Source organism: Prionailurus viverrinus, chromosome D4 (assembly GCF_022837055.1).
Source record: "Prionailurus viverrinus isolate Anna chromosome D4, UM_Priviv_1.0, whole genome shotgun sequence".
NCBI lineage: Eukaryota > Metazoa > Chordata > Mammalia > Carnivora > Felidae > Prionailurus > Prionailurus viverrinus.
In genome coordinates this window covers 86,550,300-86,836,470 of record NC_062573.1, presented here as the reverse complement: position 1 = coordinate 86,836,470, position 286,171 = coordinate 86,550,300, and the positions used below count along the sequence as shown (strand labels likewise).

Genomic DNA, 286,171 nt, shown 5'->3' with positions numbered 1-286,171 from the left:
CTTTGAAGAAATAATAGCTGAAAATGTCCTAAATCTGGGGAAGGAAACAAATATCCATATCCAGGAGAAACAGAGATTCCCCAACAAAATCAATCCAAGGAGGTCCACACCAAGATACATGGTAATTAAAATGGCAAAATATAGTGACAAAGAAAAAATATTAAAAGCTTCAAGAAAAAAGAAGACAGTTACAAGGGAAACTGCATAAGGCTATGAGCAGATTTTTTCAGCAGAAACTTTGCAGGCCACAAGAGAGTGGTATGATATATTCAAAATGCCGAAAGGATCAAGAATACTCTATCCAGCAAGGCTATAATCCGGGCTAGAAAGAGAGATAAAGTGTTTCCCAAACAAAAACTAAAGGAGTTTGTGACCACTAAACCAGGCATGCAAGAAATATTAAAGGGGATGCTCTGAGTGGAAAGGAAAGACCATAAGTGAGAGTACAAAAGTAGGAAAACCAAAAGCAGTAAAAACAAGTATTTCTGTAAAAATCAAAGGATTCGCAAAATTAAATGATGTAAAATGTGACACCATATACCTAAAACATGGCGGGGGGGGTGGGTAAAGAATGGGTTCAAACCTAAGTGACCATCAATTTAATATAGACTGCTACATGCAGATGTTATATATAAACCGAAGGGTAACCACAAATCAAAAACTAGTAATACATGTGCAAATAATAAAGAGAAAGGAATCCAAGTATATCAGTAAAGAAAGCCAGCAAAACCATGAAAGAGAACAGGAGAAGAAAGGATCAGATTAAACCTAGAAAAACAACTACAAAACAAGTAACAAAATGGAAATAAATACATACCTATCAATTGAAAGAGAATGCAACTCAATACTGGGGACATGAGTTTGAGCTCCACATTGGGTGTAGAGATAAAAAATAAATAAATAAACTTCAAAAATTACTTTCAATATAAAGGACTATACTTTCTAATCAAAGACATAGAATGTGCAGTGGGAAAAGTACAGTCTCTTCAAGAAATGATGTTGGGAAAACTAGACAGCCACATGCAAATAATGAAACTGGACCACTTTCTTACACTATACACCAAAATAATCTCAAAATGGATTAAAGACCGAAATGTGAAACTTGAAAGCATAAAAATCCTAGAGAAGAGCACAGGCAGTAATGTCTCTGACATCAGCAGTAGCAACGTTTTTCTATATATGTCTCCTGAAGCAAAGGAAATAAAAGCGAAAATAAAATATGAGGACTACATCAAAATAAAAACTTCTGCATAGCAAAGGAAACAACAAATCTAAAAGGCAACCTACAGAATGGGAGAAGACGAAAATGATAGCACCACAACCCAAAACCTCTGGGACGCAACAAAGGCGGTCATAAGAGTAAAGTATATAGCAATCCAGGCCTTCCTAAAGAAGGAAGAAAGATCTCAGATACACAACCTAACCTTACACCTTAAGGAGCTGGAAAAAGAACAGCAAATAAAACCTAAAACCAGCAGAAGACAGGAAATAATAAAGATGTAATGCTATCGAAACCGCCCCCCCCCAAAAAAAAGTAAAACAGATCAATGAAACCAGAAGCTAGTTCTTTGAAAGAATTAACAAAATTGATAAACCACTAGCCAGTTTGATCAAGAAGAAAAAAGGAAAGGACCCAAATAAGTAAAATCAAGAATGAAAGAGGAGAAATCACAACCAACACAACAGAAATAAAAACAAAAATAAGAGAATATTATGAGCAATTATATGCCAATAAAATGGGCAATCTGGAAGAAATGGACAAATTCCTAGAAACATACACTACCAAAACTGAAACAGGAAGAAATAGAAAATTTGAACAGACCCATAACCAGTCAGGAAATCAAATTAGTAATCAAAAATCTGCCCAAAAAACCAGAAGAGTCCAGGGCCAGATGGCTTTCCAGGGGAATTCTACCAAACATTTAAGGAAGAGTTAACACCTATTCTCTTGAAACTGCTCCAAAAAATAGAAATGGAGGGAAAACTTCCAAACTCTTTCTATGAAGCCAGCATTACCCTGATTCTAAAACCAGACAGAGACCCCACTAAAAAGGAGAACTATAGACCAATTTCCCTGATGAACATGGATGCAAAAATCCTCGACAAGATATTAGCCAACCGGATCCAACAATACATTAAAAAAAATTATTCACCACGACCAAGTGGGATTTATACCTGGGATGCAGGGCTGGTTCAATATCCTCAAAACAATTAATGTGATTCGCCACATCAATAAAAGAAAGGACAAGAACCATATGATCCTCTCAATAGATGCAAAGAAAGCATTTGACAAAATACAGCATCCTTTCTTGATAAAAACCCTCAAGGAGGTAGGGACAGAAGGATCATACCTCGAGATGATAAAAGCCATATATGAGTGACCCAATGCTAATATCATCCTCAATGGGGAAAAACTGAGAGCTTTCCCCCTAAGGTCAGGAAGAAGACACGGATGTCCACTCTCGCCACTGTTATTCAACATAGTATTGGAAGTCTTAGCCTCTGCAATCAGACAACACAAAGAAATAAAAGGCATACAAATCGGCCAGGAGGAGGTCAAACTTTCAGTCTTCGCAGATGACATGCTACTCTATATGGAAAACCCAAAAGATTCCACCAAAAAACTGGTAGAACTGATTTATGAATTCAGCAAAGTTGCAGGATACAAAATCAATGCACAAAAATCAGTTGCATTTCTATACACCAACAATGAAGAGACAGAAAGAGAAATTAAGGAATCGATCCCATTTACAGTTGCACGCACACACACACACACACACACACACACACACACACACAAATAAAATCCCTAGGAATAAATCTAACCAAAGAGGTGAAAAATCTATACACTGAAAACTATAGAAAGCTTATGAAAGAAATTAAAGAAGACACAAGAAAATGGAAGAAGATTCCACGCTCCTGGATAGGAAGAACAAATATTGTTAAAATGTCGATACTACCCAAAGCAATCTACATATTCAATGCAATCCCTATCAAAGTAACACCAGCATTCTTCACAGAGCTAGAACAAATAATCCTAAAATTTGCATGGAACCAGAAAAGACCCTGAATAGCCAAAGCGATCTTGAAAAAGAAAACCAAAGCAGGAGGCATCACAATCCCAGACTTCAAGCTATACTACAAAGCTGTAATCATCAAGACAGTATGGTACTGGCACAAGAAGAGCACTCAGATCAATGGAATAGAATAGAGAACCCAGAAATGGACCCACAAATGTATGGGCAACTAATCTTTGACAAAGCAGGAAAGAATATCCAATGGAATAAAGACAGTCTCTTCAGCAAGTGGTGCTGGGAAAACTGGACAGCAACATGCAGAAGAATGAACCTGGACCACTTTCTTACACCATACACAAAAATAAACTCAAAGTGGATGAAAGACCTCAATGTAAGACAGGAAGCCATCAAAATCCTTGAGGAGAAAGCAAGCAAAAACCTCTTTGATCTTGCCCCCAGCAATTTCTTACTCAACACATCTCCAGAAGCAAGGGAAACAAAAGCAAAACTGAACTACTGGGACCTCATCAAAACAAAAAGCTTCTGCACAGCGAAGGAAACAATCAGCAAAACTAAAAGACAACCAACAGAATGGGAGAAGATATTTGCAAATGACATATCAGGTAAAGGGTTAGCATCCAAAATCTACAAAGAATTTATCAAACTCAACACCCAAAAAACAAATAATCCAGTGAAGAAATGGGCAAAAGACAGGAATAGACACTTCTCCAAAGAAGACATCCAGACGGCCAACCAACACATGAAAAAATGCTCCACATCACTCATCATCAGGGAAATACAAATCAAAACCACAATGAGATACCACCTTACACCTGTCAGAATGGCTAACATTAACAACTCAGGCAGTAACAGATGTTGGCGAGGATGCGGAGAAAGAGGATCTCTTTTGCATTGTTGGTGGGAATGCAAGCTGGTGCAGCCACTCTGGAAAACAATATTGAGGTTCCTCAAAAAACTAAAAATAGAACTACCCTATGACCCAGCAATTGTACTACTAGGCATTTATCCATGGGATAGAGGTGTGCTGTTTCGAAGGGACACATGCACTTCCAAGTTTATAGCAGCACTATCAACAACAGCCAAAGTATGGAAAGAGCCCAAATGTCCACTGATGGATGAATGGATAAAGAAGAGGTGGTATACATATACACTGGAGTATTACTTGGCAATCAAAAAGAATGAAATCTTGCCATTTGCAACTGCGTGGATGGAACTGGAGGGTATTATGCTAAGTGAAATTAGTCAGAGAAAGACAAAAACTGTATGACTTCACTCATATGAGGACTTTAAGAGACAAAACAGATGAACAGAAGGGAAGGGAAACAAAAATAATACAAAAACAGGGAGGGGGACAAAACAAAAGAGACATAAATATGGAGAACAAACTGAGGGTTACTGGAGGGGTTGTGGGAGGGGGGATAGGCTAAATGGGTAAGGGGCATTAAGGAATCTACTCCTGAAATCATTGTTTCACTATATACTAACTAATTTGGATGTAAATTTTTAAAAATAAAAAATAAAGTTAAATTAAAAATAAAAGCTTCTGCATAGCAAAGAAAACAACAAATCTAAAAGGCAACCTACAGGATGGGAGAAGATATTTGCAAATGATATATCTGATAAAGGATTAGTATCCAAAATATATAAAGAATTGATACAACTCAATACACATGCAAAAATGATCCAATTATAAAATAGGCAGAAAACATGAACAGACATTTCTCCAAAGAAGACATCCAGATGGCCAACGAACACATGAAAAGATGCTTAACATCACTCATCATCAGGGAAATGCAAATCAAAACTATAATGAGATACAACCTCACACCTATCAGAATGGCTAAACTCAAAATCACAAGAAACAACAAGTGTTGGCAAGGAAGTAGAGAAACAGGAACTCTGTTGCACTGTTAGTAGGAATGCAAACTGGTGCAGCCACTGTGGGAAACAGTATGGAAGTTTCTCAAAAAATTAAAAATGGAACTACCTTACGATCTGGTAATATGCTACTAGGTATTTACCAGAAAAAAAAAACCACACTATTTCAAAAGAATGCATGCACCCCTATGTTTATAGAAACACTATTTACAATAGCCAAAATATGGAAGCAGCCCAAGTGTCCATCAATAGATGATTGGATAAAGAAAATGTGAGATATATACCTTATATATATATATATATATATATATATATATATATATATAGCATTATACTCTCTAGCTCCATATATGTATGATTTACATATATGATTTACAATGACATGGATGGAGCTAGAGAGTATAACGCTAAGCAAAATAAGTCAGTCAGAGAAAGACAAATACCATATGATTTCACCCATATGTGGAATTTAAGAAGGAAAACAAACAGCAAAGGAAAAAGAGAGAGAGAGACAAGCCAAGAAAAAGACTCTTAAGGACAGAGAACAAACAGTTGCCGGAGGGGACTGGGTTGGAGAATGGGTAAAATAGGTGAAGGGGATTAAGAGTACATATCACAGTGAGCACTGAGCAGTGTATAGAATTGTTAAATCACTATCTTCTACACCTGAAACTAATGTAAACACTTATTTTAACTACACTGGAATCAAAATTAAAAACTTAAAAAAATTATGGGGCACCTGGTGGCTCAGTCACTAAGTGTCTGACTTCGGTGCAAGTCATGATCTCACAGCTCGTCAGTTTGAGCCCAGGATCAGGCTCTGTGCTGACAGCTCAGAGCCAAGAGCCTGCTTTGGATTCTGTGTCTCTGTCTCTCTCTGCCCCTCCCCTACTCATGCTATCTCTCTCTCTGTCTGTCTCAAAAATAAATAAATTTTTCAAAAATTAAAAAAATTTACTTAATATTTAACAAACATATTTCTAAGATCATAAATACATTGCAGCAGTGTGCTGATAATTTAGAGGTACTCTGTGGAACTATCCAAAGTAGAAATAGGGTTTTTGGTAGTTTCCAAAACTGAAGCTCTCTTACAGGACAAAAAAAAAAAAAATGAAAATCATACCTCCAAAAAGGCTACATACTTTTTAACTACTCTGTGCATGTGTTGGTGCAATGTGAAATAATAATGATTAATAATTAGGGGATTTAATGGAAAAAGTAGACAATCAGCAAAACAAATGGGCAATATGAGCATTAGGTAGAAACTCCAAGAAAGAATAAATAAATGCTAGAGATTAAAAGTACTTTAACAGAAATGAAAAATTATTTTGAAAATCTTATTAATAAACTAGTAAATTCTGAGCTGCAATATATATCAATAGAAACTTTACAACTGACAAGCAAACAGAAACAAAATGAAAAATATGGGAGAAAATATGTGTCATGTTAATACCAGACAGAGAAGAATTAGACAAGGCAACATAAGATAAATTTGAGTAAATAATGACTGAGATTTCCCTCAAACTAGTGTCAGACATCAAACTACAGATACAGGAAGATCAGAGTATACCAAGAAGAGTGAATTCTAAAAAATAAAATAGAATGAAAGAAACAGAAGAAAAAACTGAACAAAATTTTTTTGAGAAAATACAGCCTACAGTATTTGTAGGATACCATCAAGTGGACCAATATATTCATGTGGGAGTTCCAGAAAAAGAAAAGATAGAAAAGGAGGCAAAGAGATTATTTAAAAAAATAGGGGCGCCTGGGTGGCGCAGTCGGTTAAGCATCCGACTTCAACCAGGTCACGATCTCGAGGTCTGCGAGTTCGAGCCCCACGTCAGGCTCTGGGCTGATGGCTCAGAGCCTGGAGCCTGTTTCCGATTCTGTGTCTCCCTCTCTCTCTGCCCCTCCCCCGTTCATGCTCTGTCTCTCTCTGTCCCAAAAATAAATAAACGTTGGAAAAAAAAATTTAAAAAAAAAAAAAAAAAAAAAAAAATAATAGCCAAACATTTCCCAAATTTGATGGATGATATGAATTTACAAATCCAAGACACTGAATGAACTGTAAGTAGGATAAACTCCAAGAGATCTTCACCAAGATACATTATAATCAAATTGTCAAAAGGCAAAGACAAGGAGGGAATCTTGAAAGCAGCAAGGCAGAAGGGATTTATACATGTGAGAAATCCTCAGTAAGACTATCAGCAGACTGTCTATAAAATGAGGGAGAAACTAAGTAATTAAGTATTCATAGTAAAAACAAACAGATTAAAACAGATAGATATCATACAATCTTCTCCAACCACAGCAAAATGAACTTAGAAATCAATAAAAGAAGGAAACTGGAAATTCCACAAATTTGTTGAAATTAAACAGCACACTCTTATAAACCACAGCTTCTTTATCCATTCATCAGTTGATGGACATTTACACTCTTTCCATAATTTGGCTACTGTTGGAAGCACTGCTATAAACATTGGGGTACCATTTGCAGCAATGTGGACGGAACTGGAGGGTATTATGCTAAGTGAAATAAGTCAGTCAGAGAAAGACAGATACCATATGTTTTTTTTTTTTATTTTTTTTCAACGTTTATTTATTTTGGGGACAGAAGAGAGACAGAGCATGAACGGGAGAGGGGCAGAGAGAGAGGGAGACACAGAATCGGAAACAGGCTCCAGGCTCTGAGCCATCAGCCCAGAGCCCGACGCGGGGCTCGAACTCACGGACCGCGAGATCGTGACCTGGCTGAAGTCGCATGCTTAACCGACTGCGCCACCCAGGCACCCCAGATACCATATGTTTTCACTCATATGTGGATCTTGAGAAACTTAACAGAGGACCATGGGGGAAGGGAAGGGGAAAAAAAGTCACAAACAGAGAGGGAGGGAGGCAAACCATCAGAGACTCTTAAATACAGAGAACAAACTGAGTGTTGATGGGGGTGGGAGAGAGGGGAAACTGGGTGAGGGGCATTGAGGAGGGGACTTGTTGGGATGAGCACTGGGTGTTGTATGGAAGCCACTTTGACAATAAATTATATTAAAATAAATAAATTAATTTAAAAAACCCACATTCTTAAATAACCAATGGATCAAAGAAGAAATCATGAGGAAATTAGAAGGTATTACAGATGAGTGAAAATGAATTTATGAGATACAGTGAAAGCAATGCTAAGGGGGACATTTATAGATATAAATGTTTACATTCAAATGAAGAATGATCTCAAATCAATAACCTATATTTATAACTTCAGGAATTAGAAAAAGAAGAAAAGGTAAATTCAAATGTAGCAGAAAGAAAAAAATAATATAGATTAGAACAGAGATAAATAAAATAGAGAATAGAAAAAGTAATAGATAAAATCAACAAACCAAAATTTGTTGATTTGAAAAGATGCACAAAATTTGCAAATGATAGCCTGGACTGAGAAATAAAGAAGACTCAAATTACTAAAAAAAAGTAAAAGTAGTAACATTATTAATAATTCTACAAAAATAAAAATTACTACAAGTACTATACAAAGTATGTGCTAAAATATGGTATAATCTATATGAAATGTACAAATTCTTACAAACATAAAGCCTACTAAGACTGATTCATGAAAAAATTTAATATCTGAATTGACCTATAACTAATAAGGAGATGGAATCACTACTAAAAAAAACTCACAAAAAAAATCACAAGACCAGATGATTTCATTGATGAATTCTACCAAATATGTAAAGAAGAACTAACACAAATCCTTATCAAACACTTCTAGAAAATTGGAGAGGGAAGAATACTTCTTAACTTATGATATTATGTCACCATTGCCCTGATACCAAATCCAGGCAAAGATATTATAAAAAAGAAAACAACACGACAAGATCCCTTTATGGAAATTAAGGCAGAAGTCCTAATGAGGGAATGCTAGAAAACACTAGCAGAAGGAATTAGGTACATATTAGAAAGATTATACACCATGACCAAGTGGAGTTTATTCTTGGAATGCAGGAATGGCTTAACATACAAAAAGTGATCAATATACCACATTAACAGAATGAAAGAAAAAAACACATGTAATCATCTCAATAATTTCATTGGACACAATTCAACACCCTTTTATGATGAGAATACTCAACAAACTAGGAATAGAAAGAAAGTACCTGAACATATTAAAGGCCATATATGAAAAACTCATAGCTAACACCATCCTCATTCTTAGAGACAGAAAGCAGAGCAAAGCTTACAGGAACTTAGGGTAGGAAAGAATGAGAAGTTATTCTGTTTGGGGTGATGAAAAAGTTCTGGATATGGACAGTGGTAATGTTTGCACAATGGCACAACAGTGTGAATGCCATTTAACTGCACACTTAAAATGGTTGAAATGGTAAATCTTACTTTATATTTTACCACACTTAAAAAAATTCTGTGACACAGGTAATCATTTGAAAATACATTTGTGGGGAGAGAGAGAGTCAACGTGATGGAGAAGAAGGGGGGCCTGAAGTTTCCTTGTCCCTCAAACACAGAAATATTGAGGCCAAAAGACTTGGGATTCCAGGAATCTGGCCTACAGAGTGACAGAAACATCTTCAGGGACCCACGGGTACAACTTGGCAGACCATAGGTTTACTTCGATGAACAAATCAAAGCACACCTGGTGAAAGGTCCAAACCCCCACTACGAGTAGGGAGATAAAGCAACCAGAGTCACAGCAACAGAGAGCGCACAATACACTCTAAAAATACCTCCTGAAGGGCCAGACCCTTGATAGTGTATGACCCCTTTTTATTATAGTAGTGCTCACAGATGCAAGACACATAAGAAGCTATTAAAACACATAAGGGACAGAAAACTAGCCAAAATGATGAAATGGAAGAATTCTCCTCAAAAGAAATTCCAGGAAGAAATGACAGCTAAAGAATTTCTCAAAACAGATATAAACAATATATCTGATCAAGAATTTAGAATAATAGTCATAAGATTAATACCTGGGTTTGGAAAAAGCATAGAAGACAGCAGAGAATCTATTGCTGCAGAGATCAAGGAACTAATAGTCATGGCAAATTAAGAAATGTTGTAAATGAGGTGCAAAATAAACTAGATGCAGTGACAGCAAGGATGGAGGAATCAGAGTGGAGAATAAGTGAAACAGAAAGCAAATTATGGAAAATGATGATGATGAAAAAAAGAGAGATAAGGAAATACTACACCACAAGGGGAGAACTAGAGAATTAAGTGATTCAATGAAACATAATAATATCCGTATCATAGCGATTCTAGAAAAAGAAGAGAGAAAGAGGCAGAACGTTTACTTGAACAAATTATAGCTGAGAACTTCCCTAATCTGGGGAAGGAACCAGACATCCAAATCCAGGAGGCACAGAGAACTCCTTTCAGTTTTAACAAGAATAGGTATTCACCATGGCATGTCATAGTGAAACTAGCAAAGTACAAAGATAAAGAGAGAATTCTGAAAGCACCTAGGGACAAATGGGCCTTAACCTACAAAAGTAGACACATAGGGGTAGTAACAGACCTGTCCACTGAGACTTGGCCGGCCAGAAGGGAGTGGCAGGAAATATTCAATGTGTCACATAGGGAAAATATGCAGCCAAGAATCCTTTATCCAGTAAGACTATCATTCAGAATAGAAGGAGAGATAAAGGCTTTCCCAGAAAAACAAAAACTGAAGGAGTTCATGACCACTAAACCAGTCCTACAAGAGATCCTAAGAGGGAGTCTATGAATGGAATGCTGCACAGACTACGAAGGACCAGAGACATCACCACAAGCATGAAACCTACAGACAACACAATGACCCTAAATCCATATCTTTCAATAATAATTCTGAATGTTAATGGACTAAATGCCCCAATCAAAAGATATAGGGTATAGAATGGATAAAAAAAAAATCCATCTATATGCTGTCTATAAGAGACTCATTTTAGACCTGAGGACAACTTCAGACTGAAAGTGAGGGGATGGAGAACCATCTATCATGTTGCTGGAAGTCAAAAGAAAGCTGGAGTAGCCATACTTCTACCAGACAAACTAGATTTAAAACTAAAGGTTGTAACAAGAGATGAAGAAGTGCATTATATCATAATTACAGGGTTTATCCATCGAGAAGAGCTAACAATTGTAAATGTTTATGCCCCCAACTTGAAACCCAAATATATAAATCAATTAATCACAAACATAAGCAATCTTATTGATAAGAATATGGTAATTGCAGGGAACTTTAATAGTCCACTTATAGCAATGGACAAAACATCTAGGCAGAAAATCAAAGAAACAATGGCCTTGAATGATACACTGGACTAGATGGACTTAACAGATATTCAGAACTTTTCATCCAAGAGCAGCCAAATACACATTCTTCTCGAGTGCAAATGGAACATTTTCCAACATAGATCACATGCTGGTCACAAAACAGTCCTCGACAAATATAAAAGAATTGAGATCATACTATGCATATTGTCAGATCATAGAAACCACAAGAAAAAAATTTGAAAGCCTCCAAATGCATGGAGGTTAAAGAACATCCTACTAAAGAATGAATGGGTCAACCAGGCAATTAAAGAAGAAATTTAAAAATATATGGAAGCAAATGAAAATGAAAACACAACAGTCTAAACCCTTTGGGATGCAACAAGGGAAGTCCTAAGGGGAAGATACATTTCAATACAGCCTATCTCAAGAAACAAGAAAAATCCCAAATATAAAACCTAACCACACACCTAAAGGAACTAGAAGCAGAACAGCAAAGAAACCCAAAGCCAGCAGAAGAAGAGAAATAATAAAGCTTAGAGCAGAAATAAACAATATAGAATCCAAAACAAAAAAACCCATAACAGATCAATGAATCTAAGAGCTGTTTTTTTAATAAACAAAACTGAAGAAGAGAAATAATAAAGATTAGAGCAGAAATAAACAATATAGAATCCAAAAAAAAAAAAAACAACAACAACACAGCAGAACAGATCAATGAATCTAAGAGCTGTTTTTTTCTAAATAAACAAAATTGATAAATGCCTAGCCAGACTTCTCAAAAAGAAAAGAGAGAGAACCCAAATAGATAAAATCATGAATGAAAGAGGAGAGATCACAACCATCACCATAGAAATATAAGCAATTATTAGAGAATACTATGAAAAATTATATGCCAACAAACTGGACAACCTGGGAGAAATGGACAAACTCCTAGACACCCACACACTACCAAAACCCAAACAGGAAGAAATAGAAAATTTGAACAGACCCATAACGACGAAGAAAATGAATCAGTTACCAAAAATCTCCCAACAAATAAGAGTACTGGGCCAGATCGCTTCCCAGAGGAATTCTACCAGACATTTAAATCAGAATTAATACCTATCATTTTCAAGCTGTTCCAAAAAATAGAAATGGAGGAAAGTTTCCAGACTCATTCTACAAAGCTAGCATTACCTTGATTCCCAAACCAGACAGAGACCCCACTAAAAAGGAGAATTACAGGCCAATACCCCTGATGAACACAGATGCAAAAATTCTCAACAAGATACTAGCAAAGAGAGTTCAACATATATTAAAAGAATTATTCACCATGATCAAGTGGGATTCATTCCTGGGCTGCAGGGCTGGTTCAATATTCACAAATCAATCAACGTGATACATCACATTAATAGAAAAAAAGGATAAGGACGATATGAACCTGTCAATAGAGGCAGAAAAATCATTTAACAAAATACAGCATCCTTTCTTAATAAAAACCCTCACGAAAGTCGGGATAGAAGGAAAATACCTTATCACCATGAAAGCCATATATGAAAAGCCCACAGGTAATATCATCCTTAATGGGGAAAAACTGAGAGTTTTCCCCCTGAGATCAGGAACACGACAGGGATGTCTACTCTCACCGTTGTTGTTTAACAGTGTTGAAAGTCCTAGCTTCAACAATCAGACAACAAAATGAAATAAAAGGCATCCAAATTGGCAAAGAAGTCAAACTCACTTTTCGCAGATGACATGATACTCTACATGGAAAACCCGAAAGACTCCACCAAAAAGCTGCTAGACCTGATACATGAGTTCAGCAAAGTCGCAGGATATTAAACCAATGTACAGAAATTGGTTGCATTTCTATACACCAATAATGAAGCAACAAAAAGAGAAATCAAACCGAATCAAATAATAATAAACCTAACCAAAGATGGAAAAGATCTGTAAGCTGAAAACTGTAGAAAACTTACGGAGGAAATTGAAGAAGACACAAAGAAATGGAAAAACATTCCTTGCTCATGGATTGGAAGAAAAAAATACTGTTAAAATGTCAGTACTACCCAAAGCAATGTACACATTCAATGCAATCCCAATCAAAATTGCACCAGCATTCTTCTCAAAGCTAGAGCAAACAGTCCTAAAATTTGTATGGAGCCACAAAAGACTCCAAATAGCCAAAGTAATGTTGAAAAAGAAAATCAATGAGGGAAGCATCACAATCCCAGACGTCAGCCTCTACTACAAAGTTGTAATCCTCAATACATTATGGTATTGGCACAAAAACAGACACATAGACCAATGGAATAGAATCGAGAACCCAGAATTGGACCCACAAATGTATGCCCGGCTAAACTTTGACAAAGCAAGAAAGAGTGCCCAATGGAAAATAGACAGTCTCTAGAAAATGGTACTGGGAGAACTGGTCAGCAACATGCAGAAGAATGAAGCTGAACCACTTTCTTACACCATACACAAAAATAAACTCAAAATGGATGAAGGACCTAAATGTGAGACAGGAAACCATCAAAACCCTAGAGGAGAAAACAGGAAAAAACCTCTTTGACCTCAGCTGCAGTAATTTCTTACTTGAGACATCTCCAAAGGCAAGGGAATTAAAGGCAAAGATGAAGTATTGGGACCTCATCAAGATAAAAAGCTTCTGCACTGCAAAGGAAACAATCAACAAAACTAAAAGGCAACCGACAGAATGGGAGAAGATATTTGCAAATGACATATCAGATAAAGGGTTAGTGTCCAAAATCTATAAAGGACTTATCAAACTCAACTGCCAGAAAACAAATAATCCAGTGAAGAAATGGGCAGAAGACATGAATAGACACTTTCCCAGAGAAGACATCCAGATGGCCAACAGACACATGAAAAGATGTTCAACATTGCTCATCATCAGGGAAATACAAATCAAACCCACACTGAGACACCATCTTACACCAGTCAGAGTGGCTAAAATTAACAACTCAGGAAACAACAGATACTGGTGAGGATGTGGAGAAATAGGAACCCTCTTGCACTGTTAGTGCAGATGCAAACTGGTGCAGCTACTCTGGAAAACAGTGTGGCGGTTCCTCAAAAAATTAAAGCTAGAACTACCCTATGACCCAGCAATAGCACTACTAGGAATTTATCCAATGAATACATGAGTGCTGTTTCATAGGGACACGTGTACCTCAATGTTTACAGCAGCGCTATCAACAATAGTCAAATTATGGAAAGAGCCCAAATGTCCATCAACTGATGAATGGATAAAGAAGACGTGGTTTATATATACAATGGAATACTACTTGGCAATGAGAAAGAATGAAATCTTGCCATTTGCAAAAACATGGATGTAACTGGAAGGTATTATGTTAAGTGAAATAGGTCAGTCACAGAAATACACATATCATATCATATGTTTTCACTCATGTGTGGAATTTGAGAAACTTAACAGAAGGCCATGGGGAAAAGGAAGGGGAAAAATAGTTTCAAACAGAGAGGGAGGCAACCCATGAGACTCTTAAATACATAGACTCTTAAAGAAACGAAAGGCTGATGAGGGGTGGCAGAGGAGAAGGGAAAATGGGTGATGGGCATTGAGAAGGGTACTTGTTGGTATGAGCACTGGGTGTCGCATGTAAGTGATGAATCACGGGAATCTACTCCCGAAGCCAAGAGCACAATGTATACACTGTATGTTAGCTAACCTGACAATAAATTATATTTAAAAAATCAATAAATTTTAAAAATACAGCATAAAAAAAGAAAATACAGTTGTGTTTTTTGTACTATATTTCTTCAGACATGACCTTCTAATCTGCCAGGGGCACCTGTTAAAGGATAATGTTCAAAACAAGTTAAAATCATGACATAAGACTTAAAATGGACACGTTACAGGTTTTATTTAAATTATTATTATCGATTTATTAATAAATAGATGTTGTAAGTAACTTTTAAAGATAAAGAAAGAATGCACTTCAAAAGATAAGTCATAGAAATATAAACTGACTTCTTCCATAGGTAGCAGAGAGCTAAATGAACCTCCACCAGATAGAATTCCTGGAAACCAAGAAACAGACCCTCAACTTCTAGAGAACAAACTGGTGGTTACCAGAGGGGAGGTGGGTGAAGTAGGTGTAGGGGATTAAGAGTACACTTGTCATGATGAGCACTGAATACTGTACAGAATTGTTGAATCACCATATTGTAGACCTGAGACTAATATAACACTCTATGCTAACTATACTAGAATTAAATTCTAAAACAACAAACAGTATTTACACAACCATAATAATGTAAACATGGATTACTGTTAAAAAACAATAATTACGGTGTAATAATATTGCACAGAAGCAGGTTAGGAGAGGTGGAAAGGAGATAGAGAAATAAATTATCTTCAAGTACTTGAAATTTAGAGAAAAATTAAAGCATTCCCAGATAAACAATAGCTGGGGAAGATGATTACCACTAAATCTGTCCTATAAGAAATACTAAAGGAACTCCTTCAGATAGAAATGAAATAACACTAAAACGTACCTTGAAATTGTATGAAGATATAAATATCTTCAGTAAATGAAAGCATATGCGCAAATATGAAAATTATTATTTTTTATTATTATTATTATTATTATTTTGGTTTGTAACTCTGTTTTTTATTTTCCAGAAGACTTAATAGACTAAAAGATTAAATAGATTAAAATATTAAAGAGGTTAATAGGTTATATTATAAATTTATAATTTATAAAAATTATAAATCTATATTAATAGGTTTGCAATATGTAAACACATAACTTTAACATGAATAACCTAGCGGGTGGAGGATGGGCCTGTAAAGTAGAATTTTTGTATGCAATTGATATTAAGTTGATATCAATTAAAAATGGATTTTTAGGGGGCTCCAAGGTGGCTCAGTTGGTTGAGTGGTCTGACTTCGGCTCAGGTCATGATCTCACAGTTTTTGAATTAGAGCCCCGCGTCAGGCTCTGTGTTGACAGCTCAGAGCCTGGAGCCTGCTTCAGATTCTGTGTCTCCATCTCTCTCTCTGCCTCTCCCCTACTCATGTTCTCTCTCTCTCTCTCTCTCTCTCAAAAATAAAGATAAAAAAATTATTTAAAAAAAATGGATTTTTAGGAGGCGACTTGGTGGCTCAGTCCGTTGAGTGTCCAACTCTTGATTTCAGCTCAGATCATGATCCCAGGGTCGTGGCATCAAGCCCCATGACAGGCTCCACGCTGAGCATGGAGTCTGCTTAAGATTCTCTCCCCTCCCCTCACTTTCCCTCTATCCCTCTGCCCAACTTGTGCTCTCTCTCTCTAAAGTAAAAAATTTTAATACTTTTAATAGAGGGGCACCTGGGTGGCTCAGTAAGTTAAGCCTTCAACTCTTGATTTCAGCTCAGGTCATGATCTCATGGTTTGTGAGTTCCAGTCCCTTGTTGGGCTCTGTGCTGACAGTGTGGAGCCTGCTTGGAATTCCCTCTCTTTCCCTCCCTTTCTGCCTCTCCCCTGCTCACTCTCTTTCTCTCTCTCTCAAAAATAAATAAACCTTAAAAAAGTTTATTTTTATTTTTTTAAGGTTTATTTATTTTCGAGACAGAGCACCAGCAGGGGAGGGGCAGAGAGAAAGAGAGGGAGACACAGAATCTGAAGCAGTCTCCAGGCTCTGAGCTGTCAGCACGGAGCCAGAAGCAAGGCTTGAATTTGTGAACTGCAAGATCCTGACCTGAGCCGAAGTTGGACCTTAACCCACTGAGCCACCCAGGCACCCCTGGTGTTTTAAAACATATAATGCTTATCAAATCAATTTTAAGTTGTCATCATGTCTCTACCACACCGGACGGGAAGCAGAAGTCAGAGTAGTTTGCTTGAACAAAGTTTTAGTCCATTTTTCCTCAGCCCAAAGAGCCTGGCTCTTTCTGCTCAGACTCTTATTGTGCCAACAGGGGAGTACTTTAGGGGAAAAGCCCATGTGGACCTGGTGCTCACCCTCATGCTTCCTGTTGGAGATTGCAGCTCTCAAGTGTTGTCCACACTGGACACTCTCTGGTCCTTCAGAGCTGTGTTTATTTTTTTAGTAATTAGTCCAGATTTTATAACTATCCACTGCAAGCCACCCAATGAAAGTGGAACCTTAAATTATTTTACCCTGAAACATTTTTTAAATGTTTATTTTTGAGAGAGAGACAGAGAAAGAGAGAGAGCATGAGCAGGGGAGGGGCAGAGAGAGAGGAAGACACAGAATCCAAAGCAGGCTCCAGGCTCTGCGCTGACAGCTCAAACTCGTGAACCACATGCTCATGACCTTAGCCGAAGTCAGACACTTAACCCACTGAGCTACCCAGTTGCCCCTTGCCCTGAAACAGTTTAACCAGGGAATATTTGGCCTATCGTTTTACACAAGAAACATTGAAATAAGAAATGTAATAACAAAATGAATATTTTTCCAGCCAGAATTCCACGTCATTCCTTGTTTGGAATTATGTTAAATCTTGATGCATTGTCTTGAGTCTATTAAAATATTTCTGTGTTTATATTTTAAAGGGTTTCTATAAGTCACATCCTTTGTGCAATTTCAGATCCTCTTGGTTCTTCCTGTCCTGTGTCATTTCAACAAGCTTTACAGATACTGGGTTTTCTTTATACAAGTGTAAATTGCTCTTCAGATTTGTCCCTGGGCTCCATACCTCCCCGTCCTGCCTCTGGGTGTCTGTGCAGATGCTGAGGTATAAAATGTACCATGATCCAACCCGCAGAAGCACAGCATGTTCCTTGTTTGAAGATGTGTGCCTTTGTGTTCATAGGGAAACATCTATCAATGTCCTCGGTGTTATTAAAGAAGTTGTATCCATTAAGCCCTATCTATCTATCTATCTATCTATCATTTACTATTCTATACACATATGTGTATATCTACATTATAGATATATGTATGTATAAGCATTTGTGTATACGTGTATGTATATGCAAAAGTTTTAAGTATGTATGTATATATGCATATGTGTATTTGTATATGCATGTGTATATATATTCTGTAGGTTGTATTATAGTGACACCTGGTACCCCTGCCAACAAGACTGTTAAACTCATATCCTGACTCTATGAAGAAGGTGGAAGGGGAATCCCTAGCACCCACAGTAAAGGATTCCAGGTTAATTTCCACTCCCTAGGTAAAGGCACCATGAACTCAGTCCCACTGAGACTCCATCTACAGGTACCCCCCATCCCTTGCCAGCACAAATGATTTCATGGTCAACTATACCCTCAATGCACTGGGAAAAGATTCCTCTGTTCCCTGGTCCACTGGGTCCCACAGCAGTGTCTTCATTGGAGAATACTGCAAGTCTTGGCCCTTGTGCTCTAGAGTGCTGAACATGGAATGAATGACTTACTGGAATCTCAAGTTTCCATATTTGTAAAATGGAGTCATAGCAGATGCTACCTTGTATGACCATAATGAGGACTGAATGAGATCAAACAAGTGGTGTATCTTGTTTTGAATATTTTTTCACAGCTGCATTAACCAGTTTCTAATTTTCAGGAAGGGTTGGAGTATTAATGTTGCTCACAAGGAATGAAAAACTTCAACCTTCAGCAGTGGGAGGTGATGGATTCAATGGTGGATTTGTAGGATATCAGGGTTGGAAATGACCCTCAGAAGCAGGAAGACTTGAAGGGATGTCTGGCCTTCCCAAAGTCACCTAACAGTGAGCAGGACAGGAGACCTGGAGGCAAATCCAGAGTTAAAATCCCAATCACAGGATGAGTCTTCAGGTAACACCCCAGTTGGCATCATCTCCCCAGAGCCAAGGACAAGAGCAGCACTTTGTCCCTGCACCATGACTCTGTGTGATGACTCAGACCACAGTCTGCAACTTTCCTCAGGCTCTGTGTGTAACTGAGGTGTTCCTCCCCATGAGGATTCTGTACAACTTAAGGCTCAACATATGGAGACAGACTGAGGCAGGTCACCACTGAGGGTTTTGTGACACTGTTGACAAAGGGAAACCTAATGAGGGCTGTGGCCATAAACAGGCCTATTGAAGTCACCCTGTGGAATCTGCCTGGTCTGTGGACATGTTCTCTTATTAACAAGTTTACTTCCCAATGACCCCTCACACTTATAGGCTCAGTTGTGATTGCTCCTCTGAGCTCCAGACCTGGCTGCTGGCTTGTCCTCATCCCACCCCACCCCCTTGCCCATGTCAGAGCCACCACCTGCGGTGTCCCTCATTCTACAGATATCTTACTGATGTCTCCTCACTACTCGTGTGACCCCTGCTCAGAGAGGCTCTCCCTAATTCACTGAGAGTCTCTTGGCCCACCCCATCACTCCCCACTCCTCCTTATTTGTCCTTCTCCAGAACCTGCATTATTAGTTGCCATGCCATCTGTGCTATTTAGTTTCCTTCTTTTTTTTTTTTTTTAATTTTTAAGGTTTATTTTATTTTTGAGAGGCGGGGGAGGGGCAGAGAGAGGGAGACACAGAATCCGAAGCAGGCTCCGGGGTCTGAGCTGTCAGCACAGAGTCTGATATGGGGCTTGAACCCACAAATCATGAGATCATGACCTGAGCCAAAGTTGGACACTTAACTGACTGAGCCACCAGGCGCTCCTATTTAATTTCCTTCTTTAACATATGCTTCCCCTTCTGAAGCTGCCAGCTTCCATGAGGCCATGGACTTTCTTTCCATCTTCACTGCTCTTTCTCCAGGTGCAAGCAGAGGCTTCTTTACCAATTGTGAGGAGAGGTGATCCAGCTTCTCATGATGCTGCCTCTGTCACATGCTTCCTGTGACTCTTCAGCTGCCAGTCATAAACTCTCTTGTTGTCCCCCTTCTGCCATGATAACTGTTAGTTTGTGATCATCATCTTGTGAAGGGACATCATCTGTGATGAAAACTATTCATTGTGGGAACATCCACTTAATTATGTGGGAGAGAAACCCCTAAAATGTCCCTCAGCTTTTCACTTAGGAGAGTGAGCTGGTGCAGTTATGTGGAGTTTCCCCAAATTATCCAAGGGGATTCTTTCTGGTCAGAAAACTCACTGAAATATTCTTGTAGGGAATGAAAGCCATCATGTAATTTATCAATGTTGTCTTATTTTAAGATTTAGTCATCATTATATTAAGATATAAATATTAAATAATATAAATTTCTTTTTTAATTTTAGAGAAAGAGAGCATGAGCAGGGGAGAGGGGCAGAGGGAGAGAGAGGAAACATCTTAAGCAGGCTCCACGCTCAGCTCAGTGCAGAGTTCAACATGGGGCTTAATCCCACGACCCTGGAATCATGACCTCAGCCCAAATCAAGAGTCAGATGCTCATCCGAATGAGCCACCCAGGCGCCCCTATAAATTTCTTTTTAAACATACCATTTAACTAAATACCCAACGACACAAATTATCTTTAAATAAAATACTTACACAAAAAAACTGCCTTTCCATATGACTTGTGTGTATTGGGGATACAATTCCATAAAAAGAATATTGCTGATGACCTTTAAAAGTCGTTATTGCAAAGTTGCATATATTTTTAAATTGAAATACAATATAAGGAGATAATAAATTCAAATGTTTACTTAGAAGATTAATATATAAAGAATGTTTACAAAACATTCAAAAATGTAACTGGATGGAGATTCAATTTGAGTAAAATGTTCATCACTAAAGTACATTTCTTTATCTCTATATTTTGCAAATTAAACTATGATATATCTTGGTGCTGGCCTGCTTTTGTTGACTTTGGTGGGCGTTCTCTGTGCCTCCTGGATTTGGATGTCTGTTTTCTTCTCAGATCAGGGAACTTTTGAGCTATAATTTCCTCAAATAAACATTCTTTCCCCTTTTCTCTCTCCTCTTCTAGAGGGACTCCTATGATACAAATGTTATTACGCTTTATGGAGTCTCTGAGTTCTCTAAGTCTACATTCTGTGATCCAATATTTTTGTTTACTTCTTTTCAGCTTCATTATTTTCCATAATGAAAAAAAAATTTAATGTTTATTTTTGAGAGAGAGAGAGAGGCAGAGAGAGGGAGACAGAGAATCTGAAGCAGGCTCAGCACTGTCAGCGCAAAGCACAATATGGGACTCAAATTCACAAACTGTGAGATCATGACCTGAATTGAAATCAGACGCTCAACTGACTGAGCCATGCAACTGCTGTTTTCCATAATTTTATCTTCCACATCACTTATTCATTCCTCTGATTCTTCCATCCTTGTAGTCATTATATCCAGCTGGTTTGAATCTTGGTTATTGCATTTTTCATGATGGCCTGACTAGATTTTAGGTCTTTTATCTCTGTGATAAGGGACTCCCTAGCAAGAAGGGAGTGGCATGATATATTCAACGGACAGAATAATAAAAATTTGCAGCCAAGAATACTCTACCAAGCAAGAATATTATTCAGAATAGAAGGGGAGATAAAGAGTTTACCAGATGAATAAAAACTAGAGGAGTTCATGTCCACTAAACCAGCTGTGCAAGAAATATTAAAGGGGACTGTTTGAGTAGGAAAGAAAAAACCAAAAGTGACAAAGACTAGAAAGGAACAGGGAAAATCTCCAGAAACAATGACAAAACAAGTAATAAAATGGCACTAAATAAATATCTATAAATAATTACTCTGAAATATATAGTCCATGTAAATGGACAAAATGTTCTAATCAAAAGATATAGGGTGTCAGAATGGATTAAAAAAAGACCCATCTAAATGCTGCCTACAAGAGACTCATTTTAGACCTAAAGACACCTGTACATTGAAAGAGAGGGGATGGATCTTACTTGACACATCCCCAAAGGCAAGGGAATTAAAAGCAAAAATGAACTATTGGGACCTCATGAAGATAAAAAGCTTCTGCACTGCCAAGGAAACAATCATCAAAACTAAAAGGCAACCAATGGAATGAGAAAAGATATTTGCAAATGACATATCAGACAAAGGGCTAGTATCCAAAATCTGTAGAGCCCACCAAACTCCATACCCGAAAAACAAATAATCCAGTGAAGAAATGGGCAGAAAACATGAATAGACACCTCTCTAAAGAAGACATCCAGATGCCCAACAGGCACATGAGAAGATGCTCAACGTCGTTCCTCATTAGGGAAATACAAATCAAAACCACACTCAGATACCACCTCACACCAGTCACAGTGGCTAAAATGAACAAATCAGGGGACTATAGATACTGGCAAGGATGTGGAGAAATGGGAACCCTCTTGCACTGTTGGTGGGAATGCAAACTGGTGTAGCCACTCTGGAAAACAGTGTGGAGGTTCCTCAAAAAATTAAAAATAGATCTACCCTATGACCCAGCAATAGCACTGCTAGGAATTTACCCAAGGGATACAGGAGTGCTGATGCATAGGGGCACTTGTACCCCAATGCTTATAGCAGCACTTTCAACAATAGCCAAATTATGGAAAGAGCCTAAATGTCCATCAACTGATGAATGGATAAAGAAACTGTGGTTTATATACACAATGGAATACTACGTGGCAATGAGAAAGAATGAAATATGGCCTTTTGTAGCAACGTGGATGGAACTGGAGACTGTTATGTTAAGTGAAATAAGTCATACAGAGAAAGACAGACACCATATGTTTTCACTCTTATGTGGATCCTGAGAAACTTAACAGAAGACCATGGGGGAGAGGAAGGAAAAAAAAAAGAGGTTAGAGAGGGAGGGAGCCAAAATATAAGAGACTCTTAAAAACTGAGAACAAACTGAGGGTTGATGGGGGGTTGGAGGGTGGGGAGGGGGGGTGATGGGTATTGAGGAGGGCACCTGTTGGGATGAGCACTGGGTGTTGTATGGAAACCAATTTGACAATAAATTTCATATTTAAGAAAATAAAAGATATGAGTAGAATAAAAAAAAAAGAATGTGAGGGGATGGAGAAATATTTATCATGCTAATGGATGTCAAAAGAAAGCCATTGTAGCAATAGTTATATCAGGAAAACTAGATGTTAAACCAAAGACTGTAATAAGAGATGAAGAAGGGCACTACATCATAATAAAGGAGTCTGTCTAACAAGAAGATCTAACAATTGTAAATTTATACCCCCAATTTGGAACACCCAAATGTATAAAAATTTAATAAGAAACATGAGGGCCTCATTGATAATAATAAAATAATAGTAGAGGATTTTAACACCCCACTTACAACAATGGACAGATCATCTAAGCAAAAAATCAATAAGGAAACAATGGCTTTGAATGACACAATGAAGCAGATGGATTTAACAGATATATTTAGAACATTTCATCCTAAAGCAGCAGACTACACATTCTTTTCAAGTGCACATGGGGAATTCTCCAGAATAGATCACATACTGGGTCACAAATCACCCCTCAAAAAGTACAAAAAAATTGAGGTCATACCATGTATCTTTCCCAACCACAATGCTATGAAACTTGAATTCAACCAAAAGAAAAAAATTGGAAAGACCACAAATACATGGAGGTTAAAGAACAGCCTAGTAAAGAATGAATGTGTCAACCAGGAAATTAAAGAAGAAATGTATTAAAAACGTATAAATAAATGATAATGAAAATACTGCAGTCCAAAACTTTTTGGATGCAGCAAAAGCAGTCCTAAGAGGGAAGTATATAGCAATACAAGCTTACCACAAGAAGCAAGAAAAGTGTAAAAATATACAACCTCACCTTACTCCGAAGGGAGCTAGGAGAAGAACAATAAATGAAGCCTAAAGCCAGCAGAAGAAGGTAAATAATATAGATTAGAGCTGAAATAAATGGTACAGAAAGAACAACAATAAAACAGTATAACATATCAATGAAACCAGTAGCTGGTTCTTTGACAAAATTAGTAAAATTGATAACCCCCTAGCCAGGCTTCAAAAAGAAAAGGGAAGAGACCCAAATAAATAAAGTCATGAATGAGAGAATTGAGAGCACATCCAATACCACAGAAATACTAACAATTATAAGAGAATATTATGAAAAAGTATATGCAAATAAAATGGGCAATGTGGAAGAAATGGGTGCGTTCCTAGAAACTATAAACTACAAAAACTGAAACAGGAAGAAATAGAAAACTTGATCAGACTGATAACCAGCCAAGGAATTGAATTAGTAATAAATAATTTCCCAAGAAGCAAAAGTCCAGGGTCAGATGGCTTCCCAGAGAAATTCTACCAAAGATTTAAAGAAGAGATAATACCTATTCTTCTCAAACTGTTTCAAAAAATAGAAATGTAAGGAAAACTTCCAAACTCATTCTATGAGGACAGCATTACCTTGATTCTGAAACCAGACAAAGATCTTACTTAAAAAGAGAAATACAGGCCAATATCCCTGATGAACATGGAGGAAGAAATTCTCAACAAAATACTAGCAGATCAAATCCAACAGTATATTAAAAGAATCATTCACCATGATCATGTAGGATTTATTTCTGGGCTGCAAGTGTGGTTCAATATTTGCAGATCAATCAGTGGATACACCACATTAATAAAAGGAAGGATAAGAACCATATGATCCTCTCAATTGGTGCAGAAAAAGCATTTGACAGAGTACAGCATCCATTCTTGATAAAAACCCTCAACAAAGTAGGGATAGAAGGAACATACCTCAACATCATAAAAGTCATATATGAAAGACACACAGGTAATATCCTCAATTGAGAAAAACTGAGAGCTTATCCTCTATGGTAAGGAAGAAGACAGGAATGTCCACTCTCACCACTTTTATTTAACATTGTACTTAAAGTCCTAGCCTCAGCAATCAGACAACAAAAAGAAATAAAAGGCATACAAATGGGCTAGGAAGAAGTCTAACTTTCACTATTTGCAGATGACATGATACTCTATATAGAAAACCTGAAAGAGTCCACTAAAAATGTCTAGAACTGAAACAAAAATTCAGCAAAGTCTCAGGATACAAAATCAATGTACAGAAATCAGTTGCATTTCTATACACCAGTGATCAAGCAGCAGAAAGAAAAATCAATGAATTGATTTATAATTGCACCAAAACCTATAAGATACTTGAGAATAAACCTAACCAAAGAGGGAAAGGATCTGTACTCTGAAAACTATAGAACACCTCTGAAAGAAATTTAAGAGGACACAAAGAGGGGCGCCTGGGTGGCGCAGTCAGTTAAGCGTCCGACTTCAGCCAGGTCACGATCTCGCGGTCCGTGAGTTCGAGCCCCGCGTCAGGCTCTGGGCTGATGGCTCGGAGCCTGGAGCCTGTTTCCGATTCTGTGTCTCCCTCTCTCTCTGCCCCTCCCCCATTCATGCTCTGTCTCTCTCTGTCCCAAAAATAAAAAAAAAATAAAAAAATAAAAAAAAAGAGGACACAAAGAAATGTGCTCACGTATTTGAAGAACAAATATTGTTAAAATGTCTATATTACCCAAAGCAATTGATACATTTAATGCAATCCCTATGAAAATACCACCAGCATTTTTTTCAGAGTGCTAGAACAATCCTAAAATTTGTATGGAACCACAGAAGACTCCAAATAGCCAAAGCAATCTTGAAAAGAAAAGCAAAACTGGAGAAATCACAAAGCTGTAATTACATTATATTACAAAGCTGTAATCATCAAGACAGTATGGTACTGGCACAAAAATAGACACATAGATCAATGAAACAGAATAGAACACTCAGAAATGTACCCACAAGTGTATGGGCAATTAATATTTAACAAAGCAGGAAAGAAATCCAAAGGAAAAAAGACAGTATCTTCAACAACTTGTGTTGGCAAAACTGGAGAGTAACAGGCAAAAGAATGAAACCAGACCATTTTCTTACACCACACACAAAAATAAATTCAAAATAGATGAAAGGCCTAAATGTGAGACTAAAACCATAAAAATCCTAGAGGAAGACACAGGTAGCAACCTCTTTGACCTCGGGCAGAGCAACTTCTTACTAGACATGTCTCTGGAGGCATAGGAACCAAAAGCAAAAATGAACTATTTGGACTTCACCAAGATGAAAATCTTCTCACACCAAAAGAAACAATCAATAAAACTAAAAGGCAACCTATGGAATGGGAGAAGATATTTGCAAAGAACATATCTAACAAAGAGTTAATTACCAAAATATATAAGGAACTTATCAAACTCAACACCCAAATAACAAATAATCCAGTGAAGAAATGGGCAGAAGACATGAACAGACATTTTGCCAAAGAAGACATCCAGATGGTCAACAGACACATGAAAAAATGCTCAATATCACTCATCATCAGGGAAATACAAATCAAAACTGCAATGAGATATCACCTCACACCTGTCAGAATGTCTAAAATCAACAACACAGAAAACAACAGATGTTGGTGAGGATGTGGAGAAATGGGAGCCCTTTTACACTATGGGTGAGAATGCAAACTGGTGCAGCCACTCTGGAAAACAGTATGGAGGTTCCTCAAAATTTAAAAATAGAACTGACCCTACTATCCAGCAATTGCACCACTAGGTACTTACCCAAAAGATACAAAAATACTGATTCTAAGGGAAACGTGCACCCTGATGTTTATAAAAGGGTTATCAACAATAGTCAAGTTATGGAAAGAACCCAGATATATATGGACTAATGAATGGATAAAGAAGATTTGGGGTGTGTGTGTGTGTGTGTGTGTGTGTTGGATGTGCTCTCTATTCTTCATATATATGGTATACATGGAATATTACTTAGCCATCAAAAAGAATGAAATCTTGCCATTTGCAATGGCGTGGATGGAGTTGGAAAATATTATGCTACATGAAATAAGTCAGTCTGAGAAAGACAAATACCATATGATTTCTCTCATATGTGGAGTTTAAGAAACAAATAAATGAACATAAGGGGGGAAAGAGGAGGCAAATCATAATACAGACTCTTAACTACACAGAACAAACAGAAGGTTGCTGGAGGGAGGTGGGAAGGGAGATGGGTTAAATAGGTGATGAGCACTAAGGACAGCACATATTGTGATGAGCACTGGGTGTCATATGTAAGTGATGAATCACTGAATTCTACACCTGAAACTAATATTACACTGGATGTTAACTGGAATTTGAATAAAAAATTGAAACTCCAAAAACAAACAAACAAATAAAGTACATTTCTTTCATTGCTGAGAGAGAATCCAAACATTCTGTGCACATAAGGGAAATCTCCCATTTCTTGGTGTGTTCTGGGCAATCTAATCTCTGGATTTGAAGAAGTGGTCCATGAAGGAGCTCATGGTGGAGCCCAGTACGTGGAGGTGAAGGATCTCCAGCTCAGAGAGGGGGTCTCCTACACCCACTGGCCTGAGTGATGGTCAGGTGGGGGTGGGGGTGGTCAAGGCAGCCTGGCAGCTGCAGGCCCAGGGGAGGGGAGGGGACAACGCTGCTCCAAGACCCAGGCTGTCTCCGGGGGGAGGAGACCACCAAGGCTTGGCTCCTGGCCTCTGGGAAGGTTACGAGAAGCTCCCTGGGTTATGGCAATTCTCATGACCTCTTCCAGGAACTTGAACACTTTTGCCATCTTTGCCGTCACCTCCTCTGGCTGTGAGCGTTTGGCTCTCTCTTGGTTCAGTTCTTGAACCAGGGAGGTGAATTCCTCCACCAGCACCGAGTTGGCCCTCACCACCTTCCTGAAGGCGTCTGCAAGTATCCTGAGTATACTTAAGGATGCTTTCTCTAGTCTGGCATTCTCTAAAGGTGCCTCCAGCAGCTCAGACTCCTTCTTGGCCGCACAAAGCGTGTCCATGAGTTGGCATTTCCTCTCAATCCACTTTTGCCAGCTGCTCTTCATGTCTTGTGTAAAGTCGACTTCAAACAGACTGAATGAGTCTGAACGTAAATAAGAGAGCCACCGCCAAGCCAATGGCAGGCAGACATGCCTCGGTCTCCCACTGGAGGCTGTGGAAAGTGAGGTGTAGCCCCAGGTCACTGGGCAGCCGCTCCACGACCACATCACCCAGCTGCCCCCGGAGCAGCCCCAAGCCACGCCCCAGGGGGGACGGCCGCCCCTCCGGGGCCCTGCTGCACGCAGGGTGTCCCCGTCACCGTGGAACCCTCAAGAAACCCCCTACGTTCTCCCCAGAACCCAACCAGCCATTGGCATCGCGGATTGGTCAGTCATCCAGTGGGCAGTGGGCAGAGATCCACAAGTAAAACGTGTTCGTCTCTAGTCCTACCTAATGACCCTTCTTCACCTCTTTGTTTATGCTGTTGTATCAATATAAAATTAAAATATAGTGAAAAAGCCAAACTTGACAATTTTTTAAAACTTTGTATCTCTCTATGGTATCCAACAGCCCTCTCTATAGATGGATCCTGTCCATTTACACAGTAAATATCCGTGTCCCAGAACTTGTACATGCATATCCCACCACCACCTCATGCAGCCTCTGGTTTGGTTTCTATTATCATCCATCAGTTCCTGACAGTAAAGAAGTGGAGTAAATCACAATGTAACCTTGGATCTCTGCCTTTTTTGCTCAAACCGACACTTTTTAAAAATTCTACTCAAGTTTTTGTGTGGATAAGCAGTTCACTCTGTTTAGGTCTGAGTAATTCAAAATTGTATGAATATATTAGATAATATTTGATGAACGTTTGAATTGCTTCAAATGTGGGGTATTATGGATGAGGACATTGTGGATGCACATGCACATGCCCTTTTTAGAAACGTGTGTTTTCACTTTCTTTGAAATGCTAGGTTAGTGTATGGTAGCTACTTTTATTTGAAGTAGCTTTATTGACTTGTTTACATGTCCTTGTAGTTTATACATCATTAAATTCACCATTTAACATCCAATTCATTGTTTTTGTAAATGTGCAGAGCTGTGCAACAGTCATCACAATCCAATTTTAGGACATTTTCACCAACCCAAAAAGATCCCTCAATCTCTACTCTATTAGCTGCTTTTGACACAGTCTGACCCTCTCTCCTTGAAATGCTCTCATCACTTCGTTTCCAGCTTGATACATTCTACTGGATTTTCTCTGTGTTTTTGTTGTTGTGGTTGAATGTGGTTTTCTGGCCCCACTGCCTTTTCCTTTCATCTCTCCATTGCTGATTTTTCTTTTCTTTTCTTTTTAAATTTATTTTTGAGAGAGACAGAGACAGAATGTGAGTGGGTTAGGGGCAGAGAGAGATGGAGACACAGAATCCAAAGCAGGCTCCAGGCTCCAGGCTCCGAGCTATCAGCACAGAGCCTGACACAGGGTGCAAACCCACAAGCTGTGAGATCATGACCTGAGCTGAAATCAGACGCTCAACCGACTGAACCACCCAGGCACCCCACTGATCTATTTTTCTCCCAAACCTCCCAGTATTACTTTCAACCAAGGATTTAGTTGAGGGACCATTTCCCTTCCCCAGCATCTCACCCTATTGCTGACTTCGTCCAGTCTCAAGGCTTGGATGGCATTGAACTGTCATGACTTCTACATTTATTTATCCAATCCAAACCTTTCCATACAGTCCAGACTCACACCTGTCTATTGTATTCAACCCTACTGGACTTCCCCCTGAGCCTGCTCTCCCTCTGTCTCCTCCTTTTCCATGACAACACCTCCATCCTTACAGGTGTTCAGGCCCCAGATCTGCAGTCTTTCCTGCCTTCTTCCACCTCTGAGCTTCATCTCTACCCCATCAGCAGAGCTTCTGTGCTGAGATCGAGAATATGTCCTTCTCTGGCCATTCTTTGTCTCCTTCTATTCTGCCTAGCTAGAGTCGCCATCCCCTTGATGGGATGACTGTGGCTGCTCCTAACCAGTCTCCTTCTCCTGCCCTTACACCTAAAGCGAGTTGCCCGCCCCACCCCCCCCCCCCCCCCCCCCCCGCCCAGCACCAATGCATCCAGTCATGTGTCTTCTAACTCAGCCCTTTCTCTAGTTATAGCTTTCCACTCATCAGACTTCGGGCCACATGTGCCCATCGCCCATGAGTCCTACAGAATCTGTCACTGGTAACCCCTCAGATCTAACTCCATAGGTGGGCCCTTGCTTGCTCACTCTGCTCCAGCCTCACAGGCCTCCTTGTTGCTCCTCCAGTGCGCCAAGATGGTCCTGTCCCAGGACTTGGCATTCTCTCTTCTCTCTGCCTTGAATCCTTTTCCTCTGATACCCACTTGGTGGTCTCCCTCCTTCTTTTCAGGCATCTGCTCAGTGCCTTCTTGTCAGTGCATTGTTTCCAGATCCCTTGTAATGATCCCCCAGTAAGAACACCTGTCACCTACCCCTCCTACCTTCCTGTCCCATTTCCTTGCACAGCCCTCATTGTCATTTGACATGCCAAGTACCATCCCTGTTTGTTTTTTGTCTCTGTCATCACTGGATGGTAAGCTTCATAAAAGCAGGGATTGTTTTAACCACTTTGTAATTGCTTTGCTTTGTCTCCAATATCTGATATAAGGTAGGCACACACAAAAAAAATGCATATTGAAGAATGACTGAATTACATGAAAACAAAGAAATTCTGTTGTATTTTATTGTTATGTTTCTGTGACTTCATCCAATTCTGCATGTGGCTCCACATGTCAGCCATTTTTAGACACTACTTAATTTTCTAATGTGAAATTAATTTCCTACTAGATCTTATTTGAAATATCTGTGGGTTTAGGAACTATTAATAGTAAATAGTAGAGAAAAAGCTAAAAATAGAATAAGTGATAAAAGATACCTTCCAGCCATGCAATCTTCACTCAGAGCAGAGCAGACTGAATTTGATCCAGTCTAACATTGGGGACAGCCTGAAGGATTGGTCTCTACGACACTGAAATCAGGGTGCAGATTACCAAAAGGGACACCATGTAGATCTCAGGTTGGGGAAATCTTCAGAAAGCAGAGGGCATGGCTTGTGAGACTCCCAGGGGCTGCAGACCTGAGGAAAGAGACTACTGGTTGAGGAATTCAATAGAACAGCTAAGTCCCTGGAAGAAGCAGGGTGAGGCTCTTACCAACTCAAGATATTTAAAAGCAGCCATGTACATAGGGTCTAAAGGATAAACTTACTTCTTGTGCTGTGTGTAACCTCTCTTCCCAATACTTCACTACAAAACCATTTCACTTCAGACCCCAGATGTGGGGATTTTCCCCACACTAAGCAATTCTGTGACACTAGCTGAATGTTCTACAATTTAACTCAATTCTCATACTATCTCCCTGGAGATAGCATCAGACCTCACAGGCTCAGTTCAAGAGTACCTTTCACTGACTTCAGATGCCATTCACAGGTCCAGGTTTTTACCTGTACTTCTGACTGTCTAACTATAAATTGGACACAACCCCCACTGGGTTCAATTAATGTCCTAGAACAGCTCACAGAACTCAGGAAAATAGTTTACTTACTGGAATACTGATTTATTATAAAAAGATATATAACTCAGGAATAACCACATGGAAGATATAATTAGGGCAAGGTATGTGGGATGGAGTGCAGGGCTTCCATGCCTTTTCCAGGCACACGTTTCTTCTCAAATCTCCAGCGCTTACCATCCAGGAGACTCTCTAAAACCCAGTCCTTCTGAAACGTATAAAGTCTTCATTACATGTGCTTTGTTGATTAAATCATCAACCATTGGTCATTGATGATTAACCTAAATCTCTAGCCCTCTTCCTTCCTTAGAAATAAGGGTGTAGGGCTGAAGGTTCCAAATCTCATCATTGATACCCCAACAAGCAGAACCTTATATGATATCCAAAGCCATGTTATTAGCAACAGAAACTCAAGTGTGGTTGGAAAAGTTTTGTTATAAATAACAAAATATATCTTTATCACTCGCGTGGCTTTGGAAATTCCAAGAGTTTTAGGAACTCTTTAGGAACAGAAATGGGGACAGAGACCAAATGTACACTTTTTACTATAAGTCACACTATCACACAGGCAATTGGAGTAAAAGCACACACACAGACCTAGAGGGAGATACATACCCAGTAAAGTTCTGAGAAGACCTTAAGCCTTCATACTGTATTGATCAGTGAAGGTCTTCTCCTGCACAAAAGCATTCTGCAAAGACAGGGTGAGATGGCTTTTTTTTAATTAAAAGCCCAATTTTCAGTAAAATATTACAAGGCATACAAAGAATCATGGAAACATGACCCATCAAAGAAACAAAGTAAGTGTCAATACTTGTCACTGAAAAAATTTTTAAAAAGCATCAGACTTATTTGACAAAGATTTCAAAAATTTCAATAACTGTCTTAAATATGCTCAAAAAGCTTAAGGAAAACACAAAGAATTAAATAAAACTAGGAAAATGATATATGAACAAAATGAGAGATCTAAAATATGAAAAAGAACCAAATAGAAAATTTGGAGCCCAAAATACAACAACTGCATTGAAAAATTCTTTACTGGGGTTCAGTAGCAGACTTGAACAGACAGAAGAAGGAATCAGCAAACTTTAAGATAGGTCAACTGTATTACTGAGTTTAGGAATATAAAGAAAAGAGAATGAGGAGAGATGAATGGAGCATCAGGGATTTATGGAACAGTATAAAATAGACCAATTAGACAATATGGAAATCCTATAAGGGTAAGGGAGAGAAAGGGGTTGAATAATTATTTGAAAAAATAATGGCCAAAAACTCTCCAAATTGGAGGAAAGACACGGATATACAAACCAAGAAACACAATGAAACTAAATGGGTAAATACAATGGACACACAGTAAGATACAACATAATCAAACTGTTGAAAGCCAAGTACAAAAAAGAATTTTAAGACCAGCAAAAGAAAAATGATTCATTACATGAAAGGGATCCTCAGTTGGACAATAACAGATTTTTCAAAAGAAACCTTATATGCCAGAAGACAGTAGATAATATATTTATAATACTGAAGGGAACTACACCTATCAACTAAAAGTTCTGTATCTAGCAAAATTTCTCTATCAAAAAATGATGGAGAAATTAAGAGATTGCTACATAAACATAATTGAGAGAGTACATTACCACCGGACCTGCCCTACAAGAAACAGTACAGGAAGTGTTTCAAGGTCAGAAGATAAAACACTAGGGGCGCCTGGGTAGCTCAGTCGGTTAAGCATCCGACTTTGGCTCAAGTCATGAGTTCACGACTCTTGTGAGTTCGAGCCTCGCATCGGGCTCTGTGCTGACAGCTCAGAGCCTGGAGCCTGCTTCCGATCCTGTGAGTGTCTCTGTCTCTGCCCGCCCCGCTCCCCACGGGCTCATACTCTCTTGCTCTCTCGCTCTCTCTCTCTCAAAAATCAACAAACATTGGGGCACCTGGGTGGCTCAGTCAGTTAAGCGTCGGACTTCAGCTCAGGTCATGATCTGACCTCTCCTGAGCTTGAGCCCCGCATTGGGCTCTGTGCTGACAGCTTGGAACCTGGAGCCTGCTTCGGATTCTGTGTCTCCCTCTCCCTCTCTGCCCCTCCCCCATTCACGCCCTGTCTCTCTCTCAAATATAAACAAACACTAAATAAATAAATAAATAAATAAACATTAAAAAAAGAAACAAAAGAAGATAAAACACTGGTTTCTCAAACCCATATGAAAATAAAAAGATTTCTGGCATAGGTAGATACATGGACAAATATAAAAGCAATATTTTTATAATTTTGGTTTGCAACTCCACCTTTTATTTTCTACAGGACATAAAAGCAACAGCAGAAAAATTATAAATCTATGTTAATGAGTACAAAATATATAAAGATGTACTTTTTGACATTAATAATGTAAAGTGATATGAGTCAGAGCTGTAGAAAGTAGGGTTTTTGTATGTGATTGATTTAGTGTTCGTCCATTAATAGATTTCTATAACTTCAGATATTACATATTCCCCTTAAGGTAACCCCAAAGAAATTAACTGTAGAATTTATAGAAAACAAAATGCTGAGTGAATTGAAACATGTCACTACAAAGAATCAACTAGGGAAAAAATGAGGGCAGGAATGAAGTAAATGAGGAACAAGAAAGCTATAAGACCAACAGAAAAAAATAACCAAATAACAAAAGTAAGTCCTCCCTATAGTAATTATGTTAAATGTAAATGAATAAAACTCTTTTCAAGATTATTTCTTTAAATGTAAAGGTATTGGCAATCAAAAACTGCTGGAAGAAACAAAGGACATTGCTCTCACAGAATTCAGAAAACTCTTGTCCTGCCTGCAAGAGCTACTAAAGGGAGTGCTTCAGGTTGCAATGAAAGACTTTGTCAGTAACTTGTAGGCACTGAAGAAGCAAAGATCTGTGGATCGGGCAAATACAGGATCAGTTATAAAAGCTAGTATCATTGTATCTCACGGTTTGTGGGTTCAAGCCCCATGTCAGGTTGCGGGCTGACAGCTCAGAGCCTGGAGCCTGCTTCAGATACTATGTATCCCTCTCTGTCTGCCCGTACCCTGCTAGCACTCTGTCTCTCTCTTTCTCAAAAATAAATAAACATTTAAAGCCAGTATCATTGTAATTTTGGTTTGAAACTCCACTTCTTGCCTACATCATTTAAAATTCAAATGCAGAACAGAAAAGCAATTCTTAATCTACAGTATTGGGCATGCAGTGTATAAAGATGTAATTTGTGAAGTCAATAACAGAGAGGTAGGAAGGAGGCCAGTAAAAGTGGTTGTGCATGTTTGGTATAAATTCAAATAAGATGGTTATATCTTTATCACATTAAGTGTAATTCTCATGATAAGTGCAAAGAAAATATCTACAGAACATACACAAAAGGAAAAGAAAGGGAATTAAAGTGCTTTGCGACAAAAAATCAATTAAACAAAAGGACAACAGTAGTGGAGGAAATGAGCATCAAAGACCTGTAAAGCACACAGAAAACAAATAGAAAAACAGATGAATAAGTCCCTCCTTATCAGCAACTGCTTCAAATGAAAATGGGTTAAACTGTCCGATAAAAAGACAAGAGATTGGCAGAACGGATTTGAAAAAAAAAAAAAAAAAAAAAAAAAAGGTGAGGATCGCCTGGGTGATGCAGTCAGTTAAGCATCCGACTCTTGATCTCCGCTCAGGTTATGATCTTACAGTTTGTGAGTTCAAGCCCTGCATTGGGCTCTGCGCTGATGGTGCAGAGCCTGCTTGGGATTCTGTCTGTCCTTCTCTCTGCCCCTCCCCTACTTGTTTTCTCTCTCTCTCTCTCTCTCTTTCTCTCTCACTCACACACACACACACACACACACACACAAATACATACATACATAGATACATAGATACATACATACATACATACTTAAAGGTGCAACTTCTTACAAGAGACTCAGTTTAGATCCAAAGACACAAGTAGATTAAAAGTGAAAAGGGGGGAAGATCTATTCTATGTAGATAATAATTGAAAGAGAGCTGGGGTTGCTACCCTAATATTAGACAATGTAGGCCTTCAGTCAAAAATGATTACATAGGGAAATGAAGGATGTTATATATTAATAAAGGTTCCATACAGCAAGAGGATAAAGAATTAAAAGCATCTGTGAGTGTTATGGCCACCCCAGACAAGTCTGCAAGGGTAGGTAATGCTTCCCTATGCAACCCCTAAAAAGACACTGTTGTTTCCCATTGAGGTGGGCAAAGGGGCTGGGAGGGCTCTAGAGCAACAGCAGTTCCTAACAGTTTATGCGTTATTCCCAAGTCTTCCAACTTGGAAGGCCTGATCTCCAGGTCAAACTCTCCTGTGCGTTTCCAGACCCACAGGTCCAACTGCCTACTCCCCTTCTCCACTCAGACACCTCAAGCCCATCTTAAAGATGTTCAACATTTTCAAGACAAACGCCATCCCCCAAACTCCCCAGAGCCTCCTCCTGATGTCCCCAGTTCCATGGCTGGCACTACCAATAACCCCACTCATTGCTCAAGCCAGGACCTTCCTCTCTCTTTGTTGCTCATATTTTCCAAATCCAGGGCTGCAACAAGCCCTGTGGACTTTCCTCCTAACCATCTCTTGAAATCTTCCAATCCAGTCTCCCCCTGTGACCTGGGTGGTCCTTCCAGCTTGCAGACAGTATCCTCTGTCTGTCTCAATGATGCTGCAAGACCAGCCTCCCTTCCAGGACCCTGCTCACCGTGCAAGCTCCTGCTTGCTCTGCCGCCCCCTCACTTTTGGAGCCTGGACACCTGGCTGGGTCTCTTTGGCTCCTCAGGGGCCAAGCTCCCTTCTGCCACAGGCCTTCTGTGCCTACAGTGCTGCTGCCCAAGCTCCACACCCTCGGGAATCCCTCTTGACCCCAAATCTGGGCCAGTGTGCTATGTGCTGTGCTCCCATATGAGTGTGGTTCTTCCCTTCAGGCCACCAGTCTCAGAGTGCGATGACACATCCTTACTGTGATAGTGTCTAGGGCTTGCCCCTGTCACATAGGACCCCTGGGAGCAGTTCCTGGGTTTATGCTTAATGTTATTCCGTGGCGCCTATTGGATAGATGTTCTGTAAACACTGAGAGTAAGTGGATGGGAAGCTAGAAGGCGCTGGCAGGGAGCGCTGATGGAATGAGGGGTGAGCAGGTAAGCTGGCCACAGCCCAGTTCCTGGGCAGGAGAGAGGAGCTAGATGTGGGAACAGGTGCCTGGGGACCTTGGGCAGGGTTAAGTGAAGCCGCGGCTGCTCAGGGGGTTCAGAGATGCCCGGGTCCTCGTAGAAAGGGCTTTGCCTGCAGGCAGCACAGTACTGGAGGGAGCGTGCATGTATCAGGGGCAGCTGCAGTCTGAGCTGCAGGCGGAGGGCTGTGTGGAAGAAGGGGTGTGGGTCACAGACCAGAAAGAAGCCAGCACACTGGCACATTCCGCGTGTTCTCCTGCAGGCCTGGGCCAATTCGCTGGGTCACGAAGACGTACCCATTACTTCGTTTCAAGAGTTGAAGTTCCGGGAGGTGGAGTGACCACCTGGTAGTGCCAGAGTCCACGCGGAAATGCACTCCTGTCTCCAGGTGCTTCCGTCACACCCCATGTCATGGGTAAAATGGGTGGGGTGAAGACGGGACCCCTCCCCACCCTTCCCACCTTCTTCTGCCAGACCTGCTGAGGCAGGTTCTGCCGACCCTCTCCCTTCACTCTGAGATTTCGGGCTTGAGCAGCGAGGGCTGGAAGCCCTCCCATCGATACCCCAGGTTCCTCCTGTGTCCATTTCCTGTGGCTGCTCCAACAGGCACCACAGTGTGTTGACTAAACCAATAAAGTTTATTCTCACAGCTCTTCAGGCCAGAGTCTGAACTCAGCATCACTGGGCTGAAGTCAACGTGCTGGCAGGACCATGCTCCCTCCAGAGGATCCAGGGGAGGATCTGTTCGGTGCCTCCTCCAGCTTCTGGTGGCTGCCAGTGTTCCTTGGGGTGTGGCCACTCCAGTCTCCAAGGCAAGAATCTCCAAACCGCCCCCTGGACTTCTCCCTGTGTGTCAGGGTCCACCTAGAGAATCCAAGATAGTAACCCCACCTGAAGACCCTTAATTTAATCACACCGTCAAAGTCCCCGCCTCTTTTTGGAGCCATAGAAGGTATTCCGAGTTTCCAGGGATTAGGACGTGGTTATCTTTTGGAGGGCCATTATGTGGCCTTCCACACCTGCTTTATTTTTTTGTATTCTCTGTTGGATGTATCACCACCTGATATAGGGATAGTGTTTTCTGTGTATAGGGCTAGAATCGACTCTATGGGGGCAGGAACCTTGTCTGTCTCGTTCACTTTGTCTCTAGTGACACAGCACCCACACATAGTAGGGTGCTCAATAGATACTAGTTGAAAAAATGCTAGTTGAAAATATAGAGACTAAAACACCATTGGAGTGAATAATAAAAATTCAAACTACAATGAAATGCAGAAACAATAGCTCTTCTGTGCGCTACAAATATGCAGTGTCTGTTTGACGAAGATTACAGAACTGTACCTCGATATTCATGAAATGCACGTGAATAAATGGAGAGACCCTCAAGGTGTCTGAATCAGCAAAGATGCAATATCGTAAAATATCAACTTTTCCTGTGTGGATAAAAATCCCAGAGGAATTTTTCAGGGAAGTTTCATGCGGGAGAATAAATGCAGAGATGAGATGAGATTGTCAGGAGAAGTGGTGATTATAGAGCTCACACCACCTGTTGTTGTTAAAACATTTAGTAAACCTATAATAAACAAAATAGTAGTGTCCATTATTTTCACGGAAAATTCCTAAGAAAAATTAATGGAAGTACATATAAAACTTATAATGAAGGTTAACGTTAGAGATCAGAAGTTTAGAGAGAAATGCTTAATGAATGCCTTGCAACATTAAGCAATTCTCTGAGGAAACGCAGAAACAAGTGAGACTCACCTCCTGCCATAATTTACGAAGCAGTTAAGGTACGGGATCTGGGTTCAGACCTCTGCCCCAGGACTTACTCTCTGTGCATCCTTGAGACCACTGACCCCTCATGGCTCAAGTCGTAGTTGCCAGTTCCTAGTAACAGGGAAAAGACTCAATACGTCCAAGGTAGCCTCGGGAGGATGGCAGTTGAGTTGGGGAGCGGAGGCCTAGGTTTAGGGGAGAAGGCACCATATGATTAAACACGGGGACTGTCAGTGAGTTTTGCCTCGGGAGGCAGATTAGAGGTGTGTTTTACATTACGGAAAACATGTACACGTGTACAGAAATAGATCTGCCATGCGCGGACCCGTGACGGGATTGTGCCGTGAGTGGGGTATGATTTATTAGATTCTGAGCAACAATAACCACCGTGGAAACTCCTTGCAAGTGTCGTAAACATTTAAACATACCCACACTTACTATCCTCAAAAAACCTTGCACAGAAATGTTTACAGCAGCTCCATTTTGACCGCCCCAAACTACAAAGACCTCCACTGCCCATCACCAGTGAATGGAATGTATGCAATATATCGATAGATCTGCACAACAGAGTGATCCAAACATCCATCTTTTTCAGCCTGAGAAAGCTCTCTGCTTGGAAGGGCTCATAAGATCCAATTGGACACACCCAAATCACTCAGGAAAACATCTCCATTTGAGGGTCCATAACTTCAATTATAGCTGCAAAATCTTGGTTGCCATGCACCACGGAACATTGACAGGTTCTAGGGGATGAGGGCACGGACATCTCTGGGGAGGGGACCTTATTCTGCGCATCAGCCGCACTGTGGTTAAGTCCAGAAGGCACTGCTGGGGAGGCAGCCAAGCCCAGGGCTTTGCACTGGGTGGAGCTCACGAGGACACCGGGGACGGCTTGCGAATGAAAGACAGATCTGCTCTTGGAATAAGTAAAGCTGCATTATACAAAACCTGTGCCAAATTACTCAAAAGCGGCCAGCTTCTACCTTGATGTGATTTTTCCTTCCTTCTTTCCATTATTCTTTTTCTCCCTCTCTCCCTCCATCTCTCTCACCTGTCAGGAAGCTTTAGTTCATGATAATCACTACCGTATCCATCCATACTTTCAACCTTTCCACGGAGCACACTGATTATCACTAAACTGCCTTAATGAGTTTACCTCCTTGGGAAGATGTTTGTTGACTGATAACTGAACTTATCTTCTCAACCCATTTTTTAAATGTGTGCCAAGGGTGACATAGTCAGAGAAACAGATGACGCTGGAAATAAGCTCCTTCGAGGAAGGCTTGTTCACACCAAGGGGCTGCCTACAAATGTATGGGTGTCAGGAACGGTAGCACACACTTGAGCCACTGGGTGGTGGACACAATCATGCGCCCCAGAGACGTCCACATCCTAGCTCCTGACCCTGTGAGTCTATTCCCTCACATATGGCCAAAAGGGCTGTGTAGATGTGGTTAAGGAGAGGATTTGATGGGAGAGTATCAGGCTTACCAGTTGGGCCTGACGAACTCACAAGGGTCCTTATGGAAGAGAGGCAGCTGGGTCAGAGGAGGAGATGCGATTTCACCGAAGCAGAGATGAGGGAAAAGAGATGATGTGTTGCTGGCTTGAAGACAGAAGAAGGGACTGCAGAGAGGAATGCAGGGGCCTGTGGGTTCCAGGCAGGCGGGAAGATCCTGCTGCTGGAAAGGACAGGAGGAGCCCCAGAGGGTGCCTGACATCCTCTTCACACCTAGACTGTCGCTCAGTGAGACTGATTTTAGAAATGAAAACTGACTAGCTGATTCTGAGGTTTATAAGGGAAGTCAAAGAACTTGAGTGGCCAAGGAGTTTTCAAAAAAGGAGGAGTTACACTACCTGACTTGGAGATTCGAAACTTGTTAAAAGGTAACAAATTTGTGTGAAGCTACCAATTTGTAGCTTGTTGCAGCAGCAACATGACACTAATACAGGCATGAGCCTGGGGCCAGTGGCAGCCCAGCCATTACGCCTCCTTGCTCGAAGGGACACAGGAAGGTTTGGTGGAGGGACCCTGAGGAGACACTATTTAGACTCAGAACAGAAGATGAACATGGCTTGAAGCCCAAGGACAGAGCCAGTTCAAGGTGACATCGTCAGGAAGGAGCCAGGGGCTAACTTCCCTGGGTCAGACTCCTTCCCTCAGTCTCGCCTCCGCTTCCCCAGCGGCTGAACACAGAGAAAACTGGAAGGAAGGGGACATCCTGGAGGCCAACACTTCACAGCTTCTGCTGGTGGCTCTGGCCTCCCACCTGAGTCCCCGGGCCCAGATGGAAAATGCATAAACGAGCCACATGAAACCCCCCATGCCCCACCATCAGGTTGTTGGTGACTTTGTGTCTCTGCCTGTACGGTGACTCCTCCCAGGCACATTCCTGCCCTCTGCTTTTCAGCCCACTCCAACTCCATAATCCCACTAACATCCTGGAGAGCCCATGTCTGCTCCCAGAATGGACGTCACCTGGACAGCACAGGGTCAAAGCCCCACCGAGACCCGCTGAACCGGAATCTGATTGTAACAAGGCGTCCAAGTGATTGCCACGCTGCTAAAGTTCAGACAGTCTTGTAGGCCACACCCCCACCTGGACGTTATGCCACCACCCCAGGCCCCACCCGCCCGCCATGATTGCCTGCTAGTGCAGATTACCATTGCTTGTTTATTTGTTCTCTGTTGTCTGACCTGCCCCTGCCCAGAATGTCAGCTCAGAGGGTCCGCAGGCCCCTCGAGGCTCTTTGTTCCCTTGCTGCCTCCCAAGCCCCTCAGCGGTGCCGAAGACATCGAAAAAGCTCAAGAAATATTTTTAGAGAAATGCATGCGAATGAAAGCAGTGAAGCACACACCCGGGTCAGATGGAACCGAGTCGCGTGTCCGCTCATTGTCCCTCCATGAGTCCTGGGCCCCGTGTGGCCCGCTCTGTCCCAGAAGGCTCTGTCCTGTGGGCTGCACAGCCGAGCCCCTACCTGCCCAGTGCTCCAGCAGTGGGTGGCCGGGCACAAGAGAGCAGGTGGGGCGGGTTCCCCGGGTCCCTGGACAGCTCCTCTCTGGCTCAGGAGACACCTATTCCCCGCCCTCCGTACAGGCCCAGGGTGGGAGCAGTGCCCCCACTGCCAGCGTGTAGGGGCCTCAGCACCCCTTGTCCACCGTTCCCTCCTGTCTGCCCCCAGTCCCCACCCTGCTCTCCTTTGTGTGCCTGTGTAGGGATCTTCGGGGTGTGTACAAATGGCGTGTGCGGATGTGTCCTTTCCCACATTGTGTATCTAAGTTCTCTCTCAAGACTGAGAGCTGTCTTGGGGGGCCTGGATGGCTCGGTCGGTTAAGTGTCCAATTTGGCTCAGGTCATGATCGTGGCTCCTGGGTGTGAGCCCTTTGTTGGGCTCTGTGTTGACAGCTCAGAGCCTGGATCCTGTTTCAGATTCTCTCTTTCCCTCTCTCTCTGCCCCTCCCCTGCTTGCTCTCTCTCTCTCTCTCTGTCTGTCTCTCTCTCAAAAATAAACATTAAAAAAAAAAACAAAACAGGCTGAGCTCTCTCTACGTTTCCACTTCGTCTGCACTGCGCCTGTGTGTGCTTGTGTGTGTGGGTGTGTTTGCATCCAGGGAAAAAGTTTCCTTGCATTAGTTCAGCCACGATGAAACAAAGAACATCTTTGAAGACAACTCGATGTCAAAGCATGGAAGGTAGGAAACAAACGCTTGCAAACTAGCAGCTCCCCTAAGGTAATCTGTGAACAGAAGCACCAAACCAATCACAACACGAAGTTGGTTTGTAGTTTATGGATCTTTGCTTGTGTGTTTTCCAAATACCAAAATTCATGAGTTACGTTTATGTATAAACGGGTAACAACAGCAAGATGGAGTTTGCCGTAAGTGCCCCCTCCCATGTCACACGCCCCGGAAGGTCGCAGCACTGACACTGTGCAGCTCCAGGGGCCACCTGACCTGGAAATAAGGGCGTCACAAGAACCACGCTGACCGAACCTTTATTGGAAACCACCACGTCACACTCATGCGCTCTAGGGGACTGCACGAAGAGCCGTCAGCGTCGCCAAAAGAAAGAAGCACTGAGCTAACCGAAGAGAGCAGTGGGCGTAGCATGGCGGGGGGCGGGGGGGGGGGGGAAGAGGAGAGGCGCAGGAGCCGTTGTGCCCTGGCGGTGGGCGTCCAGGGCCCGGCTGCTAGCAAGTTGCGTCAGACCTGCAGGCGACCCCGGCCCTGGAGGCCTCGCGGTGCACCTCCGCTCTCTCCTGGGGCACCGGGGGACACCTGGGGGCTGCAGGAGGAGCAGCAGGCGCACGGGGTCCCCGGGGCACGGGCGGGACCGCGGCCCCGAAGGCTTGGCCACCCTCTGCCTGAGGTGGCGGCTTTGCCTCCTCAGCTCGCAGACCTCTCTCTCTGCCCGCAGAGCGGCACCCTGGCTCTGCCTCTGCCGAGGAGATCCTCCCGGTCGTGGGAGGAGGTGCTTCTCCGCAATTCTCTGCGCGGGCCCTCGGCCATCTTCTTGCAGCGGTCGCCCACGTGACGGGCCACGGCCAGCCCCCTGCACGCCTCCGGAAGCTGCGTTCCCCGTGCACGTGCTGCGCCTCCGCCCCAGCCCGCTTGCTCTCCAGGTGCCTTTCTCTCCGGGTGCGGGACGTGCTCTACCCGCACGTGGGGCTGGACCGGGAGCGGCAGCTGCAGCTTCTGAGCCTCCCGAGCCAGCTGGGCGTTCTCCCCGTGCAGACTCCGCTCAGCTTGGAGCCGAGTTGTTTGTCCCGCGAGCTCCGCGATCCTCCGCCCTCCCTGCATCGTTTCCCTGGACGGCTCTTCTTTCTCTGCTTCGGGAGAGCGCGAGGCTGCTTGGAAGTCACCACGGCCCGCGGTGAGGAACCGAGGATGGAGGGACTGCTGACGGGTGGCCGCGGTCGTCTCAGGTCTCTGCCTCCCTGCTCCCCGCTGCTCCCGAGCCCCCCCCCCCCCCCCCCTTCCATGTGAGGCCCAGGGAGCCCCGGCCCGGCCAGCATCTTCTGCGTGTTCTGGTCCAGGGGGTGGAGTTGGCTCCAGTCTCGCCGGCGACCCGCTGGCCTCCTGGATCCCGCAGCTCCCGGCGTCCTTCGTCCTCCACCTTTGCCTGCGCTCTGCGCCTGCAGCTGGCGGGTCCCCGGGCCCGCGGGTGGGCAAGTCCCTGCGGGTCAGGGCTGTCATTGGAGCCGGCTGTTGTTTTCCTGCCAGGGGGCTCTCCACAGTCCCGTGATGCTCCTGAGACAGTACTTCGCTCCTTGCCCTGAGAAAGGTTCACAGTCTGGCTCTTCCCGCCTTCCTTAAGCAGTCGCACCACGTGCTGCACTGACGACCCGCTGGGATCTCCAGTTAAGGCAGCCAGAGCCACGATTTGTAATGTGGGAGGGCCGGCCTCCCCCCCACCCCCCCCACGACCTGAAGGATTCAAGGGCTTGTGTCTCTGACCCCCTCTCTTCCAGGCCTCTCCCGGTCACTTCACCCTGGCACATCGCCTCCCAAGCAGCCCCTTTGCTCTCCTTGAACTGTGTCGACTCATCACTAGGAGCACCACCACCGCAGTGCGTTCCAGGATGTCCCGGCAAAACCTGCGACTCCCAGCACCCGAGCCACACTTTCGTACATCACCAGCAGGGCAGCCCACAGCTCTTCCAGGACCCGCTGGGGAGACACTTCGGTGGCCACCAGCCGGCCGTCCATGTCCCTCAAGGGCCTCTTAGCTGTGCCTCCCATCACCAGTGTCCTGTGGCCACAACTGACCACTCTGAACCCCGAGGATGGTTCTGTCGACCAGCCTCTTGGCACCCAGGGCTGACCTCATCCCCCCTGTGGAGGGGGCAGCTGGGTTCTAGAAGACCCCGCTTCCTGCCTTTGCTCTGCTCACTGCACAGACAGAAATGGAGACTACTTAACACGGTGAGTGGCGGATGTGGACGTGCTGGCTGCAGCCTGGGGCTCGGGCCTCTCTCGGCCCACTTGACCCTACAGCACTCCTGGAGGCTCACGGCAGGGCCACGCCTTTCCCCTTCTCTGCACGTGTGTGTGTGCGTCAGGCAGGGGACTTGTCCCTCGGTGAGGCTAGTTGCCCCCATTCTCAGAAGCCTGGTCCTGCTACAAAGGTCCCAGGGTCTCCCCCTCTGAGGCTCCCTCTGTCGTGGTCTTTGGTGAATGTCAGTGGGGCTGCGGCTCTGGACCGACGGTTGTCACCAGAGCTACCAACCCAGAGCATAGATTTCCAGTTGTAACAACACACGAGACAAGGTGGAACCGGCAGGCTCTGAGAGTTTTGTGGAAGTTTGGTGCAGCCTGTTTCCCACGTTGAGTCCAAGTGTCCCAGAAGTGGTGATCCACTGTTCTGGGGGTGACACAGTGACCCACCCTCCTTCCCTACTGTGGCCCTGCCATCCTTAGTTCGTTCTTTTCCAGGTGTCGTTGGGGACAGTCTCAGCTCACGGAGTCATCTTCGGAAATGGCCTGTGTGCAGAGCCCGATCCTTCTTGCCTGAATTTGGTGCCTCTCATTTGGTTCGACCACGTCTCCCTGTCCTACCCTCTCTAAAGCAGACCCGGGCTCAGAGCCTCCTGACCCATGCCCTGGATGGAGCCGTGAGGGTCTTGACCCCAGAGCCCTGTCCGCAGAGGAAATGAGAGAAGCTCCAGCTGAGGCCATGGGGGTTTCCTGCGGGGACCCTGTGCCTGCAGAAGAGGGTCTGCCAGCTGGGGTTGAGGGGAAGAAGAGGGCAGAGCCCTGAAGTGAGAGGCATTTCTCCTTCTCTTCGTCTTAAGGCTTTTTCATTTAAGTTTACTCATTTATTTTGAGGGAGGGGAACATAAGCAGGGAAGGGGCAGACAGAGGGAGAGAAAGAATCTCAAGCAGGATCTGCACTGTCAGCACAGAGCCTGACATGGGTAGTAAACTCATGAACCATGAGATCATGACCTGAGCCAAAATCAAGAGTCAGACTGAGGATGCCTGCGTGGTTCAATCGGTTAAGCCTCGGACTTTGGCTCAGGTCATTATTTTCGCAGTCCATGCGTTCAAGCCCCATATCGGGCTCTGTGCTGACAGCTCAGAGCCCGGAGCCTGCTTCAGATTCTGCGTCTCCCTCTCTCTCTGTCCCTCTTCCACTCATGCACATGCACACGCGCTCTCTCTCACTTTCTGTCTCTCAAAAATAACTAAACATTTTTAAAAAGGGTCAGACCCTTAACAGACTGAGACACCTACCTGCCCCTATCATGACACTGTTCTTAACCGAAGTTTTAGGTTAAAGGGAAATTGAATGGGAAATACAGTGTTCCCACCTACCACTTTGCTTCCTCACACATTACGACACCATCTTGTGTGAATGTTACAGTCCTTACAATTGATAGTTCAGTATTGACACATTATTATCAGCTAATGGTCATAGTGTCCAGTAAGGGTCACTGCTTGTGCTGTGCAGGTCAGTGAGTTTGAGAAAAGTCCATGTTTATCCTCCATGACAGGATCATAGGGAATAGTTTCATTGCCCAGAACAAGCCCCGTGCTGCACTGCCTCTGCCCTGGCTCTGTCTCCTGCACTCCCCGACCCTCTCCTTGTGTCTTATTATGGGTTTTACTCTCATTTGCTTGACGTTTAGTGATGTTAAGCCTCTTTTCTTCAGGTGTCTGTTGGCCATCTGGATATCTCTTTTGGAGAAATGTCTGTTCATGTTGTCTGCCCATTTTAATTGAATTATTTATTGTTTTTTTTTATTTGTACAAATTCATTAAATATTTTGGATATTAACTCATAATTAGATATACTATTTGCAAATATCTTTGCCTAGTCAGTAAGCATGACTTTTCATCTTGTTAATGTTTTCCTTTGCTGTGCAAAAGACTTTCAGTTTGATGTAGTCAGACTTTTTAATTTTTTTCTTTAGTTTCATTTGTCTGAAGATGCATATCCAGAAAAATGTTGGTAATGTTGAGGCCAATAATATTACTGCCTATGTTTTATCTTAGGAGTTTTATAATTTCAAGTTTCACAATTACACCTTTCATCCATTTTGAGTTAATGTTTGTGTATGGCATAAAAACTTAGTCCAGTTTTATACCTTTGAATGTAGCTATCCAGAGTTCCCAGCACCGTTTGTTAAAAGGACTGCCTTTACCTGTTGTATACTCTTGCTTCATTTGTAGTGGATTAATTGACTGCATAAGTATGGGTTTATTTCTGGGCTCTCTATTCTGTTCTATTGACCTATGTGTCTATTGTTGTGCCAGTACCATACTGTTTTGATCACTACAGCTATGTAATATATCTTGACATCCGAGATTGTGATACCTCCAGCTTCCTTATTATATTTCAAGACTGTGTTGGCTATTCAGGATCTTTTTGGTTCCATACAAATTTCAGGATAATTTGTCCTAGTTCTGTGAAAAATATTATTGGTATTTTGATAGGGATTGCATTGAATCTGTAGATTGCTTTGGGGTGGTATGGGCATTCTGACAATATTAATTATTCCTATCCATGAGCATGGTATATCTTTCCATTTGTTTGTGACATTTTCAATTACTTTTATCAGTGTTGTATAGTTTTCAGTGTACAGGTCTTCATCTTCTTGGTTAAATTCATTCCTCAGTATTTTATTCATTTTGATGCAATTGTCAGAGAGATTGGTTTCTTATTTCCTCTTTCTGCTACTTCATTATTAGTGTATAGAAATGCAACAGATTTCTGTATATTGATTTGGTATCCTGCAAGTGTACTGAATTTATTAGTTCTAATAGTTTTTTTGTGTGTGGAGTCTTAGAGTTCTCTCTATATGGTATCATGTCATCTTCAAATAGTGATATTTTTACTTCTTTCCTACCAATTTGGATGCCTCTTATTTCTTTTTGCTGTCTGATTGCTGTGGCTAGGGCTTCCAGTACTGTGTTGAATAAAAGCGGTGACAGCAGGAATCCTGGTCCTGTTCCTGATCTTAGAGGAAAAGCTCTCAGTTTTTTACCATTGAGTATGATGTTATCTGTGGGTTTCTCATATATGACCTTTATTAGGTTATTAGGTATGCTTCCTCTAAACACACTTTGTTGAAAGTTTTTGTTGTGAACAGATATTGAATTTCGTCAAATGCTTTTTTCTGAATTTACTGAGAAGATGAAATGGCTTTTATCATTCATTTTCTTAATGTGGTGTATCACATTGATGAGGAATAAGCTTGTTTATTTGAGGTTTTTCTTATTTCAAGGTAAGCCCGCATTGCTATTACCTTCCCTCTTAAAAGTGCTAAGTGCTATTGCTGTGTCTCAAAGATATTTAACTATTTCGTTTTAATTTTCATTTTCCACCATGTATTTTTTTAATCTCCTCTATGAATTTCTTACTGATCCATTGATTATTTAGTAGCATGTTATATAGCCACTATGTATTTGTGTGCTTTCCAGATTTTTCTTTTATAATTGATTTGTAGTTTAATTCCATTGGTTGGAAAAGACACATGATATAATTTCAATCTCTTTTAATTTATTGGGATTTGTTTTGTGGTATAACATGTGATTTATTTTGAAGAATGTTCCACGAGCGCTTGAAAAGAATGTGTATTCTGCTGTTTTGAGATCAAGTTTTCTGAATATATCTGTTAGGTCTATCTGTTCCAATATGTCATTCAAAGCTCCTGATTCCTTGTTGATTTTCTGTTTGGATTATCCATCCACTGATGTTGGTGGGTGTTAAAGTCTTCTACTATTATTCAGGAGTTAAGATGGCAGAGGAACCAGAATTTCCCTTGTCCCTCAAAACACAGCTGTCTTGAGATCAGATCACTTGGAACACACAGGAAATCAATCTGCAGAGTGGCAGAAAGATCTCCACAGGTGGAGGGACACAGCTTGGCAGGATCAAGGTACATGTATGTGAATTGGGGAAGATAAAACAGCGTAGGCATGGAGGGGAGGGTACCCCTTCTGTAGAGAGACAAAAGGGAAAGACAGAGAGTCTGTGGAATTGCAGTATTGAGTTAGTACAAGAGGAAAACCACTCCAGACCACAGACTGGCGAACGAGAAATAGGGAGAGTGCCAGGTTCTAGTTTGCAGTTTCAGGAGCTGAAGACCAGAGTTTTCAAAAGTACATGACTTTCTCCAGGCTTCTGACTTTCTCTAGACTGAAGTTGCCTTCATGTGTCCATGCCTGGAGGGGAGAGAGCCAGCCCCAGACAAGGTAGTGATCTCAGGGGTGCACTGGGAGAGAACAGTCCTCTTCCTCAAGTACTGTGAGAAGAGGGTTTATTGCCTCCCCAAGGACAAAAGACCCTGCAGGCACCAGCCAAAGTTATTTTATCAGCAGGACAGAGTGGCACTTTTCCAGAACACGTCTGTGGTCTGTACAGTGCAGGGCCCTTTAAGACATCAGGTTTTGAAACACAACCAAGTGCCTAGGAGGAGCGGGAGACTGTGGAGCAGGACAGGCCAACAGCCCTGCTACTCTGTGAGGGCTGCCTGAGCAGCATGGTTTGAGACACCTGGTCAGGGGAGGAGAGATTGGGGTGTTGCCATTTTCCTCCCCATCACCAACACAGTGGGGTTTCAGGGAACAGCACAGCTGCCCACAGTGGAGGTGGGACCCACTTATACCAAACCCCGTGCCTCTGTGTCTGGTAACTGCTTGTCTAGCGGAGTGAGATTGACCCTGACCCAACCAGGCAGCTTCTCCTCCAGATCAGCACAGGCACCGGTCCCATGTGCCAACAGACAACTGTCCTGGGGTTTTGCATGTTACTCTGTTTGTCATTTTCTATTTTTTCTTTTCTTTTTTCCTTTTCTTTCTACCTTCTTCTTTTTTTCTTTTGGAATCAGGTTCATAGTTTCTGATTTGGGTTATATATATATATATATATATATATATATATATATATATATATAATCTCTTTCTGTTTTGTTTGTTTAACCAGGCATTTATATTCTATTCTTTTTACACTTTTTCTATATCTCCTTCTTCTTTATTTTCCTCTCTCTCTGGATTAAGCCTTATAATTTTTTTTTATTCTCTACTTGTTCTTTTTCTTGCCCCTTTCATTTTTCTCTTTGTATGAGATCAGGCCTCCCCCCTTTCCTTTTTTCCAGGGTTATTTCAACAAACAATCAAAGCACACCTGCTAGAAGGTCCAAACACTCCACCACTACGAGCAAGGGGTATCTTTGTAGAGGACTGACTAGTGGGATAGAGCAGCCAAATGCAACAAAAGAGTGCATACAACATACTCCAAAAATACTTCCTGAAGTACCAGGCCCTGGACAGTGTATGGTCCCTTTTTAATACAGCAGTACTCGCAGGTGCAGAACACATTATAAGCTATTAAAACACATAAAAGACAAAAACCTAGCCAAAATCCAGGAAGAAATGATAGCCAGAGAATTGCTCAAAACAGATATAAACAATGTATCTGAACAAGAATGTAGAATCACAGTCAAAAACTAATAGCTGGGCTTGAAAAAAGCATAGAAGACAGCAGAGACTCTATCGCTGCAGAGATCAAAATCCTAATAAATAGTCATGATGAATTAAGAATTACTCTAAATAAGAGGCAAAATAAACTAGATGCAGGGACAGTGAGGATGGAAGAAGCAGAGGAGAGAATAGGTAAAATAGAAGATAAAATTATGAAAAATGATTGAGCTGAAAAAAAGAGGGTAAGGAAATTACTAGACCACGAGGGGAGAATTAGAGAGCTAAGTGACTCCATGAAACAAAATAATATCCATATCATAGAAGTTCCAGAAGAAGAGTAAGAGAAACATGCAGAAGGCTTATTTGAACAAATTATAGCTAAGAACTTCCCTAATTTATGGAAGGAAACAGGCATCCAAGTCCAAGAGGCACAGAGAACTCCCTTCAAAATCAACAAAACCAGGTCAACACCATGACATATCATGGTGAAACTGGCAAAATACAAAGATAAAGAGAGAATTCTAAAAGCAGCTAGGGGCAAATGGGCCTTAAGCTACAAGGGTAGACACATAAGAGTAGCAGCAGACCTGTCCACTGAAACTTGGCAGGCCAGAAGCGAGTGGTAGGAAATATTCAATGTGACAGACAGGAAAAATATGCAACCAGGAATCCTTTATCCAGCAAGGCTGTCACTCAGAATAGAAGGAGAGGTAAAGGCTTTCCCAGACAAACAAAAACTGAAGGAGTTCATGACCACTAAACCGGTCCTGCAGGAAATCCTAAGGAGAACCCTGTGAGCGGAAAACAGTGAAGACTACAAAGGACTAGAGTCATAACCACCAACGCAAACCTACAGGTAATACAATGGCACTAAGTTCATATCTTTTAATAATCACTCTGAATGTAAATGGACTAAATGCCCCAATCAAAAGACGTAGGGTATCAGAATGGATTAAAAACCAAGATCCATCCAAATGCTGCCTACAAGAGACTCATTTCAGACCTGAGGACACCTACAGACTGAAAGTTACAGGATGGAGAACCATCTATCATGCTAATGGACATCAAAAGAAAGCCAGAGTAGCCATACTTCTATCAGACAAACTAGATTCTAAAACAAAGACTGTAACAAAAGATGAAGAAGGGCATTGTATCATAATTAAGGGGTCTATCCATCAAGAAGAGCTAACAGTTGTAAATATTTATGCCCCAACTGTGAAAGCACCAAATATGTAAGTCTTCTACTATTATTGTATTACTTTCTATTTCTTTCTTTATATCTGTTAAGAGTTGCCTCCATGGTGGGTGCATAAGTATTTACAATTGTTATATCCTCTTGTTGGATTGTTCCCTTTATCATTATGTAGTATTCTTCTTTATATCTTATTACAGTCTTTGTTTTACAGTTTATTTTGTCTGATATAAGTATTGCTATTCCAGCTTTGTTTTTGCTTCCATTTGAATGATAAATGCTTTTCCCAGCCTTCACTTTCAATCTGCATGTGTCTTTGGGTCTAAAGTGAGTTTCTTGTAGGCAGCATATAGATTGGTGTTGCTGTTTTATCCATTCAGTTACCCTGTGGGGTTTTTTTGAACATTAATTTCATATAAATTTAAATAATTTCTTGATAGGCATGTACTTATTACCATTTGTTACTTGCTTTTTGGGTGTTTTTATAGTTCTTCTCTTATTCTCTTCCCTTGTGGTTTGATGGCTTTTTGTGTGTGTGTGATACGTTTGGGTTTCTTTTTCCTAATATTTTGCATATCTATTACAGGTTTTTGAATTATGATTAATATTTGGTTCACATATAACACCATATGTTTATAGAAGTCAATATTAAGTTGATGGTTGCTTAAGTTTGGAACCCTTCTTAAAGCACTAAATTTTTACTGTTCCTCCTTCCCACCTTTTATGTATATGGTGTCACACTTTACATCCTTTTATTTTGTGAATCCCTTGACTGATTTCTATAGATATAATTGATTTTACTACTTTTGTGCTTTAACCCCTGTACTAGTTTTATAAGTTATTGATCTGCTACATTAATTATGTTTGTATTTATTTTTGATATTTTTTCCTTTCATAATTTTCTTACTCCTCATTATGGCCTTTTTTTTTCCACTCGAAGAATTCTCTTTAATGTTTCTTATAAAGTTGGTTTAGTGGTGATGAAGTCTTTTCACTTCTGTTTGTCTGGTAAATTCTTTATCTCTCTTTATATTCTGAATGATAGCCTTGCTGGATACAGCATTCTTGGTTGCAGCACTTTGAATATATCATGCCATCCCCTTTTGGCCTGCAAATTTTCTGCTGAAAAATCTGTTTATAGCCTTATGTGTTTCCCTTGTATGTAACTGTTTTCTTTTCTCTTCCTGCTTTAAAAGTTCTCTCTTGGGATGCCTGGGTGGCTCAGTCGGTTGAGCGTCCCACTTCAGCTCAGGTCACGATCTCGTAGTCTGTGAGTTCGAGCCCCACGTTGGGCTCTGGGCTGATGGCTCAGAGCCTGGAGCCTGCTTCAGATTCTGTGTCTCCTACTCTCTCTGCCCCTCCCCTGTTCACACTTTGTCTCTCTCTGTCTCAAAAATAAATAAACGTTAAAAAAAATTTTTTTTAAAAGTTCTCTCTTTATCATATCCATGAGATACCTAGGAATAAACCTAACCAAAGAGGTAAAATATCTGTACTCTGGAAACTATAAAACACTGATGAAAGAAATGAAGATGACACAAAGAAATGGAAAAACATTCCATGCTCATAGATTGGAAAGAACAAATATTGTTAAAATGTCTACATTACCCAAAGCAATCTACACATTTAATGCAATTCCTATCAAAATACCAACAGCAATTTTTATAGAGCTAGAGAAGAAAATCCTAAAATTTGTATGGAACCACAAAAGACCTTGAATAGTCAATGAAATCTTGAAAAAGAAAAGCAAATATGGAGGCATCACAATTCTGGACTTGTGTTATATTACAAGCTGTAGTGATAAAGACAGTATGGTACCAGCAGAAAAATAGACACATAGATCAATGGAACAGAATAGAAAACCCAGAAATAAACCCACAACTATAAGGTCAATTACTCTTCAGCAAATCAGGAAAGAAAATCTCATGGGAAAAAAGACAGTGTTCAATGAATGTTGTTGTGAAAACTGAACAGCATCATGAAAAAGAATGAAACTGGACCACTTCCTTACCATACACAAAAATAAATTCAAAATAGATTAAAGACCTAAATGAGACAAGAAATCACCAAAATCCTAAATGAGAACATAGACAGTAACCTCTTTGACATAAGCCATAGGAACTTCTTACTAAATATGTCTCTTGAGGCAGGGGAAACAAAAGCAAAAATAAACCATTGAAATTTCATCAAAATAAAAAAGTTTCTGCACATTGAAGGAAGCAACAAAATTAACAAGCAACCTATGAAATGGGAGATTTTTGCAAATGACATATCTGATAAAGGGTTAGGATTCAAAATATATAAAGAACTTATAAAACTGAACACCCCAAACCAAATAATCCAGTTAAAAAAATGGGCAGAAGGGGCGCCTGGGTGGCGCAGTCGGTTAAGCGTCCGACTTCAGCCAGGTCACGATCTCGCGGTCCTTGAGTTCGAGCCCCGCATCAGGCTCTGGGCTGATGGCTCAGAGCCTGGAGCCTGTTTCCGATTCTGTGTCTCCCTCTCTCTCTGCCCCTCCCCCGTTCATGCTCTGTCTCTCTCTGTCCCCAAAATAAATAAACGTTGAAAAAAAAAATGGGCAGAAGACATGAACAGACAATTTTCCAAGGAAGACATACAGATGACTAACAGACACGTGAAAATATGCTCAATATCACTCATATTCAGGGAAATGTAAATCAAACCCACAATGAGATATCACCTCACACCTGTCAGAATGTCTAAAATCAACAATACAGGAAACAACAGGAATTGGCAAGGATGCAGAGAAGGGGGAACTCTTTTGCACTGTTGGTGGGAATGCAAACTGGTGCAGCCATGGGGAAAACAATATGGGAGGTTTCTCAAAAAGTTAAAAATGGAGCTGCTCTACAATCCGGCAATTGAACTACTAGGTATTTACCCTAAGGATACAAAAATACGGATTTGAATGGCTACATGCACCCCAATGTGTATAGCAGCTTATCAACAATAACCAAATTATGGAAAGAGCTCAAATGTCCATTAAGCGATGAATGGATAAAGATGTGGCATATATTCCAATATAATGGAATATTACTCAGCCATTAAAAAGAATAAAATCTTGCCATTTGCACAATGTGGATGGAGCTAGAGAGTATTATGCTAAGTGAAATAAGTCAGAGAAAGATGAATACCATATAATTTCACTCATATGCAGAATTTAAGAAACAAAACAAATGAATGTGGGGGTGGGGAATAGAGGGGCAAATCAAGAAACAGACTCTTAATTTTGGAGAACAAACTGGTGGTTACTGGAGGCAAGGTGGATGGGGGAGATGGGTTGGACAGGTGATGAATATTAGGGAGGGCATTTGTGATGAGCACCAGGTGTTGTAGGTAAGTGATGAATCACTAAGTTGTACACCTGAAACTAATATTGCACTGTATGTTAATTAGCTGGAATTTAAATAAAAATTTGGAAAAGTAAAAAAAGAGAAAAAGTAATAACTGTAGTATTCACTTTTAAAGCCAAGTCTATACATTCCAATATAATTTGCAAAATAGTCTTTGATTATATTTAGTACAGTATACAAAAACCAATACAACATGAAATATTTTGTTTCAGGACAGTTATTTAATGGAGAGGTATTTGATGAGTATGTCTTTTTTGAAAGACAGATATGGACAATATCAAGCCAATAGGACTGATTATTTTCCCCTTATGATTGATAACACAGTTTGATTGGTTGATAGCACTCTTTATGGGAATTATTTTCTTACATTTAAAAAAATATAAACTAAAAATCTTAGCTTTGTCTTATGAAAAATTAAATAACGTTATTTATATTTATTTACGATTTTATTTATTTTTATTTAATAATTACATATTTTTTATGTACTTGTCAATTTTCAGAAGATAGAGAGTATATTCTTCTGGAATTTAGAAGAGAATTTCATGCAGGGCTTATTTAATGAGGTGTGACAAGTGTTACAGAAATGAAAAAAAGGATGTTGAAGGACTCAGGGACTAGCAAGTGTGGGAAGTTGTTACCAAACATAGCCTGAAAGTGCAAGTGTTGGAAATGATGTTATTGATCAGTGAGTGCTGGAGCTATTGAAGAGAGTTATTATCTGAGTAGGATTTAGTCCCTGATATACAGGGAATGTGTGGAGATTGACCCTGAAATCTCTTCCTCTTTCCCTTTGACTTTTACCCATTGACCAAACCCAACCAAAGCAGACAAAGAAGTAAAGCCACTTGATTCAGTCTACAAGGATCAGTCTCTGATGCACTGAGCAAAGTAGAGAAGGACAGAGGATGAACGGAACAGAGAGAGCCAAAAGGAAGTTAGTAAGCTATGTTAAAATACAAAGTTACCTCTGTGGTCTTAATATGAGAGATTTTGAAAATTATTAGGTGGATATTACCAAGATGGTGACCCAGGAAGCTCCTGAATATTCCTCCACCCTTGAAGCACAAAATACATGGATACACACAAAGAAAATACCTTTAGGAGAAATCCAGAAACTAGCTGAGTGACTCCTACACATCAAGTGACTGAGAAAATACCCACATTGAAATAGGTAGGTAAGGCTAAGACACATTCTTACCATAAACCCTACATCTAGCATAGCACCTTATACTCAGGATGAAACCCACAACTCCCAGCATCTGCCTGAGGAGTGAAGAGTTTGGATCATGTTTCACACACCCAGCCTTTAAGGTTACCACCCATGGTATGGGCCTTTAAATCACCTAGCTTTGATAGTGAACAGGGCTTGCATTCATGAGTCCCACAGAACCATAGAAAACAAAGAAGTATTTTGTTGTCGTTGTTGAGGTATAACTGACATACATCATATCACTTTCAGGTATAAAGAAAGTTGCACTCCCTGCAACTATACTCTTGGGCTCAGTGTAGAGGGAACTGGTAAAAATGTCCATCTCCCCATTTCTCCCTGCAAAGGAATTGATTGCGTACTTTTCAAGCTGCTGCTTAAGTCAGGTTTCTCATCTGCCTTTGTGTGGGAGCTCCCTGGGATCCACTCAGAAGCTGAGAGAACTGGTGGTCACCCTCATTTTCCTCTGGCTTATTCCAACAGTAAAACCAAATCTCCAGCTTCTCTCTAGAAAGAGCTTTTCATACATCTAGCACCCCACCTGTTAAGGCTGCCATCTAAATGAAGAAACAAAATGAATATGTTATAAATAATAGAGCAAGAAAATCTCTAAAAACTGACCTTAATGAAAGGGAGATAAGTTATTTACCTAACAGAGGTCAAGTTAACAGTCATAAAGATGTTTATCAAGGTAAGGATAGAAATGCTTAAACAAAATGAGAATTTACATGAAGAGAAAATATTAAAAAGTGCCAACAGAGACCATAGTACAAAAGAATAAAAACTACATTGAAAAATTCAATAGAGAGATTCAATAGCAAATTAGATCATGTGGAATAAAGAATCAGTGAACTCAAAGTCCAGTGGAAATCACCCATCAAAGGAGGGAGGAAAATCAAGAAGATAGTTTAAGGGACTTATAGAACACCATGAAATGGATATACACATTATATGTGTCCCAGAAGGAGAAGATAAAGAGAAAGCAGCAGGTAGCTTTTTCAAAGAAATAATGGCTAAAAATTTTCTAAACCAAGGAAAAGAAACAGATATTTAGATTTAGGAAGCTGAAAGACGACAACATTAATACCAATTCTTCTCAAACTCTTCCAAAAACTTGAGGAGGGAACACTTCAGTACTCATTTTATGAGGTCATCATTACCCTGATATGAAGCTAGACAAGGACACTACAAGAAAGAAAATTACAGGTCAATATCTCTGGTGGACATAGTTGCAAAAAATGTTCAACAAACTACTAGGAAACCAAATCCAACAGTGCATTAAAAGGATTATACACCACAATCAAGTGGTATTTAACCTTGGGATGCAAGGATGGTTCGACATATGCAAATCAATAAATGTGATACACTCCAGTAACAAAATGAAGGATAAAAATCATATGATTATTTCAATAGATGCAGAAGAGGCATCTGACAAAATGCAACATTCTTTAATGATAAAAACTCAGTAAATTAGGTATAGATGGAATGTACCTCAACATAATAAAGGCCATATTTGACAAGTCCACAGCTAACATCATACTCAATGGTGAAAAGCTAAAAGTGTTTCCTCTAAGATCAGGAAGAAGACAAGAACATCCCCTATCCCCACTTCAGTTCAACACAGTACTGGAAATCCTAGCCAGAGTAATTAGAGAAGAAAAGAAATAAAAAGCATCCAAATTTAAAAGGAAGAAGTTAAATTGTCTCTGCAGAAGACATGATTTTGTATACAGAAAACTTGAAAGACTCCACTAAAACCCTGTCAGAACTAATAAACTCAGTAAAGTTGTAAGATACAAGATCAGTACACAAAAATTAGTTGTGTTTCTATACACTAACTATCAGAGAGATAAATTAATATAATCCCATTTTCAATAGTATCAAAAGCAATATAATACTTTGGAATAAATTTAACCAATGAGGTGAAGGATCTGTACACTGAAAACTATAAAACACTGATGAAAGAAATTGAAGACACAAATAAATGGAAAGATATTCTGTGTTTATGGATTGGAAGAATTAATATTGCTAAAATATCTATACTACTCAAAGAAATCTACAATCCCTAACAAAAGAAGTAGATTCCTATCCTTATCAAAGCAATCCCTATAAAAATTCCAATGGAATTTTCAATAGAAATTTCAAAAAAATCTAAAATTAATGGAACCAGAAAAGACCCTAAAAATCTCAAGGAATTTTGAGCAAGAAGAGCAAACCTGAAGGTATCACTCTTGCTGACTTCAAAGTATATTACAAAGCTACAGTGATCAAAACAGCATTATATTTGCATAAAAACAGATGCATACATCAATGAAACAGAATGGAGAACCCAGAAGCAAACCCATTAATTTGCAAAAAAAGATGCCAAGAAAACACATGGCAAAGGATACCCTTTAATAAATGGTGTAGGAAGGGGCACCGGGGTGGCTCAGTCAGTTGAGGGTCTGACTTCAGCCCAGGTCATGATCTCACAGTTAATGGGTTTGAGCCCCATGTTGGGCTATCTGCTGAAAGCTCAGAGCCTGGAGCATGCTTTGGATTCGGTGTCTTCCTCTCTCTCTCTGCCCCTCTCCCGCTCATTCTCTCTTTGTCTCTCAAAAATAAATAAACATTAATAGAAAAAAAATTTTAATGGTGTTGGGAAAACCGTATAACCATATGCAAAAGAAGGAGACTGAATCCCTATCATATACCATTCACAAAAATCAAGTCAAAATGGATTAACAACTTGAATGTTTACAGTGGATAAGCTTTTTATTTTTTTACAAAAATATTTTATTTTTTTTTAATATAATTTATTGTCATACACATACAGTGTATACACTGTGCTCTTGGCTTTGGGAGTAGATTCCCATGATTCACCACTTACATACAACACCCAGTGCTCATCCCAACAAGTGCCTTCCTCAATGCCCATCACCCATTTTCCTCTCCCCTGCCCCCCCCCCATCAATTCTCAGTTTGTTCTCTGTATTTAAGAGTCTCTTATGGTGGGGCGCCTGGGTGGCGTAGTCGGTTGAGCGCCGACTTCAGCCAGGTCACGATCTCGCAGTCCGGGAGTTCGAGCCCCGCGTCAGGCTCTGGGCTGATGGCTCAGAGCCTGGAGCCTGTTTCCGATTCTGCGTCTCCCTCTCTCTCTGCCCCTCCCCCATTCATGCTCTGTCTCTCTCTGTCCCAAAAATAAATAAACGTTGAAAAAAAAAAAAAAAGAGTCTCTTATGGTTTGCTTCCCTCTCTGTTTGAAACTACTTTTTTCCCCTTCCCTTCCCCCATGGTCTTCTGTTAAGTTTCTCAAATTCCACATATGAGTGAAAACATAATGATATGTGTCTTTCTCTGACTCACTTATTTCACTTAGCAAAATACCCTCCAGTTCCATCCACAGTGTTGCAAATGGCAAGATTTCATTCTTTCTCATTTCCAAGTAGTATTCCATTGTATATGTAAACCACATCTTTATCCATTCATCAGTTGATGGACATTTGGGCTCTTTCCATAATTTGACTATTGTTGATAGCGCTGCTGTAAACATTGAGGTACATGTGTCCCTATGAAACAGCACTCATGTATTCATTGGATAAATTCCTAGTAGTGCTATTGCTGGGTCATAGGGTAGTTCTAGTTTTCATTTTTTGAGGAACCTCCACACTGTTTTCCAGAGTAGCTGCACCAGTTTGCATTTGCACTAACAGTGCAAGAGGGTTCCTATTTCTCCACATCCTCGCCAGTATCTGTTGTTTCCTGAGTTGTTAATTTTAGCCACTCTGACTGGTGTGTAAGATGGTGTCTCAATGTGGTTTTGATTTGTATTTCCCTGATGATGAGCAATGTTGAACATCTTTTCATGTATCTGTTGGCCATCTGGATGTCTTCTCTGGGAAAGTGTCTATTCATGTCTTCTGCCCATTTCTTCACTAGATTATTTGTTTTCTGGCAGTTGAGTTTGATAAGTCCTTTATAGATTTTGGATACTAACCCTTTATCTGATATGTCATTTGCAAATATCTTCTCCCATTCTGTCGGTTGCCTTTTAGTTTTGTTGATTGTTTCCTTTGCAGTGCAGAGCTGTTTAATCTTGATGAGGTCCCAATACTTCATTTTTGCCTTTAATTCCCTTGCCTTTGGAGATGTCTCAAGTAAGAAATTACTGCAGCTGAGGTCAAAGAGGTTTTTTCCTGTTTTCTCCTCTAGGGTTTTGATGGTTTCCTGTCTCACATTTAGGTCCTTCATCCATTTTGAGTTTATTTTTGTGTATGGTGTAAGAAAGTGGTCCAGTTTCATTCCAGTTGCTGTCCAGTTCTCCCAGCACCATTTGTAAAAGAGACTGTCCATTTTCCATTGGTTACTCTTTCCTGCTTTGTCAAAGATTAGCCGGCCATACATTTGTGGGTCCAATTCTGGGTTCTCGATTCTATTCCATTGGTCTATGTGTCTGTTTTTGTGCCAATACCATACTGTCTTGAGGATTACAGCTTTGTAGTAGAGGCTAAAGTCTGGGATTGTGATGCCTCCTGCATTGGTTTTCTTTTTTCAACATTACTTTGGCTATTCGGAGTCTTTTGTGGTTCCATACAAATTATAGGATTGTATAATTTAGCTCTGAGAAGAATTCTGGTGCAATTTTGATTGGGATTGAATTGAATGTGTACATTGCTTTGGGTAGTATTGACATTTTAATAGTATTTGTTCTTCTAATCCATGAGCATGGAATGTTTTTCCATTTCTTTGTGTCTTCTTCAATTTCTTTCATAAGTTTTCTATAGTTTTCAGCATACAGATCTTTTACAACTTTGGTTAGGTTTCTTCCCGGGTATTTTATGGTTCTTGGTGCAGTTGTAAATGGGATAGATTTCTGGATTTCTCTTTCTGTTGCTTCATTATTGGTGTATAGAAATGCAACTGATTTCTGTACATTGGTTTTATATCCTGCGACTTTGCTGAATTCATGTATAAGTTCTAGCAGCTTTTTGGTGGAGTCTTTCGGGTTTTCCATGTAGAGTATCATGTCATCTGCGAAAAGTGAGAGTTTGACTTCTTCTTTGCCAATTTGGATGCCTTTTATTTCATTTTGTTGTCTGATTGCTGAGGCTAAGACTTCCAACACTATGTTAAACAACAATGGTGAGAGTGGACATCCCTGTCATGTTCCTGATCTCAGGGGGAAAGCTGTCAATTTTTCCACATTGAGGATGATATTATCTGTGGATAAGCTTTTTGACATTGGTTTCAGCAATGAGTTCCTGCATTTGGCACCAAAAGCATAGGCAACAAAAGCAAAAATAAACAAGTGGACTACATCAAACCAAAAAGCTTCTGCACAGCGAAGGAAACAATAAAAAATATAAAGGCAATCCATGGAATGGGAGAAAATATTTGCAAACCTCATATATGATATAGAATTAATATCTAAAATATAAAAGAAACTGGGGCGCCTGGGTGGCGCAGTCGGTTAAGCGTCCGACTTCAGCCAGGTCACGATCTCGCGGTCCGTGAGTTCGAGCCCCGCGTCGGGCTCTGGGCTGATGGCTCGGAGCCTGGAGCCTGTTTCCGATTCTGTGTCTCCCTCTCTCTCTGCCCCTCCCCCGTTCATGCTCTGTCTCTCTCTGTCCCAAAAATAAATAAAAACGTTAAAAAAAAAGAAACTCATACAACTCAATCGTAATAATAATAATAGTAACCCAATTAAAAAAGAGGCAAAGGACCTGAATACACATTTTGCCAAAGAAGACATACAAATGGCCAATGGGTACATGAAAAGGTGCTCAACTTCACTAATGGGAAATGAAAATCAAAAGGAGATATCAACTCACACCTGTTAGGATCTATCATCAAAAAGACAAGAGATAAATTCTGGCGACGGTGCAGAGAACAGGAACAGAAACCTTTGCACACCATTGGTGGGAATGTAAGCCAGTACAGTCACTATAGAAAATAGTCTGGAGTTTCCTCAAGAAAATAAAAATAGAACTACCATATTTTCCAGCAGTCTCACTTCTGGGTATATATCCAAGGGAAACAAAGTCAATACTTTGAAGAAATATTAGTACTTCTATGTCGACTGCAGCATTATTATAATAGTCAAGGTATAGAAATGGACTATCTATCTATCTGTCTATGAAGGAAACCCTGTCATTTGCAACAACATGGGTGAAACTGGAGGGCATTATGTTAAGTGAAATAAGCCAGACAAAGACAAATAGTTTGGTATCACTTATATGTGGAATTAAAAAAAAAAAGTTGAACTCAGAAACTAGGAGGTGGGAAATGGGAACAGGTTAGTAAAGGCTACGAATATTGTTATAAGATTAATACATTCTGAAGATTTACTGTACAGCATGGTGACTACAGTTGATATCACTGTATTGTGTAAGTGAAATTTGCTAAGAGGGTAGATCTCAAGCACTCTTATAAAAGAAAAGGCAGCTATGTGAGGTGATGGATATGATTGTGGGAATCCTTTGATAATGTATACATATATCTTTTTTTTTTAAAAAATATGTTTATTTTTGAAAGAGAAAGAGAGAAGAGTGTGAGTTGGGAGGGGCAGAGAGAGAGAGGGAGATACAGAATCTGAAGCAGGCACCAGGCTCTGAGCTGTCAGCACCGAGCCCAATGTGGGGCTTGAACTCAGGAGCTGTGAGACCATGACCTGAGCCCAAGTCGGATGCTTAACTGACTGAGCCACCCAGGTGCCCTGACAATGTACACATATATCATGCCATCACATTACACACTTTAAGTATATTGCAATGTTATGTGTCAATTTTACCTCAATAATGTTGGAAAAATTATTTAAAATAACACACAGGGGTGCCTGTGTGGCTCAGTTGGTTAAGTGTCTGACTCTTGATTTTGGCTGGGGTCATGATCTCACGGTTCGTGGGTTCAGGCCCCACTTCAGGTTTTCTGCTGTCAGTGCAGAGCCCTCTTTGTATCCTATGTCCCCCTCTCTCTCTGCCCCTCCCCTGCTCACACTCTCTCTCTCCTTCTCTCAAAAATAAATAAACATTAAAGAAAATTGTTTTTTTAAATTTTTTTTTCAACGTTTATTTTTGGGACAGAGAGAGACAGAGCATGAACGGGGGAGGGGCAGAGAGAGAGGGAGACACAGAATCGGAAACAGGCTCCAGGCTCTGAGCCATCAGCCCAGAGCCTGACACGGGGCTCCAACTCACCGACCGCGAGATCGTGACCTGGCTGAAGTCGGATGCGTAACCGACTGCGCCACCCAGGCGCCCCAAAGAAAAATTTTTTAAAAACCACCTGCACAAAAAACAAAAATAAAATTCCTTAGTGACCATTGGACTTGGGATAATGCTATCTCCCATTCAAACTATTCTTCAGGTTTTTAATTCAATATTTTCTCTAAGCTTAGAAAGGCTATGGGCCGCTTGCAGCCTCTAGAAGGTAGACGAGTCAACAAAACAGATTGTTCCTGAGAACCTCCAGAAAGAAATACAGCTCTGCTGACACCTTGATTTCAGTTGATGAGATGTGACGAGACTTCTCGCCAATAGAACTGAAAGATAATAAATTTATGTTGCTTTAAGCAACTAAATTTGTAGTGATTTGTTATAGCAACAATAGAAAAATAAAATACTCACATGCATATCCATGTAAATAAAAACTCTGACATTTGGATGTCAAAAAAAAAAAAAAAAAAAAAAAAAAAAAAAGGCTATGGGCCAAAGCTACTTGGTGGTTTTGCTTGAAAAGAATCTATATTTACATATTTAAGATTTTCTAAAGAGAGTTGGAACTTTTAACCTCTTCACAACTGAGATAAAACAGGATTATTTTTCTTTAAACACTTTTTCTCTATAGTCTTAGCAATTTAATTTAGGGGAAAGTCTAATTCTTATAACAATACTAAACTTCCCATTCAATTTGCTGAATTCTTTATGCTTCATATCTGAAATTTAACAATGTATTAGTAAAATTTTAGTGTTACTTTCTTTTATTACCTATAAAAGGCAGCATTTTTAGCAAAATGCCTTAAAAGTATTAATAAAAATTGACTTCATTATCATTTTTTACTTTGAGTTCATTGAACCATGTGGGCGTTAATCTTTTGGCCCTTACACATGCAGAACTCTTTAGGGATCAGTGTGTGTTTTGTGCATGGAAGAATTAGAGAATTGGGCTTTTGGTTTATTTCTCCAATATTCATTTGAATTGCCCTTGCTTCATTTTCAAAAAGTTAGTTTCCTGGATCTCTATTCACTTGTGTGCTGCACTCTCTCTTTCCCTTTGTGAATTTGGACAATTCATACCCCTACCCTGTTGGTTTCCAGAAGTTCTGGTCTAGGAACCATTGTTGCTTAGCAACAGGTTAATGAGCTCTTCTTTTCTGTGGTACACTACAAAAGAGCTGATGAGAACCTCCACATATGCATCCAGCAACCACAGACACTGTTTCTTAAGCTGTATTATTGATGGATTGTATGATTTTGTCTATCTTTAAACTGCAGCAAGATAGAAAATGTATGTTTTAAAATCAAATGTTTCCTATTTACATAACTTGCTTGACTTGATTTTAAAACAATCTTTTTTCTTAAGAAGAATCCTTTTCATTGAAATAACCTAAATCTTTTCTCGCTATGTTTAAACCAAAAAAAAACCAGGCATGATTTTAAGCTGATTACAAAAATTCTTCCAGGATACCTTTTCTTACCAAAGTTTGCTTCATAAAAATAGCATTTTGAATAAAGAAAGTAATGACAAATTAGTGTTTGTATATCTTAAATCAAATTTAAATATACAGCAGAAGCCAACTTGGGATTTGGAAATGCAGTACACCGTATTTTGAGAAATCAAAACCTTTTCAAAAACACCTTTAGGAAATGCTAAAGTTAGGTTCTACTGAACTGGGGAGCAAAGGAAGCAAAGGCAAAGTTTGGTGTTTTCTCATTTAGTAATAAAATATCACAACAGTGAGGACTCTTCACTTGCCAAACAAACTGTTCTAAAAATCCCTGTTACTAGGGAAGCACACAAAAAAGAATGCTGAGGGGCGCCTGGGTGGCTCAGTTAGTCAAGCGACTGACTCTTGGTTTCGGCTCAGGTCATGATCTCATGGTTCAGTTCATGAGTTCAAGCCCTGGGCTAGGCTTACTAATGACCGTGCAGAGCCTGCTTGGGATTCTCTCTCTCTCCTTCTGTTTCTGCCCCTCCTCCAGCTCAATCTCTCTCTCTTTCTCTCAAAATAAATAAATAAACTTTTAAAAAAATGCTGAAGTCACTTGGAAAAAAATACTTGATTATCTAAAAAATAACAATAATAAACTCAAGGGGCACCTGGGTGGCTCAGTTGGTTAAGCGACTGACTTTGGCTCAGGTCATGATCCCACAGTTTGTGAGTTCAATCCCTAGGCTCTGTGCTGACAGCTCGAAACCTGGTGCCTACTTCAGATTCTGTGTCTCCAACTCACGCTCTCACTCTCTCTCTCTCTCAAAAATAAATAAAACACTAAAAATAATAATAATAAACTCAAGCTTAAATATTGTAAGATTTTAAAAGTTTTGATACTTCTTGTGCCGGCCAAGACAGCATAAGCACACTATGGCCTACTTCTCCCACTCATTACAACTAACATTTCTGGACAAAATTATATATCAACTCCCTGTGGACTCTGAAAAGTAAATAGTGACAGAAAAATTGGAGGGTGGGAATCAACACTCAAGAAGAAGTACTCTTTACAGGAATGAGTTTCCCAGACTATTCCAAGCTTTGACATGAAAGTGGTCCCAGTCACAGAACTCCCTCCCCCCTCCCCCGTTGTCACATGCAGCAAGAACTCCAAGAAAAGCCCTGTCTTTCTGGCCAGAGGTCCAGGAAAGGATTTTTTGTGAGCCAAAGAGATTTCAGGGGGAAATCCCTATGTGTGTTCTCACTCTCTCTCCTTGATAGGTAGATAGATACATAGATGGATGGATGGTTGGATGGATGGATGGATAGCCAGCTAGCTAGCTAGCTAGCTATAGATATAGGTTTGGTTATAGATAAAAATAGAACGTATCTTGCTCTTTTTTTCTTTCTCAGCCCTACTTGAGGGAGACCCCATTTCTGGAACTATGAAAAGACAGGATGGGCAACAAAAACTCCAAAAGGTTTCCTATGATTCAAATAGTATATGTTGGGGAATTTATAGGGAAGAGAACTAGAGAAGAGGAGCCCTCAATGCTGCACATGACCTGGTGCAAGTCCTGGGCTCAGACCTAAGCTGTACCTGCACAGACAGCCCCAAAGACTTGAGCAAAAGCTCTGAAATCAGAGCTGTCATTGGAACCACCATCCACAGAAGGAGACATGGTTTTCAGTCTGTATTTAATTGGGTTAATTGCCTACTTAAATCAATATCCTCCAGGGGATTATAACAGGTTGCAGTGTCTGCCAACATAATATTCAAAATGTCCAGGATACAATACAAAATTCCTGGAGACACAAGGAACCAGGGATATATCATTTATTCACAAGGGAAAAGACAACACATGTCAAGCCAAAAATGATACAGATTTTCGATTATCAGGCAAAAACTTGAAAGCGGCTATTATAATATTATACGCTCTTAAGATAAATAGGAAGAAATTCTTGGCAGAGACATAGAATTTCCAAGTGGGAATTTTGGAACTGAAAAATATAATTTCTGAAATTAAAAAACATGTAGTATATGGGCTTCATAGCAGAACAGATATCACAGAAGAAAGAGTCTGTGAATTCAAGACAGATCAATACAAATTAACCAATCTGAGAAACACTGAGAAAAAAAAGACAAAATGAACAGAGCTTCAGGAATCTGTGAGACAATGTGAAAAAAAAAACCCTAGTATTTTTGTCATTTGAGTCTAAGAAAGATGGGGCAGGGGGAATTGGCGCAGAAAAAAATATTTACTTTTTAAAAAAGAAATAATTACTGAAAAGTTAAAATCTGGTGAACAAAATAAATGTACAGGTTCAAGACACCCAGCAAAATCCGAGATGCTCAGTTTGTCATAGTCTAACTGCTTAAAACCAAAGACAAAAAAATCTTGACTGCAACCAGAAAAACAAAACATCACATTCAATACAGGGAATAACAACTTGAATTGCAATAAGCACAGATGTCTAATAAAAAAATCACGTAGGCCAGAACACGGTGCAACAATACCTTTAGAGTATTAGCGGAAAAGAATCACCAGCCCAGAATGATATGCAGCGACAATGTATTTCAGAAATGTGCTGGTTCTAAAACGTGTGCACAGTTTCATTGACACTCTTTCACTTAAATAGTGGAGCCTAATTCCCATCCCCTTGGGAGTGATCCAGTATTGGGGATTCACATCTAGTTAATGTTATACGGCGGAAGTGACACTTCATGATTGCAAAATTTCAGTTACCACCCTCTAGTTGATAGTGGGCATGGACATCCCTGGAGTTTCAGTTACCACAGCACAGTAACCATGTAACGGCACAAAGTACAAAGTTGCCGCAAACTGCTGTAGCTCCTCACGAAACTGCTAAAGCAGAATGCTGAACGAAATCGAAATAGCTGCACTAACGCTTCAGTGAAGCTTGATTTTAAACCACGGAACCTTTTCCCTCTCTCCCGCAAACCTGCCCATCTCGATTCTTAGCTTTTTGTTCCAGGAACCTGGTACCATCCTGAAGACGTGATGAACAAGGCTGGCGGCAAGTACGCAATTTGTGTCCAAACCAGCTAGCCCCTGTATTTTTCTGTAAGACCCCAGCCCCTTCCTCCAGGTGGGCTTGCAATTTTGAAGGCCTTAGCCTGCAGCAGCCTCCCTGGCCTGGCCAGCCAATGAAGCTATTACTCCTCTTTGTCCCGAACTCTGTCTTCATGTTATACTTTGGCTCCAAAGCACAGAGGTCGGTTTTTGACGACACTCAGTCCACCCGTCACTGTGTAAATAACAGATGGCGTCATGCTCAGTGACCCGTGAAGTCACTCCTTGCAGAGTCTGTTGGTGACCGGTCACCATGCACCTCAGTTGACGCACAGACGGTGGAGCATGTGGTTGTGCTGCCCCCTTATCTCCAGGGATAGACCCACATGACAGTTTATAAAAGTGGGTCAGTGAAGGTGAGAATTTGAATCCAACGTAAAGGGGGTCGTTGGAGAAATAGCGGACCATAGCGTGCCAGCGTTGCCGTATTGCAGAGCCCCAGATGTGCTGCCAGAGGGGCCAGTCAAGGTGAGGGTATCAAATATGTCAGGAAAGGGCGGTGACAAAACGTGTGAGGATGTCCCGTTCAAGTCACCTGGAGATATTTTATGACGTTAAAAGCACAAAGGAGAAAATGTTGAAAGCAGATCCGGACTTAAAGGATTATGACAAGCTGTCACATAAGTCATACAACTTATGAAAAAGGCAAGCACTCCTCAAAAGACTCTTAATAAACTTCTTACAAAGACAAAAAACACCACTTTCTCTGTATTGCTAGTGTTTGCAGTTGCAGGGTACAAAATAAATATTAATTTTACTGTCTTATTTTCTTATACATTTATAACTGACAGTATACGTTTTTAATGTTTTTAATTTTAATTTTTAATATTTTCTTTCTTTATTCTTTTGAGAGAGAGAGGGCGCAAGTGAGCGAGGAGCAGAGACAGAGGGGGAGAGAGAGAATCAAGGCTCACCCGAAGCGGGCTCAAGCTCACCCTAAACGGGGCTCAAACTCACAAACAATGAGATCATGACCTGAGCCAAAGTCTGATGCTTAACTGACTGAGCCACCCAGCAGCCCCGAGTTTTTAGTGTTTTTATGAAACTTTCTAGAAGTCACAGAAACTCATAATTTCACTCATTGATTACTACGATTGCACAACACAGTTTAGCATGCCTGGCCATTTTTACAGTTTCATACTGCTGCGTAAAGCAAAGACTGTCTGCTTTATTATGTTAGGAGACTCTGTGTGCTCAAAGTCTAAACAATTCTCTGGAGGATGCGGATATTTTTGTTTCAGCCGGCAATCACTGGGTTAGCCTCACACCACACAGGCCTATCTTGCCCTCTGTTGGTGGTGGTTGCAATGCTGGTTAATTTTCAAAGTGCTGCTGCTTTGCCTCACGCATGCAGCTCCTGGCTAAGCACGGCCATGTGTTTGCTCGCACACAGAATTGGGGAGCTCCCTTTCCAGCACTCTCCTCTCCAGGATGTCTCCCAGACTCTCTGGCTTCCAGAGGCTGCTTTACCTGGTGTTCTTGCTAGAAAGATGGGGTTTCTCCCTGATTATTACCTGCCAACATGCCCCGTGATTTTGTCAAAAGGAACTGCCCTCAGGCAAAATGAAAGAAAACGGAGGAAAAAATAAACATACATTTCATCCACATTCTTCAGACCACAGGTCACTTCTTCCTGCCTTCCGGCTAAAAACATCCCGTCCTCTCAGGGATGAGCTTACTGCTATCTTGTTGGGCTCTGCAGTGCTTCACAGCTAGGGTAAAGTTCAGGTCAAGACAGAGAGAAAAAAAAATTAGGAAAAGACAGATATCACTGCCATACTGTGTGGCACACAGGAGCCCGATTACCAGACTTTTAAAAGAAAGTTCCAGACTTGTTTCCTATCAACAGTGTGAGAGTTCCAGCTCCTCCACACCTTCATCCTCACTTGGTAATAAGCACTGTTAATTTTAGCTATTCTAGGAGGGGTGTAGTAGGATCTCATGGTGGTTTTTAAAAAGCTTTACTGAGACCTAATTCACATGTGATTCATCCATTTACAGCTTGAAATTCAATAGTTTTGGTATGTTACAATACTAATTTGTTTTAAATTGTGGTATGGTAAAATATATATCAGATAACATTTCTCATTTAACCGTTTTTAAGCGTACAGTTGGCTAGCTTTAATTGGATTCACAATGGCGTGCAGCCATCACCACTGTCTACTTCCCAGACTTTCATCACCCCAAACAGAAAATGTACCATTAAGCAATAACTCCCATTTCCTCCATCTCCCCAGCTCCTGGTAACCTCTGATCTGACTTCTTTCTCTGTGAATTTGATCATTCTTTGTATATCATTTAAGACAAATTACATAATATTCTTTTGTGTCTCACTACTTCCGCTTTGCATATTTGCTGGGCTCATCCATGTTGTAGCAAGTATCAGTACTTCCTTTTTATAGCAGAATAATATTCCATTGTGTTTATATACCACATGATTGTGGAATGGTTGTGTTATCAATCCATTCATCTGTTGATGGACATTTGTGTTGTTTCCACCTTTTAGCTAGTGTGGATAACGCTGCTGTGAGCATTGGCATACCTGTTTGAGTCTATGCTTTGCATTCCTTTGGATAAATACATAGGAGTGGAATGCTGAGTCACATGGTAATTCTATTTTTACCTTTTTTTAAATGTTTATTTATTTTTGCAAGAGAGAGCACATCGCGGGGGGAGAGGCAGAAAGAAGGGGACAGAGGATCCGAAGCTGGCTCTATGCAGACGGCAGAGAGCCTTATGTGGGACTCAAACTCAAGAATCCACCGTGACCTGAGCTGAAATTGGACGCTTAACTGACTGAGCCACGCAGGCGCCCCCATTTTTACCTTTTTAAGAAACCAAAAAACTGTTTTCCATTGTGGCTTCAACATTTTTTATTCCCACCAGGGATATATGAGAGTTCTAATTTCTCTACATTCACATCAACATGTAATATCTTCCATTTTTTAAAACTGTAACCATTCTAGTGTGTTTATCTCAGTGTGGTTTTGGATTGCATTTCCATAATGACAAGCGATGTTAAGTATCTTTTCATGCTGATTTTCCATTTGTATATCTTCTTGGGAGAAAATCTATTCAAATCCTTTTTACTTCTGAATTGTGTTTGGGGTTTTTGTTGTTGATTTGCAGGAGGTTTTTTATAAGTTTTTATTTAAATTCCAGTTAGTTAACATATAGTGTAATGGATATTAATTTCAGGTGTACAATACAGTGATTCAACGCTCCATACAACATGTGGGGCTCATCACAGCTGTGCGATCCTTAATCCCATCACCTATTTCACTCATTCTCCCACCCCACCTCCCCTCTGGTAATGATCAATTTACTCTCTATAGTTAAAAGTCTATTTCTTGGTTTGCCTCTCTCTCTTTTTTCCCCTTTGCTCGTTTGTTTTGTTTCTTAAATTATACATAGGAGTGAAATCATATGGTATTTGCCTTTCTCTGATTGACATATTTCACTTAAGTGTTATACTCCCTAGCTCCATCCATGTTGTTCAAATGACAAGATTTCATTCTTTTTTATGGGTGCATAATATTCTAATATCTATATATCTATATATCTATATATCTATATCTATATCTATATCTATATCTATATCTATCTATCTATATATATATATATCTCACATGTTCTTTGTCCATTCATCAGTCGATGGACACTTGGGCTGTTTCCATAATTAGGCTATTATTTGATAATGCTGATGTAACCATTCGGGTGCATGCATCCCTTTGAATTAGCATTTTTGTATTCTTTGGGTAAAAACCTGGTAGCATAATTACTGGATTGTAGGGTAGTTCTATTTTTAACTTTTTGAGGAAACTTCATGATGTTTTACAGAGTGGCTGCACCAGTTTGCATTCCTGCCAACAGTGTAAGGGAGTGTTCCCTTTTTCCACATCCTTGTCAATATGTATTGTTTCTTGTGTTGTTTTTAGCCATTCTGACAAGTGTGAGGTGATATCTCATTGTGATTTTGATTTGTATTTTCCTGAAGATGAGTGATATTGAGCATCTTTTCATATGTCTGTTGGCCATTTGTATGTCTTCTTTGGAAAAATGTCTATTCATTTCTTCTATTTTTAATTAGATTATTCATTTTTTTTGGTATTGAGTTGTATAAATGCTTTAAATATTTTGAATACTAACCCTTTATCAGATATGTCATTTGCAAATATCTTCTCCCATTCTGTAGGTTGCCTTTTGATTTTGTCAATTGCTTCCCTCGCTGTGCAGAAGCTTTTTTATTTTGATGAAATCCCAATAGTTTATTTTTGCTTTTGTTTCCCTTGCCTCAAGAGACATATCAGTAAGAAACTGCTGTGGCCAATGTCAAAGAAGTTACCACCTATGTTCTCTTCTTGGGTTTTAATGGTTTTGGGTCTCACATTTAGGTCTTTAATCCATTTTGAATTTATTTTTGTGTATGGTGTAAGAAAGTGGTCCAGTTTCATTCTTTTGCATGCTGCTGTCCAGTTTTCCTAACACCATTTGTTGAACACTGTCTTTTTCCCATTGGATTTTCTTTCCTGCTTTGTTGAAGATAAACTGACCATATAGTTGTGGGTTAATTCCTGGGTTTTCTATTCTGTTCTATTTATCTATGTGTCTATTTTTCTACAATTACAATACTGTTATAATCACTACAGCTTTGTAATGTAACTTGAATTCTGGAATTGTGATGCCTCCAGCTTTGCTTTTCTTTTTAAAGGACACTTTGGCTATTCAGGGTCTTTTGTGATTCCATGCAAATTTTAGGATTGTTTGTTCTATTTCTGTGAAAAACGCTGCTACTTTTTTAAAGTTTATTTATTTATGTTTGAGAAAGAGAGAGCATGAGTAGGGGAGAGGCAGAGAGAGAGGGAGACAGAGAATCCCAAGCAGGCTCCACACTGCCAGCACAGAGTCTGACGCGGGGGCTCGACCCATGAAACTAGGAGATCATGACCTGAGCTGAAACCAAGAGTTGGATGCTTAGCCAACTGAGCCACCCAGACGCCCCAATGCTGTTGTATTTTGCTAGGACTTGCATTAAATGTGTAGGTTGCTTTGGGTAGTATAGACATTTCAATAACGTTTGTTCTTCAAATCCATGAGCATGGAAGTCTTTCCACTTCTTTGTATTATCTTCTATTTCCTTCATCAGTGCTTTATAGTTTTCAGAGTACAGGTCTTTCACCTCTTAGGTTTATTCCTAGGTATATTATGGTTTATGGTGCAATTGTAAATGGGATTGTTTTCTTAATTTCTCTTTCTGCTGCTTCATTATTAGTGGATAGAAATGCAACAGATTTTTGTAGATCAATACTATATCCTGTGACTTTATTGAATTTGTTTATCAGTTCTGGCAGTTTTTTGGAGGAATCTTTTGGGTTTTCTATATATAGTATCATATAATCTGCAAATAGTGGAAGTTTTACTTCTTCCTTACTTACCTGGATGTATTTTATTTGTTTTTGTTGCCTGATTACTGTGGCCAGGACTTCTCACACTATGTTAAATAAAAATGGTAAGAGTAGGGGCGCCTGGGTGGCGCAGTCGGTTAAGCGTCCGACTTCAGCCAGGTCACGATCTCGCGGTCCGTGAGTTCGAGCCCCGCGTCGGGCTCTGGGCTGATGGCTCGGAGCCTGGAGCCTGTTTCCGATTCTGTGTCTCCCTCTCTCTCTGCCCCTCCCCCGTTCATGCTCTGTCTCTCTCTGTCCCAAAAATGAATAAAAACCGTTGAAAAAAAAAATTAAAAAAAATGGTAAGAGTGGAATCACTGTCTTGTTCCTGACTATAGAGGAAAAATTCTCAATTTTTTCCCATTGAGGATAATGTTAGCTATGGGTTTTTCATGTGGCCTTTATTATGTCAAGGCATGTTCCCTCTAAACTTACTTGGTTCAGGGGCGCCTGAGTGGCTTAGTTGGTTAAGTGTCCGACTCTTGATTTCACCTCAGGTTGTGATCTCACAGTTCATGAGTTCAAGCCCCATGTCAGGCTCTGCTCTGACAGCATGGGGCCTATGTGGGATTTTGTCTCCCTCTCTCTCTTCCCCTCCCCTACTCATGCTTGCCCTTTCTCTCTCTCTCTCTCTAAAAATAAATAAATAAACTTAAAACCTGCTTTGTTGATTTTTTTAAAATCATTGATGGATACTGTATTTTGTTGAATACTTTTTCTGCATCTATTGGAATGATCATCTGGTTCTAATCCTTTTTTTATTAATGTGATGTATCACATTGATTTGTGAGTATTGAACCTCCTTGCAACCAAGGAATATATCCCACTTGATTGTGGTGAAAGTTTTTTTTAATGTATTGTTACATTCAGTTTGCTAATATTTTGAGAATTTTTGCATCTGTGTTCATCAAGGATATTGGCTGGTAGTTCTCTTTCTCAGTGGTGTCTTTAACTGGCTTTGGTATCAGGGTAATACTGGCCTCATAGAATGAATTTGGAAGTTTTCCTTCCATTTCTATTTTTTGGAATAGTTTGAGAAGAATAGGTGTTAACTCTTCTTTAAATGTTTGGTAAAATTTCCCTGGGAAAACATTTGGCCCTGGACTTTTGTTTGTTGGGAAATTTTTTTTATTACTGATTCAATTTCTTTGTTGGTTTTAGGTCTGTTCAAACTTTCTATTTCTTCCTGTTTCAGTTTTGGTAATTTATATGTTTCTAGGAAGTTGTCCATTTCTTCCAGGTTGTCTAATTTTTTTGCATATAATTTTTCATAATATTCTCATATAATTGTATTTATTTGGTGTTGGTTATTTCTCCTCTCTCATTTGTGATTTTATTTATTTGGGTCCTTTGTCTTTTGTTTTTGATATGTCTGGCTAGAGGTTTATCAATTTTATTAATTTTTTCAAAGAACCAGTTCCTGTTTTCATTGATCTGTTCTTTTTAAGTTTCTATATCATTTATATCTGCTCTAATCTTTATTATTTTCTTCCTTCTCCTGGCTTTAGGCTTCATTTATTGTTTTTTCTAGCTCCTTTAAGTATAAGGTTAAGTTGTTTATTTTATTTAAAAAAAAATTTTTTTTTCAACGTTTATTTATTTTTGGGACAGAGAGAGACAGAGCATGAACGGGGGAGGGGCAGAGAGAGAGGGAGACACAGAATCGGAAACAGGCTCCAAGCTCTGAGCCATCAGCCCAGAGCCTGACGCGGGGCTCGAACTCCCGGACCGCGAGATCGTGACCTGGCTGAAGTCGGACGCTTAACTGACTGCGCCACCCAGGCGCCCCAGTTGTTTATTTTAGATATTTCTTTTGTCTTGAGGTAGGCCTATATTATCTATACTTCCCTCTTAGGACCGCTTTTGCTGCATCCCAAAGATTTTGTACCATTGTGTTTTCACTTTCATTTGTTTCCATGTTTTTAAAATGTTTTCTTTTATTTCCTGGTTGACCCATTCATTGTTATTTAATCATTGTGTATTTGTGCTCTTTCCAGATTTTATCTTGTGGTTGACTTCTAGTTTCATTGCATTGTGGTCAGAAAAGATGCATGGTATGCCTTTGATCATTTTGTATTTGTTGAGACCTGTTTTGTGACCTAATATGTGATCTATTCTGGAAAATGTTCCATATGCATTTGAAAAGAATGCATATTCTGCTGTTTTAAGATGAAATGTTCTGAATATACCTATTAACTCCATCTGGTCCAGTGTGTCATTTAAAGCCAGTATTTCCTTGTTGATTTTCTGTTAGATGATCTATCTATTGATGTAAGTGGTGTGTTAAGGTCCCCTACTATTAATGTATTATTGATTAGTTCCTTTATGTTTGTTATTGTTTTATAGTATATATTTGAATGCTTTCATGTTGGGTGCATAAATATTTTCAATTGTTGTATCTTCTTGTTGTATTGTCCCCTTTATGATTACATAGTGTCCTTCTTTATCTATTATAGTCTTTGTTTTAAAGTCTATTTTGTACAATGTAAGTATTGCTACTATAGCTTTCTTTTGACATCCATTTACTTGGTAAATATTTCTCCATCCCCTCACTTTCAATCTACAGGTGTCTTTAGGTCTAGAATGAGTCTCTTGTAGGCAGCATATAGATGGGTCTTGTTTTTTTTTTTTTTTTTAATTTTTTAAATGATTATTTTTGAGAGAGAGAGAGTGCAATCAGGGGAGGGTCAGAGAGAGAGAGAGACACAGAACCTGAAGCAGTCTGCAGGCTCCGAGCTGTCAGCACAGATTCTGATGCAGGGCCTGATGTAGGACCTGAACTCATGAACTGAGACCATGACTTGAGCTGAAGTCTACCACTTAACCACTGAGCCACCCAGGCACCCTGGGTCTTGTTTTTTTAATCCATTCTGTCACCCTATGGCTTTTGATTGCAGCATTTAGTCCATTTACATTCAAAGTAATTATTGATAGATATGTATTTATTGCCATTTTATTACTTGTTTTCTGTTTCTAGAGATTTTCTCTGATCTTTTCTTGTCTTTGTCACTTTTTATCTTTCCTTTCCACTCAAAAAATCCCCTTAATATTTCTTGCAGGACTGTCATGAACTCCTTTAGTTATTATTTGTCCGGGAAATTCTTTATCTCTCCTTCTATTCTGAATGATAGCCTTCCTGGATAGAGTATTCTTGGCTGCATATTTTCCCCATTCAGCACATTGAATATATCATGCCACTCCCTTCTTGCTTGTGAAATTTTGTTAAGAAATCTCCAGCTAGCCTTATGGTTTCCCTTTGTAAATTGAGGATTTCTTTTGCTTTCTGCTTTTAAGATTTTTTTCTTTATCACTATATTTTGCAAATTTGATTATAATATGTCTTTGTATTGGCTTGCTTTTGTTGAATTTGATGAGACTTCTTTGTGCCACCTGGATCTGGATGTCTGTTTCCTTCCCCAGATTAAGGAAGTTTTCATCTATTATTTCTTTTTTTTTATTATTAAAAAAATGTTTATTTAAGAGAGGGAGAGAGAGAACGAGAGAGTGAGCAGGGGAGAGGGGGAGCAGAGAGAGAGGGAGAGAGAGAATCCCAAGCAGGCTCTGTGCTCAGTGTGCAGAGCTGGACAGGGGTCTCAATCTTACAACAGTGAGATTATGACCTGAGCCAATATCAAGAGTCGGAGGCTTAACCAACTGAGTCACCCAGGTGCCCCTTAAGCTATTATTTCTTAAAACAAATTTTCTCCTCTGTTTTCTTTCTCTACTTCTGGGACTCCTATAATATGAATATTATTCTATTTGAGGGAGTCACTGAGTTCCCTAATCCTATTCTTGTGTTGCCTAATTGTTCCTTCTCTCTTTTGTTTAACTTCATTACTTTCCATTACTTTGTCTTCTAGGTCATTAATTCATTCCTCTGCTTCTTTCAGTCTGCTGTTCATTGCATCAAACCTGTTTCTAATCTCATTTATTGCATCAAACCTGTTTCTAATCTCATTTATTGCACTCTTCATCTCTGGTCATTTCTTTTTTAACTCTTTTATTTCTATGGTAAGAGTCTCACTGATGTCTTCTTTTCTCAATCCCAGTAGTATCCTTATGATTGTTGATTTAAATTTTCCATCAGGCATGTTACTTATATCTGTTTTGCTTAGATCTCTGACCATGACCTTATCTTGTTCTTTCATTTGGGATAAATTCCTCCATCTTCACATTTTGTTTAAGTCTCTGCCTTCTCTGTGTTAGAAAAGCCAGTTATTTCTCCTCCTCCTGAAAGTAATGGCCTTATGAAGAAGAGGTCATGTAGTGTCCGGGGCCAGGTTCTTCAGGGCGTGTCTCTCTTGTATGCTGCATGCACCCTGCTACTGTGTTATGGCTGCTCTACCCTTCAGGCCAGTCTTGTGCAGATGTTTGGTCCCTGGAATGAATGTGATGAGTTTTAATTAGGTGTGATTTGGTCTATTTGTGCAATGAGACCTGACACCACCTCCACCATAACAGGCCCTACAGAACTCTCTGTTTGGGAGATGTGGTGTGAGCAGGTGTTTATGCTGGTCTTCTGGGGGAGGGGGTCTGCCACACTGGGACTGAGGTAAGCATGACCAAGAAGGGCAGTCCCGACAGAGCACAAGGGGGTGGGGCTTGGTGTAAGCAAATTAGGCTGCCAGTGTCAGCACTATGCTGCTTCCCACAGGTGACTCTGTATTATGCCAAGACGTTAGGGAGGGAAATGATGCTGGCCTGCTCCTTTGTTCCCAGAGAGGCATCTCTGTCTATGCTGCCTCTCAGGGAAGCATTCCAAGAAGAGCTCATAATCTCCCCACTTTGTGCCCCAGGCACTCTTCAGATCCCTGTTTCCATGCTGTCTGCCCAGGGTTTGTTTGCCTACCTTCCCTCCAGGAGTAGGGCAGGGCCCTCAGGGTTCTATCCCATCCAAGCCTGCTGACCTTTAGAACTCTGGCTTTAAGACCAGCTGGCTAGGGGCACCTGGGTGGCTCAGTGGGTTAAGCGGCCGACTTCGGCTCAGGTCATGATCTTGCAGTCTGTGAGTTCGAGCCCCGCGTCGGGCTCTGGGCTGACAGCTCAGAGCCTGGAGCCTGTTTCGGATTCTGTGTCTCCCTCTCTCTGACCCTCCCCTGTTCATGCTCTGTCTCTCACTGTCTCAAAAATAAATAAAATGTTAAAAAAATTAAAAAAAAAAAAAAGACCAGCTGGCTATAAGCACACACAAAATTCAGTCTTTCTTATTTTCCAAGCCAATGGCTTTGGGGAAACATTCTCCTTGTGCATTCTCCTGTGTGCCCCTCTCTCCCTCTCACCCTTTTCCATGACCATGCCTCCCTCCTGTCTTCTCTAGAGCACTCATTATGTTTCTCCCCTAAACCACATCTCTGCACTTCCTACCTTCTTTGGTGTGGCCTCTTCTCTCCCTTTAGTTGTGGAGTTTGTTTTTTTCAGACTTCGGATCAATTTCTGGGGTATTAGGATGATTTGATAGTCATCTAGTTTTGTTTGTGGGATGAGGCAAGCCAGGGTCATCCTACTATACCATCATTTTCCTCTACTGAGATCACTCTTGTTTTTCTAAATTTTCTAATTTATTACCACCACTTTTGCTGTGTTCCATAAGTTTTTGTCTGTTGTGTTTTCATTTATATCCATCTCTAAATTTTCTCACTTTCCCTTGTGAATTCTTCTTTGATCCATTGGTTGCTGACAAGTGTGTTGTTTTAGTTTCACAATTTGGTGAATTTTCCAGTTTCCTAATGTTGTTGATTTCTGCGTCTATTTCTATTGTGGTTGGTGAAGATACTTTGTATGATATTTATCTTATAAAATCTATTGAGACTTAGTTTATGGCCTGATATATATATATGGTCTGTCCTGGAAAATGTCCCAAGTGCACTGGAGAAGAATGTGTATACTGTTGTTGTGTGGAGTGTTCTGTAGGTGTCTGTTAGATCTATTTGATACATTGTGTTAAGTCTTCTATTTTATTACTTATGTTGTCTGGTTATCCTGTCCATTATGGTGAGTGGGATATTGAAGTCTCCACTTATTATTGTAGAATTCTTTACTTCTGCTTTCGATTCTGTGAATTTTTGCTTCATATATTTTGATGATCTGTTTGGGTACATAAATGTTTTATGTACCTAATGTTTTATTGAAAATTTTATAAGTATATAATGTTCTTCTTTGTCTCTAATTTTTTTGACTTAAAATTTATTTTGTTTGCTATTGGTATAGTCACTCCTATACATTTTGATTACTATTTGATTACTTTTTATATAATATCTTTTCCATTCTCACTTTCCAGTTTTGTCTTTGTATCTCCAGTCTCTTATAGAAGCATATAGTTAGATCATGTGTTTTTAATCATCCTTCCAACCTCTATCTGTTGATTGGAGAGTTTAATTCATTTACATTTAAAGTAATTTCTGGGGCTCCTGGGTGGCTTGAGCGTCTGACTCAGCTCAGGTCATGATCTCATGGTTTGTGAGTTCTGGTTTGCTGCTGTTAGCATGGAACCCACTTTGGATCCTCTGTCCCGCCCACTCTCTGCCCCTCTCCTGCTCATACTCTCTTTCTCTCAAAAATAAATAAACATTAAAAAAAAATAAAGTAGGGGCACATGGGTGGCTCAGTTGGCTAAGCGTCTGACTCTTGATTTCAGCTCAGGTCATGAACTCACAGTTCATGAGTTTGAGCCCCACATCAGGATCTGTGTTGACAGGATGGAGCCTGCTTAGGATTCTGTCTTCCTATCTCTCTGCCCCTCCCTGACTTGATCTCTCTCAGATACAAATACACATTAAAAAAAATCTTAAAAAAATAAAGTAATTACTGATAAAAAGGCACTTCTGTCATGCTACTTGTTTTCTCTATGGTCCACAATTTTTGTTGTTATTTTCTGCATTTCTGCCTTCTGTCTTTTGGTTTTTTGTTGTTGTAAAATGCTTAATTTCCTTAATTTCTTTTTGTGCAGTTACCATGGAGATTACATTTATCAGCCTAAAGTTGTGACTTTCTAATTGTAATTTATAGCTGCTTAACTCCAATAACATTCAAAATCTCTGCTCTTTTTTTTAAATTTTTTTTTTCAACGTTTATTTATTTTTGGGACAGAGAGAGACAGAGCATGAACGGGGGAGGGGCAGAGAGAGAGGCAGACACAGAATCGGAAACAGGCTCCAGGCTCCGAGCCATCAGCCCAGAGCCCGACGCGGGGGTCGAACCCACGGACCGCGAGATCGTGACCTGGCTGAAGTCGGACGCTTAACCGACTGCGCCACCCAGGCGCCCCCAAAATCTCTGCTCTTTTACAGCTCTATTCTGCCCTTTTTAGCTGTTGATGTCACAAAATTACATCTGTATACATTGCCTGCCACAATATATAGTAATTCTTTCAAATGCATTACTGTCCTAAATCATGTAGAAAACATTATTTGGAGTTGTAAATCAATGGTACAGTAATACTAGCTTTTACACCAATAACTGTTCTTTCTTTTAATGTATTAGTCTCTTAACTCATGTAAAAACCAAAAAGTACAGTTACAAACCATTATTACAATAACACTACCTTTTAAAGATGCCCCTGTATTTACTTTTATTGAGATCTTTGTTTCTCCATATGGCTTTGAGTTACTATCTAATACCATTTTGTTTCACCTTGCAGGACTCCCTCCAGCAGCTCCTGCAGGGCAGGTCTAATGGTCATAAACCATCTCAGCTTTTATTCTCTGGAAATGTCTTGATTTTCCCCTCATTTTTGAAGAATAGTTTTGCTGGATGTAGGAATCTTGGTTGATAGTATTTTTGAGCACTTTGAATATATTGGCCCACTGTCCTATGACCTCTACAATTTCTGATAAGAAATCTGCAGATAATCTTATTGGAGAACTTGTATGTTATGATTTCTCTTGATGCTTTCAAGTTTTTTTCTTTGTCTTTTTCTTTTGAGAGTTTGATTATGTGTTTCAATGTGGGTCTGTAGCTTCATCTTACTTGGAGTTTGTTGAGCTCCTTGGATGTTTATATTCATGGCTTTCATTAAATTTGAGAAGTTTTCAGCCATTATTCAAATGTTCTCTCTGCCTCTTTCACTTTGCTTTCTGGGATTCCCATGATAAGTATGTGGCTACATTTTGTGTTGTCCCATATTTCCTTTAGCTCCATTTCTTTCCTTCAATCTTTTTGCTTCCTGTTCCTCAGCCTGAATAATTTCCATTGTCCTATCTTCAAGTTCACTGATTTTTCCTTTTGCCTGCTCAAATCTATTTTTGAATATTGCTAGTGAATTTTCAATTTCAGTTATTGTACTTTTCAGCTTCAGAATTTCCCTTTTTAGGTTTTCTCTTTATAGATATGCCTATTTTGTTCACACCTTGTTTTCTTGATTTTCCCTACAACTTCCTTTAGTTCCTTGAACATATTAAGACAGTTGTTTTAAAGTATTCATTTCATATATCTTATTAAGTTTATTTCAGGGGCAAATTGTCAAATTGTTTTTCCTTTGAATGGGCCACACTGTCCCAGTTCTTTGTATGCTTTGTGTGGATTTGGTTAAACACTGGACTTTTGATTCTAATAATCTGGGAAGTCTGGTAATCAAGTTTTCCCCTTCCCCCAGGGTTTGCTGGGTTGTTTGTTTGTTATTGTTTTGGGGATTTTTGTTTTTGTTTGTTTGTTTGAGGTTGTCTCTGTGCAAAGGATCAGCCTGAGGTATAAATATAATATCTTCTTAGGTCTTTTCTGAGCCTTTCCTTGGGCAAGTGCAATCATTTTAAAATTTTCTCTAGCCATGCAGTTATTTTTGAATATCCAATCTTTAAAGTCTGGCTCATGAAAGGGGAAAGGTGAAAATTGAAGGGGTCAGAAAAGAGCACTGGCCATTTAAATTTCCTGGAAGTCAGCTCAGCCAGAGGGGGAGGGGCTTGTAATGGGGGAATCATGAGGGGTATGGGGAGGGGTGCAGCAAAAGTGGCTACCTATCTTTTTGCATCAGAAGCAACAATCAGCAGTGAGAACACAGATCACCAATATTTGGAAGACAGGGCCCTTTTTGTCCACCCTCGCTCCTAGAGGCTGTATGTAAGCTGTTCCAAGAACATGCACACAGCTGCCTGCCATGTGGCTGGGGTGGGGATGGGGTAGCTGCTACTGTGTTAAGAGCTGAAATTGACCAAAATTAACCAAAATTTACCATCCAAGCCTTCCTCTGTAAGTTGCAATGCTTCAAAACATTCCAGAATTCCAAAATAGTTACATCAGATTCTGCCAGTGACATTTTTGTCTAGATGGGAGACTGATTCCTGGTGATCCCTACTCCACCATCTCCGTGGAATCATTATCTAGGTTAATTTTATCTTACTATTGAGGGAAGACCTTTTTTCAGTCCTCTAGGTGATGACTTTGGAAGATGTGATTTTCCAATCTGTTGAGAACAGGCACTACTTCTGGTTTTGTATGAACCTCAGGTACTCTACCCTCCCACCCTTCCCAAAGTTTTTTCCTCTGCCTTGGGTAGCTTGCTCACATGCATGCACTAGTCAATTCTCAGCTGAATATTTCAAGATGATCATCTGCAGATCTCTCTTTACAGCATTCCTCTCTCCAGTATTCTACCCTGAGAATTCAAGCCACTTTGTCCAACTCAGATTCCCAGTTCTTCCCCTCAACTTGAGGAGGCTACCAGGCTCTGTGGGTTCCCTTACTTATATCATGGCCTAGAAACTTCCACCAGGGCAGTGAACTAAGTCAATTGTAGGGCTCACTCCCTTTGTTCTTCATTTTTCAAAGATCTCTGTTCATCATTGACTAATGTTCAATGTCATAAGAACAATTGTCCCCCTTACTTTGTCTCAGTTTTTTTGGTTGTTGTTGTTTTAGGTGGGAGGATAGTCAGTTCCTATTACTACATCTTGGCTGATAGTGAGGCTGAAGGTCTAATTTGAAATTAGTATCTTCCTCACATGATCTCTTAGGACATATTATTTGATTTCTCCATTGGTACTAATCACGATCTTTCCCAAAGGTTGGCTTTGGTCAGTCTAACTTTAAGAAAAGGGAAGAGAGATTTAGATAAGGTGATGAGTGTTCTAGAAATCAACGCTGAAATCACAAACCGGGGGCTCGAGGGCAGAATTCAGCCCACAGCCTATTTTGCTTCGCTTAAGCAATATTTTTTAAATGGGATAATTGTAAATAAAGATCTGGATTTCTGGCTTTCCTGAAAAATGTGAAGTCTGGCAATGCTGGCTCAATAGTCCTTTAAGGTTTTTAAAGTTTGTGCATGCACCTCTGCAGGCGCTGGAGAAATTATCGAACACCATGCAGGCATTAAAAAGAATTAGAGGGGTGCCTGGGTGGCTCAGTAGGTTAAGCGTCGGACTTCAGCTCAGGTCATGATCTGGCAGTTCGTGAGTTCAAGCCCTGCATCGGGCTCTGTGCTGACAGCTCAGAACCTAGAGCCTGCTTCAGATTCTGTGTCTCCCTCTCTGCCCCTCCCGTACTCACACTCTGTCTCTCTCTCTCTCTCAAAAATAAATAAACATTAAAAAAAATCTTTCTTGGTAAGAAAAGTTATCTTTATCTTTTATCTTTATAGTAGACTGTGAACTTTTGGAGAGGAAGATAGAAATCTGAGTCACAACATGTACTTGACAAATATAAAAAATATGAATGCTTAATAAGCATCTACCTAATGGTTAAATTCTTTTTTTTTTTTTTTTTTTTTAAATTTTTTTTTCAACGTTTATTTATTTTTGGGACAGAGAGAGACAGAGCATGAACAGGGGAGGGGCAGAGAGAGAGGGAGACAAGATTGGAAACAGGCTCCAGGCTCTGAGCCATCAGCCCAGAGCCCGACGCGGGGCTCGAACTCACGGACCGTGAGATCGTGACCTGGCTGAAGTCGGACGCTTAACCGACTGCGCCACCCAGGCGCCCCCCTAATGGTTAAATTCTTAAAAGTTAACTTTATTTACCATAGGATTGCTAGACTTATAGGTCATAGAAATGTCATGGAAAAATAGCATATGTTTATAGTTGTAAGGAGTTCATGATGTTTCTTAGGAGACCTTTGTGAAAAAATACAGATACTAGTTTCTTAATTAAGTGAACCATGGTGAGTTAAATAAATTAAAAGAAAAAAAGACAGATGAATCAAATTTAGACCTGGCCAGTTCCTTACACATGTGGCTCAGCAGTGATGCAACATATAATTTCACTTAAGATTTAGAAGGCATGGCTTTATAGTAACTGTGTCTTTTAAGGACAGGGTATAGGAAAGGTCTTATCATGTATGTCATGAACACATGTCTTTCTCAGAAGTTGTATGTAGTTTTGGTGAGATGATCAATCCAGGTATACACTTCTTCGTATTAAAATCAAAGGAGCCGTGTTCTTTTTGCTGTGAGGCTGGAGACATTTGGTCTATTCAACTCTTTTTTTTTTTTTCCTATGATTTTGAATCTTAAGCAAGTGACTACAGGACAAGGGACTATTGGAGTTCATTATGTTACCTTCAGTGCCCCAAATGTATTTTTACATGACTAGTGCTTACCATCCCTCATTTCTGCCCACTTCTAATCCTGGTTCCCCAACTTTTGTAAATTGATTTCTACTTTTTTAAAAATGTTTTATTTATTTTTGAGACAGAGAGATACAGAGCATGAGTGGGAGAGGGGCAGAGAGAGGGAGACACAGAATCCTTAGCAGGCTCCAGGCTCTGAGCTATCAGCACAGAGCCTGATGCAGGGCTCAAACCCACAATCTGTGAGATCATGACCTGAGCCAAAGTTGGATGCTTAACCAACTGAGCCACCCAGGTGCCCCTATAAATTGATTTCGGAGTCCTTAATATCTGTATAGTAAATGCCATTTTGCTTAGATTAGAGGGAGTTGTTTCAGTTGCTTGTAACATAAGAGCCCAAACCCTACAGTGTAATATGCTATCTTGCCTGTCCAGTTGACCAGGCTGTGTAGTTGGCTACAAGTCAATGTGAGCAACGTGGGAGAGAAGTCTGCTACAGTGGTTAACACAGGCTTGGGCTGCATTCACAGACCTACCCAGATCTCAGGAAGTCAGTCTTGATGTACACTGTGCTGATCAGGCAACAACTTGGGTATCTGGTGTGAGCAAATATTCCTAAGACTACTGACACACTGGAAAGGCATATCTTATGTATGTCCTAGGTGGCAAGAGCTCTACAAACTATGTGATAGAAATAGTGTGGGCTGAAAAATTGAAAATGCAGGGTAGGAGCGTTATAATTTCTATATTTCTGCAAGTGGTAGCCATCCATCAGAGCTGAAGGGATTTTTTTAAGAGAAGGCAATTTGTAAACTATAAAGCATTGTGCAAATGTGATGTTATATTGAAGTATTACTAAGTAACTTATTGAACAAATTAAATGTAAGCCAATATGATGCAAGGCTGATGCAATTGCTCAGCTCTTTAGGAATTAAGATCTTTCGATATAGTAGCCACTAGCCACTTGTAGCTATTTAATAAGAATTAGGTGAAATTAGAAATTTAGTTCCTTGGGTTTCCTGGGTGGCTCAGTCAGTTAAACATCTGACTCTTAATTTCGGCTCAGGTCATGAGCTCGTGGTTTGTGAGTTGAAATCCCACATTGGGCTCTGTGCTCATGGTGTGCAGCCTGCTTGGGATTCTCTCTCTCTCCATCTCTTCCCCTTCCCCACTTGTGCATACTCTCTCTCTCAAAATAATTAAACTTAAAAAAATTTAGTTCCTCAGTTGTACACATCAAGTGCTCACTAATTACATACAGCTAGCAGTTACCATATTGGACAGGATAGCTCATTTTTCCTCTATTACAGAAAGTTCTATTGGACAGTACATCTCAAGAAAAACAAATGCTAGGGTAAGATTACTGAGTCTATCGTCTCTTCTATTTTAATGACACGGAATAGTTTATTTTGAAATATAGTGTTTCCCGGTTTGACAAAACTGGAAGTATCTGTACTGAAATCCTTACTCCCAGTTGCACTGACGTGGAGATGGATGCCCTAGCCCTTCAGCCAGGGCTGGGGCTGCCTGTACCCCCATCTGGGACTTGCTGCAGAGAGGGATGGGAAGAGGCAGTGGTGAATAGAGAAAGAGCAGCTGTTTCTTGCTTTCAGCTCTTCCCAGGCTCAGGCTACTGCTCCACCCTGAAGGCATCTGCATGGAAGGCAGAACTGTCTCCCTGCATTCCCCAGGCACTTGTGCTCTGTAGCTCAGCAGGCAACCCTGACCTCTTCCTTTGGCAGCAGAGTCTGTGCAGGGACCTTGGGCTCAGTTTCCAGAGAATGACTGTGTGTTCCTGTGTTCGAGGCTACAGAGTCTCCGGAGGCAGTGAGGTTCGTGTGTTCCAGCCTGGTCAGGCCTGTGCTCTTCATACTCTGGTGTGAGAGAAGTGCTCCTTTCAGAAACATTTTATATGGTTTGAACAAATGTAACAGATCATTTAATGATTATAACTAGTCTCTAAATAATTAAATCTTCAAATGGTTTTGTACTTAAGAATGGAAATTCTTAGTTTAAAAAAATAAACTTCTCGTTTTGATGTATATCATGCTGGGAAATAAAATTTAGTTTACAAAAAAAAAAATCATAATTTTGAAGATTCCATCAGGCAGTATTTAAGGGATGACTATTAAGGTCTTCTATCCAAATAAGAGAGACTATATGCCTAACCGAGTACTGTCTTCCAAAGCATCCCTTGGATGTTTGTCCCCTTTTCCTCAGCAGCTCCCAGTGGTGAGGGTGGGAGTAAAGACAATTTGATGCCGGAGTGTCCCATGTCAGTAAGGACGGACGTCTGGAGAAAGAGGTCTTTGATGCCCGGGAAGTGTTGGGAAGGTGGCTGGACATTCCCACAAGTGGTGGAGAAAGGACACAGGCAATCAGTCCTTTGCAGACTTCAGAAAGAATGGACACCAACAATTGTAGATTTTCCTGGGAAGGGAAAATTGTGGTGATAAGGAGTGCAGTAGCCCTTCAGCTAAAATGGTCACCAACCGGGGGTGCCTGGGTGGCTCAGTCAGTTGAGCGTCTGACTTCAGCTCAGGTCATGATCTCACACTCATGAGTTCGAGCCTCGTGTCCGGCTCTGTGCTGACAGCTCGGAACCTGTAGCCTGCTTCGGATTCCGTGTCTCCCTCTCTCTCTGCCCCTCCCCCACATGCACTCTGTCTCTCTCTGCCTCTCAGAAATAAAGAAAACTAATAAAAAAAAAATTAAAAAAAAAATTCACCAACCGATGATGTAAAATGTTTCTTGCCATGCATTTGGGAACTTCCACTACACTTGAAGAGTGCTAGAAATGTGAATTTATAGAAATCCGTTTATATTTTCCCATTAACTTACAATTAAAACATTTTTTTTTACATTTATTTATTTTTGAGAGACAGAGACAGAGCACAAGTAGGGAAGGGGCGGGGCGGGGTGGGGTGGGGACACAGAAACCAAAGCAGGCTCCAGGCTCTGAGCTGTCAACACAGAGCCGATGCGGGGCTTGAACCCACAAACTGCCAGATCATGACCTGAACCAAAGTCAGATGCTCAACTGACTGAGCCACCCAGGCACCTGACTTATAATTTAAAACTATAATTGTATATGCCTGTTTAAAAAGTTATGGTTGAAAGAGAAAATAAATTCACACCTGTGAATAGGACTTTTAATCCATATAACTAAAAACAAAAAGCACTTTCTAATTCCAGAATACTAAAACAACAACAACAACAAAATCTTCAAGACTGTATATATATATATACATACATATACATACACTTCCAGGTCATTTAAGTTGACAACAGATTAGAGCCTTAGTACTAGGTAAACATTACAGGTTCAAATCCCAAGCAGGGATTAATTTGTTTTCTGCCCAGGTCACGGATTCCATGCTTAGCTGTTCCAGCCTGCTGTTCTCCCAGTATATGCTAGTGATTATACGAGTGGGCGCAGAACCAACTTTCACCTTCCTTGAAGCAATGAAAACTTACCTTTTATTGCTGGTGGACAGAAGTCTCAACTAGGTAGATTATTAATTAAAGGTGTTATTCTACTATAAAGCACTTTACTTTGGAAAGGATCATGTAAATAAGACAGACAATATTTTCCTACTTTACGCTGTAGATGAATTGATCAATAATGAATTGGCTGAAACATGAAAGAGATGAAAATAAGTATTTGTCATTGATTTTCCATGCATTGATAATTTTGCACACCATGGGCTCTTTATCTATTAATCACAACTTTTTTCTGAGATTTCATTTTGTAATTTTTGTGAGGCATAGGGCCTTGTCCTTTTTAGCGTTATTGTTTGTTTTTTCCGATTTTTCCCTCACTTATATGGCAATCTCCTGGTGAAATTAAAAGTTTTATCATGTGGGGTCTAAGTGAATTGTCCAAAGATAAAGTGGTTGGAAATGAAAGTCCCCAATCATAAGTTGTCATGTGCTGTGAACCCAAGAATATATTATAATTTTTTACTAAATTTTAATTACAGATAATTTACCATAAAAGTAATGATATTCAAAAAATTTAACTGCAACCAACCCCCAAATCTGAGTTGAGGATGCAGATTACATAAAAGATGTGTCAGCCAAACATTTTAACAGCCACTAATAATGTTAGTCAAAAAGAGAAAAAATTAGTTTTTTAAAAGGTGAACACATAAATAGGGCAAATAAGCATAATGAATTTTATATTTTATACTTATGAAAGTGAATTTTAAAGTTTCAAAAAGTAAAATAACTTGTCCATGTTCTCAAGCATAAAGTCTATATAATTATAGTTACGCAAAAGTATTAAATATAAAAGCCAACATTTACAGAGCATTTGCTGTGTGGTAAGCACACAGATTATCTCATTTAATCCTATAACAATCTGAGAGGTAAGGACTATTAACATCTTCATTTTACAGATGATAAAAACCGAGGTTTAAAAAGGTTGAGTAATTTGCATAAGGTCACAGAGCTGGAGGAGACAGATGTGGCAGTCTGACTGCAGAATCCTAGTACTTCACACTGTCTTAAGGTGAAAAAAACTTATTCCCTGAATCCCAGATACTGGCACTAAAGCATTTAAAAAATTAAAAGCAGGGGCACCTGGGTGGCTGAGTTGGTTAAGCAGCTGACTTACTGCCCAGCTGGTGAGATCGCTGACAGCCCAGAGTCCGCTTGGAATTCTAGCTTTCTCCTGCCTGTCTCTGCCCCTCCCCCACTCGCACCTTTTCTCTCTCTCTCTCTCAAAATAAATAAACTTAAAAAAAAAAAGGTTGTCTTTATTCATTTTTTTAATGATTATTTATTTTTGAGAGAGAGAAAGAGAGAGCAAGAAGAAGAGGGGCAGAGAGAGAGGGAGACCCAGAATCCAAAGCAGGCTCCAGGCTCTGAGCTGTCACCACAGAGCCCGACGCGGGGCTCCAACTCAGGAACTGTGAGACCATGATCCTGAGCCGAAGTCCGACGGTTAACCGACTGAGCCACCCGGGTGCCCCTAAAAAAAAAAGGTTGTCTTTAAAAAAATAAATAATTAAAAGCAAGCATGTTTAAACTAAGGGCAGTACATAGTGAAGGTAAACATGGAATGCAGTGCTATAAATGAAAATACAATGAGTGATTGAAACTATCAACCTGGTGAGCCTGCAGTGGGTTACAGAAGGAAATGTGGCTGCTTCTGGGGTGTCAGTATTTAATGTGGCCTTAAATGGCTAACTGCATTTCTAAATAACACGCAATCCTGGCTTCAGCACTAATTTAGTGCATGGGTAAGTGGCTTAGCTTGCACAGTCTGTTTTTAAAAAATTAAACGTTTTTATCAAGATACTAAGAACATTTTACGTATGTATATATCACACTGGCTTGTATTTGAGGTGAAGTTATAAGAAAAGAAATGAAAAAAATCCCACTTGCCTTTTCGGGGACAGAGAGTATGGGGGCTTCTTGGAGCCGCATGGGCGCAGGCTCCATCTGCTCTGCACCTGCCGTCTGGGCTCGCTCCTCTACGGAGGTGTCTTCAGAAAAAGAACAGATGGGAGGGCTGGAGGTAAGTAAAAATGCCACTTTCAAACCCTGAAGAGTTCTGAGTTTCCAAATGCTTCATTCTGCAAGACATTAATATGGTTTTTAAAATGTTTTATTGCAGCGCATATGCTTACAGCGTTAACCTCATTTTACAAGCAATTGCGACAGAGATCTGGAGCAGAAATCACGAAAGGATCTCCTTCCAGAAGATGCTCCCAAAGCGACCGGGGTTTAAACCGCTGTTCTTGCGAGAGGCCGCCCAGCCTCGGGGAAGCCAGGAGGTTCGCAGTTGGCACCAACTAGAAAGGAGGCACTTGGGGCGCTGTGACGGACCTGTCCCCGCTCAGGGCTCATCAGTGGTCACCTGGCACTAAGCCGCCGGGCTACACCTGACCTGCGAGTCTGGCGTTCAAAGCGGCTCCTCGGTGGGTGGGCGGGGTCTGAACCGCCTGCCCCTCCCCCCGCCCCCTCCCCTCCCCCCCCCCCCCCAGCCCGCTCTCCCCGAGAGGCCGGGGTCCGAGGCCACTCCGGTCGTCAACCGCATCTGCAGGGTCCTGTCCCTCGCTAACCAAAGATGGAGGGAGCCCGTCCCTCCGGCCAGCGCACACGCAGGAGCGCAGCGACCTGGTTGCTCCCTCCACCCTGGACACAGCCACCTGCTGCTCCTCGCTCACCCCGACCTCCAAGCTCTCACCCGCCTGCCCCCTTTCCCTCCGCAGTCACCGGCCACAGCGCTGGTTTCGCCTCGGGGTGACAGCTCTCAGGGACCGGACCGGGTCTCCTCGGGGTGACGGCTCCTAGGGACCGGACGGGGTCTCCTCAGGGTGACGGGACCCGCGAATGGGGACGGGGTCTCCTCAGAATGACGAGACCCGGGGACGGGGTCTCCTTAGAATGACGGGGCCCGCGGAGGAGGACTGGGTCTTCTCGGACCCGCGGACGGGGGTTTCCTCGGAGTGACGGGACAAGCGGACCGGGGCGGAGGTCTCCTCCGAGTCACGGGACCCGCGCGCCCCGGGACGGGGTTTCCTCAGAACGACGGGACCCGCGGCCGCGGCCGCGAGGCCCCCAGGGCGCCCCCTCCCCCCGGGCAGGCCGCGCGCCCCTCCCCGCGGGCCGCCCTCCGCCGCGCGGCCGGGATCCGGGCTGGGTTCGGGCCCCGCAGGCCGCGGCGCCGCCTCTTCCGCCCTCCGCCGGCCCGCGTGCGTCAGCCTGCGCCGCCCCGCCCCGCCCCGCCGCCGCCGCCGCCGCCGCCGCCGCCGCCGCCGCCGCCGCTGCCCGCGCGAGGCCGCCTCAGCCTGGCCCGGGCCTCGAGCGGCGCACGGCGCAGGTCCCTCCCGCCATGGCCCTGGGAGGCGGCAGCACATGGCGGCCGCAGCGGCCATGAGCGCGCCCGCGGCCCGCCCCGGCCCCCCCTAGAGCCCGCCGCCGCCCCGGCCGCGCCACGGCCCCGCCGCCCCCGGCCCCGCCGCCCCCGGCCCCGCCGCCCCGCCGCCCCGCGCCCGCCGCCGCCGCCATGGGCGTGCAGGGCTTCCAGGACTACATCGAGAAGCACTGCCCGAGCGCCGTGGTGCCGGTGGAGCTGCAGAAGCTGGCCCGGGGCAGCCTGGTGGGCGGCGGGCGGCAGCGGCCCCCGCACACGCCGCTGCGCCTGCTGGTGGACGCCGACAACTGCCTGCACCGCCTGTACGGCGGCTTCTACACCGACTGGGTGAGCGGCGGCCAGTGGAACCACATGCTCGGCTACCTGGCCGCGCTGGCCAAGGCCTGCTTCGGCGGCAACATCGAGCTCTTCGTCTTCTTCAACGGCGCGCTCGAGAAGGCGCGGCTGCACGAGTGGGTCAAGCGGCAGGGCAACGAGCGCCAGACGGCGCAGCAGATCGTCAGCCATGTCCAGAACAAGGGCACCCCGCCGCCCAAGGTCTGGTTCCTGCCGCCCGTCTGCATGGCGCACTGCATCCGCCTGGCGCTCATCCGCTTCCACGTCAAGGTGCGGCCCGCGGGGGCCGGGGCCGGGGTCGCCGCCCCCCCCCCCGGGATGGGGGGAGGGGCGGGAGCAGGGCGCAGGCCGGGCGAGTCCGGGGTCGGAGGGCGCGGGGGGCGCAAGATGGACGCGCGGCCTGGCGCCCGGCGGGCGGGGGAGCCCGGAGCCCCGGCCGCGCCGCGGGCTTGCGAGGTGCGGGCCCCCCCCGCCCCCCCCACCCCCGCTCCGGGCGCGACGCTCGTCTCGCGGGTGACCGTGCTCGCGCAGCAACAGGTTTTCGGTGCGAGCGAGTGGGCTGCGCGGCCACGCGAGGGGGTCCCGGCGGGGTTGTGCAAGCCGCCCGCTGCTGTCACACGGCGTCCTGGCCGGGGACAGCCTGCCCGGGGCCTGCCGAGGTGCACCGCTTTCGAGAGAGGACACGCGCCTTGGGTCCGGGTTCCCTCCGAGACGACACTTTTGAGAGAAATTGTCCGAGTTTTGTGTGCGCCAGATTTCAAAGAATTGTGAGATCTGACATGACGGAATCTCGTCAGTTCTGGGACTTAGTCTTGGGTTTTGTGCATCTGTTGCGAAAGGCGTAGCGGCAAGAGTTAGGGCGAAGGGGAATGGGAACCCGATTTTCAGGGATGATGTCTCCGCACGGCGGGCCTCGGCCACTTTGGGCCGGGCACCCCGGTAATCAGAGCTTCTGCTGTCCCTTTGGCAGAGGGCTCCACGCTTCACCCGGGCCAAGGGCAGCTTCGGGACCCAGCAGCCACTGCAGAGATAACATGCAAATCAATGACCCTAGGCTTCGTTTGGATTGCTTCCTCGTTCATTGCTTTTTGTAAAAAAAACTGGGGGGCTGTTTTGGTTTTCTGGCTCTTGCCACCGTGTCTGTCTTACAACTTGTTTGTCTTGCCATTATTTCTGCTTGCAACCGCTTGAGCCCAAAGTTTTCTGAAATTCAGTCTTCCTGACTGCCTGAGTTGAGATGGTGGTGGGGAAGCCGAAAGTGATAGCGGAAGTCCCACCCCAATCCTGTTGCAATTGGTGACGGGGTTTGCGAGTCTGCGGGTCGAGGCGGCTGGGAGATCAGGGATTGGTGTGTGGGCCTGGCGGAGACATAGCCAGCGTCCCCTGGGAGTTTGGGTGAGAGCCTAGGGCTGCTGGCATTTTCTGCCCTGGAGCCCGGGCTCCCGGCCGCGATCCACCTCCTGAATATGTCGGAGAAGTATTCCGAGAGGAAACTAGCGCTGAAAAGACAGGATGAGCTTTTGGTCAGACGACTTTCAAATATTAGGAAGGAGTGGGTTCGGTGTGTCTATCTTTGAGAGAGCTGCTGAATTCTTTATTTGACTGTAAAAAAGTTTATCTTTGCATCCCTGTGAATGTGTGGCTTGCCTACTAGGTGCTCAGAAGTTTGACCAATGTGTGAATGTTTGGAAACTAGATTTAAGATAATTTCTTCCACTTAGCTTTCCAGACACAAGACGATATTTTTTGCTTTAGTTAAGCTTTTGATTCCCAATATAGAAGCATAGTATAGTGTTGGTTGCTCAGATTAGTACAATAATAACTCAATTACCTGGAGGCCGCTTGACCTGGCAGTCTCACCGTTTTGGAAGACGTCTAAGAAATTTAGCTACTAGAAATTTCTCAGCAGCCAAACAAGAGGTCAGGAAGTTTTGGTACTGTGACCCCCCCCTCCCCCCCTCCCCCAAAAAAACCCCACAAAAAACAAAACCAACGCTTTCTCTTTCTTCACCGGAGAAGCAAATCTTCTCCTTATAGACTGCCCTCTTCTTTTCAGATGTGGTTCTGATAAGCTTGGTTATCTGTTTCTAAGGTCAGCGTGAGAAAAGGGTGTAGAGAAAAGTCTGCCAGAGGCAGGAGCACCATTAATAGCAAGAAGCGACACTTCAAAAGGGAGAAGATTAAAAAAAGCCGTAAAAACCAGACATAATTCTGGGGCTACTTTGGAATAAGGAGAACAATTTTATGTATTTGAGGAGCCCCTGAGGGGCGCCTGGGTGGCGCAGTCGGTTAAGCGTCCGACTTCAGCCAGGTCACGATCTGGCGGTCCGTGGGTTCGAGCCCCGCGTCAGGCTCTGGGCTGATGGCTCAGAGCCTGGAGCCTGTTTCAGATTCTGTGTCTCCCTCTCTCTCTGCCCCTCCCCCGTTCATGCTCTGTCTCTCTCTGTCCCAAAAATAAATAAATGTTGAGGAGCCCCTGAGGGTTCTCTTAAGAGAATGGAGCGATGTGTGTACTGTTTTTAAAAGATGCCCATTAAAATGGTTAAGTAAATTAAAAGCATGAGAATATATCACTGTATACCTGTTAGAATGGCTAAAATAAACCATACCAACACTACTAAGTGCTGGCAAGAATGCTGAGCCTCTGGAAGCAGTTCACGTGGCTGGTGGGCATGCATGCAGGCACACCACCCTGGAAAACAGCTCCGCAGTTAATGTTAAATATACATTCACCCTGTGACCCAGCAGTCCCTCTCCTGGGTAATTACCTAAGGAAACTTTTGTTCATGCAGGAACCCTACTTTGGTGTTCCTGGCAGTTTTATTCATCATAGCTAGTGCTGGAAACAAACGAAATATCCTCTAGTGGGTGACTAAACAAACTGGTCCTTCCATAGGGTGCAGTCTTCCTCACCAATGAGAGGGAGGAAGTATTCATACAGATACAGACAACTACTGGGGTGAATCTCTAAGAATTTATGCTGAGTGAAAGAAGGCAGGCTCAAAAGGTGTGATTCTCTTTCTATGACATTCCCCTGAAGATGAGGCTGCATTGATGGGGACCAGATTAATGGTTGCCAGGGGGGTGGGGTTGGAGTCGGGCGTGGACATAAAGGGACAGCAGGAGCTTTTTGGGGTGATGGAACTCTTCTGTACCCTGATGGTGGTGGCAGTTACGTATTTTAAAACATACAGCTACACATCAGAAGTACGTAAAAGTTCATTTTACTGTATGATAACCACAATTTTTTTCTATATAAATTATATAAAATTGACAAAGGAATTGACGTAAAATCTCACTCTATATAATGTTGGGCACATGAGGCACATGCCTTATAAAAATCTGCCATCTTGTTGGCCTCCTCTGGGCTTTTGTAAACTGGCAGAAAGGCTTAATTTCCTGTCCGTTTTGCTTAGAGAAATCTTTTTTGACTTAGAAGACTATGTCTTTGATAGAGTAATAATTGTAATTTTTTTTGTACAGTAACAATTACATATTTTTAACCACTAGAAGTTGGCGTATGAATCGGCTAATTTTGTTGAGGTGTTTGAACTGCCTGGCCTGAACTTGGCTTCTGCTAGGTACTGGGAGTGTTTCCTCTTGTGTATTTTGAGTCATCACAACCTTTGAAACTTCAGTGAGGGACTGATTTATTTAAAAATCTTGGTGGCATTAAATCCTTAGACCTTTTCTCAGTGATCCTGCTGCAAGACTGGAGTCGGTGCGCGGGTTTAAAATGAAAACCTTCAGATCTTACCCTGAGTCGGGGCTCTAGCGTGTTTACTTAGGGCCGACATAAGAAAGCCGAGCTGCTGTTTTACGACAGTGGAAGTCTGTGAGTGAGATTCGGCTGTGACTTGAGATTTGGGGGATGACAATCCCTATCCTGGCGTAGCTGGTGGGACAGGGACCCACTTGGGGACAGGAACCGACTTGTCGGGTGCCTGCCCTTGCTGGGCCCTTTCACAGAGCTATCTCATTTGGCCTGCGCAGGGTTTTGTTACTCATTTTGTATGGAAAGAGACAGAGTTGCTGAGTAGGCGACATCAGGGGACAAGTAACCAGTAACTTTCTCAAGAGGGAAGTGCGGAGTTGAAGGCAAAGTTCAGTTTCTTTGTGTAAGAATGCCTCGGGGGTGTGCCTGCCTGCAGTTCACTCCCAGGTCAGATCCCATAGCACAGCGCCTCTGCTCTGTTTTCCAGCCACTGTGGGAGTGGGAGCGGCAGGGTTTCTGCCCAGGGACGCTAAAAACCAGCAATACACCTTGTTCTCAAGGACCTCAAATTGACCAGGGAATACTTAGGTTCAAAATTGGCCACATTACAAGTAAAACCAGTATTTAAAATATTTAAAATCCTTAGTTTAAAATATTTATTTTCTTCCATTGTACGGGTTTTAGGCTGGCTTATCTCAGCCTAAGGTCTTCAAGGTTCATCCATGTTGTCATGTTGTGTCAGTTTCCCTCCTTTTTAAAGGCTGCGTAATATTCTGTGGACCGTCCATTTGGTCTGCCCACAGAGGCTTGGGTTGCTTCCCGTTTTGTCTATTGTGAATAATGAAGAATGCTGCAGTGAACTTGGGTGGTCAAAAATCTGACCGAGTCCCTGCTTTCAATTCTTTTGGAGAAGTGCCCAGAAGTGGAATTGGTCATTGTATGGTAATTCTGTGTTTAATTTGTTGAGGAATTGCAATGCTGTTTTCCACAGCAGCTGCCTATGTATGTTTTATATTATACTTTGCACAATAATATACTACCAGTAGTTTCAATTTCTTGACATTATGATCACAGACTACATTATTCAGCTACTTGCTTTTTTTTTTATAAGGATGTAAAAAACTTTCCATGTCTGTATGGTTCTAATTCTTTTATTTTTCATTTTTTTAATGTTTATTTATTTTTGAGAGAGAGAGAGAGAGAGAGAGAGAGAGAGAGTGAGAGTGTGAGTAGGGGAGGGGCAAAGAGGGAGACACAGAATCTGAAGCAGGCTCTAGGTTCTGAGCTGTCAGCACAGAGCCCGATGCAGGGCTTGAACTCACGAACTGCCAGATCATGACCTGAGCTGAAGTCAGATGCTTAACCTACTGAGCCACCCAGGCACCCCTCTAATTCTTTTTAATGCCTGCATGGTGTTCGATAATTTCTCCAGCGCCTGCAGAGGTGCATGCACAAACTTTAAAAACCTTAAAGGACTATTGAGCCAGCATTGCCAGACTTCACATTTTTCAGGAAAGCCAGAAATCCAGATCTTTATTTGCAATTATCCCATTTAAAAAATATTGCTTAAGTGAAGCATGATAGGCTGTGGGCTGAATTCTGCCCTCGAGCCCCCGGTTTGTGATTTCAGCGTTGATTTCTAGAGCACTCATCACCTTATCTAAATCTCTCTTCCCTTTTCTTAAAGTTAGACTGACCAAAGCCAACCTTTCCCCTCTGTCTGCCTTGTTCGAACCCTTTTCAGTCATCAAAGTGCTCCCGTTTCCTGGGCTCCTCAAATAAGATAATAGTCTGGTCCTCTCCATTACATGTTCTTCCTTCTCATAATCCCAGCGTTGCCCCTTTGAGGGTACTGCTGTCCGTGTGCTCATGCGGCACCTGCCTGGTCCCGTGGCCTGCACAGACCTGACGGACAGCTGGTGGTATGCGCTTGAGACCGAGTCTACCAAGCCCCATTCACACAGCTGACCACGCACCCCCTGCCTCCTGTCCTTCACATCCAGTGGCCGTTGTGTTTGTGTTTGTGCTTGCGCTTTAGCCACCCCAGAGCAGGACCCTGTACTTGGTGGGAAGCTTCACTGTTGACTTCAAATGTCATCTCCCCTCTGCAGCCCCGACCCCTTTTGAGCTGGTCTTCACTGTGTTTCTGTTCCACCCTTTGTGCACTTGGTCTGATGCTGCTTGTAGCCCTAGCTGGTTTGAGTCTCATGACTGTCCACTTTGAGGTTATGCTCCTTGCCTAGAGTCCCCCCCTGGTATTTTGAGCCCAGCCCGCCTGTCCCTCCACCAGCCCGGCCATCTTCCACGTGCCCCCCTCCTCCTCCTCCTCCTCCTCCTCCTCCTTACTCCAGTACCGCCACCATGTTAACTCACCAAGTGGAGCCACTAGGCCTAACAGGCGCTTGTGCAAATGCATTGGTGGTTGTGAAACCAGATTATCATGTGTTTACCACTGTTCAGAAAAAATGATATAGAATAATAAAATTGAGCAAAAAGTACAGTGCAAGACTTATACTAAGGGTAGATACTGTTTCATTCACCTGTGTCTGGGCAGTCGTCAGAGTCGCATCTGCATTGTGACCTGCCTCCCACACCTGTCACTTCACTGGTGGAACGCATCCTGCACACCATGTCGTGCCGCCTGTGGGCCCCTCAGGTCAGTCATTCCTGCCAACATCTTGAACAAACCATGAATCCAGACTCTGTATTGAGGCTCAGACCCTCCTGTGATCTGAGCTCTTTCCACCTGCCTGCGTGGCTCCCGGTTCCTGTGTTGTGCTTCATCAGTGCTCCAGCCAGCCCACTCACTGCTTCCCCAGAAACGGCCTGCTTCCCTAGAAACGGCCTGCTTCCCCGCTCTTCTCGAGGTGCTCCTTCGTGTCTAACTGCCCACATCTGCTGGTTGGAATTTTGCTCATACTTTAAAGCCCATCTCAGGCACGACCTTCCTTCACAGAGCCTCTGATGTTCCCAGAGGTAGGCCAGGGACAAGTGCAGCGCCCTGCTTTCCTGTGTTCCACCTTGTTGTGGCTACCTGTGTGCGTATCCCCAGCTGTCAGCTCCTGGAGGGCTGGGACTCCGTTCACTCCTGCGTGGGTTTAGTATGGGTGCCGAACTTTTTAGTCACATATTTGCTTTGTACTATTTATATAGACAGACAAATTTCATTATTTTCTTCTAACATCTGGATCAATCCCATTATGTAAGATTTATTTTCTCACCTTAAATTTCTGATAATCTCTTTCCTGACTGGTTCCCAGTGATGATTCTTCTTCCCTTTGGCAAATATTGAGTGCCTGTTACTGGCCAGGCATGGAGGAGCGACTACATAGGAAAGAAAGGAATCCTCCAAGGAACTTACTCTACTGACAGGGGGCTTGTTCATGAAGACTTCTCAAGTGTCACCATCTTGAAATAAGGTAGATCGATCTGAGTTTCAACTTCATAAATTCTGAAACTTAAATTTTCATGTATTGGAGGGGCACGTGGGTAGCTCAGTCAGCTAAATGTCTGACTTTGGCTCAGGTTATGACCTCACGGTTCGTGACTTCGGCTCAGGTTATGACCTCACGTTGGGCTCTGTGCTGACAGCTCAGAGCCTGGAGCCTGCTTCGGATGCTGTGTCTCCCTTTTTGCCTCTTCCCTGCTTGCACTCCGTTTGTCTGTCTCTCAAAATAAATAAACATTAAAAAAAGTTAAAGTAAAAATTTTCATGTAATGTATTTTGGAGTAAGATTTTTAACTTACTTGTCTCTCAAAATAAATAAACATTAAAAAAATTTAAAGTAAAAATTTTCATGTAATGTATTTTGGAGTAAGATTTTTAACAAGGACAGGATTGCTAGGAGTTAGCTGAAGCTTGAGGAGATTAGTATAGTAGGCTAACTAAACACTGAGGACAAATAATGTTGGTGTTTTTTTAAAATTTTAAAAAAATTATTAAATTTTTAAAAAGTTTATTTATTTATGAGAGAGAGAGACAGACAGACAGCATGAGTTGGGGAGGGACAGAGAGAGAGGGAGACACAGAATCTGAAGGAGGCTCCAGGCTCTGAGCTGTCAGCCCAGAGCCTGATGGAGAGCTCAAACTCACAAACTGTGAGATCATGACCTGAGCTGATGTCAGATCCTTAATTGACTGAGCCACCCAGGCACCCCAGTTTTTAAAGTTGATAAAGTTTAATTTACATGTTCGTTATGACATCCTCACTCTTACTTGTTTTTTTAGTGGAGAAAGAAAACAGTTTTATCATTGGGTAAGCGGTGGCATCAAGACAATCTATTAAAGAGATCGCAACAAAAAAAAGAATCTCAGCCTGTCACGTGGCCTGCAGCCACAGTCTGTGCTAATGGTGCGCTCTGATGTTACCATCTAAAGGAAAAGTAAAACCTCTGTCTTTTGACAAGTAGGAAGTTACCTCTTGGAGCCAAGTGTCTAGGCTTCCTGAGAGATTGGGGAGATGGGACACAACCCTCCTTTTATTATTATATGTTTTTAATTTTATTTTTTTAATTGTGGTAAACTATAAAGTTGGTGTTTTTTTTTTTTTTACCGTTTTAACTATTGTTAAATGTACAGTGCAGTGTCACAGAGCACGTTCAGTGCTGTGCAACTGTCCTCATCACCCATCTCCAGAACTTCTCATTCTCCCAGACCTAACCTTGTCCCCACCAAACACTAACTTCTGTCCCCCACCCCCTCCCAGCCCCTGGCACCCACCACCTGCTCTCTGTCTCTGAATTTCACTGCTGTAAGGACCTCATGTAAGTGGAGTTGCCCAGTATTTGTCCTTTTATGACCAGCTTACTTCCCTGAGCATAGTGTCCTCAAGGCTCATCCATGTCATAGCAGGTGTCAGGATTTTATTCCTTTATAAGGCTGACTAATATTCCATTGTGTGTACACACCACATTCTCTTTATCTATTTATCTGTCGATGGACACCTAGGTTGCTTTTGGCTATTGTGAATGATCCTGCTACGAAAATGGGTGTACAAATATCTGTTTGAGTTTCTGCTTTCAGTTCTTTGGGAATATGCCTGGGAGTGGAATTCCTGGATTGGAGGGTGGTTCTGTGTACAGGTTTTTGAGGAATGGTCCTGCTGTTTTCCATGGTAGCTGCGCTATTTTACATTCCCACACCCAATGTGCGAGGCTTCAGTTTCTCCACATCCTCATCAATGCCTGCTTATTTATGGTTTTTTTTTTTTTTGTGACAGTAGCCATCCTAAATGGGTGTTGAATGGTATCTCATTGTGGTTTTGATTTGCATTTCCTTTATGATTAATGAAGTCGAGAATCTCTTCATGTGCCACTCCCTTATTTAAAAAAATTTTTTTTTAATATTTTATTTTATTTTTATTTTTTATTTTTTTATTATTATTTTTTTAATGTTTTATTTTATATTTGAGAGAGAGAGAGAGAGAGAGAGAGAGACCATAAGCAGGGGAGGGGCAGAGAGAGGGAGACACAGAATCCGAAGCAGGCTCCAGGCTCTGAGCTGTCAGCACAGAGCCCGATGCAGGGCTCGAACCCACGAGCAGTGAGATCATGACCTGAGTCGAAGTCGACGCCCAACCAACTAAGCACCCAGACGCCCCTCCACTCCCTTATTTTAAAAGAAATTATTTTTCCTGGCTTTTAAGACCACTGCAACCAATTCTTAGAGAATACAAAAGAGGTGTGTAAAGTAAGAAGCTGTTCAGCTCTGATTCCAGACTTCATGATGGGAGAGACGTAGTTTTAGACATCTCTAATATATGTTATAACTTTAAATTGCTCTTTATTTTTTTTTTTTTTTTTTTTTTTAAATTTTTTTTTTCAACGTTTATTTATTTTTGGGACAGAGAGAGACAGAGCATGAACAGGGGAGGGGCAGAGAGAGAGGGAGAGACAGAATCGGAAACAGGCTCCAGGCTCCGAGCCATCAGCCCAGAGCCTGACGCGGGGCTCGAACTCACAGACCGCGAGATCGTGACCTGGCTGAAGTCGGACGCTCAACCGACTGCGCCACCCAGGCGCCCCTAAATTGCTCTTTAAACAACAATAAAAACCTTCCACCAAATCGGAGTTAACTTTTATGTCCTTGTTCCTGTGCTGGACTTGAGCAGGATCTCACCCGCCAAGGACCTGGTTACTAGAGCTCAGATCAAGGTGTCGTTTTTGAAAAAACAAAAGAATTTAGGTGACTCATATCCTCTTATGTTCAGGTTAACTGACATCTTCTAAATCTCATAGGTGGCAGGAGGGTGTGTCGCCTTCTTCCCTAAGCTGGCGTAAAACCATTCTAAACAAAGACCTCATACGGTATTTTTTTTCCTTTATATCAGAAGATCTATTTAAGACAACTCACTGTGTTTCAGGTCCCATATGTTTGAAAAGTGTGAAGAAGCCCATCCTTTCTCATACAGCTTTCTTAAAGACAAATGGTAGCGGACTTTTATCAGCACTTATTGATGAATGACTGAGCTGTTTACAGGTAGTAGCTCATTAACTGTCGCTGCTGCCCTGTGAGGTAGGGAGGGCATGATTTGCAGATCAAGAAGGGAAAGTGCAGGAAGTGTTAGAGCAGTGGGGCTCACCCACCTGGCGCCAGAGACAGAAACCTTCCTGTGCCAAGCGCCCTGACCCCGGAGATTAGGAGTATGTAGCAGTGTGAGCTCGTCATCTGACGGGACCGTCCCCATAGCTGTTGTCAGCATTAATAAGTAGCTATACTCTCAGAGTAAGCTTGGGGAACTTTTTGGTAAGCATTTCTTGTGAAAATACAGAGTTCTAATGGACATGCCTTTTTTTTTTTTTTTTTTTTTTTCAAAGTTTTTATTTATTTTTGGGACAGAGAGAGACAGAGCATGAACGGGGGAGGGGCAGAGAGAGAGGGAGACACAGAATTGGAAACAGGCTCCAGGCTCCGAGCCATCAGCCCAGAGCCCGACGTGGGGCTCGAACTCATGGACCGCGAGATCGTGACCTGGCTGAAGTCGGACGCTCAACCGACTGCGCCACCCAGGCGCCCCCTGGACATGCCTTTTTTAATGACACTCATGAGATGAGAAGATTCACCTGGGGTTCGGAGGCTGGAACACAGCCCTGTCAAGTCACCGGGGCTCAGCGCAGTGTCCCTCACTGGGACCAGCGGTGGGCATTTTGCCAGCTGCTGAGGCTCTTCCACCCCGGTGGTACGTGCTTCTGGAACCAGGTGGGCCTGGAGGCAGGTGAGGCGCTTTGTGCTTCCTGCCTGGTTCCCAGCCAGGAGCCAGAGGCGGTGCTTGAGTTGTGCGTGCAGGGGCTCCGGGGTGCACCCCACATCTGCCCAGCAATGGCAGCCACAGTGAGTCAGTGAAGGCCTAGTGCCTTTAAGGTGGTGGTGGTCTCAGGGAGCCAACCCGGGGTTTTCCTTACTGAGGGTATACCCAATTCCAAGTTTGGCTCACTCTGGGGGAGGGGAGGCTTTACCCCCTACTACCGCTCGCTTGTAGGAAGGAAGGTCTCAGGGCGTTGTGTTTCAGCTTGCTTTATAGTTTCTTGGAGTTAAGTTGAAATAATTATCCCAGTATTGTATGTGATAATTTTTACTCACTTCTAAAATTAGAATTAAGAACTAGGTGTACCAGTTTCGTTGTATTGCGCCCAGTTTGCGCCTGGAGCTGGAGGCCAGGGAATCAGAGAAGCAGGTGTTGTCCGTGGGCAGGTCAGGTGGGAGGCGAGCCCGGGAGCGCAGGGTTTGCAGGCTCAGAGAGAAGGTGCTCGGAAGAGAAGGACAGCCAGTGCCTATCAGACCCTGCTTCTCTGAAGCTTAACCTCTGGCATTTAAGTAAAAAAAATTGTTTTTTAATTTTTGAGAGAGAGCAAGAGCGAGAGTGAGAGACAGAGAGAATCCCAAACAGGCTCCATGCTCAATGTGGAGTCTGACATGGGGGTCCATCCCATGACACTGGGATCATGACCTGAGCTGAGATCAAGAGTCGGACGCTCAACAGACTGAGCCACCCAGAGGCCCGTGTGGCATTTAATTTCTATCTTTAATTAAATAATTACTTCTCAAGTCCTGTTTTGATGCAGCCTAGACCCTTGTCCTGTCCCCAGCTGACCTTGCACTGACCCAGTCCTGCACCCCCGCTTTGATCAGGCTCTGTGATGCGGGTCCTGAGGCGTTGTCCACAGGCCCTGGGCAAGTGGACTTGGTTCACGTGGTTGTGGGTCTGTAATGACCCAGGCTCACCTGTGGTGGGCTCTCCTGCTTCCCGAAGCCCCACCATCTGCGGAGAGATATGTTTTCACATAATAGGCTCTTTGACTGTGCTGTTCATGCCCGTTAATGCTTTGTTCACCTGGTGAAGTAGCTTAAAATAGTCTTCCAGCTGGTGTCTTGTAGACTGTTGACTTTTTTCTTTTTAAAATAAACTTCTTACTGTGGAATAATTTTAGGTTTATAGAAAAGTTGCCAAGATGGTACAGAGAGTTCCTGAATATCCTTCCCTTTGCTTCGGTGCGTGGTAACAGCCTGTGAGCACGCACAGTCGTCAAAACTAAGAAGCTCGCATCGGTGTGCACGGTGAGCTGGGGTGTGCTTCGTTCCCATCTCTTCCCTCCTTCCACCTGGGGCCTTTTAGGCTCTGGGCTGATCTGGGGTGCCCTGTGGCCTTCAAGTGTCTTGTCTCCCCGGGCCCTTCTGGGCCAGGACAGCTCTCAGCCTCTGCTTCTTTGGTGACCTTGGCACTCTGGATCCCTGAGCAGCTGTTTTGTAGGCTGGCCTCCAGTTTGGGCTGCCTGATATTTTCTCGTGTTTTTTTTTTTTGGGGGGGGGGGTGCCCCAGAGGTGCAGTGCCCTTTTGTCGCAGCGTACCATGCTGGAGTCTGCCGGCCTCTGCCCCGGGACACCACTTCATCCTGTTTGCTGGTTTGCTGCTTTGCTGTTTCGGAAGTGGTCTTTTAGGGCAGCCCCTATTTGAGGGGCTGGTGTGGGTGAGCTTCAGCTGCTGGGGAGGGATTTCACGTTATTGCTGGAATTCTTCTGTAGGGCATCTTCTTCCCCTTTGTTTGGACTCTTATAGGCCCGTGTATCTGTCTTATACTTTGGGGTCAAACCCAACATGACATTCTTTATTTTCTTGTGCACGCTGTTCCAGCTTTGGCCATTGGGAGTCTTTCGGGTGGGTTCCTGTGTCCTTCATTTTCTGAGCACCTCTTTCCTTTCTGGTACACAGGTATGTGGCTGCAGGCCTGTCTTGGATTTCCCTGCCCCAGCATCACCCATTTTTCTCAAGGGCCCTGGTTCCATTTAGTGAACGGAATTTAGAAACCAGATGGAGGTGGGGTGTTCTTGCTCCTAAGGTGTGGCTTTTCAGCCCTTGGTTGACAGCTGGGAGCTGTGCATGTGCTCACTTACGTCTGATGATTTCTCTGCCTGTCTGTGTTGTCACCTACACACCAGTTCGTAGGATGTCTCCATGGCTCAGCTGGCACCACAGGGTTGTGCCAGCCTCCTCCCTTTGCCCCAGTGTAACCCCGTTCTCTGACAGTGGGACACCTGCTCATCCACCACACATGAAGTGGTCTCAGTGCTGTCACCTGCACCCCTACACCCTCGAGATACACATTACCAAGAGGGGTCAGTCCTGTCTGATCTGGTTTTAATTTGCATATGTTAAAGTTCATTCTCAGTGTGAGATGTGCAGTTGTATGAGTTGGACAGTGCATAGAGTCATGTGTGTCCACCACCCAGACCTCTGGCTCTTATCTGTGTCCTCTTGTGGTACGGCCCCAACAGGCTTTCATCACTTGCCTGTTGGGGAGGATTGTGTCTCTGTCACCTTGTGGTCTTGAGGCCATGTTGCCTTTCCTCAGTAAAAGGCATGGTATTTTTTTTTTTTAATATAATTTATTGTCAAATTGGTTTCCATACAACACCCAGTGCTCATCCCAACAAGTGCCCTCCTCAATGCCCATCACCCATTTTCCCCTCTGCCCCACCCCGCATCCACCCTCAGTTTGTTCTCAGTATTTAAGAGTCTCTTATAGTTTGCCTCCCTCCCTCTCTGTAACTTTTTTCCCCCCTACCCATCCCCTATGGTCTTCTGTTAAGTTTCTCAGGATCCACATATGAGTGAAAACATACGGTATCTGTCTTTCTCTGCCTGACTTATTTCACTTAGCATAATACCTTCCAGTTCCATCCATGTTGCTATAAATGGCCAGATTTCATTCTTTCTCATTGCCATGTAGTGTCCCATTGTATATACAAACCACATCTTTATCCATTCATCAGTTGATGGACATTTTTTTAAGTTTATTATTTTATTTTATTTTTAAGTTTTATTTTATTTATTTATTTTGAGAGAGAGAGGGACAGAGAGAATCCTAAGCAGGCTCTGTGCTGTCAGCACAGAGCCTGATGTGGGGCTTGAACTCACTAACTGTGAGATCATGACCTGAGCTGAAATCAAGAGTCAGTTGCTTAACTGACTGAACCGCCCAGGTGCCCCAAGGCGTGGTGGGTTTTAATGGTGGGAGACAATACCAGCATTTTGGAAGTTGAAGGAAACTTAAAGACCTATGAATTGTACATTCCTGGCTTGGCAGATGAACTTCAATCCAGAACTGGGACCTAGGTGTTCTGGTTCTGTCCCCCTTGCCAGCACTCAGGGTGCCTGAGGTGGAACCATGAGCAGAACGGCGGGGTGGGGGGTGGCCCTCCTTGCTTGAAGGTTTGAAGTCTGTGCTCATGGGCTTGGTTCCTTCATCTTTTGTTTTATGAAGTTAATTCTATTGGACAGCTATTTGTCTAATGCTGGGTATACTTTGAGGGAGGATTAAGGTATTGTTAATGATTTGCAGATTAGTGTTGTAGTGAATTAACAAGAACTCATTCACTTTGCCTTTTTTATAACTTTTTATTTTGAGAGAGCTAGAGAGAGAGAGAGAGAGAGCACTCATGTGCGCACTTGAGCAGGGGAGGGGCAGAGAGAGAGGAAGAGAGAGAATTCCAAACAGGCTTTGTGCTAACAGCACGGTATGAACCGTGAGATCATGACTGGAACCGAAACCGAGACTTGGATGCTCAACCAATTGATGAGCCACCCAGGTGCCCCAAGTTGACCAGTTTTTTGGCCATTGAAATATACACACTTGCAGGCTCAGGGGTGAGCAAGGACGTCACTAATGCAAACATATCCACTCCTTACATGAATGAGTGGCATGTAAATTGTCTCTGTCTACCCAGCCATCCTCTTTGCTAGCCATTTATTTATTAAATTAGAAAAAAATGTTTATTTTTGAGAGAGAGAGGGTGTGAGCAGGGGAGGGACAGAGAAAGAAGGAGACACAGAATCCAAAGTAGGCTCTAGGCTCTGAGCTGTCAGCGCAGAGCCCAACGCGGGGCTCGAACCCATGAACTGCCGGATCGTGACCTGAGCCGAAGTCAGATACTTAACCAACTGAGCCACCTAGGCGCCTATTAATCTTTTTCTTTTAAGGAAGTTTTCATTAAGCATAATTGCACCATCCTGACAGAACTGGTGGCATTTGCTTTCTCCCTTCAGTGCTTTCCCACGGACGCAGCTCTGCGTGGCTGTGCACAGGGGCTTGATTCTGAACGGTTTGCTTGTGGGAAGCCTTCCCCACGTTTGCCTCCAGCACGGTGGGCTGCCCTGTTGACCTGGCTCATGGATGTTCACTCCCTTTCTCCTGAGGAAGCCTGTTCCTTGGACCCGTGTTATGCTCCCCCACACTTGTTACCAGTGCACTGGTTTCTTAGGCTCCCTTTCATGGAGTAAGGTTACTGGGTCAAATAGTGCGAACGTTTTATGGCTCCGGAAAAATGCAGGTTGTTTCCTCTGAGTTTTACTCCCATGGTCTCCCGTGCTCACCTCGGTCAGTGCACCTGCTCTTCCCCCTGGAGGGCCCGTGTGGGCGATGGCACAGGGCTGGCCCTGCTGCCCTTCCCGGGGGGGCTGTGACCGGCCTGTGGGTACTCAGGAGCACTGCCCCTGCCTCAGTGTCCCGGGAGAGCCGTTTCATAAACTCCCTCGCGGGACACTCAATATTGAGTGTACGGTGTGCGGCTCCTGCACTTAATTCTGTGCCCTGTCCACAGGGTGCCCGGCTCTGGAGCAGGTAGCCACGCTGCCTCTTCACCTCCTTGGAGGGGTGGGGGCGAGGGGTGGCCCCTCACAGTCTCCTCTCATTTTGGGGCTTCTGGGCAGATTGTGAAGATTTATGATGAAGGATGCCTGGATGACGGCTGGGGGTTGCTGGTGGTTTAGAACTACTTTAGGACATCGCTGTCATTAGAAAGTTCTACGTCCTGAAGTGATGGGGGTTGGAGGCTTGGGCTGGGAGATGTGGAGCTGGCCTGATGTCAGAACTTTTTAAAACTATACTTTTCCAGGTTAGTGAAGGGACAAAACTGCGTTCTTCTAAGACCTACAAGTGAATTGACTGTATGTTATATTTTTCTTGTGAGGTAAAACATTTTTATCAAAATATTTATCAAGAGAATGCAGGAAGTTACTTTTCCTTTAAGTATGCATATTTCCTTTCAATATGCCTTGCTTCTGAGTGAGATTTCGTTATAACTAACTTTCCAACAAAATATGTGACTACTTGTCCTGTGAAATTTGGTGAGAGATGGGAGAGATTGTATGGCCCTACCCAGCAGGTGACCAGTGAGCATTCACTGTTTGCAGGTAATCTAGTTTTAATTTTAATTCAGTATAGCCACTCATTGGACAGTATAGTTCTAGAAATTTATGTTTAAGTAAATTTACATTTATGTTTTTCACCTTTAGGGCTCCTTGGGGAGTTAATTTTCCGTTGTTAGCTGTATCACCAGATTTAGTTTAAAATTCTATTTTCTTTCTTTTTTTTTTACATTTTTAAAGTAGTTTTTTTTTTTTTAAGTTTATTTGTTTTGAGAGAGAGTGTGAGAGTGAGCGAGCACAAGCATGGGAGGGTCAGAGAGAGAGAGAGAAAGAGAGAGAGAGAGAGAGAGAGAGAGAGAGAGAGAATCCTAAGCAGGCTCCACGCTGTTGGCACAAAGCCAGATATGGGGCCCAAACTCATAAACTGTGAGATCATGACCTGAGCCAAAATCAAGAGTCAGACGCCTAACTGACTGAGCTACCCAGGCGTCCCTAAAATTCTGTTTTCTCAAATACCTTAACTATTGTAGAAACAAACAAACAAACAAACAAAAAAAACCCTGCCAGATTTCAGTTGGTTAAATCAGTTTGGGAAACAGGAGAATTGATTGACTTTATATATTTTAGGAAGGTGGTTTTCAATGCCTTTTGGTATGTTTTTGGGAGCAGAGAGATTTGCAGAGCCTTTTACTTTTCTCCTGGTACTGCCACTGCCCTTCCCTTAGCATGCTGCCGACCCGGAGATACGGGGGGCAGACCACTCACAATGAGAGAGCCAGTAAGTACAAGGATAGAGGCCATGGCTTGTAGTTTTCATCACTGAGCAGGCAATGAGGTTAGCCCTGGTCCCCATGGCGGTCCTGTGCTGGGGCTGCACTGCCAGCTCTGGTCCTTTGCACGGGGTAACCACATTACAGTGATGTTTGGGGTAAATGTCCACCCTTACTACTATCCCCATGTGCCAAGTGCTTTAGGGTGTAAATAACTAGTGGATTGGTAGGTGGTGGGTAACATGTGGCTTTTGTGTAAAAGACAAATCCTTCTGATCTATTTGACTTATTCCTACTTGGAAGAAATTATTTGGTTTCCCCAGGGTGGCTGGCTTCTCTCTGTCTCTTGCTTTGACACTTCTTTATTTTCTTCTTCTGTCCCTTTTTTCTCTTTCTGTTTTCCTTCATAATACCGTAAAGGGAATCAACTGGCATTGTGTATTTTGAAGCAGGTGATCTTTGAAACGGAAAATTAATTTGCTGGCTAGCTGGGATTTTGGTTACTGCCCAGGAGATGGTTCCCACAGAGATTTCTCATGTGCGCCATGTGGCGTGCCCTTTATTGTGGTTTTTTGACTCTTTGGCCCTTTTGGGTGTTTCTGTGTCTGGGATTTGCAGATTTTGCACAGGGGAGTCTGTGTGGGTGCTGCAGCGGGGCGGATCTGACCACGTGCTCTTCTCTCTTGCACAGGTGGCTCAGAGCATTGAGGACCATCACCAGGAAGTGATCGGTTTCTGTCGAGAAAACGGCTTCCACGGCTTGGTCGCCTATGACTCCGATTACGCGCTGTGCAACATCCCCTACTATTTCAGTGCCCATGCCCTCAAACTGAGCCGGAACGGGAAAAGTCTCACCACGAGCCAGTATCTGATGCACGAGGTCGCCAAGCAGCTGGACCTGAACCCAAACCGTTTCCCTATCTTTGCCGCTCTGTTAGGTAGGTGGGCAGTGTGAAAACTGCTTCATTTGATAGGGTTCTACACTAGAAACACACTGGTATTTAAAAAAAAAAGTCAGTGTTGGAATGTTGTGGATTATACTTAACCAGGGAATGTGCCTCTCCTCAGTAGTATTCCTTACTCAGTATTATTTTTTGGTGCAATTGATAATGTGCTTCTTTTGTTCATACGTATTTGTTTATGTGTTCTGTTCAGGCTGAAAAACTAATTTTGGGAATAAATTCACTGATACTTTGGGGAAAGTGACATTTTAAAATCACAAATGTTAAGCACATTCTCACTATGGAAATTAGACATTTAACCCTTTGGCACAAATTATGTTTGTTTCAGAAGAAAATACGTTGTGCAGTTAGCACTGTCGCTTTCCTGCATGTTGGGGACGCTTACTGCTTTGAAAGGGAAACAACAGACATAAGCTATCTTGCCTTGTTTCTAACACCTACATTTCAAGTAGATGTATAAATATCTTTAAAAACTTCCTTGGAGGAATGCTTCATGCTGGATGCCTAGAAAAGACGAAATCTTGTTTTGATTAAAATTTGATACATTTGTTCCTGTAAAAATGACTTTCCGATAGGTATTATATTCTCTGTCACTTTTGTTTGCAGTTTGCAGTTTTTTTCTTTCTTTTCTGTCCATCCTGGTCTGGTGCAGCGTGCATATCTACAGCTGCTTGAATACCCAGCTCTAAAGGCTGCTTTTCTAAGAATCATGATCACGGTGTAGGTGGGCGTGCTCCGAGCAAGGCCCTCCTGTGATTGTGGCCTTGGGCCACAGTGGCAGGTAGGGGGCCACTTGGGACACACAGGCGGTGTGTGTGAACGCTACGTGGTCTCCACATTAGTGGGATCTTCCTGCGCATTCTGTTTTCTCTGGAGTGTGTAAAACGGCAATTATACTGTGGGTTGTTTTTAGATTTCTATGTATCAGGTTTTATAAACATTCCAAAAAGTTTTACGCAATTAAAAATTACACTGAAGGAGCCACAGTTTTTCATGTGTTATTTGGGGTAGCATTTCAAACTGTGTGTAACCACATTAGTCAAAAATTCTGATTTTGAAAATTGTCCTTGTTTGAATCTAATCTCAAATATATGCTGTTCAGTACTTGGTATTTTCTGTCCATTTCTGACTTGGGATTTTGGAGAATTAAAACTAATTTTCTAAGTATAGTTTCATATTTTCAAATATTATAATGTAAAAGGTATTTCTCTGATGTTAAAAGTGATTATGTAGATGGGGATATTATGAAAAACTTTATATTAAATATTATACAAAATGACTGCGGCATATTAATTGAACTTAAATGAGTTGGAAAATTGTATGCTTCTAGAATATTGAATCCCTTAGCTAATTTGCAATATGGGAAGGTATTCATTTATTATATTTAAGAAACGTTGAATATATTTTTGTGGAGATAATTTAAGCTCTGTATTCTTCTAGCTAAATTATTATGTGAAATTTTAAAATAAATGAAAAGCAATAGTTAACATTTTGAATAATCTAATAATGAATTTAGGACTTGGAGTTTCTATAAAAATTTAGATAAGTTAAAAAAATTTAGACAAGTTATAGGTAAGTTCTTTTTTTTTTTTTTTAATTATTTATTTATTTTTTAAAATTTACATCCAAGTTAGTTAGCATATAGTGCAACAATGATTTCAGGAGTAGATTCCTTAATGCCCCTGACCCATTTAGCCCATTCCCCCTCCCACAACCCCTCCAGTAACCCTCAGTTTGTTCTCCATATTTATGAGTCTCTTCTGTTTTGTCCCCCTCCCTGTTTTTATATTATTTTCGTTTCCCTTCCCTTCTGTTCATCTGTTTTGTCTCTTAAAGTCCTCATATGAGTGAAGTCATATGATTTTTGTCTGTCTCTGACTGACTAATTTCACTTAGCATAATACCCTACAGTTCCATCCACGTAGTTGCAAGTGGCAAGATTTCATTCTTTCTGATTGCTGAGTAATACTGCATTTTGTGTGTGTGTGTACGTATGTGTGTGTATATATATATACACACCACATCTTTATCCATTCATCCATCGATGGGCATTTGGGCTCTTGCCATACTTTGGCTATTGTCGATAGTGCTGCTATAAACATGGGGGTGCACGTGTCCCTTCGATACAGCACACCTGTATCCCGTGGGTAAATGCCTTAGCAGTGCAATTGCTGGGTCATAGGGTAGTTCTATTTTTAGTTTTTTGAGGAACCTCCATCCTGTTTGCAGAGTGGCTGCACCAGCTTGCATTCCCAACAGGTAAACTCTTAATTGGGTAAACATTTTTAGTTTAGGTTTGGTGTAAAGGTTTCAGTGTTCTCAACTGAGAAAGGATATTTCCTTTCCCTTGTTGTAACAGGAAGAGCAGCTATAGGGGTTGTTTTGTTGTAGAGGTTGGGTAGAATATTCAATTAAGTATGTGACCCAGATTTTAACAGACTGTTACTGATGTTGGAATTGACTTCATATTTTTTTTCAAATAGAAGCTTCACAAAAATCCAAGACATGTCCTACTTCACAGTAAAGTTCTGTGCAGGTGTGAGCACAGGAAAGCAGTGCAAAGCTCAGTAGGACAGTAGGACTTAACTCTGCTCCTCTGGATTCATGGCAGTTCAGGACTCCTGGATTGTATACTTGTATGTTTAGAATATTAAGATTAATTAATTAAGAACTCACCCTGTTTTGCTTTCTGTTAGCAGGCAGTTAATGAATCTGGCTTCTCCGTGTGGAGGGGACTAAATCATAATCTAAAAAATCACAGAATTATTTAGGAAGTTACCACTTTTAAATGTCACCGAGAGAAGTAACATACTAACGATGTTGGTATGCTGGCATTCGAGAACTACAGTGAAGGGAGAGTGTTCCCCAAAAATGTGGTTTCTCAACTGGATGCAATTCTTACTTTTGACATAGCCCTGGTGATAGGGCACCCAGCCGAGTGGCATTCCTGGTGGTAGGGTGGGCTGTGCTCCGTCATCTGTTTGCGGGTGGTGGTGGAAGTGACCAGAGGAGGTGTCACAAATCATTAACCTAGCTCAGAACGATTTTGTAACTGTGCACTCGGCCTCTGCTGTGGAGCCCAGGTGACAGAGTGTGGTTTGAAGCCTGGGGTCTCACGAGCAGATGAAAGCTGTATCCGTTACCCCCGCATTGTCAGACCGACCTGAGTACCTGGCGGCCAAGCGGCTCAGGTTCTGTACAGTTTGTTCACCTCGAATGCTGTGGGAACTGTCCTGTCCACATCATGCGGCAGCTGCAAGAGATCTGCCTGCTGTGTGTGGTTCTCTAGTAAAAGATGAAGAAGTATTTTCAGTTTTTCTGTGGAAGTTTTACGTGATGTGTCAAAGGAGGCAGTCTTGCGAAGTCCTCGCAAAGTCTGAAGTGAAGCTGCAGAGGTAATCTGCAGATGATGATGCATATGGTGCTGCCGGCTTGCCCCGTGTCGCTGATGCCGTGTTCCTCACTGTGCCGTGTCTGTGTTGCAGGGAATCACATTCTACCTGATGAAGACCTGGCTTCCTTCCACTGGAGCTTGCTTGGCCCAGAGCATCCTCTAGCCTCACTTAAGGTACAAGTTCATTTCTTCTCCAACATGGGTGGTCATCAGCTTTTGAGTTTGCTGTAATTTTAATATGTGAATGACGTTCCTTTATCGTTGAAGGAAACAGCTGCACAGCTAGGATCGCACCCATCCCCTGCCTTCCGGGTCCGCACCGCCTTAGAACACACACACACAGCCTCCCTTATCTTGTTCCCAACCCTGCACTTTAGGGAAATTTGTGAATGTCCTTAAAAATTCTCTTAGGGGAATTCACACTGTGTTCCTAGGTAGGTGGAGATCTTTTAGCTATAGGTTTTTAATACTGTTTTACAAACATTAATATTTTCAACAGGTGATACAGTTGGCTGTTACTTGGATCATATCTTAGCACATTTTGATAAATTTCATAACTTTCTATAATATTCTAAAATTGTAAAAGTCTAATTAAGGCTTTAATGTTTTTTGAGTGATGGAAGAGACCCAACCAAGTTCATCAGAGAAGTGTTCCCTTTGTACTGGTTTTGAATGCTTCGTCTTTTTTATGTCTCTCGCCTTCCTGTTGCGACCATGATGAGCGTGGGAAAGCTGTGCTTCCCGCTTCTCTAACGTGGGAAGTTGGAGTCTAACGTGGACTCAGAGTCCCCTTTCCTGGTGGAGCGGCACCGTGACCACAGCTGCCATCTGTCAGGTGCCGATGGGAGGTCTGCTGGGCAGCCTGGGCCTCGGCTCCTGCAGTGAAGGGGGCTACTTGCCATGCTTCCCGGAGGCACAGCTCCCTTGAAATTCTGCCTCCTGTCAGAATTACCTTCCCTTCACAAACTGTCTCCATCCGTGTTTAGGTTCAAATTGCTTTTTGTGATTTAACTTGGAGTGAACTTTGGAGAAACCTGATCATTCAAGGGAAACTCCTTATTGCCTCTTTGCTCCGACTCCTTGCTGCCTGGACCCCGCTCTTCGTTGTGCTAATAGTTCTTGGGCCCTGGGTTTTCACCTTCTGTCTGAAAGTCCGTTTTTCTCCTCTTGTTAGAAATTACTTGTTTTCCTTGCTTTTTCTGTGCTTGAAGGAGAGTAGCTTTCTCCTGCTGTTGGCCGCAGTGCTCTTCCCGTGTCCTCATGGATGAAGTGCTGCGGTCTGTGGTCCGGGTGGCCCCACTGCTGACGTATGGCCTGCAGGCAGGTGCACTTGCGTTAGGTGTTGTGCTCCTCACGTTTGCCGAACAGGAGCTTTTGTAAGTGGAGATGAAGGGAAGCCTGGCTTAATACAAGGTTCGTGCAGTTGTGGATAGCGGCGGAGAGGCTCCCGGGACCCCAGACCACGTGTGCGTCTTGGCCGAGCTGGCCTTGGTCACGTGTCAGAGGTTAGACGGCAGCACTGTTTGTGGGATTATTGGGGAACCAGCTCAGTCTGCTGGGAGGTCACTAACATCATTAGAGTGTGTCTTTCCTAATTTTGTGTTAAGAAAAATGTTAAGTATGTAAAAAATTGAGATGGGCAACGTCCATCCATGTATCTAATTGGTTCTACAGTTAACATTTGGCCAAGAAGTAGATTTACATCTGTCTTTGCTTTTTAACTCCACTATTTGGAAGTTGCAGATACCCTGCCACGTCACCTGTGAAAACTTCAGTTTATATCATAATTACCTAAAATTAAGGCTAATGTGTCTTAAAGTTTATTTATTTATTTTGAAAGAAAGTGAGAAAGTGTGAGTTGGGGAGAGACAGAGAGAGAGGGAGAGAGAGAGAATCCCCAGCAGGCTTTGTGTTGTCAGTAGTGCAGAGCCCAATGTGGGGCTCGAGCACCTGAACTGTGAGATCCTGACCTGGTCCGAAACCAAGTCAGTCGCTTAACTGAGCCACCCAGATACCCCGAGGCCAATCTCTTTCTTACTTCTGTCACTGTTATCATGTCAACTGCATGAACAGGAATTCCCTAATCACTTAGGATTAAGTTCATACTCAAATTTTTCCACTGTTCCTGTAAGGCATTTATGGCGTTGTTTGTTGTTTTCGTTTAGTCAGGATCCAGTGAGGTTTTATGCATTGTCATCATGTGTATTTTGAACATCAGCTGGGGGTTTGGTGGTGTGGTGGAGAGGCAAGCCGCAGTTAAGTTTTCAAGGACTTGATAAGTTGTAGGCATTTTATTTAAAGTCACATTCTAAAATGCAAGCACATCTGCTTTGAGTTCACATATCGCAGAGCTTTTTTGTGTTAGTCCTTTGCACACACCATCTGTGTGCTGCGATGTCATTTAGGCCCCGCGACACATGTTGGGAAGTGGGATGCGATGGTCCCCTTCCTCATGAACATCGCTGCTGGATCCCGCTGTCCGTATCCTGTATGCTTACTCCCACTCGTGAAAGTAACCAGGTGACTTGAGAATTTGGTTAGTTGTTGTGTGTAACCCTTTCTCGTGATTTTTAGCAGTCTGTGGTATACACAGCTCTCACAGGCATCTGATTCGTGTCGCCAGGTGCGCTTGTTGCCCTTCCTTGTCCTGCTCTGTGGCATTTCGCCGAGGTCATCCCCACCAGCTTGTTCTTCACAGAGGGTGGGCGTTACATGAACCCGCTGCCTAGTGAGCCCGGAGCACCCCTTGCCGTGGAGCACCACAGTCTTCCCCTTCCCCCTGCGACCTCCCCGTCCACAGCTCCGGTTGTTAGGCGAGCACGCCCGGCGTGGGCCTGTGGGTGCAGCATAAGCGCAGACGACCCGGTTGCAGGGTGATCGCTGCAGACGGCGGGCTGGGAGGGGAGCAGAGCTCTGTGTGCCGTGTTGATGATCAGGGCTGTGTTCCCCGCAGTGAGAGGGCAGTGGTGGACATACTCAGAACCTGGAATCTCCCGAGGGCGGTAGAGAAGCGGAGGTGAAGCAGCTAGGCAGGATCCTTTTCATTTCTTTCATTTCCATAGAAGAGGTGCTGGGAAGGTGGCGTCGTGTTTCTCAGGTTTGATTTGTCAGTCAAGAATATTCCATTTGTGTTCAGGACAGCAGGAGGCCATGTTATATGATGGAAAATTCCAGAACCAGGGGTGGGGCCTTGGGAGCCCGGGTTAGTAGTCAGCCCTGGCGGGAGTACCCCCTGGCCATAAGCATGTGCTGAGTGGGCTGTCTTTCTTTAATGTGCTTTTTGAGTTGTTACTGCTGTATGATTTTGAGTCCTAGTAAGTGGTGGAAGTTTTATTTTGAGTAACCACTTAGTTGTTTTAATTTTAAAAATGTTTTTAGGTCGGACCATTATTTTAATGGTTTTTGTGTTCCTAAACTTCATGTTAATTTTCACGCGTGTGGTGTTTTTATCCCTGTCAGTTGTTCTGACCCACAGGTGTCTCCTGCCACAGAGCCCCTTGTCCACCTGTTTGGTTGAGCCCCTTTGCAAGTGTGTGCTGGCCCTTCCTGTCCCCAGACCCCCCTCACGTGTTGGTCTCCCCCGTGGTGGACGGGCCTCTGTTCTGTGTTCGGCACCACACCCCAATTGTGGTCAGTGGGTAGTGCTGGTGTCCCCTACGCCCCCCTTCCTGCGCGGTGCTTGGAACACCCCCATAGCTCCCTGGCTTGCTTCCGCCTCTTGTGGAACTCCGTCCATGTTAGCCTGTGCGTGCCCTCCTTTCTGATTCGAATACCCTGCCTTCCTTCAACCAACGTTACCTCTCTCTGAGGCATCTGGACACCAGGATGACCTGTCAGGTCACATCAGGAACATTTTATCTTAAATTTTATCTATAGACTTTAACCCAGAGTTCTTTGCTCTGAACATGTGTGCACACGTCTGTTTGGACCCGATTCCCCTTTCTCTCAGGTGTGTGCCTGGGGGCCGGAATTGCTGGTTACGTGAGAGCTCTGTGCTCAGCTTCTCGAGACGCGACCAGGATGCTTTCTGTTAGTGGCTGCACCGTTCACTCCCCTCCCAGCGGCCTGTGAGGTTTCTGATTTCCCCGCATCCTCACCAACGCTCGTTATTGGCTCTTTTATTTTTAGCTGTCCCAGTGGGTGTGATGTGGTTTTGATTTGCATTTCTCTGATGAGTAATGATGTTGGACATCTTCTCCTGTGCTCCCTGACCATTTGGTTATCTTCTTTGGATAAATGTCTACTCAAGTCCTTAGTCCATTTTTCAATTGGGTTGTCTTTTATTATTGAGTTGTAAGAGGGGTGTGTGTGTGTGTGTGTGTGTGTGTGCCTTTTTTTTTTTTCTTTTGTATTCTGGGTACACAGGTGTCACCAGACACATGATTTGCAAATACTTTCTCCCATCCTGTGGGTTGTGCTTTTAAAAACTTTCTTGATGTGGCTCTTTGATAATTCTTTTGAAATTCAATTCATCTCAATACCACCTTTCACTGCTCCTAGTGACTCCACTCAGTCACTTTCTGTCATTTAGGGGAGCCTTGGGGGACCTTGCCAGTCTTCCTCTTTACCTTGCAGAGCCCTTATGAGCTCAGTGCACAAGGGCAGCCAGACAGCTTGGCCGCACATCCTCTGCCTCCTGGGCCCAGAGTGCTGCCCTGGGTCTCCTCCCAGAAGAGCTCCGTCTTCCCTCCTAAACTTCACTACCCCTCCCTCTGTTACCACCACCTGCTGCTGGTAGTGTTCTCACGCGCTGACACTCGCTGTTGGGCCTCTGGGGGCCCGCCACTTACCTGCCGGTGTCTCCCTTCCCCCAGGAGCCCGAACCTCCCGGTGGGCCCTCGCCAGCTGGTTGGGCAGCTCCACCTGCCTCGGGCTCCGTGTCCACCTCCTCCCTCGATGGGAGTCGTGGGCGGCGCCGTCCCTGGCTGAGACCACACCTGACCTGACAGTGAAAATGTACAGTCGCGGCTGAGGAAGAACCTAAACAAACGAAAATAAGCACTGCGCTCATGGATTCAAAGACTTACTTAGATTTTACTACTTCCCTATCAGAATCCTAGCAAGCTTGTTTCTTTGTAGAAATTGAAAACTGAGCTTAAAATTCATGTGGAACTGCAGAGGACCTGGAATAAACCACAAGAGTGTTGAGAAGGGACAACAGAGTTGGAGGGCTTCACATCTCCCTGTGAGGCTGTGCTAACCCAGGAGGTATGGTCCTGACACGGGCCGGTCACTGGGTCAGCAGAGCGCAGTAGAGCCCAGTGGAGCCCTGGACACATGGTCGGAAGGGGGAAGGGCTGGTGTTTTCAGTAACTGGACATCCCTATGCAAAAGTGAAAAGAATATAAAAATCAACTCCAGAGTAAAAATCAACACTAGAGGAAACGTAAGAGGAGATCTTTGTGACCTGGACTGAGGCAAGGATTTCGTAGTGAAGTGCATAAAAAGCAAGTGGCTGAGGGAAAGGAACAGAGTGTGTCTCTGGTAAGGAACCCGTGGCCAGAATTTATAAAGGACAGCACAGTAAGAAGATACAACCCAGCCAGAAAAGATGGGGGGACGTTTGAACAGGCATTTTCTGGAATGTTCAGTAGGTGCACAGAGGCCCTCCGCGTCATTAGGGAATGGCGGTGGGACCGCCACCGTGGCCACGGCTCTGACAGGTGATTGCTGGGAGCACAGCCAAGTGGCCACCTGGATGTGGCCGGGCAGCTTCTTACAACGTTGAGTCCGCACCTGCCATGTGACCCACGGGACCTCAGACCGACCCCACGGTCAGCTGGTGAATGGTGGGTGGAAGAGTCACACAGGGAGGCCTGGGAGTGGGGAAGGAGCAGACTTCTCTTCACTGAAATGGCAGATGCCAGACACGAAGGAGCTCTCTGAGACTCGTGTGTGAGCCCAGAAAGAGTGGCGCTTGGAGAGGAAGCAGAGGGCAGTCGCTGTCTGGGGCTGGCTGTGAGGGCACGGGGGCCATGGGGCTGTGGAAGGGCTCTCTTTCCAACTGTGTGGCGGCGGCACTGAGGTCTGCCTTCCTCAGAACACAGTGACCTGTCTGCCTGAGGCTGATGGGTTTTATTGCACATAAAATACCTCTATAAAACGGATTTGAAAATCACGGTTCCCGGTGTGAACTGGACTGCAGGTGTCCGCAGGTGACCCTCCCTCCTGAACGTGTCGTACACATGCATTGCTGTCTTCCAGGCTCTCCTGGTTTTACTGCCCCCACTTACAGGCCCTTCGCCCGATGCTGGGGCTGGCCCCGCTGCCCGTTCCCCCGGCCAGGCCCATGGCCATGGCCCTTTTCCGCTCGGTCCAAGGCTGGTCTGTGCTGTGTTCTCATCTGCGGCCCTGCACACCCGCCCCTTTGCTCTCGTGGACCTCGGTTTGTATTTGTGCTCCAGTCTTCCCCACCTCCTCCCAGCTCCCTGTTCCCCCACATGTCTCCTGAAGATGGTCTCTAGTAATGGGTCCAACAGCTTAACCCCGCGCTGAATTTGGGCCGCCACAGTTGGCCTTGGTTCAAGGCTGCTGAGGACACAGTTGACATCCATGAATTAATGAATGGTTTTCACCTCCCGGGGGCATGAAACACTCAACCCTCAGCCCCCCCTGCTCTCCTCACCCTGCAAACCCCTGCCTTGCTTCCTGGACCCCAGCCTGGTTCTGTGTGCCTCATGTGCCATGTCCCCTCCCTGACTCCTGTTGTGTGTGGGTTCCCGAGGGTCCACCCGCACCGTGCTGTGGCCTCCTGCTTTCTGGCACATGTCGATGACTATCCAGTGGACCCAGTGTCCAGCGAGACCCCTTCCCCGACTGCAGCGTGTGTCTCACCCCCACCCACCAGGGCATCTCTGTGTGCACACCAGATGTGGCACTCCAGCTTGTCTGTGTGGGTTTATCCTGTTTGTTAGAGAGTGATACCAACTGGCCCTGTGATGTCCAGGGTAGAGTTTGGCGGGTGTCTCTGATTCTTGCCCCCTCCTGCATCTGGTCTGACTCTTCCTGACCCGCCCTGCCCTTCCTGACCGCCTCTGGTGGCACTGCTCAGCTGTGTGTGGAGCCCTGGGCCCTTAGGCCCCCACTTCCCCACATCTGACATAGCCTGACCTCATACCTCTCCTGTGCCTGGTCTTTCCGTGGCTCCCTTCGTCAGTAGCGTGGATTTGGGTTTCATGGGTCTGTTGAAGAAAAAGGATGGGTGGGGGGAGGGCTACTGTAGTGTTGCCTGTTCTTAATTAACCATTTCAGTAGGAATATCAGAAGGAAAAGAAGCTCGCCACCTGCCATTGCTTCATAGAAAAGACATCTCAACCTTAGAAGAGGTGTCACTTAGAAGGTTGGAGACCAGGGTGTGGTCTGCCTTGGGGCCGTGGCCGCGCCGCTCACTGGGTGCTTCCGCGAGTGCCTTGGGGGACCCCTCTGTCCTGTTGGGACATCCAGAGTGCACCACACGGCGATGGCATGAGGGTGAAATGCAGTGATGCTTGTCTGCGGGGTTCTCTGAGGGACCTCCTGGAGCCTGGCCAGCAGGTGTCTCCTTGTGAGCCTCTGACGTCAGGGCGTTGAGACGCTGCTCCGTATGTACCGTCCTCACACTTTGCAGCTTTCCTAATGGTGATGGAGGGGTCAGGTTCTGCTTCAGCAGAGCCGTTAGTGAAACTGGTGCCTTCCTCTCACCTGTCTTCCAGCGTGCGGCCAGGAGGTCGTGTGGGAGCCGTAGTACCAAGCCCCAGAATCATGGTTTTGTGGTGTGTTTATTCAGTTAGTGTGCGAGTCTGTGGGAATTGACATGGCTCTGAGAGCTCAAGCCAGATGCTGTGCAACGACCGGCCTGAGGGGGACCGAGTAGCCATGACAGTCACCCTGTCCTGGCAGGTGATGTAACAGTGATGTGCGTTCCAGTTTGCTTATGGCTTCATGTTGAGCAGTTAGCTGGATGAGAGGATAAAGAATTGAACATCCGTGCACTTGCAGAAACATACATGATGGATGGATAGCATTTCTGCAAAGTTTGGACACAAGCTGAGAGAGATCTTCATGAAGGGTTTTTTTGTTCCTGTTTTTTTTACTTAGTCAAAATTTATTTTAGACTAACCAAAATGGTAGCACTGTACCTGTGTAAATACTTGATGTAAAACTTCTTGAAAATGTTGATGTTATTACCTAATCCCTAACAGCACGCTATAAGATTTTCAAAAGCAAAATAAAATACTAGTGAACCTTGACATAATTATGATGACATAATTATTAGCAGAATAAAAATACAACTACAGCATTTTCCAAACAAAACAAAGACACGAATCTGTTGTAATTTGCATATTTTTACCTTTGCTTCACTTTCAAGTATTTGGATTTCTAACATTTATATTTTCTAAGTATCTTTATAAAAAAATATTTTAAGTCACAAACTATTGTTTACCATAAACTAATGTGCTACAAAGTCAAACGTCCAGCTACATGCACCCGTCTCCCCATCTGGTGTCCACTCTAGACGACATTTTCAAATGTGCTTTATAAATATTTTCTCTGAAGTCAGCTGTGCAGCCCTTTGTGCAGGTGGGGACAGCGGTGGGTGATGAGGTATCCCCTGTGGTGACCTCCTGGGGGCTGCACACCCACACGCTTGTTGCTGTGGGTGCTCCGCGAATGTCTTCTTGTTTCCACGAACATCTGAGATTTCAGTTTCCCATCACTATAAACAAAGACTTCAGTGGTCCCGGATCATCTATTCTGTATGAAGGAAACAGGATAAAGATTACTTTAAAAAAGTTTTTTAATGTTAATTTTTGAGAGAGAGAGAGAAAGAGAGAGAGAGAGAGAGAAAGATGGCGTGAGCAGGGGAGGAGCAGAGAGAGAGGGAGACACAGAATCCGAAGCGGGCTCCAGGCTTCGAGCTGTCAGCATAGAGCCTGATGCGGGGCTCGAACTCACGAACCGTGAGATCGTGACCTGAGCCGAAGTGGGACACTTAACTGACTGTTAAGTGCCCCATGTAAAGATTATTTAACCAACAGGTGAAACTTCACTGTTGGCTCTGTTGCCTGGGCCTGGAATACCGCATATCCTGGGGTTCAACTGCATGTGTGCACGCATCTGTGATGCGGTGTAATTGGCTCTTGACTAGTTCCCAGGGTGTGTGCGGGGGTACATTTTCCTATTAAGAAGCTGGTGTACGTGAACCTGCTCAGCGAAATCGTATATCAGAATGCTGATGCTCGTTTCCTGAAGATGCGGCAAAGATGCACGTGCCGCACCGCTCACGGAGCAACGGGCGTGGGGCGGTGGGAACACATTTGGGCTCTTGTCAGCATGCTGGCGTGAGGTGCAAAGACAAGAGCTGAAGTGAAGAAAAATTCTCAGAATATTCGTTCTCTAAAAAGGAGAAAAAAGTTATCCAACACAAAAATATAATCTGTGGATTTGGGAACACCCATTTTCTTTGTTTTAAAAAGCAAGCAAAAAACGTGAATGGGATTGAAACCTCTGAGGAGCAGGGCAGGATGTGTACAGAAATGGAGCATGGGCCAGTGCCTTGACCTCGTGAGAGAAACGACTGATTGTACAGCTAGCTTCCCCTTGTCTTTGCGGCTGTGACACCACGCGGGATGCCCCGCGTCTACACAAGGTGGCCGAAGCCTTAGCCCACAGCACACTCACCTGCCAGTGTGCTGTCTGTCACCTCTGGAAGGGAGTTGCTGTTTCAGTGGAAACATTTCATTCCATCATGTGAAAGTCAAGGCCCTGTCAAATGATCCTTTCTGGTGGCACATTTCAGAAAGTGTTAGAGGAGGCTTTAGCGTAATCAGCATCCATCTGGGAGAGAGTCTTGGATTTTAGTGGAATCCTTTGCAGCTGTGACATAATGGGTTTAATTTAACATTTGAAATGTCATGTGGTAACTGCATTGTGTCATTTATTATTGTTATTTTTTGATGTTTTATTTATTTTGAGAGAGACCACAAGCGGGGTAGGGCTGACAGAGAGAGGGAGGGAGAGAATCCCAAGCAGGCTCCATTCAATCTCCTGAACTGTGGGGCTCGATCTCACCAACTGCAAAATCATGACCTGAGCCGAAGTCAGGAGTTGGATGCTTAACCGACTGAGCCACCCAGACGCCCCTGCTTTGTGCCTTGAAGTGAATTTGTGGAAAAATGTTTGATTTTTTGAAATGTAACCGAAATGACATGACAGACATACGTAAGTAGTGAGGCACTAGAACATGGCGGCTTAAAGTTGATTCTGTAGTGGGACCCTTGTTATTTCCTTTTTTAGGAATGGGAAGAGATTGTTTTCTTGCGGTGCCAGATGCTAACTCAGGTTGGGGCCCTTGAATAATTAGTACCATAGGGAGGGGAATCGGGGCCCTAAAGAGTCGGAGCCCATTGCTGCCTGTGACGGCCGCTGCTTGCTGCACTGAGAGGCGTGTGGCGAGGGCTTCCGTGGACTTGGTTGTGTCCCTGCACAGTGGGTGTGTTCTGTGCTGACACCACTGGATTCAGAGCAGCCCCAGCAGGGGCACGGGCCTGTGGGCATGTGAACGAGCTGCCTTCCTGAGCGCCTTCCACACCCTCCACCTGTCCTGACCCACGGGAGAGAGCAGCACAGTAGGAAACGGGCCCGTGGGGGAAAGATGGGGCTCCGTGTAGGCGGCCTCGGCTGAGGGAATTTGTGTGGAGGTGACTGCCAGCTCCCACCAAGCAGTGCCCGCTTACCACTGGTTGTCCTGTCTGGAAGCAGGGAGCCGCTCTGGGAGGTCTTTTCTAGCTCCAAATTTTTGTTCCTTTGCTTGCAAAGCAAGTAACTGACAATCACTGAAATTACTACAAAGTGCTGTAAAAAAGTGTATAATCGTGAACGTTTGCTTTTTTAAAAAGTATTTATTTATATTGAGAAGTGGGGGAGGGGCAGAGAGCAAGGGAGACAGAGAATCCCAAGCAGGCTCTGCACAGAGCCCAACGTGGGGCTCCAACTCACAAACTCTGAGATCATGACCTGAAACCAAAATCAAGAGTTGGATGCTTAACCAACAGTCACCCGATTGCACCGATGTTTGCTTTTCATTTATTTATTTTAAAATTATTATTACTTTTAATTTTCTTAATTTTTTTTTTTGAGAGAGAGAGAGAGAGAGAGAGAGAGAGAGAGAGAGAGTGAGTATGAGCAGGGGAGGGGCAGAGAGAAAGGGAGAGAGAAAGAATCCCAAGCAGGTTCCGTGCTGCCAGCACAGAGCCCAGCGTGGGGCTTGAATCCACAAATCATGAGATCATGACCCGAGCCGAAACCAAGAATGCTGTGCTTAACCAACTGAGCCACCCAGGGGCCCCTGCTTTTTAATTAAACAGAATTTGCTTTCTATCCTTGGACACAGAAAGTACACGTTTCCAACTTTAATTTAGGTATACTATTGCATTTTATTTAACTTTTGTCTTTTTTCCTAATGTTAAGCTTTGGGCTAAAGTTAAAGTACAACTGCTGAAAGAAAAGAAAAAAGGAGGGGCGGCTGGGTGGCTCAGTCAGTTAAGCATCCAACTTCGGCTCAGGTCATGATCTCACGGTCTGCTGACAGCTTGGCGCCTGGAGCCTCCTTCGGATTCTATCTCCCACTCTCTCCGCCCCTCCCCCACTTGCGTGCATGCATGCACTCTCTCTTTCTCTCTCTCTCTCTCTCTCTCTCTCTTTCAAAAATAAATAAACATTAAGAGAAAAAACAAAGGAGAAGTGGGACTTTCATTAAAATATTTTGAAGCCCAGGGGCACCTGGGTGGCTCAGTTAAGCATCCGACTTCAGCTCAGGTCATGATCTCGCCATCCGGGAGTTTGAGCCCTATGTCAGGCTCTGTGCTGACAGCTCAGAGCCTGGAGCCTGCCTCCAGTTCTGTGTCTCCCTCTCTCTCTCTGCCCTTCCCCCGCTCACTCTCTGTCTCTCAAAAATGAATAAACATTAAAACAAACTTTTAAAAAATATTTTGAAGCTTGTCGCCAAGGAGCAAACATTTCATTTGTGTGGTTTGAGTGTTAATTTTGATTTAAGATTGACAGTGACATCTTGCTCTAACTCTCCTGTAGTTGCTGCACTGATGGGGGAGCCGCATGCTCTTCTAGAGCATCTTTGGGAAGATTAGCCATGTAAGATGATGGTCAGCAAGTCCTGATGCATTTTTTTACCAGCTGAGCGTCTGCAGAGATCCCTTTGTGCATGTGGCATGTATAGATCTAGAGAGCCGGGAGCCATATTTGGGGTGGCCAGGATCTTCAGGGACTTTTTTCTTTCTCCATTGGGTTGGTTCTCTTAGCACTCAGTTCTCCAGCCTGTGGGAACATGCGATTTCTTCCATATGTGTCATGGCAAGGTTTTTTTCCCTTCGTTTTCTTCTTCTTCTTTTTTAATGTTTTTTTGAGAGAGAGAGAGAGAGAGAGAGAGGGAGAGCAAGCATGCACCAGAGCCAGGGAAGGGCGGAGAGAGGGAAAGAGAGCATTCCAAGCAGGCTCCATGCTGTCAGCTCAGGGCCCGACGTGGGGATTGAACCTACAAACCATGAGACCATGATCTGAGCTGAAATCAAGAATTGGGCACTCAACTGACTGAGCCACCCAGGTGCCCCAACGCAATGGCAAGGATTTTAAGGAAAGTACAAATTAAACATTGTCAAGAGTGTTAGAAGTTTAATGAATGGGATGTTTGCAAATATATCCATATTTAAATGTAGCAGGAACCTTGCTACTAAAAGGAATTCTGTGGTAAATCCTTTTGAGAATTCTATAATCTCTCATTCAATGTTCTGAGGTTATAACAGTTCCGTCTGAGTTTTAGAAATTATTTTGTATGCTCTTTCTTCCCGAATTAAAGCTTCTGGTGTGCACTGAGTCCCCCCTTGTGTGCCCTGAGCTGAGCGCACATCATGCCATCCCCTGGGCCTGGCCGGGGCTGCTGGAGTGAGGGCATCCTGGTTGTGGGGACTTCCTTGCCCCTCAGGCAGCCTTGGGGGCGGGCGCAGACCAGGGATGGTCCACAGGAGCAACAGTGACAGATGGTCCCCTTCACTGAGGCGGGATAGATGGTGTGCACCGAGGAGAGTTGGCCTGTGCTGCCCAAGTGCTCCTCCCCCAAGTGGGGCTAGCCCTTTTCATATTTTGTCCACTTTTGTATCACATTCGTTCTGTTCTCACCGTGTCGTCATTGGTCTGTTCTGTATGTAACATCCTCACACTACAGCCAGCTTGCCATTGTGGTCTGATCGTAGGGTCTCAGGGTGCTGGGTCGCACCTGCTCAGCCATGCCCACGCCGCACAGCTGTCCCTGTTTCCGTGTGCGTTCACCGAGGGGAAGATGTTCCGTGAGGACAGCATGGGGCTTCTGTTCTGACTCTTTTCTCCTGGGCTGCCACCAGCTGGCCCTGCTCCTGCCCCGCCGGGGGACCATACACCCCGCAAGTGGGAGAGCAGACGGGACTTGTGTTCCTCCCAGACTGGCTGGGATGTGCTGTTTCTGGGGTTCGTCCCCGTGGAGCATGTGCGAGCCAGTGGGCTTTCATTTTCATGGGGTGCTGGGTGTCTAGGACTGAGCATGTGATCTATGTGCACAGATGTGTGCGTGGCTCTCTGCAGGCCTCCTGCTGGGATGTGCCTTCACGAGCACTAACGACCGGCACACTGGGGCCTGAGAACGTGACTCGGACGTGGCAACCAGTGCTTCCAGAAAACCTGTTGCTTGTGTAAAATGAGAGTGATTGTTGTGTGTGCATCTTGAAAATTTTCTTGATGACTTAAAAATGAAAATGGTTTTCTGGTGGGTCTTCCATGTCATGTGCTCAGGCTCAGGTTTTCTGATTTTCTTCTTTTGTGTGTATGTGTGTTGTGTCTTAAAACAACTCAGATTTGTTATCTTATGGTGCTGAAGGTCAGAGGTTCACAATCAGTCTCACTGGGCTCAATCAAGGTGTCAGCAGGCCACACTCCTTCTGGACGCTCTGGAAGGGTGTTTCCTGCCTCTTCTAGCATCTGGAGCCACCACACTCCATGGCTCATGGCCCTTCCTCACTTCTTACCTCTGAGGCCAGCTGCCCTGCTTCCCGTGCACCCTAGAGGACTGTGGTGACGCTGGGCTTGCCTGGACAGTCCCACGCTGGTGGGCAGGAGTGGACAGCTCTGGAGGCACAGGGTCTTTAGGGGCCTTTGTGGTCTTTGTGGCTACATTAGGAAATCAAGGTTATTTCATGCTGTCGTTCGAGTTTTTTTTTAATTGCCAGAAACATAGTTAGTACCTGATTCATCTTTATTTCTCAGAGAAGAGCATTACTGTAGTTATAGCTGAAATTGAATGTTTTTTCATAGTTTTTTAGTTTTCACGAAAGAGTCTAAAGCCTTTTTTTTTTATTCTGTTTACTTTTTGTAGAATCTGCTATTCTCGGATAATATAATATTCCAACACTTATTCCGTGTGTCTTTACCAGACATGGCCCTCAGCATTGGCAGTCAGGGACACCGTTTCCCTCCCGTTCAGAGCCGACTTGCCTTTCTGTGGTGCTCTGGCACCTGGGCTGTGATCACCCAGCACTGCCTCCTTTTGGCTGTGCAGGAAGAACGGAAGTGTCCGTAGCCCAGCCTCTCGCGGCATGTTCACTATGGTGGGGCACAGGGTTCTGGGCTCGGAGTTGACGGGAGCCTGGCTGCAGACATGTCGGAGGTAACGCATGGCTGCCAGGCTCCGTGTGGCCTTGCTGGGTGGAAGTGGCTGGCTTGTAGTTAATAGTTCCCGCACCAGTCTTCGGGCCGAGACTCACAGCAGGGTAATGAGGGGCTGTGTAAGGAAGCGCTGCCTGCAGCTTCCGGGCCCTGCACGCGGGATTCGTGTGCTGACCCGTGTGCTTGTTTCCCAGGTCCGGGCTCACCAGCTAGTCCTGCCGCCCTGCGATGTGGTAATCAAGGCTGTGGCCGACTACGTCCGCAACATCCAGGACCCCTCAGACTTGGATGCCGTAGCTAAAGATGTGTTCCAGCATTCTCAGGTATGGGCTTGGGAGGACGCCTGTGAGGTCTGCTGCTCCCAGATTCTTTACCATGATCAGGACCTTTCTCCTAAGAAGACAGACCTGTCACGTGGGCTGAGTAGAAGTGTGGACATGACTTGTCCATCCTCTCGGGCGATGGCCAGGGATTTCTTCCACCTTTTTCTGGAAAGGAATGTGAGTGGGTCAGGGTAAATAGAAGATGTGAGGTTGGTGTGAACTCCCTGCCTCTCTGGAAAGGTGAAACCACTGCCCCATTTGCGGGAGATGGGAAGGAAACCCTCTCCCGGCAGCAGGGGAAGCCCGGGACCCCGCGGGCTGCGTTGCAGACCCGGCTCTCCTGACTGCGTGCCAGGAGTCAGTCTGAGTAGCGTGTGATGTATGGATTTTCCAGGAAGATTTTAACGTTATTCTAATCTGTTAGGAACTTGAAAGCTGCAGGTTATGACACATGTGCTGAATTGTGAAAGTATGTTCGTGCACATGACCAGTGGCATGTGATTTACAAAGGTTTTCCTACGTTTATTTCAGTCTAGAACAGATGACAAAGTTATTCGATTTAAGAGAGCAATTGGATATTACTCAGCGACTAGTAAGCCTATGGCATTTCACCCACCACATTACTTAGGTAAGTAAATCAAAGCCTCTGTGAGGGTTGCTGACATGCAGTCATCGAAGAGATTTAAATGTTGGCCCAGTAGTCTTGGAGGTTTCTTCATGTGAAGTGAGGCATCCACAGTTACAGGGACGCATAGAGCCGAGCCCCCTGGGAAGACTCCGTAGGAGCCCCTGCAAGGATTGAGGAGCAGGAGAAACGGACCTGGGAGTAGGGGTGGGCTGGGGGGTGTCCAGGCGTGCTCTGCGGGGATGCCCTCTGGGCCACTTCAGCAAAGTGGATGGCTGTTTTCTGTTTTGTTGCCTAGGTTTTTTTGTTTTTTTGTGAAAGACCAAATTTGACTCAGATTTGAAATCGGGCAATAAAAATAATTATAAGCCATTTGCCTGAGCCTGCTTGGGAGTAATGCTGTCATGGGAGGCTATGAAGCCGAGTGGACGTGCCGGACTCCTTCCTGAGTCCAATGGCCTTTCTCTGGGCCCAGAGCCATGGAGCTCTGAGAGATTGTGCTGTTTGCCTCCAGTTCCTGGGGTGGTTAGCAAGCTCCACTGTTTACTGGTTTCAAAAGATTAATCCCAGAGTCAGAATGTCCCAGATAATTGTTCTTTATGTGGTACGTTTGTTGGCTTGCTTAGGCATAGCGCTGCAGCAGTGTGCATGGGGGGCCCATAGGTCACAGGTGAGTGCTGGCTGCTGGTGGCAGTCTCTAGGGTGCCGAGTGGCTGAGGAGGGCGGGGTGGCATTGGCTCTTCTGCTGGCCTGTCTGCTGTGACCCACATAGGGCGGGGCTTGTCTTCCTGTGCCTGGGACATTGCAGTTTCTGAGTGTCACTGTCCAAGGCCATCAGCTACCAGCCATTGTGTCTCAGCACCTTGCTTTAACTCTCTGTGCACCGGCTCCTGCCCCTCCCCTAGCAGTGTCGGGTCGGGGGCAGCCAGGGCCCCACCGGCCACCTTTACCCTCCTGCTCCTGTAGGAAGGTATTTGACCGAGTGATTTAATCCAGGAAGAGCTGTTGAACCAGGACAGTGAGAGGACCGTGGTTTGGGGTCACTCTGCTGGACAGAGGGTGACATGGTGGGGCAAGGTCACATGGGGCCGTGGACACCGCTGGGACAGGTGACAGGCAGGGTCTGACGCCAGGGGCGAACATTCTGACCCCACGGCCTCTGGCCTCAGGCTTCCTGGTTACGGAGATGGCTGCCTGGATGCATGTTAACATGGAAAATATACATGACATGCTCTGTGACACTGTCCTCGTTCTCAGGGGGAGGGGGTCTAGAGAAGACAAGGAGCGGTCTGCAGCCACAGAGCTGAGGAGGAGCTCGCAAAAGGGTGTCCTTGCCCCTTGTGTGTCTGCCCTGACGCCTGGTCCTCGTGTGGCATGGTAGTCGAAATGGTCGCTGCGGTGCACCTGGGACTAGAACGTTGATTCAGGAGGGGGAGGCAGGACGGAGAAAAAGGTACTAGTTGGCGCTGGTCTGAGCTGCTAACAGGGTTGGCAGTGTGCAGAAAGACAGGATGGGCTTTAAATTAGCTTTTAAGTTTGTGCTGCTGAAAAACTTGTAGGGTCATATGAAGTGCTTTCATGTTCTTAAGTCATCAGGCAGCACGTGAGGTAAGCATTTTATGGATGAAGGTGACACTCCCGGAATTTAGTTTCACTTCCTCTCAGTAGGTTTTGGAGAGCGGTGGTGGACTGGTGAAGAATTTGAGTGTTTGGGGCGATATTTTCCAGCAGGTCAGTGTGGGCAGTAACCAGCCGTATAAGCCTTCTCTGCAGCGTCTCCTGGTGCTTCTGACTGTGGCAGAGACCTCAGCCACAGGGCAGGGGTTTGGGGCAGCGGAGAGTGTGGGGTGGCAGGAGTGTGGCCTGAAGTGTGTGGTGACTCAGGACAGAAGTCAAGGGAAGACTGGGCAAGGAAGGTGCATTTCAAGTTTCATACACAATTTGGAGCCAGCAGAAACCGAGTCATGCGAAATTGCCTCTGTTGTTTTTTTTCCTGACAAATGTAAAGAAACAGTAATGTGAAGATAGTGCCTTTTGCCTGTTAAGTGCTGTTAGGTTCCCGCTATGGCACTGAGCAGGGAATGGAGAGCCTAGAAGGAGCAACTTGGAACTGGGGAGAGGCTTTCTCTGCAACTCAAGGTAGAACCCAACACATATTTTCCATAAAAATGTTTTTGTAAGCAGTAGACAGATCCGAAATGGTCTTTTTTGACCTTGACCCGTTACATTATTGTCTAGGAAGACACATTCAGAATTTTCAACAACCACTGTTGGAAGCTAACTTTCTCATTCATTAGAACCTGTCTGTATTAATCATTTTAGAAACAGGAATATGTATAGCTTTATAGATCTTTTAAGCATCATGCTAGCCCTTGGAGGCTGTTGGGAGTGAAGATGGGGAGAGTTGGCTCTAACCAGAGCTTTCTCAACCTGGTTGGAATCGAGGTTCTACCCCAGAACTGCGATATCCGGGTCTTCACTGGGCCTCAGGAACCTGTGTCTTCCAAAGGAAAACCTCCCCAAGTCTGGCCCAGGTCAGGTGGACCAGCGCTGGGCAGGGCTGCCGGGTTCAGGCATCTTCTTTTGAGCCCTGGTCCTCTGCAGCATCGAGGAAGCCTCTGCTCTCCACACAGGGGCCGAGGGTGTGGAGTTTACAGGGGGAGATGCACACTCACCTGCCCCGTTGCCCCACGGGGCTGGGAGGCCTGGTTTGCACAGTGTGTGGTCCTTTTCAGGGTGAAAGATGGATCCAGTCCATACTGTCACTGTAGAGTGGGCCCCCAGAAACTATCTGTTCTTAGGTGGGTTTTTAAAATCAGTTACAGGTGAAATTAGTATTTATTTTGTGGGAATTTATTTGTCAGAAACACGGTATTGGGACCGGGGACCTAGAGATGGTTATGTTTTGTGCTTTCCGCCCCAGCACACGGTGCCTGCCACGTCCACCAGAGTCCCCAGTCTGAATGTAGGCGCACGTAAGACATGTCAGAATGGAGTTGGCAGCAGCGTGTGTGGTTCCTGGATGAACCATACTCCTTAGACCCTGGCTGTGCTTCAGAATCATTGCTGGAATTTTTGAAAAAAAAAAAACAAAAAACGACAGAGCTGCTAGAGGCCCACCCACCTCAGGTCTGTGAATGGAGATGTTGTAGGCTCTAGCGATCCTGGTGTGTTTGTTCAGAGCTATGTGAGTGAAACCGAGGCCCAGTAAGTCTGAAGATACATGTGTGTTGTCTTCCTGGCCTCCCCCGTGAAACGTCGATGAGCTCCTGCTGCACATTCTTCAGAACCGCCGAGGTCTGGAGCACCGACAGCACCACGTGCTGGTGAGAAGGCAGCGCGGCAGGAGCGCCCGGTCACAGCTGCCGGGAACGCAGACCGGCCACCGTGGACGACCACGTGATGGTTTCTTGGGAAACTGCTCATCCTCTTACTATAAGGTTCCAGCAGTCACGCTCTTTGGTATTTACCCAGAGGAATTAAAAGCTTATGTCCACACAAAACCCCGCACACGATGTATACAGCAGCTGCACTCACAATGCCATGACTTGGAAGTAGCCAAGGTGTCCTTCAGCAGGTCAACGAGTAAATAAATGGTAGGCCCTCCAGGCAATGGAATGTTCTTCAGTGCAAAAGAAAACGGGTTATCAAGTCATAGAGAGACGTGGGTGAACCTTGATTGCATTCACGAAGTGAAAGAAGCTGATCTGAAAAGGATTCCACCTGTGTGACGTTCTGGAAAAGGCAGAACTGTGGAGACAGTAAAAAGTCCATGGAGGGATGAACAGGGGGATGATAGGATTTTAGGGCAGTGAGACTGTCGTGTGTGACATTGTAGGGGTGGATGCATGTCCGTGTACGTTTGTCCAGCCCATAGAATGAACACGTAGAGGGAACCCTAACGTAAAATGTGGGCTCTAGTCAGTAAGCACGATGTGTCAAAATGGGGTCATCCGCGATGACTGCTGTGTCACACTGACTAGCAAGGTGTATGGTGTGTTTCTTCCCTGAGTTTTCCTTACACTTAAAGCTGCTAAAAAAAGAATGTCTTTTAATTGAGAAAATTCTCCTTGATGCATCCGGCCCATGCCAGCACTTGCCGGGTGCTGGGCAGCGTGGCCGCGCAGGCATGTGGTCCGGGCCCTTCCTTGCACATGAGTGAGATGCGGCTCCCATGGCGTGTGAGCAGGTGGTTCAGACTGAACTGATGCTGATGAAGTCAGGCCCTGTTCTGCTTGTGGAACTAGTGTTTGAGCTGAGGTTTGAAAGTAGAGTAGGAGTTGAGCATGGTGATAATGGGGAGGAAGTCTCTTCCCTCAGGGGAGACGGAGGAGATGCGTGTGCGCCGGCCCTGAGGTGGTGTGCAAGGAGCCCGGGTGGCGGCGAGGGGAGGAGACGGCAGGGGCAGGGGTGCAGTTGGGTCCCAGCATGGCCCAGGCTTTAGACTTACCGTAGGGGCCGTGAAAGAGGGAACGGGTTGTTACAAGTTGCTTCGTAACTGTCACACACCCGTGTGTGTGGGTGCAGTCAAAACCAACTTCAGGGGAATGTTCCCGACAGCCCCTCCCCATCTCCCCATCAGGTTCCCTGCCCACCAGCTCTCCTAATTTTGTATCAGTGGTTCCCTTTGCTTTATGTGTGTACCCCGAGTGCTAAGTGGAGACGTGGAAGAAGGCAGGCTTCCCTGGGGGGCTCCGTGGATGGAGTGGCCCGGGTCAGGGAGCACAGGTGGAGCCAGGAGTAAGGTCGGCTCGTAGGAGATGGGAGCAGTGTGGCAGGAACTTGTGTGGTCGGAGGTGAGGAGGAGGCTCCCGGGGCTCCCCCAGGTGTGTGTGGCCCTCAGCAAGGTGCAGGGAATCGGAGGAGAAACCGGCTGCTACCACCCTGAGGGGCGTGGAAGAGGGTGGGGTAGGCGGCGGGAGCGGCCCACCCCCCAGGCCTAGTGAAGGGTAGGGCTCGGAATGGGAGCGGATCGAGCGGGCTTGCACTGTCAGAAGTGGGGGTCTCGTGGCACCTGGTGCACGCGTGGGGGCTGCGGCAGGGAAGTCGGGGATCTCAGAGGGCTTCGCAAGTCACCGGCCCCAGAGCCTACAGGCCAGGGGAGCCTGCCGGAGCAGGACTGTGCCGGCCTGTCAGAGGCGGTCTCCTGGGGCTGTGCCGGGACGGGAGCTGCCACCAGGAAGCCGAGACCTCTGGGTGCCCACGTCCTTGCTGGCCGCCTTCCAGCAGACCGGCCGCAGGCTGTTGATGGCCGGTGATGGGTCTGCAGGAGAGCATACCTGCCTGCTGTCTCACCTGGGAGGAGGGGGACTTGCTGTTGGCGTCTGGGGGCCGGGGCTCGAGAAGGTGCGTGTGCAAATGTGAGGGAGACGAGGGCTGGTCGGTGACGTCATCAAACTGTCCCATCAAGTGGCGCTGGGCTTTCTGTGTTAACAGTCTCTTTGTAAATACAGCTCTACCTCCACACAACATACCTCCCAACACGTCGGGGCAGGGTCAGCAGATGTCACCCCAGAAACGGAGACACTGTGAGTAAAAGGATGTGGTCCCCACAGGACTTCAGCTGATAAGACAGGTCCGTCTCTAGGAAAACAGGGTCGCCCAGGCATGACCACACAGATGCAACGGTCACGCGACCTGCTGGGAGCAGAGAGTGATGGCATCTTCACCTGCGCCAGTGGAGCGAGTGTGAGTGAGGAGCCCACGCTGCCCCGTTCTGCCCTGTCCGATGCCACCTTGGCTGGCCTGCCACTGGGCTCACCCCTGGGCCTCGGGGCCATGCGGACGGCCCTACACGCTATACACGACCTGCCTGCTGCCAGTTGGCGGTGCGTGGCTCAGGCCCATTGCCCCAATCACCATATGGAGGTCTGCCTTGGTCCCGCGGGGCAGGTGCTGCGCCGTCCTGGCTGCTGCCTGTGCGTGTCCCCTGGAGCACTTCCAGCGTTGTGCTATCGTAACGATCACTTTTTAGCATCCCCAGATGTTCCACACTGTACTGTTGATCTACTTTACTAGTAAGTTTTTGAAATTTGGCATTTAAAAAAAATTTACGTGATAGTCATATAGTTCTTACTAAAGCCACCATTTCTGTGGTTTTTGCTTAAGCTTTTTTGTTACGGAAAGACTTTAAATGTGACAGTAATACAGAGGGCAGCGTCATGAGCAGCTGTGTGCCCACTGAACGGCTTGAACAGATGATAAAGTTTGTTTCACATCTTTCTTTATTTTTTTTTTTTTAAATTTTTTTTTTTTAGCATTTATTTATTTTTGAGACAGAGAGAGACAGAGCATGAACGGGGGAGGGGCAGAGAGAGAGGGAGACACAGAATCGGAAGCAGGCTCCAGGCTCTGAGCCATCAGCCCAGAGCCCGACGCGGGGCTCGAACTCACGGTCCGTGAGATCGTGACCTGAGCTGAAGTCGGATGCTCAACCGACTGAGCCACCCAGGCGCCCCTCACATCTTTCTTTAAAGAAATACATTATTAGGCTTTTCTGGAAGTCACATCTATCTACCTCAAGCAGGTTTTTATATTTTCCTGCCTCATACATATGGAGTAACAAATGGTGGTGTTAATCTGTGATTAAATGCCGTATTGTACGTGTCATTCTGCCCTTGCTGTTTTTGGCGGTGTGTCCATGTTCATCTCTTTCTGTTTTTATCTTTTAAAAGCCGATGTGCATGGTATTAACGTCAAGCCCCCAGGGGTCTGACAGCGTATTCTGCCGCAGAGAACCGTGGTGTCTCGTGTGGAACAGAAGGTCTGCTTACTCTTCCTCCCTTTCGAGTCTTGAGCATCGTCCTCAGACTCACAGTCTTTTCCCAGGACCTTTCATTCAGATTTTTGTGAGTTTATTTTAGTCCATGTGCTATGAAGTGATACAGGCCATCTGGTCTCATGTCTTTTTGAAAGGTCATTTTTTAAAAAAACCTGAAAACCAGTCATTTTTTAGGAACAGAAACCGCATCTGCCTTTAGCAGCCACTCGGCAAGGTGTCTTTGGGAGGTGGACCCGCTCTCCGTGGGGTCTCCTGGTGGCTTTTCAGGGTGCGGTGACAGGAGGGCACGGCCTGTCCAGTCCCCAGTGGACAGAGACTGGCTTGTTCTGTCGGGCTCACACAGCCACGTGGATGGTGTGCCTTCCTGCCCCTGTCTCCATCGGCCCACATGCACGGCGTTCTTTGCTGCGGGGCGCTGCCATTCCCACTCAGAGGGAGAGGGTCAGGGGCTAGACAGATTTGGATATGACTCAGGACACGTCCATCACTCGTGAGACCCCTGCTCTTAAAGACTCGGGCACCGTGTGAGCTTTGGCAGTGCTGCACCCCGTGAGGTCCACGTGTGCTGCCCAGACTCGGCAGTGGTGGAGGTGCTGGGTGAGCACCCCGCTGGCTCCTGGCCCTGGGAGCTCTGTGCCCACAGTGCCGTGGTCAGGAAGGCAGCCCTCATCCTGGGGAACCGCTCGCGTTCCTGGAGTTTGGGGCTCCTGCTGGCCCGAGTGGCTTCCCCGGGGTCCCTGGTTCTTTCGGGTGCCCGCTTGCTTTTATTAGCAGAGCTGTGTGGAGCCTGCTTCTCTCCGGGTGACAGCCGCTGGCTCCTCTCGGGAAGGCCTTGCCTGGTGTCAGCTGCCCCAGCCGCCCTGAGCTCTGGGAGCTGGTGCTTCTGGAAACTGACAGCGTTCAGCCCCTCCCGCCTCTGCCTTCATGCCGGTCTTTGGCCCGTGGGGCCTGCCTTCCAGAGGTTACTCATCTGGAAGAGGATGGAAATAAGTTACACAAAATTCTCCTTCATGTGGCTTTATGTCTTAACTTCTGTAGAATATCACTATTGAGTAAATACATCCCTTTGAATACAGTTAATGGCGTTGGGAAATTTGACTTTTTTTGTAGGTCTTGAAACCTAGTATTGGTGATAGGGAACATATTGACTTACTCCTTGAATCTGAATTTTCAAATCTGTGTTTTTTATGCCACACCTGAAAATCGTGCATCGCGCTCATCGGCATTAGAGAATTTAAAAATTCGTTACTTTGTCACTCTTGTTGGTTTTGGCTAGCGTGGCTTCTCTGTGGTAACGTGCCTGGTGGTCAAGTCCGTGCTGGCTGGCTGGGCTAGCTGGTTCCCGGCAGAGCCTCCCGGTCGACACCGTTCCTTCCAAGATGTGTGTGGTCTTTAGAGGCCGCTGGGGGGCGGGGGGGGGGGGGGGGTTGCTGGCAGCATGTCATCCCGGGTGGCTCCGCTGTCCGGCCGCCGTGTGTGTTTTCCTCATCGTTCGCAAAGAAGTCTCTAAACATTGTTTTCATCATGAGAACATTTTTCATACGGCGACTAAATGCCTTTTTCACGTGCCTCTCTCAGTCTGTGTAGTCTGCTAACAACAGCTTCTCTTGATAGAGCGTCTGTGACAGGAGAACAAGGACCCCCATGTGTAGCCGGGGTCGGTCCTGAGAGGCGTCCTTGTCACGCAGCAGAGTGCTCCGCTTAGTGGTGCGAGGGCATTGAGAACCAGAACTGGTGCACAGGGAGGCATGCCGCGCGCAGAGGCAGGCCTGGCTTATCGGGCAGTTCTCCAGCCTTCAGAGAAGTGTAGACAGGTTAATTCACTTATTAGACTGGGTTCTGAGAGATTAGTAGCTCACTTTGCAGGTTCTCAAAGGTTTATTGGAAGTCAGTGACTTCAGTATGATTTTAGAAAATGTTCTTTCTTTGGAAATCTTTGTTCTTAAGTTATGGTTTGTTTTTAGGGAAAGTCTGTGCTTTTCAGGAAGTTTGTAGCGCATGATGGTCAAAATTTTAGGGAAACAAAAGGGTCCCCTTCCCTTGAATGCTGCTGTGTATTGGCATGGCCGATGTTCCGTGTGCTTTCTCAGAAGTTTCGTGGAGCAGGTCAGCCACAGGAGGCAGTAAATTGCACTTCTCACAGTAAGTTGGGGTGTAGTGTTAGAGCTTGAATGGAGTTTATAGTGTTCTTTGCAACCGAATTTGGCCACAATTCAGAATCACCTGAGAAGGGACTTAACCAGTTACAGCATCGTGAGTCTCAGACTTTGAGGCTCTAATCTCCTGGGTCGGAACTGTTTGATCAGAAGTGTCTCCTCGTATGTTTGCATGTGCATATGTGTATGTGGGGTGAATATGTGTGTATGTGAGGTGAACACACATGTGCATGTGTGTGTATTTGGGGTGAGTGCGTGTACATGTCTGTGCAGCGAATGTGTGTGTGTGTGCATGCATGTGGGATGTGTGTATGGGCGAGGGTGCATGTATTTGTGATGAACACGTGCATGTATGTAGGGTGAGTGTGTATACGTGTATGGTGAATGTGCGTATGTATATGCACGTGTGGTGGACGTGTGTGTGAGTGCATGCACATGTATATAGGGTAAGGGCATTTGTGTGTGGTGAATGTGAGCGTGTGCATATGCGTGTATGTGAAGTGAGTGAATGTGCATGTGTTTGCATTGAACGTGTGTGTGTATGTGGGGAGCGTGAGTGTATGTGTGGTGAATGTGTGTGCCTGTGCATAAGTGTGTGTGTGGCAAAAATGTGTGCACGTGCACATGTATATGTGGTGAGCATGCGTGTGTGGGGAGTGTGCTCTGTGGTGAATGTGTGTGTGCGTGTGTGGTGAGTGTGTGTGTGGTGTTGGTGTGCATGCATATTGAGTGTACTGTGGTGAGTGTGTGGAGTGTGTGTGGTGAGTGTGCTATATGTGTGGTAAGTGTGAGTGCAGGTGCATGTTTTGGTGAGTGTGCTGTGTGGTGGGTGTGGGCGCATGTGGTGAATGTGTGTTTGGTGAGTGAGTGCATGGGAGTGTGAGTGTGGTTGTGTGCGTGTGGTGAGTGCATGTGTGTGAGTGTGCTGTGTGGTTAGTGTGTGTGGTGAATGCAAGTGCATGTGTATGATGAGTGTGCTATGTGTGATGGGTGTGGTGAATGTGTGTGTGGTGTCAGTGCATGTGTGGGGAGTTTGTGAGTGGTGACCATGCATGTTGTGTGTGTGTGTGTGTGTGTGGTGAGTGTGCTGTGTATGTGAGTGCGTATGTGTGGCGTGTGAGTGTGCATGGTGAGTGCATGTGTGGTGAGTACATGTGTGTGGCAAGTGTGTGTGTGGTGTGTGTGTGTGTGTGTGTGTGTGTGTGTGTGTGGCAAGTGTGCGTGTGTGGTGAGTGTGTGAGTGATGTGCACATGTGCCAGCACCATCACTCTCAGCTAGTTGCCCTGCAGTTGTGGAAGTGACATCTCGAGCTTCCCTCCCAGCAGGCCGTGGGCTAGGCACTCGGAGGTGGGCCCTCGCATTGGACCGTGGCCTCTGGGTGCGTGGGTACTGTGGTGGGGAGAAGTTAGTCACCATCCGGTGCTGCCTGGACCGGATGGCTCTGGGAGCTCCGGTTAGGCACTGGGGGGAGTTCAGAGAATGGGAGGGAGGGTTTGGGTTTAGGGATGCTCGTTCGTTCTTATATTTATTTAAATGTGTCTCGGAGAGTTGGCGGGGCGGGGGGGGGGGGCAGGGAGAGGTGGGGTTTGTGGGCTGCTGGTTTTCCTGGTGTTGCCCAGATTCTGAAGTCGGAGGAACGCTCTACCTGGTAAAGGATGTTGGCGTCCAGGGGTCTCTAGGCTTGGTTTTGTTGGGTTTCCAAACAAAGCTTAAGGAGGAGATGGTGTAGCCTCAGGGCCCCGTGTCTGCTGTCTGTCCCCACTGTTTGGGCTGTGGGGACACTCAGGGCTCAGGTGCCTGAGGCCTGACTTCATAGGCACCCCATCCCTGGCTTGTGCGGGGGAGCAGAGCCTTGAAGGGTGTCCTTCTCATTTTTATTACATTGCTAAGTAGTTTATGGTATTTGGAAGTGTTCTGATGCTGAGGCCACGGGCCCCGTCAACACACATTGGTCACCACGTGTCATGCTGGCCGATGGTGCCCTCTCAGACTCCGGGAGACCGAGGTCGTGGGCATGCAGGTGTGCGGGCCCGCGGGCCCAGCTGATCATCCTGCCTCCCGTCTGCTGTGGGGCCTGGTCCTGCGTGTGTCCACAGCCATGTCTCCGCACGCTTGTTCTCGGGGCTGTGCTGGCACGGTCAGCACGAGGGGTGGCAGAGTGAGTGCGGCGTCCGTAGGACAGGTGTATAAAGTCACGTTCTGAGAGCACAGATCCCAAGTTCGGTCCATGATGTACGTGAAGCGTGCGGCCTGGTTGTGGTTTTGCCTAATGGCCGCAAACTAAGTATAGAGGCAGCACCTGCCACATTTCACCGTTTGTATCAAGAAGCTTGTCAATAGCCGAAAACTGAATTTTAGTCTCAATAGGAAGATTCCATTGCCTCACAGACGTGAGGGGAAGGGTCTGTCCCCACTGTGTCCCTTCGGAGCCTGTAGTCTTAGGGCTTTGAGAAGCCGGCAAGGGGCGGAGGGAGGGTGGTCCGGATGCCTGCAAGTTAAAATCCTAGCTTCAGTCTGTAACGTTGATCACCATAAAATTAACTGTGTTTTAATGTTAAACATGAATTTCCAAAGGTGTTTGGGTAGTGGGATCAGTGTGGTGTTATCCCCTGAGGAGGGACAGGGCAGATGGGGACATGTGCTTGCCACTCTGGTGTCCTGAGCTCGTGCTCTGCTAACAGCTGCGTCGTTTTCTTTCCTTGTCGACGGAACAGCCAGACCAAATCCGTTCGGAATGCCTGGGATAGTGCCACCGTATGTCCCCCCCCAGATGCTCAACATTCCGCAGACCTCTCTGCAAGCAAAGCCTGTGGTGAGTCCTCCCCCCACCCCCCACTTCCTGCTCCCAACCTGCCTGCCTTGGGGGCTGCTGCCCTTGGAAGCTGCACAGACATCCGATTTTCGCGAAAACTAAGATCATTTCTGAAGCTGTCAAGCTGCTCTGTGGAGCAAGTGCCAGTGTTCGTTGAATTAAAGCTTAGCCAAGACCAGGCAGTGCTGACCGGAGTGCGCGCGTGACCTCTGCCCTCTCTTTCAGGCCCCGCAGGTGCCCAGCCCAGGTGCCTCGGGCCAGGGTCCACACCCGTACAGCCTCGCTGAGCCCGCCCTCGCGTTGGAAACGAGTGGGAAGAGTCTGACCGAGCACAGCACCTACAGCAACATTCCTCACGAAGGAAAGCATACCCCGCTGTATGAACGGTCGTCCCCGATCCACCCAGCTCCAGGCGGCAGCCCCAACCACGTGGATTCAGCCTACTTTCCAGGGTCTTCTACGTCATCGTCTTCCGACAACGATGAAGGCAGTGGAGCGGCTGCAAAGTGAGTGGGTTGTGGAGTAGCTGTGGCTTCCCCGGGGTCGGTTGGCCGTGTCAGGCGCATCAGGCAACCTGGGCTCTGGGGCGGTCGAGAGCTGAGCACGGAGGCGTGGGGGTGTTATTTGTTGCAGGAAGGCGATGTCACTGTGCACGGGTTGGGCTTCTTGGACATGGGCGAGGGGCAGTCAGACGCTTCCTTGAGGCTTCACAGGCTGGAAGTCTGTGCTCGTCGGCCGCGGCCTCGGGCCACTCCTCTGCTGCAGTGGAGGTTTAGGAAAATTGGTTCGTGTGACCCCTTAGACGTGGTGAAGTTATCTGGTAAAGTGCTGCTGACTCTTCCTGTCACCTGGCCTGGGGGACCCCAGTCTCACCCCCGAGAAGCATTTTAAGTTAGACGCTGGTGGCTTCTAGTCTTCGCTTCTGGATTGAGGGGACCTTGAATGTCCTTCCCTCCTGAATTGAATCCAGCAATTCAGATCTCAGCTCAGCAGCTCGTAGACGATTCCTTAAATCATGCTGTTCACCTGACTGGAACCAGAGAAAGCTGCAGTCATTGTTGGAGTCATTGCTGGAGGGGTGTTTTTTTTTTTTTTTCTTGAGTTTATTTTTGAGAGAGAGAGAGTGAGAATGAGAGCAAGTGGGGGAAGGGGCAGAGAGAGAGGGAGATAGAGCATCTCTAGCAGGCTCTGCACTGTCACCACAGAGTCACATGTGGGGCTCAATCCCACAACTCTGGGATCATGACCTGAGCTGAAATCGGGAGTTAGATGTTAAACTGGCTGAGCCACCCAGGCTCCCCAGTAGAGAGGAGTGTTTTAAATGTGTGTCCCCGAGTAAATGAATTTTTAAATACGTAACTTGTTAGAGTCTGATCAAGAAAGTTTTCAGTGCACTATCTTCCTTCTCTTCTTAAAAACTCTTGAGTTTTAAGAAACCTGACTCACAAACAAGGAAGAAAAGGGGAAAGGAAAGGAAAGGAAAGGAAGGCCTTTCTTATTTCTTCATCTCCTCTTCTTCACTGCACTCTGGCTCATGGCTGGACATCCAGGGCCCCTTGGCCCTCCATCCATGGAGATGGTTTCTCGTCTTCTGCAAATTCGCACTAGGCATGAAGGCTGAGGCTAGACGTCCCCTCTCTTGTTCTTTCCTCCATCTGTAGAGTGGATGCAAGTGTCCCCTGACCTCAGGCAGGAGTTACCGAGGGCTTTGCTGCCATGCAGGGGCCGTGTGCTCCGTGGAGCAGTGGTGCATAAGTCCATGCGGTTCTGAAATCCCGACGTGAAGTATTAAGCTGGACTTTGCATTCATTTTTCCCAGTTAACTTTCTGGAAAGGGCGTATAGTGGAGACTGAGTGTGACTGGGCCGGGGCCTGGGATCGTGTGTGTGGAAATGAGAACAGCTGGTCGAGTCTCAGAAGCCCTTCCGCACTGAAATTCTAAGGCACTGAGTTCTCTGTTAATAACTGGTACAGATTTGGTCTAGTGAGAGACATGCTTTCTAGATGGCTGGGAGCAAGGCCCAAAGCAGGAGGGTGTGTGCCTGGGCCACCTGCGGGGTCCCCCACAAGTGTGCCCAGCCGCCTCATGGGACTGGGAGATGAGGGGGATACTTGCTGGAGGGCCCTCAGCTCTACCCTGACTGTGTCACTTGTCTGGCCCTGCCCTGTGCTTTCACGGTGCTCTTTGGGGGAGCTGCTAGAAGGGGGCTTCGTGTGTGGGGCAAGCATCCTCAGCCTCAAATGCAGACATTGGGAGGCCTTGTCGGCCTGTCACACTTTAGTTTTCTTGAATCTGCTTCGCCTCCCCGTTTATCGTGATCAGCAGACATGTTAAAACAGAGAGGAGGAGGGAGGGAGAGGAGGGGGATGGCAGTTGTGCCCGAGGCTTTGGGGCCAGACGCCAGGCAGAGCAGGACCTGGGTCAGCCCTCACAAACGTCCCTGGCCCGCATTCCTGGTCTCCAGCGTGAGCTCTCCAGCCTGAGCGTGTTGTGTGTTGTGTGCACTGGCCACGAGCACAATAGGGTGTCTCTATTCTGGCTCAAAATCTTGGTAGGAGTGGGAGGTCATGACTTGCTTTGGTTTGGACTTGAATTGGGACCTCTGGACTTGGATCTGTTGTTGGGATGGTCTTCAGGGAAGGAAGTACATTAAGCCAAGGGACACTGAGCACTTGTATGCGACGGGAACATGGCAGCTGTTGGCATGTTTCTAATGGATGGTGCTGATAGGTGACAGGGACCACTACTGAACAAAAGCGAATCGACCTGTCCCCTCCCCCAAAGCATGCTACAAATGAAAAAGACAAGTATTTCAAGTAGCAAAAAATATAACATGCAGTTCACAGAAGAAACACAGATGATCAGGAAGCATAAAAGATGTTCACCCTCACCAAAGAAGAGAAAAAAAGAATGTTAAAACATAACGAGGTACCTTTTTGTGTAACCTATAAAGTTAGCAAACATTTATTTTGAAAGATAAAGTTCAGGGGATGCAAGGCTTCGGCAGACGGAGAGGCTCTCCTGGCATGTCCGGGGGGCACAGCTCCCTGCCACGAGGAGGACATGAGGTGCGCCATGAGCACTGCAGGTGGGTGCGCTCACGGCCACCGCTCAGGTTCGCACGGTGGCACGTGAACCACGCATGCTCGGCAGGCCCGCCCCTTATCCCCCTGCTTGCATACCTCGGTGGCAATCTTGGCCCTGGAGGCGGGGGGGGGGGGGGGCCATTGTTGTCACAGGTGCCTGCGGAGCCCCAGGCCAAGGGGAATTGGGCATCCTTAGTAGGCATGGCTGCCGCCCAGGCTGTGCTGGCTCTCTCACTGTGGCCCTGTTTCAGTCGGAGGACAGAGGCATCTGAGGATTATTTTCTTTCTTTTTTTTTTTTTTAATTTTTATTTAAAAAAACATTTTTTTTTAACATTTATTTATTTTTGAGAGACCGAGCATGAGCAGGGGAGGGGCAGAGAGAGAGGGAGACACAGAATCCGAAGCAGGCTCTAGGCTCCGAGCTGTCAGCACAGAGCCCGACGCGGGGCTCAAACCCACAAACGCGAGTTCATGACCTGAGCCTAAGTGAGACGCTTAACCGACTGAGCCACCCAGGCACCCCCCTGAAGATTATTTTCAAGTGACGAAAAGAAATATTCTGCTTTCTAACTCCGTGTTTTTTCTCCTGTTTTATTGGAGTGTCATTAGCACGTACTTCTTGCTCTATTCTCGGTTAGGTCTTTGTGAAACGAAAACTAAGGCACTTGTCTTTCTTCCTGGCCTTTGTCAAATCTTTGTAGTGTTCTTTTGGTAGAATTAAAAAGTATGATGGAATCCTTGTGGAGGTGTTTGTCTTATATTATTTTCACATATTCATTGGCTTTTAGATACTGAATCTGTTCTGAGTTTGCTAATTTAAAGTTTTTAGTTCTTTGTTCTATATGTGTTTCTAAGAAATACGGAAATCTCTGTACAAAGTCAGAAAACTGAGACGTTAGAAAATACGGTACAGGAAGTCTCTCAGGAGCCACCTCTAGAGACACAGGTGTTTTCACAGACAGGTGAACACACAGGTACCTTGTTTTTCACTGCGTGTCCTAACGTGCCTTTCTACTCATGGGGTCTGATCTTAGGGTCAGCAGCTTGCCTTCTTTCTTACACGTGGTATGCTTCCGTAATAGTGTGTTCATGATCGTGTGTGGAGATGGGAGTGTGCGTGTGTGCACTGTGCATCGCTTCAATGTTTGGCTCTGATTACTGACATCTTGAAATGGATGTTTGAAAGTCCTGTTAGGAGAGAACATGAATATAACATCTCTGTGCTCTGTGGCGTTGTTTGTATGGATTGCTGTTTCGTGTTCCTGTGCACGTGGGTGTTGGTATGGGGTCAAGGTGGCATCTGTCAGATAGGATTTGCCGGCTCCTGTGAGTCCTGTGGGATCAGATCTGGGCTGTGGAAGGTCCCTGTCGGTGCCGAGGGCCTGCACACCACTGTGGGGACACGGTGCTGTGGGGACCCAGGCCCCAGCCTCCTGTGGCTGGTCGCGCCAGGTTTTGGTGGCCTCGTGGTTGTGTGGCCTGGAACTCACTGGGCCAGGCGTGGATGGAAAGCGTCTAGCTTGTTTGTGAATTGAATCAGCTGATGAGTAACCACAGTAAGTGATAGGTAGCATCACTATTTTTTCGGAACGCCAATTCCATTTTAATATGAAACACCAAGAATTTCATTCTGTGCCCTTGACCTAGTGGCCCAGGAAACGTGCTTCCTCTGCCAGGTGGTAGTGATGTTAGGCTGCTTGTCTCCTAGTCTTTGTCCTCTCAGGTTCCTTTCCCAAAGAAACGTGTGGTTCACAGAGAGAGCTACATCTTACCCTGCCTGATCGCCCCCAGCCCTTGATAGGCTCAGCACAGCTGCAGCCTTTTCTGTCCAGATTCTTACCGTCTTTATGTGCTAGACTAGGGCAGCATACCTTGTGTATCCTCATAAAAACAATTCTGAGTTACTTTTATGTGTTGGTCAGGTGTAATCCCGGAGATGGGTGTCTTCACATGTCCTGGCCATGCTCTGACATGTATGGGTGTTTTGTGTTGAGCTCGTCTGCCTGTGTTAGGGGTTTGAACCCTCCCTCGATGGCGGAGAGTCGTGAGGAGTCCTGGCAGTTGCATGAGAGGCACACATGGACGTCCCATCTGACTGTTGGGTAGGAATTGGAGCATCACTTTCCGTGTTCCCGACTTCGTGTGTGACAACCTGAACGTGTGACATTAGCTTAAATCAGGGCATTAGGAGAATGTCCTTGCAGGGGTGTTGGGGGTGTGATTCGTGGTCCCCCGTCCCGGCGCCCAGTCCCCCGTGCTCTGTGGTGGGAGTCTCAGGCCTCCTCAGGGCCCTGCAGGGCTAGGGTGGGAACAGGTACGCATCCAGGCCCCTTCTGTCACAAGCTGGGGAGCACACAGAAATGAAGATGTGTGCATGCCTGTTGCAGGCTGGCCACACTTGGTCACCACATCTGTGACCTCGTGCATACACTGGATATTTCTACTGGGAGTTTGGTCTTTTATCTTTCTTTCCTGTTTTGTTGCCTCCCTTCTGGTTTTATTTGCCTTCGCTCCTTCATTCCTGTTGACAAGTCACTCAGCTCGTGGTCAGTGCCCCTTCGGGCAGCCTGCACCCACGTGGTGGTGACGTGAGTGAGAAGTCAGCGTGTGGGCCAGACGCTTTCACCTCCGGTGCACGCAGACACCAGCACCGCGCCAACGAGACCCACAGGCAGGAGGGTCAGGTTTGCTGTCTCCCCCGTGTTCAGTGCAGGATGACCCCAGGTGTCCTGCTGCAAAATGAGGCCCGCAGAGCCCGGTGATGTGTGCTGGCCTCTGTCCTCACCACTGTTCTGGGTGTGCTGATGGCCTGCTGCGACCCAGTCTGTGTACAGTCCCTTGGGATGGCCTCATCCCGTAGCGGCACAGGGTCACTGGAGGGATGGCGGGCCGTGGTTGCCTCCAGTCACTGTTGCCGTGCTGCACATGGGTCCTTTCCCTTCCCTCTGAGCCTGGCTCCTGTCAGCAGGATTCAGTGTGAGCTTGCAGGCTTCCTGTGGCCTGTGTGGGTCCCAGCAGGTCTCTCCAAGGCATGGCTGGTGACAGGTCGCCTTTCTGAGCAGTTGTGGAGAGTGAAACCAGAATGTGTGTTCTTCGAGGCAAGGCGTCTGTCATACACCCAGTAGCTCGTTTCAAGTTGTAAAGTGACATAGTCATCCTAGTGAGATGTTCTGGACTTTAGAGAAACTGGCTTTTGACAAGATGCTTTTCAGGCAGAATTTTAGATTTTATAGTATGGTTATTAGGAGGCCATGTGATTATCTAGATTAGGACATTACTTTTAGTTTGGTAGTGACCTATAAACAGTAACACTGGTAGTATATGTAAATGTAGGTTCTGTGTGATCTTCGGTGGGACAAGCTTTCCACTTCGGTGGCAAGTAGGGCATGGCCGCCCCGCCCCGTGCTTGCGGGCGTGGGGCCCATCGTGAGGGTCGCGTGCTTACGGGGCTGCATGTTTGACGAGGCTCTGTGTTGAGCTTCGTGTGGTATGGAGGAGAAGTCAGGCTTTTGCCGTCTCCGCCGTATACCTTTTGGCTGTGGTTCCGTGATTCCTTCTTTCAGCCGTTGGCTACCTGCTTGGTGGTGGCGTGAGGGCTTATCTTCACGGCGTGTGTAATCTAGTGATGGAAATGGACGCCAATGCAGTGCCAGTGTGACACACGCCGTGAGGGACATGGCCGTGAGAATAGCAGACGGGCTGGGCAGGGAAGCCTGCAATGAGGGGACGTTGCCTCCAAGGCCTGAAAGACGAGGCGTCATAAATAAAAAACTCTTCTGTCGTGAAGAGAGGGGCTGGAAGTCCCGACAGAGTGCGGGGTCCCTCTGCCTCGCCAAGAGCCTGTAGGACACACGACTTCCCGGAAGTCCGTAAGAAGAACATGGTGCACTTGCCGCGATGAAGGAGGAAGTGTGTGGACTATCTGTGCAGGCGGCCCCAAGAGAAGATGTCACACGTGGAGAGGTGCCCGTCTCCGTCTTCATCAGGGAAGTGCAGACCACCAGACCATGCTGGGGGTCACCGCACCCCAAGAACGACTGCCAGGGGAGCCACAGAAGACTGGGCGCATTCAGGGCGGTAGCTGGACCAGAGCCGCAGCGGCAGTGTGCTGTCCCGGCGGCCCATCTAGCAGGGATGCCGGGTCCAGGCCTCTCGACGCGGGTGGCGCGTTTCCAGGGCACTCAGAGCCTGGGAAAGCCCGAGTGTGCTGTGAGAAGTCTCGTAACCCTTACCCTTGGGAAGGGGTCTGGAGCGGGGCGAGGGGCAGCCTCCGGCGGGTCAGCCATGCCTCAGTTTGGTGACTTGCGTGCGTGCTCAGTTTGTGGACATCCGCTGAGCTGTGCCCTTGTAACTGGTGCATGTTTTTATAGGTATATCCTACTTCCAGTTTCTAGAATTGTGAACGATAGAGGTTATGTTTCTTTATAAAACCTGTAAGTATCTGAGTAATTTGTTCTAAAGTTTCACTAGATAAATGTCACTGACTTTTTAGTGAAAAAGTACGTAAGCATCTCTATTTATGCCACGTTTTGGATCACTGCAGTGCCGCTAACCTTTCCTTCCCAGTGCTGGGATGCTCCTGCTGGACGCAGCACAGCTGACAGCTTGTGCGCCGAGCCCTGCTCCAGGCCCCCTGCCCCCACAGTTGGTGCCTTGTTCTTGACTTTGAACAGAATGATCTTGGAATGATCGTTGTGCTCCTGGAATACTCACGTTCAGTTTGGTGCCTCCTCATCGCAAAGGATCCTTCTAGTCTTGCAAAGCTGTGGCCTCAGAGGGTACAGGTGACTCGGACCGAGCACTGGTCGCCCTGAGTCCTTGCAGAGGACCAGGAACTGGACGCCGGGCAGCTGTGCAGTGTCCCTTCACATGGCTGGGACCGAGGAGCCGGATCGGGCTCTGAGAGGTGCCGCATGGGGACTCTTGTTTACTGTGGGCGCCTGCTCCTCCTCTCTCCTTCTTTTTGCTGTTTGTTTGGTTTGGTTTGGCTTATTTTATTTTATTTTATTTTATTTTATTTTATTTTTTTTAGTAGCAGAACTGACATGAAGTCTGTTGGAAGATGGGAGAATTAGTGGGTCTTAAAAAAATCTGTCACTTGAGTCTGTTAGGAGGCAGGTCCAATAAATTGAGCTCTTCCCTGGCCTGCCCTGTGGCCAGCACTGATTTCAGAAGCTGGTTTGGGCGCGGGCCCTGTGGGGAGGGATGGGGGGAGGAGCCCTGCCAGGAGGCAAGGGAGGCCCATCTGCGGGGAGATCCTGTCCGTTCCCCGAGCCCGTGGTGAGCTTCCGTTTATGTTGTGGTCTGCGGTCTACAGATGAACAAAAACGTTTATGAAATAATGCCATGTGTACCACGTTTACTGCATTCTGTTCCATTTCAGTGTTTATAAAATGCTGGTTGAACTCTTCTGGAGATACTAATGGGTCACAACCTACAGTTTTTAAAAAAAATGCCGATTGGAATACCTCAATCTGGCCTGCGAGATGCTCAGTGCTCTTCCCGCTGTCCCTTTCCACACCCTGATTTTTACTGCCTTCCAGTGGGAGCTGTCCCCCAAATCCCATTCTGCCGCCCACTCTCTGAGCGCACTCCCTCTCCTGGGCCACGTCCCTGCGCTCCCAGGGCCTCTCAGAGAACAGGCCGGGCGCCCCGTGTCTGGTTTCAGCACGTGATACGTTACACATATTTATGAATGATGAGGAATATCCGAGCCAGATAACATTTAATCCTCCTCTGCCTGATATCTCTCAGTGGAGTGTGATTGTTTTATCCTGTTTCTCCAAGACGACTGAACTCCTTGGAGGCAGGGCTGTGCTGCCCGCTCTGTGGCCCACCCTGTCATCTTTGAGGCAGGTGCTGAGGTTGGGTTAGGTGCTCTGTGTTTCCTCTTCCAGGGAGTGGCTGTTGCTGCCCAACCGAGTAGGCCGAAAGCACCCCCAGCGTAGGGCTGTCTCCGGAGGTGGTTTGTTGGGGGAGGCGAGGTCAGTAAAGCTGAGGTGTCGCTGAGTCTGTGGGCTCCACATGGGCTACTGTGGTGGAAGGCCCACGCCATTCAGTAACCATGTTCCTTTTGTTTATGTTCAGCCATATCAGCGGGAACAAAATTGGCTGGGAGAAGACGGGAAACCACTCAGAGCCGCAAGCACGGGGAGACCCAGGAGACCAAACAAAGGTAGTGGGTTGGCATTTATTCCTTCACGTTCTGACTCTTTGAGCCTGTGATGTTAGGAATTGGTTTAAAGCAGAGTACTCTCTCTTTTAAAGCATGTTATGAGTAAGAGACACTGGCATGGGGGTGTCACACATTTTGGGGATGGGAGGGGAAGGGGTCACATTGGTGAGGGGGTCACAGACGTGGGGGTCACAGATGTCTGTGCAGGGGAGGAGGTCACAGACATTGGTATGGGGGAAGGGGTCGCAGATGTCAGTGTGTCGGGGGGTTGGGGTCACCAACATGGTGGGGAGGGGTTCATAGAGGTTGGTGTGAGGGATAGGGTCATAGATGTGAGGGGAGGGGGTCACAGAGATAGGGAAGGGGAACGGGGGGCATCCTACTGTCTCACGGGGCGGGTTGAGGGCCTGGTGGAAATCCTCCCATCTGCTGGCACATGCTTTTGTCAAGACCCAAAGCCTTGCAGAGTCCTCGCCTCCTGCAGGGTTTTGTGGGGATTAAATGAGAAATCACTTGGGATGTGCACATTAAAGATGAAAATAAAGTAAATTCCATTCCCCCTTTGATCTGCCTCTGCCTGTTGCTAGTGATATCTAGAAATACCTTTAACTACAGTCACATCTGTTCCCACATGCGGTCACTTAGGATGTGCCTGTCTCTAGCAGGAGTGGACTTGTTTTCTGCACAAGGTGACACAATGTAGGAAATTCATTTAAGACTCTGAAATACTCTCGCTTTTGAAGGGTTATCCTATCAATAAGTAACAGAAATGCTTGCTGGATGCTGGTTTTTAGCAAAGCACCTTCCAAAATTTTTAGCTATTATTGTGTCTATATTCTGAATGGAGAGTATAGAAAACACTTATGAGTTATCCTTGAGGTTTTTTTTTTTTAATTTTTTTTTTCAACGTTTTTTATTTATTTTTGGGACAGAGAGAGACAGAGCATGAACGGGGGAGGGGCAGAGAGAGAGGGAGACACAGCATCGGAAACAGGCTCCAGGCTCCGAGCCATCAGCCCAGAGCCTGACGCGGGGCTTGAACTCACGGACCGTGAGATCGTGACCTGGCTGAAGTCGGACGCTTAACCGACTGCGCCACCCAGGCGCCCCTCCTTGAGTTTTTTTTAAGACCAGTTTTGGTACTTTGTGTTTTAAAGGATAAAGTTAAGCACTTCTATACCATTGTAAAGAATAACGTTTTGTATCAAAACAGAGAAATGTGTATTCCTTAGATTGGCACAAAGTCAAGCAATATGCAATTATTATTTCCAGCATTTATCATGAGAAAGAATAACTCCGTTTATTGTGCAAATAATAATTGGTCTCAGCAAACAGTTTGGACTTGGCTACAGTTTATAAAGACAACAGGAAGGGTGTCCCTTTGCCCTCCATGTCCTTAGCTGCTGCCTGCCACCCTACATCCCTGAGTCCCCCACTCACTCTCTCCTGTGCAGCTTACACACATTCTGTTTTGGCGGTTGGTTGTTACTGAGTGGGTATTTTTTCATAGTGTTTTACTGTGTACATATTTCTGTCATGTAGGTCTGACTCCTCAGTTTTAATGGAATTAGCTTGTTTTTTGCTTTAATTTTTGGTAAATGGTTTCCTGTGCGTACTTAATTTGGGGCTTTGTAATGACAGACGAGAATGGCCAAGTTAGGGTTTCTGTTTATTCTCCCCCTGCCGGCCGTGGTGGTGAGGAGTAGGTGTGAGCCCCTGTTGTGTGCACTGCTGGGCAGGGACACAGCCTTTCCGGGCACCCGCTTTGTCATCTGGGCAGAGGACCTTGCCTTCTTGGCACTAGGCAGGGCCTCCACGGAACTTGAATCACATGGATGGGCCACATGGGCCACACGGGGCAGGTGGGACAGGGTGGCTTCCCAGGGGTCAGCAACCACAGAATGCCACTTCCCCCCTCGGGGGCCCTGGGGACTAGTCATGTGAGGGGGGTCACCCGGCAGAAGGTGCACACCCCCCCCCCCGCCCCGGGCTCAGGGGGCAGCTCCCATCCCTGTCTTTGGGGAGTGGTCCTTTGCACAGGGGCACGGTGAAAGAAGGGAAAACATGAGCTGACTTGTTCCCCCGCCAACCCCGCTTCCCCTGCCTGTGGCTCTGCAGACAGAAGGCTCGTCTACGGCCTCCTCGGGCAGCCAGCTCGCTGAAGGGAAGGGGAGTCAGATGGGCACTGTGCAGCCGATCCCGTGCCTGCTGTCCATGCCCACACGGAACCACATGGACATCACCACACCGCCCCTGCCCCCGGTGGCACCTGAGGTCCTGAGAGTGGCAGAGCATCGGCACAAGAAGGGGCTGATGTACCCCTACATCTTCCACGTCCTGACCAAGGTACGGCGGGCGTTTTCTGTCTTACCAGGCAGGTATCTGAAATGGAACGCATTTCTGCTTCCCAGACCTGGAAAGGGCGGAAATGTGTACCAGTAAATGCAGTCGGAGAACTTGGGAAAATCTTACTTTCCCTTCCATTTGGTATAAAATACTTTTGAAACTTCGAATTAATGGCACATCGTGTTATTTTCTGACTTGTAAATTTATTTCTAATTTCAACATTTCTTGCACCGTGTTGATGCTCTAATGTTAGGTTTAATTTGATGTCACATACAAGACCTGTTCTGTCATGTGTCCTGGAAGTGCCCCTCTGGAGTGGCCGCTGGAGGGCTTGCTTGTCGAGTGCAGCTTCTATGGCACTGAACAGAAAATCCAGTACAGGATTGTGTAACACGTTAGCAGTCAGAAAATGCAGTTTTCTGTTTACACAGTGTCATAATTCCACTTGAGTAACGTCTTAACAAATGTACGCTTAAATACACATCCAGCGTGGCATTGGTTTTGAATCCTGGTGTCTTAAATGGATCTATGTGTCCATTTAAATTTTCTGTGATTTGTAGTCTTTATGTTGGTGTTTATAACCCTGGACCCACAATTTAACATGTAACCTTGGTGACCAGATTTTTCATGTAAAATTGGTTTATTGCTATCCTGTATTTTTAACACCTTTTCATTGGTGTCTGTACCACCACAGATCATCAGATGTTTTTCTCCCTGTTTTGCAATCCATCTGTGGTTTGTAAAGCGGGGTCTGTAAGTCAGAAGCCCCCTGCCCCACAGCAGTTGGACGTGGCTGCGACCGCTAACCGGCCGACCCGAGTGTCGCTCGCTTGTATCAGTCAAAGGGCACCACAGTAACTCACCTCCTTTCATTTATTTTTAAATTACGGTTGCCTCCAAGTCTCACGTACTATTTGCTATGGGTCTGCACGTATGCTTTCGCTTTTCAGATTATGGTTGTGAAGTAAACATTTTATTTTTCAGGGGCAACGCATATTATAAGGGTAAGTGGAAAGTTCCTCTCGCGGGAGAAGGACTTGTTGAGTTTAAAGGGGCCCAGGTTCGGGGGAAATCGCGCCCTGTGCCGTGGGGTTGTGTGGGCTGTGAGGTCCCGGACCCCTGTGCTTCTGCCCTGCCCGCTGTGGTCTGATTGGGGACGGTCTGAGTGACAGGTGGCCTGTCCTCTTCCACCACTCACTGATCTATCTCAAGGGCAAATAGTAATAAAGTGACTGTAGTTGACAAAAGTAAACAACTATCTTTTCAGATTTTAAAATGCCACCTAAAATTTTTCTGTATGTTAGGGAAAGCTTAGACTGTCAGGCACGCCGTTTCCTGCAAGCTGCGTGGCTCTGGTATTAAATTTTCAGGCCAAGATGTCCTCGGTGGGCGAGGCTTCATGCTCACGCAGGCAGCCAGCCGAGCCAGGGGCCTGGAGAGAGTGCCCACCACACAGCGGTGCCGGCTTCGTGAGGATAGGGAGAGACCAATTTTGAAATTAAATTTATGTGAACAAAGAGCAAATACTATGGAATTCTTGAAAGATACGTATCGATAAATTTAACAGCCATTGGAGGTCATATGGACGTTCTTACATTAGGAATACAACTGAGTAAAACTCCTGCCGAATCTCTTGATGTATGTTGACTCCCTAGCACATCTGAGACAGACAGGGCCACAGAGGTCCTGCCCCCACGAAGGTGTGGGACACATGGCCCCTCGTCTTGTGCCGAGGCCGGCCACGTGCCAAAGCCTCGCAAATCAGACAGCACTGAAGAGAGTGCCCGCAGGGGGACCGTGCTTGCACGTGGCCGTGTTTTACGGAAGTGCTTAGTGAAGACAATTTGACCATTTTGTTTTCAGGATACTCATTTCTTGGATTGTACATAGGCCATTAAAAATTACGAATTTCATGACTCATAGTAAAGTTTGCAAGTTCTCAGCATTTTCTATTCTATTTGTTGTCTGCTGTTATCTGTCTAGATGGTTTCAAAGACTTGGGGATCGTCTGTGGTTTCTTATGCTTTGGTTCCAGATTCAGGATGAAACCACATAGATTTTATTTTGACTCTCTGAGCATATGTTTTGACAACTGCTAATGAACTCCCTAAACATCCTGCTGCACACAAGTGGTTAAGCATTGATGTGGAATGGAATTGCAATGTCGTTAACTGGAGATAATACAGTATATTTCTGTGAGTTTGTTGTGAATTCAACATGAAAAATGTGCAATATTATTCTGCTTTCTTCCATGCAAAGGGTGAAATCAAAATTGCTGTTTCTATTGAAGATGAAGCCAGCAAAGACCTGCCTCCCGCCGCCCTGCTCTATAGGCCAGTTCGCCAGTATGTTTACGGAGTGCTGTTTAGCTTGGCAGAAAGCAGAAAGAAAACTGAGAGACTTGCTTTTAGAAAGAACAGACTTCCACCAGAATGTATGTACTGTGAAATCCATTGTTTGTTTTCCTCGGTACCTCGTAATCTCTTGTGCATTTTCTAAAGCCTTAGAGGATTGTGACTGAGTTCGCCCTGAGCGTCCCCACGTGAGACGGTGGGCTTCACGGGGCCCTTCGGAGAGGAGGACAGGCCCCGGGCTGTTTTCCTCAGTAACATTCCAGTCATGGTGTCTATTTGGTAAACCGTTTCCACTTTAAACTGGACATTGAGCTGGAAACGGTCTAGACGGGCGCCATCTCGCCGTGGCTAGCGCGTCCCGGCAGGGCGACAGTGGCATCCGCTCTGGTGTCCGCAGGCGCGTCCGGACTACAGAGTCTGTGTTCCCGGGGAGGACCTCACCGCGTTGCAGCTGCTTCTGTGCAGGTGGCGTGTACCTGCGCACTGCGCATGGCCCGCGGCAGACAGGGTCCTGGTAGCGGTCTCCCTCCAGGGCTGTACCCGACCGACCCTGGGGTGGAGGGGAGTGGAGTGGAGGGACACAAGGTGCTGCTTGACATGCTGGCAAAAGCTGAGGTCAGAGCGCGTGTTTTCCATCTTCCAGCGAGTGGGCCGGTGGAATACTTGGGGAGAACTGTGCCTTTCTGTTCTGGGTAATTTTATCTGCTAACGTAGGGAGTGTAAAAGTCACTGTATATTTCTTAGGAAATATAGGAAAGTTTTCCAAAATGTACAGTCCGAATTAAGAATACCCTCAGCTGTGGAGAGTAGGTCACCAGATCATCCCCTCAGCGCAGGCTGTCTGGGGACGAATCCCCTGCGTGTGTACTGGGGCAGCGTGGGCCTGGTCGTGCTGCAGTCGGTTGGCACTCGGGGACGCAGGTGACAGTGGGTCTTACCTTTGGACTCTAACCTGGAGAGATTCTGGCAACTTTGAAAACTTGATCCGTAGATCCTGATGTCTTGTTTCTGATTACCGTGCCAAAATGTGGTTCTGTAAAAAAATGAAGCCTCTGTCAGTGAGGCCATTTGAGGATGGCCGTTGAGCTCTGCAGCCCCTGCTGACACATCTGCCACTTGGACTGGGGCTGGAGGTGCCACGGGAGACACCGAGCATCGTCAGCCGGCTCTGCGTGGCCGGGACGTTCCTGGTGGACGCATCTGCTTTCTCACTTTGCACAGGGTCAGCCACTTTTCCGCACCGGCCACCTGGGCCCCGTAGCTGTGACCTCCCCTCCAGTGTCCACCAGCCCTGAGCACCCTAGGCCCCTTGCTTCTCTCCTGGGGCTGGCCTGCCAGCTGCTGCAGAGCCCTGGGCAGCCCCACTTCCTGCCATGTCCTTGGCTCCAGCGCACCATTTTGACTTTGGTGGTAAAAGCCGGTCTTTTCCTCACTTGCTTCTGTTCCAGAAACACACTTACTATTATTTAGCACCTTCCCTGGAAGTTTTCAGTGATCACAGCTTGGGACCCTCAGGTGGTCTCCAGGATGGGTCCCCTCTGCAGTGCCCACAGCCTTGTAGAGCAGTCCGGGTGGGTGGGTGTTCTCTGCTCGCGCCCCTCCTTTCCTGGGGGTTCTCTGCCGCCGGTGAGCTGTGGGTGTGGGGGATGGGTGGGAAATGAGAACTGCTCCCCACCTTGTGCGTGCGTTGTGACGCTGGGCGGTGCAGGTGTCGGGCTGGCCTGTGAGCAGGCAGCAGGCGAGCAGGAGGCACGGGACAGCGCTCACCGCACAAACCAGCAGCCTCTGGGCATAAGCGAGAGAGCAGCGCACTGTGCTGCAGGCCGGGTGTGTGTGCACCCCATGTGGTGGGATCTGGCACTGCGGAGGGAGGACGGGTCAGGGCTCGGGGCTAGGACAGTGAAGAGAGGAGGGGGTGGGGGGATGGTACAGATGGGCTCTGCCAGCCCTGAAGCTTTCGTGCATGGGGGTGCATGGACCGGTGGACGTTCTGGGGGATATTGGTGCTGAGCGTGCCGCGGTCTTTCTGCTCAAGTGACGAAAGAAAGTGGGTCCTGACTTCTGCGTCAGTGACCACGGGCAAGCCACTGAAGGTGAGGTAAGAGTGGACATTTCTGTTCAGGAGGATGGGCTGGGTAGGGACAGGTGGCGAACTGAGGCAGCGGGAAAAGAGGGGTGCCCCTGCCTACGTGGAGCTGAGGCAGCCCTGGCACGTCGGTGGTACCCAGACAAGTGTGTGACTAATGTGCGTTACAGAGAACCGTGGACCTCTAGGTGGAGAGGTTTGTCCATCTGACCTCTCAGTTTACAAGTAGAGAGGTCTTAGTTCGCTCTCTCAGGAGCAGCTTTGGAACCCAGGCCTGTTTGGTCTTTTCGGGGACCTGTGGATTTGTTTCATGCCTCGGTCGTATTAATAAGGGAAAACAGCCTATGGAGAAGGTTCTTATGTCGGTAATCCGTGCTGCTGTTTGCCGGCTGTCCCGCTAACTGGAGTGCTAGCTCTCCACAGGGAAGAGTTTTGTCCTTCAGAGCTTTTGTGAGCGCTGAGCCCGAACACTGTCCGCTCCCTCGGAGCAAACCTTGTGCAGGAGACGAATGTGCACCGGTGACCTGACGCGGCTCATTGACACTGCGCCACGACCGTTTCCTGAGGCCCACTCCTAGATGCCAGCCGACTCTGAACGCCAGTGTGGTGACACCCCTGCCGTGGACTTCCTGCCTGAGCTGTGTCCTAAGTGACTACATCTCAGTGTCCTTAGGAAGCAAGTTCTTGGGACTCTGGATGAGGTGAGGGTGATAATGCTGGTCGTGCTGGAAGGAGGCAGCTGCTCAGGAGGCCCCGGTCAGCGAGCTTTGACAGAGGAGCCTGTTAAAACCCCGTTTTACCTATGGCCACTCATAGACTGTCTGCGGATGAAATGAGGTCAGTGTCATTTTGCAGGAGTTCTGAAAGCACTCACTGTGTGCTGTGAGGTCTTTGGGGCAGGTTTGGTTCTCAGATGCCCTCTGGTCCCGCCGTCCATTCTGTGGGTCCCAGGTGAGCCCGCCTCCTGTGGCAGGTGAGGCTCCTGATCCAGCACGGTGTCAGCATGCTGTGCATGCCAGTGTGGGCTCAGCAGGCTCACCGTGACCACTGGGCTTCCCCAGAATGGCTTTGTTGTCAGAGGACTAGTCCGAGAGCATGTGGAAGTCTACAGGGTTGTTTAGAATTACTGAGCTCTGGTCACATTTAAGACCTATATCCGTTTGGAAATGTGGTCTCTCAATCGGTCTACATCCCATACAGTGTACATGACATACGAGTGCTCGTGTGACTTTGCCAAGCTTCCTTTCTAAAGTCATCATATGGTTAAAACAGGACATCCACTCTCAGGTCCCTAAAACTCTGGCCTGTGAAAGTCATACTGAATTACATGCCGGCAGTTTATTTTCTGTGTGCCCATCCCTGGTCTCCATCGTGTTACTGTTAGGAAATTCATCAGGATCTTGTTCATTAGGACAGTAAGCTGCTTGCAGTCACCATCGGGGGCTCTAGGCCCCTCCAGCAGGCCAAGCGGAAGACCACAGACCTGGCACAAGCGCTTTGCCCCGGGTGCTGGATGGGGACAGCGCAGTTGCTCTGGGGCAAGGCGGGACCAGGGAGCTGCCTCTGTGGCTGCTGGGATTTGGGCCTGGGGCCAGTGCCCCGGCTGGGGGCTGGAGGCTTGGAGCGTGATGCTCCTGGCCTGCTGGTGGCTCTGGCCTGGCTGCCTCCTGGCGGCACCCCTCAGCTGCCCCTCACCCGGCCAAGGGGAACAGGAGGGGCTGGAAGAAAGGGTCAGGTTCCAAAAAGACTGCAGGGTAACAAGACTCCTCAGCTGTAGTTGATGAGGAGAAAACCCAGGAGGTAAAGTTCTGTGCTGTGCACAGTTTAAAATTATTGTCCACTTACGAAAACTGGCCTCTGTTTTCTGTAAAAGACTCCCCAGGACCTCAGAATTAAGTAAATGATAGAGACAGGCTTGTAGAAAACAAGTGGATGTAAATTACAGACACAGGAGATGGATCTGTGGCTGTAGGAAGCAAGTTTATGTACCTGAGTACTATTTTAGAAAGGATTTCCCCAGAGTCTCCATTTTATAAATCATCAGGAAAAGCCAAAGGGAACATGGATTTTTTTGTGTTCCAATTTGCTATAGAAATTTTGTGTCAAATAATTGGGACTGCTGATGAAAAATGAGTAAAATTAAATTGGTTCACACGGGTTATATTATAAAATTTTTTAATGTTTACTTTTGAAACAGGCAGACAGAACATGAGCAGGGAGGGGCAGAGAGAGAGGGGGAGACACAGAATCCGAAGCAGGCTCCAGGCTCCGAGCTGTCAGCACAGAGCCTGACGTGGAGCTCGAAGTCATGGACTGCAAGATCGTGACCTGAGCAAGTCAGACGCTTAATTGACTGAGCCACCCAGGCATCCCCACATGGATTATATTATAAAACAAAATACTTTAATATGGCCAACGTCAGTGTGCTGTTTTAGAATGTGTGGAAATTGGTTATCATAAACATTTTCTCCATGATTTTACAAAGGCTGTTTATATTAATCTGAATTTCTTTATTTTATGAAGCTTTCCAGAAGTAGCATTACCAACTCTTTTCCTCACGGACCTCTGAGTACCCGAGCCTGTGGATCAGTGCTGTGGGCCAGTGTTCAGTGGCAGTGTTCAGGGGGGTGTTCGGTGGCAGTGTTGTGGGGCACTTTTTCAGAGCAGTATTTGTCATAGGCCCTTGAACTCCCAAGCTTCTGATGCCCTGGGAATGATGTATGTGGGGAAAGTGAGGACAGGAATAGTTGCGGGCATGGTCTGTAACCACACATTGTGTGTGGTCTGTGGCTTACGAGTCCTGGAGGGTGCCCCCACACCTGTTCGCACGAGGAAGTGGAGAGCCAGCTGGACCCCACCACCCCGCATGGCAGTGTCCCACGAGAAGGAAGGAACAGCCGCCATTGTGCCCAGTTTTCTGTATCTGCGTTGATGCGAAGGAACCAGAGTTTGTTTTTACATATATGTGTGGTTTTGTTGTTTTTCTGTGACCTTAGTTAGCGCAGCAGGTAGACCAGGACCCCCCCGCCCCCGCCCCGAGCCCCCGATGCACATTTGCACACACGCCCGTATAGAGACCAGAGGTCCAGCCGGTTGCAGTCGTGGGGGGTGTTTGTCTCCATCTTCCCCTCAGCCGCACCTGTGTTGCACACTGGGCCGGTGGCCGGTGTGGCCAGCGCTCACGGTGCTCTGGCACTGAGCTCAGAGATGTCCTTCATCTCGTGGCTCGTAGGCAGCCACCACCGCTTGGTTGAAATTGGCTTGCAGAATGAAACATTTTCGTTATTCCTGGTCTGGGATGGATCCCAAGTCGGCATTATAACATTTATAGCTGGTGGTCATGTGTTTATATGTGATACCGTGGACCGTGGTTAACGTCTGATGGAAACGGGTTCTCACGGACAGCTTAGGTGTAATAGTGTTTTATGTCCCCAAATTGTGTTTTGCAGAGGTACTTTCTGTAAAGGAGGTGCAGTAGCCTCTACTAATACAGAAAACAGATACCTTGGGGTTTTTGCTCTAGCGTAAGCAAAGGAAGATGATCTCATGTTGAGTGTTTTCAAGTCTGCCTGAAATGGTGAGTTTTTTTTGTCAGTGGAAAAGCCGAGATGGGTATTTGTTGATGGTGGCGTGGGTTTATTCACCAATAGCAGCTGGCTTTGCAGACCTCTGGGCGTGAGGTCACATCTTTGAACATGTCTTTCTAAAATGGAGTCGTCATGGACATGCTTTTATATCCCACTGCTCTTGCCTGAATGGCAGACATGTATGCTCACTGTGTTCTTAATACCCCAGTCCCCATATGCAGTCCCCATATAACCAGTGTTTTCTGCAGACGTAAGAGCCCAGATGGCTTACTGTTAGCTGGCCACTCTCATCTGTTTGTTCTGTGAGTGGAGTCACAGAGCCCGAGACCTCCGTCCTGGGTGGGGCCGGGGAGGGCTGTACACATTCTGGGGGGGGGGGGGGGTGGCACATACGTGTACACAGAGGCAGCCGTTTGTCACCCTGGAAATGGATGTTCCTGGGATTCTTTATCAGCACTAGCCTTTAATTAGTCAGTCCTGGGTAACGAGCCTGTAGTTGATCTCACACGGTTGTGAATGGCTGCAAGCCTCGTGTGTCCTCATCAAGACTGTGTTAAAGGGAGTCCTTGGCCCTTTTCCCTATCCTGGTCCCAGGGCTGGGCCTCAGGGTTTAAGGAGACCCTGAGTGTGGTGTGGCACATGGGCGTTGGCCCCTCAGCCATGTCCCCCACCCCTATTTGGTACATAGAAGGTATCCTATAAATGTCTGTTAGGTTTCTCGTCGGAGATTTCACCACTAGTAAGTGGTGGCATACAAGATCTCCAAAAACAGATACATATAGGTTAAAAATAAAGCAAGTCAGGACAGCTTTGCTTTTGTTTTTGGAACAAAGTTTTGTGTTCCTACACCTTGATTTTCTTAAATTAGACATGCATTTCCAAAACTAGATTTGAGCTGCTCATAAGTAGTGGAGATGAGAGGAAGTGAGTATGCGAGACCCTCCATCACAGGGAGCAAGGCCCCCTCCTGCCTCCCTCTTGGTGGGCGCAGAGCAGGTTCCCTGGATCTCCGGTACTTCCCCGAAGCCTCTGCCGGCTGGGAGTACATGTGCACAGCAGCTCCCTGGAGGTGTAGGCGCATGTGGGGCCCTTTGAGCCTGCCCTATGCATGGGCTGCTGGGGGGCGGGCCCCCAGGGGAGGGGGACAGGTGGGCGTGAGCAGCTGGCTCAGCCCCCTTCTCTAATGGGGCCTGGACCATAAGCATTCTGACCTCAGGAATGAGTATGTGCTCCCCAAACCTGTTTCTAACTTTTTTAATGTTTATTTTTGAGAGAGAGACAGAGACAGAGTGTGGGCAGGGGAGGGGCAGGGAGAGAAGGAGACACAGAATCTGAAGCAGGCTCCAGGCTCCGAGCTGTCAGCACAGAGCCTGACGCGGGGCTCCAACCCATGAACTGTGAGATCATGACCTGAGTCCGTGATCAGGTTCACCGACTGAGCCACCCAGGCGTGTTTCTAGGTGAAAGCAGGAACTGATAAAGTGGGATGACCATGGAAGGTATTAGAAAGCAGTGGAGATGGAGCTGATGGAGGGGAGGTCACAGGCGCAGGTAGAGACGGACTTCGTGGGGACGCCTCCAGAGGGGGTCAGATCAGAGACCGGGCACTGGGCAGCCAGCCTGTGTGTGTGTGTGCGCACGTGTGCACGGGTGTAGGCGTGCACGTGTGGTGGGGAGAAAGGGAGAGGAGCTACATTAGCTAATCCTACAACCAAAGATAAAATCTAATCATCGCCTTTAAGTCTTTGCCACAAAAAGGAGTATGTTACAAAATAGATTTGTTTTTGCTTTTTTGGTATGAAAATTAGCTTTGTGGATCAACCAGTGGACACACAGCCTGCTGGTTAAGGGCTTGTTTTGTGACCAACCTTGGCCTGTTTATCTGGAGCTGACGATTGCCAGCCCCTGACACTAGTCGGGCAGAGGGGACCTCGTGGCGATGATGGCCGCCCTGTGTGTGCCGAGTATGCTGGGGCTTGGCAGGCGTGGGGCTAGATTGTGAGTCCAAGGACAGGGTCGGCTGGGCAGTGGGGACTGCGTGGGGGTGTGGCCGGCATCTAAAAGTAAGGATGAATACAAAGGTGCATGTATTTATATATACATGTGTATCTGTTTGGACTTGATGGACTTTAAAACAATCATTTTATGTGTTTTAGATTTTCCTTTGATATTTAAACACTGAGATACTCAAATGTGAATGAAAGGGCTTTTTTCCCTGTGACAAAACAGTAACTTTTTTGTAAGAGGACGATTTGGGGGAATTTTGTTGACCTGCACCCCTGCTCCAGCAGCCTGCTCCTGGGGTGGGAGTCCTGGGCTCCTTGCGCACACTTTCCCTGCCTTGTCTGGGGCTGGGCAGCTGCCGACGACCCGCAGGACCCTATGCCGGTGGGAGGGGTGGGGCTGCAGGTGGGCAGAGTCTGGGCCTTCAGTCTCCTGTCTGCCTTGGGCACTACTTTAGGGAACATGAGCCCCGCCTGGGTGCTGCCATTTGGATAGAACGGCCTTGTGGAAAGTGCCCGGGGAGTCACTGCGCCACCCTGCTTCTGTTCTGACGGTCACGGACCGAAGTGAGCCTTAGTTCCCTGGTAGCGCACACCCCGAGCCCAGCGTCGGCTTGTCCCTTAGCGCCAAGGAGAGGGGCTGGGACGTGCTCTCTCCCTGGTCTGCACTGTCTCTCCTGCCACGCTTCATTCCGACTTCATTCAGAATGATGTGGGGAATGGTGCATGTCGTGGTTTAAGAATTAACTGAACTCAAATAGTGGTAAAGCAACTGTAGATGAGAGGCCACTGCTGTTTCTGTTACATCAACTTGGACCTTCTTGCCTGTTTTGAGATAAAATGGGGAATTTTATGCTTTGTCTTCAGTCTTCCTGAATAGAATTACTGTAAGCTGATGTCACTGGGATTTCAGAACACTGACTGTTGCTCCTGCCGCCTTGCTAGGCTTTTGGGGTCTCACTCTGGGGTAGCTTATGCTTACTAATCAACGTTTGTGGAAGGGGACCTTTACACGAAGTGGCACCAAGTGCAAATTATTTCTGAAATCTGATTAGTGAAAGTATCTGTTTATGTAGAAGAAGATGAGCTATCTAAATTGGATTTCCCAGGATATGTTGATAATCACATACTTTTGTAAATTTTGCCAGTTGTTACTATTAGAACTTAATGGATTGAAATAATAAAATTTTTCTAACATCTTTGATTTATACGTATTAGTTATATGGGGAAGTCAAGTCATAATTTGATCGAGAAGAAATTTATCGGTAGCCTGACTGGAAATCCGAATGTGCCACGAAAGTGTGCGTAGGGGACAGAATGTTCTAGACCTGAGGACTGGTGGCCGGTGGCTTGCTGATGAGAGAATGCGTTGGTGTGTGAGCAGTGGCACCTTCAGACTGTGATTACTGGAGGGTTGGTTTTGTTCGGCCTCCAGTGGCTGAGCCGGGGTGTAAATGGTCTTCCTCTGCTCTTCCCCTCCAGTTCCCCCCGTGATCATCAAAGAGTGGGCAGCTTACAAAGGGAAGTCTCCGCAGACGCCGGAACTGGTGGAAGCGCTGGCCTTCAGGGAGTGGACCTGCCCCAACCTGAAGCGGCTGTGGCTGGGGAAGGCAGTGGAGGACAAGAACCGCAGGATGAGGGCCTTCCTGGCCTGCATGAGGTCGGACACGCCAGCCATGCTCAACCCGGCCAGCGTGCCCACCCATCTCACGGTGCTGTGCTGCGTCCTACGGTAGGTTAGGTGTGGCTGCCCCCCCCCCCCCCCCACAGTCGTGTGTGTTGTGGGGACACAGTCTGAGGCAGCATGGCGTGGGTTTGAACTGATCCTGGGTGGTCTGTGTGCAGAACAGGTGTATTTGGTGAACATGTATTTTTTGGAAATAACCATAATGATTTTAAATGTACTTTATCCTCTCAATCTTAAAGATTTTGAAGGCTGTACATATTATGTATTGTTTGGAGCTCTGTAGGGAAAACATATCTCTCCCTGCATGTATTTAATCACGTGTAGATCAGTGTGGACTTGAGGTTATCTGTTTTAATTCCTGGGGTTATAACTTGATGTGTGGTTGATTTGGTTACTCAGATGTTCCAGGTCAGGCTTTGGAGTGCTCATTCTGTGGGCCCTTGTGTCGTCTGTGCCTCCAGCATATTCTTGCTTTCTGGCCCCCACAAGATTAGCCCTGGACCCTGCCCTCTCCAGGGGGCTGGCTCCTGTCCTTGGAGAAGGATTGAAAGCCGGATTGGGGTGCTGCATGCTTCCATGCCCTCAGCTGACGGCCCCCTTAAGTCTGTGTGGACATTGTTGGTGTCTGGGAGTTAATTTGAGTTGGCATGCATACCTGAATTAGATTCAGTAGGTTTTTGAGGGTTTTTTTGAACCAATTTTCAACTTGGGAAAAGGTTGCAAGGACAATACAAAGAGTTGTTTTTTTTGTTTTTTTTTTTTTGAAGAGTTCGATTTTTTTTTATCGAAGTGTAACTGATATATAACGTTATGTTAGTTTCAGGCATACAACACATTGATTCAGCAGTTTTACAGGACTCCGTGCTCATGGCAAACAAACAGATTCCTATATACAGAGAAGAAGCTGGTGGTTGCAGAATGGGAGGTGGTGGTTGGGGCCAAAATAGAGCTTTTTTTTTAAACCCACATACTTCAGTGTGACCGTCTAACAAATCAGGACATTTTCTAATACAGTCATCACAATCAACATCATACCTTCTTTCTGTGTGAACTTCAGGGTCCATTTAAGATTTTCTCTTTGTGTTTGGAGGTGACCAGTCCGATTGGTTTTTCCACCAAACACTGGCCATCCCTCTGTTGCGGTGGTCTTGTCTGGGCTGTGTGCCTGCACCCTGGCCACTTGGAGAGGCAGATGTTCGCAGGGCTCCTGTGGGGCTGCTCTGTCCCATTTTGTGGGAGGCACTCAGTTTAAACATTCCATCAGCCTCAGCAGACTCACAGCTTCTGTCTTTTTCTGTGGCCCCTAGTCCACTATTGGCAGACTAGATCTGGTGCTTTGTGGTCACCTGCTGGGGTCGTGTCAGGCTGGCCTCTGTTCTTCTGACAGTTCTCCATCATCCTGGGAGCACCTCCCTCCTTCCCTACAGAGATATTATGGCCCCTTTCTCCCAGCAGCCCTGCTTCCTAGTGGTGGAGACAGTCCCCATTTGCCAGTCTCTCCCAGGGTGTTTGCAGTAGGCAGGCACAGTGCACATATGGACCCTACCCCTGTTGGCAACCTTGGGGCCCAGCCCTCTGCGTTTTCCTTCCTGGCCACCAGTTCTCCTGTTCCTCACCCTCAAGGAACAAGATGGAGGACACAGCCGTAGCCGAGTGTTTGTTTCCTGACGTTTCTTAAGCTCCTCACAGGCTTGAAGGCCAGTAACTAATTTAGAAGCCTCTCCTTCAGGCTCTTCCCTTTACCTGCTTTGAAAATTAGCTCGTGGGAGAGACTAGATCTTCGTTTGGAAGCTTCTGGTTTCTCGAATGGAAAGTTCATTTATGGACCTGTTTTTATTAATACAGACCTTATGTAGCCAAACATTAGAGGTGAAGACTTCGGCTGCTCTGAGATCAAATTAGCAAGAATAAATTTGTTCGATTGTACTTCTCTCTTCCAAGTTTAAATTGGTGTGTGGCCTTTACCTCAGCGGATGCTGCCTGCCTCACCTGAGGCTTATGCGGCTGACCTGGACGGAACGGCCGCACTCGGAGCAGGACGAGGCGCTGTGGTGCTGGGGCCTCCCTGGCCATCCGTGCACGCAACCTGGGATGCACCGTGGCCGCCCTCTGCACCTGGTCTCCATCCTGGTCCTCGCCCCTCCTAGGCCGTCTCTCTGGCATTGTTCAGACGGCCCTTGTCAAGCCTTCCAGATTTCAGGATTGTCCTGGTGCCCATTTTTAAGATAGTCGTTACGGTTGATTTTTTTTGTGGTTTGTAGAGAATGGAAGGATTAGTAAGTGGGACTGGCCATGTCACCAGAGGCTCTGGCACTGTGGTGGGAGGTGGGTGACCTGATTGGCTATGGAGACGGGCAATCCCCTGGGGTTTCCTTCATGGAAAGCCTCTCGTGGTTTCAGGTCCTGAGGAGGTGGAGCTGGTTGAGGAGAGGGAATCAGGGAGAGGTGAAGGGCTGCTGTTCACGGGACAAGTCCCTGGGGGTTTGGGGGCCAGGGCACCAGTAAACGGGCCGATCTGCTTCCACTAAGAGGGTCTGTTCTCCCTTCTACACTCTGGGCTCCGGGATGGGCTGGTGCTGGGGGATGCAGGTGCTCCACGGCACACGCTCTGGTTAAGTGGGTGGACTGAGTTGGAGGCCTCACGGTTTGGAGGAAGGGGGCGGTGTGTGGAGAGACCCGGCAAGGGCGAGTCAGGGTTGATGTGTGCCTTCGTGGCCCTGGGGTTGGGCCTAGGTCCTGGGGTGGGGGGCAGTGAGGTCCTGTGATGCCCAGCAGACAACCTATAACTGGACAGAACTGGTTCTGACCTCAGGCTCGGCTGCTGTCCGCTGGAAAATCAACACTCGAGAGACGAGTGATGGTGGGAAAAGAGAGGTCACTTTACTCAGGAAGCTGGCAACCTGGGAAGAGGGCAGGCTAATGTCTCCAAGGCCATCTTCCCCGTCCAGGCGAAGCGGGTGGGTTTTTAAGGGGAAAGTGTGGGGAATGGGGAGGGGGCTGCGTGCAGGAGAAGCAGTGCCCAGGCGGTGGGTTCTGTGTCGCCGTGACCCTGGATGGACCTGCTGGCATCCGTGGCAGGTGTTTTCGAGTGTGGTCAGGCCGTATCGTCCTTCACCCTCAAGGTCAGTGGTCTGCAAACCCAAGGCAAGTAGGTTGGTTCTGCTGCAGACCAAGGACTCGGGTCAGCCAACAGGAGCACCTGAGCTCGAGGCCAGCTCCCTGCGAAGGCCGGTGGGAGTGCGGCTACAAACCCTTGGCGTTGGTGGCTTGGGGCGGGACGGGGGTGGGCAGGGGCAGGGGCAGAGGTCAGCAGTCACAAGGCCAGGCTGTGGGCCACAAAAGTGTTTCCCTTCCCTTAATTTTCTCTTTCCTTTTTCTCTCTTTCTTTTTGCATAACTTCAAACTTGAACAGACTGCGAGAGGAGTTGAAGGAGTTTGTGGCTGTCCTTCACCCCGACTTCCCACATGTTAGTGTTTTACTGCAGTCGCTCTCCTTGTGTGTCTGTGTGCTCATGCGTCCGGACCCCTTGAGTGGCAGTTTTGGGTGCGACACCTCTACCCCTGAGCTCTTTGGTGTGTGTTTCTAAAAACAAAGACATTGTCAAAATCGGGAAAGTCCTGTCCGTACATCTCGTTTACGCGCCTCACTCAGATTTTGCCACTTGCCCCGTGATGTGCTTTGCTGACAGGAAAACATCGTGGCTCGTGCTTAAGTTTAGTTACCGCATCTCATCCAGTCCTGGGTGGCTTCTCGTCTTCCTCTGGGTGGATGTGGCATGAACGCCGACTTGTTTGCAGATATCCCATCACGTAGACGGCACATGAACTAACAGGGTGGCAGCCCCTGGAGGCAGTGCTTGCAAACAGGGGACCCGATAGATTTTCAGTCTGCCTGTGCCTGTGTCCCGTGAGGTTCTGTTCCTGCCTCCAGGGCAGGGAGGCAGTGGTGGTCACTTATGCCCCAAACTCAACACTGTGACTGCAGTGGGGGGTGGAGTGGGTGGGGTGCAGACCTGAGCCGAGATTCAGTGTGGGGGTGAAGCTAGTGCCCGAGACAGAGCAGAAGGGGGCCTTCCCAGGGTAGGGCCGAGACCCTCATCCCAGAGAGCTCACGTTCCCCTGAGGAGCCGGCTAGGTTCAGGCCTGGAGATGAGTTAAGGGAATGGAGGGCTTGAGCCCCCTGGCAGGACACAGGCAGCCTGTGGTGCCTGTCCCCATACCCTAAGGAACGCAGCCTTTCTGGGAGGGTCACACAAGGACCTGCCCCGACCCAGCTCCCCAGCATGGACAGGGCAGCAGCGGGCAGTGGAGGGAGCCCCAGACACCTTCCCGCCCCAGGCCCTGAGCAACGGGAGGCAACGGGAACACCGTCTGCCCAGGTGGAGCGGTGTGGCAGGGGGTACAGGCAAGGCCGTCGCCCTGGTACCCTTTACTCCTCACCGTGATGCCCTGGGCACGGCCTGCGTGGTGTGAGTTAGTCTGAGCATTTACGTCCAGGAAGCCTTTCTGAGGATGGAAGTGAGAAACGGGTGATGGGTGGTTTTGTTTCAAAAGGACCAGAAAGCCAGGTGGAGGAAACATCAGGCATTCTAACAAAAAGACTGTTTGTTGTTCAGCTAAATTGACTTCTGAGTCTTTGCTGCCAAGAAGACCAAGAAAGATCTTGAGAAAACCAGGCTGTCCCCAAGACAGCCTTTTTTCTCATTCAGGATGTTAAAAGGAACCTGTGGCTGGGGGGGGGGGGGGGGGGGGCGTTAGTGTCTTTTGGGTTCACAGGAGGGAGAGGGCGGGAGGGGGAGGTGCCGAGCAACAGTGTGGGCGGATCTGATGCCCTCACTGTCCACTGGCACGTGGTTAAGGTGGCACTTGTTCTGTGTATTTTATCACAGTTTTTAGAAAGGAAGAACTAAAAATAGTACAGCACAGACATGCAGGCAAAGGACATTGTATGCGGAGCACAGGCGTCCCCACAGTAACTTTCTCAGATGTCGTGGGGGGCTTCCCTCACACTTGCAGGTTCTTGCACAGAACCCCACAATCAGTAAGACCTTGTGCTGCACATGGCAGGGTCACAAGGTTGGAGGCTTTGTCCTTGCAAGTAGTTTAGTGACGAAAAGCTTTTGCATTTCTTTCAGATACACGCATCTACGTCTAAATACCGTAGAGATTTAAGGTCTACTCTTGCGCTTACTTGAAATGACCGTCACTTTCCCCTTGCCCTTTGTAACTTCACTGCGAAGTGCGTAAGCTCTGTGCCTGTGTCTCCCGCCTGTAACGTGGACAGCGGTGGCCCCTCAGGATTATGGGGGCCGCGTGATGGGAGGCGGCGTGTGCAGAGGTGGAGAGGCACCGGGCACCTGGCGAACTCTTCCGTGTTTCTCTCAGGCTGTTTTAAAAATACGTGTCTTAGTCAGTCAGCTGGTCAGAGCCCCCTGCTTTGCCCAGTTGTGTGTGCCCCCGTGAAGTATTGATTATTTCCACGTGAGGTGGGCTCCACACCGACTCGTCCTCTTTTGTCGGCTTAGATTTTTCATTTTAAGCTCTGAGAAAACTTCTTTAGCAGACAGGACTGGGAAGAGTTTCGTGAGGCCTGTCGCCGTTCTGTCTGCTCTTTCTGAGCCGTTTGCCAGAGGTCGCAGGGTCCGTCACCATAAGTTAATCAGCGGCAACGTGCTGGGTCATCCTTCAGTCTGCTGAGTGCAGGGCTGGGCCCATGGGCTCTTGGGCACAGCTGGGCCGGGGCCGGAGCAGCCGCCCCTTTGCTCAGTGCCCCAGGGTTGTGATAGAGGCAGTACATGTGGCAAGGTGAGTAAGGGAAGGAGCGTGGGCGCCTGGCAGCTCCCGGGCTGATGGCACACATGGACGTTGCAGATTTATAAATCGATACCCCCCCCCCTCCCCCGCCGCACTGCTGGCTGCCCTGGGGGGTCAGTGTGTCCAGGGCCTGCGGGCACCGGTTCTGAGGCCACGGCGTTAGTTCTCGTTCCCGGGACCCCTTTCTGGTGCTTACCTGCCGGCGCGGGAGCCTCTTCTGCGCACTCGTCTCCTGCAACACTCGCCCCTTGTCAGGAGACATATCTTTCTCATTTGGACCTAGAGTCTGCCTCCCAGGATTCCGGTCTTGAATTGAAAGAAATAAGTCATGTAAATTGATGCTTCCAGTGTGTTTCCAGGGTTTGAATACCTTACAAGAGTGAAGTTGTATCAGAAATCACTGAGCAGCTGGTTTGCAGTCTGTGCAAATGTGGTGTGCTATTTTAATCACTCTGAAAGCAAACGTTCTGTTCAGCCCAGGTGATTAGACACGCATTTGTAGCAGGTGTCATCCGGTGTACGTAGAGATGCTGGGTAAGAGCTCTTGGTGCCCCCCAGCTCGTATCATCCCGAGTCCCCTTGGAACCTGGATGCCAGGTTGTGCGTGTGACCGGTGAGCGCTCCATCCTCACACCAGACCCTCTCTGTCCACCCCCTGTAGGTATATGGTGCAGTGGCCTGGAGCACGGATCCTGCGTCGCCAGGAGCTGGACGCCTTCCTGGCTCAGGCGTTGTCCCCCAAACTCTATGAGCCTGACCAGCTGCAGGAGCTCAAGGTAATTGACCAGCCTCATTCCTTGTCTTGGGAAGCGTTGCTTCGGAGTGGTGTGAGGAGGGCCGGCCTCACCGGGCAGCGCCGCTCAGAGTGCCAGGCTAGGAAACCGAGCCGCGGACTCGGGAGCCTTCGGGGCAGAAGCGTATCCATCCCAGTTACGGAAGCGGTCAAGTCTGCTTCTGTCAGATAAAGGTTTTCCCTTGTTACCAGTGGGCGTCTGCTCTTGTGTTCACGTCAGGGTGTAAACTTGCTTTTGTTCCAGGTGGGGACCCCGGACCCTGGGGAGGGCCTGGGCTTCAGGGTTTTCTCACATCTGGCCAGGATTCTTTTCTCGTTTCGTTCTGTTCCTGATTATAGCATTCGTTTCCTCTAAAACATAGTCTTGCCCTCCTAGACCGTAAATCCCTTTACAGACCACTTGAAGAACAATGTTACACCATCATTCCTGAGCCCCTTTTGCTTAGCATTTAACATCGTGTTCCTTTTAATTTTTCCTTCCAGTAATTCCTTTTGTTCTTTGTTTTGGCAATGTTAATTTTCTCCAAGTTGTCCCCTGATTTTTCGGGGTGCTTATCTTTTCAGTGCACTTTGGTTAGTTGCTGTGTTTGCACGGCTGCACTCGCTTTCTGTAATGTCTGTGCTAAACTTTAGAAAGTTTAAGACTTTCCAGAGTTAGCTAAATCAGGGGATCTGCCTTTTCTTTTGATGTACAGTGTTTTGGGTTTTTTTCTTTGCATTTGTTTTTTTGTTTGTTTGTTTTGTTTTTTGTTTTTTGGTTTTTTTAATTATTTGATTTGTAATCAAATAATCTCTTTTGACAAATTGCCTTCACTTTTAGATCTTTTTGCCATTCTTTATGAAGGCATTCTTTCCCCTCAGGAGCATTTGAGGCTCACTTTATAGATTATCAGTATTCTACAGTTGGGGCCCAATCAATTTCTGGTTCCCCTAAACTACTGAGTTAAATTTAGTAATTTGATGTTGAGTGGCCCTTGACTGTGCGGAGCCCAGGTCACGTGTGGTCACCCCAGGCTTCTGATGACTTTGAAACAAGCTGAATAAGACAATAAAACTTAGAATCCACCCCAAATTGTATTCTTTACTTTGTAGATCAAGATTTTCTGTTTGCTAGACAGAAATTATTTTCATTTGTAACGTTTTTGAACCTAAGTTTTCGTTCTAGAGTATTTGGCTGGGTGTCCCCCGAAAGGCTGGCCCTAAGCGCAGGCTCTCGTTCCCGTGCCCCCGGCTGGTGGTGCCGTCACCACTGTCTTCGTCACCAGCCCGTGCTTAGGGGTGTTGTGAATACTTTGACTAGCGTGTGCTGCCATCCCTCTACCTCTACTTCCTGTTTCTCTTATTTAGATTATTACATCAGTATTGACATCCCAGTTCTGAAAATCAGACCGCCAGGTATCAGGTATGCCCACCAAGCCTTACTCACCATCAAGTTGCTTTTCCTCAAAGTTCATCTTCTCTCCCATATCCTTTTCATTTTGGATCAACACACAGGGTATAACTTTTGAAAGACAGCCACACTCTAAGCTTTCATTTTGGTTCTTTTGAGGTCTTAGTGCTTTCATGGTTTTCTCCTGATCCTTCATCTGAAGCCAGGTGTTTCTAGAACTGTGTTTAGAAAGACCTATTTTATGTGCAGTGACTTGAGGCCACCGTCCCTTCGGCTCTTGCTGGTCTGGAGGCCTGCCTTCCCTTCACCACGGACGGCCTGCACCGCTGGCACCTCACGCACAAGCAGCCTACATTCCGCAGAGCTAGGGGGATAAGAGCATTCGTTGGGGGGAAAGGTAGTTTTTTTGTTTTTGTTTTTTGGTTTGTTTTTGTTTTTTAAGATTGAGGATTCTCTCAGCTATCAGAATGAGAACTAAGAGGAATAGTCATTATTTAAATGCTACAAAAGTTCCTACGCAGAGCTGAGAGTCCCCAAATTCAGTGATAGAAAAGTAGACTTTTAAATTGCTTTTTCATTTAACCATTAAAATTTTTTTATATATCGAATGCAATGACGATGCTTTTCCATGAAACGCCATTTCACTGTTTCGGATATAGTCAACTCTTGATTTTGGTGGCTGTCTTAGGGGCCGCTATCCAGTTTGTGGATTGCCCAGACCCTACTTTTCTTCTCCCATTTTTGTCCATTATGTGCTTTGAAAATAAAGAGGAGAAGAAAAGAAAAAGACCCAGTTCTGACAGTTTGGCCTCTCGTTGGCTTTTCTGATTGGGAGATTCGGTGGGGAAAGGTGTTGAAAGTTTTAATTTAGACTGACTTTGTAAGAGTGCTGTCTTGTCTGTGCGTGCTCTGCCTGCCGTGACCGTGAACAGGTGCGTGTTCTATGTGGTTCCTCACAGACCCGTGACAGGGATCCACATGTTTTCCTCATGTTTTCCCTGGTGTATTTTTTAGGCGCTTCTGAGCATGGATGTAATGACGAAGGTAGATTAGCAATGTTTGGAGGAGGGCGGGGAGAGGGTGAGAAGGACTTTTGTACAGGCTTCATATTTGTCCAGTTTCTTTCTCCCTTGCTCTTGACATCCTTGTAATTGCTTTCAGTTCTTCTCACAGTTTCACTGACTGAGTGCAGAACATAAAAGGTGGAGGAGGAGGGGCTGTGAGACGGTACCAGGCCCCTGTGGCCCCTGAAAGAGTTAGGGCAGGTGCAAGTACACATGGCCGATCAGAGGAGGGGTCTGCAGTCCAGCAGTGACACGGCGGGCAGTGCACCCTCGCTGGAGTGGTTCTGAAGCTCATTGGGCAGAGATTAAGTTCCAGTTTGTACTTCCTATAAAGTCAGAAAACTGTACTTTCTTTAGTTGAGGAGCTTTGGATAATGCTGATAATTTTATCTTCCTGTGTAGAAGAGAATGAGATTGGACCGTGAATATTGTAGCCATGTCTGTGATCAGGCATTCAGATTCTGGTGCTGCTAGTTAACAGTTTAATGGCATTGAGCTTTCTGTGACTCTTCCTCCATCTGTGACACGGAGTACGAGGAGCAGTACCTGTGTCATACAGTTGCTGAGACATCAGTGAGATAACGTGTGTGGAAATGTGCAGAGTGTACCTGACAAGTCCAAGTCTGTGTTAAGTCCCCTGTAGATATTACTTAGTATTATTTGTGTAATTACCATGTAGGGAAAGACACATAAAACACTATGTGAAGTGATTTAGAAAGCTTTTTGGATAAGCCAAGATCTGCATGGCAGAGTTGAGATTTTATGTACCTTATTTAAATAGCTTTTATTTTGAGAACTTTTTCTGTGAAATTAATGGTAGTTGCCATTACTAAGCGATAGGATATTCATTTTTGAAACCCATGCAAACAGTTCCTTCGCTGATGGCAAGTCCAGTTAGAATAAACAGATGTGTGTGCATGGCTGAGGCAGACTTCCCCGTGCCCCCTGTCGGCTCACTGGGAGCGCACTCGTCCTAACCTGGGTACCTCCTCCCCCGGCCCGCCCGCCTGGGCGGCGGGGACTCTGTCTGCTGCATTGAGGGTCGGCGTGTCCACATGGCCACCTCTGGGGACCAAGCACTGACGACAGCACTGTGCTTCCTGGGCTTCCCTAGAAGGCGCTTGCTGGGCTGCAGGACAACACTGGGTGGCGGAGTGGCCTCCATGCCACCCCTGGTATCCCCTCGCCCCGTGTGTGTCGGGGCCACTTTCCCAACAGTGTCAGCTGGACACTGTTTCAGGGAGGAGAAGCTCCCTCTTTCTGCCTTGAGACTCTCAGAGAAGGGAGTTTCCACTTCAAGTGAATTCTTTCTCCATTTTGATTTTCTCTTTCCCCACTTTCTGCTCATAAATATAAAATGCATGCAGCCCCATCACCCAGCCCTGCCTGCCCTCAGCCGAGTGCACTGTCCTTCCCAGCGAGGCTCAGGCTCCGGAGAAGCAGGGGCCAATGGGGCTGGGCGGCAGGCGGGGCCGGGGGTATGGATGGGCTTCTCCAGGTTTGGAAGGTTCTGAACTACATTGACTGAAAATCCAAAAAACCAAGGTTGGAAGACACAGCATTAGCGGATTGTGGGGAATGGTGGCCCCTGAGCACAAAACAGCAGATAGTCAGAAATTCCTCAGTGTCGGGCATGGGAATGACCTTTTTTCTTGTTAATGAAAAGCCGGCGTACCTGCCACATTTAGGCATTGCTTAGGGTGATACCCCGTAGGGTCTGTGTTCTTGAGATACCCTCGCCTTAGAAAATAAGCGTGAAAGGTGGGAAGACAGAACCCTGGCAGTTAAAACTGCCTTCTGGATAATCCACAAACGAGGTCCTTCACAGACAGACAATCAAGAGTTGACTGTATCTGTCAGTGTTCCTCGCCCTGCGTGTCAGGTGCTAGGAGCCAGGGCCGTGCGCGCAGGGAGGTGCAGCGCCATGAAGGAGGGGGCAGGAGAGATAGTCTGCATGGTCCAGATACCGTGTTTTTGTTGTTGTGTTCTTCCATTTATAAGCTATCCATTTCTCCTGAAGCATTTGACAGTCTCATTAATGAGTTGCTACCTAAAACATTAACATGAAATAATGTAAACATGAAGTACAGGTTTTAGAATGGAATTATGCTGAGTAATTTTTAATATACTTGAAAAAATGCAGAATCTTAACAGAATGTTGCTTGTTATAACTTTTTGTTCATACATTACCAGTGTGTAGAATCTGAAGGGTAACTTATTTTCGTAAGCGGACAGTGGACTTCCTAACTGCTAAGGAGACTATTAATAATCTGTTACTTTCTCATGTCAACTTCAATATAGTATTACTTTACGCTCCTATGATGCTTTACAAATTCCAAATTGAAATACTTCAGTATGTTTATAAAACAGTCTCTAAAATTTAAATCTGTTAAATAACATAAAAAGTCTCTGTGTTCAGATAGTGCTAGGTCACTGTAAGGAAATAGCAGGTGTGCGTAGGGAGCGTTTGGTGGAGGGGTGTCCACGCTAACCGTGGAGAGCTGTAGTCAGAAATGGTGAGAATCGGGTTCTGCGGTGTTCTTACTCCATAGAAATCATTCTTTTCCATTTAAAGATTGAGAACCTCGACCCCCGAGGCATTCAGCTGTCAGCTCTCTTCATGAGTGGTGTGGACATGGCCCTGTTTGCAAACGACGCGTGTGGCCAGCCGGTGCCCTGGGAGCACTGCTGCCCTTGGATGTATTTTGATGGGAAGCTCTTCCAGTCCAAACTCCTCAAAGCCAGCCGGGAAAAGACCCCACTCATCGACCTCTGTGATGGTCAGGTCAGTCTCAGGAACGCCGGCCAGCGGGGGGTTGGCGGGTGGGGAGAAGCCTCTGGCCACCTCGGCGGGATGGGAGGAGTGCTTGCAGGCTGGTGAGCTGGGCTGTCTGCGCAGGTTGCAGGTGCACATGTGATGTGCTGCACTCACCTGGACCTCGCTCCCGGCAGGACCTACAGGCCTGGGTTCCTACCGGCCCCGGCCACATCTTTGTCAGCCACTCAGTACGCTTCCTTGTTTAATGTGTGTTTCTGTTGAAAGTCCTCTTGATGAATACATATTGTATTGTTAAATTACTCACCTTATACGTGTGGTCAGCAGCGCTGGAACAGCCCAAACAAAGCACATGGGACACACGCGGTGTCTCCACAGGGCACATCTCACGACCTGGCACTTAGGGACATGAGCCAGCACTCGGCACTGTGCTTGGGCCCATTTCAAACAGAATCACCCACAGAAATGTGAAAACTGTGGCACTAAGTGGATGGTGAACAGGACACTTGTTTCCAGTGTAAAGTCTGAAACAAGCGGTGCCCCCCTCTGCGTGAGGCCTCGGGCACGATTGTGGGTTACAAGTACATTTCAGCAAGCGGGTGGGTCCACAGACGTGGAGTCATGAATAGCGAGGACTGAGCGCATTAGTTGGAAGTCCTGGCCTGAGCAGAAGGTGCGGTCCACCATCAGACCGTCTTGTTCTCTTGCAGTCGCCTCAGGCTTCTGACGGCACGTTCTGCCCGAGCTGCCGTGACTCTCGGGTCAGGCTCAGCATAAGCACAGATTTGTGGGGTGAACAGGTTTTCAGATTCTCTGGTTAAGGATCGGTGTTGCTACTTGAATTTATGTATTTATTAACAAAAGACACTGCAGGTGAATGTCGTACAGACTCTTTCACAGTGGATCTGATGCCCACTAGCTGTGTTGTCCGCATCCTTGGGAGCGATGTTGTTCACTGTGATGTGATCCCCTCAGGCAGCCTCCCGCCCCCTGTCAGCACGGTCGCTGGGCCTTGGTGCCCTCTCTGCCGCACGGGGCACACAGCTGGCCGAGTGCTCGGTCGGTGGGCATTGTCTGCGCTGCAGTGGGACCTCTCTGGGCTCAGCTGTTGGCTTCCAGAACCAAAACCACTCTTTCAGTTAGTACCTTCGGTAGTGAATGGTCCTCACCTGGAGATCGGCTGAAAGCTGTGGCTTAAGTTGATGTTGCGTCTGTGGGAATGATGTAATGGAAGCAGGCGGTATGTGTTCATTGATTGCATTTTTGGTGTGCTTGCCGACCGCACCCAGTGTGGCTGCACAGACCGTGACTGACTCATGGGAAAAGAGCACATGCATCCTGGCAGCTGGTGGGTCTCACTTCTTTCCTGTCCATTTCGATTCGAGCAAAACTCTGTGAACCGAGTTTTCACATGCCGGCGCTTGACTTGCAGGCCGAGCAAGCCGCCAAGGTGGAGAAGATGCGGCAGAGCATTCTGGAAGGGCTGAACCTCTCCCGGCAGAGCCACCCGCTTCCCTTTCCGCCGCCCACGGCGCTGCCTTTCTACCCTGCCTCCGTGTACCCCCGGCACTTCGGGCCGGTCCCCCCGGCTCAGGGCCGTGGGCGGGGCTTTGCAGGTGAGCGCACAGGCGACGTCGGGAGGGACCGTGGGCTGGTGGGGACGGATGCGCCGTGTCATGCTGTGCTGGGACCTCGTTCATGGTCAGGCTCATGACGAAGTTTGCAGTATCAGCTCCTCACCATAGACAAACGCAGATCCCCGAAGAGATGAGGGTAAGGGAGAGAGGGAAATACGAAGGCTGTTGCAGAGACTGGATTTTACGATTGGTCGGCACAGCTGAAAACTCCGCTTGTGTTTGTGGTTTACGGTTTGCTCACCTGTGGGGTCAGAGGAGGCCTCTCCACTAAGGCCACCCCCTGCCCCCAGGGATGGTTCAGACGCGCTCCAGTGTGGACAGCAGGGGCTGGGAGACCCCTCCCCCCGCCCCGGCAGCCAATGGTATGGGAACAGCAGGTGAAGGAGATGGGGTCGTTCTGCCCAGAGGCCCACCGGTGGCTCCCCTAGAACCTGCTCCTCACAGCTTCTCCGTCTCTCTCCACCCGGGTCCCACAGGAGTCTGTGGCTTTGGAGGCCCCTATGGGGACACTGTAGCGACAGGCGCTTACCGTGCCTTCCGAGTGGCAACAGCAGCGGGACACTGCGGAGCCTTCTCAGGCGGGGACAGCAGCAGGACTAGCAAGTCGCAGGGCGGTAATTATGCCAGCACGCCTTCTCCTAGAGCTTCGCCGCCCCGCCTGGCCCCCCTCCGCGTCCTCCCCGCCAGGCCCGCTCCCGGCCCCGGCCGCCCCCAGGTCTCTGCCTTCCAGTGGGACGGGCGGGTGTCCACGCAGCCCTTGAGCCCGGCCCCAGCGCCGCCTCCCCGAAGGAGCAGGCTGCCCTACAGGGCTCGTTGGCGGGCTCCTTCCCCGACGACGGAGGTCCTGAGGCCATAGCAGTTCCTGGCTTGGAAACTGACCGCAGCTTGTTTCGTAGGCAACGTTTTTGAGAAAGATCTAATAACACATACATAAATGAGCTTATTTTAAATTCCCTTTGCTTCTCTTCTTGTACGTATTGGTTTTACAAGGGAGAAAAAAGACTTAACATTTAGTTTTGAAATAATGTCTTGTGATTTTGCTGTAATTAAAAGCCTGTGACTTGTAGTTTTGTCACACGTCCTGTATTTTGGGACCACAGAGCCAGACGTGGCCATCAGGTCCACACCACAGGGCTGTTCAGATACATTTGTGAGTAACTTTAGGGTACGCAGGCTTTCTATCCTTCCCAGGAATGTTCTTCCAGCTCTGTTCCTTGGGGTTGGCGGGAGACCTCTTTTGCAGCAGTAAGATGCACAGGCTAGCGCAGCCCCTAGAGGGGCTCTGGGGCCGTCTCCCCCTGCACCGGCCCCGCATGCCCTCTCCTGCCTCCCACTGGCTCTTGCAGCTTCCAGGGCGCTTTTCTTCCTGCCCACGCCATGCAGCGTGCAGTGACGCCTGCTCTCTGCTTCACCATCGGCTTCAGCTCCTTGCACCCCTTGCCTGGACACTCACGTCAGCGTGCAGTTGGGATAAACCTATGGGTAGGGTGGTGGCTATAGACATTGTAGGGTCAGAAGTGGTTTTGTAGGCTGAAACGACCAGAGGAACTGCTTTGTAACTTCCCCCAGATTGTGTCTGGAGCTCAGCTCTGCTCTGTCCAGTGTAGTAGCCACCGGCCACTGTGGCTCTTGAGCACTTGACCTTGCTATAAAATACACGCCCAGTTTTAGATAATATGGAAAAAAGATTGCAAAATATCTAATTAGTAGTTTTTATATTGATTACATGTTGAAATAATACTATTTTGGATATATTGGGCTAAATAAAACAAATTATCAAAACCTATTTTACCTGTTTTTGTATTATTTCATTGTGGCTACTAGGAATGTAAGGCTTGTAGATTTGGATGTTGGGCAGCGCTGTCTGGCAGCTAGAATGGTCATGGTGAACACCTGGATGATGGAGACTTAATTATAATCCATTCCATCTGCCAGAAGATAGGAAGCTTGAGGTTCTATTCTGTTTGGGTTTTATCAGAAGTTTTGCTATCAGTTACATATTTGAGAATTTTCTTAGTTAAGTCAGAAATCCTTAGAATATGCGGGCTGTTGGTGGTTAATAGAAGTTACTGATACAGTGGTGTTGGTGACCCCACTGATTTAATTTAATTTAATTTAACTTAACAATAAGAAACAACAGCCACATTTACTGGTTAACTTCTGTAATGTTTGGTTAAGGCAGGAAACTTGGAAGCAGTTCCCCAAAGAGAAAACATGGAGTTTGCAGGTATCCATGTTGGTAGGGGAGGAGGCCGGCTGTGAGCGCCCAGTGGCCACGCTTTATTGAACTGTTTCAGCCAGAAAGCCTTGCACATTTTGCTTTTTAAACTCAGATCAGCTGTTGTGGGTTCTCTGAGTGGCCAACACTTCTGTCTGACTTTCAGGTGTATTTTCAACAACAGTTAAAACCCGTAAACAATATGTACATAGATACTTTATGTAATAAATAAGAAGTCTTCACAAAACTTCAGAGAAGGGGGCTTTGTATGAAATATAAACCACAATGAAAACAAATTGCTCGCTTGTTTTCTTTTTGCTGTTTTTAATTCTCTGATTGTCAAGATGTATTTTGTCTATTTTTCGTGCAGGAATCCAACCTATACCTTCTCAGGGAGGGAAGCTAGAAATAGCCGGCACCGTGGTTGGCCACTGGGCTGGGAGCAGACGGGGCCGTGGGGGCCGCGGGCCTTTCCCCCTACAGGTAGTTTCTGTTGGAGGACCAGCAAGAGGGTAAGTTCTGAACAGTGAAAACATGTTTGTGTTAATTAGAAAATAGCCTCTTACTTATTTTAGTCATGAGTTTATTAGAAACATTTTTTTCTTCATTAGATATATTCCTTAATGTCATTGTGGTTATGTAGGATTCCATTGTATATAGCATTATGTAACTAAGCCATTATTAAATAGTTACCCACACATTCAATTAACAATTTTTTAATATTTAAAAAAGCATTTTGAAGTATATTATTTTTCAAATTGAATGCACTGGATAGGGACCAAAAAACTAAGATTGATTTCTTGGAATCTTGAAATAAGTCCACGATGTGACCATGATTTATTTAATAGACCGGTGCTTTCTACAGCGTGGGATCGGCATCATTTTAAATGTTCCAGCTGCCTCAACAGATTCAAGCCTGTGTGCTTTTGTCCTCTTTTATCCGTTCAGGCGTCCGAGGGGAGTTATTTCCACCCCGGTGATCAGAACGTTTGGAAGAGGCGGACGGTACTACGGCAGAGGCTATAAAAACCAGGGTGTGATTCAGGTAATCCATGGGGCAGCGGCGCCTCACTCCGGGCTGGTGGCTCAGTGCCTGCGTCCAGAAAGGTCTGCCGGGGCCTCTCTGTAGCTGTCGAGCGCAAGGCAGACGCAGCGGTGGCACCACTTGCTCGCCGGCTGTGACTCCTCAGCCCACGGTGGCCGGCGTCGTGGGTGCTGAAGAGTATGGTCTCCTGGTCACTGCTGCCCGGGGAGTATTCTGGGGCTGTTAGCGGCAGTTATATTCTAAAATGTTATTTAGGTAAATAGCAGTCAGGATTTAAGAAGAAAACTGACGTCTTTTTCTCCTCCTGGACTGTCTTGACTAGCACTTCGGTGAAAGGCTGAGCCTGTGAGGAGACAAAATCACATACCCATCTTCATGACCGAGCTGGAGTTTCCTCCCACTTTGGATAGACCATGTTGGGACATGGATCCTGATGAATTTCCCCTTGAGAAGGATCTTTTAGAAATGCCAGGCAGCCTTACTGCTGTGTTTGATGTTTCATCAAAGTGTGCCTTTCTTCCCATGCTGTGCATGCAAATGTCCCAGCTCTCCCTTGGCTCCCACATTAGTAGCCCACGTGTGGAAATGTATTGGCCTGCCTTTACCAGGTGATCTCACCACCTTGGGAACTTCTGTGTTGATGAAATGCATCTAGTGAGTCAGGTACAAGGGCAGCCCCCTCTGCAGTGCAGCATGCCCCAGGATGGGGCATGTGCTCGGCTCACTTTGCCCTCCCCAGGCTCACCTTGACCTTCCTCTGCCTTCTGAGCCCTTTTAAGCTGAAGGCACTCAGCCTCTGAACGGGTTTATAAGGTGGGGGGGGAATGCACCCGTGCTGTGCTCCAGCCCGGAGCCCATCCTGTACAGACAGCCCCTCGTGGAGCCATCACCCCTACGATTAAGGGGGCCTTTCACGTAAAACACAGACACCGGAACCACACAAGACAACTGGGTGGCCTGGCCTCTTTCTTGTTCCCGTGGGGAGCTCACCTTCTTTTATTTTGCTGCATCTTTAAAGTCCCTGAGTCCACTGGCTTCCCTCCCCCATGCCTGTCTCCTTTGCTTTGTGTGTGGAAGGACAGACAACACTGCCTTTTGCGCCCAAACGCCCAGACTTTCTGCATCTTGCCGAGCATGTGCTGAGCGGGCTGCCCCCCTATGACCTGACCTTTTCTTTCTTGCATCCTGGTAGTGGGTCTAGGCACTGAGCCAGACTCTGCACCGGTCTGCGCCTGTGGCAGGACTGAAGTGGACCTGCGTGCTTTTGTCAGGGGCACGAGTGTCTGCTTCTGCACATTGGGACCCTTCGATGTGTCACAGGCTGGATCCATTCATTCGCTGGAGATTGCCAAAGGAAGATAGTCTTGTTGCATTATTTCTTTTTCGTTATTTATTGGGGTGTTTTTATAAAGAGACGCTTCCCATTGGCTCCCATTTGGTACCTGAGTATTACAGTGCTTGCAGGACAGATACCTTGCTGCCCTTGGCCACAGGCCCTTTGCGTGGCCTCTGGTCTGCGGTGGCTTTCTCTGTGGGCATCGCCCGGCCCAGCAGAACCACCACATTTCTCTCGATTCCTTGTCTCTTTAGTGGGAAATGGCATTTGAAAACCACCGTCTGGGCACCCTGAGTGCTGGAGGGCCAGTGACTGTTCCTAGTGTTCTCTGAGCACAGACCTGGACATGCAGTCCTGGTCTTCATGCATGAACACACGACATGCGAGCTTTGTATTGTCTTTTTCTTTAAAGATAAAATCCTCATAAATTCACACTGACGTTTCCAAGTTAAACTGAGGGCTTTTACTTACATCTCTGATGTTACATCTACGTGTCCTTTCCTCATGCTGAATCACTGTTTCTGGGCTTCTCTGTGAACAGGGCTAGAGGAGATACGTGTACTCGCGTGCACCAGGCACTCAGACCCGCACATGCTTGTGCTGCTGCACACTCTTGTGTACCACACGCACAGGGGAATATGCATGTGGATGCCGCTGTTTTTATCTCAAGAATTTATAGCGACTCTTCTGAATCAAATTGAAGACTTCAGGAATTTGATTTAAACTTTACTGTTCGTGTCCATGTCTATTATCTTCCACCCTGAGAACCGGGGCTCGTTAAGTTAGAGTCAGAGTGCCCCTGGCTGGCCCTTGGCTTCGTCCACGGGCAGTCACGGTGTTGACAGACTCACCCTGTTCTCCCCCCAGCTCTCGTTGTGACAGTAGCTGTGCGGTTATCCGCTGCATTGTCCCAGCGTGCAGCCTCCACCCACCGCCCCACCCACGCCTCATTGGCCTGGCCTCTGTGGACCCGCGTCCCCTGCCCGCCGGCCTTGTCCCTCCAGGCTCTCCTCAGGGGACTCCACAGGCAGGACCTCACAGAAACCAGGGGACGTTCAGAAGCACTTTGCTTTCCTAACAGTTGAAAGTGGTGGCTCATACCTCCTTCTCATGCGTCTCACGTATATTGTCATTTTCTTCTGTCATAAGCTTTGTGTCAAAGACCGCTAATAATTGAATTGTCTTTCCCTCAGAAGACATTCGCGGTTTGGGCCTAAATGCCCAAATTGTTTTTGTTTCTCTGCCAAGGTTTCGTGATGCACCCCACTGCTGGTCATTCTGGGCCGGTGCACTCAGCACACAACGTGTTCTTTCTAAACACAGTTTCATATCTTGTCTTACATCAGAAGCTTTTCTTGAATTACTGGGTTTTCATTTCTGTTGTTCTCCCTTGCTTTGATTTCATCTCTGGTGGTTCCTGTTGAGCTAGTCTTGTGTCTGTCGCCAGTGTTTGGCACATTCTTGACTCCCTTTGATGTCTTCTTCTTTTGAGATAGAACTCACCTACTCTGCAGCTCACCTGCTTAGAAAGTACAGTGCGGCCTGTCCTCACTGTCATGCAGGGACGCTGCCAATTCCAGAACGTTCATCACCCAAGAAGAAACCCCTTACTCCGTTGCAGCCACGTCCCAGCCCCCGGCGGCCACGGATGTGTTTTGCTGTGGATGGACTTGCTCTGTGCCTGTCATGTATGCGCACCTGTCGTGGCGCCACCGGCCCTTGGGTCCTCGTGATTGCTGTGAGGGCTCCACTGAGGGCGAGGCCCACTTTATCCATTTACCAGTTGCTGGGCATTCAGGTGGTTTGCACGTTTTTGGTTATGAGTAATGCTGCTGTGAACATACATACATAGGTTTGGGTTTTCCTCCAGCTTTACTGAGATGTAATCAATATATACCATCGTGTTAGTTCTGGGTGCAGCATAGTGATTTGTATTTGTATGCATTGCAAGATGATCACCACGGGAAGTCTCGTTAACATGCATCTCCTCAAATGGTCACAAAAACTTATTTTCTTGTGACGAGAACCTTTGAGATCTCTCAGCAACTTGCAGATATGCAACAGAGTATTGTTAACTACAGTGGTTGTGTTCAGGTGTTTGTGTGGACATATGTTTTCATTCCTCTTGGGTACATACCTGGGAATGAATTCCTGGGTCCTTGTGTATCCTCAGAAAAACAATTCTGAGTTACTTTTTTGTGTTGGCACCCTGGAGATCCTGCTTCAGGCGTTGGGCGTAGCGGCCGGTGGGCTTTTCCCTCCGAGACTGAGGGCTTAGAGGTCTGAGCAAGTACTTGAAATCTTCAGTGTTATTTCCCTCTGCTTTGTCCTCTTATATATTTTAATTTTTCTCAGGATTCCAAGAAAATGGCAGTAGTGTTGACTTGGGGGAGGGTTTACATGCATATTTCTGAACTCTGGGATTGAGCACCGAAGTGAGAAGACCTGTGGGAATGGAGCCCAGAGGGGAACAAACGCAGGGACCACTGGTGTGAGACAAGGCATCCCCAAGGCGAGGGTAACACATATCTCCAGCCCCACTTGGCTGAGCAGAGAGGGCCTTTATTTGTAACCAGGCAAAAACCCTGGTTCTCAGCAGGGAGGACTAGAGGCACCCGACACCCTGCCATCTGGGGTTGAAAGGCAGCTTTCCTGTTCTGGGTCTCAGTTTCTTCACTGAAAAATGACCACATAAGGGTAAGACCGTTAAGGTTTCCTTCAGCACTGAGTCCGCCTCCAGCAGTGGTTCTCAGCCCTGGGATGTTGGCCCCAAGGGCCATTGGCTTTGTATGGGGACATTGTTGATCATCATAGCTCAGTGTGCAAGTGCTTCTGGTGTCTTCTGGGGAGAGGCCAGCGATGCCCACCACTCTGCAACACACAAGACGGCCCGTGACAGAATTACCAGGTCTACAATGTCGAGGTGCCAGGCTGAGAAACCCACGGTCTAAGATGTAAACGGCTGAAAGATCTCGGGCTGTCTTCCTCGTCTCTTACCGAGAGGTCTCATCTTTCACTCCAAAAGTTCATTTTTCCTAGAATTACTTTTAAGTTTGTTAAGAGGAGCAGGGAGACCTGTTCAGAAGAGAGAGGTCACAAACACACCTGGCGATTATCAGCTTAGACTTGTTTCTTGTTGGGTTGTCCAGAGAGGACTTAGGTTTGCTTCCATTTTCCAGTAGAAATGGGCCTCCCACTGCCCGCGACAGGTGGATGTGTAAGTTGTTGGTGGACACGTAGTGAGGATGGTGGTTTGTAATTTCAGAGAGGACGTATCGAGGAGCGGTGTTAGCATAGATGACTTGGTGCTGTCCAGAAGGATTAGGTAGACCTCTTCAAGTGGGGTCTACTGCAAGGTCAGGATATTAACTACAGAGAAGTGGAGGGAAGGGGCCCCAGGACGAACCTGCTGAGACCAGCTTTTGCCAGCTGCAGGTCAGTCAGAAGCAAAACAGAGTGTGTTAGAGTATAGAGTATAGACTAGAGTACAGAATAAACAGATTATAGAGAGTAGATAGACTGTGTGAACTACAGAGAGTATAGACTAGAGCACACAGACCATAGAGAATATGTAGACTGTTCAGGTTATGGAGAGTATAGAGTACACAGACCATAGAGAGTAAGGAGTATAGAGAGTATGTAGACTATGGACTCCGGAGAGTATAGACGAGAGTACAGAGTACACAGACTGTAGAGAGTATGGGGCATAGAGAGTATATAGACTGGACCACGGAGGGTATAGACCATAGTACAGAGTACACAGACTGTGGAGAGCATGGGGCCTAGAGAGTATGTAGACTCTGGATTACAGAGAGTATAGACTAGAGTACACAGACCATAGAGAGTATGGGGCGTAGAAAGTATGTAGACTATGGACTACGAGAGTATAGATGAGAGTACAGAGTACACAGACCACAGAGAGTATGTGGACTGTGGACTATGGAGAGTACAGACCAGAGTGCAGAGTACACAGACTGTGGAGAGTATGTAGACTGTACATAGACTGTGGAAAGTATAGAGTGTAGACAGTATAGAGATTAGAATGTATACACTAGAGTATGTAGATGATGCAAACTATAGACTATAGAGTACATAGGTGATACTATAGAGAGAGAGAATATATATTACACAGATTACAGAGAATGTAGATTCAAGTATGGAGTACAGAGAGAATACAGACTATCAAATATATACAGTATATAGCCTATGAAGTATATACACAGGTTGTGAAAAATACAGACTGGAGCGTATAGAGGTATAGAGAGTGTAGAGTAACGGACTGTACAGACCACAGAGGGTTAAGAGAAGGTATAGAGCAGAGAGTAGAAAGCGTGAGGAGCACACCCATGCAGTGTACTGTGCTGTTGAACCTGAAGCACAGGCCTCCATAGGCGTCCCTTCTCCCACTGTGTATCACAGCTGCCTTATTGCTTGTTATCCTTGATTTTGACCAGGGCAAGCCTCCTTATGCTGCTTCAGCAGAAGAAGTGGCCAAAGAACTGAAGTCAAGATCCGGGGAATCCAAGTCGTCTGCCGTGTCTTCAGATGGGTCCCTGGCTGAAAACGGAGCGGTGGCTGAGGAGAAGCCTGCTCCCCAGATGAACGGGAGCGCGGGCGATGCCAGGGCCCCCAGCCACTCGGAAAGTGCCTTGAACAATGACTCTAAGACGTGCAATACAAATCCTCACTTAAATGCACTAAGTACAGACAGTGCTTGCCGCAGAGCTGATGCTCTGGAGGCTGCTGTCTTAAAGAAAGAAGAGTAAACTTATTTTTTATAGAGGGTGAAGGATGCTGGAAGGGTAGGATTCAGGAATATCTGGAGAGAAAGAGAGCCTACAGTTATGTACATTTTTTCCTTTCCGTAAGAGAAAAATGAGGACTTTGGAAATTCGGATCCCTCTTTGATATCAGAGATTTAAACAACACATTTTTAGTTTTAACCAGTTGTAGTCAAAATGCTACAATAAAACAAAAAGAGAGAAAGAAAATGAAGAGCATTTGACTCCCACACTTAAAATGAAGTACACACAAAGTTTAAACTGGTTATGACAAAAGCCTATAGTTGTGTTTCTTGAACTATAAAGAAAACAAATTTTGGCAGTCTTTAAGTATATATAGCTTAAAATATCATTTTTAGCATTTGGCACCATATGTATGCCATTATCTTTGATTTTGCATTACTGTTCACAAGGAAGCTTTGTCTAAGGCTTTGATTTTATGATTATGAAAGAAATAAGGCACACCACGGTTTTTCTTTCTTACTTAAATCTCATCACTGTTGATGTGGTTCTTTTGTGTTAAAAAAAAAGTGCAACTATCAAAACTAAAAAATTATAGAGTAATATTGCCGTTCTGCTGATTTTAAATATGCAGTACATCATACTTACTTTACAAGCAAGCTAAATGGAGATAAAGTTGAAATCATAGAAGATGCAAATGACCTTTCAAAATCAACACAATGTGTTCTGAAACTTTTCGTGACTTAATACCATGCATCTGTGATCAATGAACTATGTGGTTTTGAATCGGATGTAGACCATTAGTGCTACTACTTGAGCTAACCTTCTGCATGGTTCATAATTTTTAAAGTGTGTAGTTAATATTATGCATGTTATTGTCCTTCCATTCTTACCAGTATGTGCCCATTTGCAAAACAAAATGCTAATAATCAGTAATAGTCCTATAAAAGATGTTAACTCTGTTTAGTCACTGACTGATCTTGCTCTAACCTTAAAATTTTGTGATTATTGACCTCTGTTGCATTTATTCTAAAACCCCCCCCAAAATTATCTAGCTGTTTCAAATATCAACATTACCCTGGTGTATTCACTGCTGTATGCATTATTGTTCTTTGTTGCTGTTTTATGCCTTCATATTAGCAAAATATGAAATTCTGTGAAAAACAAAAAAAAAATCCCTTTGATCTTAAAAAAAAAAAAAACAAAAAAAACAACCCCCCCTTCTGTAGCAGGAAACAAATTGCTTGTTCTTGAGAACTTTCCCATCAAGAATTTAGTAGAAGCAGGTATACTTATATCATTTTGATGTTTTTGTTAATGTTTCCAAACAATGTACTTTGAAATCAGAATCACTTCTTATTCGTTTTCATATAATTCTCCTGATGCTCTTCATCACACATTAGTGATCAGAAATGAGATGTAATTCCCCAATCCCTGCCCGCAAGACCTGAGTAGGATCTTACTGTAAGTTGAAGGGAGTTCTGCCCTAACTCATGGATTGTGCAAGAATGAACTGCTGTTGGGTCTGACTGATTGTAGGTGGGTTGTGGCGTGGTGTATCGAAGGCTATTGAATGCAACTTACAATGCTTAATAAAAATCTTTATTCTTTTAGTATAAAGTACGGTGTCGCTTTTAAATTTCTTGTAGCAACAGATGTTACTGAGACTTAATTCAAGTTGGGACCGCTACCGCAGGCACCAGGCCTTCTCGGTGCGAGGACGAGGTCTGGGGATCCTGACTTTGAGTCCACGCGTGTGTCGGGGGCGAGGGGCAGTGGGGGAGTGGACTTACATAATTAAAAAGCTCAACAGCTGCCTGAGAGCTCGCTAGAGTGGGTGCAATTCAAAACTGTTCTGCGAGGGGGTTACGGTCTCCAGCCCGAAGGGACTCGCGCTGTCATCCTCGTCCCCATGCTGGGAAGCGGGACTGAACGTGGAGAAAGAAGCCCAAGGAAGAAACGCACCAGATCCCGATAGAAGCACGTGTATTACTGTCCCTACTGACCAGACCCACCCTTCATTGTGGTTTTCTCCGGGTGCACCTCGCGCCCTTGGGCCCACCACCCTCCAGGGCCGACCCTGCGGGGGCCACACGACTCTGACCGCCCGCAGCTGTGGCGTCCCTAGGGTCGCACAGCCGGCAGCAATGGGGACAAGCCCCGCCGCGGCGCTTAGAGAAACGGGACAGAAATCCACCTCCCCAGTCTGAGGAGCTGGGCGCTTCCGGTCTATACAAGGGGAGGGACGCAGCCACCACTGTTTCCGGCCCCAGCTTCAGGCGGGTTGGGGCGGGGCCGTGAGCGCTTCCGGCCTCTGCGCGGGGCGGGAAAAGGACGTGTGCGCTTCCGGCTTCTGTGCGGGGCGGGGCCGCGAGTTGCTTCCGGCCTGTGCGCTGGACGGCGCAGAGCGGTGCCGTGAGGGCTTCCGGATTCTGCGCGGTTCGGGAAAGGGTCGTAGACGCTTCCGGCTTGTGCGAGAGGCGGGGCCGTTTCCGGCCTGTGCTTAGAACGGGGCGGGGCCGTGGCCCGCTTCCGGCTTGTGCGCGGGGCGGGGCCGTGAGTGCTTCCGGCTTGTGCTTGGGACAGCTCGGGGCGGAGCAGTGAGCCCTTCCGGCCTCCTCTCCACCTGCGCTGGCGGTGCGTGCGCACCGTCCACGCCCCGCGGCGGTCCGCGTCGCTCACCCAGCCGCTGGTCGAGCATTCTGGTTCACCGTTTTTTGTTTTCTTTGGTGAAACAGCTCTTACGGATCTCGTGTGTTTCAAACGTAGTATGTCTATTGTAGAGTTTCAAACACTGCCGGTGCACAGAAAGGACAGAAAACCCCTAGTGATGTACGCATACGGACACACCTGTTCACACCTGGTCCTTGTGCCCCCGCCGGCCTAGCGCGGATGAACCCCGCGCACCTGCCGTTCAGGGCCGCAGGGGCCGCGCCTATTCACGTTTCGGGGCGCAGGACAGGTGTGTACAAGCCAGGCCGTATCAGGTAAGAACACAGGAAATAAAACAGGGAGGGGACTGGGGGGACGGGGGTCTGCAGGGCGAGGCTGGGCTCAGGAAGCAGTGTATAGAGAGAACCCACCAACGAGGGGAGAAGGGTGCTGCTGGCCCCTGGAAGGTGGCTTAACCCTCAGCATTGGGCCAGTGTCACAGGAAAATGGGCCTCCCTCCTTGTCATCTGTCTCCTCCCAGGCCTGTGGGCAGGCATGAGGACACGAGCTCCTTCCTGATGCGCTCCCTGCAGGAGCGGTTCTCCCCTCCAGCGATCTTATTCTCCCGCTGATTCTTTGGAGAATGCCTGTTTACTGTCCTTTCCCCTTTACTGCTTACCCTCACCTGGCAGAGTGAGCTCTGCACAGGTTGCTTCCCTCCAGCCCCAGGACCCTTGGCTGCTGGGCCTCCGCTCCTGTCCCTACCACAGCCGGGGGGGGGGGGGGGGGGGGGGGGGAGGGGGGGGCGGCGGCAGGGGCCTCACGGACCCACAGATGGGCCAAAGCAGGCTCTGTACTAGGTGCTTCACCCAGTGCTGTGAGCTGGACTGTGCAGGTGTGAGGTCTTGGAGACTCCATGAGGGGCCACCTGGGGGCTGGCTGGAAATTACTCAGGCAGAGCGCTAGCCACTTAAGGGTGGTGTCTGGGATGGCCTTGGCCTGGTGTGCCCAGAAGACACCAGCAGCTCATGTGGCAAACAGCTGGAGGCACAGGAGCAGACCTCCCAGACCTCGTCACACCATGTCCACTCCTGGCCATTGTGCATATCCATCTCTTCAGACATGACTGACCCCAGCATGGGTTATATAAGTGTTACCCTGGTGTTGGTTTTCCCAGAGTGGCCCGTTTGTCTTGTCTTGTCCTGGTGTTTTGTTAATAGCACCCTTAATGTAAATTATATGGTTATTTGGCAGAGGGGCTTTGGTCTATAAACTCATTGCTTCAAAACATCACAGGGCCATCCTCACGATAGTCAACAGAAGGGCACTCTCATAGCTATCAGAAAAACCCAGAAGGCTCCCAAAGTTCCCATGGGTCACTGTTCATTTCACTGGGTTCTGGATCAGGTCTCCCAAGGGGCTGCTCTTAGAACTCTCTTGATATTCACCAGATTGCTTCATGTGTCACCAAAGCACACATCCAGCCTTGAACTAGTATCTCCTGTCTGTCATCTCTGCCATATGAACTCCTTGGAGGTGGGACGTGTCTACCTGGTTCACAGCTTTAAAACCTACACTAGTTGTGCACCAACACATTGGATAACCTAGATGAAGTGGACAAACCCCCACACACACAACCCGCAACCTCCCCAAACTGAATTACAAAGAAACAGGACATCTTAATATACCTGTCATTATTACAGAGAGTGAGTCAATAATCAAAAGCCTCCCAAAAAGAAAAGCCCATGACCAGATGGCTGGTGAATTTTACCACACATTTAGGGAAAAATTAACAGCAATCCTTAAATTCTTCCCAAATGTTGAAGAGGAGGGAATGCTTCCTGACACTCTCTGAAGCTAGCATTGCCCTGATGCCAAAGCCAAAGACTCTACAAGAAGACTACAAAACAGGGGTACCTGGCTGGCTCAGTTGGTAGAACATGTGACTTTTGATCTCAGGGTCATGAATTTGAGCCCCACATTAGGTGTGGAGCCTACACACACACACACAAAAACAACAAAAAAGGAAAACTACAAAACAGTATCCCTCATGAACCTTGATGCAAAATTCTCAGCAAAATTCCAGGAAACTAAATTCACCAGCGTGTTAAAAAGATTCTACACCTTGATGAAATGGAGTTTGTTCCTGAAATGCAAGGATGGTTCGGTCTCAAAATCAATCAGGGTGAGACATCACACCAACAAAGGGGGAAAAACCCACAGGATCATCTCAACTGATGCAGAAAAAGCATTTGATAAAATTCAACATGTTTTCATGATAAAAATCCTCCATAGGGGGGCATCTGGGTGGTTCAGTAAGTTAAGCGTCTGGTTCTTGATTTCAGCCCAGGCCATGATCTCACAATTGGTAAGTATGAGCCCCAAGTCTGGCTCTGTGCTGGCAGGGCACAGCCTGCTTGGGATTCTCTCTCTGCCTTCTCTCTTAGCACCTCCTCCACTTGCATGCACACTCCCTGTCTCAAAATTCAAGAAATTAGAAATAGAAACTTTTTCAGCATAGTAAATGCCACAGATGAAAAGCCCAAAGCAAACATACTTAATGGTGAAAAGATTAAAAAATATATATATCACAAACACATGCACAAAACCCAAAACAACTTTTCCCCTGAGATCAGAAAGGAGAAAGATGCCACTGCCACTTTCACCACTTCTACCCAACACAGTATTGGAAGTTCTAGCAGGAGCAACCAGACATACCTGTGTAAACAAGCAAATAGCATCCAAATTAGGAAGAAGTAAAATTATCTCTGTTCATAGATAACAAGATGTTATGTAAAATCAAAAAGACTTAGGAACTCTAAAGATTCCACAAAATACTGTTAGAACTAGTAAATTCAAAGTTATAAAACTAATCCTGTAAAGTTGCAGGATAACTAAATAAACACTAAAAAATTAGTTTTGTTTCCAAACACTAAAAATAAACAATCTCAAAAGGAAATCAGGAACACAATTCCATTTACAATAACATTTAAAAAAACCCCAAAACCTAGGGGTAAGTTTAACCAAGGAGATAAAAGACTTGTATGCTGAAAACTGTAAGACATTGCTGAAAGCAATTAAAGAAGACAAATAAGTGGAAATATCCCATGTTCATGGATCAGAATATTAATATTGTTAAGATGGCAGTACTACCCAAAATGATCTATAGATTCAATGAAATCCCTGTCAAAATTATCATAGTCCCTTTTGCAGAAGTGGAGAAGCCAGTTCTCAAATTCATAAAGAGTGTTAAGGGGCCTGGAAGAACCAAAACAGTCCTGAAAAAGAAGTGCAAATTTCGAGTTTCACCCTTCCTGATTCTGAAACTTACTACAAAGCTACAGAAACCAACACAGTATGGTATAAGGTTAGACATACAGACCAATGAAAGACAATAAGAAGCCCAGAAATAACCCCTTGCCCACATGGTCAAATGATTTTGACAAGGGTGCCATGATCACTCAATGAGGAAAGGACAGTGCTTTCAACAAATGGTGCTGGGAAGACTCCATGTCCACCTGCAAAAGCATGACATTGACCCTTACCCCAACTCAAAAATTAACTTAAAATGGATCAAAAGCCTAAACCTAAACCTATAAAAATCTTGGAAGGAAACACAGGATGAAATCTTCATGACATTGGATTTGGCAATGGTTTTTTGGATGTGACATCAAAATGCAAGGGCAACAAAAGAAAACAAAATAGATGAACCTGACTTCTTCAAAATTACAACCGTCTGTGCATCAGAGTACATCATCATGGAGTGCAAGGACAACTGACAGCATGTGAGAACATTTGCAAATCACCAATCTGATAAGAGATTAGTATCCAGAATATATAAAGAACTCCTATAATTCAACAACAAGAAAACCCAACCCAAATCAAAATAAGGAAAGGGCTCAAATAGACATTTATCCAAAGATGTACAGATGGCCAATAAACTCATGAGAAGATCCCCAACATCATCAGTCATTAGGGAAATGCAGATCAAAACCACAGTGATCAGAGTTTCAATGGAACCAAATTTTTGCCATCAAAAACTAGCATATTGAACTATACATTGAGAAATTAAGAATTTTTACTTCAAAAAAAAAAAAACCCACAATGAGATATCACTTCATCCACTTTAGGACAGCTATAATCAACACATGTACACACACACACACACACACATACGTACAGAAAATAAGTGTTGGCGAGGATGTGGAGAAATTGGGACACTTGTGCACTGTTGGTGGGAATATAAAATGGTGCAGCAGCTGTGGAAAATGGCATGGTTCTTAAAAATGTTAAAAATAGAATTATCATATGATTCACCAATCTCACTTCTGGGTACACACACAAAAGAAGTAAAAGCAGGGACACGAACAGATATTTGCACACCCACATTCATAGCAACATTATTCACAACATCCAAAACATGGGAACAACCCAAGTGTCCTTCAACAATGAATGGAGAAATCAAACATGGATCATAAACACAATGAAATAATAGTCTTAAAAAGGAAGGGAACTCTCACATGTTACAACATGGATGAACCTCGAAGACATGATGCCAGGTGAAGTAAGCCAGTCACAAGAAGGCAAATACTGTAGGATTCCACTTACTTATCTGAGGTCCCTACAGTGGTCAAGTTCATAGAGACAGGAAGTAGCTGGTGGGTGCCTGGGCCTGGGGGAGTAGTGATGGGGGTTAGTGTTTACTGGTGGGACAGTGAAAAACTTGGCGGAGGTGCATGATGGCGGCTGCAAACAGTGTGAACTTACTTCATGCCAAATAACCGTACACTCAGAAATGGTCAAAATGGTACGTTTCATCTTGTGTATGTTACCACAATTAAAAGAAAAGCCTGCGCTAGCGTTCAGTATATTTTGTCCAGAGGGAGTGAATCAGCAGGTCCTGGAACGTGCTGTTTTTCCATTGGGCAATAAGGTGAATAATACGCGTCTCACGCTTGGGACTGGCTGGGGGATGCGGGGTGCATGCTGTGGCTGTGCTTCCTTGGAGCAGGGTGGGGGGGAATGCTTCTGGGGAGCCCATCCTCTTACCCCAGCAGCATGCCTGGCCACTCGGGTGGGTGGTGGTCTTGATGCTTAGACACAGACTCAGGAGTGGGGTGGACTCGGTGGGCGTGGAAGCAAAGAGCAGACCATGTGAAAAGGCCAGAGCTTGGGGGACACCTCATTTCAAGGCCACTGCCCCTGCTTCCTGGGGCCTTGAGTCCAGCCCCTTGTGCTCCCCCTCCCTGTGTGACCTGGCCTGCTCCAGGCCTGTGTCCCCAGGGCACTGTGGGGCGTGTGTCACTGTCCCCCTTGACAGCAAAAGGACCTGCACAGGAGTTGGGACTGCTACCAAACTGCGAACACAGCAGGCGCTCAACACACGAGTGAGGACTCAGAAAAGGAGGGCTTTCTGGGGGGTGAGAATGGGGAAGCCCAACAAAGGAGCATTTGGGACCCACGTGGGCCCTTAACTTTCGTCTGGAGTTGGCCCACAGCGTCCGAACAGCCTGGAGTAACAGGAAAGCATCTCTGCGGACACACGCAGAGGCCGTGGACACGTACAGACCAGGAGGGCAGGATGGCCAGGCACCTGGGGCAGTCTGGGCTCCCAGCCCGCTCCTCCCCCTGGTCAGCCAGCTGCCTCCTCTGGGAGGCATTTCACTGCTTCCAGCCTGCGTTTTCTGGAGAATGGCAGGAGTCCCCCCCCCCCCCCCCCCCCCCAGGACTCCCATTGGTCCTATATACCTGTCTGTGGAGCGGCAGTGCCGAAGTGTCCCTGCAAGTGCGGAGGGTGGAGTGGTCACCGCCTAGAGCTGATGCTGAGCACGTCCCAGGCACTGCTGGAGTCTGTGGGGAACCAAGCACAGGGCATGGCACCTGGTCAGTGCTTGACACACACTGGTAACTACTGTCCTCGCAGACAAGGACGGGGAAGTGTTGGGTGAGGCCCTGCACCACAGTGGCCTCCAGAAGCTTCTGACCACACTGGACCACAAGTGGGTGGAGGTGGACACTGCGGGTTTGAGCGTCCCAGTACTGCTGTAGGGGATGGTCACTCAGCAGGGCCCAGGCCAGCCGGACTTGCAGGCCGGGCACCGCTTATCTGAACTGCCCCACACCAGGGTGTTGGTGGGGGACAGTGCTTCCCAGAGCCCCCCGCACCATCTCCAGGAGGAAGGACCCCAGAGGGGAAGGGCAACCACTGCAGTTCAGGTGGGAAGGACTTGAGGTCGAGCTTAGCGAGGTGGGGGCAGTGGCAGAGTGACCTTGTCCCTCTCCCCTCCCCCACCTTCTTCTGGCTGGTGCCTCCCTGCTAAGGCGGGCGCACCCGCCGGGGCGGGAGGCCAGGGGGCAGCTGGCACAGCAGGTTGGCCTCCAGAGGAGGGAGGACTTCAGACGAACTGCTGGCACGTGGGCCAGGTGCCCTGAGGGGCTGCAGGCCTCAGCTGGGCACCTGTCGGGGGTGCTGCTGTGAGGGGCCTGCACCTGGCTTCCCCTCCAGTCTGGCATTCTGTGCTTGAGGTGGCCAGCATCCCCCAGGAGGAGGCTCAGGGGAGGGAACACCTACTGGCCCCTGGCCCCTCACTCCTCACTCCACAGCACATGGATGCAGCTGGGAGCGGGCAGGGGAGGGTTGGCTTCCAGAAGGTGGGGAGGAAGGAGCCCTCAGAGCTGGCCCTTCTCCCACGTACCACAGACCCTGACCACTCAGGTGAGGCTGCAGGGCCCAGAGCAAGGCAGTGGCACTTCTGGCCCATCCCTCCAGCCCCTGCTGTCCTGAAGCCACCAGCAGGGCTCCATAATCCTGACTTGGACTGGAGGCCTGGGGGCTCCTTGGGGGAGGGGGGGAGGGGGCTCAAATTCTAGGTAATCACTCCCTTTACAGAGCTGACCTGTGCCAGCGTGCTCCTGGCTCCCCAGAAATCTGTCCTCTAGGGGCTCAGCAACAGGAGAGTCAAGGATCCTGTGTGGGAGGGCTAGCTGTTCCCAGGAATCAGGGGGAAAGGGAGCAGGAAGGAAGAAACAAGAGGAAACCCCAGCTGCCCCCTGTCCCTCTGCTGGTGGGGGTCCCTGACCACCTTCTCAGAGGAAGCCAGGCCTGCCTTCACCCAGAGGCTCCCACCTTTTCCCTGGAGGGTCCTCCTGCCACCTTCTCCCCCAGAGTGATCCCCAGCCTACCTTCTCCCCCAGAGGGGTCCCTTTGCCCTCCTTCACCCTGGCCCACCTTCTCTCCAGGACGGGTCCCTTGGCCCACCTTCTCCCCAGCAGGTCCCCCCACCCTCCTCTTCCCCCAGAGGGGTCCCCCGGCTCACTGTTTCCCCAGCAGGTACTCCCCCCTCCCTCGGAGGGGTCCCCAGGCCCATCTTTTCTCCTGGAGGGGTCTCCCGGCCCACATCCCCGGCAGGTCCCCCTGCCCTCCTCTCCCCCAGAGAAGTCTCCCCGAGCCTCTTCCTCCCCCGGAGAGATTCCCCCCGGCCCACCTTCTCTCCAGGAGGGGTCCCCTGACCCACCTTCTCACGGCAGGTCTCCCCGCCCTCCTCTTACCCCAGAGGGGTCCACTGATCAACTGTTTCCCTGGCAGGTATCCCCCACTCCTCTTCCCCCAGAGGGGTCCCCCGGCCCACCGTTTCCCCGGCAGGGTCCCTCCGGCTCTCCTACTCCCCCAGAGGAGTCCCCCGGCCCACCTTCTCCCCGACAGATCCCACCGGCCCTCCTCCTCCCCAGGAGGGAACCCCCCAGGCCCACCTTCTCCCCGCGGTCCCCGGCCCGCCTTCCCTCGGCGGGAGCGGCGGCCCAGGCCGGCGGGCGGAGGCGGCGCCACCCGGGGCGCTGACGTAGAGGCCGCTCGGCGGCCGGGGGTCCCTTCGGTGGGGCCGCGGCTCCCCGCCCGCCGCCCCCGCGCGTCCATTCCCTTTTGTGTCCCGCGCGCGGCCCGGCCCCGCGCACACTCGCGCCCTGCGCCCCGGGGCCGGCGGGCGGCTCCCGGCGCGGCCCTGCTCCGCGCGCCCCGCTTTGTGTGGACGCGCCGGCCGGGTGCGCGCGGGCTGTCGTGCGCCCCCGGCCCCGTCCCGGCCCCGGCCCGGCGCGGCCCCCCGCCCGGCCCGCCCGGCCCGCCCGGCCCCGACCCGGAGCGCAGCGCGGGCCGAGGGCGGGCGGGCGGCGCGCGAACATGGCGACGGTGCCCGTGTACTGCGTGTGCCGGCTCCCCTACGACGTTACCCGCTTCATGATCGAGTGCGACGCCTGCAAGGACTGGTTCCACGGCAGGTGAGCGCGCGGCCCGCGGGCCCGGCCCGGCCCCCCGGCGCCCCGGCCCCCGGCCCCCGGCCCGCCCGGCCCCCCGGCCCGGTGCGCGCCCGCCCGCCCGCCGCAGGCCCCCGCCGCCGCCGCCGCCGCCGCCGCCGCCGCCGCCCGCCGGCCGCGCGCCCTTTTGTGCCCGGGGCGGGGGCCGGGCGGGCAGGCGCCCCTCGCGCGGCGCACAAAGCGGGCCCGGGGGCCGGGGGACCGGGGAGTTGGGGCGCCGCGGGCCGGGCCGCTGACAGCGGGGCCGCGGGGAGGCCGGCTCCAGGCCCAGGCCCGGCCCGCCGCCTCCCCCGCGAAGTTGCAGGAACTTTCCCCGCGCGGGCCCCGGAGAGGCGCGAGCGGCGGCCCGGACGCCGGCGGCCCCGGGCAGGGGTGGGGGGTGGGGGGCGTCCGGCGCGCCCACCCTCCGCCGCAGCCCCCGAGCCCCCTGACCCCGGCCGGCGCCCCCTAACCCCCCGCGGGGGTGGGTGACAGGACGGCGTCGGTGCGGGTGGGGGTGTCGCGGCTTTGCCGCCTCCTCCGGGGGGCCGGCGTGGTGCCCCGTTTCCCCCTTCTCCGCTCCCGACGGGGACGCCCCCCCTCCCCCGGGGCCGGACTTGACCTTATGCTCTCTGGGGGACGTGGGGTGGGGGGAGGTAAAGCTGGGCCTTTGCCCCGGGCTGTGACCTGGCCCTGCGCCTAGTTTTCAAAGCGAGGCCCCTTCCCACCCAGAAGTAGATGGGGAGGAGGAAGAGATGGTGATTGCGGTGTCCGAACTGCTCCAACAGGTTCTCACGTGTTTGGGCCTGGGCAGGACCCGGTTGCCCTCCTGGATACCGCCTCAGACCCACCAGGAGCAGGGCAGGGGGCCCGGGGGGGGGGGGGGGGGGGAGTGTGTGGTGGCTGCTGGTCCCTGATCCCCCAGAGAAGAGAACCTCCCGCTCATTTTAAGGGTGGATGTTGGGGAGCCAGGCAGCCGGATGTGACAGGACCTGTTCAGGTTGGTCAGCGCCCAGCCAGGGTCCCAGCCCAGTGCCTGTGACAGGGACCCCAGTGAGGAGGGGGCGGGACTCTACGGGGCAGGGACACCACTGAAATCCCCTGGGCCTCCGGGGCTGCCTTCCTGTGGATGCCCAGGGCAGCAGAGCCCCTGCCCCGGGGTGCAAACACTGGACTCCCCAGAACGGTGTGTGTGCAAGTTGCTGCTATGCACACCCACCAACTGGCATCCTCTACAAGTTCATGGCCGGACCAAGGGTGAGAGCTGCCATCTGATCCCTCAGGGCTCCTCAGTTCCAGACATGCTGAGAAGCTGACCCTGAGCGCCCTGGATGTGGAGGGCACTCTCTCTCCTCCCCCGCCCCACCCAGGGCCTGCTGAGCTCCCTGGGTGCCCAGGCTTGGGGAAGGCCTGGAAGGACCTTTGGCTGCCCAGGGGCCAAAGGTCGGGAAGGAGGAAGGCAGGCCAGTTCTGAGCTAGGCTCTGAGTTGGGGGGGGAACCCTAGGAGTGAGGGGCAGGCAGGGGAGAAGCTGAGGGCTGGCATGCCTGGTGGGTGGCATTTGCTGGACTGGCCAGGGCAGAGCTGGGGAGAGGGATGCATCCTGACACCTTAAAGGGGACATTTGGGGACATCTTCTCTCCTCATCGCCCATTTGTCTCTGGAGGTCCTTGATTTGACCCAACACGAGTACAGGTCCTTCCCTCAGCCCAGACTCCTCTCCACCCACACAGGGTGGCCCTGGCATCTGAAAGGGGCTCTGCTTTCCCTGCCGTGGGCACATTTTCTGTGCATGTGATCGAGGGCCCCTTGCAGGAGTGAGCCCTGAGCTGTAGCATTCCCAGGTGGCTCAGGGCAGGAGCCCGGATGGGGAACGTTAGGGTTGGGATGGGCCTCACAGCCCTGGGCACCCTTTCTCCCTGCCCCTGCACCGACCCCCTCGGCTTTAACAGGAAGGTGTGTGACATGAGCCCTGTGCTTCCCCACCCCCAGGTGCTTTGGGGCTGACCCAAGACTTTTCAGATCCAATGTCCCCTGTATCCTTTTTACTTTGTATTCAACAGCTCATTTTTAAAAGTTTGAATACTTTATAACTTTTTATTTTAGAGAATTTTAGACTTAAAGAGTTACAAAACTGGTTCAGTGTCTGTTCACCAGTCACACTGACTCCTCTGGAGTCAGCATCTCACCAGACCATGCTGCAAGAATGGAAACTGAGGCAGAAACACAGGGGCGGTGCTGTGAGCCATAGCACAGACCTCAGCAGGTTTTTCCCTGCACTGTCCCTTTTCTGCTCCAGGACCCGGCAGTGTATTTCACTCTCCTGTTTCTTTCAGAAGGAAACCTCGTATCATTCCCTGAAATAGCGCATTAGTATAACTTGTCGTAGACGGTGCATGTAAAAATAAACATAACCGTCAAACTAACAGGCTCCAACTTGTCCCACCTGTGATCCGTCACGTCCCTCCTGAGCACCTTATTTTGGTAGGACTGGGAAGGGTCTCTGAGGTTGCACACGCTCACAGTGGCTCAGGATTTGCTGGGGGGACTCCAGCGGGGTTGGTGGGTGAGGATGTGGTTGGGACGGCTGCATTTTAGGGGCAGAACCCTCTCCCGGTGTGTTTGCTCCCCAGCAGCCCTCTCTGCTGTGGTGGGCTAGAAGCACAGGCAGCCAGGAAAGCGGGAGCCCGTGTCGCACCCCATCTCCGGGGCTGGGGCACCTCGGCAGCCCGGCTGGCCTTCACCGCTGGCACCTGAGGTGGCTTTGCCTAGGGAGGGACAGAGCGTGTGGCCATCCACCTTCCGAACTGTCTTGTGTGTGTGTCCGGTAGGGAGGGTGGCAACCCATGGGCACCGGGGGCCTTCCTCCTCAATTCAGGTGCCGCAGAGCCAGTGTCCTCCACCCCTGCCCACAGGGAGGCGCGTGGCTGCCTGGGCCCGTCGCAGTAGGAGCCACCCAGCGTCTCACCTTGTCACCACCCTGGTGTGAGGAGTCTCTGTCTCTGGGCAGTAGGGAAGATTCTATTAAGGTATCAGGCATTCTAGAGCTTCCTGGTGCCCTTTCAGTCGCCTGTTCTGTCGACTCCAAGGGGCTTTGGAGACCTAACTGGTAAAATTGATTTTAAGGAGCTCGAAAGCTGGAGGTGCAGTGCGAGTGCTTTGGTGACGGAAGTTTCACTGACTTCTTGGTAAATGTTTCTGGGTGTGCGTTCTTCATGGGGTGCCGTGCTGGCCGCAGAGGCTCCTGGGGTCACAAGGCAGATCCGTCTCCTCTTGCGGGGTTTCCTCGACCAAAGTCAGGCCTGTAGATGAGGAGATCCGTGCCACCCTGGGGGACCCTGTCCGGTCCCGAGGCAGCACTGTGGGGGCAAGAGCGGGCGAGGAGTCCGCATCAGGGACAGCCAGGGGGTCTGTCTGTCCTGGAGGGGGAGCGGAGGAGTGGAGGGGAATGTGATGGGCTCCTCTGGCTGTCAGGGAGATGCGGGGGACAAGGGCAGGGCCCAGAGCCACTTCCAGGTGAGGGGTGGTGGGCAGGTGGGGGTGGGGCTGCTGTGGGTTCCGGAGTGGATCTCCTCGGATTCCTGCTTGTCCGTCTGTCTGACTGGGTTCCTCCTCGCAGGGTCCCTGTCTCTGTGCTCACCTCCCCGGGGCTGGTTGGCTCTTGTGAGCTCTTGCCATGCCCCCCTCCCACCCAGCCGTAAGCTTTTTGGGGCAGGGCCACACCTGGGGGTCCACGGCCTCCACGGGTACCTGGTGACACTGAGCACGGCCAGCGGAATATGTGCACGTGGAGGGGAAGGAGGGCCCACCGGGCATCAAGCTTCAGCGTCGCAGCCTCTACAATTAAGTCCTTGATCTGGGGATTCCCAAGTACAGGGGAAGGGGCCATGCACGTGGAGATGGAGTCGCGGTGTGTTTGACACGGTTGGGGAGACGATTAATCATCTTGGAACAAGGAATTCCCACTGTGTGAGTTCAAGAACCCCAAGCAGGTGGGGGAAGTATGCTGCCAGCGTCTAGAGGGCAGAGCGGAGGCCCCGTCCCTCAGGCCTAAGGGGGTGACACGGAGTCGGGCTCACTGTAATGGCCAGAGTGTGTGCGTTGCTAGAAGCCGTAGGCTGGAGGAGGGCGTGCCGTGAGCCTCTGGACCGCAGCCGCGTTCATCGCGGTCGCTGGGATTCAGGCCCGGCCGCAGGTGGCCTGAGATCGGGCCAGGGTTTCGGGGGCTTGGTGTGGACCCAGCCCTCTCCCCCGAGACACCCTCTCTCCTGGGCCATCCCCTCGCCTCTGTGCACATAGCACCTGGCCACGTGGCAGGGCTTTATTCCAAAAGCACGAGGGGACTGAGGGCGAGAGTTGGCCAGGAAATAACGTCCCTCGATGGAGTGTGCTGGGAGAGTGGAGCTCCTGAAAGTCCTGGTGTGGGCGAAGCCAGCCCCGCGGTTGGCTTCTGAACGGCTGCCGTGGCTACAGGGCTGACCCTCGAGCTGGCCTCTATGGCGTCAGGGTTAGATCTCTGGTGGTTCCCACAGTGACCTGGCTGGTCGCTGGGCCGGCCACCTCGCCCTCTCCCTTCAAGCAGAGAGGGGACTCTGGGCTCCTCACACGCGGCAGCTGGACACGTTCGGCCTCAGTCACTCTGGCTCAAGGGCCTGAACAAACTCCAGGCACCGGCGACCCCGTGCCTGTCGGCGGCTTCGCAGACACAGCAAGGGTGGAAACGCCTTTGCCAGCGGGAAGCCGCTTGTGGTGTCAGGTGGGGACGCTGGGCTCTGTGCTGCGCCCTCTGCATCTGGGCGTCTGCCCCACCGGGCCCGCTGGGAGCCGCGTCTCCATCTCGGCCGCTCTCCCCCTTGCTCCGTCTTCTTTCCTGCCTGTCTTGGTCCTCAGCTTTTTGGTTTGGTGGTGGGTGACCCTAACCCCGCATTCTGGAACGGGGCTTGGCTCTGAGTCTGTTCACTTTCCCGCAAAGTGCTGGGTCATCTGCAGGAGAACAGAGTTCCGGCCAGTGATTGGCTTTGACCTCAGAGCGTAAGGACTGAAGGTCCTTGTGGTGTTTGTCCCGGCAAATGGAGAAACCAGACTTTTATCTTTTCTTAAAAGTTGGGAGTGAAATTTATATATGGTGGCAATAACTATTTTATTTATTTTATTTTATTATTTTATTTTATTTTATTTTGTTTTATTTTAATTTAATTTAATTTTATTTTTAAGTGTTTATTTTGAGAGAGAGAGAGAGTAGGTGTGCACATGTTCATGGGAGAAGGACAGAGAGAGACTGAAAGAGAGAGAGACAGAGAGAATCCCAAACAGCTTCTGGGCTGTTAGCACAAAGCCTGACATGGGGCTCGAACTCATGAGCCGTGAGATCATGACCTGAGCCAAAATCAAGAGTCATACTCTTAACTGATTGAGCCACCTGGGCACCACAATAATCATTTTATTTTATTTTATTTTATTTTATTTTTTTTTTTTTTCAACGTTTATTTATTTTTGGGACAGAGAGAGACAGAGCATGAACGGGGGAGGGGCAGAGAGAGAGGGAGACACAGAATCGGAAACAGGCTCCGGGCTCTGAGCCATCAGCCCAGAGCCTGACGCGGGGCTCGAACTCACGGACCGCGAGACCGCGACCTGGCTGAAGTCGGACGCTTAACCGACTGCGCCACCCAGGCGCCCCCACAATAATCATTTTAAAGTGCACAGTTTGTGGCATTTAGTGCATTCAGAATAGTGTGCAATAGTCACTTCTGTGGTTCCCACACATTTTCATCACATGAAAGGAGACTCTGAACCCATCAAACAACAGCCCCCAGCCCCATATACCACCCTCCCCCCCCGCCGCCCCAGTCCTGGACAGCCATGTGTTTTCTGTGTCCTGATGGATGTAACTGTTCTGGACGTTTCTGATAAATGGGATCATACGATATGTAACTTTTGTGTGTGGCTTCCTCCACTCAGCACAATGTCTTTAGGTCCATCTGGGCTGCGGCAGGTATCGGAACATGGTTTTTTTATGGCCGAATACTGCTCCATTGGGTGGACATACCACGTCTGTTTGTGCATTCAGCTGCCTGCACATTTGGGGTTTTCCCACCTGTTTGTCAGTCGTGCCGCTGTGAACGCTCGAGGACAAATATTTGTTGGAAGACCTGTTTTCATTTCTTTCGGGAATTGCCGTGTCATATGGTTATTCTGTGTTTAACTTTTTAACTAACCACAAGCTGTTTTCCACAGCGGCTGCACCATTTTACGTTCCCACCGCCAATGTGGGAGCCGTCTGATAGCACTTCATCTTCGCTAACACCTGTTATTTTCCACTTTTCAAATCATGGGTGTCCTAAGGGGTGTGGAGGAGGATCTCATTATTGCTTTGATATACATTTTCCTGAAGGCTGATGGCGTTGAAAGTGGTTAAGCCATCTTTGGAGCAATGTCTGTTGAAACACTTTGCCCATATTTAAATTGGGTTATTTGTCCCTTTATTGTTGAACTGTGAGAGTGCTTTATATATTTTGGACACTTACCAGACACACAATTTGCCGATATTTTCCCCTTCCGTGGACTGTCTTTTCACTTTTGTGGTAACGTCCATTGACGCACAAAAGTTTTCGTCCTGATGACTTCCAGTTTGACTTTCTCTTCTGTTGCTTGCGCTTTTGGTGTCATATCTACAAATCCACTGTCAAATCCAAGGTCGTGAAGATCTGCCCCTTTGATTTCTTCTAAGAGTTTTAGAATTTTAGCTCTCATCTTTGGTTTTTGATTCAGTTATTTTTTAATATATGATTTGAGGTAGGGATCCAGCTGCATTGGTTTGCAAGTGGCTATCCGGTTGCCCCTGACCTATTGTTTAAAGGCTGTTCTTCCCCTACTGAGCGTCTTGGTGACCTTGTTGAAAATCATTTGACCGTGTACGTGAGTGTTTATTTCTGGACTCTATTCCATTCCATGGTCCGCCCGTCTCCCCTACACCACTGCCACGCTGTGTCAATGACCGTAGCTTTGTTGGAAGTTTTGAAACCAGAAAGTGTGACACCTCCACCTTTTTCTTTTTAAGATGTTGTTTCAACTTTTCAGGGTTCCTTGCAATTCCAACTGAATTTAAGGATTGGCTTCTCCGTTTCTTCGGAAACTCCTGTTGGGATTTTGACAGGGATTGTGTTGAATCTAGATTGCTGGCTGTGGGTTGTACTGACGCCTGAACAGTATCCCGTTTGCTGATCCATGACCCCCCAGACCAAAGTGCACCTCACTGGGGATGCCAGCTGACACCTGGAGCTCCTCCTGTAACTCTGCCACTTTGGCCATCATTTTTGCCTCCCCTTAGAAACCCCGTCGAGCCACAGCCTGGGTATGAATCTCGGGAAGCCGGGCTGAGTGGGAGGGCTACGAGAACATGCTTCAGGGGAGTATTAGCACATCCCTGGGAGGCACAGGGCTGTCACTGTCCAGGCCCCACCTCACCATCCTCTGGGCTGACCCGCCAGCGGCTGGAGAGATGGCTCCCGCAGGAGTGACGGAGGCCTGGGGTCTTGCAGGATGACACTTGGCATCCTGGAAAAATCCAGAAACTGTTGCCTGATCCAGTGTGCCTCCTGGATGAACAGGGCTAGGGAGGGCGTGGGGTGGGGGTGGGGCGCTCCTGAGAGCTCCCCAGACCTTTGGGGAGGCAGTGGTGTGGGGCCTGCTGGAGCCAAGCTGGGTTCGCACTAAACCTGTTGGGAGTTTACATCTAGTACACAGTGTGAGTCTCCCAGCGGCTGTTCCTGATGGAGGCTTGTGACAGTGACATGCGGGAGGTGAGGGCGTTTCCTTCCACTTGCTGGGAGAGGACCACCCAGCCCCCTCTGCGCTGCAGCCAGTGAAAGCCAGTAGTTTTGTGCCACAGGCAGCGAGGAGTTCCCGGACCTCAGACACTGGTGGCTAGGTGCTGGGCGCTGGGGTGGCTCCTTGCCCGCCAAGCGGGGCAGCTGTCTGGTCGTCCGTGAGCACCTCAGGCAGCGCCAGGCACCCTCATGCTGGGGCACCCAGAGTGCCTGTGCGGGAGGGAAGGTTGGTGGGGAGGCGCCCTGGCATGTGGGCCAGGGGTGCGAGTTCCCACTTCATCCTCAACACAGTAGGATCAGGACAGATCGGGATGTTCCCTAATGTACATCTGGTTCACCAGGTTCTGTCCCAGTGCTTCAGGCTGTGGGTGGAGGGGCAGGAGGGGAAGAGCCAGCTGCAGGGGCGTGGGGGTGGGGCAGGGGGATGGGAGCCCTGGAGGGAGGGGGATCCTGCGGGGAGGGATGGGGGACCAATGGGGGAGGGAAAGGGAGAGCAGTGGGGCCACAGATGACAGAAGCTGTGTTTGGAGACTGAACAGTGGACCCGTCTGGGCCTGTCACCCTGCCTGAGCCTCGGTAAGGTCGGAGTTTCCCAGGCACTGCTCCTGCCCTGAGCTCCATCCAGGCTCTGGAGAGTGAAAGCGTGAGCTGCTGTTTGGTCTCACGGCACTGTGTCAGGGTGACCCGTGGATCCTGGTCTGGATGCTCTAGATGCCCGTGTAACAGGCCTGGCCTGGTCCACGTGTGGGTGGGACCTCTCCAGTGTCCCTGTCCCCGGCAGCCTGGGCCCCTGTCCGTGCAGGCGGCAGGTGTTTATGTTTTGGTCCCAGGCCCAGGATGTGGAGGTGGACGCATGAGTGACCTGCCCCGGCCCGGGGGTGCATGAGACAGAGGTGGGACCGCGTGTCTAGGGGCCCTGCCACATCTCTTCCCCTTCCCTGAGCCGCAGCTGGGCACGGTGCACCTGGCTCCCACCCCAGAGGACAGGTACAGGTGCTTTCTGACTGACCTGGGGCAGTGGGGCGTCCGCTGGGCCCCCTCCCAGCCCTGCCGTGTCCTCTCCCTACTCCTCTCCCCAGACTGAAATTTCTGTGGGGCCCCCCAGGCGATGCCAGCAGTGACCAGCGGGGTTCCCCTCAGGGGTGGGTGAGGGACTGGCGGGAGCACGGTCTGCCCTGCTCCCTGCCCTCCTCCCTGCCCTGCCCACTGCCCTGCCTGCTGCCTTTCCTCCATGGACACTGGGAGGTGGGCGGTGGTGGGATGGAGCGTGCCCTGTGGTCCCCACCGCAAGTGCCGAATGACAGCTGGGGAAAGGAGGCAGGCAGAGCTGGGGTCAGGCTGAGAAGAGACTTCCAGGTAACTGAAACCGACCCCAGACAGGACGCATCAGGGACAGCGTGGCACTGGGGCAGCATTGGCCGGCCTGGGCCCTGAGCACGGGTGGAGCAGCACCCCCGGGCGCCCACTGGCAGGTTTGGGGCATGGCTTGGGGGGCACCGTGGTGCCCAGGGGCGGGGCGGGAGGCAGAGCTGAACTTCTGTGGGTGTATCTGCCATCATCAGGTGGGAGTCCGAGCTTCTGACTTTTCTCGAATTTATTACCGGGATAAGTGACAACTGCTTTTGTTTGCGCACGAATGGGTAGCGGGACAGATTTGCAAGTGGAGTGCTAGCGCCTGGTCTGTTCGGATGGAGAGCGAGTGAGAATTGGTCATGAAAAGCCCGTCTTCTCCCCGGACCCAGCCTGATTCCAACTTCTGGTGCAGAACTCGGGAGAGACTCCTGTCTGTGCAGCACTGTGTTTCGCTGCCCCCCCCCCCCCGCCCCCCACCTCTCATGCCCTGTGACCTCCGGGCTGCGTCCCGTCTGCCTCCCGCTGCTGGCCTCCTGGTTGGCTGTCAGCTCGCTTCTCAGCTTGAGCTCCCGTTTTGTGCAGGGACTGTCCTGGCTCCTGCGGCTGCCGGTGGTGGGGCCCACTGTCCACCCTGCACCTGTGGGGTTTCCTAAGTAGCCGCGTGCTTTCGGACGACGTCAGAGAGAGCAGGTCGGGCCTGAGAAGTGAAATGAGAGGCTGCTTCCTCGGGTGGATGGGGGTGCCGTCCGCGGCTGCCTCCTGCTCCGTAGGCCGCGGGCCTCCAGGGCTGGCAGAGGGTTACTGAGTATCCCCTTCCCCGTCCTTTTCGGGGCTGGTGTGAGGTCGGGCAGTTTGCTTTTTTTCCCCCTGTAAACTTTTTATTCTACACTTGCTTTAGGTTTACGGAAGAGTTGCAGACACGGCAGCATTTGTGCATGCCCCTGACTCAGTTTCCATGACCGTCAGCACCTCATGTCACTGCTGTGCCCTGGTCACAGCTCTCTGGGCAGCGACCTCTGTCCTGGTCCTCCCCACCGTCCAATCTCCTCAGCCCCTTGTTCCCAAGCTGGCTTCTCAGACTGACCCCTCTGTGCTGTGATCCTGACACCAGAGACTCTTTATGGCTGGTGCACCATCGAGGAGCCACGCCTCACCTCCCCCTGCTGTGCCCTCCCCCCCCCCCCCCCCCGAGGGCAGCCTGACCACGGCAGTCCGTGGGGCACTGGCTCCCCGTGGCCCTGATCACAAGGGCGCAGGGTCCTGATGCTTCCCCTTCAGGGGTTCTTCCAGTTCCCAAACTTGTTGTGGGGTCTCGATCTGCTGTTTGGAAAAGAAGGATGTAATTAGACTGGTCTACGGACTGTCCTGTCCTCGGAGAAGCCAACCAAGAGAGCAGCCTGGGCCTCAGGCTCTGCCTCTGGGCAGGTGTGTGAGTAGAGGGGCCCCAAGCCCCTCTTTCCCACGGTGGGGGGGGACCATCTGCCTCTTCTTTCAGCCAGTGGCGTTTCCAGATCCTGGGGCGTCCTTGCGAAGGGCCCGGGCCCTTGGTTGGTGTTGACCTCGGGGAAGGGCCCCTGAGCCCATGTGGGGCGGGAGGAGGCAGCCGGATGCCTGTCCAGGTTATCTGGCCAGAGCCCCCTACGCAGGGCCTCTGTGTGACCCAGGGACCTGGCCGCCTCCCAGAGGCCCCTTTGTGGGTCAGGAGCCAGGGTTGCCAGCCTCCTCTGGAGCTGGCGGCCGCCAGAGGCCCGAGGGGGAGGGGTGACGGGGCCAGCCGGATGTCTCCCTCTGGGCACTCTGGGATTGGGGTTCACTTTCCAGCTCCTGTGGGGTCCCTGCCCCCGTTGTGCGGGAGGGTGCTTGCCGTGGGGAGCGTGCAGCCACCACCCGCAGGGCGCACTGCTAGTTAGCAGTGGAAAAGCCTCTTGCAGAGATAGCCCACGGCACTTGGCAGCCTGCCCTTCTTACCTTCCTCAGCGAGGGAATCCTTGAGGCCTTCCCGGAAGTGTGCTGTCTGGGGTGGAAGTCCCTGACGAGGCAGGAGTGCGTGCTCCTGCCTCTGTGCTCGCTGGGGGTCCATCCGTATGAGTCCGCCAGGTCCAGTGCGCCCTGCGCAGTGAGGGCTGCGGTTCTCGGAAGCGCTCCGGGTGCCAGGCGGGGTCCCCGATTACGGGGACGACACTGATGCTTAGTGTTCCAAGCACACCACTAGGCTGCAGGTGGCCAAGCCCGGCCAGTGCCCCTCTCTGAGCTCACAGCCCTCAGGCCATGCTAGCTGCTGCTGCTGTATGTCTGGAGGTCTGGTTCGGAGTCCCTGCTCCAGGCCCCACACACCGCTGTCGTGGCCCCTGGGGGTCTGGGGCAAGGCCCTCCGGGTTTCCATATCCTAATCTTTGCATTTCTTGGCATTTATGGTTTTAAAAAACTGGCAAAGAACAGATCTGAGAATGTTCCAGCAGGACAGGACCTCGTGGTGCACCAGTCTCTGTTCCTTCCAGAGACACAGCCCTGGGAACCACGCACCTTGCACCAGAGCACCCCACACACCCTCCAGGCTGATGCCCTCAGGGGTCCAGTGGGTGGGGACTGAGGACAGGCCTCACCTCCCTTGGTCTAGAGTCATATTTCTGTTAATATGACCTTGACTGCTTTTGCTGTCTGGTCAAACTTGTCTTCCCAGCCACCTTGTGGGTCTCTGAGAGGTTACGAGAGGGAAGGTTGCAATTCCCAGAGATTCCGACAGGGGCACTGGCTCTACATCTGCACACAATTGGTTTCCCTAGAAACTGCTGGAGTAGACTCCAAAACCTGCTTCTGACTTTTAAAGGGACCATGCCCTTTATCTGGAGGATCTGTTGCAAATCCAGTGGAACAGGTTTCGGAGTGCGTACAGAGACGTTGTGAATGTTCCTTTAATCTGTCAAGAACCCTAGACTCTTAGGCAATGAGGTACATTGTAGCGTGCGCGCGCACACACACACACACACACACACACACACAGAGTCATCAGCAGTGATGGTCACCGGGAAATGTTTATGTTTATGCTGCTACCCAGGAATAAAAGCAGGATTCAGGCTTGCCTACATAGTGTGATAAATATGCCAACGTGCTAAACGGGTTAAGAGAGTTTTCTTCCTGCTGCTTTTTTATACTTTTCTGCACTTCCCAACTTGTTTTCTAGGATCATAATATTGCTTCTTTTTTTTTTAGCTTATTTTTTAATGTTTTTTTATTTTTGAGAGAGAGACAGAGCATGAACAGGGGAGGGGCAGAGAGAGAGGGAGACACAGAATCTGAAGCAGGCTCCAGGCTCTGAGCTGTCGGCACAGAACCCAACACAGGGCTCGAACTCAGGAACCATGAGATCATGACCTGAGCCCAAGTTGGACGCTTAACTGACTGAACCACCCAGACGCCCCATAACATTGCTTCTTCTAATCTGAGATAAAGTACGTGGGGAATAAGATTGCCAGAGGCTAGAGACCATTCTGCCCTGGCCCATTTCACAGGCTTTGTGGAGTCTGGGTTTGAGGGTTTCCCCACCGCACTCTCACTCTCCCCCGGACCCTGACTCTGGGGTGTCTCCGCCCCTCCGGCACCCCCACTGCTGACGTGACCCCCACGGCCTGTGGCCCCCAGGGCCCTGCCCAATCTGAGCCCCTCCTGTGAGGGGACCTGAGGGCACATGCCACCAGCGTTGGGGGACAGCAGACTCCCTCTGTCAGGTCCTGACACTTATATCCTGCCGGCCAGCAGCTCCTCTTGAGGGAAGACATGTGGGTTTCGAGGCCTATGGGGATGTGACCCGAGAGGGGCCATTGGGCAGTGCCTGCGGTTACGAGCCTCGCCAGACAGGTGGAGGGCATGGCCAGCGTGGTCTCGGTCGGTGCCAGTCCGAGAAGCTGACGCTGCTTTGCAGCTGGGGGTCCTCCTGCTCGGAGTTTTAAATCAGCCCTTGCATGTCCCACATTGTCTGTGGGCCAGGAGGAGAGTGACCTAAGGTCAGAGTAGGAGGAGCTTTTCAGTTGGACCTATTTCATCTTTATTTCTATAAATAAACATGAACATCTATTCACGTTTATTTATCTTGAGAGAGAGTGTGAGTGGAGGAGGGGCAGGGAGAGAGGGAGACCCAGATTCGGAAGCAGGCTCCAGGCTCTGAGCTGTCAGCACAGAGCCCGACGCGGGGCTCGAACTCACTAAGCGTGGGATCGTGAGCTGAGCCGAGGTCAGATGCTGAACCTACCCAGCCGCCCTGGTGCCCCTGCGGTTACTTGTTTCCCAGCATGCGTCTTCTTGGGTGAGCTGCCCCCCGAGCTTTCTGTCAGGAAGAGCTGCTCCTGTCCTGTTTTTTGGGTCTGGGGTCTTTGCTGAGGCAGCTCCAGGAAAGAAGCCGAGAAAAAGGCAGAACCCGGTATGGAGTGGTGGTTTTGACTTTGAACAGCTGTGAGCGGGTAGAAGCCATGGCAGGCCCCCTTGTTTCTGTCCTCATCCCATGCCAGGAGGGGACTCATGGGGGAGGTCTAGGGCTGACTGCCACGAACCAGGGCCAGACCCACCTCGAGATGCCACCTTGCTCAGGACCCCTGGCCCTGCGCAGGGTGGAGCCTGTTGCCGGGGAGGGCAGTGGTGTGACGGCTGGGAGGGAGAGCAGAGGCTGCCAGCCCTGGGGAGGCTGCCCAGCCCCGAGGAGCCATTTGTGGGTATGTGGGTCAGGGTGGTGGACTTGCAGGGCCAACGGAGACGGGGCTCAGCCCCTCCTGTGTGTGTTTGGGATGCTGGAGGTGCTCAAGTGTGTCGGAACCTGCTGGGAGAGTTCCGTGCCGTCCTGCCCCATGAGGGCCCTGGCACGTCCTCCTGGGGGGCTAGAACCTGTCCGCAGGCAGCATTCAGGTTGTCCTGCTGTGGAGACATCCGTCCCCTACCTTGCTGGGCTCCTTCTGTGCCCTTTCCACGCAGTGTGGGAAGCCTCCATATAGCCCCGCTTGGGGGGTTTGAAGAATGCTGTCTTCCTGGCCCTTGGTGTTTGCACTTTTCCAAGCCCCTTCCCTCCCGGGGACAGCATCTCGCCTGACACCCTCGTTTTCCAGATGCCCAGAGCGAGCTCAGTGGACTGGCTGGTGACCACTCCCTAGGGGCCCAGAGGTCCCGATGCCCTCAGGGGAGGCGGGAGGGCCTGACCCAAGAGGGCGCAGCTCTGGGAACCCCACTTTCACTCACAGGTGAAAGCCAGTCCCTGTGAAAGTGGCCGTGCTCTGCATCCCCAAAACTTGGAGACTTGGCTCCCAGCCCCCCAGAAAGGCCGTGGAGGAGGCACTGGGTGCTTGCAGGCCGAGCTGCCAAGCCCACCCTGAAGCGGCCGGGCCATGCTGGTCCTGGCACCTCTTGGCCATGACAAGGCCCAGGACGCTGGGCCTGAGGCCAGGGTGGGCCCCCAGCTGGGGAGGTGGGCTTCCTCGTCATCTAGCACAGGGGCCCCAATGGTGGCCCACTGTCCTCTCGAGGAAGCTGCAGCAGGTGCACCGTGGGGGTGTTTGGGCAGCACGGCCACCCGGAGTCCCGGAGGGGGGCACAGGGCAGCGTTCCCCATGCAGGGAGCTTGTAGTCACCACCAGCTGACACGGGCGGGCATTTCCCTGAGAAGCCTCATTCAGTGCTGTCCTGTGTCCTTGCCCTGCCCCCACAGCACTGGGGGTCTGACACGAGCCCCCACCTTTCCTGTGGGTTCGCACCTGCATCCTTGGAAACGGTTTTTATTGTGTGTGCTCTTTGTAAGCGGTTTCATTCGTACCCGTTTTGTAGTGGGTTCGTCCCTCAGCACAGGCCTCAGTGAACTGACCCTGTTGGACAGCCTCAGATGTTGTGGGTCCTCAGGGTGAGGCCCCCTGGGAGGACAGGCGTCCCCGCGCCCTGCAGGGGCTCCTAACGGTAGGGCGGGCTTGCGCTCAGGCCTGTCTTTTATGTCCAGGGCCAGTGACGGGAGGGTCAGGTAGCCCTGGTCTGGCTGGAGCTTGGCGGTGCCTGAAGGCACCCGTGAAGGCCTTTCCGCAGCCCTGGGTCAGCCCCTCCACTCCCAGGGTCCAAGAAGCGTGCCCCAGTGGGACCCAGGCAGGCCCAGGCTAATTGCAGCTGGGGTGGGGAGCGGGCGGCCAGTAAGGGGATCAGGAAGCGCTCTGCTCTGTGTTTGAGCACCGCTAGACCACCAGGCACCTGACTGCTGGCCGTCATCTCTGGGTTCCCGGGCCCTGGGCCTGCGGAGGCACCGAAGGCCGCAGCTGGGGCGGGTGGGCCCAGTCTTCCTTCAGTGTGTTGATTTGGTAAAGATCAGCCAACTCTGGACGTAAAAAAGTCAGTGTTGCAGATTGCTTGGCCCTTCCAAGGGGCGGTTGTGTGCGGCTGGAGGGTCTGCCCGGCCCTGAGAGTCAGTGACTTGCAGCCGGTCCTGCCCGGCCTGTGCTTCTGGGTGCTGAGCTGGCCGTGTCCCCGTCCACTCACGCTCAGCCCATTCCCTGTCCCGCCACGTGCCGCGTGCTGGGGGCTCTGGTCCCCTTTCCTTGAACCGAAGTATTAGACAAATGTGTCTAATTTGCTGCTTAAAGTGTTGGTGGAGTTTTAGATATTAGCGTCCTTGTCCATTCCCAGAAGTTCTCGTTTTGCAGAGTTGTTTGATCATTTGTTTCTTCCCGTGCGTGTACGAGTGTGTGTCACACTTCGGAATCCTCGCTTTCCTGCGGCTGTTCACGAGGACTGTGTGTTCCGTGAGGTGGTGACATGGCTGTCTTGTGTGACGTATGAGGGCTCAGTCCTCCTTTCCGTCGGGTGGGTGGACCACCTCCCGAGTTTGGAAATTTGAGCTGGGGTCCCAGGCGTGTGCGCGCTGCCCCTTGGGCAGAAGCCTCTGGGATGGCCCTCCCCTCCCCGCCACTCCCCTCCCCGCCCACAGCCGGCAACCGCCAACCTTCCTGCTTCGGGGCCTGCCCCAGATGGCCTCCCTGGGCCCACTGTCCAGCCTCCCACAGCCTCCTCCGAACAAGGCCCGGCAGCCCACTCCCACTCCCAGGGCTGCCCTGGACCCAGCCAGAAACAGGTCCCCGTGTGGTGGCCTCACATCTGCCGGGCGTGCTGCCCACAGTCCCTTGGTTGGTGGCGTTGCCCCCTCAGGCCTCCTGTGTATGCAGGAACACGTGTTTGGGGCAGAGTCCAGCAGAGGGCTGTTTCGGTTAAGGGTCCAAGACGCATTGTGTGGCTCACCTCCCAGGACGTTGCCCCTCAGGGGCGGCTGCCGCGCTGGGCAGATGGGCGAGGCCCCAGGAGACCCAGCCGTTGGGTTGTTCAGCCGCCTCCCCTCCGAGGCCCCCGTGTGGGTGCCCTGATCACGTGGCACAGGTCGGGCATGGCCCCACTAGCCGGACCTGCTCCCCCGCTCCCGGGGCAGGAAGAGACCCCCGGCTCCTAGCTGGGGTGGGTGTTTCCAGCTGCAGAGCACAGAGCGTTCACAATCACGGACACAGTCTGTAGCTGTTCCTGAGAAGCCGTGGTCCCCGCAAAACCCTGCTGGTGCTGGACTCCTCCTGCCCACACAGCTGAGGTCATAGACTGTCGCTTGTGCTCCTCCAGGCCAGCCCTTGCTTGCGCTTCTGGGGACTGGCCAGCTGGGATCTGACTGCACCCGCTGCCCAACCTTCACATGCAGGGCCCACCTCGTGGGCCCCAGGCACCCCCCGAACCTGCAGACTTAAGCGGGAACCCACAGCCTGAGTCGGGGCACGCTGGGTGCGCCCTGAGACCCTGCTGGCCTGTCCTGAGCCAGGACCTTTTCCCAGCCTGCCCTCACCTGCCCACCTACATGTAGAAAGAAGCCTTACCGCCCCCATCAGGGTGGCTTCCTCCCATGATGCCTCTTGGATGGCATCCCCAGGGGGCTCTGTGTGGGCCCGGCACATGCACCCACCTTTAAGCCCACCTTGAGTGACCCCATAGTCAGCACCTGTGGAGCCCCAGCCCTTGGCTGGCTCTGGCCCTGATGGACCCCAGTGGCATGTGACTGGGTCTGGGGTGGGCCGGCCTGTGCACATAGGACCCACGGGACTCTGCCAGGCTGTCCGTGGTCTGCCTGGACACCTGTCGGCCAAGGGGACATTTTTGCTGATTGGGAGGACACCCCAGCCCTGACCCGGGGAGCAGATGCAGGGGCACTGGGTGCCCCGGGGGGAGGACCCCGAGATCAGGAGACCCCTCCAAGGTGGGAGAGGGCAGATGGTGCTCCAGAGATCAGACCACGAGGTGGGTGGTGGGTAGTGGAGGGAGGCTGAGGGCCTGGAGCCTGGACTCCATCCCCGCATCCAGGAATCGCAGGGCGGGGCTGGCGTGCGGGGGAACAGGAAGCTGTACTTCCTGATCAGCAGAGCCAGTTCTGAGGTTGAGTGGAGTGAGCCTCCGACCGCATCACCAAGCACCCAGCTTCCCGCATCCTCGCGCCTGTCCGCGTGCTCATCGCTTATTTACACGGCATCTGTGACACATGCTGTTGCCATAGGCTTTATTAGCGTTCCCGCCATAGGGTTTCCGTGTCGGGCGGCTTGTCCCCAGCACCATGCTGGACAAATCCTTAGGATTCTCAAAGACACGCATGGAACTTTTATGATTAAAAAAATATATATATATGTGTATATATATATATATATATATATATATATATATATATATACATGGGCTTTAATTTTAGAGCAGTCTTAGATGAAAGATGGAGTGGAAAATGGGGAAGGTCCCCATGTGCCCCCTCACCGCCTGCAGCCTGTTGTGAACGTCTCTCACCGGTGTGGTGCGAGTTATGTCCGATGAGCCGATCTGGTGCATTGTCATTAATAACTGAGGTCCGTAGTTGACCTTGGGGTTCACTCTTAGTGCTGAGTCTGGGTACCCTATGGAGTTTGAAAATGTGTGAGGACAAGTACTCCGTTGTAATAGAAAAGAGTAGTTTTACTCTCTAAAAATCTTCGGTGTTCCACCTCTTACTCCCTCCCTCTTCCCCATCCCTTGGCCACTACTGATCTTTCCACTGGCTGCGTGGTTTTGTCTTTCCCAGAATGTCGTACAGTTGGAACCGGACAGTATTAACCTTTTCAGACTGGCTTTTTTTCCACTTAGTCATGTGCATTTACGGTTCCTCCGTGTCTTTCCATGATAGCCCCTTCTTCTCAGCGCTAGTAATATCCCCTTGTCTGGAGGGACACAGTGTATTTGTCCCTCCCCCACTGAAGGACGTCTTGGATGCTTCCAAGTTTTGGCAATTATGAGTGAAGCTGCTGTAGACATCCGTGTGCAGGTTTTGTGTGGACTTAAGTTTTTAACTCATTCAGGTCAATACCTTGGGTCCGCTCGGCAGATCAAATGGTAAGAGCATGTTCAGGTTTGTAAGAAACGGCCTTCCCATGTGGCTCTGCCGCTCTGTGTTCCCTGCAGCCATGACCAGGCGCCCCTGCCACTGCGTGTCCTCGCCAGCACATGGTATTCCGTGGTCTGGATTTCGGCCTTTCTAGTAGGTGCACAGTGGATGGAATCTTGTTTGCATTTGCATCTCCCTGATGACGCGTGACGCCGAGTGTGCTTGCTTGCCGTGTGTGTGTCTTCTCTGGGGAGGTGTCTGTAGATCCTTTGCCCATTTTTAAATTGGGTTGTTAGTTTTTAAGAGTTGGGTTTTTAAGAGTTGTATATTTTGGATACAGTCACTTATCAGATACATGTTTTGCAAAGATTTTCACTTAGTCTGTGGCTAATCTTTTCATTCCTTTAAAAGTGTCTTTCACAGAGCAGAAGTTTTAAAAAATGTCAATCACGTCCAAGTTATCAGTTTTTTCTTTCATGGATAGGGTCTTGGTATCTATACCTAACAGGGCGTCACCACACCCATGTTTTCTCCTGTGTCATCTTCTAGGAGATTTATAGTTTTGCATTTTACATTTAGGTCTAGGATCCATTTTGAGTTAATTAAAAAAAATTTTTTTTTAACGTTTATTTATTTTTGAGACAGAAAGAGACAGAGCATGAACGGGGGAGGGTCAGAGAGAGAGGGAGACCACAGAATCTGGAACAGGTTCCAGGCTCTGAGCTGTCAGCACAGAGCCCGACGCGGGGCTCGAACTCACGGACCGTGAGATCATGACCTGAGCCAAAGTCGGACGCTTAACTGACTGAGCCACCCAGGGGCCCCATTTTGAGTTAATTTTTGTAAAGCTGTTAGATGTCTGAATTCTTTGTGTGTGTGTGTATGTGTGCGTGTGTGTCATGCGTGTGTGTATGTGTGTGCATACATGTGTGTGCATTGTGTATGTGTGTGCGTGCACGTGTGCGTGTGTGTGTGGTTGTTCCGGCACCATATGCCTCCATTGCTCCTTTGTAAGAGGTCAGTTGACCGTACTTACATGGGTCTATTCCTGGGTTCTCCATTCTTTTCCACTGATCTTTTTGTCTGTTCTTTCATCAAAACCACACTGCCTTGATTAGCGTAGCTTTCTGTTAAGTCTTGAGGTTGGGTAGTGTCAGTCCTCCAGCTTTATTCTTTTCCTTTAGTATTGTGTTGGTTGTGCTGGGTCTTTATCTCTCCATATAAATTTCAGAATCAGTATGTTGATATCCAAGAAATCACTTGATTGGGATTTTAATTGAGATCCCAATGAGTCTATAGATCAAGTTGGGAAGCACTGACATCTTGACAGTATCGAGTCTTCCTGTCTATGAACATGAAATATCTTTCTATTTATTTAATTCCTTAATTTCCTTCATCAGAATTTTGTGGTTTTCCTCATGTAGATCTTGCACATGTTTTGTTAGATTTATACCTAAGTATTTCATATTTTTGAGTGTTAATAGTGTGTGTTTTTTATTTCAAATTCTAATGTTCATTGCTGGTGTATGAGAAAAGCAATTTACTTTTGTATATTAACTTCATATCCTGCAACCTTGCTATGACCACTTATAGCTCCAGGAGTTCTTTTGTTGATTGCTTGGGATTTTCTGCATTAGACAATCATGTCATCTGCAAACGAAGACAGTTGTATTTCTTCCTTCCCAATACTCGTATCTTTTATTTCCTTTTCCTATCTTATTGCATTAGTAGGGCTTCCCATACAGTGTTGAATAGGAGTGGTGAGAGTGGACGTCGTTGTCTTGTTCCTGATCTTAGCAGAAAAACATCTAGTTTCTCATATTAAGTATGATGTTAGCTGTAAGTTTTGTTGAGCTTTATTCTTTATCAAGTAGAGGGAGTTCCTCTCTGTTCCTAGTTTGCTGTGAATTTTTATCATGAAGGAATATTGGATTTTGTCGAATACTTTTTCTTCATTTATGGATATGATCATATTATTTTTCTTCTCTACTCTGCTTCTGTGGTGGATTGCATTAATTCATTTTTGAGTATTGAACCAGCCTTGCATACCTGGAATAAATCCCTATGGGTCATGGTGTATAATTCTTTTTATACACTGTTGAATTTAATTTGCTAATGTTTTCTAGAAGAGTTGTTTTTTTTTTTTTTTGCATCTGTGTTTATGAGAGATGTCAGTCTGCAATTTTCCTTTCTTATAATATCTTTTTCTGGCTTTGGTATTAAGGTAATGCTGGCCTCATAGAATGAGTTAGGAAGTATTTCCTCTACTAATTCCTAGAAGAGATTATAGAAAATTGATGTAATATCTTTCATAAATGTTTGGTAAAATTCATCAGCGAACCTGTTGGGCCTGGTATTTTCTGTTTTGGAGAGTTATTATCGATTCAATTTCTTTGACAGATGTAGACCAATTTGATTACTTATTTCTCTTTGTGTGAGTTTTGGTAGATTGAATCCTTTAAGGAATAGTTTATTTATTTATTTAAAAAAAATTTTTTTTCAACGTTTATTTATTTTTGGGACAGAGAGAGACAGAGCATGAACGGGGGAGGGGCAGAGAGAGAGGGAGACACAGAATCGGAAACAGGCTCCAGGCTCTGAGCCATCAGCCCAGAGCCTGACGCGGGGCTCGAACTCACGGACCGCGAGATCGTGACCTGGCTGAAGTCGGACACTTAACTGACTGCGCCACCCAGGCGCCCCAAGGAATAGGTTTTTTAATCTAGGTTATTAAATGTGTGGGCATAGAGTTGTTCATAATGTTCCTTTACTGTCCTTTTAATGTCTGCGGGATCTGTAGTGATGGCCTCTCTTGCATTTCTGATATTAGTAATATAGGTCTTCTATCTTTTTCTGTTACCTTGGATAGAGGCATATCAATGTATTGATCTTTTCAAAGAATCATATGTTGCTTTCTTTGACCTTTCTCTATTTGCTGTTTTCAATTTCATTGATTTCTGCTCTAATTTTCATTATGTCTTCTGCTTATTTTGGATTTTCTTTTCTTTTTCTAGTTTTCTCTGGTGTAAGTGATGATTGATTTTAGACCTTCTTTTGTAACATTTGCATTCAATGCTGTAAATCACCCTTTAAGCACTGCTTTCACTGAATCCCATAAATTTTGGTAAGTATGTCATTTCCATTTAGAAATATTTTAAAATTTTTCCTCAAATTTTATCTCTGTGTTATTTGGAAGTGTGTTAATCAGTCTCAAAGTTTAGAATTATCCAGATATCTTTCTATTATTCATTTCTTAGTGTAATTCCATTGTGGTGTGAGAGTATCTTTTCAAAGTTTCTTTTAAATTTGTTCAGGTGTGTTTTATGGCTCAGAACGTGATCTCTTTTGGTAAATGTTCTGTGTGAGCTTGTGAGGAATGTTTATTCTGCTTTTGTTGGTTAAGTATTCTATAAATATCAATTAGATCCAGTTGATTGATGGTGTTGTTCAGTTCAGCTGTGCCCTTACTGATATTTGTCTGCTGAACCTGTTAATGGTTGATAGAGGATGTGCACGTTGCCTGTACAGTAGTGTCTTCATCTATTTTTCCTTTCTATAGTTTTTGCCTCATATAGTTTGATGCTCTGTTATTAGGTGCATGAAGGATTTTAATGTCCTCTTGGAAAATTAGCCCCTTTCTCGTTATATAATGCCCCTCTTCCTCCCAGTTATTTTTCTTGCTCCAAAGTTTACTTTGAGATTAATATGGTTACTCTGGCTTTCTTGTTATTAGTATAAGCATGGTTTAACTCTCTTCATCCCTTCCCCCCCCCCCAATTAAACAGTTTTTATTTTTGTTTATTTTTTAACCGTTTTTTAAATAATTCTTTTTTAAAAAAGATTTTATTTTTAAGTAATCTCTACACCCATCGTGGGGCTCGAACTTACAACCCTGTGATCAAGAGTCACATGCTCCGCTGACTGGACCAGCCAAGCACAGCCAAACTTGTTGTTGTTTTTTTTCGTCCCACAAGCACAGAGAGCTTCCCCTTCCCTCCCCCACACTATGCCTTTACTTTTAGTCTATATGTATTTTTATATTTAAAGCAGATTTCTGATGGTCTGTGTATGGTAGGGTCTTGCTTTTTTCCTCTCAACCTTACAGTCTCTTAATTTGTATGTTTAGACCACTGGTAATTAAGGTGATCACTGATGATGCTGGATTAATATCTACTGTATTTGTTTCTTTTTTCTATTTGTTGTCCCTGTTCTTTGTTTTGGTTTTTGTCTTCTGCTCTTTTTCTTCCTGTTCTGGTTTTAACTGAGCATTTTACACGATTTCATTTCTTTTTCCTCTTCTAGTATATCAATAATACTTCTTTTTTAACTTTTTTTTTTTTTTTTTTTTTTAGCAGCTGCCCTTGTGTTTGCAACATACATAGTTAGGGCTAAGTCAGGCCCACTTGCAAATACATGGTTATGGGCAGATAAGCTCCTTCTTTTTAATTTTTTTTTTAATGTTTATTTATTTTTGAGAGAGAGAGAGAGATATAGTGTGAGTGGGGGAGGGGCAGAGAGAGAGGGAGACACAGAATCCGAAGCAGGCTCCAGGCTCTGAGCTGTCAGCACAGAGCCCGATATGGGGCTCAAACTCACGAACCTTGAGATCATGACCTGAGCTGATGTCGGAGGCTTAACTAACTGAGCCACCAAAGTACCCCAGTTTAAGCTCCTTCTAACAGCATTCCCAGATTTTCCTTCCGTTCCTTATGCAAGAGCTGTCATTCATATCATTATCCCTAAGCTATAATCAAGTACACTGTGGCTATTTTATTTTGAACAAACTATTATTTGTTATAGCAATAAGAATAAGAAAATAAAATATTTTACATCTCTTAATTTATGCCCTAACACTCTTCATTTCTGTATGAAGATCCAAATCTGTGACCTATATTCTTTCCTTCTCTCTGAAGATATTTAACATTTCTTGCAAGCCTGGCCTTCTGGTGACAAGTTCCCTCAATTGTTTGTCTGAGAAAGTCTTTATCTTTCACCTTTGAAGGATAACTTTTCAGGATACAGATTCTAGCTTGGTCCTTTTTTTTCTATCAACACTTAACATGTTTCATTCTACTCCTCCTGTTTGCAGGTTTCTAAGCAGAAGTTTGCTCTAATTCTTACCTTTGCTCTTCTTTAGATAAGGTATTTTCCCCACTCTGGCTTTTTTTATTTTCAAGATTTTCTCTTTTTGATTTTCTGGAGTTTGAATGTGATACGCTGAGGTGCAGATTTATTTGGCATATATCCTTGGTGTTCTCTGAGCTTCCTGGATCTGGGCTTGGTGTCTAAAATTAATTTTGGAAAATTCTCAGCCATTATTACTTGAGATCTATCCTCAATTCCTGTCTCTTTTGTCTCCTTATGGCCTTGCCATCACACGTATGTTACTCCTTTTGTAGTCATCCCACGGTCCTTGGATTTTCTGGTCTGTGTTTTTCTTCCTTTTCCCTCTCTGCTCTTTAGTTTTGGAAGTTTGTGTTGACCTGTCTTCATGCTCACAGATCCTTATGCTGGCCTTGGCCAATAGATGCCGAGCCCCTTGAGTGCATTTTTCTGTTGCAGTGGTTTTGATTGTTAGCATTTCCTCTTGTTTCCTTCTTTGATTTTCCATCTTTCTGTTTACACTGCCCATCTGTTCTCACATGCTGTCCACCTTTTCCGCGAAAGCCCTCGCGTATTAATCCTGGTCATTGTAGATTCCTGATCTGATCGTTCTGAGATCTCTGCTATAGCTGGGTTCTTATGCTTTCTCTGTGTCTTCAGACTTTATTTTTATCTTCTAGGCCTTGTAATTTTGTTGCAAAAGACGATTTTAAAGACAAGAAAACTGTCCCCCTTATATGCCACCGTCTTAGAGGTGCTCCCTCGTAAACTTTGTACATGTTTGCCTCTCTCCTGAGTGAGTTGGTGTGCTTTCCCCCCATATCACAGCATAAGTGTGTCCCTGTCAGTACCACATTTGGGTGTGTAATGGTCTGTTAGGTGGGTCCTGACCTAACAGTTCCCCTGTTGTTGGATACTTTGGTCTGTGAGGTTTTGGTCTCTGCTGTTCCCAGGAGGCTGCTGGGCAGGTTTTCTTGCTATAGCTTGTGGACAGGGCTGCTGAGGGAGGCCGAGAGGGGCGGTGCCCAGGCCAGCTTCCTCCCCTGCCTGCCCCAGCCATCCTGATGCTACTGAGGCCCGGATTGGAACCCAACTAATGGTGTCCTGTGGCTGCACACCAGCCAAGCGGATGTCCCAGAGAGGCCCCAGCCTGGCATCTGCTAGGACACATGTGATCCCCAGGCCGCTGGACTGCCTCTTGGTCAGGGTGTGTGCAGACCCTGTGTTGGCTGGGGAGGAGACCTGGCACCCCAGATGTCACCACTGAGGCCCGACCGTGAAGGGAAGGCTTGAAGGCCTCAGAGACTGGAAGGATCTCTCACCACCAGGCTGCGGAGGGAGGCTCAGGTGGGCGGGGCATGCTGCTCAGGTGACTCCCAAGGGGAAGTGGCATAGAGGTTGCAAACTGCCCGCCAGCCCCAGCACAACTGTTGGGCTCGTGATGTTGGTCCACGCCGGTTTTCAAAAGCAGTTCCATTAACTGTGATATATGAAACTCAGGAGATTTCGCCTAAAGATGTGCATTTGCAGATTGTCTTGAGAAACCAGGGGATCTGACAGTGGTCAGTGCACATCTGCAGGGTGCCCGATGGGCCTATGCTGCCCTCTGCTGTCATACCCTCTTCTCTGCTCCTGGCTGGGCTGAGTGGGGACCGCGCCTCTGTTCCCACACCTGTCCGCTCCCTCCCTGTGGGCTGCGTGCTGTGTCCCATGCACAGATGGTCAGGGCCTGTTTGGCAGGTTGTCCTAGACGACCCCCAGGTCCCTGCTGTGCAGAAACATGGTTGGTCTCTGGGGGCCTGTGATCACAGGGGCTTCTGAGGCCTCCCTCCTCCCTCGGGGCCCCAGAATAGCACCAACCATGATTTGTAGAAGGTTCGAACATGGGCTGGGTGGGCCCCCTGTCCACGCTGGGCCTCAGTCTCTCCATCTCACAGATGAGTGGCCTGGACAGGATGGAGTTTTGCTAAGTGTCCTTTCACTTCTCATTCCATGGGAGCCTTAGCTTCTCACCCACTGGAAACCACTCTCAGAAAGTTCTGGCCACTTACCACGAGCATAGATGAGCACTTGCACTTGACCTGCACGCTATACAGGTTTATTTTTGAGAGTCAGAAGAGTATTTTTTAAAGACCGCACGTATAAGAGTTTAAAAGGCTCTGCTTTGAATCGAATCAGCTTATTGTGATTATAGTTGTTCTTTAAATTTTTTGAAGGAGGAAAGTAATATGCACACACAGGGAAATATTCAACAATCAAAAACTTGTCTCCAATGATGAGTCTGTCCCTTCCCTGCTGACCACCAGTCCTCAAGAGATGGCCACTGGGGTCAGGTTTCTGAGTCTTCCCAGAACATTCTGGTCACAGAGGGGCATGTTTATGCATTTCTAACAGTACCCAGCCAAAAAAAAAAAAAATGGGTGTGCACCATATACACTGCAACTTATGCTCTTTGTTGAACAGTATGTCCTAGAGACTGTTCCGGGTCCGCACGGGAAGGGCCAGTGCATCCTGGAGACTGTTCCAGGTCAGCAAGGGTAGAGTTTGTACTTCTTGGCATTCCATATATTTACCTAAGCTTTTCATGGATGGACACCTGGTTGCTGCTGCTGTAAATGTCCAGGTCACTCCTGCACCTGTGTACCTGGGCATTTCTGGAGGAGGACCGCAGACAAGGGTATGTGCACTTTCTGTCAGCTGCTCCCACCCCAGAGGCTGTGCCACTGTGTTTCTGCTGAGGACACATGAGGATGCTTGTGTGTGTGTCACGCCACCACGTCCCCTGCAGCCCCTCAGGCTGTGCAGCAGATGGGTGGAAAGCTTCTCACAGTTGTGTTGCATATCTCACTACGGTGCTGTTGCATTTCTTCCCATGTTTAAAGGCCATTTGTGTTTTTTTCTGTGAAGTATTTACTTAAATTCATGATTTAAATCACTGGTCAGGCATAGTTTTGTGTTTTCCTACCTCTTCCCATGTGGTCCCGGCAGGCTCAGGCCTCTCCGGGCCTCAGTTCCCCTTGCACATGGTGCTGAGGCTCTCAGGGTGGAATCAGCAAATTCGATGGACGGTCGCTGCCCAGCAGCGTCCCGAGCGGGCCCTGCTCACTGTGTGTGGCCTGGGGGCTGTCATGTCCCTTCTCACGCTGTGGTCCATCCGTTCACATGGAGAGGGTCCTGTGGCACCTGGGCCAGTGGCTGACTGCTAAGGGACTTAGCTGCTGTTGGCACAGTTAGGGTCTCAGGGACTGTGTTGAATATGGCACAGGGCAAATGGCCATCTTGAAGCTGAGTGATGACCAAGTTGTGTCCCCATGGCTGCTCCATGTGGAAGTTGTTAATGACCAGTTTCTGGGCATCTCTGGAGACCCAGAATGGGTCAGCAGGCAGGAATGGGGGGAGCAGAGCAGTCCTGAAAGGGGGCGGCTTGACATGGGGTGAGGTTGCCACGAGGGAGAGGGCAGGAGGAGGGAAGGGAGTCACTGTGGCCGGTGATGGGCGTTCAGGACACCCCCACCATGCCTTCTGGTACTCTCTGGCTGCTCACACCTGCACGCAAGCGTCTGCTGGCCTGGCCCTCCCCCAGCAGGCCCTCCAGGGGACACCCAGCAGCCCTCAGCCGTCCCCAAGGTGGGTGTCCCAGCCTCTCTGCGGGGCGCACAGCTCAGGAGGCCTCTGTGCGGCCCAGGACCTGGGAAAGATGGAAGGAGCTGAGCTAGGGAGGGGCGCTGGGAAGCCCTTCCGACCTTCAGAATAAAGCAGGACCTTGCTGCCTCTCACAAAGGGAATGCGTGCTCATTTTCGGAGAGTGTGAAGAGGAAACAAGCTTGCCGTCACCTGGTGTGAGGCGTGGGGAGCCCTCCTGGGTGCGGCTGTGCACCAGGCTATAGTTTTAGTGTCTGCAGCTCTTAAATGTCTAAACCCAAACACGTGTGTGACCTGAGTTTGAACGGCTGCGTAACATTTCCGCTGTGAGAGCGCAGCGTGCCCGGGTGCCCGACCTCCTGGTGGCGGGTTTGCTGCTCCTGATTTCTGCTATTTTAAGTAATCACGGACGACCCACTTTGCGCGTCAATCTTGTGTGCATTTCTTTTTGCCTTAGAACAGGTGTGTAGGTGTGGAGTCCTGGCCTGGAGAGTAGCAACCTTTAGGAAGCTCGTGGCCGTAGCTCAGGAGGTGCCCTCCCATGTGGGTCCTGCCACGGCAGGTGCACACCCAGCACCTGCAGCCCCGCCCGTGTCGTGACAGCTCGACATTGCCACTGCTGAGCTCCCGGGAGCCGCATGAGGGCAGGCTGTGCCCACCCCTCCCCGCTGCAGTTGAAAGGGGCCACTTCTTCCGCCCCCCCCCCCCCCCCCCCGCCAGGCTCCTCCTGTAATTTAAACAGTAAATGTCAAGAGAGGGCTACAGAAGTTGTGGCTTATGTTAAATCAACACTCTTGACAGCAATAATGGGAAAAGCCATGATGCAATTTAGTTGTGGGTTCAGGACATAATTCATAAATCCTAGCAGTGTGGTGTGGGGTGTCCAGGCTGGGCGGGAGCTCTGTGTGCAGGGTCCTAACCCTGGGTTCCACAAAGTCTGCAGGCTGGAGGGCAGAATGGGGGGGGGCCCTTGGGACGATCTTGGAAAAGCCCCTTCCTCCCTGGGCCCCTTGTTGCCATGAGGGCCTCATAGCCAGAGCAGCTCCAAGGGGCACATGTGGGTTTTGCAGGAGGAGCCAAGAGCCCAGGCCTCCCCGGGGAGGACAGCTGCTGTACGGAGTGTCTATCGTCCCCTCCGCCCCTCAGGGCCTCCTCTTGGCCTTCTTCTTCGCTGTTTTGTCCCCCGCGCCCCCCACCTGCTGTCTTTCTACTTACTGGGCTCTTGGCACCCCATCAGCTTGAACCTGTTTGGGGCAGACTCTGTGCCAGATGTGGGGTCACTGGTGGCTCAGGTAAACCAGCCTCCAGCCTCATGGGTCACACGCCTTGGAAATGCGCCTTCTGCCTTCTGCCCTCAGTGGGTGTCACCGCTGGCTTCTAAGCCAGTGGTCGAAGGAGCTCTGACAGGAGCACAGGCACACATACGTGTACACACACACACACACACACACACACACACACACACACACATGCAGGTACACTCTTGGGCGTACAGCACACACACACACACACACACACCACCTATATGTACATGCACACCCGCAGATGCATGTACACACACCTACATGCATTTATACATGCAGACAACACATACACATTCGCCCACGCATGTACACATGCACGCACACCCCCACACGTGCATGTACACACATGCATTCATGCACACACATGCATGTACATACTCAGGCACACGTACACACTCACCCACACATGCATGTACACACCCATGCGTGCATGTACACACATATGCATGCACACACTCACCCACATGTGCACACACACATGCATGTACACACTCAGGCACATATGTACATACCCACACATGCATATACACCCACATGCATGTACACAGGCATGCAACACACATGCACACACCCCCCACATGTACACACACACCCTCATATACATGTACACACACCCACACAGAGCACACATGCAGCCCCACATATACACACACACTATGCATGTACATACACACTAACATACATGTATCTACCCATGCATGCACACACCCCACACATGTACACACATGCACGCACCCATGCCTGTACACACTAACGTGCATGTATACACCATGCCACATGCATGTGCACACATGTATATACTCACACACAAGTACACGCACAGCACCACACACATGTGACACCAGGCACACATGTACACACACACACAGTCACACACACAGACATAATTTTGTTCTGGGTTCTCCACCAGAAGGAGCTGTGCACACCTTGTGCTCCAATGTGTGTTTTCCACTTCAGGACACACTGGATTCTTTCCTCCTCAGCATGTAAAGACGTACTTTGTTCTTCTGAAGATGGTCCGGTGGCACCCTGGCCACACAGAACACCGAGCACATGGTGACGGGTTTGTTTCCTTGACTCTCAGTGTTTGTGTGGCCACACGCCCAGAGTGGCCAGCCCCAGCTCTGGCCTGTGGCCCGTGGCCCGTGGCTCTTGCTGTGTGGGGCCCCGGTCTGTGTCCTGGATGTACACTGAGCATCTCACCCCAATGAGGGCCGCCGGCCGGACCTGCGGCCTCCGCTCCTCTAGGCTCCGGGCCTGGGTCCATGCTCCGTGCTGCCTGTCCTCTCACTCTGCTGTCACAGCACTGCCGCCCTGCGCCCCAGGGGCCTGCAAGTCGTGGAGATGCTCACTCCCGGAGCCTGTGTCCTGCGGTCCCAGGAGGGAGGGCAGGGTCAGCAGGGCCCGAGGCCATGTCTCAGGTATGCTCCTGAACCCACGCTCCTGCCTGCTGCCCACCACCTGGGTGCCTGGCCTCCCACCAGGGCCGCTGGGGCTAGGTCACCTGGGTGGCCCCCGAGGCCCCTGTCCACCTGGGGATGCTGCTCACACAACAGACAGATGATGCCGCCGTGTGGCTGCCCTGTCCCTGCCGCTGAGGCTGTTCTTGTTCTGTTATTGAACCGATGTCCTAGGGTCTTATCCTGTGAACCCATGACACCCCTCCAGCCCCTGGTTTGCTGTCTCTGTCCCACTCCTGTCAACTACCCTGCTCGCCTCCTCCCTGTGTCCCCCGTCCTCCCCTCCCACTTCTCCCTCCTCCCCTCCCCCTCCCTTCTTTTTCTCCCCTCCCTCTCCCCTCCTCCTTACCTCCCCTCCTCCTTCCCCTCTCTCTCCCCTCCCCTTCCTTTCCCTCCCCCCTCCTCCTTCCTCCCTCCCTCCCTCCTCTTCTCTCCCTCCCCTCCTTCTCCTTCCTCCCCTTACCCTCCCCCTCCCTTCCCTTCCTCTCCCTCCTCTCCCCCTCCCCTCCCCCCTCTTCCCTCCCTTCCCAACTCCTCTCTCCCTTCTCCCCTCCTCCCTCCCTTCCCTTCTTCTCCCTCCCCTCCTTTCCTTCCCCATCCTCCTTCCCCCTTTCCCCTCCCCCTTCCCCTCCCCTTCCCTCCCCTCCCACTCCCCCTTCCCCTCCCCTCCCCCTGCCACCCCCTTCTCCCTCCCTTCTCTCCTCCTCCCTCCCCTCCCTCCCTTCCCCATTGTCCTTCCCCCTTTCCCCTCCTCTCCCCCTCCCCCCTCCCCCCTCTCCCCTCCCCCCTCCCCCCTCTCTCTATCCCTCTGTGCCCTCTTCCCTGCTCCCCCAGGCACCACAGCTGCTCTCACTTGGTTCACAGCTCCCAGCCTCACAGACCTTCCGAGGTCACAGTCTCCGCAGGGCCAGTGTCCCGTGGGACTGCCTTGTACAGATGCCATGTGAGCGCAATGTGGGGACGGGACACAGCAGCCCGGCTCTCAGCTTATCCACACCCCTTGTCCTGAATCCGTCCCTGGACCTCAGCCGGTAACTTTGAACCCCTGCTTGGGGCTGGAGCATGGGGAGGCTCTAGTGCCCGCTTCTCATGCCCACCTTTAGGGAGAAGCCGGAGTCAGGTGTCTCCTCACCCCCCCTTGGCACACCAGGCCCTCCTGAGCCTCTGTCCGCTGCAGCTCTGCACGAGCACCCACACGGGCAGGGTCAGGCGAGGCCTCGAGGCCTCAGGCGTCCCCTTCGGACGCGCGGCAGGGCGGAGGGGCGGCGGGCGAGCCGAGCCCCCACATCCGCCCAGCGAAGTCCTTGGGCGCCCAGCTCTTGTCCTGACCCAGTGGCCGTCTCCACAGGGAGGTGATCTCCGAATCAGGGAGCCCTTACAGGGTGGGGGTGGGGGGTGCTACAGAGGACGTGGCGTGGAGCCCACCTTCAGGCGTGTGCATGTTGGGGGTTTTCTTGCCACCGACCTCTCGGACCACCTGTCGGCTGAATCTCGCCTTGGGCCGTGCAGGTTAATGCGGTGGTTGCTTCTGTTTTGCCTTTAACATGAGGCTTGCTCACCTAAGGAGATTTGAAGGCACACACCCGGGGCCTGGGCCCTAGGGAGTCTCCTCCAGACTCCACATCTTTGCTGCTGGCTTTAGGGCGGGGAAAATGCTTGTAGCTTGTCCACAGCTGTTGTTCTTTTAGATTTTGGGGTGATTTCCCCAGTAATTTCTCGGGAGGTACTGAGGAAGCCCTAACTTTGGGGTAATAAAGTAGGCGAGCTGTTTCAGGAGAACTGAGACAGCGGAGTTAGGAGGTGTGGCCTCGCACACACACAGCCAGGGGGCTGGCTCTGGGACCTTGGTTTCCACACTCAGGTGGCCCTTGTCAGGGTTACAGACACAGGTGTCAGGGCCCGGGTGGTGGCACATGCCAGTCGTGGGGGAGTTGCTGGCATCACCCATTAGGGGAGAGGCCTTGGCTGTGGCCGCAGCACCTGCCCTGGGTCCAGGCCCTGGGTGGCCCTCCCAGGTGAGGGGCAGCCCCGAGGTGTCTTGGGCGGAACAAGGGACCCACCCCCCCCCCCCACCTCCCACTCTCCCTTTTGGTCTGGCCTCCCTGTGCAGGGCAGCAGATGGCCAGCCCATCTGGGCTCAGGTTGACCAGCACCCCTAAGTGGTGGTGTGGTAAAGAAGGAGCCCCCAGGGCTGGAAAGGGGTGTTGGCATGCACATTTGTGACCCCTGGGCCTCAGCTCCCCCTCCTGTCGTGTGGTTCATGCCATGGCCCTTCCAGGGCATGATGGGGCTTCTGGACACGTGGGACCAGCAGGTGGTGATTGGGTTGGGGGAGGTTAAGGTATGTTGATGTCAGCCCCCATTCCCTCTGCTCTCTTAGAGCTAGGGTGGAGCCCCCTTCCACCGTGGACCTGACCCCTGACCAACGAAAGGGCCGCCGTCTGTGTGGCTGAGTTTGATCTGACCTCAGACATCCTATGTGCATGGTGGGCTCCTTGTGTGTCCCTAGAGTCTTGTGGCCAGGCAGGAGTACGTGATGGGACCTAGGTACCCATGGCCATCCTGGACCTCTGTCTGTTCCAGGAGCTGCCAGTGACAGGCAGCCTAGAGCAGTGTGGACTCAGGGCAGGGACTCCAGGTGTGGACACGCGGTGTGGATGTGGGGTTTGGCCATGAGGTGTGGCTCTGGGTGTGGATAAAGGATGTACAGTCAGGGCATAGACCTGGGGTGTGGACTCTGGGTGTGGATGCAGGGTGTAGAATTGGCAAGTAGACATAAGGTGTGGACATGGGGTGTGGACACAAGGTGTGGACGTGGGATGTGCACATGGGGGTGGGTTTGGGGTCCAGTTTCTAGACCCAACGGGACCTGAATGTCTGCAGGGCTCTGCCTCTTGCTCAAGCGCGCAACTGCTAGAGGGTGCGGGTGATGGGGGCTCACCGCGTGCCCAGCTGTGCCGTTGCCCAGCCCCTGCTGGCCTCACACCAGTGTGATCTCTGATCGACGGATGAGCACACTGAGGCCAGCTGACCCAGGGTCCGGGGTGCAGAGCTCCTGCTCCCGGGGGAGGGGGCTGAGTGAGCTGCCAGGCTGCCAAGGTGGGTCTGAGGCACAGGAGGGAGCTGGCTGCCGATAGGGGGTGGGTACAGCGTGGGAGATGTGCCGTCGCTCGCTGGGGCACGGTGGGCAGGGTGGGCTGTGGAGACAGACCAGGGGTGATCTGGCTGTTTGCTGTCCCCAGGGTGCCCCCCGCCTGCAGTGTTTCCAGATCAGAGTGTCTGGTCTGGTGCATCTGCCGGGTGGCTGACCCGGTGATGTGGGTCTCGCTCCCCCCTCTCCTGGTGGTTAGTGGGCCGCAGACGTGTTCTTCCACTGGGGAAATGCGCCTCCTGCATGGTTCCTGGCGGGCAGGTAGGGACACTGCGTATTTGCTGCAGGTGTTTTCCATAGTTAGGACTTCAAAGTTTGCCGTGGGCTTGGAGCTCTCTCTCAGCTCGGCAGTGTCCTCTCCGATTTGCTTTGTGTTTGTTTGTTTGTTTGTTTGTTTAGAAAGCGAGCAGACAAACGCACCCTCATAGCCTCTCTGGACAGGTTTGTCTTTTACACCCGACTCTTTAGGCCGCGGGGACTTCAGCTCGATTTGTGTTCTGAGGTGAAGAGTAGACTCCATGTGTTCAAAATCATTTGCCAGGGCCTTTCCGGGCTCAGGCTCTGCTCCCGGGATGGTGGCCCGTGGCAGCTGTGGCAGGCAGTGTCTAGGGCCCTGGGGGCTGCAGTGGCTGCGGAGGGTCTTGTGCGCGGAGCGCCCCCCTGGGCCAGGGGGCAGGGGCCACAGTGAGGGGGCGCTTGGGGTCTGGGCAGCAGCCTTACCTGGAGCACCCGGGCTCCTCCTCATGATGGGGCAAGTGATGGTCATCGCTGCCGCGGGATCGCACGCGTCCAGTACAGTCCTCGATGCTGCCCAGTACAGAGGGAGCGCTCAGCCAGCCTTAGTGATGGCTGGGTGACGGTGGTGACCAATGACATGGGCACAGGCAGGTCCTTTGTCTTTTCGATTGACATAAAATTCACATAACGTGAAACTTAACCATTTTAAAGTGAACGCTTTAGTGGCATTTAGTACCTTCCCCGTGTTGTGCAGACATTGCCTCCACCCAGTTCCAAAATATTTGACCCCCAAAATGGACCCCATGTCCACTGAACCGTCACTGCCCATTCCCCACCCCCAGCCTCTGGCTCCGCTGGTCGGTCCTCTACCTCCTCCGAGCACTGCATACGGATGGAGTCGTCCCACACATGACCTTCTGTGTCTGGCTTCTTTCACTCAGCTTGAGTTTCTGGGGTTCACCCATGCTGCAGCAGGTGCCAGCACCCCTTCCTTTTCATGGCTGAGTACTGCTCCGTCGTGTGGACGTGCCATACGTATCATCGATTCATCAGCTGATGGACATTTTGGCCATTGGGATCAATACTGCTGTGAACATTGGTGTTGGAGTCCCCATTCCCAGGTCTTTGGGGCACAGACTCAGGAGTGGGATTGCTGGGGCCTCTCATAATTCTGTGTGTAACCTTTTGGGGGACCGTCAAGCCACCTCCACAGATGCTGTGCCATCTTTATATTCTTGCCAGCGATGCAAGAGGGTTCTCACTTTACCACATCCCCACCGGCACTTGCTGTCTTCCCCGTGTTTTATTCTTGTGAAAATTGTAGCCATTCTCATGGGTGTGGGTCGCACCTCATGGTTTTGGTGCACATTCCGGTGACTTTCGATGACTAAGGATGATGCGCATCTTTCCTGAGCTTGTGGGCCGTTTGCATCTCACCTTTGGAGAAATGCCTGTTCAGGCCCTTTGCCCATTTAATAGTTGAGTTGTGGTTCCTTTTGTTGCTGAGCTGTAAGGCTCATTGTGCCTTTTGGACGCTAGTACTTTGCAAATACTTTCTCCCATTCTTTAGGTTACCTTTTTGCTGTCTTTGTAGTGACCTTTAATGCACAAGAGTTCTACATTTTGATGATACCCAGTTTATTTTTTGTTTTGTTGCTTGTGTTTCTGGTGTCCTATTTAGGAATCCATGACCAAATCCATGGTCATGAGGGTTTAGGCCTTGTATTTAGGTTGTTGATCCATGTTTAGTCAATTTTTTATATGGTGTGAGGTAGGGATTCCACTTCATTCTTTTGATACTCAGTTGTCCCAGCGCTGTAGTACCACCCCCTGGGACAGGAGCCCCCCCCCCCCCACGGGGTCAGGAGGGGCCTAACCCATAGCCCCGAGCTGCCCCCGGTGAAGTGGTGGGGGCAGCCCACCTCCGAGACACCCTTGGCCTCTCTGGTTCTAGGTGACAGGATAGCGGTGGCCTCATGCAGGCAGGCCTGTTGGATGGCCTGGTCCCTCTGTGTGTGCTGGTCATGCGTAGCAAGACCGTCCTTGCCCCTGCCTCCTTCCTCCTCCTCTTCCCCTGTCCTGTCCTTGTGGGCCACTGTCCTCACACATGGTCTGCTCCGTCTGCATTCACACCACTGCGGGCCCCTCCTGTGGGCTGAGCAGGAGTTGCCTGAAGTTCTGCTGGGCAAGTACTTGAGGCATTGAATGCTGGCCACATCTGTGTTTCCTCTGTTTCAGCTGTGTGGGAGTGGAAGAGGAGGAGGCCCCAGACATCGACATATACCACTGCCCCAACTGCGAGAAAACCCACGGGAAGTCTACCCGTAAGTAGGGGCTGTGCTGCTGACCCTCAGTTTGCACTCGCCCTGGCCTGGCTTTCTGGGTGAATGCCCTGGGTGGTTGCTTACTGGTGCCTGGGACCACTGCCGGCCCTGCTCACTGCCCCTATGGACCTGTCACTGCCCCTCCCAGCCTGCTCCTGCCCCTGTGGACCTGTCACTGTCCTCCCGATCGGCTCCTGCCCATGGGTGCAACTGAAGCCATCCAGGTTGTGCTCTCAGAGGGGCCAGGCCCATCTGAGATGGGAACACCACACAAGGTCTGGGAGTGCCTGTGTTGGGGATCTGCTGTCCCTTCTCCAGTGCCCTCTGCTGGGAGAGGCCCTTTCTCAAACTGCCTGCTGGTCCTGTGGGGGGTGTGTGGCACATCCTGTGGGGGCTCCTTAGGGAGCAGGCTCATCCATGGTGGCTCCATGGGGGGCTGTGTCCCTGCCAGGAGGGGAGTTCTGAGGCTGAGCCACATAGGGGGTGTGCCCTGGTCTGCAGGTGTCTTGGGAGGGGCCTGGCCTGGGGACAAGACAAATGGCATGGGGGTATTAACGTGGCCTCAGGTTTCTGGCCTGGGCTGGGGGGCGTGGGTGCTCATAGAAGGTGCGGGCTGGACACTGAACCTGGCTGGGTAGCTGATGACAGCCCTGTCATCCTGAGCCCTGGGTTAACTGGGGGAGGAGGGTAGGGGCCACATTTGGCCCCAGGCACCAGGAGGCCTTTCACCCCCTTCAAAGGGAGCGCCCCTCCTGCTGTCCAGTCACAAGGCAGAGACTGGATCCCCAGCTCCTGGGGGGTGATTACTGTGGATCCAGCGTGGGTAAGCGAGGGTGCCAGCGCCCTGTTCTGTGGGGTGGGGCTGGCCCTGGCGGTCTTGGGGGCTGTGCCCTGGTCACTTGGGAAGCTGGGAGAGGCAGGTGGGGTCACCTCTGGCCTGTACGCCATGGTCACCAGGTGGCCGTGGGGCTGCATCGGCTGGACTCTCATTCTCCAGCCCCTGGCACATGGTCATCACGTGGTAAAGCACCAATGTGTGAGAGCAGCAGGAAGGTTCCCAGGTCCCTGAATTATCCTCGTCCCCCAGGAGCTGGCGCTCACAGTCTGCTGTGATTACCTGAACATCATTCTGGTCACTGCTTTACAGCAGATGTGGGAGGGTGACTGTCACCCTGTGGGTTAACCGACATCTCCCAACACCTCATGAGCCACAGAGGAGGCTCAGGGCCTGGGGGGATGAACAGGGTGGGGACTGGGCGGTCACACCATGTGGTCCCGGGGCAGGGCAGGGACAGAGCAGGACTGGAGCTAGGAGACCCCGCCTGCCCCACAACAGAGCTGAGTGGCCTGAGGGAGGGTGGGGCAAGGCCCTGAGGTCTGGGGGCTCTTCCATGAATCGGGGCTCAAGTTGGGCGATAGTGGGGTGCCGAGGTGCGTGGTGGTGCTCACATACAATGTGACTTCCACACCACCGCATGTCCTGGAACCCCCTCTCCCTGACCGTGAGCTTACCCACTGTTGAGGGCATGTGTGCCTGCTGACTGAGACCCTGCCCCTGCGCTGGGGAGTCCCAGCTGCCCTGTACGGGGGCCCTGTACCGATGCTGAAAGCCAAGTGAGGGCGACCCTTCCTGGCACTTCTAGCCAGGTAGCCGCCGGGGCATGTGGGCACCGCGGCCCCTCCCTGGCTCTGCGGGTGTGCGCACATGCATGTTATGTGTGTGCATGAATGTGCCGCAGAAATGTTCACATGTGTGTCCACGTGTGTGGGTGTGTGCATGAACGTGGGCACACGTGTGCATGAGTATCATGTGCGCACAAGAATATGAATGTGTGTTTGCACGTGTGTACATGTGTGTGCCTGTGCACGTGTGTTTTACAAATCTTGTTGCTACTGGAGGCCACGTGTCCACGAGGGAGAGAGGTGCAGAGGCTAGGACTTCCCACCAGTGTGCACACCGGTCACCGTCAGTCTGCACTTGAGGTGTGTCTGTGCCCAGACCGGAGCTCGTCACTGTCCGTGACACGCTGGTCAGTTTGCTGCATCTGCTCCAGTCAGACCCTCCGTGGTGAGGGCTCCCGCTGTCCCCATGTCCCCAGGGGGCCCCCCAAGCCTGTGGGCTGCGCCGGGGGCGCCCTGGGTGGGTTTGGGGTGGGCACTGAGATGAGGGTGGGGGCTCACAGGTTCACCCGATTCACACAGATTTGAGGCCTGGCAAGGACTCAGGAGGGCTCCCAGGAGTGGGGGGCTCGGCCCTTACAGCAGCTCTGACCCTGCACTGCGTGTCCAGCTCTGGCTGCTCCCCTGATGCTTACACCCCTCCTCCCCGTGCCCATGAGGCTGTGCTGCCCTGGGGGGTGGGCACCTGGCACCCCCACGCTCCAGCCTCCCGCGGGGCAGATGTCCCAGGGTGCCTTGTCAGAGGGGGTGGGGTGCCACGACAAGAGGACCCTGGCCTCTGGGCCCCGGGGAGGGAAGGAGCCCGCCGGCCAGGGCTGCGCGAGGAGCGCCCAGAGCTCACCCTGCCTCCCGTGCGGCTCCGCGTCTGGCTGTAATCCTGGCCACACGCTCTGGCCACAGCGTCACGTGGGCCAGTCCCTCCTCCAGGTGCTCCTCGATGCCCAGTCTGGAGTTAGGGCCCAGGAAGGCCACCAGCCCGGTCAGCCCCTGCTTCCCAGGCCTGGGTCCTGGCAGGAGTGTGGGGGCACCGCTGCTTCCCCCCCTGCCCTTTACATCTGCACCCCCATCACCTGGCCGCACCTGCCCTCCAAGGCTTGGTTTCCCCACACGGCCCCTGGGGCCAGGGCCCTGGTGCCAGGCATCTGTGTCCTCTTGCCTCTACACACCTGCTGGGGAGACCTTGGGATGTGGGGAGTGGGGCAGATGCAGGTGCCAGCCTGGGGGGACCTCGAAGGGCCCCCATGGGGTCCCCTCCGCAATGCCTCCCTTCTCCCGACCTCAGCTGCCCCCCAGACGGCACTGGGGTATCTGTCTCCCCGCTGGTCTCCCCCACCTGCGGTGTCACCCATGGCGGCCAGTGCGCGGGCTGGGCTGCCCCTTCCACCCCCGTCTTGATCCCTGGACGCGTGGGACCCCTGGTAAGTGGCCGGGTGTCAGGCTCGCCTCCCACCAGAGGCAGCCCCATCGCTGAGGCCCACAACGCTCCTCTGTGGCCATGCACGGCTGCCCTCGCTCCCCAGGCCCTTCGGTGGGGGGCACCTGGTAAAGTCTAAAGCCCGGGGCATGAGAGGCGGCCCAGGGTCACGTCCTGATGCAGCTGTGGGCCCAGAAGAAAGGATGATGATATTGAGGCTGGTTTCAGAGTCAGGGTGACCTGGGCCATCGTCAGAGTTGTGTCCCCGCCCCGAGGCCCTGCCTTGGCTGTGAGCACCCTCTCCCTCTGAGCCTTCTGGCTCTTCAGGAAGCAGGGATGGCTCTCAGGCCGGCTGTGGCTTTGGTGACCCCCGTGCGGAGCTGGGCTGCTCAGCACGCACTTGGCAAACCGCTGAGAAGAAAAGGCCTGAGCCAGGGTAACCAGAGGGAGGAGGGTGGGCACTGAGGTGCCAGTGCAGTGCCCAGGAGACCAGCCATTCACAGACATCCTGCATACCCACTAGTGCTGGGCTGTGCCAGGCACCGTGGGCGTGTGGGGAGAGCCCAAGGGTCCAGAGTAGGACTGAGCCCTGTGAACAAACGGTTTCAGCCCAAGCAGCCTTGCCAAGAGGAGGGGCCGTGCGCGCAGTGGGCCCCACAGAGCTCCTGGGGTGGACGGGGCACCGTACGCCCTTCCCCTCCTGCAGCTCGTGAGGGTCCCGGACCTTGCTATTAAAGATGCAGCACAGAGATGCCCAGTAACTTGCCCAAGGTCACACAGTTACAGGCTGGTGGGGCAAGAAAGATTTGGACAAGTGGTGGAGCCCTTCCGTCTCTCGTCTGTGCCTCGGGCCACCACCAGAACCCCCAGTTCGAGTCCCCCCTCTACAGGATCTTGCCGGGTTTCCATAACGTCCACTCACACCCTGGCCATGGCAAACCAAGGGCGATGGAAATGTCACACCATTGTTGGAGGCAGGCTCAAGGGTCATTGGTGGCAGCCCCCTCCCTGTCCCTGTCTGTGAGGGATGGGCATCCTGAGGGTCCTCTGGCAGTCCCTCAGGTCTAGTCTCATGTCTGTCATGGGGCCCGCCTGTTTCACAGCCCACCCAGCAGCTGCCAGGGACAGGTCTCTGTGCCAGTGCTGTCCTCACTCACCGAGTCACCAGGGGCTGCCCTGGGCAGAGACTGGGGCCACAAGGAAATTGCTTCCCTCCCCTCCAGGGGCTTGCAGTCCAGTAGGAGTGTGAGTGCGTGTGTATGTGTGTGTGCACGTGCATGTTCTGGGTGCACTGCGTGGGCGTGCACACGGGTATGTCCTTGTGCGTGCACACACGTGTGTGCACATGCACATGTATGCAAGTGCACCACAGTCCAGTAGGTGTGTGTGTATATGTGTGTGCACGTGCGTGTACTGTGTGCACTGCATGGGTGTGCACATGGGTGTGTGCTTGTGGGTCCAAAGGCACGTATGTGTGCATATGCATGCGTGTACAAATGCGCCACAGTCCGTAAGTATGTGTGCACATGTGTGTTCTGTGTGCACCTCATGGGTGTGCACACGGGTGATTGTGTGTGCATACCTGTGCACATGTATGTGTGTGCAAATGTGTCAGTCCAGTAGGTGTGTGAATGTGTGTATACATGTGTGTGCACACGAATGTTCTGTGTCCACTGCGTGGGCATGCACATGGGTGTGTGCTTGTACATGTATAGGTACATGTGTGTGCATGTGCACATGTGTGCAAATGTGTCGCAGTCCACTAGGGGTGTGTGCACGCACTTGCGTGTAAAGAGTCCAGGGTGGGGTTCCCGGTGCCCTGGGAGCACACACGAGGAAAGGAGAGTTGGAGTCAGCGGTCAGGGTGGCGGTGTCAGAGGGGGACACACAGGAGTACAAGGTGGCACAGGCAGGGTGTGGGAAGGGCGGGAGCTACAGAGGGCAGTGCCAGCCTGCTCCTGCCCCAGTGGTGGGCTTAGGGCAGCAAACAATGCAGCAGGGAGATGACAAGCTTGAGGGGAGGCGTCCCCTTGGTGGGACCTCCCGGTAGGTGCCTCTGACGTGCTCTCAGTGGAATGGGTGCTAATGGGAAGGGTGCCGGGCTCCCCCAGCTTTGGGGTCGGCTGAGCCAGAGGAGTGGGAGGGGCAGGGCAGGGGTGGGGCCGTGACCCAAGGAGGGTGGGAGGTCACAGGGGCCGGGGGGGGGGTGGCCCCCAGGGGACATCGGGGGCGCTGCCTCTGCAGAGGCTGGAGTCTCAGTGTTCACAGCTCCTCAGCTGCCCTCTGGGCCCGGCCCCTGTGGTGCGGGGAGGGGAGGGCCCACGCTGGGTGCCATCTGCCCCTGTCTCCCCACAGTGAAGAAGAAGCGGGCCTGGCACAAACACGGCCCAGGGCAGACGCCCGACGTGAAGCCCGTCCAGAACGGCAGCCAGCTCTTCATCAAGGAGCTGCGGAGTCGGACCTTCCCCAGGTGGGCGGTGGCGGCCTCGTCCTGGGGGGCTCAGGGGCACAGCCTTCCCTCCAGGGGAGCGGCACAGCCCCCTAAGCCCTAGGCGCTCCCAGCTCCGGGGCTGACCTCTTCCTTCTCAGCACCTGCAGGTCAGGTGTTGGGGACCCTCTTCCTCTGGGCTCATGTATCCCCCCACCACCTGGTGTGGCCCTTTCCACGGAACCTTCCTGAGGGGGAGGCTGCTGAACTCAGGTTCTGGCGGGCGAGGAGTGGGGGCCGGGGTCCTGCCCAAGACCACCCTCCAGACGTGGCCCTCTGCCCCTGGGCCTGACAGGCTGTCCCCAGGTCCCCTTCTCAGAGACCGCCTGCCCGCACCCATGTGCTGCGTGCGGGTCGAGGGCAGAGGGCAGGGGCAGGGCTGCGGGGACCCTGACTCGTGGACATGTGCTCTTCAAGCTGCTCTGCGCCCCCTCGGCCCCTCACAGCCGGAAGACTTTTGTTTGTCCGACAAGGTGTCTTCTCTACTTTTAAAGAGTAACTCACCGGACCCAGAATCCTACGTGGTGGGTCCTTTTCCTTTTAGCCCTTCGAATATTTTGCCCCGCTGTCTTCTTGCATGCACAGTGTCTCATGAGGGACCCAGTAGGACTCTTACCCGTGAGCCTCCACAGACAAGGTACCTCCCTCCTCTGGCTTCTTTCCTTTCCGCGACTTTTACTGAGATACAACTCACAGACCTTACAGTTCGCCCATTTCAAGGGTACAACTCCGTGGTCTTCGGTGCGTTCACAGACGTGTGCGCCACCAGCAGCCGGTTTAGAATGTTTGCATCCTTCCCGCCCCCCCGCTGCCCCGGTGTCTGTTTAACATTCTGTTGTGTGGACAGACCACACGTTGTTTATCCATTTGTCAGCTGACACGCTGGGGTTCTGATGTTTGGCTACTGCAGATAGTTCTGCTATAAACGTTCTTATACAGGATTCTGGGGGACGTGTTTCCATGTTTTTAGGAGCAGTGGCTCCATGTTCAGTTGTCTGAGAAACTGCTGGACTGGTCTCCACAGTGGTTACGCCACTGTCGTTCCTACCAGCAGAGTGTGAGGGTCCCAGTTTCTGATCACCTTTGCCAGCCCTTGCGATTATCTGGCATTTTGATTCGAACCATCCTTACAGGTGTGAGGCTTTCTCTCTCTCTGGTCTGACCTGCATTTCCCTCATGAAAAGTCATGTTGAGCATCTTTTCATGTGTGTGGTAGTCATTTGTGTGTCTTCCTTGGAGGAATGTCAGTTCGGACCCTTTGCCTATTTTTTTTTAAAATATTTTTTTAATGTTTATTTATTTTTGAGAGAGGGAGAGACAGAGCGTGAGTAGGGGAGGGGCAGAGAGAGAGAGAGGGAGACACAGAATCCGAAGCTGGCTCCAGGCTCTGAGCTGTCAGCACAGAGCCCGACGCAGGGCTCGAACTCACAAACCGGAGATCATGACCTGAGTCGAAGCGGATGCTCAGCCGAATGAGCCACCCAGGCGCCCCCCCTTTGCCTATTTTTAATTTTTGTGTCTTTTAATTATTAAGAGAGTTTTTTATATATTTTAGATACAAGTCTCTTAACAGACAAATGATTTGTGAATACTTTATCCTGTTTTGTAGACATTTCACTTTCTTGTTCATGTCCTTTGAAGCACCAACATTTGTAATTTTGACGGAGTCCAGTTTATCCGTTTTTTATTTTGTTACTCGTGCTTTTGTTGTCATAGCTGAGGATCATTTGCCAGACCCAAACCCCAGGTCATGAAAATTACCTTCTACAAAACTTCTAAGAGTTTTGTAGGTTTTAGGTCTTACGGTTTTGTTTTTGATACATTTTGAGTTAATTTCTTCATATAGGGTGAGATGAGGATCTAACTTTTTTTTTTTTTTTCACGCATCTCTCCATTTGTCCCTGCACTATTTGTAAAAAGACCACTCTTTTTCTATTAAATGGTCTTGGCTCTTAGCTGTAAGTATATGCATTTATTTCTGGACACTCAGTTCTGTTCCACCAATCTGTTTATCCTTAGGCTGGTCTCACATTGCCTGGACTCCTGTGATTTGCAGACGTTTTGAAATGAGGAAGTATGAGTCCTCCAGCTTTTCTTTTCTTGCTTTCTTTCTTTCTATTGAATATTTTTTAATGTTTATTATTTTTGAGAGAGTAGAGAGAGCACGAGCCGGGGGAGGAGCAGAGAGAGAGGGAGTCACAGAATCCCAGGCAGGCGCCAGGCTCTGAGCTCTTAGCACAGAGCCTGACATGGGGCTCGAACTCACGAACCGTGGGATCATGACCTCATTTGAAGGAGGACGCTTAACTGACTGAGCCACCCAGGTGCCCCTCCCGCTATGTTTTTCTTTTTAAAAATCCTTCTGGCCGTTCTTGGTCTGCTGGAATTCCATATGAACTTTAGAATCAGCTTGTCAGGCCTACAGAGAAGTCAGCTGATACGGATTGTGTTGAATCTGTACATCAGTAGAATCGAAGTATTGCCATCTGAAAAATGCAAAGTCTTCTGACCTATGAACATGGGTATTCTTCCATTTATTAAGATGTTTTATGTTTCCTTCAATAGTGTTTTGTAGTTTTCAGAGTTTTGTACTTCCTTTGTTAAGTTTATTCCTAAGTAATTTATTCTTTTTGATGCTCTTTTAAATGAAATTGTTTTCTTAATTTTATTTCCAGAGGGTTCATTGCTACGGTACTGAAATAGAGTTCAAGTATATTCATCTTGTATCCTGCAACCTTGCTGAGCTGGTTTATTAGTTCTAATAGCTTTTTAGTAGATTCCTTACACCTTTCTATATATGAGATCATGCCATCTGTGAATAGTTTCCTTTCTTCGCTTCCAATCTGTGTTACCTTTTTTTTCTTGCTTGATTGCTCTGGCTAGGACTTCTAGTAGAATGTTAAGTAGAAGAGACCAGACAAAGAAGATCAGGGCCCCATCATTTTCAGGGTGCTACGCTTGGGGTACAGCCTCAGTTCCACAAGTGTGGGCCAAGGGGAAGAAGGGAGCCCCCCCACGTCTTGTCTGCCCTTGCGTGAGACTGAGAATCAGGAACAGACAGCTGGTGCAGGATGAGAAAGGCTGCCGTCCTGTTCCTCCTGGACGAAGCCCTCTGCTTGGAAGCTGGGGAGAGCTCCCACTCAGCTTTCCTGTGTCCTTGGCCGCGGCCTTCCTGAGGGAGGTCTCCTCGCCGATCCAGTGGGGTAGAGGGAAGAATGGTCTCGGCCCACATATCACAGGCACACGCCTTTCCTGCCAGGTTTTCATAGATTTTCTAGACTAGATGTTTCTCCATTTGCTATTTGCTCTTAGAACCATTCCCAGAGGTTTCGAATAGTTGTTTTTCACAGTAATTTTCACCAGTTTCATTGGGTTTTGGGTCCTCAGGGCTCTTCACGCTGTCATGCCAGAGGTAGATCTTTCTCATGTGGCCTCTGTCAGGATATTGCCTCTCCTGTTTTGCAGTTTGATTAGGACATGTCTAGGTATAGTTTTCAAGTATTTAATCCTACTTGGCGTGGTCTCAGTTTTCTGGATCTGTGGTTTCACATCTGCCATTAATTTTAGAAAATTCTCAGCCGTCATTACTTCCAACATTTCTCCTGCTTCACACCCTGCTCCTTTCTCTCTCTTTTATTTTTGGTGTCCTCGTCATGCCCACGTTGCTCTTCCTGCAATTGTTCTGTATATTCTCGGATATTCTGTTCCCTGCTTGTTTCATTCTTTTTTCTCTTTATGCTTCAGGCTGAGCAGATGTTATTAACTTCAAGCTTACTGAGTCTTTTCTTAGCCACATCCAGTCTACCAATGAGCCCATCAAAGGCATTCTTCATTTCTGTTACCATTTTTAATTATTTCTATCATTTCCTTTTGATTCTTAGAGTGTTCACTTCTCTGCTTACATTTTCTTCTGTCCTTGCATGTTTTCCACTTTTTCCATTAGCACTCCTAACATATTAATCATAATTTTAAAAAATTTCCTATCTTATACTTCCAAATTCTGTGCTATAGCTGAGCTGTGTCCTGATATCTTTAAAACGTTTTATTTTTTAATTGAGGTATAATTAACATACATTGTTATATTAGTTTCAGGTGTACAATATAATGACTCAGTACTTCTGTACATGAGCAGAAGTATCATCATCTGCACATGAGTATCACTCAGTGCTCATCATGATAAACATACCCTCAACCCCCTTCACCTGTTTCACCCATCCCCCCACAGACAGACTTCCCTCTGGTAACCACCAGTTTGTCCTCTGTATTTAAGAGTCTGCCTTTTTTGTTTGTCTCTTTCTTCTTCTTGTTTTTTTTTAATTATTTTAATGTTTTATTTATTTTGAGAGAGAGAGAGAGAGAGAACAAGTCGGGGAGGGGCAGAGAGAGAGGAAGACAGAGAATCCACGAAGCAGGCTCCAGGCTCTGACCTGTCAGCACAGAGCCTGACATGGGGCTCGAACACGTGAACTGTGTGATCATGACCTGAGCCGAAGTCGGACGCTTAACTGACTGAGCCACCCAGACCCCCCATTCTTTGTTCATTTCTTTTGTTTCTTAAATTCCACATATGAGTGAAATCATATGGTATTTGTCTTTCTCTGCCTTATTTTTATTATACTTAACATTATACTCTCTAGCTCCATCCATGTTGTTGCAAATGGCAAGATTTCATTTGTTTTATGTCTGAGTAATATTCCATCGTGTGTGTATGTGTGTGTGTGTGTGTGTGTGTGTGTGTGTGTGTGTGTGTATACACACCACATCTTCTTTGCCCATTTATCAGTCGATGGACATTTGGCCTTTCTGTATCTTGGCTGCTTCTGATAGTGCTGCTATAAACTTCAGGACGTGTCTTTTTGAATTAGTGTTTTCATTTTCTTTAGTTAAATACCCAGTAGTGGAATTACCGGGCCACCACGTAATTCTATTTTTAATTTTTTAAGGACCCTCCATGCTGTTCTCCAGAGAGGTTGCACAGTTTGCATTCCCACCAGCAGTGCAAGAAGGTTCCTTTTTCTCCACATCCTCGGCGACACCTGTTGTTTCTTGTCTTTTTGATTTCAGCTGTTCTGACAGGGGTGAGGTGATTTGCTTTGTGTCTTAAGACTATGGTTTTTTGCCGTTTAGCGCATCTTGTGATTTTTTTGGTGAAAGCTGGACATGATGTATTGAGTCAAAGGAACTGAGGTGATTATGCATTTAGAGTGAGGTTTTGTGTTGACCAGACCAGGGACTGGGTTGTGTTGCTGTAGCCGTAGGGCCAGACACATGACTTTCTCCTAGTTTCCTTGTGTTTTCCTCCTCTCCTCTTCTTGCTGGGTGTCCCTAACAACTCCTTCTTAAATAGAATCTGTCCTGCAGCTGTCTTGGCTATACTCAGCTACCGTTATACTGTTGTATGGTAGTAGGATTGGGGGAGGGGAAGTGTCTTGTAATTGAATACCATCCCTCAGTGTTTCAGTGGGCCCGAGGCTCTGGGCTGTTACCTTTGGAAGCATTTCTTGGCCTTCGCTTTTGCTCTTCTTCCCTAAGACAGGAAGCTAGTGGCATCAGGGGGGTGGGTGGGCACTTGCCCTTCCCCCATCAGAGGAGGGTCTGGTTAAGTAAGTGCTCCTGGAAGGTAGACTTTTGTTTTTGTTTTTGTTTTTTTTTTTTTCAACATTTTTATTTATTTTTGGGACAGAGAGAGACAGAGCATGAACGGGGGAGGGGCAGAGAGAGAGGGAGACACAGAATCGGAAACAGGCTCCAGGCTCCGAGCCATCAGCCCAGAGCCTGACGCGGGGCTCGAACTCCCGGACCGCGAGATCGTGACCTGGCTGAAGTCGGACGCTTAACCGACTGCGCCACCCAGGCGCCCCTGGAAGGTAGACTTTTGTTATGGAGAACACTCGGAGTATATTTACACATAATTGCTCTCCCCCAACCGTGTCTGAAATAGGACAGATCTTCACCAGGAGAACCTGTGGGTAGAACCCATCAAGGTGCGTCTCCTCTGAGGCTGGGCCCCATGAGTTCTTAACGCTGAAGCTAGTTCACACTCAGCCTCTGCACTTTGTCAGAAATCACTTGAATTATCCTCTCAGTTACCGCCTCCAGCCGCTTCTGCCTCAGGTAAGGTCCTCTCGGTGGTGATTCTCTGTGTTTGCCTGTCTCCCCAGATTCTGGGGGTGACTGCCCTGTAACCCTAATGTTCAGTGAATCTAAGAAAATTCCTTGGTATTCAGTCTGTTCGGCTTTTTTCTTGTTGTGAGGACAGGAATGACCATTTCCAAGCTCTTTACATGTTGGAGTTGAAGCCATTAGTCCAGTTCCACTTACTTGAACCCCTTCTCATTAGTTGGGTTGTCTTTTTATTGCCTACGTATTCTAGGTACTTGCCACCGATCAGATACTTTCTCCTGTCCCGTGATTGCCTTTCCACTTTCTTCATGGTGTCCTTTGAAACGCAAATGTTTATAATTTTGATGGCATCGAATTCATTCTTCTCGTTCTTGCTGCTCGTGGTTTTGGCTTCTAGGAAACCGTTGCCAGATTAAAGGTTGTGAAGATTTATGTCTGTGTGTGTGTTTTCTTCTGGAAGTTTCACAGTTCCGGCCTTTACGTATAGGTCTTCAACTCAGTTTGAGTTAGTTTTTGTCTGTGACGTGAGATGGGGTCCCGCTTAATTCTTTTGCATGTGGACGTCCAGTTCTCTCACGCACCATTTATTGAAATGACTGTTTTTTCCTCCATTGAGTTGTCCTGGCGTTCCTGATGAAAAAGCAGTTGGCCACAGATGTTTGGGTGTATTTCTGGACACTCGGTTCTGCCGCACCGATCCATATGTCTCTTCTCTCTTCTCATGCCGACACCACACGGTCTTGATTACTGTAGCTTTGCAGTGAATATTGAAGTTGGTCAGTGTCCTCAACTTTGTTCTTTGTAAAGACTGTTTTGATCATCTGGGGGCTTTGCACTTCCCGTCAGCCTTCCAAGTTCCGCTTGTCCATTTCTGCAAAGACGTCAACAGGTGTTCTGACAGGGATTGTGTGAAATCCGTAGCTCAATTTTCTCTCATTTCTTGAGTCCCATTTCTTTCTTCTAGATTTGATTTCTCTCTTACTGAATTATATCCTTTAGTGGTTTAGTAAAGGCCTATAGAAATATTCTGTTTTTGAAAATGTTTTCATTTCATCTGTGTTCTTAAATGACTCTAATTTTCTAAAATGGGCCTAAAATTTTAGAGTACATTTATTTTCCTTGAATTCTTTGAAGACACTGTTATTCTGTTGTCATTTGGCATCTCTTGTTGTTCACGAGATGTCTGTTGTCAGCCTAGTGGCTGGTGTTTGTTCATCTGTTTACTGTTTGGTTTTGGCAAATAATCTGTTTTTTTATCTGAAGACTTTTCAGATTGCCTCCTTGTCTCTGATGTTCCACAGGTAGGCTACAGTGCATCTGGATGTGCTTTGTTTTTATCAGTTCTACTCAGGACTCAGTAAGATCTTTTAATTTGAGGAATTGTATCTTATCTCAGTTCTGAAAAATGGCCTGTTTTCTTTTTAAGTAGCATTTCACCCCCTTTCTCTGTATTATTTTTCAAGTATTCCATCAAATTGACCATTTGGTGGGGGGAGGGGGGGTGTGCAGCTACTATTGAATGCATCTGTTGAGTTTTTAAATTTTCTCAAAAGTGACGTTTTTCACGTCTAGAATTTCCGCTAGGTCATTGTCAATGTTGCTTGCTCTGTTGTCCTCCCTCCCTGCCCTCTGCTGCGTCCTCCCATTATCCCTGTGAATGTGGTTAGTATGTTTCCCAGCCGTCCATTGTGCTCAGTCCCCGGACCCGTGCTCTGGCGGATGTGTCTTCCGTCATTCTGTGAGGCGGCCTATCTGCCCTGGGCCCAGAGGTGTCCCCGCTGAACCATAGTGTGTTTGTCTTTGCTGGGTCCTCATGGGTTTTGCAGTCCCGGACCTGGTACGTGGGGCTGTGTGACATGAGGGCATGGGATCCCGGTTTGTCCGGACACTGTGTCCCTCTGGCTACCCCGGGGCTTCCACAGATGACCCCGCACTGTCCCAGTGCTGCCGCTCACACACCCGCCACCCACTCCTGGCCAGAACCTAATGCTCTGTCAGCACTGGTCCCACCCGAAGGTCCCTCCTCTGTCTTCACCCTAACTGCCCCACGTGCTCCCTCTTGGTGGGACATGGCCTTGCAGCTCCTTCCTCTCGAGCACTGTCTTCCTTGGAGCCACAACCCCGTGCTCCCCTGGCTGTCCTCCACCTGCCTGGCCTCCTCTCCTGCTGACCACTCTTCCTGGGAGTTGTGGGGACTCTGCTCTCGCCCCTGGCCCTCGGAGTTTACACCTCCCCCTGATCCCCCGCCCCGCCCAGGCTGTCTCTTGGCCGGCGGCTTCAGCCTCCCTCTGCAGCCTCTGAGCTCCTGACCCGTCCTCGGTCCAAGTCTGTCCCAAGTCAGCTGCGGATCTGTCCCCCGCACGCGCCTGCTCTCCTCCAGCCCTTAGTCCCTCAGCTGTCTGCCGTCACCTCCCCTGTTCCTCCACCCCTTCACCCACCACTGCCTCCTGGTCCGTGCACTGAGGCTCCTCCCTGGTCGCGGTGTCCAGCCTGCTCCCGCGGCAGCTCCCCGTCCGTCCACACAGCCATTGGATTGACCTCCAGCTGTCGTTGCCCTACTCAAGCTGTCCAGTGGCTCCCCAGTGCTCTCGGCACGAGGCAGAGGCCCACTGCTGGGCAGATAGGCCACCGCAGCTGCTGCGCGCTCAGCCCGCTCACCCCCTACCCCCGGCTGCTGGGCTCCTTCTCCCTCCCCACCCCTGGCCACATTCTCCCCACCCCAGGGCTTGGCTGGCACCCCCCTTCTGCCTCTCAATCCTGCCCCTCCAGGCCTGGACAGGCTGCTCTGACGCTGACCCCTGCTGTCTTCCCCCTGAGCTCTGCTCTCAGCGGTGGGCTTACGGCCTTGCATGCTTGTCTGATGGAAGCCCATCTCCAGCGTCACCACGGGGGCTCTCCAGCTGGGCCTCAAAGGTCCCTGGTGCCCCGGGCAGTGCCCAGCACGCAGCTGGGCAAGCTGGGCAGGGGAGCCACTGACCGCAGCACCCCAGGTTGCCCTTGGACCCTGTGCTTGGCTTGTGCAGGGAGTGGATTCTCCCTGGAAGGGGTTTGTCTCTATCTGCTGTGTCCTCGGGCCCAGCCCCAGCGCCGTGCAGGATCTAATCTCTGCGCACATGGGAGGAATGTTATGGAGGGTGGGCAGGTAGGGCAAGGGGCAGGGGAGGGATCCTGCCCACGCTCTGCCTTTCTCTGCCGTGGTAGGAGGGTTGGTCTCTGTGTTTCCCCTTCCTGGGCCTCCTGGACCTTGAGGTCCAACGTCTGTGATGGATGTGGGTCCAAGCCACGTCGCTCCCCCATGACCCCCGGGCACGGTGCTGGGGACGAGCCCTCCTCCCAGGGCGTGGGAGCCCGGGTTGCATGTCTCCGGCCCTGAGGCCCTATCCAGGCCTGTCCCGGTGCTGCGGGGCCGGGACCCTGGCCGGCGTGACCTCCGACCCCCACTTTTCCCGCAGCGCGGAAGACGTGGTGGTCCGTGTGCCTGGCAGCCAGCTCACGCTGGGCTACATGGAGGAGCACGGCTTCACTGAGCCCATCCTCGTACCCAAGAAAGACGGGCTGGGCCTGGCGGTCCCAGCCCCCACCTTCTATGTCAGTGACGTCGAGAACTACGTGGGTGAGTGGCCACCCTGGAGCCTGCTCGCCTTAGGCCCTGGCTGGTCCCCATGCTGTGTGAGCACTGTGATTCGGGGTCTCCGTGTACGTTCAGGGCACTCTTCTTAGAATGAGACCCCATGTCCCACTAAAATGACACGTGACCCTGGCCGTCCCCCCAGTCAGTTATTCTGACTGCTAAGGGGTCTGTCTTGGGACCCTTTCATTCTGCCAGCTGCAAAACCCATTCTGTTGGGTGCTGATGGCGGTAATGGAGGGCCCCTGCCTTTGAGGTTTGTGCTGTGCCCCCCTCAGCCTCTCCTGGGCCAGCCTGGGGCGCCCTTGGTCTGCCCCAGGACCCTTCCTCTCTGGATCCCTCCGGCTCCCGCTGGTGCTGCCCTGTCCAGCCTGTCTCCTGTCCCCTTGGCAGCAACCAGCACTGTGGGCACCCTCAGTCGGGACACCTCCGGGCGGAGGGAAGAAACTGTATGCTTGGGCATCGTCTGTGAGGCGGGGCCACACGGCCCAGACTCTGAGGCCCCAAGGTGGCTGGGGCTCGGGGGTGTGGCCCGTGCAAGAGGAGGACAGAGCCCGAGAAGGCTGGTGCCCAGGCCCCCTGTGGCAGGCAGAGAGAAGGGAGCCCCATCGGGGCCATCTGTGCCCGGCCGCAGCCCCTAGAATAACAACTAAGATCTAGTTCACGCCTGCCAGGTGCCGGGCGTCACCGGTAGCTAGTGTCATCTTGCCACAGCTGGCACCCAGGCCCTGGCTCAGCTGGCCACAGAGAGCACAGAGGGCCGGCCCCAGGCACTGCCCGCTCGACCATAGCTCTGTCTGCGGGAGCTGGAAGCAGCTTAGCCGACGGGGAGGCATGTCTTAGAGGCTTGTGTTGTAAACGCTCTCCCTTCTCCTTACTTGTTTTATTATGGACATTTTCACACACACACACACACACACACACACACACACGCACACACACACCCCAAGAGAAGTAAACTCCCCTGTGCCCAGTACTGGCCACAAAACCACAAGATCTTGGCCGGCTTTCTGTGTCTGCACCCCCAAATTTAAAGCAAAGCTGTGGCACGTACATCACTTCTCCCACAGAAACCCCGGCACGGGCTCTGACAGATGATTTGACGTCGTTGCAGCCGCGGGCTGCTCAGTAGCATCAGAGCCCCGCCTCAGTCACCCCAGGCGCCCCAGACGCCCCTTCCAGTTCGCTGTTTGAATCAGAGCCCAGACCAGACCTACACACTGCGTGTGGATTTTATGCCTCTCAGCATCTCCCCATTCCCGAGGCTGTGGGAGGGTTGGGGTTGCTGGTCCTAGAGAACGTCCCACGTGGGGGATCTGGCCAACAGTGTCCCCGTGGTGTCATGTAACTCGCTCCTCTGTCCCCAGTGGTTCCTGCACCACCTGGACAGACACTCAGATTCACATTCAGGGGGACGGCAGCCGCTTCGGGGCTGGGGCGCTCCCGCCCGTCAGCCTGTGGTGCCTGGCCACCCGCACAGAAGGGCCCGTCAGCCCGCAGCCCGGGTCTGAGCGGCCCCTGGGGACTGTTGGGAGGGACGAGGCTGTTAGTCCTGTGCACCTTTCTCCCACTACTAATTAGGAGTCAGTGTGAGGAGCTCACCCTCGCCAGTTCCTTAAGAAACGGTCATCGGTGATTTTCACCCTGAACTTTTCCTCATCAACTACAGAAAACGTGGGGAAAATGTTTTCCCTTTAACTTACCGGATAACTTATTTCAGGATAATAAGTTGGAGCCCTAGAAGTGTAGGAGTTTTGGATTTTTTGATTTTTAAAATGTGTGTCCCATGTTGTTCATGTGGGGTTCCCGTCTGCCGGGCCCCCTCCCACGGAGGCTTGGGTCTCAGCCGCCTCCCTGCACCCCTGCCTCTCAGCAGGGAGCCCACAGGGCAGCCCGGTGCGGCGGGGGGCGGGCTGCATGCCCTGGCCCCTCACGGCCCCACCCCCTGCCCTGCCCGCAGGCCCAGAGCGGAGCGTGGACGTGACGGATGTCGCCAAGCAGAAGGACTGCAAGATGAAGCTGAAAGAGTTTGTGGACTATTACTACAGCACCAACCGCAAGCGGGTCCTCAACCTCACCAGCCTGGAGTTCTCCGACACCAGGTGAGGGCCCCCGGGCCGGGACTGCGGCTGCTGGGGGAGCCCGCACACACGAGCGAAAGCGGCATGTGGTGCTGGTCTGTTTCTCTTCTCAAGACCGGAAGTGATGCACTGTGACAAATTCAAACGGAACATAAGCAGCAAGACGCGGACTCCTCTGGCCTGCCCCCACCCCGTTCCCCAGAAAGAGCCACAGGCCACACCGCGGCATAGATTCTTCCAGAACGCACGTGCTCATGCTCGTGCATGACGTTCCTTGCGACACTGACGCTTGTGCACACACCACACCCTCACACGCTCCCACACGTGCCTGCACACATTCACAGGTGCACTCTCCAGTGCACACTGTGGGCACAGCAGGGTCGCACTCTGCACCTGCTCTCCCTGCGGCCCCAGCCTGAGTTCCTTGAGCCAGGCCTGCCCTGCTTGCTGCTGTTCTCAGGGTGGAGGGTCCTGCACCATGGCCGTCTGGACCTGCCTAGCCCCAGCTTCTGTGTGGTCAGGGGCTGGTCAGCCACCAGCACTGCCCCTTGTGCCATGGCCCTGCTCTCCCAGGACCACTGCTCTGCTGTGGCGTGGCCAACGCCTGCCCTGGCCCTGCCTTTCCTGCCCCTCTGTCAGATCCTCGCTGTTCTCCAGCTGGCCCTTTGCTCGGCACAAGACCTGAGTTGTGGCTGGTTTAGTTTAAGCATGATTTTACTTTCAGACCCTTTCCACCCTTGCCAACTTCTGAAAAGCACGTGTGATAGCCAGATAGCTTGTGTGCAGAAGGGCAGGTAGGAAAAAAGAGTTACTGAAAACCACACTGAGAAGGAGAATATAGAACTGTGCCAGGAGCCCAGACAGGATATTGTAACTGGATGCTGGGGTCTGTTTGAGCTTCCCGACAGCATAGGCGTAAAGGGAAATAGGATAGATTAGCGTATCGAGAGAAAGCTATCTCCTGCGGCTTCACAAGCAGGATTGTCCCCCAGGCTGGGTTCTGATGAGAGCATACTCAGGAGCTTGGTCTGCTGGCCAACCTGGGGGCTTCAGAGAGAGCTGCCCGCGTGGCAGAGCTGGGGAGCTGGTGCTTTGGTGTGTGGTTTCCCCTTGGGCCTCTCGGGGCCAGCCCTCTGCTGGCAGAAAATGTGTGGTGCCGCCAAGGATCACAGGGGTCGTGAACACGTCACACCAGGCCATTTGTGGGCTTGGTGCCAGGGCTGTCGAGGGGGAGAGGGTGGCTTCCACGTCATCAGTGCTGTCTGTCCCTGAAGACGCCAGCTGGGGCTGCAGGGGCCAGGCCTGATCACAGTCTGTCTGTGGCCATGTTAGGGTCTGTGGGGATCCTGCCGTGACTCACGTGTCCCCTGATCCCAGAGGCGCCTGCTGTGACAGTGACGTGTCAATTATGTGGACGTACGTCGTCACCTCTGCACTGTCACCCACGGTGGCCTCAGGTGCCTGGGGGCCATGGGACCCAGCCTGTCCATTCTGGGAGGCTGCAGGGAGCAGTGAGCCTCGGTGGCAGGAGGGCAGGCTGGCTGTGTGCTCGAGGAGCCGTCCAGCAAGGAAGTGAGGGCGTTTGTGGCCATGGGGGGAAGCGCTCGTGTGTGGTGTGCAGAGGTCTTCTCTCCTGTGGCAGCAGGGGGCCTGGGAGCCACCGTGGGCATGGACGGTGGGGAGGGGGGCTCAGGGGACAGAGAGGAACACCAGCTTGGGACAAGCCGGAGATGTCAAGAGGGTCTGCTGCTGAGGTCTGGAGGGCGGAGTGGTGGGGCCTAGCTTGTGGTTTGTGACACTCTTGTCTGGGCCGGCACGGCCTTCCGTGTGGAGCTGTGCGGTTCTGTCCTGCCTGAGGCGGCCAGCATGTGGATGTGTCACCGCGCAGGGCTGCTGACCTGGACGACTTTGATGCCATACTGGCATTTTTTATTAATTTTTTTTTAATGTTTATTTTTGAGAGAGACGGAGACAGAATGGGAATTATTTAGGGGCAGAGAGAGAGGGAGACATAGAATCCAAAGCAGGCTCCAGGCTCCGAGCTGTCAGCACAGAGCCCAATGCGGGGCTCGAACTCACGAGCTGCGAGATCATGACCTGAGCTGAGGTCGGACGCTCAACCGACTGAGCCACCCAGATGCCCCCATACTGGCATTTTAATCAGGCCAGTGACATTTAATTGAAAAGGCCACCTTTGCCTGTCTGTGTCTTCCTTGAAGACGAGTTAGCTGGTCTGACAATGACCGATGTGGCTCCTGGCTCCAGGTCCCCTGTGGTCTGCTCTGGAGACCAGCGGCTTCTCACCAAGCGATATCCAGCAGCACCCTCATGGGCCCACCTGGGCCATCCCCTTCTGGGTCCTCAGGGAGGGGCGTTCTCTGGCCTTCCCCCTCCCCCAACTTTGGATGGAGAGACCCCATGTTAGGCACCTGCTGTGGCTGCACCCGGCGGCCAGCTGCGATCTGCCCCTGCAAACCTTAGTTTGCTCATCTGTAAAATGGCCGTGTCACATAGCCCCGGGTGGAGAACTGCTGAGGGACGTGCACCACCTTTCCCGCCTGGGGGCCCGGCAGGTGCGGGGGAGCTTCCTGCCGCCGATGCCCCTCCTCCTGTCTCCCCCAGGATGTCCAGCTTCGTGGAGCCACCTGACATCGTCAAGAAGCTGTCCTGGGTGGAGACCTGCTGGCCGGACGACGCACTGCTGGCCAAGCCCAAGGTGACCAAGTACTGCCTGATCTGCGTGAAGGACAGCTACACCGACTTCCACATTGACTCGGGGGGCGCCTCTGCTTGGTACCACGTGCTCAAGGTGGGCACACCCGCCTCCACGAGCAAGGCCGCCTGCGGTCCCCACGGCCCCCATGGGGCCAGCACCTGGGGGGCTTGGGCATGTGTTTCTCCGGTCCTCGGGAGATGGGGGTGGGGGAGCCTCGGGGCCAGAGTGGCCCAGATGTGTTGCCTTTTTCTGGGGAAGGGTGAGGCTCATGAAGCCCACTGGAGGGGGCCTGACGCTCTGTATTCCGGACCCCTAAGGAGGGGAGTGCGGTGCTGGGAAGGCTTCCTGGAAGAGGAGGCGAAGGAACGTGTGTAGGGGCCCACACAAGAGCGGGGAGGGCTGGGGGCCCCTGCCAGGGGACAAGGGAGATGTGAAGACAAACAGAGAAGGAGATGCCAAGTCTTGGGCTCAGGCACCGGCCCCGGGTCTCCCTGCACCTGCCTGAGCCTGACTCGTGGGGCGGCGGGGCTCATGGTCCTGGCCCTGTGGAGTGCTGAGTGTGGGGCGGGCCGGAGCCTGGCCAGGGGGGCCATCCTTCCATCTGCAGCCCAGACGCAGGAGGCTCTCAGGAGTGGAGCAAGTCATGACACAGCGGGGCTGCCCCTGCCACACGTGGCATTCCCAGTGTCGCGCAAGCGTGGCGTGTGGGGTGCCCAGGCTCTGGTGCCCATAACCTTTCCACAAACTGACTCCTGAACTGCAAGGCCCGTGTGGCCCCAACATCTCCGGGAAGGGACGGTGTCCCTGGGTGTCCACGGTCCCTGGGCAGTGGCCGGCTCTGCCCCCCAGCGGTGTCCCCTGCCTGTGGTGCCCCCGCCCCCCAGCGTCCTGGGCGGTGGCGGGCTCTGCCAGTGGCCTCTTGTTGGCAGGGGGAGAAGATCTTCTATCTCATCAAGCCGGCTTCGGCCAACATCTCCCTGTACGAGCGCTGGCAGTCGGCCGCGAACCACAGCGAGATGTTCTTTGCAGACCAGGTGGACAGGTGTTATAAATGCACCCTCAAGCAGGGCCAGACGCTCTTCATCCCCTCAGGTGAGCATCCGCGGGCTGTCCACCTTGTCCTGGGGCCCTGGGAGCCGGCCCTGTGCCCCGCGTTTTTGCTCATCTGGACAGTTCAGCCTGAGGAGGAGGAAGGGCCTTACAGGCCTCATGCTGCTTCACCCTGAGACGTTCCTCCTTCTCCAGAAGGCCTCTTGCACGTAGCATGATGTCAATACCTAAGCAGCCGCTGCTCACATTTCCTAATTGCAGATATTTTTTCCCCCATTTTTAATCAGGATTGAATAAGGCCTCATACTCCTATTCGTTGAGGTGTTCGGAGTCCTTCCTGAGAGACCCCTTCCTCCCCCGGGTTCCCCCCTTCCCCCCGGCCACGGTGACATCCCCATGTGGCCCAGGTTCCCCTCTGAGGACAGTCCGGGGACCAGCCCAGCTCTCCCAGGGCTATGGCAGCTCGGCTTGGGCCCCCCACCCCCACCCCCACCCCCACCCCTATGTGTGGAGTTTGGGGTGCTGGGCAGCCCAGGCCTGGGTGGGAAGCTCCTGGGCCTGGGCCAGGCAGGAAGTGCACTGAGCAGCCCGGCCAGCTTGGACGAGGGCACCAGGACAGGCTGGAAGGAGCCTCGAGTACCACGAAGGGCTGGCCACCTCCCTGTCTCCCCAGGCTGGATTTACGCCACGCTCACGCCTGTGGACTGCCTGGCCTTCGCGGGACATTTCCTCCACAGCCTGAGCGTGGAGATGCAGATGAGGTAGGGCCACGCCGGCCTGGGTTCCACCAGGCAGGTCCCCTGCTGCCAGGCCGGTGTGGTGGCGTCTCCCCTGAGTTCTGGGCGTGCCGTTAGCCTCTTCCTTGGGAGGTGGGCTGTGATCTCGCAGGGGCCCCTGAGCGGCCCGGTCCCTGCGTAGCCCCAGTGGCCCTGGCCCATGGAGCTCGTTCCCATGTGGTCCCCCACTCCTCCCTGCTGCTCTGGGCCCGTTGTGGAGGCTGGGGCAGCATAGCCGCGCTGTGGCCTTGTCACAGCTGTGACTCGTGACTCTGGCGTGGGCTCACGCTTAGTGTCGCCCCCTCAGAGCTCAGTGCTCTGGACAGTTCTTTGCTATGGTTTCCAGAGCATATGAAGTGGAAAGGAGATTGAAACTTGGCAGCCTGACTCAGTTTCCCAACTTCGAAACTGCCTGCTGGTACATGGGAAAGCATTTGCTGGAGGCGTTTAAAGGTACGGATGTCCAGGTTGGCGTCTCTGCCTGTGGGTGGAGCACAGCCTTCGAGGGGCCTGAGCCCTGCTCTGCAGTGTGGGGCTGGGGGGTGCTGGGCAGGGTGGTTCATGTTTTGGAAAGAACGCTGGTGTGTGTCCCCGGGCCTGGTGTGCGCAGCCTTCTTGGCTCCTGGTGGGGCTCAGTTGGGATGTCAAGAGGCCTGAGGGTCTGCCTGGCTCCCAGCTGCCAGCTGAGGACCACTGCAACGTCCCTGCCATCCTAGGGGTGGGTGTGCCTGTTGGGGTCCCCGCGGAGGCTTGTGGGAAAGGGGTGGGCCCCTTGGGTCCCTGCTGTCCGTGGACACCCAGCTGCCTTGCACCCCAGGCCTTCAGGGTCAGTGCCTGGCTCCTACAGCCAGCTGAGACCCCTTCCTCAGGGCAGGGGCTCTGGCTCCTGTTAGAGATGGGAAAGCTAAAAACTGACCTTAGTCCTGGCTGGCCAGGTTTCAATGAAATTCATCCATTGGGCTCCAAATGCAGAGCACTTCACCCTGGCAGGGGCGTGTCTAGGAGGGAGTCCAGTCCTGCCCCCGGGGCTCATGGTAGGGAAGTGAGACGGGGGCAGCTTAGGCAGAGCAGAGCCCCCCCCCCCCCCCCCGCTGGAGACGGCCTGATGGGGTGACCACTGACCATGGACCCGCATGTCTGTCGTGGTGACTCGGAGATCAGGCCGCTCGGCCTCTGCAGCAAGCTACCCGGCCGGAAAGGGGGCACTCTGTCCCCTTCCTGGGGGCTCGCACAGCCCCCCAGGGCGTCTCTGAGACCGTGCTTGCCCTGGCCCACCACCGCAGGGACACGCCGTGCCGCAGCTATGCAGGGGCAGCGTGTGGTGTGGGTGCGCCTGTGGCCCCTCACTGAGGTGGGCGGGGAGCCACGTGGAGGGGGAACACCTGGACCCTGCGGGTGGACGGTGGGGGTGGGGGGAGCGCCAGTCCTGCCCTCGCGGGGCACCTGGATTGGGTCCCCGAGGTTCCGAGAGCAACCGTTGGCAGTTGGGCAGGTGGCAGTGGGCAGAGGTCCGTCCGGACTCCGCCCCTGCCCCACCCACCGCGTGAAGTAGCCCGCAGGCGGTGGGCGGGGAGGGGCGGGGAGGGGCGGGGCGGGCACACGCCCACGCCCACCAGATCAAATCCCTCTGCCTCCCCACCCAGGTTCTCACAAATCTGGGAAGCAGCTGCCCCCTCATCTAGTCCAAGGAGCTAAAATTCTCAATGGTGCTTTTAGATCATGGACGAAAAAGCAGGTAGGGAGATGTGCCCCATGTGAGGGGGCAGAGGGGTGGGTCCGGGCGGGGAGCCTTTCCTCTAGTGGGAGCCAGCCTGTGAAGAGCTCACCTGTAGTGGGGTAGGGGGAGCAGTGCCCCGCCCAAGGCGCAGCGGGGGGGCCCAGGGGCCTGGAGAGTCTGCAGGGGGTAAGGTGGGTGGTGGAGATACCATGGAGTGCCCCTGAGGGGGCAGGGCCGGGTGGGGCAGGGGGGCCCAGGACGTGAGCTGGGATCAGCCTCTTGGCCCTGGGCCCATCTAGGCATCAGCTCATCAGCTCAGAAGTGGCCTTTGCTCTGTGATGTGGGCATCCCTTTACACTGTGTCCCCACATTGTGCCCTCCACAGCAACAGACCTTTTACCCTACAAGGTGCCCCCAGCAGCACTGCCCTGTCCTGCACCCCCTGCCCCGCCGTGTCCCCCAGCAGCGCTGTCGGGTGATCCCCCAGGGCTGTCCTATATCCACATCTCTGGCTTCAAGGCCTGGAACAGTATCTGGTGTCCATCCCACCTCCCCTCAGCCACATGGCCAGGTGTAGCAGCCTTGTGCCCAGGAAGAAGGGACCGCCCACGTCCACGCTCCAGCCAGTGGTGGCCTCGGGCATGTCGTCCTTTCTGGGACTTTGTTTCTCCACCTGTGGAGTGGGGTCATGACAGAGCCTTCCCCCTGCCTGTCTGATGGGGCCTGGGTCGGAGGGCCCCTGTGGGTGGGAAGGGGTGGGGTGGCGTGGCCTAGACGGTAGACAGCAGCACCCAGCCCGGGCCTGTGTGTGTTGTCCTTCAGGCTTTGGCGGAGCATGAGGACGAACTCCCAGAGCACTTCAAACCTTCCCAGCTCATCAAAGACCTCGCCAAAGAGATCCGGCTCAGCGAGGTAGGGCGGACCCCCGGAGGCCGCCGACCCTGGCAGGGGGACCCTCTGCCTGCCTTCCCTGGCCCTTCCCAGAGCTGCCCGCCAGGGACAGTGGTGTCTGAGATGGCTCCTCCCCCAGCCCTCTGGGGCAGGGTCACCGGCACAGTGCAAACTCCTAGGCACCTGTGGCTGCCTGTGACCTCCTGGCAGGAGCCCTGGGAAAGCGGGATGGGGCTCCTCTGCAGCTTTCCCAAGGGGCGGGGAGGAGACTGGAGGAAGGACATTTCCAGCCTCTGGAGACCCTGCTTGCGTGAGCCCGGACTGCCCCCAGCTTCTCTGTGCTGCAGGGTGGGACAGCAGTTCCCACCAAGGAGGCGGAGGGGTCAGGTAGCTGATGGTGTAGACGAACGGCATCCTGTCGTGTGGGTACTGTAGATGGATGTGTCACATGATGGTGTAGACAGATGTGAGGGTGTCCTATGGATACTGTAGGACAGACACGAACATGTCTGGTAGATGGTGTAGCCAGGTGTATCCTACGGACCCTGTAGGACAGATGTGAGCGTGACCCATGGGTGGTGTAGACGGGTGTATCCTATGGACACGGTAGGACAGACGTGAGGGTGTCCCATAGGTGGTGTAGGTAGTGTATTCTACAGACGCTGTAGGACAGACGTGAGTGTGACCCATAGGTGGTGTAGATGGGTGTATCGTATGGATGCTGTAGGACAGACGTGAGTGTGAGGTGGTGTAGATGGGTGTATCGTATGGATGCTGTAGGACAGACGTGAGTGTGAGGTGGTGTAGATGGGTGTATCCTACGGATGCCATAGGACAGATGCAAGCATGTAGACGGATGCTCTTTTCTGCTGGGTTGTCTCCCACGGCCTGGGCTGAGGCCCTCCTGGCAGGAGGTGGCTGACCACCTCTTCTTGTCCTTGCCCCAGAATGCCTCCAAGGCCACCCGACCTGAAGTGACCCCGGCCATCTCCTCAGATGAGGTCTGTTTTGGGGACCGGGAGAAGGAGGAGCCCCCATCCCCTATTGAGGCCAGCCCTCCTCGGTCCTTCCTGGAGAAAGTGTCCAAGAAAAAGACTCCCAAAACCGTGAAGATGCCCAAACCGTCCAAAGTCCCCAAACCCCCCAAGCCTCCGAAGCCCCCAAAGCCCCCCAAGCCCCTAAAGCTCAAGGATGGGGGCAAGAAGAAAGGGAAGAAGTGCAGGGGGGCAGCCTCTCCCACCATCCCCAACCTGGACCTGCTGGAGGCCCACACCAAGGAGGCGCTTACCAAGATCGAGCCACCCAAGAAAGGCAAGGTGGGTGGTCTCACCCTCCTGTCAGAGGGTCCACAGACACCTCAGAGGCTGGCCTGCGGCCCAGAACCAGGGCTGCCGTGTCCTTGTACTAGGGGCTGGGGGCAGGTGAGCTGTGCCCAACGAGCTTGGCACAGGGGGGACAGAGCCTCCCAGTGAAGGCAGTGGTGTCTGTGCTGGGACGGGGGTCCCACACGGGGTCACGCAGGGGGACGAGCTGGCTGAGTCTTCTCTGGGACCTGAAGGTGGGCCAGGCACCCACGAGAGCAGTGGGGGGGGGGGTGGGGGTAGAAGTGGGGGACTGGCGATGTGGGCAGTTAATTGAGGGGCCTGAGCCCCCATAATCAGTGAGAGAGGCAGGCCTGGCCCTGACCAGTGTAACCAGAGGGCCTTAGGCATGGGCTTCAGGGACAATGAGACACTGAGACCTGGCCCCATTGAGTGATCTCCTGCTAGTGGGAGGCTGATACCCCTTCTCGGGGAATCACTGACAACCAGGGCCAGTGTCACAGGGTTCCAGTGGGGCACATTGGTTTTCCTTTCCTTGAGGCAGAGAGGGTGGATGAATGAACAAATGAACAGGTGGATGGATGGCAGGAAGAGGGAGGGAGGGCATGAGGAGGGGAGGGTACATGAATGGGTGGATAGGTGGGTGGATAGATGGGGTGGTGGGTGGGTGGGCGGATGGATGGATGGATGGATGGATGGTTACGATGGTGGGTGGGTGGGTGGGTGGATGGGTGGGTGTTTGGGGTGGATGGATGGATGGAGGGGATGGGATGGTGGGTGAATGGGGTGGATGAATGGATGATGAGTGGATAGATGGGGTGAGTGGATGGGTAGCTGAGCTGCCGCACGTGAGCCAGCAGGAGGCAGGGGCTCTGTGCCATGTGGCTCTCACTTTGCCCTGTAGCCTCAGAGATCCTTGACCCTCTCCTGTGTCCACTGCTGGGTCATGACTGCTATTTTCTAGGCCACAAAGGGTGTCCTGAGTGTGCCCAACAAGGAGGTGATCAGTTCACAGAATGATGTGGAGAGGCTAGAAATCCGAGAACAAACTAAGAGCAAGTCAGAAGCCAAGTGGAAGTACAAGGTGAGGAGTGTGTGCGTGTATGCGCACGTTTGCACACACGTGAGCCTAGGCGCTACAGAGAATGGGGTTCCTGGATGATGTGGTCCGAGGGAGGAGGCCGGCCAGTCCCAACACCTCCGCCCACTGGCTGCCTGCATGCAGCCCAGTGACAGCCCTGGGTTTGCTTTTCAGAACAGCAAACCCGACTCCCTGCTGAAGATGGAGGAGGAGCAGAAGCTGGAGAAGTCTCCTCTCTCAGGAAACAAGGACACCAAGTTCTCGTTTTCTTTCAACAAGAGACTGCTGGGGTACGTGCACACTCAGCCTGCAGGGGCAGGCGCACGTGCTTGCACACAGCACACACGCACAGAAACGCACCCCACATCACACGGGCTCGTACACGCTACACACACCCCCCACATGCACACACACGACCTCCTGGAGGGGTCCCCAGGTGAGCCCCCCCCCACCTTCCAGAGCTGGCTGACATCACCAGGCAGAACCTTTCCCCACCTCCCAACCTGATAGCTCTGGTGGGTGGAGAGGGGCCAGCTGGTGTGTGCTTGCAGAGGGGAGAGCGTGACTGGGTGGCCTCCAGCCCAGTCGCTGTCCTGGGCTGGCACAGAACACGTAGGGTGGGTCAGGGTCCTGGCCTCGGGGCTCAGAGGCCTGTGTGAACCCATCGTTCTCAAATGTGCCCCAAATTATGGCTGTGATGGAGGCTGTGGAGGATAGAAGTGCAGGGCTTGTGGGGCCCGAGAAATCGGGACGGCTTCCTGGTGGAGGTGGCACTGAGCTGAGAGACAGGAAGGGTGTGTGTGGGAGTGGGCATGGCGGTGTTCCAGACGGCGGAAGGGGTCTGTGTCTGCCGAGCAGCTTGGCCGCCGAGAAGCCCCTTGTCAGCCAGGGTCCCACGCGCAGATGCTCGCTGAGTCTGAGGTTGGGGTGGGCGCCCCCCGGCTGGGAAGCAGTACATCCCAGTGGGAATGGGGCCAGTTTTCTGCCGTGGGCTTCAGTTTCCTTGTTGCAGGTGGTGGGGAAGCAGGGCGGGGGCAACGTCCAGCGCCGTGCAGAGCCTGGCCCGACATCCCGTTGGTCCCAAGACCTCTAGACAGTGTGCCGAGACTGCTCAGTGAGCAGGGGCCTGGGTCTGGTCTGGGTGGTCTTGGGGCCCAGAGGCCTGTGGGGAAGGGCCCGTCGCCTGGACCTCGTGGCCCTGAGCACAGGCTTGATTGTCTGAAGCTCGGTTGCTGGGCGCTGAAGCTTTGGAAATGGAGAAGGCAGCGGTGGATGGGACTCTGTGCGTGCACACGTGCGCGTGGACACCATATCACAGCTGTGTGTGCATGCCGGTGTGCACATCCAGCAGGGCTCCCTGCCGCCTGGTGTGTATGCTTCAGATGCTGGCAGTTGGAGCTGCCCTGTGGGGAGCAGCGGAAGGCCCAGCCCTGGCTTGCTGTCCCCATTGCTGGACGCGTCGGAGCCCCGCCTCACCCGAGTTGAATGATAGCTTTTAGAACATTGTGTCTGCACCGCAGTCGGAATTAATTTTTCCAACACAGCTCCACGGGGCCCCCAGGCCGTGGATGCTGGCTGCCTCTGAAATCGAGCTGGGAGCAGAGCCTCGGGGGGGGGGGGGGGGGGGCGGGGCGGGGGGAGCACACCCTCCAACAGCTGGAGGACGGGCCGGCCGCTGTCCCATGGTGCTGACCGGCCCGCGTGTGCGCCGCAGCTCCAAGGCCCTGAAGCCGCAGCCTGGCCCCGGCGTGTTTGGGGCCGTGCAGAGCTTCAAGGAGGACAAGCCCCAGCCCGTGCGGGACGAGTACGAGTACGTGTCCGATGATGGGGAGCTCAAGATTGACGAGTTCCCCATCAGGAGGAAGCGGAGCGCCCCCAAGAGAGACTTGTCCTGTGAGTGAGGGCGCAGGGGGTGGGGGGCGGCCGTGCTCCCGTGGCCTCTGCCAGACGCATCTCTGCTGTGCTTTCAGTCTTACTGGACGGGAAGGAGCCGCTGCCCACGCCCGTTACAAAGCCAAAGCTGGACTCGGCACTCTACAAGGTGTGTCTGCCCCGGGTCCCCGGGAGGCCAGGCCACACGCCCGTCCCTGTCTCTGGCCGTCCTGCTTCGCAGGGGACGTGGCTCATCTTCATGCTCCCCGGGCGTTTCCATGGGGGTTGGCCTGGGTTCTGGAGTGGGGCCATGGACCCACAGGGAGGGATGAACGCAGGGGTGGGACTCAAGGAGGGTCTTCGGGTCTCTGTGGGTGGCTGTGCCACCGTGAAGATGATGAATGGTGGGGGGAGTGGGACCAGGCCTGCCGGGGGTCCTGCACCATGGTGGGGGGGGGTGGCTAAGTTAGGCTGCGTCCAGCCCAGGACACGGTGGCTGTTTGCAAGGAGGCCAGGGGTCCCCAGAGCCACCTGCCAGTGGCTGTTAACTGGGGCTCTGCGTGTGGGCCCGTGCTCCCACCGGCTCCCTGCCCACCCACACGGGCTCTCCTCCCATCTGTTGTCAGTACCGGCGCTCCTGTGGAAGGCTCCGTGAACCAGGGTTTCCTGGGGAAATAGGGCAGCCTTCCGGGACAGGCCCCTGGGGCCCGACAGAAAGCTCTGGGGTCTAGCCGTTTTGTGTGTGTCTGGCCAGCAGGCCCCGCAGTGCTTGTTCTAAGGGCCGGCTCTTGAAAGACTGTGAGAAACCTGTTTGTGGCCAGAGGGAGACAATAGCTGTCCCTCAAGCCCTGTCTGATGCGTGGCTCTATCCCCGCGGCAGAGTGACGAGTCCTCTGATGAGGGCTCGCTGCACATCGACACGGACACCAAGCCTGCCCGCAACGCCAAAGTGAAGAAAGACAGCGGGGGCTCAGCCGCGGGCATCCTGGACCTGCTGCAGGCCAGTGAGGAGGTTGGAGCGCTCGAGTACAACCCCAACAGGTAGGCCTGCAGGGCACACGTGGGCTCTCTGGGCCTACGTCCCAGAGGTAGGCTGGCCAGGGAGGTGAGTGGGCGCTGGCCTGCTGTTCTCGAAGGTCTGTGGAGCCCCTGAGTAAGGGCACGGAGCTCCCCCCGACCCTGCCACAGTCTTGGACACCTGCACTCAGAGGAGGCTGAGCGGCTGCCCTCCTTGGGGGAATGCGGAGAACCAGGGCTGGGCTGGGCTCCTGGCTGGGAGGTCTAGCAGTCTCTATCTAGACGCTTCCCAAATGCTGTGAAGGTAATGTAGGAAATTTTCCATGGCCTGTGCCCAGCCTCCGAGTCAAGGGCACCTTGTGTCTCTGGGACCCAGGGCTTCAGAGACCTCACCCTGCAGGGAGAGAGAATGTCGTTTCAGAGCCTGGGGACAGGAGAGACGTGCCCTGGGAGGGGCCACACCTGCCAGGTCCCCAGATGACCGCACCCATCCGGGGGCACGTGCAGACCCACCCAGATTGCCGTTGACCACTGTGTGCAAACAGACATGCACTTGCCTGGCAGGGTTGGGAGCCCACTTGCGGCTGTGGGGGCCCCTGGATGCCGAGATTCCTCCTGCCCAGGCCTGCTAGGCCCCAGACCTGCGATCCGAGAGACACGGATTAACCCCTCTGGGCTCGTTTCTCTGGTGATGGTCCCAGCTGAATTCTCTGCCCATCCAACTAATTTTGTTTTTAAGCATTGTGGTCATTTTTTGCTCACGTGGAATTGCCACAAGTACCACAGACAGATAACCGAGGGGTCAGGGCCTCCCACCTGGGAGTTTGTCCCCTGCCCGTCCCCACGACAGCAGCGCGTTCCGGCGGCCCAGGAGACACTGAGGCAGCACAAGTGGCGGAGGCCAGAGCAGAATCCCTGTCCTGCCCGATGACAGAGCTTGGTGGGGGCCCGGGACGGTGGGCTGTGCTGGGTGGTGACATCCAGGCAGGAAGGGCTGGGCCTGAGGAAGGCAGGGCGCACGTGGCCTGCCCAGAACTCGGTCCCCTAGCTCTGCCCCCGAGACCGTGTTCCCAAAATCGCAGTCCTAGCGCTGCATGAGCTGTGGGGAGGCCGCAGGGCCCCCAGGAAGCGCATTAGGCGGCGATCGGAGAGGATTCTGGCTAAGTCACTTGGCTGTGTTTTCTTTCACGAATCACGGTGTTTTGTGCAATACTGTGTTCACAGGCAGCTGTAGGTGCTTTCTCTCGGCGTGTGGCTGGCAGTGTCTGCTGCCCTTTGGGGTATGCGTTTCCTGCTTGGCATTAAGTGGTTTCTGTACACGCACAGATATGAGTCCCTCGCGACAGAAATGCCCTGTGGCCTTTGCTATGGCGGGACCCTGGCCTGAGGCTTTGCCAAGAGAAGTCTGGCTGTGACCCCCTTTCCAGGAGGGCACTGGCCCCACGCGGCCTTGGGGTGCCCTTCTTCCGGAAAGAACCCTGGCTGGCTGATGCTCGGACTCTGGAGGGAGGGCTGCCGGTCCGAGGTGCACCGCTAACTGCCCTGCACACACACACGTGTGCCCCCACACACGTGTGCCCTCACACCCACCCGCACATGCACACGTGCCTGCCAGGCCCACCCGGACCGCCTGCTGCAGGCAGTCCCTCTCCCCAGTCTCCCATTTGGAGAGCGGGTCAGTTTTTGATGGTCCATTTGCTCTGTTTTAAGTATTAGCTGCTGGGAAAAAACAGCTGAAAAAAAAATGGAGGGAAATATGTTAATTTCTTGTGGATGGTTTGCTTAGCGTTTACCGCTGGGGATTGGGGGGAGGATTCTGGTATGATAATTGGAGGATTAAGAGATGAGTTTCCATGTGCACCGGCTAGACTTTGCTCCTTGGTGCGCCCGCCCTGCATGGACTGACCGCTGGCCCGGGCAGCATGCAGCCCTGGGCTCCACAGGCCTCCCTCCTGGGTGCAGCAGAGCTGGGCTGGGACCACGCCAGTTCCCCAGGGGAAGCTCCCGGTGGGTGTCCTGCCCCCCTGCCCTCCTGTCCCTGTGGGAAGCCTGGTGTCTGCCCAGCCTTGAGGCTGCGTGAGGGGGCCCAGAGCTTTGGGACGGGGCCGGACAGGGCCACATCCATGCCCCAGAGAGCCTGGTGCAGAGGGTGACGGGCCAGCCATTGGCTCCTGCTGTCTCCCCTGCAGGTCGGGGGTCTGTGCTGCTCAGAGACCACCGGTGACCGTGGCACAGCCGTGGTATACTGTGTGCTCCTGGCTAGGTCTGGACAAGCCTTTGCCTGTGCAGTGTGGACGGGGCAGAGGGTCCAGGAGCTCCCGATTCTGACCATCCGACTTGATTTCCCTATCGTTTTGGCTTTGGAACTGCAGTCCTGTTTGGTTGCAGCAGAAGCCAGGACACTGTGGTCCAGGGTATCTGGGGCAGAGCCCGAGAGGCGGTATTTGTGGGGATGCTGCTTGGAGAGCCCTCCCCAGCCCCCTCCTCTCTGCTCCGGACAGAGTCCCTGGCCTAGAGCCCAGCAGTGACCCAGCAGGACTACGTGTGTCCAAGCTTGTCTCACTGGGCCCCTGGGACCTGCAGGGACGCTCTGTGTCTGTTCTCCCTGGGGGCCGGCTGTATCTCCCCCAGCCTGCCGGCCCTCCATTTGAGAAGTTCTCACTTCTGAGCCGGGACTTGTGGCTCCTTCTCGTTATAATGGTCTTACTACTAAACGTGTTTCCAACACTTCTGGAAGATGGGGTGGGGGTGGGGGGCAGCATGAGAGAGGACGAGGCAGAGCCCCCAGCAGGGCCTGTGTGGACTGACACCCTGGGTGCTGCTTTGGGGTCACAGTAGCCTCGAGTGGGTCCATCCCCCAGGGCACATGGGGCAGGCAGGAGAAGCATGGATGTCAGACACCAGGGCTGGACCCTGCAGCCGCTGCCCAGGCCTTCTGGGTCTGTGATGGGGAGGAGGGCTAAGCGCCTGTGGCTTCCCCACCCCATTCGGGACTCCTGGTCCTGTCTCCCAGGGAGGGTCAGCTCAGGAGTGCCTGACACGGTGGTTTGGCTGGGGGCCCACAGGTCAGGGTGGGCGTCCTGTCCCACGGGGGTGAGGCCAAGGGCCAGAAACGGCCCCTGAAGGGAGATGCCTGCTGGGCCAGGCCCACTGGGAGCTTCCTGGGCTGGGTGTTGGGTGCCTTGCAGGGAGATGTGGAGGGTTGACCAGGGTGAGCTGTCTGTCCTGGTGCAGATAGGCTAGGGGGTGGAGCGGGGGGGGGTGGGGGGTGGGGGGGGGGGCTGGCTGCAAGGAAGCATGGGCTGGGGCAGGGGCAGGAAAGCAGGCCTGGCGGGGGGGTGGGACATGGAGCTGAGGTCCCTGAGAAGGCCCAGACAGATCCCATGCGGGGGTCTGCGGGGACGGGGAGGAGAGCACAGCACCCGGAGGAGCCCAGGCCTTGGCGGTGAGAGCTGTCCCCATCCAGCCTCGTCCAGGCTTCTGTTCTGTTGTGGGGGGGGGGGGGGAGGGGGGCTGCCACCCACCCCTCCCAGAGCCCAGACCAGCGGAGGATGCAGCGTCAGTCAGCAGCACAGCCTCACTGGGTATCTGGAGGGAGGGGAGTCAGTTCAGCTGGGAGGAGGTGATGGCTGGGGGGGGGGGGGGGGGGGGGCAGGTGAAGAGAATGTGGCAAGGGGGTCCGGCACTGCCCAGAGCCGGAGGGTGACAGGTGCCCGGATCAGGTCAGCAGAAGGTGGTGTTGGGAAAGCTGCCTGAGGGGGCGGCTGAGCGGAGCCGAGCTCAGGCCGGGCTGAGGTGTGGCCAGCAGGTAAAGAGCAGGTGGGAGAGAGCAGGCGCGATCAGAGGCCGGTACAGGCCCGTCCATCTGCCACCCTTCTCTCTCTGCCCCCTTCTGCTTCCTCTCTTCTCCTGTGTCCCCTCACCATGCCCTCTCTGACCCTGCAGCGTGTGGGGGCAAAGGGCTGGAGAAGGGGGTGGTTGGCTCTTTCAGAGAGGGAGTCATCAGCTACTGCTGTGCTCCACCCTGTGCCCTGTGCCACTGGGGGGTGGGGGCTACGTGGGCTGTGGACCATGGCCTATGGACTGCTTGCTGTGGGCTGAGTGCTGTGGGACGTGGGCCACGGGTCATAAGCCGTGGGCTCAGTGCTGTGGGCCGCGGCCTGTGGGCTGAGCGCCGCCTTTCTCTCTGTGTCTCCAGCCAGCCCCCGGCCTCCCCCAGCACGCAGGAAGCAATTCAGGGAATGCTGTCCATGGCCAACCTGCAGGCCTCCGACTCCTGCCTGCAGACCACGTGGGGCGCCGGCCAGGCCAAGGGCAGCTCGCTGGTGGCTCACGGTGCCCGGAAGAACGGGGGTGGTGGCAAGGGCGCCGGCAAGCGGCTGCTGAAGAGGGCAGCGAAGAACAGCGTGGACCTGGATGATTACGAGGAGGAGCAGGACCATCTGGATGCCTGCTTCAAGGACTCAGACTATGGTGAGGCCCTGGGGGTGCGGGCAGGTGCCAGCAGTGCCCCCGGGCTTCTGCTCATTCTGGGAGCTGGGCCGTCTTCAGGAGACAGGAAAGTCAGTCTCAGAAGCATATGGTCGCCACCCAGAAAGAGCCCCTCCCTGGCCCGTAGCCCACAGAGTCTCTCCGTCTGTGTGCGTCACGTCCTGGGCACAGACCTTCCTTCTCGCGTGCTCTGCCGTGGCTGCCTCACGTGTTGGCCCCTTCCAGCCACTCTCGGCCGCCTGCTGGCTTCTGCCTCTCAGCCACCACGGACGCTGCTGCTGGGAACGTTAGTGCAGGGGTGCCGTGTGGCCACGTTTGCAGTGCCTGTGGCGTGGACCTGGGACGGGGCGTTGCTGGGTTGGAGGTCCACGGCTGTTCTGCCCTCTGAGGACCGACCCCGCTACCCCCTCTGTGGCCACACTGTGGCATGCTCACAGACATGTTGAGACCACGGCCGTCCCGTCTGTCTCTGTGTGGGTCACAACACTGAGGCCCAGAGTGGCCCACATCCAAGGTGGGCAGTGAGCAGGGGGGGGCCTTAGGGCATGACCCTCCCCCCCAGCCCTCCAGGCCCTGCTCTTGGGGCTCCGGGCAGCTCTGGGGAGCTGCTGTTGGCCGCAGGGGAGGGCTCAGGAGTGAGGACCTGCCTCCACACCTTGGCCTGCCCCCCTGGGGATGTCTGGGGCCCAGGGGTGTGCTACCCTAGTGATGCAGGGTCTGCCTTCGGCACGGTCCCCGTGGCCCAAGGGCCTCAACTCCCCCCTCCTGCCCCTGGAGAACCCTCCCGAGGGGAGGTTGGGCCTGCCCTGTCGGGTGGACACCTGCGGGCCTGGATGTGGGGCCTGCCGTATTCTGACAGACTGACAGCAGTGAGCGCTGTGGTGGGGGCACCCGGGAATCCCCCCAGAGCTGCTGTGCGGGGCTTCCTCATCAAAGACTCGCTGGCGCAGGCCTGGGAGCTCTTGTCTGGCCAGTCCCTGCCCTTGCTGTGCCTCAGGGGGCCTGGGCTGGATGGCTCCCAGGGGACTTCTGCGCGCGCGTGTGTGTGTGTGTGTGTGTGTGTGTGTGTGTGTGTGGCAGCCATGACAGGAGGGACAGTGCTCTGCAGCTTGAAGTCCCCCGCTCTCAGCAGGGGCTCAGCCTCCCCCCGCCTCCACCTCCTAGTTTACCCCTCCCTGGAGTCTGATGAGGACAGTCCGGTCTTCAAGTCCCGGTCCAAGAAGAGGAAGGGCTCAGACGACGCCCCCTACAGCCCCACAGGTAGTGCAGGAGCCGGGGTTGGGGGACTGCCTGCGGGGGGCCGGCCCCTCACCTACATTGTCTGGATGAGCAGCCCTGGGGGGGGGGGTGTCTCTGCACCTGGCCTGGGGTGGGGGTCTGAGTCCACCTTCTGTGTGGCCCCTGCCTGCTGTCACCTGTCTTGCTGGCGTGGGGCCCCTCCCTGAGTTGTAAGGTGTTGGACACAGACTGACGCAGGGGTGCACAGGCATAGGTGGCCACTCGAGGCAGGCTGACGTTCTCTCCTGCAGCGAGGGTCGGCCCATCGGTGCCAAGGCAGGACAGGCCTGTGCGTGAGGGCACCAGAGTGGCCTCCATCGAGACTGGGCTGGCAGCTGCCGCAGCCAAGCTGTCCCAGCAGGTGAGACGGGCCCTGCCTGGGCTCAGCTCCCCAGATGCCTCTGCTCCTCACCCCAGCCCCCTGCCCAGGTCTCTGCTCCCCCCTAGCCCCGTGCCCAGGCCTCTGTTCCCCGCCAGCCCCTTACCCAGGCCTCTGCTCCCCCGCCCCAGCCCCCTGCCCAGGCCTCTGCTCCCCCCAGCCCCTTACCCAGGCCTCTGCTCCCCCCCCCCCCAGCCCCCTGCCCAGGCCTCTGCTACCCCCCAGCCCTGTGCCCAGGTCTCTGCTCCCCCCCCAGCCCCCTGCCCAGGCCTCTGCTCTCCCCCTCCCAGCCCTGTGCCCAGACCTCTTCCCCCACCCCAGTCCCTTGCCCAGGCCTCTGCTCTCCCCAGCCCCCTGTCCAGGCCTCTGCTCCCCTGCCCCCAGCCCCCTGCCCAGACCTCTGCTCCCCCAGCCCCCTGCCCAGGCCTCTGCTCCCCACCCCAGCCCTGTGCCCAGGCCTCTGCTCCCCCACCCCTGCCCCCTGCCCAGGCCTCTGTCCACCCCCAGCCCCCTGCCCGGGCCTCTGCTCCTCCCCCCAGCCCCCTGCCCAAACTGCCCAGTCTGGGAGCTGTCTCAGGCTTGGGGACATTTGAGTCTTGCTGATCCCTGTTCACAAGTTTCTGGGAGTGAAGGGGGTTGGGGAGGGGGGTACTGATGGCACATTCCCCCCCTCGGCCGGGAGTCAGGCTATGGGTGGAGGAATGGGGCAGGGGACACGTCCACTGCAGCTGAGTGGTGGTGCCACCTTCCATGTGTCCCCATGTCCAGGGCAGCTCACCCGCACGGGGACAACGGTGGTCCCTGCACGGGTCCCGGTGCTGCTTGGGTTCACGGGGGGGGGGGGGGGGGGGGGCGGGGGGGCTAGGTGTGGACCCAGCCAGGTCTCCTGGGGGCCAGCTGGCCCAACGCCAGGGGAGTGGCCTCACACAAGAGGCACCAGCCCCTGTGTCTGAGGCCCGGCCGCATGCTTTGTCCAAAGGAGGAGCAAAAGAGCAGGAAGAAGAAGAGCACCAAAAGGAAGCTGGCCCCCAACACCCCCTCGCCCTCCGCCTCGGCCTCCGCCTCTGCCAGCACCACCCCGGCCTCCGCCACCCCGGCCTCCGCCACCCCGGCCTCCGCCAGCACGGCCAGCAGCCAGGCCTCGCAGGAGGGCAGCTCGCCCGAGCCCCCGCCTGAATCACACAGCAGCAGCCTGGCGGACCACGAGTACACTGCGGCCGGAGCCTTTGCAGGGGCCCAGGCCAGCCGCGCCTCCCAGCCCATGGCCCCCGGGGTCTTCCTCGCGCAGAGGCGGCCCTCCGCGTCATCCCCCAACAATACTGCCGCCAAAGGTACCGCGCCCGCGTGCCCTCAGACTGCACGCTAGAGGACCACAGGTCCCCTCTGTCCCCAGGTGGCCACATCTACAGCCACGTGCTCAGCCAGGGCCCCTCACAGTGCGAAAGCTGCTCCTGCTCGCCTTGGCTTTGGGGCCCAGCTTAGAGCTGGGTGTCGTCGGCAGTGTGCCAAGGGGCCCAGGGTGATCCAGGCTCCCTGGGTGGTTCGGGGGCAGGACGGCTGGCTGCGTCCCCAGGTCCCCACTCTCACCCCCAGACCCCCGATCTGCCTGCACCCTGGCCCCCAGGCCCAGCTGGCTGTGGACAGGAGTGTGGCTCCCGCCGCCAGGAGGAGGGCTAGGCCTCACTCCCTTGTGGTGCCGTCCCCCCCCCTCATCCCACAGCCTCGCAGCAGGGCACTTTGGTGACCACTGGTGGGTCCGCGGAGTCTGGAGCCCCGGGGCTCAGGCCCGCAGGCCTGTCTTACAGAGAAGATGGGGGCTCCAGGAGGGGAGGTTCCTCTCGAGCTCTCACACCCGCCACTTTTGTGTCTCTGGCTGCAGGAAAACGTACAAAAAAGGGCATGGCCACCGCCAAGCAGAGGCTTGGGAAAATTTTGAAAATTCATCGGAATGGAAAACTACTCCTTTAAAGTTTGGAAAGCCAGGATCCTTCCGCTCCGCTCAGGACCCCCGGAGCCCCGCTAGAACATCCGCCCCCAGGAGGGTGGCCGCGCTGCCTCACCCCAGGGAGGGCCTGGCCCCCTCCCGGCCACCACTCCCCCCCCACACGAGCATCTGTTGCTTCAGCAGGCGGAGCTCATCAACGTGGACAGATGTCCTTTCTCAAGTTGCTTAGAGTGACCAGTTCCCGAAACTCGGCCCTGCCCACGTGAGGACCATTCCAGTTTCAGGACAACCTCCAGGCACCCCTGAGTGTGGGTGTGATTGCAGGGCCTCCGCAGCTCTGCTGGGAGCATGAGTCCTTCGAGGAAGGAGGAGTGAGCCAACGCTCACCAGGCCCAGAGTCTGAGCTGGCCACAGGCTGGTAGCCTCCAGAGGCTTAAAAAAGGCAAAGAACACTAGAGAGGAAGAGGAGGAGAAAATGGGATCTTGTGTGCCCCCCTACTCTTCCTGAGTGATTCTCAGTCCAGAGAGCGTTCGGCCCGGCCAGGAGAGGGGCCTCTATGCTCCGTGGCCGGCAGGTGGCGGGCCGGATGGTGGATGTCGTGCCCTGACCTGCCGGGGCGTTTGTTGGGATGCTGGGGCCGGCGGCAGGGTCTGTGTTAGTGGGTGGGGGCGCTATCGTGGGGTCCCCCTGGAAGGGTCGGGCCCAGCCACGACCTAGGGCCTGGGAGCCCAGGCTAAGCCATGTGGGCGGGCCCCGTCCAGCCCCACCGGCTACACTCGGAGAAGCACTTGTCAGCCGAGGCACCTGCCTGACGGGGCTGACGGCGGCTGGGCGGCCCAGGGACGCAGGGCCCGCACTTCTGTCTTGTCACCTGTCGGTGTTTGGTGTCGAGGCCACGGGCGGACCCCGGACCGCACGTCCTCCGCCCAGTGACACGGAGGGGCTGGATTTGTTTCTCAGGCAATCCTGTATTTTAATTTTAGATGTATCTCCTGAAGCATATTTTTCATAGAATGTAGCGTGTAAATAGCTTTTTAAATAACTTCTTTTTTATAAGAGTAAAAGTATCTTTAGGAATTTCTTTCTAGAGAGTCCTTCATTAACATTTATACGAGTTTTTTGCCGAGTCTGATGAGCAGTTGGGTTTCCAATGCTTCTCCTCTCCTTCTTTCTTTCTACTGTTATCGTCGGTATTCTTTCTTTCTCTTAGGAACTAAGGTATTGCCTGAAAAACAAGTGATGTCTGTGCAGCCTTATATCTGTCTTTACAGAAGCAAACCGCACGCACGAGACCTGTTCCAGACGCGATCAGAGAGGGGTCTTCAACTCGAATACCAGCTCTTTCTTTCCTTCTTGTTGGCGAAGGGGGTGGGGACGCCGCTATTTTATTAGCACCTTGTGAAGTGTTTCTGTGTTTTGTGATGCTGTAATTTATTAATGTTTGTAGCTTTTTATATTTGTACATTTCTTATGAGCTTTGTTTATACGCCCGTCCCAGGGCGCTGTGTCCATGCGCAGAAGTGGCCCGCGCTGCGGAGGGGGGGGGGTGCGGCCCCGCCCCCAGGCTGGCGGGCAAGGTCGCCGCCGGGCCCCGGCGGAGCCGCCCTGGCGTCTGCGAGGTTTCCTTTCCCGTCCTTGTTGAACATTTATATAATCTAACCCGGCCATCAAGCTGTTCTCTTTCTCTCTCTCTCTTTTATTTTTTAAAGTTTATTATTATTATTTGGCAACATGTACATTTCTAACAAAGTTTACCGTGGCTATTAAAGTGTTTTATTTCCCGATTCATATTACTCTTGTATCGAGTCCATGAGGTCTAAGGCAGCTTAGATCAAAGTTTTAAAAGAGTAAAAATATTTCAGGTTTTGTACAGAACCATGTCTGTGTCATTCCTGCTCATCCGCGGGAGGGGTGGCGGGAGGGGAGCGCGGGGCTGGGGCGAGGGTGGGCAGGCAGGCCAGGCGGGGCGGCCAGCCTTCTCCTCGGAAAGCCTTTGGATTGCCCGCGGAAAGCCAGAGTGCCCCAAGCCAGCCTGCAGGAGCGGCCGCCACGGCCCCGAGCACCACCCCCCCCCCCCCCCGGAGCCTCTAGAACCACGTACGGTTCACAGGTGAACGGTTTAGCTGAGTCAGTGAGCCCAGGGCCCGCACCCTGGGGTGTCAGCATGTGGGATCTGAGAGTTATTCACAACAGGTCCTGCCTGGACCCCCTCCACATGCACAGCGCAGGGCAGCTGAGGAGGGAGGTCATGGGCAGCTACAGAAAAACCAGCCGCTGCTCTGGGAGAGGTGCCTACGCCCACCCCCACCCCCGCACCTGCTGAGTATCCCTGGGCCCGTCATGGGGCATGGTGGGGGGACGGTGGGTGGTCCTTGTGCGCCCACTTCCCAGGTGGCCGTGGCCCAGGGCCTCGGCTTCCCAGGTAGCTGAGCAACTGCCTGTGGATGTGCCCACCAGGCCACTGTGACCACACAGCTGAACACGCATCGGTGGGCGGCAGTGTGTTCAGGTGACGTGTTGGTGCCATTTGCCACGGGGCACAGAAATGCAATGCACAGCATCCTCGTCCCCCTCTCTGAGCTTTGGTTTCCTCCACCCTGTTGGGTGCCCAGCGTGCACATCCTCTGTCCCGCTCAGTGGCTGAGTGCCTCTGGGGCCTCGGCTGAGCTAAGGGAGGCTGGGGGTGGGGGCTCCGGGTCCCCACCCTGCCTGGAAGGTACTGCCACCAAATGATGCCCCGGGTCAGGCCAGGGCTGCCCCTCCGCCAGGCCCGTGCATGTGACGTTCTCCCAGAGCTGCCCAAAGCCCAGTCCCCTCCATCAGATCCCACGAGAGAAAGTGGCCTTGGCACCCCCCCCCCCCACCAGGCCCTCCCCCTGCTTGCGCTGTCCCATCCCTGCCCAGATCCAGCCCAATTCTTCCCTGTGGCTCCCCCGGGGGTACCCGCAGCCACCAGGTACCTGTGCCCAACCCTGTCCTTCAGGCCTCACTCTGGAGCCCCACCAAACCCAGATTGGTGGGTCCTGAGCTCACATCCTGGAGGCTGGGCCGTCTGGGCACTCCTCAGGTCCCCCCACCTTTGTGGGGCTCTCGGGACTGGGCCTTCAGAGGTCGTCTGGGGGCTGGGGCCCGGGCGTGCCCTGTGCCCTCACTGTGGCCCTGACAGCCTGTGTGAGGCATCCCCACGAGGTCCCTGCCCGGCCATGTCTGTGCGCGGGCTAGGGACGTGCGTCTCTGGGTAGGCCAGGCGGGCCCGTGCCGGGGCCTCCCCAGGTCTTCTCCCCTTCTCTGTGGGAGGCCAACAGCCCCACGCTGGTAAGCTGGGAGGGCGGGGTCCCAGTGAGCCCCCAGTACAGCCTGCAGATAGCCCGCGGGCCCCTTGGGGGCCAGCGGCTGGGCTCCTGGGTTCCCCCCACCCCAGGAGGGCCTCCCTGGAGATAGCTGCTTGACTGCAGAACACTTTGCTAGAGCATCGGGCGAGCTGCACGTCAGGCCTCGGCGACGCTGAGCCGTTTGTTACTGCTGTTTGACAGGCACAGGCGGCGCACTAAGTGTTACACACTTAGTGTAACACTAAGTTACACACGCTGCTCCCTAACTAGTTTTCCCAAAGTTCAGCTGGATCCCCTGGTCACAAACCGAACACCTGCTGTGTGCCGGTTGCTGTGCTGAGAACCTTCCGGAGCCGTCATGAAGGCCAACCAGAAGCCCATTTTACTGAGGAGGTCACCGCGTTTGGAGGAGGGACCCGCTCTCCTGCCTCGGGGAGAGCCCCAGCCTTGCCAGCTCCGGGATCACAGCGTGACCAGCTCCCTCACACGGGTTGGCCATGCAGAGACAAACCCCAGTGTCCGTGCACACCGCAGGCAGAAGGGGTGTCTGAGAAGTTCCCTGGAGCACCTGCAGGAGATGAAAATGTCTTTAGCAACATGAGCAAAGGCCCCGGGGCAGGAGGCATCCCTCTGGGATATCGTCCTCCTGCCCCTCGAGGCTCCCCTCCCCTGAGGGTCCCCCTGCGCCCTGGCCCTGTGCCCAGCAGGCACATGTTTCTGTCGTCTCCACGCGGGCGGGAACCCAGTGCCTCGGGCAGCTGGTCTGTTTTGCGTGGCCGCCTCTCCGGGTGCCTGGAACCTGGGGACCAAGCCAGTCCCAAAATGGTCAGGAAATACCTTGGGGAAATACCAAGAGTGACCACCAGGGGGCAGGGGAGGGCCGAGAACCGGCCAGCGGCCGCGGGCAATGGAGGCGGGAGCTCCTTCCCAGCCCCGGGATGGCGGCCTAGGGGACTGCAAGGCCTAGGGGACGCAACCGCCGCGGGAGAGGTGAGTGAGCAGCGCCTGAAGTGCCAGGAAGGAGAGAACAATAATCCCATCAGCGTCGTCGGCACCAGCCACCTATGGGTAGGTTCACACTCACCACCGTCCTCTGTTGAAGGTCTGGGGACTGTCTTTATCTTATCAATGGGGAAACTGAGGCACGCAGTCTCACAGCTTGTGGAGCTGGGGTTCAAGTCCTGGCAGAACAATTCCTGGGTCCCAAAGGGAGGAACTGTGCCAGAGCAGTTGTGCAAAGGCCCTGATGTGTGGGGTCAGGGTGAGGTGCATCTGAGGACAGCTAGGAGCAGGGGCTCAAATGCAGGGGAGGCAGCAGGGAGTCGTGCTGTGGCACCTAGAGCTGTGTGAAGGGCCTGGCTCTCCCCTTCACCACGAGGGTCTCTTCAGTTCCGCAGGCTGCATGAGACCTTCCACCCTGCCTCCCCCTCTGAGCCCTGCCTACCCTGCCTCTCTCTGCACAGCCCCAAGCAAAGAGCCCTCTTTGCAGATAGGGACACTGAGGCAGGTCTTCTGCAGGAAACATGGCTGCAGGAGGTCTCTGCCCCCCCTTGTTCGCAGTACTGAGTCTCTGGATGGGGTGTAGGAAGGAGAATCAAGAGGCCTCTCCATTCAGGGTTTGAAAAAGGATGTTACCGGCATAAGAATCCAGGCTGGTTCCCAGCCCCGTGGAAGCAAGGCTCCTTAACAATAACTCCCAGTGATAACCGTGGCGTAAGATTTGTATCAAAGACTATGCTGCCAGTGTGGCTGCATTTCCTCAGCTCCTACTGTGTGCCAGGCAGGGTGCTTCGAGCTTTCCCACAGCCAATTGCCTACCGCTGTGCCTTGGCCTCAGCCTGTGGAGGAGAGGAGGCTTGGACCCTGGGGCCGAGAGGCCTCTTTGAGGAGATGGCCTGAAGGAAGTGTTGGGGTTGAGGGTACAGCCTGTGCAAAGGCCCTGGGGTAGGGGTGGCTTCCTGAGGAACAGTGGGGCGTAGTGTGGGTGGGGAACAAGGGGTGGGGAGCTCACCGGGGCCAGGGTTCCGGCAAGGTCTCGTGTCCTCCGGGCCTTGGCCTGGGACTCCTGTCTTGGTGAGGGGCTATAGCACAGGCCTGAGGAGCCCTTGGCAGGCTCCCCTTGCCTGCCTGCCTGGCTGTGGGACCTCAGGGAGGGCCTCAGCTCCATCCTCGCACAGAGCGGCCACCGGCCCGCCTATCCCAGGGCCTGTTGGCTGTGTGATCTTGGGCAGTCATGTCCCCTCTCTGGCCCTCTTCTTCCGCCTGCCGACAGCAAGCAGCTGTTGCTGAGTGGGAGTGTGTCCCCCCTGCTCTTCCCTGCACCCTCTCTGCGGAAGAGTGCCCACGTGGGGGTCCGGCCACGGCAGGACACAGACGGCCTCAGGCGGCCGAGAGGCCTGCTGCTGGGCGCGCCCACTTGGCCTGTGTCCACTGGTGTGGATGCTCAGTTAGACTCACTTCCAGTTTGCAGTCTCCTATTTTGGAGTGGGTCGCTACTTTTCACATCCCCAGAGCTTGGTGGACAGAGGGACCTGGGTGGGGCGGCCGGGCTGTCGGGCAGCCTGACAAATGATCTCCCTCCTCAGCCGCTGGCCTGCCTTTCCCAGACCGAGTCCCGCCGGCCGCCTCATCCAAACATCCCTGGGGATGCCACCTCGGCAGAAAAATGATGCTGTTCCATTAACATCTGACACGGATTTGCAGGCCCCAAACAGACGAGCGAGCATGTAAACACCCGGCCTGGCTGGGCCCTCGCCCGGCTCAGAGCGGGATCCTCGTAATTAATTGTCCGCCTGCTCGCCTGCTGGCCCGCCGGCCTCCCCCCAGCTCCAGCCAGTGTGATTTCAAGATTGCATTCCCTTCTGGCCCCCCCAACCCCCCACCCCCGCAAACTGCATTTCCCAAACAGCGGATGTGCTTGCTTTTAGGAAGGAGGAGAGGGAGGGTCCTGGTTCTGCGAGCCTCGACTTCCTCCCTGTCACATGGACGCTCCTCCAGGGTGCCCCACGGCCACGGCCGCTCAGCTGCCCCTGGCCCCTCACTCTTTTGTCCTTTGGATCCTGTGGGTCCTTCTCGCCTGACTTCTCCCCGGACCCCGGGCCTGGGTTGGTTCTGGCTCTATCAGATCACAGCACCAGCTGGATCCCTCAGCTGCCCCCAGGAGCCCCCACAGTGGCCCCTCGTAGCCCTCCCCAGGACCCCCCACATGAGCCCCCTCAACACCCCCTAGCACCCCAACACTGGCTCTCCCTGTCTTTGTCCCTCTGATTTCCTTCTTCCTGATCTCCACATTCAGCCCAGACACTCTCCTGTGTGTGCTGTCCAGCTCAGTCCCTTTCTGTGGCTCCCTACTAACTGCATGCGGGGTTCCCCACATCCCTCCATCCTCTCAGGGCATCTGATGGGTGGTCAGAGCAGCCCTTGTGCCTCCTGAGGACAGTCTCCAGCCCCACCCTCTGCTCAGTGCTGGGGTCCAGGGCAGCAAGGGCGCCAGTGGCCACAGGGCAGTGGGACAGTGGGACAGACAGGTGGACTGAAAGACCCAGGGCCAGGGAGGAGGGAGGGGCAGGAAGGTTGGGGGGTGGGTTGTGCGGAAGGGGGGCTCCAGGCGGAGGGATGTGTGGTGTGGGGGGTGGGGAGGGCTGCACAGACAGGCTAGGGGCAGGAGGGGAGGGGGCTGGGTTGAGCCCTGCCCTGCAGGGTGGATTAGGACAGAGCATCAGGGGGTGGCCCTTCTGGAGCCTGGGGTTATCACTGCTTCCTCCTGTGAGGCCACTGTGATTCATGTCCTGACGGGTGAAGGGCAGGCTGTCAGGGGCATGGCTAGGTCGGCAGGGAGAGGTGGCAGCCAGTCCTTCTGTAACTGGCCGGGCTGACGTGTCCAGGTAGGCCCGGGGCCCCTGGAAGCGCAGATGGACAAGCGTAAGAGCCCAGGTTCTGCTACGTAGTCCCCGAGCCCGTTCCAGACAAGTGTCCTCCATCTCTCCCCCCGTGACGGGGAGCTCATGCCCAGATCTTGGTCTCCCATCCCAAATGCGGCTGGTCTCAGAAAGCAGGAACCTGTTTTCCTAGGTGGCCCTGAGGCTTAGGACATGGACCGGCCCAAAAGAAATGAGCATGCCACCCCGTGGCTAGTAGCACTGTCCCTCCTCTCTGTCCCCCTGCAGACCAGAGGGAGACCAAGAAGCGACACCAGAGGCTCAGCAGCCCATCCACACCAGGGTGCAGGCTTGTGGGGGACACAGGTCACACCCCACTGGGGAATCCTGTGGGACCGCAGGCAACGGGGCCATTGCCATTTTAGCAGGCTGGTGCAGGGGCAGGAGGCTGTGTTGGGGAGTTTGAGCAGGCTGGTGCAGGGGCAGGTGTCTCAGTTGGAAGCTCCTTCTGGAAGCAGAGATGGGGAAGACAGTCAGGGCTGGAAGGAGGCAGAGGAACCAGGATGAAGACCTGAGCTGGGGCCAAGGCCACGTTCATCAAGAGAACAGGACGGATCAGAAGACCACTTGACCTGCCCATGAAGCTTTGAGAAATGCCTTGCTAAGAGAGATGGAGCCAGCTGAGGACTAGACCTCCCACCCCCAGCACAGGGCCATCCGGTGGAATTATTTCCAAAGGTATGAATGTTCATATAATGCAGTTGAGCACTTGAAATGTAGCTAGTGTGACTGAGTTCTGAATTCTTAACTTTACTCAAGTTTAACTGCTTTAAGCGTAAGTTTAAATATTCACATAAAAAAGCAATGAAATAGATAAGCAATAGAGAAAATTAATGAAACCAAAAATTGGTTCTTTGAGAAGATCAGTAACATTGATACACATCTAGCTAGACAGACTCAGAAAAAAAATGGGGAAGATACCAACTCCTAAAATCACAGATGGAAAAGTGGTCATTACTACAGACCCTGCAGACATTGAAAGAATAAAAGAATATTATGATCAACTTTATGAAATAAGTTCTACAGATAACAGGGACAAGGGACCTAAGTAACCACAGCTACAAGAAGAGATAGGAAATCTGATTAGCCCTCTGTGTGTAAAAAATCTGAATTGGGGCACCTGAGTGGCTCAGTTGGTTAAGCGTCAGACTTCAGCTCAGGTCATGATCTCGCAGTTTGTGAGTTTGAGCCCCGCGTTGGGCTCTGTGCTGACAGCTCGGAGCCTGGAGTCTGCTTCGGATTCCGTGTCTCCCTCTCTCTCTGCCCCTCCCCCGCTCACACTCTGTCTCTCTCTCAAACATAAACATTAATTAAAAAAAATTTTTTTTAAATCTGAATTAAAAAGAAAATCTGAATTCACAAGTAAAAAACCTTTCCCCACCAAAAAAAATCCCGGGCCCTGGTGGCTTTAATGGTGGAACCTAGAGACATTTTAGAAAGACTTATAAAGTCTTTCAAGAAATATAGGATAAGGCAATGCTCCTTCTTATCTCATTTTATGGGGTCAGCATTAGCCTGGTATCAAAACTAGAGATATTACAAAGAAATTACAAAGAAAACTATAAACACTATGTCTTTTCTGAATAAAAACATGAGATTCTCCATAAAGTATCAGCAATCAAATCCAGCAATATATATTTAAAAATCATCTTGTGGGGCACCTGGGTGGCGCAGTCGGTTAAGCGTCCGACTTCAGCCAGGTCACGATCTCGCGGTCCATGAGTTCGAGCCCCGCGTCAGGCTCTGGGCTGATGGCTCAGAGCCTGGAGCCTGTTTCCGATTCTGTGTCTCCCTCTCTCTCTGCCCCTCCCCCGTTCATGCTCTGTCTCTCTCTGTCCCCCCAAAAATAAATAAACGTTGAAAAAAAAAATAAAAAAAAATAATAAAAAAGATAAAAATCATCTTGTTTAGGTGGGGTTTATCTCAGGAAGATGAAGTTGGTTTAATATTCTCAAATCAATCAATGTAATTCATCATATTAAAAGAATAAAGACAACTATATGATCATTTCAACAGACTAAAAGAAAAAGGAAAAACAAACAAACCCTTTGATAAAACGGAGTACCCGTTGAGAACAAAAAATTTTCAGGAAACTGGAAATAGAAGGTAATGTCTTCAACAGATGTCTTGATTAAGGACATTATTATTTACAGTGAGAAGACTGGATATTTTCTCCCAAAACAGAATGGCACACTCTCACCACTTCTATTCATTAGCGTACTTAGCCAGTGTGATAAGGCAAGAGAGAAAAATAAAAGGCTTATGGATTAGAGAACATTCATAGATGGCATTATCATGTACATAATAATCCCTAAGGAATCTAAAAAAAAGCTACTGGAACTGATCTGAGCAAAGACCGGTGCATAAATCAGTTTTATGTGTAATGACCAATGAAGGAGAGAAAGAGGAAAAAGTGGCGAGTGGACAGGTTGGCAAAGGCCAGTTTGTCGGGGTCCCAAGATACAAGATCAGTATTTAGAAATCAATCATATTTCTATGTGCTAGCAATTAACTACTGGAAAGTGAAATTATAAAGCAATACTTTCCACAGTGGTGTAAAAACATGAAATACTTGGGAATAAATTTAACAAAAATATTTGCAAGACCTATGTGTGGAGAACTTCAAAAACTGCTGAGAGAAATCAAAGATTTGAATGGATGAACAAAATTAGACTTACACTGGATGATTGTAAAACGTGGCATAAAGTTATAAAGCCTTAGTTTCAAGCTAAGTACACAAAACAATGTAGTAGATACAGAAAAATGGAACTTGGTGAAAGGTCTAGAAATGAATCCACGTGTCAAGTGATTTTCCATAGAGGTACCGTGGCATTCAACATGGAAAGGAAAGTCTTTCCAAGAGACGTTATTGGAAAAACTAGGTGTCTGAGCCTTGGGTCTTATCTCATTCATGCACAAAAGTTAAGGCCAAAGGGATCAGAAACCTAACTTAAAAGCTAGAAGTATACATTTTATGGAAGAAAACATAGGAGAAGTTCATCACATACTTGTGTAGGCAAAGATTTCTTAGACTGGACACAAAAGGAATAAAACATAACATGAAAAGACTGAAAAAATTCGTCAAAATAAAAATATTTTGCTTTTTGTAAGTTTTGATAAGAAAAGGCAAACACGGGCTACGTGAAAGACATAAACCTGAAGCTTCAAGAGGCCGAGCAAATGCCAGGCAAGATAAACCCAAAGAAATCCACGGCAACCAGGACAAGTTAAACTTGTGGCAAGTAAAGACAGAGAAAAGGCCTTTTTCAGGAGCCAGAGAGAAATGGCGTGTTGCCCGCAGAGGAGCGCCACCCCGGGTGACAGCGGAGTCCCTGGAGTCCTGGCTGAACCGGGCTCAGGAGGGGGCAGCCTGATTTTCAAGAGCGGGAGGAAAGGGCCGTCCGCCTCGTGTTGGCGCCCCTACAGGAAGCGCTCCAAGGAAGGAGGAAGGACAGAGCAGGTGAAAATACAAGGCAAGAAGCAATCATTTCACCTCAAGAGTTTCATTCATCACACACCCCTGAATGCCGTGCCCCAAGCCTGTAGAGGTAATAAGTAGGAAAACTGCATTCTAAAATTTGGGAGAGGAGAGGAAATCTGAATGGCAATAAGGTTTGTGCACGTCCCTCAAACTGGTAAAATCTCTCCACCGCTAGGTAGTGAGGGCTCGTACCAGAAGCAGCCATTAAGAAAGCTACGTAGACTCACAATCGTCGTAAGACATAAAACGGAGCCCACAAAAATGTCAAGTGACCCACAGAAAGGCAAGGAAAAAGGAGAAATGGGAACGGACACGAAAGGAACAAACAGAAAATAATAATACAATGGCAAATGTAAGCCCTAGCTTGTCAATAATTGCTTTACATGAAAGTGATCTTAATACAATACATCAGTTAAAAAACACAGATTGACAGAATGGATAAAAACGATCCCAGTTATAGGCTGTCATCCAGAAACTCGCTTCAAACATAATGACACAGATAGGTTGAAAGTTAAAGGATGGAAAAGGATATGTATCCCCAGCATTCATTTATAAAAAGATAACCGGTTACATTAATGTCACATAAAGTAGAAGGCAGAGCAACAAAAATCACCAGCGGCAAAGAGAGACTTCACATAACGACAGAAGCACCAATGCACTAGAAAGACAAGGCAATCCTAAAGGTTGACGCGCTAAGCCACATGTCTCCCAAGTACACGGAGCGAAGCCTGGAGGGGCTGAAGGAGAAACAGACAAAGCCACAGTCGTGTCCAGGATGCCACCACGTCCCTCGCAGCAGCTGAGAGGACATAGAGCTGCCTACCAAACCACAGCGGGACATACATTCTTTTCACATAGCCGAGGGCATTTCCCAAGACAGACCATAACACAGACCTCAACACGTTTGAAAGAATGGAAATGGTATAGAGCACGTTCTCTGACCATAATTGATTTACCTTAGAAATCAATACGGCGAAGACAGAAGAAACACTTGAGAAGTGATCAACGCTTTTCTAAGTAATCCATGTGACACACAGGAAGTGCTAAGGAAAATACACAAGTAGGTTGAACCCGGTAAAAGGCAAAAATATGGCATGTCAAAATTTGCAGGATCCAGCAACGGCCATGCTGACAGGGAAATTTGTAACACAAAATGCTTACGGTGGAAATGAGAGAAGTTCTCGGGGAAACAGTCTATGTTTGTGCCTCCAGAAATGAAAAAAAGAAGAGCAAAATATATCCAAGGCAATCTGAAGAAAGGAAATAATAGGATGAGGATAAGAGCAGAAATCTATGAGCTTGAAAAGAGGAAAGCAATGCAGAAAATCAACGAAAAGGATCATTAAAGCTGATGGGGCCTTCTAGCAAGCTGACTATGTGGAACAGAGAGAAGACCCAAATCACTGGCCAAAGAATGAAAGAAACGTCACCAGAGGTTCTATTATTTAAAACATAATAGGAAATACTGTACAAAACTTATGATCATGAATCTGACCACTTAGAAGAAATGGACCAATTCCTCCAACTTCACAAATGACCAAAGTTCAACCAACATGAATGAGACAGCTGACTAGTCCTCTAACCATTGAATAAATTGAATGGGTGATTTAAAAGCTCCTGAAAAAGAAATCTTCAGGCCAAAATGATTTCACTGGAAAATTCTAGCAAACATTTGAAAAAGAATTAGCACCATTTCGGCACCATCTCTTTTAGAAAAGACAAGAGGAGAGAACACTTCCCAGTTCATGTTATGAGGCTGGGAGCACCACCCTGGTACCAACAGAGATAGTGTGATAGAACACAACTAAAAAGTAGTATTGCTTATTATTTTAGAAGGAAAAACCCTCAACAAAACATGCCCAAATCAAATTTGGTGGTGCAAAACAAAAATCACGCACCCGCAGTGGGATTATTCCAGAAATGCAAGGCTGGTTCTGTATTGTAAAATCAGTCAACACAGTCCACATGAACTGGTTAAAGATGAAAAATCATATGATGATATCAATTGAGGCAGAAAAATCATTTGACAAAATTTAACACACATTCATGATTTAAAGAGCTTCAGCAAACTAGAAAGAGAGGGGGGAATTTCCTCAACTCTCTAAAGAACACCTACAAAACCCCTACCGCTAACATCATACTTGATGGTGAACGACTGGATGCTCTCCTTCTGAGTGTGGGAACAAGGAAAAGATGCCTGCTGTCCCTGCTGTCCCCCGTCATCTCACCCAGCCACTGTGATAAGGCAAGGGGGAGACAGGCACACAGATAGGAGGGTGGGAGACATTCAACTGACTCTATTTGCGGATGACGTGATGGTCTATGTAGACAATCGAGAGGAGTCTACAGAAAGCAAACAAACCTTTAAATTTTTTTTTTCAACGTTTATTTATTTTTGGGACAGAGAGAGACAGAGCATGAACGGGGGAGGGGCAGAGAGAGAGGGAGACACAGAATCGGAAATAGGCTCCAGGCTCCGAGCCGTCAGCCCAGAGCCCGACGCGGGGCTCGAACTCACAGACCGCGAGATCGTGACCTGGCTGAAGTCGGACGCTTAACCGACTGCGCCACCCAGGCGCCCCCAAACAAACCTTTAGAAGTAATAAGTGGGTTCAGCAAGGTCGGAGGATAAAAAGATCAAAATACAAAAGTCAATTGCGTATCTGTATAGTAACGATGAACGTTTGAAAATTGAAATTAAAAACAACACCATTTACACTCACTCTGAAGAGAATAACATACTCAGGTGTAAGTGTGATGAACGTGTATCAGATCAAAATGCTGACAAGTATAAAATGTGGGTGGAAGAAACCAAGACCCACATGACTGGAGAGAGCCACACCAGGTTTGTGGACCAGAAGGCTCAGCCTGGTGCAGCAGTCAGTCCTCCCAAATCGATCTGCAGACTTCTTGCGGCCCCTGGCAAAGCCTCAAGAAAGTTTTTGGTAGACACAGACAAGCTGTTCTAAAATTCACACGGAGAAGCACAGACCTTAAAGTAGTGTCGGGGGTTGAATTGTGCCCCCTCGGAGTCATGTGTTGACGTCCTTACCCCTCGTACCTCAGAATGTGGCCTTATTCAGAATAAGAGGTGACCGAATTACACAGAGGTGATTAGGGTGGCCGGAACCCAGTACAACTGGTGTCCTTATAAAAAGGGGAAAGTTGGAGACAGACGTGGGACAAGGACACCGTCGACAAGCCAAGGGGAGCACAGGCCTCCCTCTCAGCCGCAGAAGGAACCAATTCTGACCTTGGGTTCCCAGCCTCCAGAACTCCAGGGAACAAATTCTCCTTTAAGCCTCTCTCTCATGACATTTTGTTACGGCCGCCCTGCCCCCGGGAACAAATATGAGCAGCAGGCGGCCGTGAGCAGGCGGACGACGCTGGAGGAGCCCCTGGCCCCACAGTAAGGTCCCTCTGTAGCCACAGCAAAGGGGACAGGGTGGCGCTGGGGGGACACACACAGGCATCAACGGGGCACAGCGGGAGCCCCACTGCGGGGGCGGAGGGGAGGGGGCTGCCAACCGTGCGAAGGGAGGAAAAAGAGCCTGTCCACAAATGGCCTCGGAGGACGGGACCTCCACAGGCAAACAAGAAACCCGACCTAAACCACACGCCTGATACACCAGCACAGAGTGGGTCATAGATGTAAACGTAAAATGTAAACTGTCAAACGTCAAAAAAAAAAAAAAAATAGGGGAACATCTTTGGCACGTAGGCTAGTCACAGCGTTCTTGGGCTTCCTATCAAAAGAATGATCCCTAAAAGGAAAATTGATCAAAAATAGAAACTTGTGCTCCTCTGTGAAAGATACTCCATCAGCAGGGTGACCAGGTATCCAGAAACGGAGAGAACGTGCTTGCAGGCCACACAGGTGGCCAAAGCCCAGTGTCTGCAATATGTACAGACGCCTCAGTATCCCAGAGTGAGAACAAACCGTTCCATCAGGACGTGGGCACAACGCTTGGGCAGAAGTTGAAAAGAGACGATACGCAGAAGGCAAATACACTTTGTGAAAAGACCCTTGACTCCAGGGGCCGTCCGGGGACACGCTGTGACTCCACGTCTGTCAGGACAGCTAAGACAAAATCTGGTGAGGACACCAAGCACGGTGAGGGCGCAGGGACCCCGGCCCCTCCCACGCTCCTGGCGGGAGCACCGGGCAGTGTGCGGCTGCCTGCAAACTGCTCGGGCGGTTCCTGTTAAACCTATTAACGGAATTACTAGAAGACCCGGCAATTACCCTTTTGGGCATT

The 286,171-nt window shown here is 49.2% G+C and overlaps 3 protein-coding genes and 1 long non-coding RNA gene across 6 annotated transcripts; 3 read left to right on the top strand and 1 right to left on the bottom strand.

Annotated features, from left to right (window-relative positions):
* Positions 1-42,262: 42,262 nt before the first annotated feature.
* LOC125149895 (uncharacterized) lies at positions 42,263-44,125 on the top strand. The gene is made up of 5 exons (XM_047829031.1): positions 42,263-42,274; positions 42,533-42,593; positions 42,814-43,018; positions 43,131-43,269; positions 43,868-44,125. The coding sequence occupies exons 1-5, from the start codon at positions 42,263-42,265 to the stop codon at positions 44,123-44,125; spliced, it is 675 nt and encodes a 224-aa protein (XP_047684987.1).
* A 47,099-nt stretch (positions 44,126-91,224) lies between these two features.
* On the top strand, positions 91,225-188,106 carry FAM120A (family with sequence similarity 120A). Of its 2 annotated transcripts, XM_047829687.1 has the most exons (18): positions 91,225-91,750; positions 109,298-109,544; positions 113,054-113,136; positions 127,842-127,970; positions 128,502-128,598; positions 140,248-140,345; positions 140,571-140,851; positions 149,521-149,608; positions 151,727-151,954; positions 154,214-154,388; positions 163,467-163,716; positions 170,147-170,261; positions 175,308-175,517; positions 176,941-177,124; positions 177,622-177,759; positions 179,734-179,875; positions 180,312-180,408; positions 186,199-188,106. In XM_047829687.1, the coding sequence occupies exons 1-18, from the start codon at positions 91,277-91,279 to the stop codon at positions 186,508-186,510; spliced, it is 3,348 nt and encodes a 1,115-aa protein (XP_047685643.1). In that variant the 5' UTR covers positions 91,225-91,276; the 3' UTR covers positions 186,511-188,106. The 2 variants fall into 2 exon arrangements, with proteins under 2 accessions (XP_047685643.1, XP_047685644.1); XM_047829688.1 differs by lacking the exon at positions 177,622-177,759.
* LOC125150194 (uncharacterized) lies at positions 187,602-197,464 on the bottom strand. Of its 2 annotated transcripts, none has more exons than XR_007146258.1 (3): positions 197,362-197,464; positions 194,887-194,988; positions 187,602-189,280 (listed from the first exon to the last, which is right to left on the bottom strand). It is a non-coding gene; the product is annotated as an uncharacterized LOC125150194 (long non-coding RNA). The 2 variants fall into 2 exon arrangements; XR_007146257.1 differs by lacking the exon at positions 197,362-197,464 and adding an exon at positions 196,888-197,187.
* PHF2 (PHD finger protein 2) lies at positions 197,263-273,036 on the top strand. Its single transcript, XM_047829689.1, has 22 exons — positions 197,263-197,409; positions 233,126-233,211; positions 238,661-238,775; positions 248,369-248,529; positions 250,505-250,646; positions 253,248-253,434; positions 254,271-254,433; positions 255,065-255,152; positions 255,514-255,620; positions 256,811-256,902; positions 257,707-257,796; positions 258,723-259,091; positions 260,062-260,181; positions 260,353-260,468; positions 261,893-262,071; positions 262,149-262,219; positions 262,931-263,091; positions 267,266-267,540; positions 268,723-268,818; positions 269,088-269,197; positions 270,195-270,546; positions 271,095-273,036. The coding sequence occupies exons 1-22, from the start codon at positions 197,312-197,314 to the stop codon at positions 271,181-271,183; spliced, it is 3,267 nt and encodes a 1,088-aa protein (XP_047685645.1). The 5' UTR covers positions 197,263-197,311; the 3' UTR covers positions 271,184-273,036.
* The last annotated feature ends 13,135 nt before the right edge of the window (positions 273,037-286,171 follow it).

Coding starts and splice junctions, on each gene's coding strand:
- LOC125149895 (XM_047829031.1), top strand. Junction 42,594..42,813: donor CAGGGCCCGGCTGCTAGCAA/GTTGCGTCAGAC, acceptor CTCTGCCCGCAG/AGCGGCACCCTGGCTCTGCC. Junction 43,270..43,867: donor GGAAGTCACCACGGCCCGCG/GTGAGGAACCGA, acceptor CCTCTCTTCCAG/GCCTCTCCCGGTCACTTCAC.
- FAM120A (XM_047829687.1), top strand. CDS start 91,277: ATGGGCGTGCAGGGCTTCCAGGACTACATCGAGAAGCACTGCCCGAGC. Junction 163,717..170,146: donor GTGCTGTGCTGCGTCCTACG/GTAGGTTAGGTG, acceptor CACCCCCTGTAG/GTATATGGTGCAGTGGCCTG. Junction 177,125..177,621: donor CCGTGGGCGGGGCTTTGCAG/GTGAGCGCACAG, acceptor CGGGTCCCACAG/GAGTCTGTGGCTTTGGAGGC.
- PHF2 (XM_047829689.1), top strand. CDS start 197,312: ATGGCGACGGTGCCCGTGTACTGCGTGTGCCGGCTCCCCTACGACGTT. Junction 197,410..233,125: donor AAGGACTGGTTCCACGGCAG/GTGAGCGCGCGG, acceptor CCTCTGTTTCAG/CTGTGTGGGAGTGGAAGAGG. Junction 253,435..254,270: donor CTTGGTACCACGTGCTCAAG/GTGGGCACACCC, acceptor TCTTGTTGGCAG/GGGGAGAAGATCTTCTATCT.